General features: G+C 40.2%; 9 protein-coding genes and 1 long non-coding RNA gene across 11 annotated transcripts; 5 read left to right on the top strand and 5 right to left on the bottom strand.

Moving 5' to 3' along the window:
- Positions 1-16,844: 16,844 nt before the first annotated feature.
- On the bottom strand, positions 16,845-173,952 carry adam19a (ADAM metallopeptidase domain 19a). Its single transcript, XM_058624904.1, has 23 exons — positions 173,677-173,952; positions 149,635-149,714; positions 104,105-104,181; positions 74,498-74,579; positions 68,437-68,513; positions 59,606-59,792; positions 56,189-56,254; positions 54,913-54,984; positions 53,317-53,483; positions 51,687-51,771; positions 48,334-48,476; positions 47,732-47,909; positions 43,226-43,315; positions 41,465-41,660; positions 40,306-40,414; positions 38,057-38,261; positions 34,844-34,921; positions 28,206-28,314; positions 27,423-27,564; positions 23,855-23,954; positions 22,389-22,640; positions 20,473-20,681; positions 16,845-17,763 (listed from the first exon to the last, which is right to left on the bottom strand). Exons 1-23 carry the CDS (start codon positions 173,828-173,830, stop codon positions 17,712-17,714), a joined length of 2,910 nt encoding a protein of 969 aa, XP_058480887.1. The 5' UTR covers positions 173,831-173,952; the 3' UTR covers positions 16,845-17,711.
- A 26-nt stretch (positions 173,953-173,978) lies between these two features.
- LOC131456511 (uncharacterized) lies at positions 173,979-183,455 on the top strand. Its single transcript, XR_009239911.1, has 3 exons — positions 173,979-174,128; positions 176,019-176,099; positions 183,148-183,455. It is a non-coding gene; the product is annotated as an uncharacterized LOC131456511 (long non-coding RNA).
- A 4,281-nt stretch (positions 183,456-187,736) lies between these two features.
- Positions 187,737-192,573, top strand: rwdd (RWD domain containing 4). Its single transcript, XM_058625177.1, has 7 exons — positions 187,737-187,953; positions 188,578-188,658; positions 188,759-188,868; positions 189,602-189,752; positions 190,576-190,684; positions 190,842-191,352; positions 191,443-192,573. Exons 1-6 carry the CDS (start codon positions 187,930-187,932, stop codon positions 190,946-190,948), a joined length of 582 nt encoding a protein of 193 aa, XP_058481160.1. The 5' UTR covers positions 187,737-187,929; the 3' UTR covers positions 190,949-191,352; positions 191,443-192,573.
- A 1,626-nt stretch (positions 192,574-194,199) lies between these two features.
- ing2 (inhibitor of growth family, member 2) lies at positions 194,200-197,447 on the bottom strand. Its single transcript, XM_058623563.1, has 2 exons — positions 197,156-197,447; positions 194,200-195,248 (listed from the first exon to the last, which is right to left on the bottom strand). The coding sequence occupies exons 1-2, from the start codon at positions 197,298-197,300 to the stop codon at positions 194,548-194,550; spliced, it is 846 nt and encodes a 281-aa protein (XP_058479546.1). The 5' UTR covers positions 197,301-197,447; the 3' UTR covers positions 194,200-194,547.
- A 3,080-nt stretch (positions 197,448-200,527) lies between these two features.
- LOC131456818 (macrosialin-like) lies at positions 200,528-210,590 on the top strand. Its single transcript, XM_058625469.1, has 6 exons — positions 200,528-200,680; positions 202,959-203,446; positions 203,841-203,960; positions 205,309-205,378; positions 205,778-205,954; positions 207,534-210,590. The coding sequence occupies exons 1-6, from the start codon at positions 200,632-200,634 to the stop codon at positions 207,671-207,673; spliced, it is 1,044 nt and encodes a 347-aa protein (XP_058481452.1). The 5' UTR covers positions 200,528-200,631; the 3' UTR covers positions 207,674-210,590.
- A 1,867-nt stretch (positions 210,591-212,457) lies between these two features.
- LOC131457223 (uncharacterized) lies at positions 212,458-216,843 on the top strand. The gene is made up of 7 exons (XM_058626130.1): positions 212,458-212,612; positions 212,857-212,978; positions 213,399-213,509; positions 214,086-214,139; positions 214,967-215,125; positions 215,266-215,388; positions 215,645-216,843. The coding sequence occupies exons 1-7, from the start codon at positions 212,606-212,608 to the stop codon at positions 215,681-215,683; spliced, it is 615 nt and encodes a 204-aa protein (XP_058482113.1). The 5' UTR covers positions 212,458-212,605; the 3' UTR covers positions 215,684-216,843.
- Positions 216,844-217,005: 162 nt separating this feature from the next.
- Positions 217,006-220,619, bottom strand: slx1b (SLX1 homolog B, structure-specific endonuclease subunit). The gene is made up of 5 exons (XM_058626129.1): positions 220,172-220,619; positions 219,653-219,704; positions 218,518-218,838; positions 217,264-217,482; positions 217,006-217,106 (listed from the first exon to the last, which is right to left on the bottom strand). The coding sequence occupies exons 1-5, from the start codon at positions 220,342-220,344 to the stop codon at positions 217,077-217,079; spliced, it is 795 nt and encodes a 264-aa protein (XP_058482112.1). The 5' UTR covers positions 220,345-220,619; the 3' UTR covers positions 217,006-217,076.
- Positions 220,620-220,917: 298 nt separating this feature from the next.
- On the top strand, positions 220,918-222,147 carry zgc:112271 (uncharacterized protein LOC553698 homolog). The gene is made up of 3 exons (XM_058625540.1): positions 220,918-221,260; positions 221,682-221,779; positions 221,919-222,147. Exons 1-3 carry the CDS (start codon positions 221,198-221,200, stop codon positions 222,016-222,018), a joined length of 261 nt encoding a protein of 86 aa, XP_058481523.1. The 5' UTR covers positions 220,918-221,197; the 3' UTR covers positions 222,019-222,147.
- Positions 222,148-225,533: 3,386 nt separating this feature from the next.
- On the bottom strand, positions 225,534-231,018 carry LOC131457045 (protein C-ets-2-like). 2 transcript variants are annotated; one of them, XM_058625815.1, is made up of 8 exons: positions 230,487-231,018; positions 228,189-228,305; positions 227,201-227,404; positions 227,005-227,076; positions 226,721-226,879; positions 226,170-226,394; positions 225,963-226,081; positions 225,534-225,886 (listed from the first exon to the last, which is right to left on the bottom strand). In XM_058625815.1, exons 1-8 carry the CDS (start codon positions 230,500-230,502, stop codon positions 225,671-225,673), a joined length of 1,128 nt encoding a protein of 375 aa, XP_058481798.1. In that variant the 5' UTR covers positions 230,503-231,018; the 3' UTR covers positions 225,534-225,670. The 2 variants fall into 2 exon arrangements, with proteins under 2 accessions (XP_058481798.1, XP_058481797.1); XM_058625814.1 differs by lacking the exon at positions 230,487-231,018 and having other exon boundaries at positions 228,189-228,376.
- A 2,208-nt stretch (positions 231,019-233,226) lies between these two features.
- Positions 233,227-245,704, bottom strand: pygmb (phosphorylase, glycogen, muscle b). Its single transcript, XM_058625731.1, has 20 exons — positions 245,340-245,704; positions 242,660-242,761; positions 241,795-241,873; positions 241,598-241,701; positions 240,252-240,383; positions 239,656-239,767; positions 239,472-239,554; positions 239,221-239,364; positions 238,603-238,695; positions 238,001-238,147; positions 237,505-237,668; positions 237,291-237,405; positions 236,952-237,053; positions 235,864-236,011; positions 235,721-235,779; positions 235,494-235,635; positions 235,141-235,348; positions 234,843-234,977; positions 234,479-234,545; positions 233,227-233,863 (listed from the first exon to the last, which is right to left on the bottom strand). Exons 1-20 carry the CDS (start codon positions 245,580-245,582, stop codon positions 233,714-233,716), a joined length of 2,529 nt encoding a protein of 842 aa, XP_058481714.1. The 5' UTR covers positions 245,583-245,704; the 3' UTR covers positions 233,227-233,713.
- Positions 245,705-245,725: the final 21 nt, after the last annotated feature.

Raw genomic sequence — 245,725 nt, 5'->3', positions numbered from 1 at the left:
ACGACATACTAACCTATGACTTTTTTGTCACATTTTGGACGACATACTAACCTATGACTTTCTTGTCACATTTTGGACGACATACTAACCTATGACTTTTTTGTCTCATTTTGGACGACATACTAACCTATGACTTTCTTGTCACATTTTGGACGACATACTAACCTATGACTTTCTTGTCACATTTTGGACGACATACTAACCTATAACTTTTTTGTCTCATTTTGGACGACATACTAACCTATGACTTTCTTGTCCCATTTTGGACGACAAACTAACCTATGACTTTTTTGTCACATTTTGTACGACATAGTAACCTATGACTTTCTTGTCACATTTTGAACGACATATTAACCTATGACTTTCTTGTCACATTTTGTACGACATAGTAACCTATGACTTTCTTGTCACATTTTGAACGACATACTAACCTATGACTTTCTTGTCACATTTTGGACAACATTGTAAAGTATGACTTTCTTGTCACATTTTGGACGACATACTAACCTATGACTTTCTTGTCACATTTTGGACGACATACTAACCTATGACTTTCTTATCACATTTTGGACGACATACTAACCTATGACTTTTTTGTCACATTTTGGACGACATACTAACCTATGACTTTTTTGTCACATTTTGGACGACATACTAACCTATGACTTTCTTATCACATTTTGGACGACATACTAACCTATGACTTTCTTGTCACATTTTGAACGAAATACTAACCTATGACTTTTTTGTCACATTTTGGACGACATACTAACCTATGACTTTTTTTTCACATTTTGGACGACATACTAACCTATGACTTTTTTTTCACATTTTGGACGACTATGACTTTTTTTTCACATTTTGGACGACATACTAACCTATGACTTTTTTTTCACATTTTGGACGACATACTAACCTATGATTTTTTTTTCACATTTTGGACGACATACTAACCTATGACTTTTTTGTCACATTTTAGACGACATACTAACCTATGACTTTTTTTTCACATTTTGGACGACATACTAAAGTATGACTTTTTTGTCACATTTTGAACGACATACTAAAGTATGACTTTTTTTTCACATTTTGAACGACATACTAACCTATGACTTTTTTTTCACATTTTGAACGACATACTAACCTATGACTTTTTTGTCACATTTTAGACGACATACTAACCTATGACTTTTTTTTCTCACATTTTGGACGACATACTAACCTATGACTTTTTTCTCACATTTTGGACGACATACTAACCTATGACTTTTTTGTCACATTTTAGACGACATACTAACCTATGACTTTTTTTTCACATTTTGAACGACATACTAACCTATGACTTTTTTATCACATTTTGAACGACATACTAACCAATGACTTTTTTTTCTCATTTTGAACGACATACTAACCTATGACTTTTTTGTCACATTTTAGACGACATACTAACCTATGACTTTTTTTCCCACATTTTGGACGACATACTAACCTATGACTTTTTTGTCACATTTTGGATAACATTGTAAAGTATGACTTTCTTGTCACATTTTGGACGACATACTAACCTATGACTTTTTTGTCACATTTTGGACCACATACTAAAGTACGACTATTTTTATCACATACTAAAGCATAACCTTTTTTTGTCAAAATTTGAATGATATAATAACTCGAGGGGGAGTTGAACTTGTGTCAATGACATCTTCAGCACACGGGGCACTCGTATAAACCACTGAGCTACCTGAGATACTACGTACGAGGCCTTGATTTTTATTCTCAGATTTTTTACGACATACTGAACTACGATATTTTGGTGTGATTTTGACGACATACTAACCTATGACTTTTTTTTCACATTTTGAGCGACATACTAACCTATGACTTTTTTTTCACATTTTGAACGACATACTAAAGTATGACTTTTTTTTCACATTTTGAACGACATACTAACCTATGACTTTTTTTTCACATTTTGAACGACATACTAAAGTATGACTTTTTTTTCACATTTTGAACGACATACTGACCTATGACTTTTTTTTCACATTTTGAACGACATACTAAAGTATGACTTTTTTTTCACATTTTGAACGACATACTAACCTATGACTTTTTTGTCACATTTTGGACGACATACTAACCTATGACTTTTTTTTCTCACATTTTGGACGACATACTAACCTATGACTTTTTTGTCACATTTTAGACGACATACTAACCTATGACTTTTTTTTCTCACATTTTGGACGACATACTAACCTATGACTTTTTTCTCACATTTTGGACGACATACTAACCTATGACTTTTTTGTCACATTTTAGACGACATACTAACCTATGACTTTTTTTTCACATTTTGAACGACATACTAACCTATGACTTTTTTATCACATTTTGAACGACATACTAACCAATGACTTTTTTTTCTCATTTTGAACGACATACTAACCTATGACTTTTTTGTCACATTTTAGACGACATACTAACCTATGACTTTTTTTCCCACATTTTGGACAACATACTAACCTATGACTTTTTTGTCACATTTTGGATAACATTGTAAAGTATGACTTTCTTGTCACATTTTGGACGACATACTAACCTATGACTTTTTTGTCACATTTTGGACCACATACTAAAGTACGACTATTTTTATCACATACTAAAGCATAACCTTTTTTTGTCAAAATTTGAATGATATAATAACTCGAGGGGGAGTTGAACTTGTGTCAATGATATCTTCAGCACACGGGGCACTCGTATAAACCACTGAGCTACCTGAGATACTACGTACGAGGCCTTGATTTTTATTCTCAGATTTTTTACGACATACTAAACTACGATATTTTGGTGTGATTTTGGACGACATACTAACCTATGACTTTTTTTTCACATTTTGAACGACATACTAACCTATGACTTTTTTTTCACATTTTGAACGACATACTAAAGTATGACTTTTTTTTCACATTTTGAACGACATACTGACCTATGACTTTTTTTTCACATTTTGAACGACATACTAAAGTATGACTTTTTTTTCACATTTTGAACGACATACTAACCTATGACTTTTTTGTCACATTTTGGACGACATACTAACCTATGACTTTTTTGTCACATTTTGAACGACATACTAAAGTATGACTTTTTTGTCACATTTTGAACGACATACTAAAATATGACTTGTTTTTCACATTTTGAACGACATACTAACCTATGACTTTTTTGTCACATTTTGGACAACATTGTAAAGTATGACTTTCTAATCACATTTTGGACAACATACTAAAGTATGACTTTCTTGTCACATTTTGGACCACATACTAAAGTACGTCTATTTTTATTACATACTAAGGCATAACCTTTTTGTCAAAATTAGAATGATATAGTAACTCGATGGGGAGTTGAACTTGTGTCAATGACATCTTCAGCACACGGGGCACTGGTCTAAACCACTGAGCTACCTGAGATACTACGTACTAGACCTTGATTTTTATTCTCAGATTTTTTACGACATACTGAACTACGATATTTTGGTGTGATTTTGGACGACATACTAACCTATGACTTTTTTTTCACATTTTGAACGACATACTAAAGTATGACTTTTTTTTCACATTTTGAACGGCATACTAACTAACCTATGACTTTTTTTCACATTTTGAACGACATACTAAAGTATGACTTTTTTCACATTTTGAACGACATACTAACCTATGACTTTTTTTTCACATTTTGAACGACATACTAAAGTATGACTTTTTTTTCACATTTTGAACGACATACTAACCTAAGACTTTTTTTTTACATTTTGGACGACATACTAAAGTATGACTTTTTTTTCACATTTTGAACGACATACAGAACCTATGACTCTTTTTTTACATTTTGAACGACATACTAACCTATGACTTTTTTTTACATTTTGAACGACATACTAAAGTTTGACTTTTTTTTCACATTTTGAACGACATACTAACCTATGACTTTTTTTTCACATTTTGAACGACATACTAAAGTATGACTTTTTTGTCACATTTTGAACAACCTACTAAAATATGACTCTTTTTTTCACATTTTGGACGACATACTAACCCAGACTTTTTTTTTTTCACATTTTGAACGACATACTAAAGTATGACTTTTTTGTCACATTTTGAACGACATACTAACCTATGACTTTTTTTTTCACATTTTGAACGACATACTAAAGTATGACTTTTTTTTCACATTTTGAACGACATACTAAAGTATGACTTTTTTTTCACATTTTGAACGACATACTAACCTATGACTTTTTTTTCACATTTTGAACGACATACTAAAGTATGACTTTTTTTTCACATTTTGAACGACATACTAAAGTATGACTTTTTTTTCACATTTTGAACGACATACTAACCTATGACTTTTTTTTCACATTTTGGACGACATACTAACCTATGACTTTTTTTCACATTTTGAACGACATACTAAAGTATGACTTTTTTTTCACATTTTGAACGACATACTAACCTATGACTTTGTTTTTACATTTTGAACGACATACTAAAGTATGACTTTTTTTTCACATTTTGAACGACATACTAACCTATGACTTTTTTTTCTCATTTTGAACGACATACTAACCTATGACTTTTTTGTCACATTTTAGACGACATACTAACCTATGACTTTTTTTCCCACATTTTGGACGACATACTAACCTATGACTTTTTTGTCACATTTTGGATAACATTGTAAAGTATGACTTTCTTGTCACATTTTGGACGACATACTAACCTATGACTTTTTTGTCACATTTTGGACCACATACTAAAGTACGACTATTTTTATCACATACTAAAGCATAACCTTTTTTTGTCAAAATTTGAATGATATAATAACTCGAGGGGGAGTTGAACTTGTGTCAATGACATCTTCAGCACACGGGGCACTCGTATAAACCACTGAGCTACCTGAGATACTACGTACGAGGCCTTGATTTTTATTCTCAGATTTTTTACGACATACTAAACTACGATATTTTGGTGTGATTTTGGACGACATACTAACCTATGACTTTTTTTTCACATTTTGAACGACATACTAACCTATGACTTTTTTTTCACATTTTGAACGACATACTAAAGTATGACTTTTTTTTCACATTTTGAACGACATACTGACCTATGACTTTTTTTTCACATTTTGAACGACATACTAAAGTATGACTTTTTTTTCACATTTTGAACGACATACTAACCTATGACTTTTTTGTCACATTTTGGACGACATACTAACCTATGACTTTTTTGTCACATTTTGAACGACATACTAAAGTATGACTTTTTTGTCACATTTTGAACGACATACTAAAATATGACTTGTTTTTCACATTTTGAACGACATACTAACCTATGACTTTTTTGTCACATTTTGGACAACATTGTAAAGTATGACTTTCTAATCACATTTTGGACAACATACTAAAGTATGACTTTCTTGTCACATTTTGGACCACATACTAAAGTACGTCTATTTTTATTACATACTAAGGCATAACCTTTTTGTCAAAATTAGAATGATATAGTAACTCGATGGGGAGTTGAACTTGTGTCAATGACATCTTCAGCACACGGGGCACTGGTCTAAACCACTGAGCTACCTGAGATACTACGTACTAGACCTTGATTTTTATTCTCAGATTTTTTACGACATACTGAACTACGATATTTTGGTGTGATTTTGGACGACATACTAACCTATGACTTTTTTTTCACATTTTGAACGACATACTAAAGTATGACTTTTTTTTCACATTTTGAACGGCATACTAACTAACCTATGACTTTTTTTCACATTTTGAACGACATACTAAAGTATGACTTTTTTCACATTTTGAACGACATACTAACCTATGACTTTTTTTTCACATTTTGAACGACATACTAAAGTATGACTTTTTTTTCACATTTTGAACGACATACTAACCTAAGACTTTTTTTTTACATTTTGGACGACATACTAAAGTATGACTTTTTTTTCACATTTTGAACGACATACAGAACCTATGACTCTTTTTTTACATTTTGAACGACATACTAACCTATGACTTTTTTTTACATTTTGAACGACATACTAAAGTTTGACTTTTTTTTCACATTTTGAACGACATACTAACCTATGACTTTTTTTTCACATTTTGAACGACATACTAAAGTATGACTTTTTTGTCACATTTTGAACAACCTACTAAAATATGACTCTTTTTTTCACATTTTGGACGACATACTAACCCAGACTTTTTTTTTTTCACATTTTGAACGACATACTAAAGTATGACTTTTTTGTCACATTTTGAACGACATACTAACCTATGACTTTTTTTTTCACATTTTGAACGACATACTAAAGTATGACTTTTTTTTCACATTTTGAACGACATACTAAAGTATGACTTTTTTTTCACATTTTGAACGACATACTAACCTATGACTTTTTTTTCACATTTTGAACGACATACTAAAGTATGACTTTTTTTTCACATTTTGAACGACATACTAAAGTATGACTTTTTTTTCACATTTTGAACGACATACTAACCTATGACTTTTTTTTCACATTTTGGACGACATACTAACCTATGACTTTTTTTCACATTTTGAACGACATACTAAAGTATGACTTTTTTTTCACATTTTGAACGACATACTAACCTATGACTTTGTTTTTACATTTTGAACGACATACTAAAGTATGACTTTTTTTTCACATTTTGAACGACATACTAACCTATGACTTTTTTTTCTCATTTTGAACGACATACTAACCTATGACTTTTTTGTCACATTTTAGACGACATACTAACCTATGACTTTTTTTCCCACATTTTGGACGACATACTAACCTATGACTTTTTTGTCACATTTTGGATAACATTGTAAAGTATGACTTTCTTGTCACATTTTGGACGACATACTAACCTATGACTTTTTTGTCACATTTTGGACCACATACTAAAGTACGACTATTTTTATCACATACTAAAGCATAACCTTTTTTTGTCAAAATTTGAATGATATAATAACTCGAGGGGGAGTTGAACTTGTGTCAATGACATCTTCAGCACACGGGGCACTCGTATAAACCACTGAGCTACCTGAGATACTACGTACGAGGCCTTGATTTTTATTCTCAGATTTTTTACGACATACTGAACTACGATATTTTGGTGTGATTTTGACGACATACTAACCTATGACTTTTTTTTCACATTTTGAGCGACATACTAACCTATGACTTTTTTTTCACATTTTGAACGACATACTAAAGTATGACTTTTTTTTCACATTTTGAACGACATACTAACCTATGACTTTTTTTTCACATTTTGAACGACATACTAAAGTATGACTTTTTTTTCACATTTTGAACGACATACTGACCTATGACTTTTTTTTCACATTTTGAACGACATACTAAAGTATGACTTTTTTTTCACATTTTGAACGACATACTAACCTATGACTTTTTTGTCACATTTTGGACGACATACTAACCTATGACTTTTTTTTCTCACATTTTGGACGACATACTAACCTATGACTTTTTTGTCACATTTTAGACGACATACTAACCTATGACTTTTTTTTCTCACATTTTGGACGACATACTAACCTATGACTTTTTTCTCACATTTTGGACGACATACTAACCTATGACTTTTTTGTCACATTTTAGACGACATACTAACCTATGACTTTTTTTTCACATTTTGAACGACATACTAACCTATGACTTTTTTATCACATTTTGAACGACATACTAACCAATGACTTTTTTTTCTCATTTTGAACGACATACTAACCTATGACTTTTTTGTCACATTTTAGACGACATACTAACCTATGACTTTTTTTCCCACATTTTGGACAACATACTAACCTATGACTTTTTTGTCACATTTTGGATAACATTGTAAAGTATGACTTTCTTGTCACATTTTGGACGACATACTAACCTATGACTTTTTTGTCACATTTTGGACCACATACTAAAGTACGACTATTTTTATCACATACTAAAGCATAACCTTTTTTTGTCAAAATTTGAATGATATAATAACTCGAGGGGGAGTTGAACTTGTGTCAATGATATCTTCAGCACACGGGGCACTCGTATAAACCACTGAGCTACCTGAGATACTACGTACGAGGCCTTGATTTTTATTCTCAGATTTTTTACGACATACTAAACTACGATATTTTGGTGTGATTTTGGACGACATACTAACCTATGACTTTTTTTTCACATTTTGAACGACATACTAACCTATGACTTTTTTTTCACATTTTGAACGACATACTAAAGTATGACTTTTTTTTCACATTTTGAACGACATACTGACCTATGACTTTTTTTTCACATTTTGAACGACATACTAAAGTATGACTTTTTTTTCACATTTTGAACGACATACTAACCTATGACTTTTTTGTCACATTTTGGACGACATACTAACCTATGACTTTTTTGTCACATTTTGAACGACATACTAAAGTATGACTTTTTTGTCACATTTTGAACGACATACTAAAATATGACTTGTTTTTCACATTTTGAACGACATACTAACCTATGACTTTTTTGTCACATTTTGGACAACATTGTAAAGTATGACTTTCTAATCACATTTTGGACAACATACTAAAGTATGACTTTCTTGTCACATTTTGGACCACATACTAAAGTACGTCTATTTTTATTACATACTAAGGCATAACCTTTTTGTCAAAATTAGAATGATATAGTAACTCGATGGGGAGTTGAACTTGTGTCAATGACATCTTCAGCACACGGGGCACTGGTCTAAACCACTGAGCTACCTGAGATACTACGTACTAGACCTTGATTTTTATTCTCAGATTTTTTACGACATACTGAACTACGATATTTTGGTGTGATTTTGGACGACATACTAACCTATGACTTTTTTTTCACATTTTGAACGACATACTAAAGTATGACTTTTTTTTCACATTTTGAACGGCATACTAACTAACCTATGACTTTTTTTCACATTTTGAACGACATACTAAAGTATGACTTTTTTCACATTTTGAACGACATACTAACCTATGACTTTTTTTTCACATTTTGAACGACATACTAAAGTATGACTTTTTTTTCACATTTTGAACGACATACTAACCTAAGACTTTTTTTTTACATTTTGGACGACATACTAAAGTATGACTTTTTTTTCACATTTTGAACGACATACAGAACCTATGACTCTTTTTTTACATTTTGAACGACATACTAACCTATGACTTTTTTTTACATTTTGAACGACATACTAAAGTTTGACTTTTTTTTCACATTTTGAACGACATACTAACCTATGACTTTTTTTTCACATTTTGAACGACATACTAAAGTATGACTTTTTTGTCACATTTTGAACAACCTACTAAAATATGACTCTTTTTTTCACATTTTGGACGACATACTAACCCAGACTTTTTTTTTTTCACATTTTGAACGACATACTAAAGTATGACTTTTTTGTCACATTTTGAACGACATACTAACCTATGACTTTTTTTTTCACATTTTGAACGACATACTAAAGTATGACTTTTTTTTCACATTTTGAACGACATACTAAAGTATGACTTTTTTTTCACATTTTGAACGACATACTAACCTATGACTTTTTTTTCACATTTTGAACGACATACTAAAGTATGACTTTTTTTTCACATTTTGAACGACATACTAAAGTATGACTTTTTTTTCACATTTTGAACGACATACTAACCTATGACTTTTTTTTCACATTTTGGACGACATACTAACCTATGACTTTTTTTCACATTTTGAACGACATACTAAAGTATGACTTTTTTTTCACATTTTGAACGACATACTAACCTATGACTTTGTTTTTACATTTTGAACGACATACTAAAGTATGACTTTTTTTTCACATTTTGAACGACATACTAACCTATGACTTTTTTTTCACATTTTGAACGACATACTAACCTATGGCTTTTTTTTCACATTTTGAACAACATACTAAAGTATGACTTTTTTGTCACATTTTGAACGACATACTAACCTATGACTTTTTTTTCACATTTTGAACGACATACTAACCTATGACTTTGTTTTTACATTTTGAACGACATACTAAAGTATGACTTTTTTTTCACATTTTGAACGACATACTAACCTATGACTTTTTTTTCACATTTTGAACGACATACTAGCCTATGACTTTTTTTTTTACATTTTGAACGACATACTAAAGTATGACTTTGTTGTCACATTTTGAACGACATACTAACCTATGACTTTTTTTTCACATTTTGAACGACATACTAACCTATGACTTTTTTTTCACATTTTGAACGACATACTAAAGTATGACTTTTTTTTCACATTTTGAACGACATACTAAAGTATGACTTTTTTTTCACATTTTGAACGACATACTAACCTATGACTTTTTTTTCACATTTTGAACGACATACTAGCCTATGACTTTTTTTTCACATTTTGAACGACATACTAAAGTATGACTTTTTTGTCACATTTTGAACGACATACTAACCTATGACTTTTTTTTCACATTTTGAACGACATACTAACCTATGACTTTTTTTTCACATTTTGAACGACATACTAAAGTATGACTTTTTTTTCACATTTTGAACGACATACTAACCTATGACTTTTTTGTCACATTTTAGACGACATACTAACCTATGACTTTTTTTTCACATTTTGAACGACATACTAAAGTATGACTTTTTTTTCACATTTTGAACGGCATACTAACTAACCTATGACTTTTTTTCACATTTTGAACGACATACTAAAGTATGACTTTTTTCACATTTTGAACGACATACTAACCTATGACTTTTTTTTCACATTTTGAACGACATACTAAAGTATGACTTTTTTTTCACATTTTGAACGACATACTAACCTATGACTTTTTTTTTACATTTTGGACGACATACTAAAGTATGACTTTTTTTTAACATTTTGAACGACATACAGAACCTATGACTTTTTTTTTACATTTTGAACGACATACTAACCTATGACTTTTTTTTACATTTTGAACGACATACTAAAGTATGACTTTTTTTTCACATTTTGAACGACATACTAAAGTATGACTTTTTTTCACATTTTGGACGACATACTAACCTATGACTTTTTTTTTCACATTTTGGACAACATACTAAAGTATGACTTTTTTTCACATTTTGGACGACATACTAACCTATGACTTTTTTTTTCACATTTTGAACGACATACTCAAGTATGACTTTTTTTCACATTTTGGACGACATACTAACCTATGACTTTTTTTTTCACATTTTGGACGACATACTAAAGTATGACTTTTTTATGACGCTTCTCAGTGTACTGCCTTGATGAAGGTTTTTTTTTGCATTGTCAGACAATGAGAGGAGCTTACCTGATTTTGCCTGTAGATATTTCATCTTTTCATTTAAATTCAGTTTTATTCTTATAGCACCAATTCAAAACATACATTATGAATACACTTTACATAGTAAGGTCAAGAACTATTGGCAGCACAGTTTGTTGGGGCAGGGAAACAGACTTGTCATTTTTAACTGGTGTCATACACTAACTTACTTTTATTTATACTTATACTTATACTATATTTTTGCTGGTTCAAACCGAAGAGCAAATAAATAATAAAAGATGAACAGATATACAGTATGTGCTGTATTCATTTCAGTACTTTCACATAAAGTAACAGAAGGAAACGGTCTGAGAGGCACATGATTCAGTGGTTTATTGTTAAGTGAAATGAAAGTGTGGTGAACTCCAGAGTTGTTTTCAGTCCACATCCACGTCCTGTTGAAGACAGTGATGTTACGTATTACGTACAGGACGTACATATTGTATCTGCTGGTGTTTTTCTTCTACAGCATTCTGAAACTTTGATTGCAAACATTTTAATTTAATATCTGATGACATACAACATTGAGCAGTGTGGAAAAAACAAGTGCCTTGGTCGTTTGATCATTTTGGCTGTGTTATGGCTAAAATTTGGGCACGACTATGTATTTTTATTTGATTTTGTTATTTCCACCTCCACACAACTTCCACAGTCAGACTAAAATGCACTGTGTACAAACAAGTGTCACACTCATACCTTCAGTAAATGCAGTAAATTAGTATTTATTTTTACTGTGAACCATATATCGGTTCATAGCAACACGGACACTTTCCTTTTAAAATCCATTCCAACCCACCTAACAGTTGCTATTTCTCAAGAAGTTAGATTTCCTTGTACTTGACCTGCCCCCTACTGGCCAGACTAGATGCATCGGTAATTAATGAGAGAGATTTATTTTGACAGTTTTGATGGTATATTGTTTTTGGACAGTTTTTTTCGACATACTATACAAGGACACCTTTGACATGTCCTAGCATAGTATGTCGGCAAACACTGTCCAAATATAAACCGTCTAAAATGTCCTCATGTAGTATGTTGTCAAAGAATGTCTTCATTAATGTCAAAGATGTCCTCGTACAGTACTGCCAACAAAAACTGGACCCTAAACCTTATTTTAGTGAGTGGATTTTTTTTTTTTTTCGTTTCAAGAAAAAGATTCCTAACCCTTTACCATCACTAGGGGCCCCAGCACTGCCACCTAGTGGACTGGAACAACCCTGTTGTGGATCCGAACCTGCAAGACCAGATCAACTTCACGCTTGGGGACTGGGACAACCCCGCGTTTGTGGAACCAAGTAAAGGTACTGAAACGCAATCCTGACCGAGGGCTTTACCGTTCTAAACTGTACCGTACTGAACTGTACCATGATGGAAACACAACTATTCATTTGACACAAAGACAAATGTTTCTGAAAAATGATGTTGGCAAGTGGCACAAAAACTATCACTCGGCTGCAAACTGTCGCTCCAACAAAAGCCCAATCGGTGGGAGGACAAATTAAATATACTTTATGGAAAAACTTTTGACCATATGTTCCTTGTTTACATAAAATAAAATAAAAAAGGAACTTCCATTCCAGCCTTTCCATTAAGAATAGTTCCGAATAGACCTGGTCCCAACTGCTCCATTTATCTGTAGCCTTTCTTCGGGGGGAACCAGAGTAATTGTACGCTAGGGTGCAGGTGGAGCTAGACCCACGACAGTCAGCTGGTTTTACCGTTCCAAACCGTTCCAAACCGCACCGTACCGTAAAACAAACCCAACTGTTCCACGATGGAAACAAGGCATTCAAAACTGCCAACAGATACCCAGATATTTTCAGTCTTTTTAGTCGTGTGTGTGTATTTCTTGGAACTTTTGAAGGTCCCTTTGAATCAAACGTCAGTTGCAGTATGTTCTGTGTGTGTTTGTGTGCGTTTGTGTTAAAGCTGAACACATTCGCTAAAGGGCAGTAAAAGAGGGCGAATCAGGCCGCCAGGCTCTCATGTGTCAGCCTTGGGGAGATTGCTTTCATTCCCCCGGTGTCATTGTGAGCTGGGCGATAAAATCTGCAGCCAATAAAGTTTGCATTTAGTTTGGTCTGCAAACAGCAGCTCTGAAGCAGAGTCACAGCAGTGGTTTAAAAAGGGACTTAATGTTTCCCTCTAACACATCCCGCATCCTTCACCTCAGTGTGTTTACTGAACTCATCTCCATCTGTGGCCGACGTATAAAAGCCATTATTCAGCCGAGTCAATGAGGGATCACATCATTAACCCCCGCTTTGCCTTAGAGAGGTGTAATAACGGAAAACTCAATAATAAAAATAAAACTTCTGTCCTTTTTTTTAGTCAACTGCTTGTTTGGTGTCCAACTGTTTTTCTTTGTTTATATAACGGACTTTTGTAATCGTTCATAAAGGTGCTATACAAATACAAAACTAAACTTTATAATTCAATAACATAGAGACAGTTCAGATGAAGATGGTGAAGTGAGAGCTTGACATTTGGTCCCTCTGCTTATATTTGACATTTAGAGGCCAGATTCTTTCAGTGAGATGTGGATATTCATGCTCCAAAGATGATTAAATGTTTCCATCACCTTTACCCTTTCAATCAGTGTCTTTAACAGACCATAATAACCTTCTCTGCACCTGGAACATTTTCATGACATTCACTCAAACAAATTCACGGCACTAAGACAATAAAAAAAAGAAAAGAGAAGAAGCCCTGAAGTCATTTGGATTCTCCGCCACCGTGAGCTGCAGCTCTTATTAGTTTTAATGTGCGTCACCGAAGATCTGCAAGATTTCACTCATTTAGTTTCGGGCGTAGTTTACAGAAGTAATTACAGTTTGAGAAGAAAAACAGTTGCTGTTTGAACTCTTTGGTTTGAAGAAATGCTGTGAATCTGAATCACAAATGTTAGGGTTAAAAATATCAAGGGATTTCATCATTCAGCTTTAAAACGGGGTGAAAGTTTCGTAATATTGCAAACAGCACATGAGCAGAAAAGATAGCAGCAACATGTAAACAACAGGTATATACGAATAAAAACAAATATGTGAAGAGGGAAAAATAATCACTTACAATGTAAAAAAATCAAATCATAAAATTGGCATTCAGTTTAATATCCTCCCAAACTCAGCGGCCTAATATTAACAAACGTCCCGTCTCGTTATCGGTCAGCAAATCGAAGGAATCTTTCATATGCTCTGACGGGAATTGAGGTGTATGCACCAATTAATTGCCTCATTAAATTATTATTATTAAAGTATCAGCTTTTAAAAATCCACTGGGTGTTAAACGTTAGTAATCAATACGTTGAGTTCTGAAGAGGAAACAGAAAAACATCAGCGCAAACGTATCTTGGGCTAACTGTTGTTAGCAAAACCAGACGATAAACTCCAGACCGTTTTTTCAAGACTCAGAGAAGCAACATGAACACGATAAAAAAAACAACATTACTATGGCGTACGACTCATTAAATGTCAAACAAATAACAATTAACTGTGAAAGTAGGAGAATGTTTTTACTTCAAACATGTGGCAGCCATTTTGGAATGCTAGGTTGTTCCATGCTCCCAGTTTTTCTTCTTCTAATAAAAAATGTACAGCAGGCTGCACATTGAGAGGCACAGTGCTGCCCTCCAGTGTTTAAAGCTCTCAATCGCAGTTCACAATGGTATCAACCAGTATTAACCCTCTTATGATCGCCATGATATTCAGGCCGTGTGGGTTTATTTTGATTTTATGTCCAAGAATGTTCAAAGAGTGAGGGCTTCTGCTTCCTTTTTCCAAGCGAACTCACTTTCTCGATAATCTGGCAGTTATTCAACCGTTTAGGAATTACGGCACCCGAGAAGCTGACGTCTCAAACGTGTGCCGCGCTGGTGAATCTCGTCTGTGATTGGACTACCGTAATGACTAGTATATGGGTGCAAAGCTCCATTTCTCTGCACCGCTTTGTCCTCCACATGAGGGTCATGCGGGCTGCTGTGCCCATCTCAGCTGACATAGGGCGAAAGGCGGGGTCACACCCCAGACAGATTGAATATTCTCGATATCGCAGACGGTCTAGGAGTTACGGGATTGAGAAGTACACATGCCAAGTCCTGTAAGTGGCGACACACAGAACCATTATTCCTTCTTCTTCTTCTTCTAATGATTTCCAGCAGGCTGTAGTTAAAAGTATGAGCTGAGGGGATGTTCCACTTTAAGGACCGCCCCTTTAAGTTGGAAATTCCGACCTCCGACTTCACCTGGAACGCACATCAGTCTGTACAGAGTTCCTCGTAGAAACCTGTGTGTTCCATCTTCTCCGGCTGAACGACTGAAGATTGATTTATAGACGGTCGGTGGTCGGTAGAAAAACTCTTCTCATGTAGATCACGTGGACTGCAGGTTTGTTTGAGCGCCGCGGTAATTGACTACGAAAACGTCCACATCGATATTTGTCTCCCCACGAGGCCGATCCGCCTCGCTGTCTGGTAGCGCGGACTCTCCGAATGCATTAGTCTCCGGGGAGAAGAGAGCAGCCTCTCGCAGATATCTCTTTTCCAACCGAGTGGAATCCATTAAGAGCAGGTGAGAGCGGAGGCCGCTCACCACCGCGCGCGCCTTCACACTCTCTGCTCCGCAGCCGAGAACCAGAAGATCGTCACGGAAACGCAGAGACGGCCTTTGTATTCGCAGATGAACGAATGGGATTTTATTTTTGTAGCCTTGAATCTCTCATTAATTACCGATGTCTAACTTCATCTGCCATTGTGTGTATAGACATTTTCATTATGTATATAAACCTTTCTGAAGTGAAATGTTTCGTTCTATAGGCTGCATATACACTTTAGTCAACTTAAAAAATTAAGATACATAATATTTATTTCACAAAATATATTCTAATATACTAGTTGGCATCAAAAAATGTTTTTGTTTTAAAAAAAATAGAATTGGAACACCCTTTATAAAGGGTTTTATAATCCTTTAAATATGCAGCTGCTTTAATTAACGGACACATGTAAGTGTCATTTCTTGCTGCCTTGTGCTTCGTTCATGTATCTTATTTATTGTTTTTCTGATGTTATTTAACCATTTATCATGTATTTAGTTGTGTAATTGTGTCACAGTACATGCACAGAGCGTCGCTTACGACTTACGCAAATATAGATTGAAAACCTTGTCTTGTAGTCGACAGTCCTGAGGGAACACGACCTAAAAGTAAAATAGTGTTCAAATTTAAGCATCATGAGGGGACAAAAGTGGAGAACGGCGTCCGCTAAATTCTATAACTCGTCTTTTAAACAACATTGTTGAAAAATCACATTTCCTTTAAATATAAATAACATGGGAAAGAAAGTCCTTTAGTAAAAAAAAAATGTTTATGTAACAATTTAAAAGTCATAACACACAGCAGAAGACATTCAAATCAACATGAGCGACTGGGGCGTGTCCTGCAAGTCACTGCAAGCGTCCACTGAGTCCCCTCCATGTAAACAGTGTTGAAAAGAAGCTGCGATGTGATTGGTTCTGCTCCCTCCCTCCCTCCCTTTTCTCAGGCCTTTTGCATCTCCAGGTTTTTGTGTTGTTTTTTTTTTAAAACATTCCTGATACAAAACAATAAATTATTAAACCTAAACTTGCGGTAAACGTAGCGTTGAGGACGTTTTTTCGAGCGCGTACGTACGGACACACCCCAGGTTTCTGCAGAAAACTCTTTGGCACGTAACACAAATCAAAAAACGAGACGTACGACAAACTGTAAACAAAACTGCAGTCGTTACAAAATGCTTTTTTTTATATATATATACACACAGACAAAAAAAACGAACAAAAAAAACCACACACAAACAACCTTTTTAAAAAAATTTGGCAAATGTGACTTTTCCCCAGCGGTAACACTCGTCTTAGTCTGCAAAGGCCTCCGTGCAAAACCGTGTCGTCGGGGTTAATGTTAGCGCGCGGGGAGGTGGGAGGAGGGAGGAGGAGCAGGGGGCAGGTGGGAGGGGTCACAACTAAAAAAGAGGAGATGTTGGTGTATAAGTCTGAACTGGAATGAGTCCTGGTTTGTTTTTTTTCCCTCTTCCTCTCTTTCATGTCTCCGTTTTCTAACTTTGTGTTCGTCCTCCTCGCGGTGAGCGCCGACAGCTCTGTGGTTTCACCAGCCAATGTCTCTTTAGTGCAAATAGATCTGTCAGCTGCTGCGTCCTCACAGGGCCGAGGAGGAGAGGAGAAGGTCATTTACGTGCCAGAGGCGAGGCTGTGTTTGGTTTTGCACCTGGGACCGGTCTGGAAGAGAGAGAGACACAGAGAGGGAGACAGAGAGAGACAGACAGACAGAGAGAGTGTTTTTTTTAACCAAAATACCAGAACTAGTTCTCTTGCATTTCTCATTCAAACCGCATTAAAGTGACAATGAGCATCTAGTCTGATCAAAAAAGTGGGTAAAAACAAGTGTTCAGTGGTGGGTGAGCAATATGAGCTAAAAATGATAAGATGATAATATTCATGATGATATTTCACAGGATTGTAAAGTAAAAGTGCTTTTTTTGATGTTTATATTTATATAATGTTTATATTTACAATCGAGTAATCGTTAGAAAGATATTGATGAGTGTTTGTCAAACCTGGAAGTGATGATGTTCCCAAACGTCTTGTTTTTGTCCACAAACGAAAACGATTCAGTTTCAATGATTTCTTTGTTATTATATGGAGCAAAGAAACGAAGGAAATAATCACATTAAAGAAGCGGAAACGATCAGAAATCTTGTTTTAATGACGAGAAAACCCCCAAACCGATAAATCGTCTATCAAAATAGTTGACGATTCATTTAGTAATCGATTCAAATAAATCTAAAATGAAGTAAATAAAAATGTGGCCAACCGTAATTAAAACACAAATGCACAAAAGAACTGTATCGTAGAAAAGCGCCATTAGACTTGATGCTGGTGTTTTAAGATGTCGTCCACTTATAGTCACAATGTTGGATTTCTAACTTTCAAAGTCAACGCAACCTCGAAAACCGCTCCAAAGATTCCCGTCAGTCGTCGAAAACACACGAAACGAGTGGAGGTTTTTCAAAACGACAAAGAAAAGAATTGTTGACATTTTGTACATCAGTTATTTTTACGTCCACATAATGAGGGAAGTGTCATAATCATCATAATGATTTAAATCCGCCAGGAGAAAAGTGTTCCATGGATTCTCTGTAAACGTGATGCGTGGGACGCAGCAGCGAAAGCACGACGACTGTGAGCTCTATTTAACCGCAGTTACACACGGAGAGCACGCGGCGCCGCGTCTGACGAGAGGACGGCCGACTGCTGATGAAGCGCCGAGTCATTGCACTGCACGCTTTGTAAAACCTCAAGCGTTTATGTGCTCGCACCTGCTCGGGACAGAGAAGAGAGTGGAGAAAAAAAGAAAAAGAAAAGAGAAAGGTAGGGACACGACGAGGCAGTATTTCTCAGTCATTTTATAGGCGGGTCATAAAAGGACATTCAGACTCTGTGTTATTCTCACGAGACGAGTGTGAGACGATGGTAGTGAGGGTGTCACGTTCTCTCTGAGGTCAGTGTAAAGTCAAACAGGAGCGGCTTCTCCTCGGGAGAATGGAGGGCCGCGGCCAACACATCCAGAATATGTTGTTCACTCAAGTACGTTATGTTAGCGCTGACCTCGAGTGGGAGGACCACGCACAGTTATGCTGTCAAGACCGCCCACTTTTATATGTGTGTGTGTGTGTGTGTGTGTGAGGGAGTGCGGAATATCTATAGCTTGTTTATAGCCGTGAAGACATCAATAGAGAATCATTCGTTTCCCCTTTACACTAATAAAAGCTTTAGATTTGTGAAGTTTTGTCACATAATAAGATACATGACAGCTTAAGACTAAAAACATATTAAGAACGTGTTTCTCTGGAAACGGACATGTGTGTCACTTTGTCTCCTGCACCAAATCCCATAGAGAAAATCATCGATTTAACCTGACAGCACAGGGGGTTCATTCACTGTCTGGTTCGTCCATTTCCACGTCTAAATGTGTCGTTCTGTGATTCCTAGAGTTTTAGAATGTCGTTCCGATTCTCCCAAATGAACCGAACGAGACAAACTGAAAACCAGCCGCACTCCGAGTCCCAGGGGCTAAAAATGCTGATTTTCTCTATGGACTTTGGTGTGTAGAGAGTGAGCAGTTTAGAAAAACAAAATAAAGCGGCCAACGTCTTCTTTAAGACATCATGTAGTTATGCTGGCGTACATTAATCACGTGGGTCATTTGTTAAGTAGCTAATACAGCATCCACACTTCTAAAAAACGTGTTTAAGACACCAACAATGACACCGTAGCGTCTCTTGTTTTGTCGTAAATGAACTGCAGCGCCGCCCTTCCATCCCTAAATAATGAAATATACCGTGTATTTCAGTTATTAAGACGAAGATGTCGGCTCTTCCTCTGTACGACCGCGTCGTCCTCAGATCGTAACTTCCTCTCTTTACAGACTGCGAGAGGACGTGACTTTACAAGTCTTCTGTTAGACTCCTTCATGGCGTTGTCTGTTCAATTATTAAAACAACCATCTGTCGAACAATAAAAGGTGTTTCTTCGGATTGTAACAGCCTGTACTGCCGACACGGAGCTGCTGAGGAAACACAGCGGCGCACATCAGTGCACTTTTCATTTGAACAGGAAAATAAAAGAGAAATAAAAGTGTCGACAGATCAGACAGAAGTGTGTGTGTGTGTTTACACAGTCACATTATGGGGACTTGTCTTCCTTATGGGGACAAACATCATGTCCCTACATTTTAAGACATGTTTTAAAATTAGGCTGAGGTCAGGGTTAAGTTAAGATTAGGTCAGTAGTAAATATGGTAATTATGGTTAAGGTTAGAGTAAGTCTCCAGGAAATGAATGTAAGTCAATGTCATGTCCTCTGAAGACATGGAAACCAGTGTGTGTGTGTGTGTGTGTGTGTGTGTGTGTGTGTGTGTGTGTTCACCTGAGTGCTCTGAGGGGGGAGATGGCGGAGACTTTGCCCACAGGTTTGGGTCCGACCGCTGGCGGCATCATGACCAGCAGAGGCGGCGACGGTTTGGAAACCGCAGCCAGGCCCGGACTCCGTGTGGGGGAGGCTCCCCGGGCTGGGCTGAGGGGGAGGGGCCTCTGAGGGGGGAAGGCGGACGACCTGGGCTTCAGCTCAGAAACCAGCTAAAAACAGAAAGAAACACAGATATTGGCATTGAAGAAGTTCCACTTTGAAATGTACATATTCCTCTTCTTTCCTTTTTTCCATATGGTTCAGATGTCAGTTTTTCTTTAAAAGTGTGTATTTTTGGCGTTTTTATTTGAATATATTCAGTGAACAGAGAAGGGAACAGGGCGAGAGAGAGTCATTAATCCATCTGGCTAAGAATCAAACCAGCTGCTCAAGCAAATGTGCCTTTACTTCACCTCGTTATTCTTTTGCTTATTATTTTTGGCTCAGGCTAAAAATCTATTTATTTTATGTAAATGAATTACCGTTTTCTTTCCCGTTGAGTTACAAAAAACCCCGACTTGTCTGTCAGACAGAGACGAGCTTGAATAATCTAAACTATCGAGTGGACGGACAAAGAGCAAGGGGAGGAAAAAAAGAAAAGATGGACATCTTTGTGCATGGGTTCACTGCCAACATGGAAGACAACACTAAATCCCCAGGACGTGGACACAGCAGGGACGAGAGCTGTCAGTGTGGAAGGAGTCCAGTGTGTCTCTTGTATCTGCTCACTGAGCTGATGAGACCATCTTCTGTCTCACCTCACACATGTGGGACAGCAGCGGATTTAAAAAATGACCGACGCAGTGAAGCGGACATTTGATACGAAACCACAAAGAAAACGTCACTTTATCAGAGGGAGAAATCAATTAAACTAAAACTAACTGTTCTTTTTTTTTTTTTTTTTTTATATCTGGCTTCAGAGGAAAAACAATCTGTGATTCATCTAAGAATCTTTGAACAGTGTTTTTCTCTCTTTGGCAAAAACATTTACACATCACACATTTCGCCGAACTCAAAGAGACGCTTTCAACGTCTGCCGCCGAGTAAACAGGAAGCGGCAAATTACCGCGGACTCTCCGCGAATTAACTGTGGACTTTATGTGACCCACACATGTGCTCACTGTGTTCACACACTGTCTGTTTGAACGCGGGCTTTCACAGACGCAGCACATTGAGAGGAACGTTAATGACAGTTGGACGACCGGAGAGAGTTTAAAAACTAAAAGTAAAAACATTAAAATCATAAAATGGTAAAAATCTAGAGAGAAGTTTGCGGGTTATTCTCAACCTGAAGTGATGTTCCCTGGGAACAGAGATTATTAATCTCCATGGGTAAGAGTCAGGTTCATAGTCTGGTTTTTGGCTCCATCTAAAAGAATTATGGAGGTAGGAAGGTGCCAAACCTTAAAGATCTTTAAAAACACAATAAAAACGATACAATAAAATGTTTAAATTAATCCTAGGTTAATCCATGGTTCTGTTTTTTTTGTTAAAGTGTTTATTTTGATATGGAACGATAGAAAGTCCACAATATAAATGTATTTATGATGCAAAATGGATCTATTAGTTTGAAAACATACAGAAATAAGTCATTATAACTTGATACTAAGTGGCGGGCAGCAAGTTTGAGACCTCTGGTTTTACATGACGCTGAGAAATAATCATCAATTTCCCAATAATGACAAAAATATTTTGTTTACGTCACTCTATTGTTATTTTTACAACAGTAATAAAATACTAGTGAATATCAGCGACAGTTTTCCCTCAGGATGTGAAAGTATTAGTTTCTGAGTCGTGTGTGAAACAACCTTTATGTTATTGTTATGATTTAAATTTAAGTTTAAAAAAATAGGTCAAATAAAGTGTTTTTTTTTTACCAGTGGAGATCGTGTCGGGTTGAGGGGCAGAGGTTTCTTGGGTGGGCTGAGTCTCTGTGGAGTGGGCGGTGACTTGGGTGGGCCTGTCGGGGGTTTGCCAGCTGGCAGCGGCGGACGGAGCGACTTGAGTTGTCGAGGGACGCCCTGTGGAGACGGGGCGGGTCTCAGAGGTCGAACAATGTTGACTGGCTGCGTGCCGTTGGACACCAGACCCGGTCTGAGAGGCAGGACCTCTTTGCTGGTGTGAGGAAGCTGGAACCAAAAAGAAAAAAAAATCAATGAAAACATTGAACTTAAAGTGAACTGTGTCCAACTCACAGCTCTGAAGCACAATCCCTCAGATTAAGTCTAATTTATAGAGTGTTCCTACATAATGAACTCATTATCAAGATGTCAGATTAAATATTAAAGTCATTTTTTAACAATTATGTTATTAATGATGTATTATTAAACACATTGATTTGATTTGATATCAATTCTAACAATTTCACTTGGTTATGAAAGAGGTTTTTAAAGCACTTATGCTGTAAAAAGTCTGTCTAAACTGGTGCATCATTAAAAATTACTTTAAAGTAGTTCAATGAATGCACTTTTTATTTAATTTGACCACACAGTGAAACTCTACACGACAGTCGTAGGTAATAATTCAAATTTGAACATTAAAAAAACCTGTTCAAGCTCAAAAAATACAGCCTAAAAATGCTGCAGACAATTCTATTTAATCTGGCTTTCTTCTATTTTTTCTTTTGAGAAAATATTATGGTTTTATGCTTTAGATTTACTCACGCTCACTTCTACAATGTTCACACATTTTATTTTATTGACGATTAAATGCCAACTGTCAAAAAACGCAGACGATTTTATGTATAATTTAACATTAATATTAATATTTCTCATCTTTCCTTCTTTGTTGTTACATTTTCTCTTGAACTTTTGTTCATGCACGACTCCCAGAATGACTTAAAAAAAAATCTTTAATCTCTTTAATGTGCAGAAATATAGATTTTATACCGCGTGTGAAAAGAGCTCATGAATCTCATTTTTATCATAATTCCTCAGACAGATTGTCCCCGTCCTTGTGTCCTCTGTCCTCTTTTCGGGCCGTTCGTCTGTATCTCTTTCATAGCGGTGACAAATGTGCCCTAACCCGAGCGACTAACCCACCCAATTATATTAATGCTATAAAAACAAGCAAAAATACCCACATGATGAAATGATGTCGTACAGTGAACCAGAGCGGATGAGAGCTGTGGGAGGAGACGTGGTGTACGACACAATCTGCTGCAAAACGAGGTCATTTACCACCAAGGTCAAACTCATGGATGGTCCATTACTCACTAAAATACAGTGAGGGAAAAACAAATGACTCCCTCCTCCCTTTCCTCACTCACTCCCCTCCCTTCCTTTCCTTTCCTTTCCTTTCCTTTGCTTCCTTCCTTTCCCCGCGCACGCTCTTCCCCACTCACCCCCTTGTGGCTGCTCGCTTTGTTGACCGGTCCGACCACCTTCAGGTGAAAGGCAGGATTCAGGTGGCCGTTCTTCCCTTTCTCCAGCGACGCCTCCGCCCTGAGGAGAAGTGAGGACGGAGACAAGAGAATAAAGCAGAGGGCGACACGACAGCCAGAAGCTGCTCGGCTTCATCACTCCTCTCAATCTGGCATTGATTTTTTTTCCTTTTTCTTTTTTGGCCTCAGGTGGGAAAACAGAAAAGCAGAAGTCAACAGGAGGGTTTTGATCGATAAGGATCAGGATGAAGCCAAAATGTTTCAATGCACACACACACACACAAACATGTTTGTGGCATGGACCTAATACTCATTATTTTACTTTAGGCGATGTTTGTGCAGCCTTTTCCGACTGGAAACTCACGTCTGTAAAACTCCTCCTGCACCAAAGCCCATAGAGAAAATCAGCGATTTTACACGACAGCACATAGGAGTTGTCGATCCACTTGTGTCTCTGTCAGTAATTTAAAATGTTGTTATTTTGTGAGTTCAGTGTTGGAAATACTTTCTCTGACTTAACCGGAGCGACACTAATTAAGCAAATGATGCAGCAGTAGAGCAGCATCTCACGAGTCCCAGTGCACTTAAAATGCTGATTTTCTCAATGGACTTTGGTGCGAGAGCGTATCAACAGTTATCAAATGATATTTTTCCATGAGAAAAAGCTGTCAAATGGATTTAGATTGACAAGCATATTCTGAAGTTAACATAGACTTAAGAAAAATCACTATGTTTTCAATTAAATCAAGTCTGCCCGTCTCATGCTGGTTCTCTGCACATGCATCATACAACCTCATTTAGAAAAAACAACACTGACTCACTTCACTGACATTTTGCTCTAAATCCAGCAGTCGGTGACACACAAAGCTTAGAACATTCGCTTAAAGCTGTAGGGCGTACATTTTATGAAAAGGAAAACCTGTTCCTTTAGACAGTAACACGGAGGAAAAGGTTCCAGAAGTGAATTCTACTCAGAGACAAATGCTTCTTATGACCATCATCATCATCATCATCAGACCAATTGGATTTATTTAGATTTTATGGCTGCTTTCCGGTATCCATCCATTTGGGTACGCCTGTACGTCATGATACGCATGGAACATGGGGCTGGGCTGTGATTGGCTGCAACAGGAGTGAGTCACGCCTCTCTTGCACTCGTCATGGGCGAGACGGGTCAGAGACGCTAGCGGAACTGAACTGACAAAGTGCGTTTCGATGTCAGATTTGACCTAGAAGATCGTCGGCTCAAGAGCGAATGGACAGAGATTACAGCACCAAACCGGTGTGTTTATGGTGCAATGACTGCATTTCTGTGCTAAAAGTGTGTGGCCCCACAGAACACCAGCTATTTCCCTGTGTGGCCCAGCCACGCCTGAAGTTGAATAGTCCCGGTCTACGAGTTACGGTAATGAGAAGTACGGTTTTCAGATGAAGGACGCCAGATTCACACATTGTCACATGGTTTCTGTTCACAAAGACAAAACGGAGGCGGAATAACAGCATCACCAAAAGTTACGCACTGCAGCTTCATAACCTACAACACAATACAGACCCACTCTGGATCTGAAAGGCTCTTCAGCTCAGTTTCCCCCCTTGTTTTGTCCCCTAACAACGGCTAACTTTCACAGAGTGGAAACAAAGAAGAGGATTTACTACACGGTTGCTGCTTCTGATTCTGCTGCTGCTGCACTGGATTGAATGAGACTTCATAAAGTTGTACAGTATAAAGTTCAGGCTCTTAGTTGATTAGAAGGCTTTCCTTGCACACACTGGATGTACAGTACGAGCCCGGAAAGGCCTTCAATCAGCCCGAGTCGATGCTGAACTGGAAATGAACTCAAACGATTGGCCACGGAACAAAACCAATAAAGCAAAGAGTTTTTTTTTGTTGCTGTAGCTGCTGTTAGGAGTCTTTTTAATCATCATGGCTGCTCAGTTTTCCATATTGCTCACTACTATTCATTCAGCGGCCTCTCTTTAGCAGCGGTGACCATCAAATCCAGCTGAGGCCCCAACACCCGCAGTATTTAGCCTTTCTCTGTCTTCACTTGGAAGGTCGCGGTGTTTAATCCTGGATTTATTCTGTAAGTCATGTAGACCGGAGTGTTTTCAGCGGCACTAACTCGAGACGTGTCATGACAAAGCTGTCGCTGTGGCTGAGATAATCATAAAGGAGGCTTTGGGGGCTTTAGGAGGACACGTGACGCTCTGACGGATCAGAGCTGCAGCACCCGGAAATATTCATTTATGCTGATGAGGAGACGGAAAGTTTATATACATGACCTCTTAATTTAAAAGTCAGCCTTTCTTCCCTCTCCTCCGCCCCTTGTTTCCTTCACTTCTATCCTCCAACACTTCTCAATTCCCTTTCTTCTCAGACTTCTCAGTTTTGTCTGACAAGGATGATGAGTCTCTTTTTTCGTTTGGTAAATAAAGCGACAATTAGTTCCGATATTTGTTCGTCTGCCAAGTATTTTCTCTCTTCATTTGTTGAGTCAGTTGCTTTGTGGAATAGCGTGGGCATTTTCTGTCTGGTCTCAAAGTTATGTCAAGGACAAATAAAACAAATCTTACTGGCTTCCTGAAAGAATTGACATTTATATAAATAACAAAGTTATGTATTTATGCAAAAACCTGGTCCGAGTGAGGCCGAACCTTCCACGTTTAGGGCATAAGATTTGGTTAAGCATTAACATTAATTTGATGTCTAAATATATTTCCAATTACATAAATAAATATAGAATTTTTGCTGTCTGGCAGATGCTAAAGTAAGTGGAGATAGTTCATTTTAATACAGCACATATACAGCTATGATACAAATTAGTGACATCAGGCAGATATGGAACCCCCTCCAGGGAGCTGTCCTCTCCCATGCCCAAGAAAGGTACTCCTCCGCTGGACACAAGTGCCCCATGTACCCCCTCTCTTCCCTGGAACTCCACCATGCTTCAGGGAGCTCTTTCAACTCTCCTACCCCAGCCATGGAGTGTCCCGTGTGGACACACGTGCCATTGAAATCTGCAAATGATTTCCACAATATCCGTCACATGGAGTCTATTCCTATATACAGTATCAGCTGTAGAAGCGACCAATGAAACTGGTACGTATTTTTTTCTTAGTACAATGTACCTTTAAATTTCGGGAGATTAACCCTAACCCGACATTAGTGGATTTTTTTTACGCTCTAGATGGCGGCAAAGTGCTTCCAAATACGATCCTCGGCGTGTGTGTGGAGTGTGTGTCAAGAGGCATTAGTGGGACACGTACATACGCCACCTCGGCTACGTTCGCAACGGCTTGAGGCAGATTCGTGACAATCGTCGAAACAGGGTTAAGGTAAGGCTTTGTTTAGGCTGTCCAAATGAATGGAAGTCAATGCAGAGTCCTTAAAAAGACAGCTGGTGGTTTGTTTTTCTGCACACATATCACAGTATCTTATACCATCAAATTGGGAAAAGTAGCTGGAAAAACACACATTGGAAGCAAGTGCATGCATGTACAGACAGACAGACAGACAGTGGCACAGTACTTGTTGCTCTTGTTCTTCACTCTCTGGGAAAGCCACTTGTGGTAGTAGGAGGTCTTGATCCTGTAGCAGTAGAAGAGCAGCAGCACCGTAGGCAGGAGGACGAGGAAGGCGAACAGCAGACCGACCACCAGCCCGACCTGACCTGAGGACACACACGTGGAACGGCGTTCACGTTACCAGCCACACCGTTCCGTTCCAAGTCAGATTTAACTGCAATTTTATTTATTTGTATTTATTATTTTTCTGGAAAAATGGACATCTCTTTCATGGTTAAAATAAGTAAAAAAAAAACGTCCAAACGTCACAGGTATTTGGAACTAAAAATCCTAGTATTAGAACATGTCAAGATCGACAAATGATATGACTACACATCTATGTAGTATTCCTGAAACTAAAGTGGGAGCTAATAAAGATGCGACCCCCAGGGGACAAATTAGAAATAACTGTATGTATAACTACATAATTGTAGTCCATTATCTTCAATGTAGTTTCAACTTTCCTGCTCTGCTTCTGAACAGTGGTTAAGGAAGAGCAGGGCAGATGTTTACCCCCAGGGCTGGAGCTGTGGCTGCTCCAGGTTAACACCTGTACTTCTACAGATAGACAGGTGACGGACACTAATGCTAACTCCTCACACACACATACACAGTGCTGCTCTCTCTCTCCCTGCATGAACACTTGCGGGCTGGATTGGACATTCTGGAGGGCCGCTTCTGGCCCGTGGGCCGTACGTTTGACACCCCTGTCTTATAGGGTTAATGGTTGTGTGTGTGTGTCACTCACTGTCGTACTGGACAGGTCCACTGTCCACACTTCCCCCGAGTCCTGTCTTCTCACAGAAGGGCGGAGCCGAGCCTCGATTGCAATGGCAGTTCCCGTTGCTGTTACACACCTGCACGCACACACACACAGACACACACACACAAACAAGGCATTTGTGAATGTGATTTGCTGTTAGGTCTCACTCTGATCTTGTACGTGTGCCTCGAGGTGAGCCAGTGAAATTAGAGGCACTAATGTCTTGTTTTCAACAGACGGCTCGTCTTTTAATGGGATTTTGTTTTTTTTCCTGCCTCAATATTCACATCATAAAGAGAAGAGAAGAGCAAACACGGCGAGATGATCAGGTTTTTCCATTATGTTTGATGTGACGCAGTGTTTTTTCTTTTTTTTTTATTGCGATCATGTGAGCGATGGCATTTATCTCTGAGGCGGAGGCTGAACCTGCTTTTATCACAGTCTCTGATGACCTTCATCTGGGTCAAAGTGCTTCGAGACCCAAACCATCAGAGATCACCAGGTTCACCGTGTGGTATTTAAGTTTTTTATTCTGGTAACGTCATGACTTTTGGTGACTGGCAAATAAATCTAACATCCAGAGGCAATAAATAAAGCACATTACAACCTGGAACATTATCACTGGGGCTGAGGTGGCTCGTGTGTTTCTGCCTACAGGCTGTATGTGTTTGATATGTCCTTAAATCTATTGTTTTCGTTCCCGCGGTGGCCATAATGCATACATTAATATAAATATGCATTTACGATCATCTAACAGCGCCGCACCTCCACTTCCTGCAAAAGCTGTGAAATAAAATGAACTATAAACAGAAACAAAAGAAAAATCCGACATAACGCCCTCCGTCACTCTGTCCGACAGTTACCTTTGAAAAGAGTGGTAAATATAATTTAAAAGGAACACAGGTCTTTAATAAACCTAAATTTAGAACTCAACTGAATCAAGGAAGATGAATTGACGAGTATTTTTAGAAGGATGATTAAAATAGTGTCGCTACAGATGTAAAATGTGTGCTCAGGGTTCTTGTTTTGACGTGATTGTTTGAAATAGGGTGCATTTTACAGGTTTTGTTGACTGTTATGTATAAAAAAGGGGCAGTTTATATAAGATTTATCCTCTTTCTGCTCCTTTTCATTCTTTCTTTGCCTTATTTTTTGTTTGTTCACATTGTTTTGTTCTTATTGAAAATAAATAAATACAATAAAAAAAACACATTTAAATCAGAGCTTTATGAACAATATGTTACATAAAGACACCTTTGTGTTTCTTGATTTAAAAAATGTCAAAATGAGAGGAAACTGCAAAGAAAGAAAGAAAGAAAGAAATTCCAGTGAAAACCATCCCCCACCTGGAATTGTAAGTAAATTTAATGCATATATAATTTTCCCGTGGCTATTCTTCCTCTTTATTTTATATTGTTTGTGTTTGAAAACTGCTTTTATTTCACATTCTGTCCAGTATTCTGAAATCCGATGACCGCTCACAGTGTCTGAGGCTGAGGCTCATGGGTAATGTAGTATTTATACTTTCCGCCATGAAGAAGATATGCACATAAAAATTTGGTTTTTTTTCCCGCCCCCATCTCTTTTCCTGTTTAATTTGCATTGTTTGAGTTGTGTTTAAAACAGGGACTGTGGTCTTTTCCACTGTTACAAAAAAAGTATCCCGAAATCCACGACTGCTCTCAGTGTCTGAGGCTGAGGCTCATGGGTAATGTAGTATTTATACTTTCCGCCATGAAGAAGAAAAACCGTCTATTTTCCTGTTTATTTTATATTGTTCGTGTTCTAAATTCGAGTTCTGTCCAAGACTGACTAAGTAAGTATTCCGAAATCCACAACCGCTCTCGGTGTCTGAGGCTGAGGCTCATGGGTAATGTAGTATTTAGACCTTCCGCCATGAAGAAAAAACGTCTATTTTCCTGTTTATTTTATATTGTTCGTGTTCTAAATTCGAGTTCTGTCCAAGACTGACTAAGTAAGTATTCCGAAATCCATGAATGCTCTCCATGTCTGAGGCTGAGGCTCATGGGTAATGTAGTATTTAGACCTTCCGCCATGAAGAAGAAACTCCGGCTATTTTCCTGTTTATTTTATATTGTTTGTGTTATAAAACTGTTTTTTATTTCAAGTTCTGTCCAAGACTGTGAGTGAGTAAGTATTCTGAAATCCACGACTGCTCTCGGTGTCTGGGGCTGAGGCTCATGGGTAATGTAGTATTTAAACCTTGTTTTTCTCAAAAAGAGTAGAAGAAGATGATGGACAGAAATGATGGTGAATCTCCTCCCTTTTTTACAAAAGCAAATTACGACTTAGACTTTTTTTTTTAAATTGACTCGTCTTGAACTCACAAAAGAAAAAAAACCCACAAACTTTTAACTGGAGATTAGCTTTTAACCATGATTAACATCTCCAGAAGTCTTGTGTAATTCACGAGCTCTAAATGGAGGAGAAAAAACGCATCCACGCTCCAATTACGCCGAGATGTAATTACCCGATCGGTGATTAACATGCCTATATTCCCTCATTAGCGCTCGGTCGGCATGAAGTGAAGGGCGCTCGGCTGGTTTCTCCTGGTTCTTCATCGCTCCTTTGTTTCACATTCATAACAAAAATAAACTGCTGTGATTTTTTGACTTTGAACATTCCTGACCTGGATTTGACCACAGCTCGTCCAGATCCTATAAGAGGTTTAAGCCGTCATTAAAATGTGCTTTTTTTTCTCGTAGACAGAAGTGAGGAAAACGCTCGTTAGTCCTGTTTGTTTGCATGAATATCTACAGAGTAAAGGATAAAACTGTCTATTTAGAATAATCCGGACTCACAGCCACTTCCTCGCTGAGAGGACGCAACACAAAGGGGGACGAATTGAATGAAAGAGCAAAGGCGATTAACGGAGGAGAGGATATATCTGGTCGCTCATAATCAAATATCACTGCCTGCCTGCTGAGTGTTCAGTCAATTCCATCATGAAACAGCTAAGGATTTTGTGAGGTGTTGTTTGTACGAGTCCTACAGTCAGCTGACGGCGCTCTCAACCCGAACGTTGTTGTCATAAAATCTACATAATTCCAAGTGTACACTAGCTCCGGGACGTGTTTACTGCCTGATCGTGCCGTTACCGACAGACTTCTCTGACTGGAAAACGCGGCTTCGCTCTTCTGCACCAAAGCCCACAGAGAAAATCAGCAATTCCACACGACAGCACACATTAGTCGTTAATCCGCCGCCGCCTCTATCAGTGACTTCAAATGGGTTCTCTTGCAGCTATGGAGTCTAAAATCTCTCGTTCAAATGCATCTAAGTGACATAAACCGCAGTAGACCAGCGTCTCCTGAGTTCATCTGAGCTTAAAATTATCAACAAACCTCAGTTTTCAGTTGAAATAAGTTATATAACAATGAGATAAAGCAACAAAAGATATTCTTAAGATAAATTAGATGTAGCTTTTATTATGTATGCCTTTGTTAAGTAGCTGAAATTTGGTTTTCCCAGAATTCTCAGCTGTCAGTAACTCATTCAACTACACCTTAAAACCCCCCAAATATCCCTGTAACATACAATACACTGAACTCTTATTATATTTCTATTGAAATAAATAACATAGCAATAAGTATTGTTACTGAATCACCACTCTGGACTCATGGAGTTTGTATTAAACTGGCTTTTTATGTTTTGATGAAGGCACCAGGGTTATTATAGTTCACCAAAACTAAAGAAATAACGGAAACTAAAATTGAATAAATTTTTTTGTTAACTGAAATAAAAATAGATACTAGACTTCAGAGTATAACTGAAACTGAACTGTGTGTTTATAAAACTAACTAAAATTGTAGCAAGAATGTGCTTAGTTTTCGTCTTTGTAAATTAATTTCAAACATAATAGTTTCGGGTTCATATGAAGTGTATTTGACGGCTACTTTGAAATGTTGTATTTAAGACACAATACTCATTATGACCTTTTTGCATCTTGCACCTGGCAAATACTCCATAGTACAAGAAACTAACACAAAAACTAATAAAAACTAAACAAAAACAGCATTTACAAAAACTAAAAACTAATAGAAACTATCAAACCCGCTCTGAAAACTAAAACTAATATATCCAACCATCAGGTACACTCGTCTGTCTCGCCTAACAAATTACTAAATAGTTTTTTTCACCGAGGGGAAATGCCAAACTTAAATCAGCATGCAGACAAACATAGAGATGAACATCGGCTCGTTTAAATGCTGGACGTTGCCGTTCCTTTACTCTTCAACCTCACTGCTAAAATAAACCTTGTCCATCCTCTGCCTTTAAACTGCAATTATCAAAACAAATGTTGTTTACGTCCAACAGGAGCCCGTCTGTCCGTCCGTCTGACACGCTGTGACACTGAAGGAGCACATTTAAAAAAAAAGACTTTTCAGAGTTTTTGCTGCACTAATATATCTCGACTGGAGTTTTATTTCCCCCTCATGACACAGTTGAATATCAATTCAGCCAGACGCCAAACTAATAAAGTGATGTAGTAAAGCCGTAATACAACATAAAAGTGCAATCTAACACTTTCCATTTGAGACTCGGGCAGGAGAAAACTCCCAGCGGACTGAAGGAAACTGTCTATTGTTGAATTCTAACAGGGGGAAGAAAAAAATGCAGGTTTAATTCTTCTTTTTTCCTTTTTTTTTTTTTTTACTGCAGGAAAAAAATATATATCAGCTGTCAGCTTGTCAGCAAGTTGAGTCTGAAAAGCCCTCATGTATTAAAAAGGCACACGTCTGGAACAATAATGGCAACTGCCATATTGCATTACACTGCTGTATTCTTCCCTGAGCCCGGTGCAACCGTGTACACGCCAATGACAAAATAAATCACAGTCCTCGGGAGACTCTCTGGCCCCTTTTTTTTTTTTTTCCTCGACGCGTTTTCCCGAAATTGAAATGACATCATGCAATTTCATATTACTTTCACAGCCACTGTCAGGTGTGTGTATGTGACGAGTGGGACGGAGCTGGTGTTTTACCCTCGTTGCATCATACTCGTCTCTAGTAATTGAACAGTTACAGTTAAGTGAGCATATACTGCAGTACTCATCGTGTCACAGACGTGCACTAAAACTGAACCAGAATAAAGTGCCTTAACAGCTTAAAGGGATAGCTAAGGGTTTTTTTTTTTTTTTTGACACATGGTTGTATGAGCCGGGGTGGGAATCACAGGTTACCTCAGGATACATGGTCCACGATACCAATAATCAGAGAATTACATTTACTGTAATTGAGTAGGTTTTTTTGTACAAATTTGACTTCTACTTAAGTATGTTTTTTTTGGAAGTACTGTACTTACGTCACGCTACGTTTTAAATCACATCCGTTAAAATCTTAAGAATACATTTGCAGCTTAAGCCCCGCCCCACACCACAGGAGAATTTGCCAGATTTACGCTTCCAATCTGGTCACTCCGACTAATGTGGGTACCTTCGGATTTGAGGCTGATTTGAACAGATTATGTGGCCAAATTTCCCTTAACTTGTAAGTATCTCACCAGAAAATGACTTTGGTAGAAGTTAAAGTCACTTTTTTTAATTAATATTTCTTAAGTAAACATCTTTAAGAGTCTTTAAAACAATTTTCTGATATAAAATGTACTTATAAGTGAATTGTGTACTTAAGTCACGGTAAATCACGCAAATTTCTGTGAGATCACATTTCATTAAAAGTGCGTGGTTACAAACGTTGTTGTGTCAGTGGTCTCCCACGTTTAGAAAAAAATAAAATAAAAATCCTCCAGTGTGTGGGGGTGCAGACATAAATCTCACCATTAGACAGCATTTTCTGACAGGAAACTCCGGTGTTTGTGTTGCTTTGTAAACGTTGCTCATTATCCACACCAAACTCCAGGGAGAAAATCTTCGATTTTTTGCTCACGGGGGGAAACAGGTGCTGTGGTCTCCTGCCGACTCATTTGGTAAGTTTGTGTAATTTATGTAAATGTGAACACAGGCTGTCAAACACTGAAGTCACACAATAACACTTTTGATCTTACGGATGGAGGCGACAGTGGGTCAGTGACTCCTGTGAGCTGTGATGGAGAATCGCTGATTTTCTCACTGGACTTTGGTGCAGGGGAGTGAGCGCCTTACAAAGTGGCACAAACTTGTGGTTTTTAATCAGAATAACCATCACATTGGATTTTCATTGGAATAATTACTCTTGTAAGCTCTGTCGAAAGGTCAACACCAGATCAATGAACACTGACTCCACTTTAGAGGTCAGAGTCGACTGATAAAATAAACTCTCCCCTAAATCCCCGTCTCGTCTTTGAGAAACAAACGTTTAAGCCCCAAACACTCCAGAGCCCGGTTACTGTCTCATGAACTATGTATGATTCTCCCTTTATCTGCCTCGGGCTTGCTTGTACTGCTCCAATAAATAGTTCATCACTTGGGTTGCTCTTGTATTCCAGACATCTATTTCCCTGGCTTTTCACCGACAGGCTCAGTGACAAGAGCGGCAAAGCGCTACCTTTGCCCCAGGACACAGTGTGACAATGAGATTAGGGGGCTTTACCCAGCAGCTAAGAGTGTTGAGTCTGTTGTATGATGCTGCATGCTTGTGTGTGTGTGTGTGTGTGTGTGTTTTTACCCCGTTGCCGTGACAGCGTGCAATGCAAGTCTCCAGCTCAGTGAAAGAGGCATTTTGGCACCTGCGGTCTCTGCACACCTGTGGCAACACAAGCAGAATGATCACATACTGTTACAGAGATTACAGTATACACACACACACACACACACACAGATACACAGACTTTGTCCAGCATGCATCCCAGTGTCCTTGTGCTTTGGATCAACATGGCAGCCTGGAGAGAGTCGGTTCAATTCCAAAACCACCGCATTTATAAAAGAAAATGGCTTTAAAAACACTTTACTGAACTGCTTTTTACCAAATATGTCAGACTTTTAATGCTGTAGTGAGTAACTTTTATTTGTGATGTTATTATTGTGCCTCTGCACGACTATCAGACCTGACTGAGGGAGCGTTTGTGCGTATACAGAGGCAGCACACAGGCGGGCGGGGACGAAGAAGCGTCAAACTCCTCAACAACCACAGTTTATTTCTAAAACTTTTTTGGGAATTTGTTTTGAAGTCGTCTCATTTTTCCTAGCATACTGTTACTGTTGCCTCGACATAGACATAAAACGAGTTACTTCCTGTGTGCAGCACGAGACTGTCATCCAAACGCCACTACACTGAGAAACACAGAGAGTTGTGAGGGGGTAAATCAGTTACTGTGTGATATTTGTTTACATCACAACTTTAAATGAGCATTTTTAATAATTTGCTGCCTTTTCTCAATAATTATCTGTAGTTAGTTATAATTCAAGTCTATGTACATTTTTAATGACTCCATCTTAATGTCTAGTTGGAAAAGGCTGTTTGACTTTCATAATCTATTAATCTGTAGATTATTTTCACGATTGTTAGGTCCAAACAATGTCAGATAATGTTGATCGGTGTTGTTCTCAGGTGTCTTGTTTTGTCCACAACCTAACATTTTTCAGTTTTCATGATTTCTTTGTCATATGGAGCAACGAAACATGAAAATATTCACGTTTAAGAAGCTGAAAAATCAGAAATCTTGTTTTAATTATGAAAAAGAACTCTAAAACGGAATAATCGATGATAAAAAATAATAAATAATCAATTTAGTAATTGATTAATAATCGAATAACCGCCTAATTCTCTATTCTTATTATATTGTAAATAATCTGTTATAGTGTCACAGACTATAGCCTTATTCTCAGTGTTAGAGTGCAGTCATAATCTTTGAAGGGTGCAGCAGTAGCAGCAGTGGTTGAAACATGCAACATTTATAGAAAATATTATATGCAAAAATAAACCAGGAAAACTTGGTTTATTCCACATATGTGCAAAGCTCCGCTTCTTCCTATCACAACTATTTACAGCAGTTATTTCTTCTTACTCTTAATAAATACATGTTAGAGGTCAGGGACCAGGATTTTGATTTTAAGGCAGATGGTGACTTCGCCTGTCGTGAAACAGTAGCGGTAACAGGTAGTAGTCACACATATTGTGTCTGAAGGTCACATGTCTTTTCACATTTAAATGCAGAACTCCATCACTGACTTGGAATTGCATCTCCAGCTCTGCCTGAAGTCGCTACAGTTCAAGCAGGGGAATGGAGTTTGGAGGAAGTGAATATGTGAACGGCCTGACAAAAGGCCAGGTCAATATGATAACTGGAAATTCATCTGGCTGAATGAGGGGCAGCATTCCCCGCCACCTATTTATTACAAATCACTCATGTGGCTCTACTCAGTCCTTTCAGTGCAGTCCACACAAGCCGCAGAAATGGAAGTCAAGTGGCTTGAATGTGCTGCAGAGAAATAGAATTTCACTGGTGGAAAGAAAGGGAGTGGGGACATTACTTACTGTGTGTGAATCTTGCATATATATGTATAAATGTATACCTCATGCATAACGCCAACCTTTTTGTATAATTTTTGCATATGTGGATGGATTTATGTCGTTTTATTATTTATTCAGCCAAGAGAGAGCAAGTCTTCTCTTCAGTTTTTTCACCTTGTTTTTGTCGCTGTTGTTGTTGTTGTTGTTTTCCTTTGCTATAATCGGGTATTAGCTGAAGGGGGGGGGGGGGGGGGACTGTGGTGCAGCCTGGTTGAATGTTTACATGCAATATTAACACGATTACCAGTCATAATAGGAAGGGTAAAACATACCCAGATAATATTACTATCTGGGTATGTTTTGCCACTTTTCCACTACACTACATTGCTTTTCCATTAGCGATCGTACCTGGTACTTTTTCTTAGTACATGCTCTGGGGAGGGTACAAGTGAGTCGTCATGGTCTGACTATGAGAAATTAGATTTAGTGGAATTCCATGTGAGACTGAAGCTGGGGACACACTACACAACTGTCATGGTCGTTGGAGTTCACACTTACCGACTGGTTTCAGCAGGTTTGTTTATGACGACTGACAGACTGGAAATCACACATTTAGCGTCTGTGCCTGATGAGGGATCACAGACTACACTACTTCCTGTCGTCTTCTGATGCCATTTCCTATGTCTCACCTATGCCTTTTTCATGTACATGAGGTCCTCAGGTAATACTAATCCCGTACGAATTGGGCTTAAGAGTGTGGTTTTAATCACATAAACATACCGACGCCCTCCACAGTGATGGGATATATAGCAGTAACTAATACAAACAGTTCCACAGTAAAAAAAAACAACAACAAAATGAAACTCCTAGTGAGGATAGAGACACACGTCCAAACAGAAGGGCAGAATCTCTGCTCCGGTGTTTGTTTCCTGGCTTTATAACACAGCTCTAAATCCTTTGTGAGTGAGATGTGTGGTGCATTCAATCTCTCTTGTCTCTCCCCGTCTCTCTCTCTGCACAGCTTAGGATGCCAGGCAGAGGTGCGTGTTCTCGGCAGGTGGCCAGAAACATGTGCTGAGCCAAGTGTTAGTGCTGATCAAAGACCCTGTTAACCTCGCCAACACTCACTGAAGTCAATGAAGGGAAGCTCCGGATCATTCGCTGATTAACTGCACTGTCAAATATTATGCCCCCATTAAGTAATTTGAAATATTTTCTCATTTTAACACCACCGATGAGAACTTTTGGACATTTTTCACAAGATAAGTTTTCAAAACTAGTTCTGACTAATTGTGAAACTTAACCTTCTGTGAAGTTGGGTTTACTCACATCACAAGGCAGCAGGATCACCCCCCTTGAAATTCGTTTTTACTGTATGTTATGTTTATTAGATTAAAATTCACATCCGTGTAAATCGGTCGCACTGACCTTTCCCTCTCCACACTTGGTGCCAGTCATGACGAGGCCGGGGTCAGGAAGGTCGCCCTGACCGTCCTGGGTGCTGTAAACGTAGGTGCCTCTGCACTTCACCTTGACGCCGTCCGTCTCGATGGTGTTGTCGATGGAAACGGCGTTGGTGCCTTTAGGCTTCTTCGCTGCGCTGTGGCACTGGATCTTACCGCACTTGGCATCGCTGGACACAGACACGAGCACACGAAAAAAAGAAATGTTTACCTTTGAGTGCCACTTAACTGAGGAAGAGATCGGGTAGAAATAAGGGACGAAAAGATACAAAACAAATCAACAACTGCACGATTTCTACTCCAATGACTACAATACCTAATTTGTGGTGCATTTATTACCACAAGGTGGCAACAGCAGCGAGCATTTAGTGAGTCGAAGTGATGACATTTAAGAGATTCCTTGAATGCATCTTAAAGCTCTAAGCTTGAAAAATTTACCCAAGTCTTCGAATGCTTCTCCTAAGCTGCTCGTGTTTCCGCAACACGCCGTGAACCCTGCATTACTTTCACTCGCTGTCATGTGCTGGACTTAAGAATATTTCAGTCCAATCCACTTTATTTATAGAGCACATTTGAAAACAGCACAGTTACCCAGAGGGCTGACATTAAAATGACATAAAATACAGGTAAAAATAAATAAATAAATGAATAAAAAAACAACATGAAAAACACATCATCTCACATTCACAAGGCCATAAAAATGAAGAAAACAACAGTTCTGCACAACACCAACAGCTCACACTGCGACAAAGGTCAATTATTTGAATAATATCACTGAATATATGTTATGCTACAAATGCTCCTTCCTAGTAAAAACCAAATATGTACCCGAGCAAAGAAACAAAGATGCCACGCACACTCACGATGGATCAGTTTTCACGTTTTTACTGAAATGATGTGTAGGGAAATTGCTTGTTTTTACAAAATCTAAGTGGAAGTTGTGTTGTATAAAATGTATTTGGGGTCCCATTTTATTACAGCATTAATCTAAATAATCAGAATCTGTTGATGAGAGTCTTGATTTGCTATCAAGTGTTCTAGTTTCTGATCAATCATGTTTGAGCAGGTTTCTTGGAGGTAACTGGTCAATGTGCAGAGCACAAGAGGCAAAACAGATCAACAGAAATTGACAGGTAATCAGCTTTTTGATTGATAGCCCTTCAAAAAAATCAGGTCACAGATTATCGTCTCAAAACTGTCCTGTCGTGTGTCTCACGTTGCTGCCAGTCTATAATCACAGGTGGAAAATTGAAGTCGTGGCCCGGATATCCGCTGTCAGTGCACAGGAAGCCCTGCAATACTGACCCCTGACCTCAGAGGCCGATCCGTCAACAAGAACAACACAACCAAATGAGTTCCAAGTTTGTTAAAGCATTAGAGTGTTTGTCGTTTTTCATAATGAGACTTGGAAAACAAAGTTTCTTAAGTGTCTGAGCTCCCCCCCCCCCCCGCCTCTGTGCTTTTACCACATAATTACTTCGTCTCTCATCGGATCATTCTTCGTTAGCAGGTGTGACGCTTCATCTACTCCCTCGCAGAGGAGTCGCACTTCATTTCTTTGTCAATATCAGCGTTTTTCTGATTAATAAGTAGATAGAACGTGGTAAATAACTACACACACACACACACACACACTCTCGCCCTGGGAGTGTCCTGAGGTAAAGAAGTGCAGAGGATTAGAGGATGATGAGCACATAGCAGCTGCGTGTAGATTATTCACGTCTTAATAAGAGGCAGGCAGTGAATTTACATATCCTCTAATCAGCTCTGTGACTCACTGTGGCCAGAAAACACTCTAATGACTCCTGTGGGACTTCATAATGGATTAGGGCAGCGGTGGCTCATACACGGCAGCCGTCAGCCACCTTAATCCATGAGCTCATTTACATAGCTAAATCGCTAATTTGGCTCCATTAATTAGCTCTGGCGCTGTTCCATGGAAACAGTCTCGGAGAGACCTGAGCTGACGCTGAAAGTCGGGTTTGGCTGTGTGATTAAAGTCTCAGTTCAGCTGAAGTGTGCTTGTTAACAGCAGCAGAGACTTAAAAAGTATTCATATGATTATTGAATGACTACAGAGTTGACCTACAGTGCTTTTTAATCCTGGTAGAAACCCCAAACAACAAGTATCTGCTATTCCCCAAACCATAGTCCTTGTACGTACTTATAGTTACTTATCTGACACGATGAGTTAACATCAGCAGCGTTGCTTACCTTTTTTCACACTTCATGAAGTTGCCATGTTCATCTATCCCACAGTTTCCGAAAGCGTTCCCCGCGGCGTTGACGTCTTCGAAGCAGGCGTCGTGAGCGGGTCGAGCTCCTGAAAACACAACAGGTTCCATTACCCTCTCTTTACTGCTTACGGCTGACACTAACTACGTTTGCAGCGACCTCGTTTTCGGAAACATCTCAGCCTCCTGGAGATCAGTGTTCAGTATGGTGTCGGAGCTCAGAGTCAAATGACAAGATCTAAACTTCATTAACAACAAGTGGAATTGATCATAGTGGGGCACCACATTTTTTAAAGCCCTTACAGTCACTTCTTACTAGTGCCAGGTCTGCGTTTCTATTTGTTGTGTGCATTAATATTTTAGATCCTTCATCACTTTCACTTTAGATCCTTAAGATCTATAGTGAAGTATAGGCACAAATGTCCGCCCCATCAACTTTCAATGGTACTTTCTGTGCCTACCATGGTGACCACGGGTAACCGGGAATCAGGGTTCGATTCCGGAGAGGTAGTCTGAGAAGCTTCTCTTGACTCTAGGAGGTAGTGAAGAAAAATAACAATACAGGACTCTTTCGAGGCCCTGTAATTGTTAATGAGTACACTTTAAATCCTTTAACGAGGACCCATTGGAGGGCAAGTCTGGTGCCAGCAGCCGCGGTAATTCATGCTGCAATAGCCTATCTTAAACTTGCTGCAGTTAAAAAGCTCGCAGTTCGCCTGTCCCAGCCCCTGCCTCCCGGTGCCCCGTTGATGCTCTTAGCTGAGTGTCCCCACGGTGTCCGAAGCGTTTAAAATTAGAGTTCAAAGCAGGCCCGGTGGTCTGAAAAATGGAACAGGACTCCGGTTCTATTTTGTGGGTTTTCTCTCTCTGAACTGGGGCCATGATTAAGAGGGACGGCAGGGGACATTCGTATTGTGCCACTATAGGTGAAATGCTCCGACTGTTTTTCCAGGATCCAACCCTCCCTTTAAGCTGCTGTTCGTCTTCAAAAACCACTCCGTCTTAAATATCATTATTACTTCTCCGTGTGTGACATTTCTCAGGAAATTGCTGCTATTTGACTTTTCTGTCGATCAGCGTGAAAAACTCCACATAAGCGGTCGGCGTTGTGTCGTGTGTGGTCGTTGACTTTTCATTACCGTAGCCCCACAGCTGCAGGCACTGCTGCTCGTGGGTGAGGCACATGCCGTTGTAGCAGTAAGCCACTCCGCGCTGACAGGGGGAGCCGTCCAGCAGGTAGACGTTGGCAGGACAGTAAGGTAAGGCCCCGGTGCAGTATTCTGGCAGGTCACACGCCCCCGCCGGCCCCCGACACATGGTGCCTGCCTGCTTCAGCTGGCACAGTCGGGAAAACAAGCAATGAGGAGACACAGTGAAGCCTTTTTTATTGTAGAAATCAGGTCAGTGTTTGTTCTCGACTAATGTGTGGCTTATTCTGTGTGACAAAGTGTAAACAAAGGCAGTCAGCGACTGACAGAGTCAGTTACTGGTCCAATAACGGCACCACACTTTTGTATGCGGCGTATGGAGCGTTGTTAGTGAAACTAAAATAATCTAGAGACTGAAATGTCAGTTGTTTAATAAGGGAAATTCTGATGCCAAGCAAAAGCTGTGTGTGGGATTCCACTACCTCAACTGCATTTAAGCGTCTGTTATTAGATATAGATTTATTTATGGAGTTATTTTTGCACACACACCAATTAATGATAGTGAATTTGACCGCTGCATTTAACCCGTCGCTTTTACACACCAGGAGTGAACACACACACACACACACACGCTGTGTGCAGGTGCAGTGGGCAGCACTAATCTGCACACGGGGGTCAATGGAGATTTTGGTGCCTTGCTTAGGGGGCAGCCAGCCCTTGACCCGTCCCAGGATTTAAACCCTAAACAATTTGTGTTACCATAAATATGGTGACAGTTTGTGCTTCCTTTGTGTTTTTTTTCTTTTTAAACTGTTAAAACACTATTTTAACATGCAGTACATTGTAAATAACTGTCAGATATTGAAAATTATTTGGAAAAAATGGACAAAAGCACCTACATTTTCTGGCCCTTTTTATGGTTAAAATAAGTAAATAAAAAAACGTCACGCAACGCTTGTTGACGCCTTTAAGGCTACCGTCACTGTCTTGTTTTGCATTCAAAAGAATTGTGTAAAATGCTCCACTCCATTAACTGCTCTCCCTCTCTCTGTGTGTCTGCTGCTGCGTGCAGGTGGTTAAACTGAGCCTCATGTTGTTCAAAGTTTGTGGTCCAAAAAAAAACTTAAAAGTAGATAAAATAGAACTATCCCTGTAGCTGCAGTGAACACTGATAAACTATATCATCCGATGCTTTGTGTATATAATATAATAAAAGCATCTCTAAATGTTTTATCTCAACAACTAACAGACGTAGAAGAAAGGGCTGTGCAAACGCGGGATATGAAGCTATGCCAAAACGTGCACATCTGTGTAAAAGGCAAATGACACAGCCTGTAAAGCAATATCATCAAAAAGGTATTGAAAGATAAACAATATTGTGATGGGAGTTGCAGCTCCTCTTGTGTGGAGAGCGTTACAGTTATTACCATCCTCGGTATTTGCCTGTGCTGTCAGACAGGAACTCAGTAGAATTTACTCTGTGTGTGTGTGTGTGTGTGTGTTACAATGGGCTGTCAGGATTTGCATTTCAACAGCGAGATGAGAGCAGAGATGAAAAGTGTCGGTGCAGTGTGAAGACGGCGTGTCCTGCTGTGATGGGAGCTGACACGCTGTGGGTACAGTATGTCAACACACTGACACGATGACTGACAGTGAACTAATGATACTGAGATACTACTGCGCGCCAGTTCAGCTCCACTCCCACGGCACTCTGCCTGTGTGTGTGTGTGTGTGTGTGTGTGTGTGACTTACTTTGCAGCCCTCACAGCACACACCGTGGGCACACTGAGCCTCCGCCTTCAAGGTGCAATTATTGGCATTGCAGCAGTCATTGGTGCATTCCTATAACACACAAACACATTATTAGTTCTCAAAGTGTTTAAACTTACACACACTCACAGGAACTCTGCATCGACTTCCACTCATTAAGAACCAAAACATTATCATATAGCAGCACCCAGGCTGTGAAATGCTCTCCCATTTTTCTCCGCTGCTCCCTAGACACTGTTGACGTTTTTAAAAACTTTTCTTTTTAACTCTTTAAAACCTAAGCCTTTTTTTTTTTGCTTATTTTAACCATAAAAAGGGCCAGAAAATGTCCTGTGAATAAGTGCTTTTGCCCCTATTTCCAGAATAATGTATAATAACAATATCTGGCAGTTATTTACAATTTACTGCATGTTAAAATAGTGTAATAACAATTTAAAATTAAGAAAAACAAAGACAAATGTATATAGAAAAAACCTTTGCATGTTAAATTTGAAATTTGAACAATATAAAACATTTACAATAACATTTTTGTTTGAGTCTTTGTCTCTCAATGTGCAAAAACAGGCTGAAAAATGGAAACTAGGTACTGTACAGGTGCTCTTCCCACTCTCTCCTCTCTGGCGACAAAGACGTGGATTGAAATGACCGTAATAACCACACATTGGTTTTGACAGGCAACTTCTCAAAATTTTTCCGTTAGCACAAACCGTAGCGTAATTACGGTAATGCAAAGTGCGCTTCTGCGATACACTCAGTGTTAAAGGGACAAAGGGCATAGTTCAGCGTTTATGCCAGAAAAGGTCCTAAAAATGTAACAAATACAAGTATATACACACATATATATTATATATACATACACACACACACACACAAACACTATAGGCCAACATCAAACAGCTCCACTTTCTAAGTAAAGTTTCCCACTTTCTAATGAGCTGTGAAGGAGGCAGACCATTAGTAATAGTTACAAAGAGCAACTCAATTATGAATGTTAATAAACCACTGAGTATAAAAAAGAAACAATAAGTCAGCATTGTGAATGTTAACAGACCATTGATAAAATGATATTAAACTTGTTCATTCCCCCTGTGCTGGGAGACAATATGAGACTATCACTGTCAACAGGGACATTTAGACACTTAACAAAAGTCCCAGCACATAACATTGATCTTTAGGTCAAGATATTTATTGTACAGCCTTTTTTCTGACAGGACACATCTCACTTCCCTGCACCAAAGTCCATTGAGAATATCAGCGTTTTTAGCTGACGGACACACAGGAGTTTGCTGGTCCACTGCTGCCACTCCTGCTACGTTTTTGTCACTTCAGTAAATCTTCATGAAGGATTTCAACCACCGAAGTCACAAAATAAGACAGTTGAACTGACAGATGGAGGCAGCAGCGGATCAACGGCTCCCGTGTGCCATGAGGTAAAAATCGTTGATTTTCTCTACGGAGTTTAGTGAAGGCAGAATGCCTTCACTAAAAAAACTTAGGTTTCCATTTGCAAAAAACATCTCTTTTTTCTGTCTTAAGTTAGCGTACACTTATGCAGACATGTTTTATTACGCTAAATGTTTTGCAAAATAGATACACGTGGTTGAATAGTGGGGTGAAGGCAAAATGGAGGGCAGCAGTTCAAACGGTTCTATCTGTCAATCTATCTGACTTCAGAAGAAAGTACATTCTTTGGATTATAGGGCTTCAGACAAGAAGAGAGATGGGAGGTTTATATGAGTCTGGAATTTTCATTATGATAACTCTACGAGCTGAAAAATGACTCTAAATTAACTCGTAGCTAGCTATTCTCCTCCTGGACTCACAGATCATATATTATTTAATATATGTGTTTTCATTGGTGACTGGCCTAGTCTCCTTGGCTCGATTTCTGTCCCAATCTGGCTTGAACAGATTATATGGATAAATGATCCTGTAGTGTGAGGGATAAGCATCAGTGTTGCATACTTTTGTAACTTATAAAGGCCAAGCTGATTGCATCTTCTCAGCCATGACTCCATCCACAGTAGCACAAAACATCGCGCACACAGATGCTATAACGCCGACAGTCCGCCTCCATGTCTGTTTACATTCTGAAGTCACGTTAAATCACGCGAGTTTCTGTGAGATCCCAAATCCAAGGAATTTCCGCCCTGAAATCGTTTGACTGGATCGTCTTAAGTCTGTGATTTCTCAAGATTACAACCAGTGTTGTAATGTAACACAGTACAAATACTTTGTTACTGTACTTAAGGACAAGATTCACATATCTGTACTTTACTTTGTTATTTATATCTCTAACAACTTGTGTTTACACTCCACTACATTTCCTCAAAACTATCTTTGTTACTCGTTACTACCAAATAAAATCAGAAGAAGAAGAGTTGGTAATGGCCTGTATTTATATAGAGCTTTTCTAGTCATGGGGTTAAGTGTCTTGTTCAAGGACACATATAGACGAGCAGAGCCAGGAATTGAACCCACAACCTTCCAGTTGAAAGACAACTCGCCCTACCACTGAGCTACCATGACTCAATCCCTAAGTAATATTATAAAAAGTGACCAAAGTCATTTTCTGGTTAGAAACTTTTAAGGTACTTCATAAAAGGCTGATTAAAACATTGAAAATAAGTTACAAAGTTTTTAAAATCAATTTAAATCCTCTAGTGCGGGGCAGGTATTACTCCCATCAGCTGTCACGCTTTTGTTTTGGTCTGAAACGCATGCTCAAGAGCGCCAACTAGTGGTGCTCAAACACTGCATATTATAGGACCTTGAAAAATATACGGACACCAATGAAATAGACGTCTCCTGTGAAAGGGGGGAGCCATCCGAGCGTGTCTAACCAACTTTACACCAACTATGGAGAAACACACACACTCTCATCAAACACTTCAAAGTAAAAGTTCCAATCTCTGCTGCGTCATGCAGAGAACATCTCCCCTCATCATAACACCCTCCTACGAACCTTGTTTTAAGGTCAAAAGGAACGTGGCTTTTGAATAAAAGCCAATTATGCAGGCAGGGGAGAAGGGGAGAGAGAGCGAGGGAGGGAGGGAGGGAAAAAGGGATTATGGGTGAACCTCAAAAACAACAACATAAAGCTCTGTGTTTGTAGTGTGATGTTCATTTGGACATCAAGGGAGACTCGCCTGTTTTCTTAAACCCTAAAAGTAAAAATAATAATAACAATAATCTCTGAAAAGTTGCCTCTCTGGAGTTCCTGCCAAATACTCACAGTTGGTCTTAAAAGCATTTACTGTGTAAATTAGGACGCCGCAGCCATGTTTGTTATGTGTATCATTAGTCTTTGTTGGGGAAAATCACGAGGTGAGACCATTAGGCATCATCGTGCAGCGTGTCTCATTTGCAGAGCGAAGGTAAGGTGGCGTGTCAGCAGCTCGTGCTCGACTGTCAGCTCCGCTCCGAGTGGGAGTCATAACAAACAGCCCCGTCAGCGGCACTGCCGCTGTCAGATACCAATTTTCTTCCTCTGTTTTCAATTTGCTCCGCTTGAACCAAAGCAGGTTTGCTTAACCTGTGAGGTTTGCTGAGCACAAAAGAATAGAGGGGGAAACTTTCAGAGAGTCTTTGGGCTGTGTCGCACAAAACGCGACGGAGGGAGCATCGGAGATGAGGCTGCAGTGACGCAGTCCCCCCGGGTGACATAAACACAGAGCAGAGAGGGGAGATTGTTTTCAATGCACTTTGGTTCGGATACGGCAACTTTTTGGCAGTGATGCCAGTTTAGCATCAGTGCATTTCAGCAAGATTGTTAAAGGTACAGTATTGACACAGTTCCAGAATGACTCTACTGGTTTTGCTTTTTTTGCTTTTCCATTAGCGATTGTACCTGGTACTAAAATGTGACGTTGTTATGAGTGTCCCTCATCTCATGTTTCCCTTCCAATCTGGATGGAGAACCTATAGCTGTGTTTCCACTGAGTGTACATTGGTATATGGTACATAGTACCAAAATAACCAGCCCTTACTGTTCTATTTTGTGGCACCCTTCCCTTCCCTGGGGTACCAGAGTAAAATGGTACAGTGTGGTCCGGGTGGAGCTAGACTAGCACTTAGCACTGTTGCCTCACAGCAATGGTGAGGTCACGGTGTGAGACCTTTCTGTGTGGAGTTTTGCATGTTCTCCCCGTGTCTGCGTGGGTTTCCTCCCACCATCAAAAACATGGTGACCAACCTGACCGACACAGTCCACTGTGGCGGCGCGATCGGTCGCAGCGGCTCTGATTAACCCTCCACCAGACCTCGAAATTTGAAATTGTGCTGTCTTTCTCTTCAACGCCCTCAGTCTGTTCTCATACAGACTTCACATCTTGTTGAGACAAATGCCTTTTATTGTTGTCTGTTGTTTTCACACCGGTGCAAGGTACTGTTCTCAGTCGAAACAGAAGACCGACTCAGGGCTTCATCATTCCAAACTGTACCAAACTCAACCATGCATGATGGAAATTTTTTTTTTTATTTACTCACGTCTGGCTCTCCACAGTCACACTCCTCTCCATCCTCCACAAAGCCGTTGCCACACTTTTTGCCCCCAACCAGGTCCTTCATGTTGGGCATGTTGTAGAGACACATGCCCCCTCCTTTCTGGAAATAGCTGTCCAGATCACGTTTACTGCAGCGACTGAAGACTCGAGGGAATGGATGCCTGGACACAGCAGGAGCAGAATATATTACACAGATTATTCCTTTTCTTGTTTGCATTAGAACAAATAGCTCTTGCTTTTTTTTTTTCGGAGAGAAACTGAGCTACTGTAGGACAACACACTCAGGATTCCTCTGTGCTTTTGTGTCATCCTAACGAAGTTAACGTGAAGGACGGCATGTGAATTAGTATATAAATGAAAAAATGCTGATTAAAAGTCTTTAATGATCCGAGTTAAACAGAGCAAATGTCTTTGTTTTTATATCCCAGTAAAATCAACAATCTCCCGTGACAAGTGTTCAGGCAGCAACATTAATATGTAATTTGTTTTGCTTTGTGGCTGATGAAATTGTTATTCATCCGTTAGCAACAACATCTCCGTGTGAGCAGCTTTGTGCTGGAGCCTGACACGACGCCTGAGGCTCACCCGGTGGCGGCAGCCATCACACAGCCTCCCTGCTCTGCCGTGGCCTCCACACAGCAGCCCTCGTGGTCGTGGCTCATTCCAAAGTTGTGGCCGATCTCGTGGGCCATTGTGGCCGCGGCGCCGATGGGCAGGTCAGAGTGGTCCTGTGAGAGACGGTGAGAGAGAAGGCAGGCTGATGATCAATGGGGCTCCAAAACGTCTGATGATCATAGGTATGGTTGTATGAATGCATTAAATCTGGGGTTATTAAAGACCATGGAGAGCAAAAGCAGAGTTTCTCCACTACACACATTATATATGTTAGAAAATAGTGGACGATGCAGTAAAGACTGAAAACAGTTTCTCTTCAGTCTTCTGTTCACGATTTCTTTGGCGCCTGTGTGTGTGTGTTGGGCTCCTCCAACGGACCCAGCGTCTCAGAGCAACATTTGAAACCAATTTCCAAAAAAAAAAGGCAACTTTTTTAACTTTTTGGCAAGGCAGTTTTTTTTTTGTGACATTTTTATCACTTTATTTGGACTTTAAACCTGCGGGTTGGATTAAAATTTAGTCAATGTGTCAGCTACCACTCTGCCCTGGCCCCAGGATAAAACTGAGCTCTCTCTCCCCTGACTTATGCAAACTGCATAAAATGTGAATATGTTACACTGTAGCTAAACCACACAGGTAACGTGAAAAAGTGTGTGTGTGGGTTCTGTGGTCGGACACAGGGCATTTGGATTCCACAGGCCGTCTCTGCCCACAGGAGAGCTGACAGCCTATTAGAGGCAAATCAAGCATGGAAAAGCTATCAATCTCTCCGTCTGCAGCCATTCAGTCCACTGCTGTGATGTATGTGAAGCCGCGCAGTTACACAGGCTGAATAATACAACAGAGTGGGTGTTTTAAAGCTGCGGGAAACCAGCCGAGATATGAATGTTAACACCCGAAACTTTTCTCCGAGTGGTAATGCACCAGATAAAAACAAAGCCATTCAAACCGGAGTGAATTTAAATCAAATACTAACTCTTTTAAGAGGCGTGTATAAATGTACTTGAGGCAAGTTAAGCTTTTGCCATGCTATGCTGACTTTGATATAACCTGTGACTGGTGTTGATGGGTGCGTTCAGGTGCACTGGTGCTGTAGGACCTCTTTCCTGAGTTGTTAATGTGTTGTACTGGCTCTTTTGTGTTCATGTGCTCTGAATTCAGGATTCAGACAGTACAAAATGTGGGATTTACAAAGTGGTTTTGTGTCAGACTACAGACTTCCAGGATATTTTAGCTCAGTTTGGATTGTTTTAACATTGATATACAGTACATGCAAGATGTAGATTGAAAACACTCTCTTTATTCTGCCGTCCTTTGCGAGTGTGATGTCACAATTCTGCAAACCTCTACCAAAAGGATTTAACGTTTTGATTTGAGGTGACCTTCACGGTAATTTTTCCGTCACAGAAACTTGGTCATTCGTGTAAAAGGGGTTGCAGAAAGTTCTTGAAACAAGGTGAATGGAATGTTTTCCATAAGCACAGGCTTTGTATGAGCTTTTAAGCACATTTATTTTTTTAAAGCGTAAGTGAACATTCAGTGGTTTTGTTCAGCTGAATTTCAGCCTTAGACTAAGACTTAGCCATACACTAAAAAAAACAAAACACAGTTTCATCTGATAAAGGTTAAAAGTAATATAAAGTAATTGGCAGTATAATTCTTCATTTTGTATTTAATAAAAGACAGGTACTCATTTGCTCTGTTAATTAGAATTAGCTGGATTATATTAGCTGGAATATTAGCAGCTGTATTTCAACAATAAAGGTGTCATATTCCAATAATGAAGTAATAATGTGAAAAGTCATGATATTAAGAGTTGGAATTGGTTATTTATTACATTATAACACAATTACACTATAATATGTTTAATATAAAATGTATTATGGAATGAATCAGGATCTGCCTCTCTTGAATTAAACAGACTAGATTGATAACTGGAATAATCCATCATTTAACATTCAAAAGACAGACTCGTGTACAGAAACATGCTTCACCGACTCTGATGGACACTCTGTGACTCATTTCATTATAGATCAAATCTCTGTCTCCACTTAAGTTTGGTTTCACCTTCTTTACCGTCTAATGCAGCAGAAAGTTGGCGCAGACCTCAGCGGTGCAGGTGTAAAATCAAATCAGACGGCACCGAATTAGACACAGTTGAGATAAAGGTCACTTTGTCTTGTGCAGTGAGGACGGACATGACTCTGGAAAACTTTATTATAACCTATTATTTAAAATATACATTTCAAAGTTTAATCATTTAAAACAAATCTGAAATAACCATTACTTCAGTGTAATTAGCAGCATGTAGCATAATGTATTGAAATAACTTTACACCCTTTGATTTAGAGTCAAAATCCAAGACTCAATTTAGATGGATGAGGACTGTGGGGTTGTGAGGCGCTGACATTTTCAAAAATCTGTCTTATAGATTTCACATTCGAAGTTTGAAATTCTAAACTACTGGAACTGCAGAGTAGGCATATCTCCAAACATGGACGAATGAAACCAAAACTGTGGCTGAATCCTAAATCCATATTAATCCTTAGCGCTGATGAATATCACGGCCAGAATATTAATGAAATCAAAGCCTTGGAGAAACACTGTTGACGTTGGCCGAGGCCATTGCTGGATTTGTAGCTAATGCACGATACGTCCAACTTCCCTGAGGTATAACTCTAAAACAAATAACACAAGCTGGTACAAGGAAAATAAATATATTTGATGCTAATCTCTATAGGTGTAGATTAACAGGAACTCAGACAGTCAGACAGACAGACAGACAGACAGATTCAATCAACAAGCTACCATGTCAATTGTAAAAGAAGTAAGCTAGCAAGCTAGGTAGCTAGCAATAGCCAGCTAGATAGAGTCAATCAACGAGCTAGCTTGTGTGCTTGTAACAGAAGTAAGCTAGCAAGCTAGGTAGCTAGCTAGCTGAAGACAGATGGATAAAAGTGTAGAAATTGGGAGAATTGTTTTCATTAGTTAACTCCCTTATAAAATGGTGCATTTGTATGTAACTTTTACTGTTAAAAAAAGGTCTAAGGGGACTGAAATCTTCACTTTATCAAATCTGGCCCTCGTTTAATAAAAGTTAGGACAGCCCTGGTGCCACATGTTATTGTCAGTAACGGCTTTGTAATGATGGAAACAGTGAGTCGTTATTCCCGTCACTGGAAACCAGAGAATAAAATGTGCCTTCAAAATGAGAGAAAAGTTTGAGGAGGAAAAGTTCACAAATACTTGAAAAGAAAAAAAAAAACATAGTGGGGAAATGAGATGGAGCAAAGAAAAGGGAAGATAAATGTTTTCCTACGTACCACGTTGATGCCGCCAGAGTTTTCCAGGCTGCACATGCCCTCCAGCGGTGCCATTCCAATAGTTGTCCCCTTGAAAATCACACCACTACAGCACACAAACACACATAGTGAAAAATCATTAACCATAATCTCCTCCCTGTTCACTTACAGCTTCACAGTGGATGCACATTGATTGCAGATGCAGTAGCAGCACAGACACGATAAGCCTTTCGGACGTGGGAGACGTGGGCGCGAGCGTGCGTGGAACCTCAATCCACACCTTGTGTAACTTGTCTGCGGTACTTGTCACTTTGCATCCAAAAACAAAATCAACACAAAACAGGCCCTGTGGTATCAGCACAGCTAATGGAGCAAGAGCAAGAGGGGCCAATTAAATGCTTGTGGGTAACTCGACAAATATGTGTGTGTGTGTTGAGCTGCGATGCTGCTTCTGGCGGGCGCACACTGAGCTGTTTCGGCACAATTACAGCAAGATTTTTGCGTAATGAAATCCCTATTTGACTAATCATGTGTCAATTTGCACATGAAATATGAAACGGTGTGACCCAAAGCTGTGGCTGCTCATGTCGTTAGAGCCTCTGTGTGGCTCTAATGATGCCAGGGCGGGGGTGAACTGTGCATGTGTGTGGGAGGAGATTCAACTAATCAGCTTTGGTATTATTAGCGGGGGACGCGCTAATGATTACAGTACAAACCCACGCATCAACATCAGGAGGGCAGAGATTTTCACATTTTCTCACTTAAAAAGAAAAACTACAGCAGCTTGTTTCCTTGATTGGCTCCTCCCTATGGTGCAGTCAGTGTGACACCTAAGGAAGCTCAGGATTTTCTGTATACCTTCTTAAAACCAAAAAAAAGAATGGATACAAATATAGTTTGGAGATGGAATTGCCACCGCAGTGGAGACTTTTACACTAGAGACATGTTTTTAGCAAATACTTTCCTTTCATTGTTCTATTTCTTGATTTAAAAAAATGTTAAAAAAACAAATCAAAATCAAACATCGTTTTCTATTGGCGCTTTTCCATTGTACACTTTTGGCACTGTAACACACAAACTAGTGACGCGTAAAGCAGTTGTTTTCAGTGGACTGAATCATTCGAATCAGTTCATTAAAAAGATTAGTTCAGTATTTCCTGCATGACCGGAGCACAGACTGTGTCAGACGGAGTCTGTGCTTTTCCCCGAGGGAACCTCCCAAAGGGATTAATAAATAAAGTCGTCTGTCTGTCTGTCTGTCTGTCTGTCAGTCACTAAACTGAAATACCACTGAACGGGTTGTGATTCGGCTCACGTTTGCCGGCTTTCGGCAGTGCTGACACTAAATACACCAGACTGTTAAATGAGATTTTAGATATTAAAATGTAAAAGTGCCACATGTGTAAATACCTCATACAATGACTCTTCAAAAAACCCTAACATGAAGTTCAGTAAAGGTGAAAATGAAGTTGCTTCTTCTTGTTTCTGCAAATTAGGCTTTAAAATCAACTGCAAGAGTCCGTAAATTAAAGCACGGTTGCTCGAAACCATGATGTTGATTTAAACATGACATACACAAAAAAAGTCACGAACAACTGAATTATTAGAATGAGTCAATAAAAAGACTGTAAATGATGTGTGTGTTGCTCACGTGAGCAGCTGCGCGTTGTCGTGCTTCTTGCGGGATTTCAGCTTCTGTCGCCACTGCAGGAAGGACCACAAAGTGGCGTTGGGCTCCTCCTTGACGATACACTGGTCCCGGTCAGTCCAAACCTCCAGACCAATGAGCGGCACTCTGATGTTCAGAGCTCTGTAGAACTGAACACACACACACACACACACACAAAGGTTAGTCCACCGTCTCGTCATAAGCTCCCCTAACACAGTCTGGTCACATACTGCATTTTCACCTCAATCTCCCATAAAGCACCGCTGAAGGACGGTATTGATTGAATTCTTCAGCAGTTAATGTGACAGCAGACATTTGTGTACACATTTCATTCACTTTTGATTTAGTAGGGAACAAAGACGATCACCTTTAAAGCTGCAGTGTGCAACTTGTTAGTTGTTGTTGATGTTATTAATCAGCCTCTGTTTAGTCTTTGTGAATAGAAGCGATGTTCACTTTATTTGTTTGCTGCGTCTTTCATGTGAGAATAGGCACCGACTGAGGGAGCGATTGTGTGTATACACCAGGAGCACAACATTTGAGAACATCATTATTTTTATATTTGGGAAACACCAGTTGGGAAACCATTTTGTGACATTTTATGGACCAAATACTGGATTGAATGTGAAAATAATCCACAGACAGAAAACTGTTTTTGAGCAGTAGAATTCACTTCTGCTACTTTTTGTGTTTTCACTCATTCTCCAATCTGTTTGTCTCACTTTACTAGCGCAACGTTGCTGTTGTCCGCCTGTCTCCACTATGGACTGTATATAAAAGTGGACATAGTAGGACAGTAGCTGGGGGTGATTCAGCCTGTTGCAAAAAAGATTCTCTTCTCTTTCTATGGAAGTCTAATGAGCCTGCTTTTCTTTTAACTTATAATATTTTCCATAAGGAGTCAATATTTCAATTGCCAGTTTCATTTTAGTTCTGTGAATTATGTTCCCATTTAGGGACACATGGTTGGTGTAGTGGTTAGCACTTTGCGACCCGGTTGCAGCAAGGGCCTTTCTTCATGGACTATGCATGTTCTCCCTGTGTGTGTGTGTGAGAGTGAATGCTGAATGCTGTGATGGACTGGCGACCTGTCCAGGGTTTACCCCGCCAGCTGAGATTGACACCAGTGTGCCCCCCCGGGACCCTCATGTGGAGGATAAAGCGGTAGAAAATGGATGGATGGATGGATGGATGTTGCCATTTAAAGGAAATAGTTTCATGCCGCTGGTCAAATCACAAATCCCAAGGCTTTACAATGGTAGTTTCTGGTCTTGACGTAAAACCACTCGCTTCCCACGTGCAGCGTGGGAATGATACAACACAGAGAAACACAGAGGGAGTCATATGGAGTTTTTTTTTGCTTTTATCAACATTGTGTGAACTCATTTGACAGCAATTTTAAGGGTACCAGACATTTGTTATTATTTTAAAGTTACGCACTACAGCTTCAAAGATCGGCGACAGATGGCGTCACGATATGTGAAGACTGTACAACAATAGGTATTAGTCTGTTGAGCGGAGCGGCCCCGTATGCTTGGGAGGATCGCGGTCGGCAGCAGGAGAAGCCATCAGCCTTACCTTATCCACGTAATTGGCAATTTCCATTATCCGTGCCTTGGTCTTTTCATAGTCCTTATTCTGCCGCCTAAACTGCAGGACAGAGGAGATGGGTGAGCATTAGTGGCGTGAATGAGGTCTATGGTCAGACAAACAAATTAACCGTGAGCGTGAATCCCACCAGCGGAGATTAGTGACCGGTGAATACAGCCCCGTAACCCAAGCAACCCAGTTTTAATCCTAATTTCCAGCATTTGCAGAGCAGGGAAAAGACCACCGCTTTAGTCACCGAGTATGTAAGAAACCTTCAAATAATGCATCTCATCACCGCTGCTCAGTGTCTGTTTTAAAAGCCCTTCCACCTTTGTTTCGATCTAAATGCACTCCCTCATTAGGCAGACAAATCCTTCTGGCTCGCCTCCACATGCCTTCGCCTCGCAGGGACAATGATATCAGCTCCCAGCTCTCGCTATGAAAGAGCTCCATTAGCTGCAATGAGATAATTGTGGAAGATGTGGCTCCCGTTTCTACGGTGATGTGTCATACGATGATGGCCAGATGTTAAGTGGATAAATGTAGCCACGTAGATGCGGTTCAGGCACCAGGAAGAGAGGAAGGAACTTCTTTTTTTTTTTTTTTTTTGATAAAATAGAAATAATTGATTTAAGTACCGAGTAGCTTCAAAGGCCTAGAAAACATTAGAGCACTGTTTCAAACTTTAAAAACAAGCCTGGTGATGCATCTTTGCAACATTTGAGAGTTAAAGGATGTTAAATTGAGGTTTAAAGTAGAAGAAAAAGCCATTACCAGGAAATGGCTTAATGTAGACTCTCCAAATTAGGAGTGATGCTTATTTTATGTAGTTGATAGTGTCTGGGAAAATGTCATTTTTGAAAGTTAAAGCCAATGTGTCTGAAAAAAAATGTGGTAAGTATGCAAAAATATTGCCAAGCAACTGTTCATTTTTCTCAATTTGTTTCCACCCCTTTTGTGTCTCGCGTGGATGTTAATGCATTTTTTTATTTTCATTTTTAAAACTGAAGCGATTACAAATACAAGGGTTGTTGAAATAAACTGGTATGAACCTGCACTTCGTTATAAAGTATAATATACAAATACATAGATTTGTGGACCATTGTCTGAATGAGACTTTGTATTTTAATTTACTTCTCAAGTTACGAATCATTTGGCTGAAGCACAATGGAGGTCTGTGGCGCTGGGTCAGTCAGTGCTGATGAATTGCACGACCAGGAATCTTTGGCAGCTGAATGGGTGGATAATGTTACTGCGAGCTTACCAGTGTGTTGTCTGCGACGATGTATAGCTCCATGTACTTGGTTGTACCCCAGGTGTTTCTTTTTACCTGACAGAAGACACGGGGAAAAGACAAAAAAAAACACCAACAACAGGAAGATGGTGAATTCAACATTTCCAAAAACCTGAAGTATCCCTTTTAGGATGTGAAAAGTATAGTGGAGGTAAAAATAGAAGGAAGAACATACATTCTGTCAGCCCCCTGAGGAATTCTGGGTACAAAATCATTGCCGGCATCTCTACATGGCACACTAAGCCAATGTTTCCAAAAAAATGTGTATATGTGGACCCACTTTTTAAAGATGAAAAGATGTAGTGACTAAATTACAGCCATATCTGTAATTTAGTAGTTTACTGCTTTAAGCAGCACCCTGAATCTTTTTTTGAACGAGTAAATGACTCATTTCAAAGAGACGTTTACTAAACTAACTAAAATTGCATCTGATGCATGTTATTTTAAAACATGTATGCATAAATCCTATCTAAAAGATGAGGAAAATACTGCAAATTTGCTTGAGGACCTCAAAAATAACCCAGTCTTTGAGAATCACTGGTGTAGGTGATCCTGCACAAATCCCTCCCTTATCCCAAAACTACGGAGCTAAAATACATTTTTATCCCATTAAACTGTCAAACATCAAAATTTTAAGCGGTAAACTTCAGTTTACAGTCATGAATGTTGCCCGGCAACACAAGAACTACCATTAAACTATAAGACATGGAGACAGTAAGTCAGCTTAACTGTAATGCTCAATACAGCTTTTATCTACACATTAAAAAAGTGGCACATACAGAAAAGCAATGCCAAATACATTCCAAGATGTTCTCGCTGCTTCTGCTGCTGCAGTGTTTGCAAAGCTTTATGACTCCCTCACTTCTTCCATCACTGTGTCTCCTGCCCCCTAATACTTGATTACAGCCATTAGGAAAAGGCTCAGCTGTAATTAAATCTCATTGATCTACATGTGGAGGGACTGCTGCTGTGGCTCGGTGTGGACTTAACACCAATAACAGAGAATGTGTGTGGAGCTCCGATGGCAGCATGTGGAGCTCGACCCACACACACACACACAGGCTCAAGCAGCTGACCTTATAAGGACTCTACGTTGTCTTCCATGCATTTAGACACTCCAACCAAAGACGTTTACCTCACATTAACCCTTCTGGTGACCATCGCTGACAGGATTTGGCATGCGTACTTGTCATTACCATAACTCCTGGACTGTTTGTAATATCTAGAACATCCGTCCAGGCTGTACCCCGCCTTTCGCCCTATGTCAGCTTAGATTGGCACAGCAACCCCCCCGCGACCCTCACGTGAAGGATAAAGTGGTAGAAGCAGAGACATAAAGCTTTGTGCCCATATACTTGTCATTACGGTAGCCCTCAGGACTTCCGCAGAACGACCGTCCAATCACAGACAAGATTCACCAAAATCTTGTACGTTGATAACGCAGTTCGTGTCATGCGCAAGTTGTGCATTGGGTCTGCATGTGCTGTGCACAGAAGTATACCAGGGCCTTAAATGGTTGAATAACTGCCAGATATTGAGCGTGAAAGTTATCTTGGAAAAAGGGGCAGAAGCACTCACTCATTGAACATTTTGTGACAATTCTACAGCCATAAAATCAAAATAAATCCAGACGGCCTGATTATCATGATGGTCATAAGAGGGTTAACCAAACCATAATTCAATGGTTCAGGTCCTCAGAAATTAGGTTTTGCCCCATTTGGTCTCTACGGGGACGACAAGTCCTGACAAGGCGAGGGTTTATGCCAGAAAAGGTCCTAAAGAGGTAACAAATACAAGAGTGCACACACACACACACACACAGTAATACACTCACTCATCACATTATCCATAAGCAAATAGTGGCAAAAGCCCCAGGACAGTCTGAAGTCTGCTGTGGCTGGCATTACTGCATAACAAGGCAGGATTAATGGGCGACTGTGCAAGGAACTGGGGAAGCCAAGGGGCCAAGTGCAGGAGGGAGGAAGATAAAGAGTATACAGGAAAAGAACAATGCTCCAGTGGAGAAGTGGAGGCAGGTTTTAGCATATGCGGAGTGGAGAAAAACAGTTTAATGTGATTGAGAATGCAAATGGGGAAGTGATAAATATGCAGAATAAATACGAGAAGAAAAGCCAAAGACTGACTGTTTGTCCCCGCAGTGGAGACGGATGAAGGCGGACAGACGATAACGGCAGATGAGCTAACTCGACTTAGTTGGTCTCTGTAAAGGTGCAGAATTGACTCGCAGCCTGAATCACCTTGGAAAGCTGAGTCAAAGCTATAATGCCCTTCATTTCCAGGCGCCGCAGAAAAGTCATTTTGTGCCCTGAAATGGCACCAAGACCTTTTCAAAATTGCACTCACACATGACAGACAACTTTCTTTCCCTTGCAGAGCCAAACGTTTGTGCGCAAATGGAGATTTCATTAAGTACCAGAAATAAGTCAATTATGGGGAAGGAAATGGATCATTATATTTGGGTCTTTTTCACTAAGATTGCGTCTCCTTTAAAAAAAAAAAATTAAGCTTGAGTAGTTCAACTGCAAGGTGGTAATGAGTCGTGAAAATCGCAGATATACTCTGAACTCCGGGCTCTGCGTATTGTTCAGCTATATGAAGGTGGATCTGCTGCTGATGAGAAAGAGAACATTTAACGTTCCACTAAAGCTGCAGTAGGAAGGAGCACAAGGAAATATAGCTAAGGGTTCAGTTTAATCCCTAATTCAATTAAATCCTGATGTTTGGGATCATGGTAGAGTCTTTTGGAGTTGCAAGAAAGGAAACTGGCCAAAAACACGATTCTAAAAATCAGCGTTGGGAAAACCCGATCTTCTATCATCAGATGAGAATGGACCGTCCATTTTTTTAGGTGGCTTGCAGCATATGTAGGTGCTAGAGTGGTGACCTTTGTAGAACAGCCAACAGGAGGCGTTCTCTCTTTCTCAGAACTGTTCTGTCATTGGTCAAAATCTCCTGAAATTCCCTCAGGCTTCAAACACAGCTTAAGGAGGTGCAGTTCTCTAGCTGTGTTTGCAGAAGGAAGGAAATTTACAATGTTCCATGAATGCATCTCATATCACAACCTCTAATGCAGAATTTATGGTTAACCTAAATAAATGTTTGGTTTGAAAAATAAAAAATAAAAACACTGCTGTTGTCATGGACAGTCAGGTTTGGGGAGTAAATATCCGTAAAATTGACAGTACGAGTTTGTATCTCACGTGCATTTGTCTTCGTAACTAGCTGGCGATTAAAGCCAACGTCCACATTTTTGTCAGTTTAAGGCAGCAAACGTGAGTTTTTGCTATATTCTACTATACACTAAATTATACACAAACCATCTTATATAGTTTGACCCTATTTTGAATAGTCGTTTGTGAGACTCACCCTCAGATGGAACGGTCTGAGCAGGTCAGAGATGTGGTTGGACTGTGCTGTGTGATGCCCGTGGCCACAGTTTCCGCCTTTAATTGGCAGTTCCTCGGCATTCAGCAGCGAATGGTGAAGAGGATCCACTGAACCGCTGATTGGTTCCAGGTAGTACGTGTGACTTGAATTCAAGGATATCAGGCCCCTGTGGTAAAAAAACAAAACAAAAGAGAAAAGACGTGTAATGTTAGTGAGTAAATAGGTAGATCAAGTCTCAATGCTTAATATTACGTTATGAGAATGAGAAGAATAAATGAAGGTGATATCTGGAATCCACTCATCAGTTTTTCATATACTCTTTCATGTTAAAATTTCTAGACATTGTATGTTCTTAAACACCAGAGATAATGTTACTCTTCCTGCTAAGGAAATTATAATTTACAAGGATTATTTATGTTTGAAACTAGCAAAGTGAGAACAAATATTAAATAGAGATGTGTGTCAGTTATGGGGGTAAAGTTACGGCATGAACTCAATGATTTCTGGGATTCAAACAAAAGTTCTTGCATCTTACAATGTGACTTGACAGTCCAGTGTAGTTCCAGCACAACTTATAAGTTGTGAAAATCCAACAGTTTCTTTAGTTGTAGTCTAAAAAGAAGCAGTTAACCACACGTGACAACATTGAAATGCAGTCCACCACAGAGGTCCAGTGGGAGAGTGTGAAACCAGCGGAAGAGTGATGAGCTGTAATCTTCATCTCCCTAGGTGTTGAGGTCACTGAAAATTGACTGCTGCATCCTGCAGTGGAACTTTCCTCTGCTTTGCAAAGTCTTTTTGCCAGCAGAGCTGCCGTGGTTTACCATACACATACAGCACAGGTAGCTTAAGGTCAGCAGCATACAGCGTGGACGGATGTGAAGCTGTTTTCAGATGTCCGGAAAATTGGGTCCAAGTGGACTTTGCCATCCGCAGATGAAGAAAAACAGCAGGAAGTGTCCTGGGTCAGATGTGGTCATAAAAGCGGTGAGGTTTCCAGAACATGCAGGCTGACTTCTACAGGCGGAGCTTGGAGGAAGCAGGGTTTGCACTCACCTTCTCTCACACTGAGATTTTCCAGCTGTGTTTGCACTCGGGGCACCTTACATTCTAAACATCGCGTCTTTTTGGAGCAACACAACACTTTCAAAGTCCCTCAACTTTTCACAACCTTTTAATAACAGCATCCCATTGTGACTAATAACCACAACAGCTGTGATTCGTCCACTTGGTTTTTTTATTTCCTATTACACTTGCCACTTCTTCTCCACTATTTCCCAGTCAAGTTGAACAAACAGGGAACAAATCTTGTTGAAATGGGGAAGTGGGGTTTGCAAAAATGTTTACCCCAAACATCTCGTCTTATTTTTGCAGCATGTAGATCATCACAGTCTGGCAGGTTGTTTTTTTTTGTTTTTTTCCTCTCCACCAAAATGCTTCCATACATCAGATTTAAAAGCCCCTCGAGCATCCGCAATCTCGAAATCTTCACCTCTCTTCCTTGCCATTGTGGCTGTGCTGAATCTGTGGAGGCTCTGTCGTTCTCACTGTCCTTCACTTTGCTCCACAGTTTTTGCCCCGAGGACCTATCGTTTGATACTGTCACAGGTCCTTCACTGGTTTTGTTCCTGCAATATCGTGGGATTGACAATCCCATTACATCCCTATTTAATACTACAGGTCAGGGAGTTCTGTTTTAATAGAGGAGTCAGGTAATATTGGTCTTCACTCTGGCAGCAGCCATGATCTGATTTCATGCTGTGAGCAGCGGGGAGCAGTGACAGGAGTTACCTCGAGGCTGAGAAGTTTCTGCCTAGCTCTTCATTTAACAGCTCACTGTAGCTGCTCCTGACTCTTCCATTACCGCCCGACTTACTTCAAAGTGATGCGGTGTCAGAAAAAGGATGGAAACGACAGGATTGTACATTTGGTAAAGTGCAGCGATCACTCATAAACACACTGCATTTCCCGTGAGTTCCTTCCTTTTTTTTTTTTTTTTACTTTTTTAGAAGACGACTCGTGTTTCATCGTATCATCGTAGGAAGATCATAAAGAGGAAAAGCTAAGTTTGCAGCATCACAGCATTAGCAGTTCTGCTGACACTGCTAAATATAACACAGCTGAATTTTGCAAGCATCCAAACTCATCAGGTTTTTAATTTTTACTTTTTTGACCCCATTATCATGAATTTTAATTATGTCAGTTTGGAAACCTCACTCAAGTCAAGTCAACTACGGAAAGGTGTAATTTGTACACTGGTTCTTACTTTCTTGTTGCTTTCATAAACTTAGTGTCATAGTTGCCAAGTTCATTTATTATAAGCAACTTTGGACTTGATTTCTGTAAAGTCCCTTACAAATATTGGGAATCATGGGTTGTGTTTTTTGGGGGAATTGTTGCTAAAGTGTAGTTGCTTATTTGGGCTTGTTCCCAGCTCCATGAGTTTGATCGCTTGTCCAGGATAAGAAGCAATAATACATTGTGGATTCAGGGCCATATTTATGTGTGCAAAGTTTAATTATCAATTAATGTCATTGCACTTAGTACAACATTGATTTGTAAAGCTGTTTTATAATGTTAAATAAATGTTAACCGCTGGTTTAAGTCTCTCCAAAACAAGAGAGAAGTCGCTTGCTTGCTGCGGCCAGAGGTGTTCTCACGACCCTGAGCGTGTCGTGTTCAAAACCTACGTTGTAAACGCAAGTTCATATTTAGAGACACTACATCTATTCACAAAATAACCTCCCTCAAAAAATCTTGATTTCAGTTTTAACAGCAGGAACATTCTAAAATAGTCACATAATAGCAAAGGAACTTACTAAAAAAAAAGTGAACACATTGAAAAACAAACTTAAAACTTTAAGACCTAAGGTTACTTTAATTAAATTTTTTTAAATATTTAATTACATTTACAAAACTGCGGAAAGCAATTACAATGCTGTTTTTTTTTTTTTTTTATCAACCTTTCAATTTATACTTTATATTCATAAGTTTTACCCCAGAGGCAAACAGATGAAGAATTCTATCCATCTCTATCCTGACCTTGAAAAGTAATGATTCATTCAATCTCGGCTCGCTGCACCTCCGTGTGCATTTGAAGTTGCGTGAACACTTTTTCACCTTGTGTGAACACTTTGTCAGACGTTCTATTTATTTTACAGCGAACACAATATGCACAGAGAGACTCAAATTGGTTTCTGTCAAAGGAATGCCGCTGGTTATTCTCCTCATCCACGCTGGCGTGACCATACGGCTGCAGCTGAGCTCCGAGCCACCCTTTGTGAGAAAACACAGAGGGTTTTTGCCTTTTTTTACTCAACATCTTAAGTAATTACGTTGTCCGTATGTTCGAGGCTCTTCAACAATATCCCCGAAAACCCAACCCTACGCTCGGAGTCGATACAAAACACTTTGTTATGTCATGAAAGTTGCCTGCAGTTAGAGCAGATCTGGGAGCGGCAGGGTCGCAGTGAAAATGAAAACACTCAGCACTGCTGGAGGACTACAAATAAGAGCGGAGAAGGTCAATGCGGAAACCCAACAAGATGTTCAGATCCCAAACTTTGTTATCGTGGCAGCAGGGGCCTCCGGTGACTTGTAATTTTGGCAATCATGAGGGTTTTCCTTTCGGCACAATCCTCACTTCCCCTGTGAGTCATGAAGGGTGGTGCACTTTGGCCATTTCCAACAATAAGCTTTAAATCCACTTTCACGAGCCAAAGGAGTGCAATAAGTGTAGTTTCTGTACGGTTCTTTCTCCACTGTCATATTCTCATCGTCATGATCAAATCAAAAAAAAGGGTTTCTGCCGCAGTCGTCGTCACAGAATGAAGGGCAGGGATGGAGAAGTCAGCGATCTCTAAATACCCTAATTCATACATCATAGGTTGATTTCACTTAATTTCCTTCATTTGATTCGCTTGAAGTGAACCGAGACCTACGTTTTTAGGCGGACCAGAGTACAGATCAGAGTTCGGTTGTGCGTTCACACCCTCCCAAACGAACCGGACTTTCCAAGAACTAGGGTTGGATTTAGAAGGAGCTGGTGTGAACGCACCCATAAACCGCCTCATACCAAGCTGTGAATTTGACAAACAACAGTTTTAATCGTAGTTTCCAGACAGCTGTGTCCCGATTTCATCATTAACACACACATAATAAAGTGTCAAACGTTGTTATTATTATTAAGTCTGTCCTGACGATTTGAGCAAGGTCAGCTTTGATTGTTTCATTGATTTGTAAGACTTTGAATCACATCATCATCAACAACATGCACTTCTGATAGTTCTGATGTGTTGAAGGTCAAATGCTGAAAAAAGAGCCACAATGTTGCTCAGTGAAATTTCAAAACTGTATTTGTTGAATACGGGTTAAAAGAAATTGCAGAAATAAACATCTATTTTGGCAAGTCAAAGCTTGATCTGAGTATAAAAGCAAAGGTGATTGTTCACAAATTAAAAGTTTACAAATGGCATTGTCATCAGAGCTGAAGTTTCAGAATTTTAGATCGATAATCGAGTGGGATATTTACCCGGAAATGGATTTGTCAGATCACGACAGTCTTACTCCCTGAACTACACTTTCTCTCGCCAAATCTCCGTCATATTTCCGTTGATTTTATGCGTTTCCTTCCACGTCTCTCTGACATTACCATTTTATGCTCACGGTGCCGTTATTCTGCCTCCATAACATTTATAATTTACAGGCGCGGTTGAGGCTTTTGTGAGGGAGTGACTTATAATGAGGATAATGACGAGGAGAGCTTTGATTCTGCGATCATCAAAAGTGACAAGGACAGCAAATGTCAGTTACTCTGCGTTAATGGTGGATGGAGAAACACACTGCCGGAGTCGCTGAGCGTGGGGGAAAGTGGGGACGAGATGCAGATGTATGCGTGTGACTTATTGAAGGGATAGTTCGGGTGTTTAAAGTGTCGTTGTATGAGATACTGACTTGTAGTCGGCGCTGACTGTGCAGTGTGAATAAGAACCAGCTTGAGATGCAAGGATTCTTGGACAAAACGTGGCTGAAAACAATCAGTTACAGTCCAATGAAATAACATAAAACACATATAATACACAACAATCTAATATAAATACAAAGGGAGAGTAAGACACTACATTTAAGAACATGTTTCCCACTTTATCTCATGTTAAACGGCCTTTTTCCGGAATTTTGTCTTGCTTTGAAAACCTCTTACTAACTAACCTCAGTGACACAAACCTACCAAACTATAAACACATCCACAATGTCTTGATATTTTATCAGGTGGGTTAATAACATCGTCTTGGCAACCGTGTCTTCAGAGAGAGTGATCCTCAACAAACCCCAAAATAACACTCCCAGAGACTTGTGACCTCCGTTATCCTTGGAGGAGTTTGTGGACAAAAGGATATTGATTTGAGGCAGTGTGTGTGGAAAAAAAAAAGGGTCACCTTAGAGCTCATGCCTCGGTGTTTCCTGTGGTGCTGAGAATTAAGCTGCTGCAGCTCATGCCGTCACTCTTCTGTCACTGTCACCTCAGGTGTGGGACAAAGAACACGCGAAGACAAATGACGAATGAGAAAAACAGCGATTCAGTATAATTTGATTTGATTTCTAGGGGGAATGTCTTGGAAATGCAGCTTTGCATATATAACTAGATTCTATTCATGTTAACTGTATGTTTTATTCATAAAGCTGTTAAAGGTACACGGTTTAAAATGTGTTAACATTTATTGGTGAAGTTGCATGTTGCAGCTGAAGATCTTTCTTCACCTTTGGAAAACCTATGTAGCCTTCAGCTAACATCAAAACTCAAAGAAATGTTTAGTTGAGGCACTTGTGGCGCTTTATTCAACATGGTTAACTATTTTCCCCCAATAATGGTCCTAATTCTTCTTTTCTGAGGTCTGAAAATGTGCAGTTACCCTGCTCGGACCAATCAGTGCCCAACGGTCTGTTGACGTCACATTTTAGTCGTTTCAGCTCGCTTGGAACCTCACCAGGTACTATCATTATTGGAAAAGAGCTGACCCAATATAAAAAGCTCATTCTAAAGTAATGAAAAACAATTCATCAAATCAGATAATTGTACACTGGTAAAAAAAACAAAAAAAAACTGAACCTTTAAATGAAGGGAAAAATGTCCTGGAATTGAAAAGCTTGCAACTTTTTACCATTTCATCCCATGAGGAAACTTAAAGCAGTGACAGGATCTCAGAGTTGCATCAGGCAGCAAACCCGGGGACGACTCAGTGAATGACTGGGCATTAAAAGAGCATTCACATTCTACTGGCTCACACAACTCAATTCTTTCCCCTCAACGTCTGCTCTGTTCTCATCAAAGCTGCTGTCAACAAGCAGGATCTGGCCACCTGCCTAGAGCGGGACAGAGGGACTGAAGAGTGCTGACGTGCGCGTCATCGCCGAGCCAGACGCCGAATCTGACACAAGAATATAAAGATTCTTTTACAACTTGATGGAAAAACTTCCTCCAACTCCTTATTTGTCAAGCAAACTTTTGGATTTAAACATTCCTGCCAAAGCTCCACCAAGCTCTAATTTAATGTCTCTTTTATTGGATCAAATTCAGGGACATATTGTTCATAAACAATATTTCCATTCACTTGTTTGTCCTGATTGAAATAGAGTTCATGTGTCAGCAGGTCTATAACCAAATAAACTAGATGGACGAGGATGATGCCAGCAGCAAAATCAATTAAAGATTTTCAAATTAAAAACTGGAATAGAGCTGTACCAGCTTTTTTTTTTGTTCTCCTCCTTACTCAACAAAAGATGGGACTTTTAATTTTATAAACCGAGGATAAAACACACCTCTGAGTCGTGAATTTTGTTAAGGATGTGAGTAAGTTTGACCTCAACCGCCCGATACGTTTAAATTACTTTAGTAGAGATTATGGATTTTTATTGGCTGATATTTGAAGCATGAAAAAGCCGATAATGATTTATTTACTGTTAGCCCCTAACAACATTTCCAAGGAGACAAACATCATAATGAAAAACAGACAGAATGATCTACCTAATTCCTGAGTGTTATCAAAAGGAAATACATTTACAAGGTTCCATGAATGCATCTCGATTCATTTTGCAAATGTGCAAAAGAGCAGTAGCCACATGCGTAGAACAAATCGGGTTTTCGTTATGGATCAGGTCGTTGACATGAATCACAAAGAAGTGAAAGTACGGGGGTTCCTTGAATGAATCTCAACGCGGCTCCTCTTAGCTCAACACACTGAAGACTCAATTTTCTTCTGTTTTACGGAAGAGCAGCAATCGACCGCCGCCGGAGGCAGCGTCCGCCGATATCGATAAGTGCTAAAATGCCCTATAGGAGCTGATGATTGCTAAAAAAAACTATTTAACAGTCGACCTCTAAACTAGAGTTTACAGTGGTTATTTCATCAAAGGAAAACTCAGAGAAAAAAATACCACATTCACCTTCTGTGTGAAAGGATTCAGTCAAAACAAAAACAACAGTGACGTGCAAATTAATCACAGGGAAAAACACTCAGACCTTAAGACTGCGGCGGCAAAACACAAGTGTGTTTATGACTTATGAACTCGAGAGTTTCATTAGGCGGAAAGAGACAGATGCATTGTTTTTGCTCTAACAATGACGAAGCAGGGGAAAGTCAGAGCAAATGAGAGTCTCCTGACAGCAGTGATGGATAAGCATCGCGTCAAATATGCAAAAGATGAGTCACTCAAGGTTCAGCGGGCCTTTAAGATATCAGATGTGGAAAACACACACACTGCAGTTATTGACACACGAACTGCGCGTGATACGCCTGCCCATACACGCCGAGAGACAGCGTGACTCTGGGGTCCAGATCTCCACTGTCTTCACTGACTCCTCTCCAATTTGTTTAAAGATAAGCATCGTATTAATTGAAATATTAAAAAGGTATTACATCCAGATTTTGTGATAGCAAACGTCTGTTAAAAGGCTTCATGATGAACCATTTAATTTTGCTTAAGCGGTGCTTATCTGCAATTAATTACACAACCACAAACTGGGCTGTTTGGCCCAAAGACTGCTGGGTAATCCACTTTTGATTAATATTGACTCTGTACTTAGTGAGAACTGTTTCTGTAGACATATATTTTCTGCCCGTGTCTTAAGTCGTCTCAGTTACTCAAATATTCTCCTGCACCTCCACATTTGTGACGTCACCATGCTGTGCAGATCAGTGTTGGGATGAGTTCATTCTACATTGTTAATGCCACTAACATAATTGCAAATAGATGTAAATTGACTATAATTAAATACAAACATATAACGTGTTTATTTCAGCATGTGTTTAATGTGGTTACCAAAAAACTTAAAGAATTCAAATTCACTTGAGAACTATTTCTTTGTTTCCTCTTTGTTTTATTTCTCTTTTTCTTTGTTTAATGACCTTGTTTGTTCAGCCTGGTTTTGTTTTGTTGTAGTTTACGCACATCCTCCTCGTGCTATGTCTCATTTTACCATCTATGTCCCGCGTTTATGTTGTTTGCAGAGAGCTAAGAAAATAATGATGAGTGGATGGATGAGTGACGGCATGATTACGTGACTCTTCGACCTGGTATTACAATCTGATACAATCATGTCCACACAGCGCCAAGTACAGGCCTGAATGTGTGGACACATTCCTGAGGGTTATGAAAAACGCCCTTTAAAGTTGCGAGGATCAGCCAGAAAATGTCCTCACCAGGTCAAATTGTCCCGATAACGATAGGTTTGTACCGAAATTGTTGTAACTCTGGATTATAATACCAGGTTACAACAGGGCTATCGGGTATGTGGAGACATAAAAACAACGTACCTGACTCCTGAGCATGTGCTGAGAGCGACCCAGGACTCTGGATGTCTGTTCACATGGCCGTGGTAGAAGCAGTGATCCTGAAAGAGTCCAAAGAAAATGACATCAATACAGGAAACGTTACAGCCATTAATTAATGTTTCTGAATGAGTTTGAGGAAGCAGAGCCTTAAAGGACATCATAGGAAGACTGAATGTCCCATTGAAGATTAAACATGAAAAACAAACGAGGCAGAACGTTTGACAGACGCGTGGAATTACAGCAGCGATGACTCACTGGCTGAGTCGTGTTGTTCTAGAGTCAATGTTGCAACGCTGACCTGACGGGCATTAATAGTATCTCAGTGGAATTAAACGCCTGTGTACGTGAAAGATTCTAGAATAGAATAGAACTTTATTTTGCTGCCACAACAGGGACATTTTCAACCATGTATTGCATGCTCAGAACTTTTGTTTGATGAGGATAGAGTACAGTATATACCCTGTAGGGACAGAATTGTCCATTGTTTCATAATATGCTCGTATCAAAAGAAGAGCCACTTCTGTCCATTTGCATGGTATAAATATGGTCTGAAATGGTTCAGTATGGCACGTATTTGTCAGGAACGGTACCAAAATAACCAGCCCCAACTGTTCCACGTTTCAGTAAACGCAAGCCTGACCAAGGACTTTACCACTCCGTACCAAACCGAACCAAGATGGAAACACCGCTACAGTCTGACAAACACCAGATAACTGTCCTTTTTAAGCAGTCAATTGTGTTGCACACTAGTCCCCACAACACACTCAAAACTACACAAAAAGTTCTTTAACACTTCTACAAAAAAATACAATCGTTATAAAAGAAGTCCATAGATGAGAATCAGGGATGAAGGGACTTAGCTGCAAAGTCATGATCCCTATGTACACAGCTGAGAAGAGAAGTATTAAGTAATGTTATCATTATATGGATATAAAATGTCCTCTGTCTTGATATAAGAGTTTGGTCAGCTCTAATGGATTGGTATAAAACTGAGGGCAGACTGTGCTCAATTACCTGCCGCTGGAAATGTTTCAGGAAACACTTCCAATCAAACATATTGATTGCGAAACAGTCCGGAACAGCACCATCAAAATGTCTGTCACACGGCCTGAATCCAGTAAACATTTTCCTCCCACAAGCACATTTTGGCATTAACATGCAGGAATTAATCACTACCCTCCAATAACAGGCAAATACTATTACGTAAGTCTAAATTTAGGCTAGTGGATTATTCCTGGGTGGCTGCATCTTGTATCCAAGTCTATAATGTCTTAAGAAGATGATGTTTACTAGTTTATCTCACGGGTTTGAAAAAGCATTCTCCTGCTGGAAACAAAGGTTTGTAAACTGCTAATTCTGTTGCACCGAGGCCCATAGAGCAAATTGGCTTTTTTATTTCACGGCAACACACGAGCTGCTAATCCGCTACTTGCTCGTTAGCTAAGTTTGTGTCACTCGGGTAAATCCGTAAAAAGGAATTCAAACACAGAAGTCACAAAATAACACAAATGAACTTTCTAATAGAGGCAGCAGTGACTAAACAACACCTGTGTGCTGTGATGTAAAATTGCAGATTTTCACTATGGAATTTGGTGCGGGAGGGTGAGCCGATAACAAAGTGACACAAACTTCAGTTTCCAGGTGTCTTACATTGAGATGAAGCAGCAAACACATTCTTAAGATTGTGAGTAAGCATAGATTTTAGTAGGTGAGACTCATGTTAAAATAATATTAGTTATATATAATGAATGCTGTCAAGTTAATGTATGAAGGTTGCGACAAATTAATATAAGGGGAACATTCTGGGAACCTCTAAAGGTTGTATGAAGGTTGTGACATAGTGACGTTCTGGGAACCAAATGTGCAACCAAAAACTAAGGTTAGGAAAGGTTTCCGTGGGAACCACAGGAAAACCTAGGGGGGAACCTTCAGGGAACATTCCTGCAATCAAAAGGTAGCTTTCCGGGAACCAAAAATTGTTAGCTGGGAAGTGGCTAAAATCTGTTTTTCATTGAATTCTACTGATTTTCAGTGGCAGTATCGAAAAAAGGCACACACTGAGGATAGGAGGTTCATACCTGGTCTGCATTAGGCCACAAGAAATTAGCATGTTCACCAAAACCATGTGCACCTCTAATGATTTCTAAAAGCATCACTGCCTGTGGGCCTTTATAATGACTGCTAATGCTAAAAAGGGCTTCATCGCCATGAGGGTTAAATGATGCCTGCATGTCGATTTCTGACAATCCAAAATTTCTCTGTCAGCTCATCAGAGCGTGAAATGAGCTCTTTCATCTGAACAGCAGCTGCAGCGAGTGAGCGTTCCAGCCAACGTGCAAAGCCACTCCTCACCAGCTCCCACTGGTGAGCCAGGTTACATGTAGAGGATGTGATAGCCCGGGCGACAGGCCCTTTATGCCTCGTTTTTTTAGGTATGTGCAGAGTAAACGTGCCATCTGTGGGAGCCTGGTGTGTAGATAAACACTCATCGATACGGGAGTCCATCTGCAGCAGTAATTCACCAAACATGTTTGAAGAAGCTAATTAAACTCTGGAGAGTGTCAGCATTCGGGGCTTTAGTTTAATAATCTAAGCACATGCTTTGAACTCAGTGGAGGAAGAGCAGAGAGGAACAAATCCACTTTTGCGAAATCAAAGGTGGAAAACAAAACATCTGGCAACTCCTGTCTTGTAGACTTTGGTGCACATGGACGGACTGGTGACCTGTCCAGGGTGTCCTTTTGCCCTCTATGTCAGCTGGGATTGGCTCCAGCCCCACGAGGAGGATAAATCAGTAAACAACAAGTGAATAACTTCGCTGCCAACACAGTATTTTAAAAGAATGTTAGCCCATGGTTCTCCTAGGGTTAGTTAAAACCAAACCAAAAACTGATTAGATTTAGATTCACGTATTTTCTTTTTTAAATCCTACCAAGTTTGCCTGTTTGCCAATCATCAAGGACTGCAAATATGAATGTAAATGTGCAGACAGTTTCAAATAATAAAAATATGTCATATGTTAATGTAACCAAATGAATGTTCTACAAATGTTCCCTGTAGGTTGTGACAAAAGTAACGTGAAGTGAACGTTAATGCAAGCAATCGACAGAGAAGGTAAAGGTTGAATGAAGGTTGTGAGTGGTAAGTAATGTTAGAGGAACGTCTTGGGAACCCGTACATTTTGAAAACTTTAGGACTACCTTTCAGGGAATGTTCCCATAACTAAAAGGTAACATTCCGAGAATGTTCTTGGAAGAAATTGTTAGCTGGGATTGGTGCAACACAACAATGTACCCACAACAATGCGATTCAAAATCCGTCACAAGAAGGAATTACATGTTAGGTCAACGCATAGATGTGTCTGGAGGTACGGTGGGTTTTCACATGGGCTTCCCGAAATCATGTCCCTCAAACCCGGATTGCATTAAATGCAAAAATGACTTTAAGCGTTACCCATGCTGCAGGTTGTTGTGTCACATTTGGGGTGAACAAACAGTTACAGCGGGATGAAGAAATTCTACCGTCCCCTGTGGACCTTTGACTCCACTTATACCACCTCTCCTCCATCTCCTTCCTCCCTCTCTCTCTCTCTCTCTCAAACAAACACACACACACACAAAGCTTTGCCTTTGGCTGTGCAAGACGTTCAATTTTTCTTTCTACCATACTTTAGTAGGCTTTGTGCTGTATATTTGTCTCTTACCCTAGCGCTACTCGTCCAAACTCCATCAAAGAAACTTGCAGCGGCATGGCGCAGAATACAAAGTAGTAGTTTGTATTTTAAAAGTTACACACTACAGCTTTAAATAGCTATAAATATGTCCCCCAATTGGCAGCCATGTTGTCACTGAGAACTTGTCCCCATGACTAAGGGGCGAATCTCATTAAATCACACTTCAAGTATCACTTTGATTCCAACAGACTCAAATGAGTTTGTATCTGAAATAACACGGGAACTTAATGGTAAGTGAACAAACTACATGAGCCTGAAATATACTTAATTGACAGCTAATCTTTGGAATGGTGTCAGCAAGATGAAATTAGATTTTGTTATTTCCCCAAAAGGAGCATAAACAGCTCACCGTCTCTACAAAATTCAATCTGCCAAGCCTGAACTCGGGGCTGATCTTGGCATATTCTGCACTAAGAAAAGTCCTTTGTCCACATCAATGGTTTGTTGGGCGTGAGGAGGCAGCATGAAATCCAAACCCTTTCCCAAATGTGAAGCAAACGCGAGCGATTAGCAGCATGAGGAGGCGGCTCCGTCGCTCTCAAAGATGCCATGTGGCCAGAAACACAAGGGTTGTTTGCATTGAAATGTAGCCAAATGCCAAAGGTATTTTAAGAAAATCAAACAGGAATCAGATGGATTAGAGGAGGATTAAGCCCTTATGTCTTTAACCTTTGTGGTATAAAAGCTAACTGAAGTATGTTTGATAAAAGAACTGCAGGGAGCCACCGTGAAATAATGACAGAAATGTTGCTTTTAAAGGACAAAGACGACCAAACGGTATCCAAGAATCCATCCTTCAAAAACCTGGAAATATCACTTTGTATTCGAAGTTTCAGCGACCTTTAAAAAGGACACCAGAGAAGAACAATTCAGAGCTAATAAACATTTATATTCTGATGTAAGTAGCCGAAGTACAGTAAGTTCTGCTGCAACAGAAACATTTCCTCAATTAATCTTCCGTAACCTTGACAAGGTAAATGAGGTGAGACGGTCGGACTCCGTGAATCTCCGCACAAGTCACAAAGTCAGCATGAGAATGTTTGTGTCAGGGAAACTGGTTTTATAATTCAAGCAAATGTTGCAACACGGGCTCATGTTCATGAAATCCTCTCTTTCTTTTTCCTCTTGCCCTTTGTTTCATTTTCATCTGAATCTCCACAGAAACAACAGAACAGACAGCAGACCACCAGAGCAGATCACCAGAGTTAAAGCTGCGGTGTGTAACTTTTTGATGAACTATTTTAGTAATCTTCGGGGTCAATTTTAATAAATTGACTAATTTTAGTAATCTTGGGGGTCCGATTTACACATTTTAGTCATCTTTGGGTCAAATTTACCCATTTTAGTAATCTTTGGGTCAAATTGACTAATTTTAATAATCTTTGGGGTCCAATTTACAAATTTTAGTAATCTTTGGGTCCAATTTACAAATTTTAGTAATCTTTGGGGTCCAATTTACAAATTCTTGTAATCTTTGGGTTAAATTGTCTAATTTTAGTAATCTTTGGGTCCAATTTACAAATTTTAGTAATCTTTGGGTCAAATTGACTAATTTTAGAAATATTAGAATAGATAGAATCTGAATCTGAATGACACGTTCCTAGTATATGCTACGGTATATGATCAGAGTGGAGCTGAGGAGTTTTGACCGGAGAAAAAGAAACAAATAACAAAGATTAGAGTCACCTTATCTCTCGCTCTGTCTTAATCTAATGTCACTATAGCAGTGTGTGAAGTATATGTGAGGAAGAGGAGGATGATGAGTGCCTGCTCATGCCTGCAGTGAAAAGTGATAATGGTTTTACTTTGAGAGCTCCATATTTTCCTCAGGTGGTACTTGGTATAATAAGTTAACACGTATAATTAACAGATTAATAGATATACTAAACGTAACCTCACCAAATTAGTCCTAAAAAACTCTAATTAAAATAAGTACAAAGGAGTTTCCAGCTCAATAATTATTAATAAACCATGTGTGAAAAGCAAAATAAAATTTAATTGAATCTCGGTGATGACAGACCTTTGTTGAACGTGGTTATTATCATGTGGACTTTTCATTCCATTCGCTCTTATTGGACTTTTACTTTAATCAAAATAGATTTGTAATTAGTCGTGGAGTGCTTTGTAAGAAAACAAAAAAAAAAAAAAACACCTGCATCTTCACACATTCATCAGCCAATCACACGGAACTAATGCGGAGCAAAATCACTTCACCAGCTCCCGCTAATATTTCATGTTTAGATTTTGTTGAGTGGTTAAAAACAAAAGAAAGAATTGAAGCGTCACATCAGTCTGTGGCTTTGTACTTACAGTGTAATTCTGATGAGTCACAGTCACTGGCTGCCCGTGTTCTGTGTAGTAGGTCTCTGTGAAGTCTGGACCTAAAAGCTCACTGGGAAAGAAAGAGAGGAGACAAAGGTGGCGGGTGAGAAAAGATTGAACTTTAATGATCCCTGTGGGTGTTAACAACAACAACAACAGCAGCAGCAGCAGCAGCAGCAGCAGCAAGTAAAGAACCACACAAAATGACCATGATCACACACTTTTAAAGCAATTTCAAGATTGTTTTCTATTGACAAATCATTTCATACACTGGTCCCACGCTCGGGGAACCAGTGTTTATCTAATCAGAGAATCTTTCTTTAGCGTCAAGGTGAGTGAAAGTAATATTAACTGTAACCCAGAAGCGAGAGAGAGAGAGAGGGGGAGGGAGGGAGTGGAGACATAATTCCTGACACGTTTCAGGTTTAATCTGGTTTGGTCATCAGATTATATCACGGCAGAACAAGAGAAAGACCTCGACCTCACAAGAGAGATGTGTTGTTTTTTTTTCCTACAACCTTTATGATACGATACCAATCAGAATACAGAGGCTACGATATGATACATGCAGTGATCAATAATGACCATATCCAACACCTGCTTTTTTTGCTTTAACAACAACAGCATTTAAACATTAAACATTTAAAACACAGGCGTGAGAAGATGATTTAACTCAAAAATATTGCTTTTAAAATAATATTTTTGTAATTAACAAACATTAAAACTTTAAGTTGTGAATCAGCTTTGTGTCCAAACTCCGTAGTTTGACCCGTCTGCTGCCACCCACTGGATTTAATTTGCACTGCACCTTGGGTGACATTAATGTCCCAAAAACTACGATCGATCTGCCAACATCTTATATATTCTGCCATATCTGCTTTTGTAGCACAGCCCTACTCATGATTTTGTTTTGTTTTAATCTGGATTAATGTCCAGATCCCGACAAAATCTAATATTTTCTTTACTGGACCATACTCTACATGACCGGAGAGTCTGACCTTTACGTTTTGATTCATGCGACTCATGACTGCTTAAACAATACTGCGTATGCGTACAAATTGCCACAGTGATATATTCTTAGATACTGTATCGTCATCACAACATGAAACAAAGCCATTATCTGCCATGGTAACTGTCCGTCAGTCAGCAGCGTTTCTCATATCATTTATCCAATCTGTGGCAAAATTAATAGATTCATGTTGCATCATTTTATTGTGAAGTATACATCATTCCATATAAGAGCAAGCACTTTTACTTTGGAATTCTGTGAACTATCTCATATATTTTTTTCTAGACCCCGCCCCCTTTTGACCAGACTAGATGCTCATAGGTCATTTGAGTCCGACACCTCTGTTAAAAGGAACAAAAAGTCCGCACGTTTCTCTACAAGCAAAAACTTTTACAAACTTCTCCAAGAAGATTTATTACATCACTTTCAAATTTGGTCAGTGCAGACTCTATAAACCTTTTTCATCAAAGGTTTTCAAAGGTCCGTGGCGTCGTGTTGAATTTTCAAACAGAGAGTTGGCTGTAAATTCCTCCCCCCCCCCCCCCCCGAGTTCTTTGTCCAATCTGAGTCAAACTTCGCATGTTTGATAAGAGTCACGGCCTGAACACAAATAAGACCGTCTGGTTCTGCCGTCTCTCCCTCTACAAACACACACACACACACACAGCTTCAAAAACTCCAAACTATCTCTTTAAATTCAACTGATGGATGACGTGATGGTGAAAAATCAATAACCACATACAATCTCCATAATAATGTCAGGGTGGGGAAACCTTCATCATCACGGCTCAGGCTCAGAGCAGCAGTAGTAAAAAGCCGCCGTGTGTGAGGCCTCACGCTCGTACGGCGCGTTCCCACTGAGTCACTGCTTTGAAGAAGAAGTGCAAAGTCGGACAAATCTTCAAAAATATTCATAGCTTTATTTCATCGGCTCGCTGACGTCCCCTGGATTATTTTCCTGACATCTGATTGCAAAGAATGCATCATCTGTGTCCTTGAAATTAAGCGCTGAGTCGGCAGCACCAGAGCGAGTCTTTGAAGTCGACGGAGTTGGAGCGTCGATCACGAGAAGAACAAAAATATTCCCGATTTATTGAGATTGTATCAAATTTCATGCATCTCCTGGTTTTATTGTGAGCAAATTTTTTTTATCTGCAGCTAAAACATCAGTGTGGGCCGATTTGAGCGACTTGTTTTCCATTCTGCAGAGATACAGGAACTCAGCTTTTGTATGCGTCAAACACGGCGGCCACCAGTGATCGTTGGGTTGTGACCTTGCCGGCTCTATGAGTCGATTCTTTGTAGTGAACGAGAGTCGAATCTTCAATGTCCGTAAAGCACAACAGTGTTTTCATAAAAGCCTTAAAATTGTATGCATCATAAAGTCTTCACATTATGACCTCTCATCTAAAGCCGATTTAAAACGTGAAACAATAGTAACTGTGTATTTTTGTAACAAGGAAAATGCATAAAAATAAGGCTTTTATGAAAACACTAAATAACAAATTATGTATTAGTCCTACTTTCTAAGGGAGTCTCTTTCAAAGAGCTGGACCTCCCGTCACTAGAGGCCGCCAGAGAGCAGGCTGTCGCTTATATTTTAAGCAACTTCCTTGAAGCTCAATTGCAAATTGGCTATTGATCTAAACAACGTCACTAATCTAATGTCACGCTGCCAACTAATAGTAACCGTGGCAACTGCTGGAGACACATCGACAAAATGAAATCACTGCTGTGTGAATATTTTGCGCGAGTTTTTGGCCAGGCTAGTTAAACACATCTTTATTTACACCATTTTTTTTTTTTGAGATTGGGCCGCGCCGCTAAAGATAAAGAAAAGAGATTATTGTTTGTCGTCTGTAAAAAAAGGTCACCGTGCGACAGAAACGCGCACAGGCTCCATTTTAGCCTGCAGGAAGAAAAGGGTGACATTTGTCATGTGTGGGAATGAAGGAGTCGGCTGTCAAATGCCACGGCGTCCCTGGACGAACGCTTCAGCTTAAACAGATATACGGATCAGTGGCACGAGGACACTTATTCTGCCTCTGTGTGTGGCTGAGTTACTGACCAGGCGGCAGAAACACAGCAGCAGATCCCTAAGCAAAAAAATGGAAAAATGGAAGTCGGACTCGAAAAAGATGAGATGAATCTCCATTGGGTCCCGGGGGCCCTTTTGTATTATTCATTGAGTGGAATTGTAATGGAACATAATCCGGCTTTCTCACCCTTTTTACTCGAGACAATTTGCTCTGCCGTGTAAAAAAAAGAAAAGAAAAAAAGACGGCAATACTCTGAAGTCAATTCAATCAAAGCTCGTCCGCAGAATGCGGTGTGCGAAATTCAACTCCGTCTTATTAGGGCCAGTATTTACACGGCGTTTGCTTTCATCAAAAGGGGAGAATGGAGAGGAAGCAGATCGGCTGTTCATGGCAGGCCGCCGTCTTTCATGCTGTCAGGACGGCGCGGAAACAAAGATCGCAGTCAAATGTCTCCTATTTCTTAATTAAAAAGCTGCCAAAGGCTGAGGATGAACTCCTCTGCAAAAAGAAAAGAAAAAAATAAATGTTCAAGCTGAGCAAACGCTGGGGAGAGTGTGATCCCGCAGTGATCACGTCCTTGTATGGAAAATGACATTTGTGAGGAAGGCGATGATCGGTGCGCTTTTGAAACTGAAGCAAACAAGCAGTCGAACAACAACCTCCGTAATCCGCGAGGTATAATTGCTGATTTTTTCTATTAAAGATTAATTTTTTATTAATCCCCTTAGGGAAAGTATTCCTCTGCATTTGACCCATCCTAGAATTAGGAGCAGTAGGAGCCACACTGAGTAGCGCCCGGGGAGGATTGGGGGTTGGGTACCTTGCTCAGGGGTACCCCAGCCCTTTTTTGGCCAGGTGGGGATTTGAACCGGCGACCACCCTCCGGTTACAAGCTAAGTTCCCTATTCACTTGGCCACAGGCTGTCCACCCTAACACTAGTGCGATAACGAGGCAAACATATTCTTAATATAGGAGTAAGAGTGTTCCGAGGTCGCATGGGTAAGCTCGTCATAGAACTACATCATTCTTAATTCAAATACAAGAACGTCTCTACTTGAAAAAGACTTACTGTTACAGTTAATGCCTGGTAACATCTGCACTGCCTCGGTGTAAATGTCAGTACAGTGCCATCAGTTCTTAAAGCACTGTACTTGGCAGAGAAAAACGCTGAGACACGGTGACACGTCCCTAAAACAGATCTACGAGGCAGTCAAATGATCCGACTGGTAGTAAACAAAACAGGCGATTTATCAGGATAAAGCTAGCTCTTTATTCTGAAGGCAGAAGTGAACACGAGCACGCAGGAAAAATGTTGCTTGGTAAAACTGTCAGGCAGCCGAAACCACTGCAAACACTGTGTGGAAGGTCAAACCTCAACAGTGGAGCCGGTCTGTGCATGTTTAAGACGGACAGCTGAGCAGAGGTCAGACGAAATGTCACGCGGCGTGTAAAACATCATTTGTACGGAACAAATGACCTATGGCGGAGAAGAGAATAGAAATATATATACGTATATTATTTGGACAAAGGGTGTTTCAATACCATGGCGCGTTTCCATTGAAATTACCCAGGGGAAAACTTTCCCTAGCCCCCAAACTTTCACCCAAAGAATCACCTACTCGTGACTAGAGACCTTTACAGAGATACGGTATATGGAGCAAAAGAAAAGGCCGTACGACAAGTGGACGGACGGCTCTTTTGAGCGTATTTGCTGTGGAGCGGGTTTAGCGGGACTTCGGTCGGTGATAAGAAAGTCGAGCGTCGTCTTCTGGAACTCTGAGGTGTGGTGCTAAACGCAAACCACGCAGATTAGCGGGAATTCTTCTCCCAAGGTAAATAAGTTCCTGGTCGTAAAGGTTCCTGGAAATGCTGGTGCAAAGGGGGCTAATCAGGCTTTGGCCTAGGCCCTTTATCTCCAATGATGAATCCCAAACATTGTCTCCATCATCACCCTACATACACTATATGGACAAAAGTTAAGCATTGAATTCAGGTGTTTCAATCAGCAAAGGACAATCTTAAGACTTCAGCATACCAAGACATTTTTGGACAACGCTATGCTTCCAGCTTTGTTTTGCAACAGTTTGAAGAAGACCCTTTTCTGTTCCAACATGACTGTGTCCCAGTGCACAAAGCAAGGACTATAAATACGTGGTTTGAGTTTGGTGTGGAAGAACTTGACTGACCTGCACAGAAAACCTGACCCCATCGAGGACCTTTGGGAGGAACTGGAACAGAAATTGTGAGCCAGGTCTTCTCGTTGTACATGAGTGTCTCTGACCTCAGAAATTCCAATAGAAACACTTCAAAATGTTGTGGAAAGTCTTCCAAGTAGAGTGCAAGCAGTACTTTGATTATGTGTAGAGGAATTGACATGGAAGTGTCGCACGAAACGACGTGCTTGTTGATTCTGGTCAACATGACGGAGCATTTCTCAGGTTCACACTTGTATCGTAGCGCTTGGACGAACAGGAGACATAAAATCCTTCACCGTAAGAAAAATGACTTTTATAGTTGGTGTAAAATTAACTAACCATGTCGGAGACATTCCTTAAAAATATGGTGCAGATTCGTACATCCTTGAGGAAACACAGAGGCCGTGACGGGCATAATTCGAAGCTTTTGGGTGCCTGTGGTGTGCATATACTGTCCATAAACTAGATTTATTTATGTACTGGTTTTATTTAGACACATGTATATTTGCACTGTTCCTTCTTTTAATTTGCGTCTATCTTTTTTTCTTTAAAATATAGAAGAAATTCGCAATTTCTTTGGGAAAACAGAAGGTATGACCCTATAATCTGTGCAAATACAGTGCATACATGTGCTTCATTTACATTATTTATCTACAAATGATATTTAGACATATATATTTCCACTATTCCCTCTTTAAATTTGCTTTAATCTTTTCTTCCTATAAAATATGGTAGAACACAATAGGTGTGACTATGTAATCTCTAGCTTTATTTTTTTTTTTTTTTTACCTTTATTCATGTACAGATTTTATTCAGACATGTGTATTTGCATTTGTTCCTCCTTTTAAATAGTTTTTATCTCTTTTTTCCAAATAGGTACCTGTGCATATATTGTCAAGGAATTATATAAATGTATATTATTTAAGTACAAATGTTATTTAGATACATGTATAATTACATTGTTCTTTCTTTTAAATTGATTTTATTTAAAAAAATATATGGTGTAAATTTATACATTTTCCAAATCAGAAGGTTTGAGTGCATAATCTGAGGCGTTTATATACCTGTGATGTGCATATATTGTCGAGGAATTATACTCATTTTCATTATTTATGTAGAAATGTTGTTTAGACACATGTATGCTTACATTTTTCCTTGTTTTAGTTTGCATTTATTGGATTATTTTTGTTTGGTGGGACACGTTTATGCATTGATTCGTGCAAGGCACAACTATCCTGACAAACAAAATCAGATATTACAATTTAAAAAGCCGTGTGGTAATGATGTGATGTGACTCTTGGGGTGAGGTCCTGTGTTTTCTAAATTCAAAGCTCTGTAAGGGAGACGGTGAACACACATCACTCTGCCACGGACTGCATTAAGCACAACTGTTTACCACAAATACTCATTAAAAAGCAGTGCCAGTGGATGTGGAACAACTCATCAGGAGCTCCGATAGTGAATAATTACAGAAACACACCATTTTCTTTTTTTTCCCTTTTTTTTCCTTTTTCTTTTCATCCGAGCATCAGCCGCAAAGTAAAGCCGGGGTCAAAAAGCTGCGCTACTTTCAAGAATAACAGTGTGGTCTCTTTTCAAGGCAGAAAGGCAAACAGACAAGACTGCCTGGCTTTGGACGGTTGAAGTAATTTGCTCTAACGAGGAAGCGGAGAGGATACGCGGATACACACAGCTCCATGTGTGAGTTTCTGTCAAAATGTACCATTGTCTCTTTCGGATTCTGACTGGTTGGCAAATGTCGGATATTTGAGCCAAAAAGGGCCCAATAAGTAATTTGGAAAAACGTTTTTAAAATTATGTTCAATAGCGTTGCCATATTTACAGTACGTCTACGTGTATATTTAAAAAGGTAAGAAACACGAGCAGTAACCATGGCAACATGTAGGGCTTGTGTCGGACCCAGACGTAGTCTTACGGCTTGAGGCTTTTGGGGTTTGGAAAGTTGGCCATTTCTCAATTTCTGCGAAACAAAGCTAAGCACAGAACCCACAATGCAATTCTGCAACTCTTGACAGTGCTTCATTCATTTCAGTCAAAGCCTCCACTGCTTGCATGTGAATATGGCTGCAGTGATTGATCAACCATTTATGAAATACTAAATTAATCACCAACTATTTTGAAAATTCATAAAAAAGGTTTGACTTTTTCGGTGTTTTTTAATAATTAAAACTTCTCTAATGTGAACATTTTCTGGCTCCTTTGCTCCATAAAGAAATAATTAAAATTGGATAATAATGGATTTGAGATCATCATTATTTCAAGATTTGCGAAACATAGATCCAAGCATTTTCTAACATGTTCAGGGTTCTAGCCAGGATTTTATTCTAGCGTAATGGTAATGTCGAGGGAGCGCATTGATGGTGTGGAGCTTTTGAAAATTTGAGGTGAAAATTACCCATTTTAAGGGTACCCTAAAGGGTACATTGTTCTTTTTACACCATATATTGTTGATGGGTAACTTTTATACCTTTGTTGAAATTGATACACCTCAGCGACTGGCAGTCCAAGCGGCCCGGACTTCCAAATATGGTTAACGTATATGCTAATGTCACAAAAGCGCTGCTGGGGATGGTTTCCATGGGCTTGGCAGTTGCGATGCAGTGATTGGATATCTTTTGGGGGAACTTAGGGTGGGAGATGTTACGAGGTGCTGGTGTTGTGAGTTTTGTGGCTGAATGTAAATACAGTTAGAATACCGTTAAAATTAGCATAGCGGGCCGATGCGCTACCATGTGCTAGCTAGAACGCTGATTTTCTGGACCAAACAGCTACTTAATCAATCGAGGAAATAATCGATAGTTTCAGCTTTATGTGAAGCCAGATCAACTCCTCAAGAATATGTTTATTGATGCTATAAATCAAGTGAGAATTAAAGGTTATTTCCTCATATACTTCCTTCTAAATTATAAGAAGCATTGCCCCCTGGTGGCTAACTGCTACTTCCATCCTTCTTCCTGGGCTTCACTTTACACTCTCCAGGCTTGGGTTTCATTCAAACAGAAAGAACAAAAAAATTATGTTTGTGCCACTCTGGAGCCAAATGTGCAAAAATAATATTGAGATTGTGTGTGGAGATTTTTGTGTCACGCTGACTCTGGGGTCATTCGCTCGTGTTTATACTTGCTGTGTTTTCTCTCTGCGGGAAAACAAACGCAGTCAAGAGACAACAACACACAGACCGCACCGTTGTCTCACCTCCAAAAGTGACACAAACAGGCCATGACCACCAGACCTCATGAGCAAACACGGGCTGAATAAAGGCAGCATTGTGTCGCCGTGGAGATGAACACATCACATGGAGATGACTGATAGCGAGTGACTGGGATATTCTGCTGCCGGAGGAGGTTTAATTCAACACGCGGGGCCCACGAGCGGCTGGGAGACTTAATAGGAAAACAGGGAATATCCGAGTCGCTGAACGACTCCATTGAAGCAAAGCTCGTCATTATTGTCCTGAGTGAGCGGAATGGAACCATCACCTGCTGAATGTTAACTACAGCCAGTGCTTGAGGTGTAGTCGCTCTCAAATGAGGCTTCCTAGAAGGATTCTCTCAACCGAGTCACGCTCCAGAGCTATAAAAGTTGCTGCTGCCTAAAAGCTTCTTTGTCCAGGGGATAAAAAATAAGAAAAAAGAGATGATGCTGACTTTTGCCTCCTGCAGCCACAAACCACAGAGACAGAAAATGTGGCGCTATCCTTATCTGTGCTGTAGCACACTGCAGCTCTTGATGGCTCCATACAGAATGGATTTTAAAAGGATGGGAAAACGATGACGTGTCTTTCGATAGTATCCATGGTGATTGTATCCCAGGGATCCGGCTACATTTTCCGGTTCGCTGATAAAGCGCACGTGAAGATGGGTTAAACGTAACGCGGCTGACAACAGAGATCACAGTTGCCAGGGAGCAGCGATTATCACCGCAGGTGGAAAAACCTTGTGTTTCTACGGGAGACACTTTTCAGGAAGTGAGAAAATGTTTCTGGCTTTAATCAGATTCTGTTTAAGTCCTTGAACGCAGAGAGTGTTAGGAATTTAAAACGAGGAAAGAAGGAATTCATTTAACCTGCTACATCTTTACTGAAGGAACTTCATAGGACGCAGGTAAATATCCAGCTTTGCAAAGTAAAGATGAAGAACGTTGGACAAACTACTTCCACCATGTTTTCCTGGTTCTGTTGTTAGGGAAACAGTAAATAAGAGCTCTAGTAAACTGCATTTGACATTTTAGGATTAAAAACTGAGGAGTTATGATTTAGCCATGGTGGCTCAGTGGTAGGGCGAGGTTGTGGGTTCAATTGCTGGCACTGCTCGTCTATATGTGCCCTTGAGCAAGACACTTAACCCCATGTTGAAGCGTGTGAATGGGTGAAAACTGTAGTGTAAAGCAGCTCATCACGGCTATAAAAGCTCTACATAAATACAGACCATAATACCAACTCTTATGCTTCTGATTTTTTTTGGTAGTAACAAAGAAAGTAAGACGAAATGTAGCGGTGTAAAAGTAAAGGTTGCTAGAAATATAAAGTAAAGTAAAGTACAGATATATGAATTGTGTACTTGAGTACAGTAAGAAAGTATTTGTACTTTGTTACATTACAACACTGGTTAAAACCAACATCTCCACCAGCACCTGTAGCAGAGGATTGTAAATTAATCCATCTAAAAATAACTGACTAATTATTAACAACAGCTGTGATTTCTTTGCATCAGGTGCAGCCGTTTCTTGGATTTGTCTCGCAGTCATGGCTGCCAGGTTGGGAACCATCATGGTCGTCTTGACAGCGAAAGCAAAGGCTGTCGAGTATCTGGCAACCCATGGTATAATCAGAGAAGCTGCACACAAGTGCTGGTCTGTGTGGAAGAAGTAGCTTGATCACATGACTGTCCATAAAACCAGAAATCAAGTTTGTGTTCCTTTATATTTAGAAGCATAAAGAATCAAGAGGCAGGTGTGAACAGGACGTGATGTTGCCAGTGAACCATGAAATCATGACTTTGATGCAGAAAGGAAGTGTGAATTGAACTCTGAGGGGCGTCGTCGTTGACTTGCCGTTGTTTTTCATGCGGCAGGAAGCGGCAACGCTCCGGGGCTGCGCGCTGTTGCTCGGCGGGCGACGCCTAGTTTCTGTGAAACAGCCGCAGCTGTGGCAGGCTGGTGAAGGTGTGGAAGGATGAGGTTCACCAGAAACCTCTGACGGGCTGAGACGAATAATCTGTTTTTATAAAGCTCGAAGGGAAAATCACCGTTTACACCTTTGTGCAGTTGTCACTAATCGACTGCAAACACATGCAGTGTTGACTGAAAGACAAAAGCAATTACAGACTTTACTGTGGACACTGAAGATGACATTTGTTCTTGGTCGTGGTGGTTTTTAAAGCTCTAGCATGTAACTTTTCAATGTGAAAAAAATGTGTTTCTCTCAGTACTGTGGTGTTTGGTTTTCATGTCTGTGGAGACACAGAGTGATGGCTGCAAACTTTAGGTTAAGGAATAATCTCCAGGTTCTTCGAAACATGAGTGAGGGGTAAGCATTTTTGCACCATAACTGTAGGTTAAGGAATTAACCCAAGTTCTATGAAACACAAGCAAGGTTAAAGGATTGTGGGAAGAGAACTTTAGGTTAAGGAATTAACCTCAGTTCTCTGAGGTTAAAGGGCCATGGGAAGAGAACCTTAGGTCAAAGAATTAACCTCAGTTCTCTGAAACACGAGGTGAGGTTACAGGACTGTGGAAAGAGAACTTTAGGTTAAGGATTTAACCTCAGTTCTCTGGAATGCGTGTAAGGTTAAAGGAGTGTGAAAAGAAAACTTTAGGTTAAGGAATTAACCCCGGTCGGTTCTCTGAATCACGAGCGAGGCAGCATGGAAGGTAGCGACACTAACAGTGTTACAGCAGTTACATACTGGAGCTTTAAAAGTCTGCCATTTCACCTACTGTGTATTTTGTGGGTGTGGTTTTCATATACATCCCTTATTAAGTCATAGAAGGTTTTAATTTCTTCTTATTTCTGTTAATTTAGTTAATTGATTACAAACCATGGCGTTGGACTAATTCAGTTTCTGACCAGATTATTGCAGTGGAGAACTTAAGGGGTTTTATCGCTCGTCCGAAAAAAGGCATGACTGAATATCTTGATTTAGTTTAAAACTCCAGTAAAGTCTCATGGGGACACATCTGGTTGATACTAACTAAAAAGGAAAGGAAAGGAAAGGAAGAAAGAAACTGAAAACTGAAGTTTCTGACGATGATAATGAAGCACAAACCTTGGACGGAAGCGGCTCACTGTGCAGCTCAAAAATAAACGCCCTCTTTTCTCTGTGTTGTCCGTCATCAGTCATGACAGCTGTTCAATCACTAACGTCTGCAGACTCTCATCAGTTTCAGGACGAGGTCACTAACAGGCCCGACTCCGGGTCCAGATCCAGACCCGGACGCAGCCCGGTCCACATCTGTCACTGATAAATCACTGAGCGTTATTATTGTTATTATTATTATTATTACATATCGACAGAGAGACTTCATGACACTGGGTTTTTTAGCTGCCCGCCTGTCAAACCATGAGGGATGTAGACGTCGTTGAAAACGTACAACTCTTGGGTTTAAAACTTTAAAGAAACACTTAAGGAATGACTTAATTTCCCCCCCATAAGATTGAAGAGTGGCAGTTTAGCTCGTCCATCTTTAAGTACTGCTTGAGCTTCATCGATTGAGCCTATTTTACTATTGTAAAACGTTCTGGAGCAAACGTATTAAACATTTTAGAGCAGCTGAAACTTTATGTCACAATGACACAATGACAGCCAGGACCGGCCCTAAGCTGAATTTGATTCAGGGCCCCCCCTCCCCCCTCCCCCCCACACCACCCCTTATTGATACCGATGTAACCCTTGAAACTTCATCAACTCTTTTTGGTGAAAGGACAGTTTGTCCTTTGTTTGAAACTTGAAAAAAAAGGAGGATTTTGTTGGAGGAGTTTTTGAAAAAGGTTCAGACGTTTCCACACATTTTCAAAATATTCCCTCTTTATAGCTCAAAACTCATTTAGAAGCCCATTAGGTCGAGCCATCAGATAGTGTATTATACTAAGCTCCGCTCACCCAGCAGCATCTTGTTAAGGTTCCTGGAAACACAGTCATAGCTCTGAACTTTTTCTTTTTTTATTTCACAGAATAATTTGGCTCAGTGTTTTATGATCCAGGCTTTTTTTTTCTTTAGGTTTCCAAGACACTGTGGCTGCATAACAACAAAAGTATGGGTGGGAATTAAATGATTACAGGATTAATTATTACTACATTACCAGTGGATAAGACCAATGTCTAATTTATTTACCTATCTCTACTGTATTTAGCAGAAATTACCTGGTTAAAAGGTCTCATAAGTGTGTTTGTATAAAGGAAAGATTTAATTTTTTTTTAAAGTGTAGCTTGTAATTTCAGAAAAAGCGCTGTATATGTATTTGCTTTACATAGGTCGCCATCTTACAAACAAGCCACAACATTGGTGTTGTGTTCTTAATATGTAAAAGAAGAAGGACGACATCCTTTTGTGACGGTCATTCAGTTCACGCATGAGCTGTCCGCGCGCGTTAAGCGTTGATGAAGCTATTACCAGGGCCACTATACATCTGGGGGGAAAGGGAGGATTGAGCGGAGGAATCCTCCATTGGTTGCAATCTACATTCTCACCAGTAGATGTCACTGATTCTTCCACACTAGACCCTTATGAATCAGAAGCCACTAGATCAAGATCAAAATGATCATTTGACACATGTTTGGCTTGAACAAATATTACTCCTACTGCAATTTTGATAACATTTCGATTCATTGCTCAGCCCCTAAATTCAATGTCAATAACACATCCATTGAATCTGTGGGAAACACTCGGTTTACTCATTCAAAATAAAGAGTGGGTGTCAAAAAATAGTCAAACACTTTATAATTTTATATCTTGAATTGGGTCGTGATTTTTTTGTGGTTCCCTGTAAAAAAAAAAAAAAAAAAGAGCGTTGGGGAAACACTGATTTATGAGCGGTTCTTCTCTGGCTGTGGCATTGACATTCTCCTGCATCTATTCATAGTCACACAATTGTACTTTTTTCTTCTCCCCCCCAATCAGGGCAGATTTTGTTGCAGAGGACGCTCTGACAGTGAACCTACAGTTGACGCAGCTGTCGGCTCATTAACATACAGCAAATGTGGAATTATGTAGAGCTCAGACAGAATCCTTGTCCTGGATGACGCTCTTTTGTTGTCGCACTGTCAATATAGTATTACTGGAAGTTGTAAGGTGTTTGTTTTTTTGCTTGAAAAGCTGTTTCAGATGCAGCAGGACGCTGGTGTAACCATCTTAAACCTTAAATATTTTATTATTTGTCATTTATCATGTTGTGATCTGACTTTCAGAGGCAAAAGTCAGGGGCAGAAACCACTTCCTCAGGCTGCACCTGCTCTCACTCTGAGGAAACACGGCCCTCTCCAGCTTCTCCTTTGCATATGACATTTGTTTGGTAACATCTTGACTTTCCCAATCTCTGTTCTCCTTGAGTTTGGAGAAGAGGAAGCTGCACAACATGTTTTGAGTTTTTTTCTTTTCCACAGTGCTATTATGAGCACATGTATAACCTTGTGGGTCATGTTCCTGTCAGCGACTCCGCCACAACTCAGTTTTCTGATGTGGCAGCTCGGTGTTTTCATGAGGTCATGGTTCACCTGGCTTTGTCTCATGTCCTGTGTTACATTCACTCTCCTCTGTGTGGGGTTCTTATTTAATTTCCTGTTCATGCAAATTCCCTCTCTGTGCTGGTGACGGGCATTTCTCTCAAAAATGCTATTTGAATATTTGAATATTCTAAACTCCAGCGCATGAGAGCAGCTTTCAAGATGCATTCAAGGTATTCAATTCATCACCTCTGCAAACACACAAGGTTATGATTATAAGTGTTATTCTTTATTTAGTTTTGGCTTTTTGTTTTTAAAATGTGTTTCTTTTAATTCAGTTTTTATTAGTTTTAATTTGTTGTAAATGCTTAGTTCTGTTTAGTTTGCATTAGTTTCAGTGTTTTTTTGTAATTTTTGGCAGAAGAAAGATCATAAAAACACAGCAAAAGATGCCATTTTAAATATGTATTAGTACAAATGAACAACCAATCTACAACAGGGGTCTCAAACAATAAAAATATATATTAATAACAATATTTATGCTGCTATTTCACATCATTTCAACGTAAGTGTTTGTTTTGATATGGAACGACAAATACTTCACAATATAAATGTATTTATTGTATGACCCAAAATCAATCTAACAGAAATAACTCATTATCACTTGATATTAAGTGGCAGGCCGCATGGGTCCACGGGCCACAAGTTTAAGACCTCTGGTCTATAAGAAAGTAGCCTGAAGGAATGAATAATATTAATAATAATAATTTTAATAAAAAATAAGAAAACAGGAACACTATAGCTGTAAATTTGTGGTGTAAGCTGTGGGATGATCTGTGGACTGGGATTACATCTTTTCAGCAGGTTTAATTCTGGTGTTGATTTTTAATAACGTGCCCTTGGACGGTGGATCAATAGAGGCCGCGGAAGAGTAATGACCTCATCCACAACACTCCAACTTAATGCTGAACTGCAGGCTATTAGAGAAATAGAAAATCACAGGAGGAAGAAAAAAAAGGAAAAAAAGTGGGTCATTTGCAATTTATAAAGTGCCGAAACTCTAAGTGTGTTCAGTGTTTCAGTGCGATTGCACTGCTTAATGTGCTTTAGCTCTGTTGTAAATGCTGCCTTTTTATTGGCTCGCTGAAACAACACAACAAGCCTGAGAGCTCGGACAGCTGTTAGTTATGTCTGCAAATGAACCACTGCCAAGAGCTGGCAGAGAGACAACACAGAGAGGAGAGAGAGAGAGAGAGAGAGAGCAGGGGGGAGGTGACACATTACCCTACTGAAGAAAACACACACACACACACACACACACACTTCCTCAGCAGTATTTGTTTTGCCATATGTCGCCTAAGCACTACCTCCTGACTGCCTGTGATATATACTGTTACTATATCACGGCTAACGGGTGTCGGACGACAACTTCAATGGACTCTGGCGTGAAAGAGTGAGGGCATCAAAAAAAGTGACACAAACCTCAGTTTCCTGTTGGAAAAGCACTGAACTGAACGTACTGTATCTTTAACCCTTAAACACCGCAGCCTCTAAATGTCTGTGGCCTTTTTCTTGACTTATTTTAAGGACAGAAAATGTCCTGTGAGTAAGTCCTGTTGCCATATTTTTTCCAATATCTGGCAGTTATTTACAATTTACTGCATGTTAAAATAGTGTATTAACAACTTTAAACAATTTGAACAGTATGAAACAGTCTCAATGTCCAAAAACAGGCAAAAAAGGGAAACTATTCATAGGCGTTTTTCCAACTCTCTCCTCACAAAGACGCTGATTTGCCGGCTTCCTGCAACAGTGCGAGTGAAATTACCAATACCATCATTTTCCCATAGCACAAACTGCCATGTAATGACGGTAATGCAAAGCACGGTTGTGCAAATGCGTCAAATGTGATACAAAGAGTGAACATACTGTTTAAATTAGTCGTCTATGAACGGACGATACGAAAGCAGACTGCTCTGCGAATCATATACAGCTGTCTTGAAATAGCAACCTATCAGCCAATCAGAAAATACTGTAGTATTTGTTGTTGCTGGGTAAAGTCTAGGGTTTTCGCTGCAAGCACTCGTTTCACAAACTTCGTACGAATGCTGTGACATTTTTTAGAACCCATTTTGATGACTTTTAAGACCTCATAAAAGCTTATCAGAGCTCCACACCCCCGAGCTACTTTTGTGTCCATGTATGTTTTCCATTCCTCAACTTGATTTTCTCTATGGAGTTTGGTGTCAAACCTTCACTTTCCAGACAAAAAAAGGCTCAATAACAGTGAGATACAATGGCAAAAACATTCTTAAGTTACCATAGACTTCAGCTGGTCAAGAGCTTATTATGGGATATATTTGTTAGGCTGTTACAGAAACTGTTACTTGTTACTTCCTGTACCCGTAAATGTTTTACTGCCAGTCACAGCTACTTATACAGAGTGTGATAAGGAAATGAAAATGAAACAAGTGCTTAACAGGCTGGAAATCATGAAGCTCTAACTGTATCAACCAGCCAGTTTGCCGCTTTAAAAGCTATCCATTTTAAAATAATCATTTATTTTCTATTCCCCCCTTTCTGTTCTTGAGAATCCTTACTCATAACTAATTCTGGAGAAAAACCTCCCTGCTTCTTAATAGCCATAAATAAGACTAAAAGCCACTTTTGCATAATCATAACACAATGAATCATAAGGACACGTTCCAAAACCTGCCATGACCTAAGTTCAATTAAGGCCAAGTATAAATTCTGTTTCCTTGTAGGGGACTAAGACCTGCACACATCCTCATGAAAGGAAAACTGGCTGCAGGCCTAATGAGGAAGGAACAATAACAAAAAAAAGGAAGAGAAAAGGTGTAATTGAGGTTTTGTGCTTTCCTGAAATGAGCATATTGTGCAGAGCCTCAAACACAGCAGAGCCCGGGAGAGGACATTCATCACGTCTGTGGACGGACCGAGCGAGAGCGGCGCTGATGAGGCGACGGAGCAACGATCGGAGCGAGGTTTCACAGGTTTGCAGGTGCGGCGTCATCACAGAAGCACCGCGAGCCCTTTCATTGTTCACCGTACGGCCAGTGTAAACACTTTAATTGTAATTACAGCCTCCGCAGCCCGGGTATGACAGAAACCAAATTGATAACGTCTGGGAGAGAAGAAGAAAAAATAAATAAATCAACTTGGCAGAATTTATGCAGCTCTCCCTGGTCTTTAAAGAAACATCTGGAAAGCAGAGCTGACACATGAGGCCCACAGAGGAGGATTACACACTGCAGCAGACAATTTAACTCAATCAATGAAACGCACGGCGGCGGCTGCTCCACGAGCAACGCGCGGCGACGCCGAATGATTAGTCATTTACGGGATTGATTTGATGTTTTACGGCGTGCGACCGATAGTCTATGATTATTTATGCGCAATTAATCAATAAAGTTTCGTGTAAACAATGGATCCAATGACTGTGGAAGCTGATTCACACAGCGATAAAGCCATTATCTGCAGCTGTGCCGTTTCTCTGCGCTCTGCGGTGCCTTGTAGGCTCTTTCAGGTCAAATCTCAATTCCCAACAAACTGCAAAGTGCAGTTCAGCTCACGACAATATGGTTTTGATCAGTAAAACCCTGATCTGGCTTATGTTTTCCAAGCAGAGCGTGCAAACAGCCTCGATAGCATGACATCATATCAGCACAATGACCAATCCATGACCAAAATAAAAGAAACTGTTTTGAAAATCTGTTAAATTGTTTTTTTTAGTAATTAAAATAAGTTTCTCTAGCAAAAAGATTATTTAACTGATTACCTGACAGTTGAGAACTTCATCATTTCAAGGTTTGGGAAACATTTTTTCCTAATTTCTCTGACAGCTTTTGGACCAAACTACTAATTGACTGATTACAAAAATAACCGTTGTTGGCAGCCAAAGACCTGATGTCGCCCACGAGAATCTAAACTTGACGTTTTAAAAATTCAGAGGCGTCACCTGCAACCAGGCTCATGATGGACGATACCAGCCGTCAATCACACTGGTGTCCAACTCATATGTGCCATAGTTTGTCATCTATTTTCCTCTAAACGGGAGCAAAGTTCAGAAAAATGACATCACGATCTATTGAGGAAGACGTTTGAGACCTTTAACTCCTTTAACTCCAATGTTTACTGACGTTAAAAGTCTTATGATGGGACATTTTTATGTAGCCAACCAATATGGCATTTTTGACGTCTTACTCTTGCATTCACTGCTGTTGTCGTCCTCATCTTCTTCTTGTTTTTGGAGCTCACAAGCTTTAACCCTCTTATGACCGTCATGATAATCAGGCCTGGATTTACTTTGATTTTATGGCTGTAGAATCATCTAAAAATGTTTGTGCTTCTGCCCCATTTTCCAAGATAATTTAAGGTCTTAATCGTATAGTAGAGGTAGAATCTTGCTATCAATGAGCAAAATCCAACACCAGTTTTACCTCTTGGCACCAATGAAATTAGGCGAATATGTGGCTCAAGTCTTAAAAACGGAGGTGAAACAGGTTGGAGGGCTGACGCGAGTAAGTACACCTCATGAGCTTTAACCTCAATCTGACACAGCGACAACCAAAAAGCCTCCATGATTGTCACATCGGCTCTAATTGGCCCCAACGTCTGTTCATGGCCCGTCACCAACCTGTGAAGTGGTGTAGCCGTCAAATCCCCCCCTCCCCCCCGACCCGCCACCCCCCTCAACCCCTGTCACAAGATCAAGGTCAATCGTTTCCTCTGAAAACAAAAGGAGCGATAAAAAGACTTTGGGGCAAATCTCATCTACATGATCTCACGCCGGCCTCAAATGTGAGCGCGTCGTGTCGGGTTTCACACTCACCAGACTTTATTTTTGACGTAAAATAAACAGTTTTTCGGCATGTGATCAGTCGGCTGTAAGTGAGTAAGTTGCACTTTTAGCAGCGGGAGCTTATACGTCCTGAAATTCAAGACGGTAAAGTCACATAAGGAAAGGAATCAGTGCAGGAAGCTTTGAGCTTCTCCTCGTGGAGGGGAGAGTTGACATTTCACGCACAGTTGCATCATTCCTATTCCTACGTGTAAGGCTACATCCATATTTATACATTTTAGTTTTAAATTGCATCACTTTTGTGACCTTTCTGTCTAACATTCATCCTACTCCAGGATTTTTTTAAGCACCTAAAACTAAGAAATAGGTTGATATTTTGGTCTGGGTGAGCAGGAACGGCTTGTTTGGAAATGGCGACACAGTCACTGACATTCACTTTCTGATTGATTTATTTATATTAGTCGTGATCTGAGTCCCGGCAAAGCATGATAAGAACTGTCACCACTTACTGGCAATAACAGCTCCACCTCATTATCGTGTCCTTAACGGAACTTCTTCATTTTACATTGCACAACTGCTGCATCCTGTACGTTGTGTTTTCTGCAACTCAGCAACAACTACTGGGTAAACAATCGGCTTCCTGTTCACACACACACACACACACACACACACACACACACACACGTAAACTGTGACTGTGTGTGTGTGTTTGGCTTCTTCATTTTCCTGTGAAGTCATATTCTTTATCTATTTACAAGGACTTAAAGTGGAACTATGCAGGATGTCTTGTTGTGGGGAGATTGGCAGTTGTCTCCACTCCCCTACCATCTTTTAGCAGAAAATCAATGATCTCTTCAGACCTTTTAGTTACATACAAATGCACTGTTTTATAATCATTATCACAATTATCATTTTTAAATGGCAACCCCAGCTAACAATTTTTGGTTCCCAGAACGTTACCTTTTGGTTGTGGGAAGGTTCCCCCCAGATTCTCCTGTGGTTGATATGGAAAGTTTTCCAACATTCCCCTTAGTTAGTTTTTGGTTACACATTCGGGTTGCCAGAACGTTACTTTGTCACAACCTTCATACAACCTTTAGTGAATGCTCTCTTTTGGTACCCAGAACCTCCCCCTAAAGTTACTATTCTACAACCTTTAGAAAACTTTCTCTCAAAGGTTCCCAGAATGTTCCCCTAAAGTTACCTTTCTACAACCTTCATACAACCTTTGGTGAATGCTCTCTTTTGGTACCCAGAACCTTCCCCTAACATTACTTTATTATAACCTTCAATCAACGTTTACAGAACGTTATCTTTTGGTTTCCAGAATGTTTGCCTAATGTTACTTTGTCACAACATTAAAGCATTAACGTGACAGCATTGATTATATATAACTAATATTATAACTGTGCACATACTTGCCGTCTTAGATAAATTAATAGGCAAACCTGATAGAATTAGAAGTTTTATTTTCAAACCTAAGCCATGCAGGAGTGAACAAATGACCCTGGCCATGAACAATACATTATAAAAATGAAGCTGCAGGTCCATACAAAATCGGACAATTGATTATTATTCCACCATGAGAAGTGAAAGACAGTGCAAAGATGGGATGTCGCACAGGCCACGGAACACAATTTGGCCTTGGACTGTGTGGTTAGACCTTTGTTGAGTCAATAAAAAAAGGGTCATCTTCATGGCAGCCATTAGCCTAAAATGTTAAAATGTATTAAACTACTACACACGCCCACAGCGAGTGGAATAAATACAGAAAATGGATCTGGGGAAAACGAATAAAACAGACACTTAAAAAGCTTGAGTAAATACTTCCTTAAGTTGAAAATAGACGTTTGCTTTAAGTGCAATTCAGTCAACGTTTTAATAACTTTAAGAACCTCCTGACAGAGTGAAGCTGTGTGGTGTGTTGTCATTTTGTTGTCCATGTGTGAAGACGTGGAACAGGTGATTCTGGCTCGGTATCAGATTCACGATATCACCACCTATAAAATATTCTTCCCCCATTAAGAACAAATTAACAGTCCACATCATGACTCAGCTTAAATACTGTTGCTGATTTTTATTTACATTAGTGCAGTCTGTGTGCCATGTGACGCTTGCGAGATTTTTACATTTTTCTCATTCCGATATAAGATTCACTTATTTTGACCAGTATCTGACGATACCAATGCCAAGAATCGTAATGGCTCATCCGTACTTTAGTTTTTCCATTCACCACACACACACATTCATACAGTGTATTGCCCCGTATGGTGGCCCTGAAGAAATCCTACAGCATTTCACAAATGTTTCAGTGTTTTCTAAAATGTTGCAGTGTTTTAAAAATGTTAGTGTTTTCTAAAATGTAGTGTTTTCTGAAATATTGTAGTGTTTCCTAAAATGTAGTGTTTTCTGAAATATTGTGGCGTTTTCTAAAATATTGCAGTGTTTTCTAAAACGGGGTGTTTTCTAAAATGTTGTGGTGTTTTCTAAAATGTAGTGGTGTTTTCTAAATGTTTTCTAAAAATGTGTTGTCTTCTAAAATGTAGTGTTTTTTTTTCAAAAATGTAGTGGTGTTTTCTAAAATGTTTTGCGGCGTTTTCTAAAATATTATAGTGTTTTCTGGAATGTGTTGCTTTGACCATCAAACCTCTGACCATCTGGTTGAAGATGAACCACACTTCCCACAGCTGCACAGCCATCACTCTACAAAGTCCTGCTACACAACTGTTCATCAGTGCAGGGTAAAGATATAAAGTTTCAAGGCTGCACAGCTGCTCCAGCAGCAGCACTTCCTAAGAGCGCAGCAAACAGGAAACAGCAGTCTGCAGGGGTTTTCAGGTCCGTCTTGTTCCGACTCCACCACCTGCTCCCCGTCTTGGTCCACTCTGCACCTCGTCCACATCTTCACCCCGTTTGACCTTCACAGCTAACTCTCGCTAAAGGTTTACTCTGTAAGCGAGCCGAGCCAGTGTCTCTGTCTTTCCCACACTACGCTCTCTTCATCCTGCCAGCTGAAGCGACTCCAAATCTGAGCAGTGTTGTTTTTTGGTGGGGGGATTTTCCTTCGCCAAATTAGAAAAAGAAAGGACGCTGGAAGCTGCTGGCTCGGAGCTGCCAGTCATCGCCAGAGTTGACATCCTGAGCTGGATTAAAACAGCTTAACAGAACAAAGCTCGTTATTGATTTTAATCACTATTAAAGTGGAGACACTGTCAAGCTCGAGCCAACTTCAAACAAAATAGTTCCTGAGCAAAAAAAGAAAAAGAAAAGAAAAATCGATGGAGGAACTGGAATGATAAAAGCGGCTGCCAGGAGTGTGTTTAAAAATTGCCTTTTAAACTCTTTCCTTTGTGGAGTGAGACTCTCCGAGGACTCGAGCGCTAATTAACACCTTGTCAGCTCAACTAGAAACACTTGCGAGGGTCCGCCCGGCCCTCATGTGCAGCGGCTGCCATGTAACTGTATATAAGCCATTTACATTCTGCGTCATCCAAGGGTGGCAGAATAATCAGCGCTTTTCTTAACACAAGGGAACTCCACGCTTCATCCACCAACCCTCGACAAAAACATTTGCAATTCAAAATTGAATGTGGTTTTTGTGCGCGACGCCAACACCGTGAGCCGCGTGTGTGTCTGTTCTTGTATTTGTGGCTTTGTGAGGACCACAGAGGGAGGACATTCTCCACAAATGTAATGTTTTCTGAAATAGTGCAGCGTTTTCTGAAATATTGTATTGTTTTCTAAAATGTTGTAGTGTTTTCTAATATGTAATGTTTTCTGAATAGTGCAGCGTTTTCTGAAATATTGTATTGTTTTCTAAAATGTTGTAGTGTTTCCTAAAATGTAGTGTTTTCTGAAATAGTGCAGCGTTTTCTGAAATATTGTATTGTTTTCTAAAATGTTGTAGTGTTTTCTAAAATGTAGTGTTTTCTGAAATAGTGCAGCGTTTTCTGAAATATTGTATTGTTTTCTAAAATGTTGTAGTGTTTTCTAAAATGTAGTGTTTTCTGAAATAGTGCAGCGTTTTCTGAAATAGCGTTGTGTTTACTAAAATATTATGGCGTTTTCTGAAATATTGCAGTGTTTTCTGAAATATTGCAGCATTTTCAAAAAATGTGTTAAGAAGGGTCCTCACTATGAATGAAGCGCAAACGTGTGTGTGTGTGAACTAGATAAAGCTGCTGCCGCCACCACCGCAAACTAATTGAATGATATGCCCAACTGTTTTGATGCTATTAATATTTAACACCTAATGATAAACCTATTGGTTCTCCATTAATAATGTATGCTTGTGTAATTCATTTCACTTGTTTAATCAATACACACACACACACACACACACACTTAATTACATATTCTTCCCAACAAGAGACGCTTAATTTCCACCGTTTAATTATACATTTGCTGAGACAAGATTATGTCAACCACTTAGTGAGACTTATTCAGTTTCGACCTATATTTTAAATTCTTTTATAGTGTATTTTACATCCTTTCAGGAGCTTTTAATATACCCGTTTATGTGAAATTTGTCCGTATTGTGTGATAAAACAAAAGACAATACAACAGCGGCTGTTTTAACATGCAGTATAAATAAAGTAAATACAAATAAAAGACTTGAGTTTGAATGGAGTTTGCTGTGGCTCTTTTTGTTTAACGGCATCATCACTACCAACCCGGGCTGCAACAAGTGATTATTTTTTTATAATCGATTCATCTGTGGTTTATTACTAGTTTGGTCCATAAAATGTCAGAAAATGGAGCAAAGAAACCAGAAAATATTCACATTTAAGAAGCTGAAAAATCAGAAAATCAGAAAAATCGTTGTGGTCCTAAGACCGTCTGACATCCTCATATGTCTATGAGAAGCAGTTAAGATATACGAGTGAGTTAGACAGTAGTTATGTGCTTTCACAATCATAATCATAAACAAAAATACTTTGTTAATCCCCGAGGGGAAATTAAGTTTTGTTACACATACTCCAGCTAAGAATAGGAAACAAAACCAGGGTATGAAGCGAAGAATTATATACAAGAGATGAATGCACATCTGTGTCACAATCTGTTGAGCACAGAATAAATACCAAATGTTCCGAATATAAACAGTAATAAATCAGCCGGTGTGTTGGCCTAGGCAACGCAATGCCGTAACTGTAACACTGATATGTCGTAAATGAAATTACAGCCTGAAACCACGTCGAGTTTACAACACTCTGACAGAAGAGAGGGAGCCTGCCAGTGACAGACAAGACACGCACTAATGTGGAGCTTTATGTGTAACTGTATTTCATGTTTTTTTTCCACTTCAAAAGGCGTCAAGCGATGAGAGGCTTCTTCTCCTTGGATTAATGTTTCTCAGGGAAACGGTTCCCAGTGCGTTTCCTGTCCTCAAAAAAAAAAAAAAAAACATAACAAGAGATGCTGAAAAAAAAAATGAGGTCAACTTAACAAGCTTAAATCAAGGCTCACAGCCTTTGCTTGTCTTTTGAAGCTTCCAATAGCACCTTGTGAGCTTTGTCAGGGAGAGAAAGAAAGCAGTTGTCATGTTCCTACCTACACATTACCTACATTACATATCAACGCTGTCACACAGCAAGACAGATAATAGGCAAACACAAGGTCTAGGCAACGTTGTTTTTGAGCAGTGAACCTCGACATTGGAGACGATTTCTGGGAGTTTACCAAATCAAAAAGGGTAATTGTTTATACATTGAACTGTCTTCATTCAGCACCAAATGTGAAAGTGGACTCATGCACCCCGGCAACCCGGTTGTGACATCACCACGGTTTTGAAGCTTCCAAAATCGCGACTAGCCAGCGGAATGGATGTTTCGCAACCAGAAATAAACCTCAATTTGCCATGTGGGGTCAATTTTCCTCTAATATGGAGCATATTTGTAAGAAATTGACATTGTGTTCCGTTGAAGAAGAAGAAGAAGAAGAAGAAGAAGAGCACAACCAGGAACACAGCAAACAGCAGATAAGCGCCATGACGGACAAACATGACTCATAAGTTAACTTTATAGATATCTGCACTTGGCATGTCCAGTCTGACCACAGCCGGCCTTCTCCAAACAACCACACACACACATTCTCTTGCTCTATCTATTCTCCAATCTGTGACACAGCCGTTCACATCCCATCCCAACAAAAGGCTCGTCTAATTAAAGCTACACCGCCTTGAGTCTAAGTTTGCCACTTAATCTTGCCGTCAGACAGACAATTATGTTTGGAAAACTGTAGTTTATGTTGCTTTGTAAACCGCTCACTCCCCCTCACCAAACTCCATAGAGAAAAGCATTGATTTTACATCAGGGCACCCAGGGAGTAGCTGATCCACTGCTGCCTACATAAGGAGGTTCAAAAGTGTTGTGGTGTTACTTTGGAGTTTGAGATCCTGCATTTGCATTTACTAAAGTGACACAAACTTAACAGACGAGGCAGCAGTAGACCAGCAGATCTTGTGTCAGGTGAGATAAAAACACTCATTTTCACTCAATGGGGTGTGGTGTGGGAGAGTGAGTGCTTTATAAACTTCAGTTTCCGGTCAGAAAAAAAGTGGTCCAACAGTGAGATCAAGTGGCAAACCTATGCTGGTGTTACTCTGGTATCCCAAGGGAAGGGTGGCAAAAAATGGAAGAGTAGAGGCTGCTTATTTTGGTATAATTCCTAATGGAAATGCGATCACACAGTCGTAGTCACGGAATTAAAAAATACAGCTGAACGGGTTGTGTTTCGGCTCACGATCGACGGCTTTCAGCAGCGCTGTCGCTAAATTCAACAGACTCCTCTAAAATATTGAGATTTTAGAAAAGTCCTTGCTAAATGTTGGAGATTAACGCACGTTTTCAGGATTTTTTTTGAAGTATTTTTAACTTCTGAAATATTTCCACCTCCTGCTATTTGAAAATTGCAGTAGGCCACGTTGCGATTTTGATCAAATTTCAATTCATTCTTCAGCCCTACAATAAAGCACCAGGTACCAGGTTATATCTCTCATGGAAAAGCACATATGTGTCATTGCCTCATCGCTCTCATCACTTCCTGAGCACACCAGCACAAAAACACACCGGGCCGACTCGTTGTGTTTTAATCGCCCGCATTTGCTCCCGTGAAATGACTTTGACCTGGAAGTTTCCTCCCTTTAAAGCGAACGGGACTGACAGAGCCTCAGAGAATACGCTGACGGCTCAGGGTTAGACAGAGAGCGACGTCTCCTCCGCCGCGCAATCAATACGGATATATCACAGCGGCGCCCGGCTGCCTCTTTGCTTCGCCGTGAATGATAACAGCGCTTACTGTAGCGTCCGCCGAGGACGAGGCAAACGTTTGAGCAAGAGACGGAATTAGACAAAGTCCTGATGTTGAGAAATCGGAGGCGAACTGAATTTATTTCGACCGTGCAGGCAAACAAACGCCAACACGTATCGACTCTAAATCTTTATGACGGTCTGACAAACATTTATTCGTTCATAATTCAAATGTACACAGCGCAGCAAATGTAAAATTTGCTCCATGTATTATGAATTTTTGGTCCACGATGAAAAAATACAGAGATAAACTTTGCGGCCTGTCCTTGTTTAAGGTTTTTCTGTATTTTCTCAGGATTCTGCATTTTTATTTGGACTTCAGGTGGTTTATGTTAGCGCTGGTTTTATTTTTTGTGTGTTCCCATGCATCTGGTCCAATTCTCGGTCCTGTTTTAGTTTACGTTGTTCCTTCTCTTCTTCCCTTTGTGTGTTTCTGCTCAGATTTGTTGCTCTCTTGTTTTTCCTTAATTGCCCACATCTTTTTATTAATGTTTTCACTTCTGCCTCAGTGTATTCTCACTTTTCCCTTAAAAGTTTGTGTGTTTTTGCTGGAACACTTTGTCTTTTCTGTTTTCCCAGTGTGTGTGTTTGACTTTGTCTCTTTGCTCTGCATTTTTCTTCTTCTTAGTTCTCTTTGCTTTGTCCTATTTAAAGTAAACATTGTCGGAATCATCTCATCACCACTGAAAAACATGATGTTGTCTATTACATATATGATAAACTACAATGAACATACACATGTTATAGTTAATAAAATCTCCTTTTGTGTCTAATATCATTTCGTCAAACAAAAACAGTTAAACATTATGATTATCACCGTTTAAATACTATTAATAGGCTTAAATATAACTGAACACAGCAAGAAAATTAATTATTACTTAGATAATTAGATCATACTTCATTAAAAGTGGATTTTTTGTTTCAAAAACTAGACACTTTTTATACAGTAGGCTTATTCTGGGTCAAATGCAACACGAAAGACATCTTTTGTTGATAATAATGACTTTCACAACTGTGTTTTCTCCCCAATAATGAGCTGATTTATAATAATGAAGTCATATTTTTCTCCTTCTCCTTCCATATGTGTAACAATAACGATCTTGGCCTTTTTCGGACGTCATGGCGGAGTTCCAGCCTCGTACCAGAGGACGAGGCCCGGACATAAAATCAACTCCAGTTTCCAGTAACGTTACCGCTAACCCCTCCTTCAGCCGAGCATGTCCCTCTTTCGCTGACCTACATTTGCTGGTCCAGACCAAACTCTGAGCGCTTCGCTGGGACTCAGCTGCTCTTTTCAAATAAACACACAGTCTGGCAGCACAGTCTATTACACACTGTGACTGTCTGGCCCAGACTCTTTGTACCATCAGCAGCCAACTCTCTGTACATTTCTGCCTCCTCTCCGTCTCATTTATCACTGTCTTTCCGCGTCATGTGTGCCACCATTGTCTCAGGGAGTTCTTTTTTTCCTTCTCCCGGCCCCCTTTTTAACCGTCTTTGTCAGTTCCTTCCATTCGTCTCTTCTTACTCCAACTCATCAATCAGTTTCCAGGCAACTGAAATCCTATACACGCACAACGCACGCCACTCTCGCTCTCCCGCCCGCCCGCCCGCCAGCGTCTGAGTGAAAGAGTGAAATGTGCCGAAGCGCGGCACACACGTTGCTCATCCACTCTGAAGTCAAACACCTGCAGAGCGGCGCCGCTTCACAGCAAACCCACATTCAGTGTGTGACAAAAGCGCACTCCACATTTAAATATAGGCAGGAAACGGGGAGATTTACACACACACGCTGACGTCCCATCATGCATCTCGAAAAAGATGCCCCTGTTGGGGACAGTAACCTGGAGTAAGTGAGGCAGTATAACTTACTGGCTATTAAAGATAAATAATATTAGAATATTACATTTCCTCTGGGCACCACCCTTTAAGAGAAGGGAAAATAAATAAAAAATAATTAACTTAATCATTGAGAAACTACGACGCCACATACTGTACACATTTAGCTTAAAATGAAGAATATGACGTTCTGCTAGGAAGAGGACGGCAATAATCCCTGTCGTGTGACATCAATCAGAGCAGACTGTATATTTCAGAAACAAAAGCCAAAACAGGCCAGAGTTCCAACACCATTTTGGCAGGAAGCCACGCTGTTCAAGGACACACTGTACAGTATAACAGGTGACTTGTATATTATAGCAGGTAAGATGTCAGACAGTTTGTGTCTTCACCGGCTGTTTTCATAAAAAAAAAAGTGAAGAGAGTTGTGAGAGCTGTTTACCCCGGGATGCTAAAACAACCAGGGACAGGCAAACAAATCATCAAAGCTCCAAGGAGACAGTTCTAAAACCAGGTACACAATCCAACACTAATTAAGGTGAATATAAGAATTCTCTGGAGTAGGATGAGGAAATGTTATCAGAAAGTTGACGATTGTTTCCACGGCTGCTGGATATTTATTCATTTCTGAGCTATATTACTTGATCTCTAAAGATGTGAAGTCCACAGTGAATGTGATTGTTGCAGAGGCTTTTCCTGCCAACATGGCGGTGTCAACAAACCAAGATTTACAAACACTCTATACACACGCTATATAGGCTATAATTTATTAACAATATAAATTGCAATATCATTTTTCTTCAATATCAATGAAACAAATCGTAAAAGGGGCGGAAATTCGTATTCACCACCCAAACAAACTCCAGCGCGTGAGAGCTCGTGTTTAAGATGCATTCAGGTAACCTGGTAAATGTCATCATTTAACTTTTCACATTAACGTTTTGTTTTCTTCACTTAAACAAATATCGTGATGTTTCGCTATAGGATTGTCTTGCAATATATTGATCATCACAGAATCTTTGTACCGGGATATTATTGGTATCGTGGACCATGTATCATGAGGTACTCTGGGATTCCTACCCCGACAAAAGAGGAATATGATGCAACTGCACATCATGATCGAGTGACATCAACAAACTCAAATCTAATCTAATCTACATGTGTGCAAATCTAATTTATAAAGATTTAAAGACTTGATTTAAAAGAAGATAGGGACGTGATTGGTCCAGAGTGTTGGGACTCGAAAGGCTTCATCTCCTTTTGTCACATATTGAAATTTCAGAATGAGCAGCAGGGGCCCATTCATTGACATAAGCTGTCAGACAGGTGCACACCAAATTAAAAAAGTTCAGAGACACAATGAGGGGCAAGACCATTGAAAGCTTTTAAAAAGTCAGTCAAATAATTTAAAAATCGATAATAATACTTCTAAGCATTCAGGATAAGGGGACAGCAAGTAACCTTGAGCTCCTGCGGTGAAGCACGGGCTGAGAACAATCACGGCATCCCTGAGACAGAAGAGCTATGATTGGAGCTTCTTCTCCCGGCTCCCTCTATTATCACCTCACTCTAAATTCACTCAACAGTCTCCCGGTTAATTCCGCCGCTCTTGAGGGCGGCGTACAGGGCAGGTTATTAAAGGTGTGGCAGGCGGCACAGACAGCACAGGCGGTACAGGCGGCGGGAGCCGAGGAATACTCACTGATTGCGTTCAACTTGCAGCAGCAGTTGGAGGTCACTGGATGAGAGAGCGATTTCCCCTCTGACCGGGTACTCGACCTGTCGGGGTTGAAGAGATGAGACTCGGTCAGGTTTACGAGTGCATTCAAACGCATCACAGTGTGCTTACATCACCTTTATGACTAAGTGCTGTTCACAGTAGTAGAACTATATACAGTAGTCACTATATATCATGTTTGCTTTTGAGTAACTAACACATGTTGTATTAAACACAGATCAACAGTAAACATTTAATTGATTATCTAAAAGTGTTAGAAGGTAGAAATCATCCTCTGGAAACCAGGAGTGACTGTACAACAATATGACGTCTTTCATGACATTTTCTGACAATTTTATCAAAAAAAAAAAAAAAAGTTGAGTCATTTCAGTCTGAAGCTGACAATGTGGATGAGAAACCTGGTGAAAAATTTTGAGTTCTTGACATAAAAACTGCAGTGTGTGTTGGGGAGAAACCATTCAAAAGAAATATAGTATAACCTCTGGTGGGGGGTACATGAATATGCAGAGGTTTAACATTGGACCTCAGGTTGGGGAAGCTCAGAGGAAAATCATGAGGGTTCTTCCTGTTACGACCCTGAGAAGTTCCATGCTAGTTTGTCGAGTTGCTGTCAGGAAAAAAAACAAAACAAAAAACAGTTATTGTTCCTGTGAACAATAACTGAAAAGACTGAAGAAGAAAGAAAGAAAAAAAAAGTTAAAAATTTGAAAATTATGTTAAAAACTTAATCTTGTTTCCTTAAATTAATTTATTTTGCATCCGAAAAACCGCTGGCACTGAAAGCAAACAGTATGGAGACATATTGAATTTGAACTTGCCCATATGGTTTTCATAATGAGGGAGGCACATGAGCTCATATTGATGTCCATAAATAAACCTCTAACTCATTTCTCTCACTATTGCCAAGCACGTCCGCGGGGGGAAACAATCTGAGGTCCAACACTTTTTCACCCTCCTCCTTTTCAAGCTGCAACAAAGGGGAAAAAAAACAACAACTCCACTAATTTTAATTTCACAGATGCAGAGAGGAGGGGAAAAAATTATTATAACCTTGACCTTCGAATTCAGTTTAGGAGAAGTCACACATGAGATGATTTAAGTGTGCAGAAAATCTCCTTTAAGCAAATAAAAAAAGAACGAATCAGCACATTTGAACTTGATAAACGATAGCAGGCAACGTCACAACACGCTCTATCAGACAGAGTGATGAATGCTTCGTAATATGGCCATAAGCACCACTGACTACACAATGTCATATTAAATTAATGATGAAACTGAGCTGAAGTATGGCTTTGGGAGAGGTTGGAGGCTTTGATCGCCAGACAATCCGCGATGAAATGACACGTCCCCCGGGTGAAAGGAGTTGTAAGCAAACCTGGTGTTTGTCTCGAGAATCCTGCTTTTCCACACGGACTGTGTTTTAACTTTGCTACAAAACAGAACAGACAAAACAACAAGCTCTTCACGGGTTCTGTGAAATCATTACACTTGTCTCCGTTTAAGGAGCCACCGTGGAGGATCTCAAGTGATACTGCACATCTGCCCGAGGATCCCAGACACCGCGTTTTTAAACCACCGAGTGCTGTTATTGCCTTCGAGAGCAGGCGACCTTAAAGATTGTGTAACACAGACATAGGGATCGTCCTCTTCACACATTCTATATGTTAGAAAATAGCATCTGAGAACATGTGGGAAAAAGTCTGGAATAAAAAAGAATAATGGACGATTTCTTGGCCATTTAAAGTCCACTTTTGTCTGTTTTAAGTCATCCATCCCACCTACATGGACAAAAGTATTTGGCCACACCAGTTAAGTATTGAATTCAGGTGTTTAAATCAGGCTTTGGGCTCGAGGCACCTTATCTCCAATGAAGGACAATCTTACTAAGACATTTTAGGACAGTGCTATGCTTCCAACTTTGTTTTGCAACAGTTTGAGGAAGCCCCTGCGCTCTATTCCGACATGATTATGTTCCAGTACACAAAGCAAGGACTATAAAGACATGGTTTGACTTTGAGTTTGCCGTGGAAGAACTTGACTGACCCGTACAGAATCCTGACCTCGATCCCGTCGAGCACCTTTGGGATGGAACTGGAACAGAGATTGTGAGCCTGGCCAAGAAAAAGGGAACTCTTTGCCCAACTCCATATTAAAGTACTGTATATGTACAGTATTTGAATATGTCATTACAGTCCGTGTTGGTGTAATAGTCAGGCGACCAAATACTTTTGTCTGTGGTTCATCTTTTGCGTTGGTATAGACATTATGCAATACTTTCTCTAGAAATAGACAAACGCAAGCCGATTTCCATTAGTCATCCCATTTATTTATTACTCGTGCCAATAAGGGAGATTGATGGCGAGCAGCATTTTCAATACGTCTGTACCTGCGGTGCAACTTTTGAAAACTTGCTTTGCCGTTTTCCAGACTGATTGACTCGATACCGTCCCCACAATTCCGGGTGGTATTGGTCCGTATCGTCCGTCATCATCGTAAGCTCTCAGAGTATAAATGTGCTTTAACACATTCCCAAATCCTATAACGGTATAAAAAAATGTTTTAAGAGAGGACTAAAGCACAGGAAGTGTGTTAGCCTGCCTGATGTGCAAAGTTAAACTCATTCCACAGCGACTGAAAATGTCACCTCTAAGCTTCCTCTTAGTCTTAGGGACGACTAACAATGACTGATCTGTCGACCTGAGAGAGCGCGGGGGACCGTACGGCTGAAGCAGGTCTTACAGATGCTGTGGGACAAGACCCTTATGACATTTAAAAACAAATAAAAGAATTTTAAAATCAATCCGGAAAAGAACCGGGAGCCAATGATCATCAATCCTGGTGGTAACATCCCTCCCGAGAGGTCCAAACAGACGACTTATCACACCCTAGTCTTTAAAATGCTTCCTGGGTGCGACTCCTGCCTCCACATGTGGTTACATCAAAGATCAGAGATCATATATGTTTGCTGTTCATGTCCCTGTGCGATAATCGGAGCCTCTCAGGAGGAAGAGGACTGTGGAGGCCCTCTCATCGTATTCTTAGCATGTAGATTAGACAAGCTTTTGATCCATTTAACAAGCCCTTCTCTGGCACACTGTGTGCGTTAGTTCTGCTTCAAAAAAGCACAGAGATGATCGAGGCTTGAAGCTCCATCTCAAACGTGGACGCTGAATCAGATGTACCTCATCCGGCGCCGCATCCGCACAACTACTGTTTTGTTTTGAAGCGTCATTTCAAAATGAAAACGTTCTGCATCCAGATGAACAAGTTAGCGCTGGGTCAGAGGTGATTTGCTTCCAAGATACCGCAACTGAAAATGTTTCCGACTCTATGAAGGACAAAACAACGCTGTTGAAAAGTGAGAAAAGGAAGCACAAGAAGTTCAGAAAGTACGTTTTTAACAAAGTGTTTTTTCGGTTTGCAGATGGTTGACCAATCTCAGTGTTAGCTCATCCAGACTGAAACAAAGCTCTGAAGTTTTCCTTTGAAAATGGTGGAACTAGCATAGAAAGGGTTGGTACCAACCAGAACAAACACAGCGACAACCACATGTGCACATAACAGAAAAACACGGTAGTTTTAATGGCCCTGACTGAATTATCTACTGTGTTAAGTTAAATCAGTTGGTGCCAAATTGTGGTACCTTAGAGCACGTTTATTAAGGGTCCTGGTACCGAATTCAAGGTAGTTATAGGCTACTTATAGGTAGATATACAGTAGTACATAACTCTTTTAGTGTTAAAGTAACTCTAAAAGAGTTAAATATACTCTGAAAATCTTTTAAAAGTGACATTTTTTTTGTGTATTTGGTCCTAATCAGAGCTATTTTTATTTGAGTGTAACTTTAACGCTACACAATTTACTGTTCAATTCAACTTCATCATTTTCGATGCATCCAAAACAAAAACATTCACAGCTCCAAGTCCCTGAGTGGTACATGACCAAATTCAACAACTGTCCTCCTCCTTTCCTTTTCCGTCTGTTTGGTTTCCTCTTTCCTTTCTCACCTCTGATTTGTCTTTTCCTGTTTCTTTGTTGTCATGGCTCTTTGTCACTGTCTCTCCAACTGTCTCTTTTTTTCACCGAGACTCTCACTGCACAAGCTTTTGAAACATCCCGACAAGTGACAAGCCCCCCCCCCCCCCCCCCCCCCCCCCCGTCTCTTCATCTTCATCTTCATCGCTCTTAATATCCCCTGCCCTTTTTTTTTATTTCTATTATACAATCCCCTCTAGGATTTGCCGTCCTAAAGTAAAAATCCACACTGGCTGACACTGAAACATGATCAAACATGCCACTACACTCTGTTTAATTTTGCGCACACTTGACACGGCTTCACATTATGCATTTATTTGCTCTTTAAGCCAGTGGGGCTGCGGGGTGAAAATTAAAGCTCAGCAGCCGTAACCTCGAGGAAATCGGGGGAAGCAGCCCAAATCGCTCAGAGCACAAACACCAGTGGCTGCTTTGAGAGAGCGATACATGCCACTGAGGGGAATGTGTGCAGATCTGGTGTTTGGTGTTTGATCAGTACATGTGCATTTATCCCGAAATAACAAATTCAATTGGCACAGTTTTCCACGCCAGTCATTTCTGAGGAATTGACCCCGAGATATTAGCCTGCAGATATGAAGAAAAGCAGCCAAGTGGAAAATGAAATGAAGATGCTTTTCTGCAAAGCAAAGTCACCGGTCATTTAATATCTAGAGCTAATAGAATATCATGTAGATGACAAAATCTGATGAGAAATGTTTTAACCCCTTCTGTTCTGCTTAGGAACCATTAGGTTATTAGAACCACTTGTCAGATCACTGGAAAAGTGTTTGATGGAAAACATGCAAAAAAAGCTGAAATGCTCATTAGGTAACAAGGAATGTGACTACATTAAGGCCATATTTACACGGAAACAGAACTTCCCTGATGCGACTTTTGTCTTTTTCGCTTCTGTAAACATTTCAAGAAATGTCGTCATACACACAAAACCCCCCAAAATGACTCCAAATACACCAAAAAAAAAAAAGGAGAAGACATGGAGCAAAGACAAGAAGAAGACAAAGTTATGTATTAGTTGTATGATAATGCAAGGGTGGCATTTTGAGATTCATTCCACTCTGGGACTTGTTTTCTAAGAATATTGTTTCAGCGCTCCCAAATACCAATACAGTACAAATCTCAGTCTCATGGGTCTTGGGCCTACACAATTTCCAGGCCAATTCTTTTGAACAGAAGAGCAGTTTTGCAACGTGCCAACGAAAGCCTTTGCCATTCCTTATGTCTGAACTCTTTCAAGACGTGATTTCAAAAGGCTTGCAGAGTCGGCAACAATTCTAGCCAAAAGACCAGCGCAGGATGAAGGTGGTGGGTGGAAGCCCATAACAGGAACACAACCTTCATCCATCAAAGACACCACGAAGAAGAAGAAGAAGAATAAGACGGAGCAAAACAACAAAAAAAACTTGGCTGAGAGCCTGGACCGTACTGCTGCAAGAAAACTAGGAAGTCAAGAAAATACTGAGTCATTTCCTGTGTCACTTCTAACTTGTTATCTTGACCAAACATGATCTGGAGAATAGAGAGAATCCATGTTTGGTTCAGTACGTATATTTTTGCGTTTTCATTAGGCATAGTACCAAAATAACAAGAAAGAAACAAGGGAAGGGGTACTGAAAATTGGAACGCTCCAGGAGGAGCTAGACTCCCTTGTGACCGGTGTTTATTCACATCCGCAGTCTATTCTCATACAAGGTTTTGGCGTCTCGTTGGGACAAACGGCCAGAAACCGAGCAGATCTGCTGGATGTCCTTCATTGAACCGCTGCGTTCAATGCCGTTTGTTCATTGTTGTCGCACCAGTGCGTCGTCATGCTATGTATCTCGCTGGCGCGGCCATTGGGCACAGTGCGCATGCCGCCTACCAGGTAAAGGTACTGTTCTCAGTCAAAATGCAAGCCTGACGGAGGGCTTTACCATTTCAAACCATACCGTACTGTACCATGATGGCTATACACCCTGTTTAGTCCTGGTTTTAACATCTGTCCTGAGTGATCGGGTCACAAGTGGACCACGCTAAGTGAAGATTTGGATGCTCCAATCCGTCCTGAATGCATCCTCAGACCCAATCACAAAAGCCACACTCATCGGTGGTTTGAGGACGCACTCCTGAGTATTGACAAGTTTTTGATTTGTTCTTGATTTGCTTATTTGGACACAGGTATCAGCCGACTGGTGTGACACTTGATTTAAAAGGCATAATAATTCATCACTTCTTTTTTTGCAAAAGAAATGATTCATCCCCCACTTAGTGAACCAGAAACCATGAATTTAGTAATACATTTGGTTTGCTATTATATTTCTCAAAATGAAGGGAGCAGCAACCGAGTAATTCAGACTTTTGAATACACTCAGGTCTTTGGTTTGGTACTTGTCACGGCTATGTCTGCCCAGAAAGAAAATGTTCAATCATTCTTCTGATCACTCATAAAAATTGGAAAGTCAATAAAGAGATGGAGCTTTCTAGATGCAGGGACGACTGACTGATGGAGTGACTGCGGCCCGTTCACCTCCTCCCTCAAATGTTTTTTTTTTTTTGACAGTTTTCCTTATCTGAGTGAAACTAGGCCATGAAATTATTGAAAAAAAAAAGCTACAGGCGTCTCCGGTGCAATTTCACCCAATCAGTCAAGCAGTGTGTACAAGGGCCAGGAGAGGCGTGATTGGACAGAGCTTTACAGGACGAGGCAATCACATCGGAAAGAGAGAGAGAGCGAAGGAGGACGGAGGAGGAAGTGTGGGCGGGCGGGCGTACTGTAGAGGGAGGGAGCGACGGAGGATGACGTTGACTTGATGTAGAATAACGAACGCTCGGAATAATCGCTTCCTCCAGTGTCATGTGTGCGAGTGTGCGTACGACTTAATGACATGAAGAGCCTCTGTAATTAATCTATGTCAAACCTATATGGAAGGGGCTAAAATTAAACAAGTCCTATTTCAAGAAGCAGAAAGGTAGAGAGTGGAGCTGGAGAGGCAGGGGGTAGATGGGCATGGTCACATGAGGCTAGGTACTTATTACTGTACCCGTCAGGTTCCCACTGAGCCAAAGTGATGGTGTCAACTGCTTTGAATGATGTGTCAGTCTCGTCAGCCTGACGAGCCTGACCCCCCCCCATGAGCCAAAGCAAAAGTGATCTTTCGCCAGTTTCAACGTCTACATCTGTGTCAGAAACGCGTTGCGCCATGTGGCGACTTCAAAAAGTAAAAGCACTCAAGCGTTTCAGTTCCACCGGCTCTCAGACAAGGCTTTACTCCTGCAACCAGGTTTTTATTGATTTACTGTCTTTTAGTGTTTTTAATTTCCAAGGTCCAAGGGGAAACTTCCAGAGAAGCTGAGAAGTTGCACGTCAAAGTCAACATGTGGTTATTACAGTACTAACTTGTAAATAACTGCCAGATATTGACAGTTATTCTGGAAAAATGGGCAAAAGCACTTACTCACAGGACCTTTTATGGTTAAAATAAGCAAAAAAGTAAGTCCAGACAGACATTCTGATAAACATCTCTGTCGGAAGGAAGAGATAGTGCATAATATTATAGTGAATTAACGATTACATTTCTTTGTCCACACAGCCGTGGAAAAAAAATCTGATTTCAGTCACCTCAGCCTGGCAATGTGAACGTAGCTACTAATTTGCGATTCCGACGTGAGTTGATTTATTTATTTTTTTAAACCACTGAACAGTTGATCAGAAAAGACTCTCTGTGACGAGTGAGTCGCTGTGCTTGCACCGTCTCTGTGTTGATGTTTGTAAGGATCTCTTGGCTCTGATGCCGCCTCATGCTGGGAAATACAGGGTACCCAGACTAATCAAATGCATCACAGCAGCACCCAGATCTGCTCTATGAATTCACACTCAAACATTTCTTACACGACTAATGACGACTGAAACTAATGGCCTGTTTAATTGCTACCAAATCCCCCCTAAGAAGGAATTCATGGAGGCATGTTATTGTGACTGCACAGCTTGACACCCGTGTCAAACAAAAAGAGCCCAGAAATGTGGATTTTCTTCTTAAGACATGGCCAAGTGGCTGTGAACGTGTTTGTTTGTTTGTTTTCCAACGCCAACAGGCACCACGCTTGATAGCTCAATTAACCCAAATAAAAACTAAGCAACAAAAGGTAATGAATATTAATTTAGCCTCGTGTGTGAAAACAAGTGGCCGCCCAGGCATTTCCAGTCTCTGCTAACACGGATGACAAGAATCCAGGGGACAGAGAGGGAAATAAAGAAGACAAATTTAGTGAGTGAAGACAGGGGCGCTTCTGGGACATGACTCCGAAAGACAATTCATCACTGATTAAATCCTCACAGGGCTACAACAGACTTCGACTAAGTCCAAAAGAAGAAAATTCACACAAACTTTGCTGTCTTTTTTTATCAGTCCAGCCTGTACCTCGGCAATAACCGTACGTAACCGCTGTCCAGTCCACATAATAACACTGCAGCAGGACATGAGATTACGCCTGAACTGCAGGGACACGGACTTATCTACAGCAGCTTCACTCTCCGACGTAATCTGAAATCATCAGGTCATTCTGGAATGGAGATGTGGAGAAGCATTTTTTTTTTTCAGCCAGAAACTTTGCAAAACTTAAGTGCTATCTCATTTATGTTTCATAAGAAATGTATTGTCTGGACCAAACTTTTGTTCATTAATTATCCATCTGTCGACATGCAACATAACATGATAGTGTTTCGAGGCCTGTGGTGACAAGATGTGATGATACCCGGGAGAATCTGAGCTCCAGTTTTTGAAGCCTTGCTTCCAAAATGACTGTTTTGCAAACAGAACACCTGTTACCTGTCACCTGCAAACCAGGCTCCTATTGGTACTTTATCATACTTTCCTCTAAATGGCAACATCATTTACAAAACGAACATTGTGTGGTTTTAAAGAAGACCCGAAACTAGGGATTTAGAGCGTGGCGCACTATAAATGCTAAGTGTGTACGATGGTTGCCTCTGTACCTGCAGGTTCAAATAAAGGGACTCAAACTCAATTTAGAGTTAGACATTGGCTAATTTTCCCATAGACTCCCATCCAAATTTAGAAATTTTTGTAGCTCGCAGAATCACCCCCTATAGGTGATTGGATATATTGCTCCTTCCTGGCTACCTTCAACCCAGCAAACTAGAAAAGGACTTAGATTTCATATACAGTCAATAACCTTGTTCCTTTAAAAAGCATGAAGAGGGGAAAAATCTGTGGCATGAAATCCAAGTTGTTTGCGACTAATCAAAAATGCTTCTCTTTAAAAAGGTGGAACTGTTGGCAACACATGGTAGAAAAACAACGTTTTCATTTTTCATAAAAGTGGCATCATGCTGTGAATTTGCCTGGTGAAACACAGTATCATGTACTGAGCCACAGATACTATGAGAAGATGTGGGACTCTTTGGCTCTGGTGTATCTGATTTATATGGAAATGAGTTTGTACAAAATGAGACTTTCAACTCACCCAGTTTTTTGGGTTGTCTTATTTTTTTGATGACAGAGACTTGAACTTAAAGACTATACAGACTCAAGTCCTTTGGTGATAAACATTATCAGATGATATGCTAATGACAAACATAGATCTGTCCTTCATCTTTGTCCTTCATGGAGGTCAGGGATGGGAAATGCCTTGACTTCTGTGATTCTTCATTTCCTTCCAATAATTGCTGCTGTAGACTTGAAAAGTCGGATATGAAATGAAGCAGCTCTTCATGTGATGGAATCCGTGCCAGATTCCTGTGTTTGATGTCATTTCAGTGCCTCACGAGTGATCTCGTGGGTTGAATGGCTGATGACAGATTAGTTGGGAGGGCAAACCTGTTGGTGTACAATCTTCAAACCCTAATTTTGTGTATCCTCAAAGGGGCTTTTTTTTTTTTTTTTTTGTTAAACATGCAACGCTGGGTGCAAAAAATTGTAAGGAGAGTGGTGCGGAATAACAATGAGGTGACAATAACTCTTAATGGGAGCTCACACAGGCAGGAGCATATTTCCTCTATTGGCTCCCAGTGCGCTACACAATCCATTTCAAGACCATGTTTGCATATAAGTCTCTTCATAATCTGGTTCTACCTTAGCTCTCTGACTTGCTTCAGCCCTTTGCCACTCCGAAATTCCCAAGATCAGATGTTTAGCTGCTCTTGGTTGTCCAGGAATCAAGACTGAAGCTCAGGGGAGATATGGCATTTGCAGACTACTTGCTTTTTTTGGACTAGATTGTTTGTTTCCGGACCAAAAAATAATAGCAACAGGTGAGGAACTCAAACGGGAGTTCAGATTCTTGTGGGTGACGTCACCAGCAGTTGCGACTTGGATGGTATTAAGGCACCGTTGTAAAGAGGAGTATATAAATATGTCTTTTTATGACATTAAGTTCATCCACTTGCAATATTTTCATAATAATAAGGCAACAAGATAGTGGTTAAGCAGGTCAGAGATCGTGGGTTTGATTCCCACTAGCTCCACTCGTCTACATGCCCGTGTGTACCAAGGGAATGGCTATGAAAGACGTGTGATAGAAAAAGGGCAGCACCTACACAAATATGTGAGTGAACGGCAAACACTCGAGAGTAAAGGAGCTTTGAGTCATCACGACTGCATCTGTGCTACATAAACACAGACCATTACATTACATAACACAAAAAGGAAGATATGAAAACAAGAACCACTTGTGAAACTCAGGTGAAGAAGAGAGAAAGGAAGAAAAACGAGGCCAAAGCTAAAGTCTACCTCACTACCGTCACAGGCAGAATCACAGTCCTCCATATGTTTATTTGCTGTTGTGCCAACACCACATCCACAGCTGTTGTTTACCCAGAGGAAATACAAATGTCATTTTAAACACAGACAGCACATTATTGATTAATTAGTGTTCATTCAGTCCCTTGTAAATGAGTGAAAAAAGCAAAGAAATAAACCTTAAAAGAAAATGAGAGCGATTGTGGGAAAAGTGCATCGTCTCTCCTGTGAAGCCTCCTGGAAGTTGGAGACGGAGAAAGACACTTAGATGCACTCCTTACGGGTAATTTATCAACCGAGAAGTGACTCGCTTCCCCCTCTCGTAGCAAGCGCAGAGCGTCTTGAGTCACTCTTCGGCAGCATGAAATGTTTTTTGGAAATGGATGTGGGTGGCCGGATGAATGGTGGTGATGATGAGAAACGGGGGGGGGGATGGGGGCTCTCGTTTGCATCTTTGGTGCTTAATCTTTGCTAAAAACCTGCTGCGTTCACCTGTTTAATATTCACCTGGGGCCCAGGCACCATAAACACCGCTCCTCCACAGCCATTTAAAAATAAAGAGCCGGGGTAGGAAAAAGGGTAGGTGTAAGCATTTGACAGGGCATTCTGCATTTAGGCTAATACGGAAATATCTCTGCGGTCCTTTGGCTTGTTTACTTTATCTTAACACCTGCCTTGAACACATTTATGCTATCAGTGCTTGCGCCGAGCTGCATAGCCGCGACCTCAACTCCCACATAGACGCGCTTTCCATTTAGTCGATGGAGCAGGACTGAGGGGAGCGAGTGGATGTGACTCAAAACCTAAGTGCTACATCATATTTCGCTTTAATCCTTAACCTGTCTCGTGCGTCCCTTGCACCCTCCGGCCTTTATTACAGCGTTCACCGCCTAATGTGCACGCTGTAATGTAACTGCTCTTCTGTAAACACAAAACCATGCTGACGCTGCGGGCGGGCCGCTGAGGAGGGAGAGACTGGAGAGACACGGGGAGGCAAGTGCGTCGGGGCGGGGAATCAAAAAGAAAAAAGAAAATCATGCTGCACTCGATTGGATGTGATATATGAACCTGAAAATGAGTTTAGGTGAATCTGCTAGTCCGCCTTTCTTTACTCAAAAGCTTTTTATCCACACAGAAGTGGCATTTTGGAGTCTCCGGGTGGGGAAATCTCAAAACTCCACCCTTGTGTTTTCGTGGAGACAACTGATACGAGTCTACTTTGGGGAAAAATGATGATGTCATAGTCCAACCTCTCTCCTTGAGCTTGTTGTCAGTTTTCTTCGTCGCTGTCATCTTCCTCTTCTTGTTTTCTATTCACATACACCCAACCCAATCAATCGCCTAATCCAAGACCAGACCCCCAATTTCCCTTTCCCTGGCCACATTGTCCAGCTCTGACTTGGGGAAGGGATCCCCAGGCACTCCCAGGCCAGTGAGGAGATATAACATATATATTGTTAAGGTCAATAGATCTGACCTCTGACCTCTGGCAACATTATCACACATGGAAGGAAACACCTTTGTAGTAAAATGGGACCAGCTTGGCATTCCGTAGCGTGTTTCCAGTATGTTAATTAGATGTTCCAGCATACAGGAAGCGATATTTATCGCTTTAGTGCAAGTTGAATTTTGAGGAAGTTTCACTCCAAATAAGAACGGAAGAGTTGCCTGCGTTAACAGAGTTGTTTCCGTAGTTACGTCTACGTCCTTATGCCATTGTGGGTTGTTTTTTTTTGTGCCACTGTTAAACCTTCGATTCCACAGGTGGAGATTTTGACGTCGTTTCAATTAATATTCTTATCATCTTGTTATTGCGACACCTCCGACTCTAACTGTGTCTGATACTTGTTGGGCTCTGACGTGTGTCAGGGTTCGGTCAATAGTATCTCAGACAGGAACATTTCTCTAATTTGGAAATGGTATAAAGTGACAGGGGAGAAGCCAGACATGGGCGTCCTCGTGATCCCAAAAGCAATCTTAGAGAGCCCGGCTTTCCTCTCCTCTCCATGCCACACGGTCAGCACCTGGGAATCGAGCCTGTTGCTCTCCGATAAGAGCGCGGCCGACTCTTTAAACACGACACCTCGAGCTAGATCAAAACCCCGACGGGCCTCACCCCTCCCCCCTCCCCCCCCCGAGCCGCTCTTTACAGCCCTGCAGCATCTCATTTAGAAATGAAAGTGGAGAGACTCACCTGTGAACCGCAGGGACAGCGGGCGGAAGGAACGGATGCCTTCTCCACCCAGCCGCCGTCTCATACCTGTCATTTCTTTTTAATACAGCGCGCTTCCTCCACAGTATCCTTTCATCTCATTCCTTTTACAATCTCAGCAGTATTTCTTGTATATTCCGTGTCAGCAGAGAGCACCTCGGAGCAGTTAAAAATTTCATGCGGTGCCTCATGATTTGAAAGCTTGACCCTCAAAGAAATCAAAGACGTGTCCACATCCTGTAGGTCAGCCTCTGTATTATGTAGCACAGGTCGAGAGTTCTGTAAAGGTATCGGGTGCTGTGCTGCAGTGCAGAGGTTTAAAAAATTGCCTATTTCTTTTGGGCAACACGTATTTTGAAAGCATATAACTTTTTTGTTTTTGGTCTCGCACTATGTGGGCAATCGAAAATGAGAATTAACCGGTGATAACTGTTCACATAATGATGCCGTGTCCACTGCACTGTCCACCATAAACCCCCAGTGCTCAACAAAAAAAGTCAATCACCAAAAGAACTTAAAATGACCACATAAATCGACGTTATCGAACCCGTCCCAAGCCCGACAATCATCCCTAGACTCTTTTTTTAGTCCGAATCCGATCCATACGCTGGTCCAGATGGACGGCACGCACACCCACAACCCTCAGCTCACTAATTGGACAACGGAGATTGACAAATATTTATCCACTTTCTAGCAGCATCAGGTACAGACACGTGTGCCCACGAAACACAGGTGGCAGACACTTGGAAGGCGAGGAGGGGATTAAAATGGATTTAGACGAGGAGCAAACACACATGACAGCTCTACTCTGTCTGTCAGCAGCAGTAGGTCTGGATTTTTACAGAAAGAAGGGGAGTTGGATTAATGTTAGAGAGGAATGACCTGTAATGTCAGATTTTGGCAGCTAAACCTAGATTATACGTGTGCGTAGGGTCGACTCAGAGCCAGCACAGTGGTGAGCGTTAAGTGGCAGCAGCATTTCTACACCGCTGTGTGTACACTTTCAAACAATGGGGGAGGAAATAAATGTTCTTAAGACGTAGGCGTGCTGGTTGTGAATGATTCCGGCTCAACGAGTTCACTATTTTACGTCGTCAACCAAGAGCCAAAGTTGCGACGCAGATTATTTCACAGATGAATAATGAGTCAAATTAGAGAAAACAATCAGTGGATTAATGATAATGAAAATAATCATTAGTTGGACGTCTTGATTAGAAACGTTGATTGCTCCAAACTCCTTCAAGTCACTGTTCCTGACCCTGACGGAGCACAAAGACTTAGTCATGTCCACACACACAAAGAGAGAAGGAGAATAAACGCTAACATATGGAGACCGTCCCCAGATGCATCCGCTATGCTACATTACACATGCGTCTCCCGACGACGCCCTGTTTCTGTTTGTCGTTAATACACATGAATATATCATCCTGCAAATAACCGAGACGCCCATCTCTCCATCGGGGCGGGAAATTGGTGCAGACTTGAGGCAAAAATGTCCTTGAAATGCATGAAATTGCCTTGAAATTCAGTTCACTTAAAGTCTGAGACCAAAAACAGGCAAGGGTTTCCAGGAAATCACTCTCAGTGCAGAAGAATTGGTTCGGATTTGGAGGATTCTTGGAGAACGTTTGGTTCTCGTCACCACTTGTTGAAGTTGATCGGGTTGTTCTGTCTTTTACTCATGGGTTGTTTCTTCTTGACTGTGTTGGTGTTTTACACTTGTTTGATTGTCACTTTCTTACAGGAAGTAAGTTCTGCAGGAAGTGATTCCTTGTTTATATATATCAAGAAAATTGGAGGCAATAGCAAAATTGCATTACACTCAAACACTCCCTCAGTAAGGTCTGATAGTTTTGCTTCACAGAGCCCGTTTTCGGTTGATGGACGATGTATATGAATAATGTTACATCATTTATGTACACAAAGAGACTATTATAACACTATTTTTTAAATAAACAATCACCTTGGAAATGATCCAAAATACGCTGAAAAAAAAAAGAAGAGAATACCCCGTCAAAAGAAAGTTAATTCCCTAACCTGCTATCATCAATTTACATTAGAGTAAGTAACAGACGGACAAAAGGAAGCGGTGTTTCTGTGCTGCCGCCCATCCCTCTGTGTGCATCCCTCTCTAATGTCCTCTGCCTGCCAGGACTTTATAAGACTCCAAGCTGAGACTGAAATTGTTATGGCCACTTTTTTTTTTTCCATCTTGTTTTATGCTCCTCACATTATTATTCGGGGCTCAGAGGCAAAGGTGGGAAACAAACGTCGCTGCCACTTTCTGCCATTATTTTACTATATTGTATTGAATTTTTCTTTATTATTTTGCTACGGAGGCTGAAGAAAAGAAAAAAAAATGTAGGTCAGGGAGGCAACTTTAATATTCATGTTAATAGTAAATCTTGCTCCGTGAGCCGGGGAAGGCGGCAGGAGGAATGGTAAAAATGTTACAACCTCAATTTTGAAGAACACACAAAAAGGAGAAAGGAAATGATGTATAGCAATCAGCTGCAACAAAGGAGGAGGTTTATTCTTTCTTTTTTATCTCTGTCTGTGCAGTAACCTTGTTTTTCTCTCTCTGGTCGGCTGTAAAAGCCTTTCTGTTGTAACTCCTATACATGAACAGCAGGGCCTGTAAAGCCAAGGAACAGAGAAAGAAAAACAACCCAGGGAAAACAGGGAAAGTGGAGACATAAAGAAAAGGGAGAAAAGGATGATGAGTGAGACGGGGGGGGAGGAAAGGAGGAAAAGAAGAGAGGAGAGAGGACATGTCTTGGCTCTTTCTCCTGCGCTCATGTGCCGGCCATTTTAATGAGAGCCACATTTAGGTCAATGGTGGTTGGCTTTTTCCTCCCTCCTCTTCTTGTCCTCTTCTTCGTTTTTTTTCGTTTTTTACTCCCCCACCCCCAACCTCCTGAGAGGAGGATGAAAACAGGCACTCTGTGGTTTGGCCATGAAATTACAGTGATCCGAGGAGGAGGAGGAAGGAGAGAAAGAATTTTAGGTACAAGCTGAGAGAGTGTGTTTTGTGGTTGTAAGAGTTTTAGTTGAGGTGACGTGCGTGCGTGTGTGTGTCAAGGAGCAAAATGATGTATGTTATGTCAATATTTTCTAACCCTTTTTAAGAAGCAAGCAACACTTTATGAATTGAGCAAAATAAAATTAACCACACAATCAAAATACACAAACTGCATATATATATATATATATATATATATATATATATATATATATATATATATATATATATATATATATATATATATATATATATATATAAAAATGCACTCCCTCACTTTCTTCTTTGCACCATGCTCCTAAGGCCCGCCCATGATAAGAATCGCAAACAAAAAACCACGGCGCAAAGAATGAGTGAGGGAACGCGAACGCAAAAAATTCCGATCATCGCAAACAAAAAGTGTATTTTCAAACAAATACAATATTTTTGAACAATTAAACCCATATTTTATTTGCAATTTGTGTATTTTTGATTACGTGGTTCATTTTTGTTTCATAAAGTGTCGCTTGCGTCGCAGAAAAGTGCCGTTTGAAAATAGTGACACAAAGCTAATTCCATAGAAAATCTTTTCAGTGCAAGGACACTTGAGGGTCAGACAAGTTTCCACTTGAGAAAAAAAGCTCCCTGGATTAACCTGTGCTTAACAAAGTGAGCTGGAAAAATAAGAATAAACACAAGCATAAAAGAATACTAGTCCTTCTACAGCATTCCACTTCTCTGTTGTCGTACAGAGAACTCGGCGAAATACAAGAGAACAACATATCCCGCAGTGGAACAGTTCTTCAAAAAATATGGATGGAATAGGGGGAAAGAAATGGGTATTTGCCCATGAATTCACCCTAGGAGGTTAGAGCAGGCAGAGTGGGTTCATCCATTCTGCTGCTCAACTGATGCCAAACTAATAATAGATGAGCAGGGATGGGAAGGCAACATGTGGAGAGCTTCTTTGCTGGAGAGGCGTATCGGGAAAAAGGTGTTTTTTACTGCATTACTGAGAGTCAGTGTGTGTATGTATGTGCGTGTGTGTGTGGGTTGGGGGCAGTTAATGAAGATCGGAGAATTCAAAGCACGATTTTCCACTTTTTTTCAGTCCTTTTGTCAGATCTTTTGAAATATGCCGCCATTAAAATAATTTCCCTCGACATCAAGGACCATTACAATGCCTGTATATTCACAATAATGGCCTTTCCCCCACTGTGTGAGTACCAGCATTAGATTAATGAAAAAAAAAAATAGTGTTCTTTATTAAGAAATTCTCCTTCATTTTCCAAAATGTAAGTGCCCAATTTTATTTCATTTCAAAACCTTCCATATGTCTTTGTCAACATTTGATTGCACGTCAATTTTCATTATGTTTTCTCTAAAGACGACGTTTATGTATTCTGCTCACGCACGTTTACACTCACATGAGGGTCCGTGTCGCTCTTTTGTGCTCGATCCCACATTCTGTTCGATTCCAATAACATGAAAGGAAAATAATAGTCACAGAATCTCCGCCTGTATCAGTTTAGACATGTTTACACATGTTAACGCTGCCTGTGTGACACAGAGAAGCCAACTGAACTGGTGCGAATGCTGTTGTCTGGAGTCAAACACTAATGTACTTCTTTAGATGCTGAGCCTTTAGCTGGGAGTGGACAGTTTGGACAGGATTAGAAATGAGCACATTCGAGGGACAGCTCAGTAAGAGGGTGAGAGTGGAGGTTGAGATGGTTTGGTCACGTGCGGAGGAGGGAGAGTGATTAACCCGGACAAAGGATGTTGGAGATTGAGCTGCCGGGCAGGAGGAAAAGAGGAAGACCACAGAGAAGACAGCATGGGAGGCTCAGCTCCCTCTAAAAAGGTCATCAAATATGTACTGTTTTGTATTTATGTTTAAGGACTAAACGTGCGCTAGAACGCGAGAACGTGTCGCTTATTCGTTGAGAATCAGCCGTTTATCACGGATGACGGATGGCCTTAAGTTCTCTGTTACACGAGAATAGTTTTTTTTTTCACTGCGGTGAACTCGACGGTGATTGGACAAAGGCGTTAGTCACTTCCACGGAAGCTCAGCTTCTCTGGGAGTCAATGACGCAGTGGGAGGGGCTTGGAGGCTGGGCTTCAGCTGGACAGTTCCTCCAATCATGTAATAATTGGAGGAACTGTCTGAAAAGGTGGAACCAGTTTTTGATTGACAGCAGAAACATACAGCAGAGCCTTTTTCTGCCCCAGTCCTGTGTGGATTTTGTACATAGACACTATTATAGCATTTCAGTTTTACATAATTATTCCTTGTTCTAGTTGTTTGCTTGCAGAATTTATGTAAGAATGTATGTATAAATAGCTGGGCCTCAAATGAGCTTCCTCCGTTTCAAAGACAAGCAACCGCCACAGGAAGGTTCATACATAGATAGATGTTGTGAAGGAGGACATGAGGACAGACGGTTTAAAAGGAAGGGACAGGATGGACAAGATGAGGAAGATGATCCGCTGTGAAGCCGAAAGAAGTAGAAATAAAAGTAAAAGTTGTTCCTAAAGTGACTTTCTTTGCATTCATTTGATTCTAAATCAAGATACACTTGTCAAAGTTGCTTCACATCATTCATATGGACATGAAAACTGCTTTTAATCACAATTAAGAAAACAGTTTGATCAAAATGGTTCAGTTTTAGTGATTTCTTTGTTTCCATGGAGCAAAAGAAACCAGAAAATCTCCACATTTAAGACGCGGAAAAATTAGAAAGCTTGTTTTAATTGTTGAAAAACTAAAAAACCCATAGTAATAGTATAGTAATCCATCTCATCGTTGCAGTCCTAGTCGTTTGACAGTAATTACACCTCACACTGTGTTCTCTGTGTTCTCTTACACTCTGTATTTGCGGCGGCTGTAGAAACAAACGTCTCGTATTTAAGTCTGTTACTATCCTCGCACAGACTCTGAATGTCAACTGAATCAACACACCAAGAACAGAGCGAACATCTGGACCACCTGCTGAACAAGGAGAATTACTGTTCACAAACGTATGCGCGTCTCTCTCTCTCTCAGTTTATTAAATGGCTCGCTTTTCTTTACTCGACTCGGTGTGGATGCATTATGATAATTCACTGCACATTCTTACTTTGAAAGCAGCTGGGCGAAGGAAAAACAGGTGAAAGCAAAACATGAGCGTGAGAGGAAGAAGAAAAGGGGAGGGCGGTGAAAGGAGTGGAAAGGTCTGATTCAAAGTGGAGTAAACAGAGCAGCACTGGCACAAACACACAGCAATTACACTCTGTAGCTGCACAGGCGACGACAACACGCCGAAAGACACCGAGACGGCCAACCCAAAAGCTCCCCTCTAATGTGTGCGTGGATGTGATGTGGAGTCTAATTGCCTTGTAATGGAGGCAGGTGCTGCGTGCTAATTAAACACACACATGACACACACACACACAGGACTGGTCTTTGTGAGGGGAATGTCTGTGTTTGGCTTCAGAGCTTCAGCTTCTCGACGTGTCAAACAGGCTTGAGTGTGTTCACAGCAGAGATAAAAGCGGTGAGACATGACTGGAGTGAGTGTTTTTGCAGCGCTATACTTGTAAGACATGGAACTTGTGAAAGGTGGATTAGATCTGTGGTTAGTTAGAGTGGGAGTATTTGTGATTAAAAACGTTAACAGTTTTACATAGCAACTGGGATTTTTACATTTTGATGAACAAGTTTCAGAAAATCTTCTGGATCTTATAGCTATTACTTCACTAATGGAATCATGGGAATTATTGTTGCAGCAAACGACAATTTCGTGATCCATTAAGAACAAATACACACAATAAAATTAAAAAACAAAAGGCATGCCGGATAATTCCTTCCTTACTCTGATGCTTCAAAGAGGTTCACCCCCAAAGTCATAGCCGTCATACAGTATACGCATCTCTCACTTAAAGCTCTCTATAAGCCACCATGTGTCATTTAAACACGACCAAAACGAGGTGGTCAGCAACCTCAAATTTACAATAAATGGACATTTCTATGGATTTAAAGAGTCAACATTTTGTTCAACAGTCACAATTTGTACCTTAATCAAATACAAGCAAAGTCTTTTGATTTAGACACTGAACTCGTATAGCCACTTCAGTTATTTTGCGATTAATTGTGCAGTCGTACGCATCAGTGGGGGTTTTAATTCTCTCTGGTGCAGCCAGTACAAATGGCCTCACTGTTTCACACGTCAGGTTACATCTGCTCCTTCTCCACTAATGAGGCCCCTGTTCTGACGAGCGGCGACACTGGACTGGACTTGGATTTACATAAGAGACGAGTACTCCACTCGACTCCGTTATACACACACACTAATAATCAGCACATCCACCAGAGAATGATAATACGATTCAGTCTCAACATGTAAGTGATTTCTGGGAACTGCTTTAGTGAATCATTAAGGAGAGTGGAAAACACATATCTGCAGTGTGTGTGTGTGTGTGTGTGTGTGGGTGGGTGTGTGCCCCAAGACTGTCCTCCTTGTTATATATTACAATAGAAGCTGCTAGACAGAACACTTCAACCATTTAAACAAAAAGAAATGTAAATGTTAGTATTAGTATTATTAATATTATTATTAATATAGTATTATTATTTAAAGCTCCAATGTGGAACCTCTGTCGCCCCCTGTATTTTGGTTAGTTATGTGTGTCTTTAAACTTCACCCAGACTGCATCCAGGAGACTTGGAGCTGCCTGGTGCAGGAACAGCAGCAGCTCTAACACGTGCAGGCACTTGTCAGGCAGTGGTTTAGGTAACGCTAGATTTACTTTCTTACTTTCTATTGGTTGAGCAGACGTTTTCAAAAGGGAGCAAACACTTCCATAATCTTAATCTTGATTGAAACCATCTGCGAAAGATCAGAGTTTTAATTCTTCTAAACTTCAAAAACTTTTCATGGGTGTTTCTTGATTTTTAGTCATAATCCAACTGTATACTATGCAGTTGCCTCCACCAGTGCGACACCGTACCATTGCTCTGGCTCCACAAAGGAAAGGGTACCAAAAACATGGAATGGTTGGGGATGATCATTTTGGTACTATTCCTAATGGAAACAGAAAAAATACACACATACCACTCAGTAGACACACGCCATATTTTTTGCCCAAAGACCCTAGCAGAGCTGGGAATTGAACTCACAACCTTCCAGTTGAAAGACAACTCGTACTACCGTCGCACAAAAAAATAACGCAAAGAGAATCGTGAAAGGATTGGCTTAATCTATCATGTACAATAGCAGACATTTGTTTGTATTAAAAAGTTTAAAGACTTGATTAAACATTAAACATGTCACATTCACCATGGTGAACTGGCCAATAAAGCATCGCGGTGACAAGTCATTGTAATTTTTAATTAAAACTTGACAACTATTGATTTGGAAGTACTTCTACTCCATACTCCGCTCGCTGCCGCCCCCTCAAACACTAATGTGTCTCTGACAGCAGCTCTGTGACTGCGTGGCCCCTTCAGGCACATTCAAAATAATATGTGGGAAAAGTTTCTTTCTCCCACGCCAAGATACAGTTGTGTACTTTTATTAACAACAAACAGGAGCATTTACAAGCCCGGCTGAATCTGTGACACGAAGGAATCGCTGAGCCGCGGCCTAAAGAACGAAGACTCGCTTTCACTGCTGAAAAATCACGGAAAGTGACTTGATTAAGTGCAAGCAGCAGCAAATGAATCTGCGACTGTGTGCAGTGATCTGCAGGTGAAGTTTGAACACAAACTACCTGGAATAAATGTGGCAGCAATTAAGCACTGTAGGTAATTGAAAATAAAAGTAAACAAGGCCCCTGTGTTGCACTGATGTCCTGACATTTCCGCTCGTAAATACAATAACTGCAGCCAGGAGAGCCACATACTTTATTCAGACTTTAACTGGGTCACATTATATACTCTTTAAAAAGCATCTAGATAGGCAGCACTATTTTCTACCACACATTAAACATCACATATGCTTTTTTTAAGTATTAGTTCTTGTGGTGGTTCTTAAATATGGGGAAAATGTCCCAGTGCGCTGCATTTTTATGGCACTTTTTCCAGTTTTGACGAGCACTCAAAGCACTTTACACCACATTCTTGCCATTCACACCTAGCGTTTACTGCACAGGTGCCAATATTTCCTATCACACATCATTCGCACACGCACGGTCCAGTCGGCAGGAGCAATTTAGGAATCGATGTCCTTTCTCGAGGACATTTCATCACGCAGACTAGAGGAGTTAGGAGGCATCCTCCAACTTTTTACACCAAGTGCCACCTGAGAAAATATAGAGCCCTCAAAGTAACACCATTATCGCCAACGTTAAATTATAGTGGCGCAAATAGGCCGAGCAAAGTCAGCTGCAGTCGTTTCACAGGAGGCAGGATTTATTCTCAATAAAGTCTGCTTTTGAAATCTGACTTGGTTTTAAAAACTTGGGAGACTACGAATAAGTTGGGAAGACTCTGATGTGTCGGATGATGGTAAAATCGTGTATGTTAACCCCTCACACTATCGTTAGACACCAATTGTCGGAAGGACCAGATCGGGACCCGAAATCTGTTCTCTAGTGTGGGGCAGACCCCAGATAATTTGCTCTCTCATCATCCTCCTCTTCCTCACATTTACTCCAGACACGGGTATAGTGAAATTAGATCATTTTCAACGATCACATACCCAGTATTTATGATTTTCCTCCAGGTGGCACAATGGGAAACTCACCTACAAGTACCACAGTTTGAGAATCATGGTTCTGGAGGGTTTATTTGTCTCATTGTTTAATCTAGCAATTCACTTTAAGCATTTTCCGTGTCGTTGTATTCCCCGGGACAAAAAAGGTCTCCTGAGAGGCCACGGCGTTCCCCTGAAGTATCCCGCTGACGAGAAGTGATCGACTCAAAGGCACGAGCGGCCTGAGACGCAGCTGCTGCTTCCACACAATCATTAAAAGTGCGTACCAAGCGTTTAAGCACTGGGCCGAGCATTTAAATGGCAAGCTTGATTACATGCAGTACTTTTTTTTTTTTTACTTCTTAAATAGATTGTCATTCAGATGAAATGGATGAAGTGGGGCGATGCTATCGACTAAATGAACTCGGATGAAAATGGAGCCATTTAGCATTTGGTAATCAGTGTAATGTGGGACATTACACAGCTTTACAGTTAGAGATGTTCAAATATCATTTTTTGTTCACCCCCTTTGTTTCAATACCTTAATTTTGCCTATCAGCTAATGCATGTACCAATTCAATAACAGTGTGTTATTTTAAATGGTGATATGGCACATTCAGGGAATGGCGCCAAAACAACTTTGTTTATTGTCTTGTTTATCAATCATAAAGACACCAGTGAACACATGAAGGCATAAACAAGAACTTTCTCGTTGCGAAAATGCAGCAACAATACAAACAAATAAAAGACGAGCAGATTGTCAAACAGCAACTTCGCAATTGCTGCAAAAACACGTGACACAAGGAAAAACAAGGGTTATCTAAGTGCCTTCTTAAGTCTAAACTACCTTAAGAATATGTTTGTCACTTTATTTCCAGCGTTTTCTGACTCGAAACTGAAGTTTGTGTTACTTTGTACACCAGTCACTCACCACACTAAAGCCCAGGCAGGAAATCATGGATTTCTACCTCAAAGCACACAGGGGTGTTTAATCCACTGCTGCCTCGACTCGTGATTTTAAATGTGTGACTCTGTGACTGACATGTTTGAAATATTTCTGTTCAATTTGACCTAAGTGACACAGAAATTTACCAAACCAGGTAAACGAGAGACGACAGCTTCCGTTGTCGACCACAGGCCAAAAAAAGTTGCTTTTCTCTATGGACTTTGGTGCAGGGGAGTGAGCAGGTTAGAAACTTCCACTTCCAGTTGGAAAAGAGTGTGAAACAGCAAAACACAGAGGCAAATATGTTCTTGAGATATGGTAAACAGGTGTCACTGCTGGCAGCCATGTTTTCAAGTGAGAGCAAGTGGCCATACCACCTCATCCAACCACAAAAAAAAAACCAGGACCATCTCTTAAAAGTGTTTCTGACTAAGTACAGTCATATAAAATAAGATCATAGAGGACATCTCTGTAGATAAACTGCTGATAAACCTCAACCTCCACTCCCAATGCGACTCAAAAGAGCCGTCAACTCACGTCCAGCTCTCCGCCGCAGACTCCGACAGTCTTATTGGTTTCTCACAGACTTCCAGCCAAAAACGACGCTGCCTCCATCTCTCGTCTCACCTCATTTCATCGCCGTGACAGATCCTCGGCCGCCTCGCCGTCAAACCACTTACTGAGGCGCGCTCCCCAGCGCACACGCCCATTCCCCACATCACTCCATTCATACACAAAATCATTTTCAGACACACACACACGCAGACAAAGGCTGCCGTAATGAAATTGAAATGAAAGCACTATTACCGTATCAATCTTTATCTAATCCATTCTGTGGAAGGAGAAGCCAGCCGTAATTACCTCCACCTCAGTTTGCTCTAACAAGGGCCAGCATTCACATCATTCTCTTTTTCTTTTTTTTCCCCCTTCCTCCACAATTCTGCATTCTACAGTTGAATACCTGCCACACAATACCAATGGCAATCAATTTCCCCCGTCACAGAGAGGAGCTTTGAGAGCTTAGTCTCAATTTCATTTTCAAACAGTACAATGCAAAAATGTGGCTTGGATTAGGACACAGCGCTGGAGCGTCTGCAGTGATGCGGACGAGGCCAAAAACAAGACATTTGAAAAGAGTTACAGTCCTTTTTACATCTGTTGAGTGCTCATGCTCTCTGATCCCTGCTTCCGGGTTCTCACTGAGCCGCCGTTGCTATTACTCAGCCCAAATGAGACATGACAGGATTATCAGCGAGAGCCAGTGTCGGCCATGTGAAAATTCAAATCCATATGCATGCCAAATGTTTCTGAATTTTAAGTCTGGGGGACTTCATAGCGGGGAAGGACAATGTGTGACAGCTCAGAGAAGTTGGCCAGCTCCGTGGAAAAGGGAAATGCATGTTCTGCCTTCTGTTCCTCTTGGGTCCTGGGAATGTTCGCTGTCTTCACAGACAGCCGTTTGGTTTGGACTCACGCTCTCTGTTAGCACTGGTCTAGCACGCTTGATTCATGATAAACTCAGATACATTTATGTGCACTATAAAACCTAACAGCACATATCAGGTTTGACAGTGTACATATGTACTTACATGTGGAACTATGCAGGATTTTTACCCCCCATTTCACAGCTTTGGAGTCATTGAGATGGTTAAATGGCTTGTTGTGGGGAGACTGGGGGCTGTCTTCACTCAGTTCTAACACTATTCTTTGCTTTTACCATTGGGCAAACACTTTTCTGTTTCTCTGAAGGTTATGTAACGAGGTTGTGAACAGCCCGGCGAGTGGAACTACATTTTTGTTTATTTTTTTCTTCAGAAGTCGGTTTGTCTTTGTTTGCACCAGAGCACTTTTTCCAATCTTGTAAAAGTGGAACGTAAGCATGCAGTTAATCATTCATCGGAGCCCATCAGCCTTGGACGTTGGTGGTACATTTATGTGATATTTAGGTTTTTTTTGGATGGTATTTGTTTTATTATTTTTCTTTCCGCCCTCCCCCATAAGTGAGGCAGTGATTTTGACCAAAACCAAGGTTGAATATCTTAATGGCTTATCCCTAATGGCAATTCTTAAATAACGGTTAGTTAACAATACTTAATTGCTATTGACTTCTTTTCTGTCACACAAACTCCAACTGTAATGCCTTCTGTAACCTCTGTTGCTCGACTTCCCAGGGCCTACACATGGTGTTTAGATGTTACGACATCTGTACACATCATCTACATAAACTCAACAAAAGACATCGTTCAAGGTCCTTAACTTAGCAGAGGAGCCACGTTGTCCCATAGGAATAAAAAAAACGTCCCATCCTCCTCTGTTCTTCACCCATTTATGCATATCAAGCTGCTGTTTTGCCTCTTTGCTTTATTCCGACAGAGTTTCCTTCGCAATTAGCATTTATAAAACCGTTAAGGTCTTTGATATCACCAAGGAATCTCGTCCATATGGCAGAGTGGACAGAAATGGGGAGATGAAGCAGGCGACGGTTTCCGAGAAAATGGCTGTTTTAATGTGAAGCCTACGAGTTCAACTGCACCTTTGTACCGACGGATCGTTTAAGAAGGTGCTTCTTCTGAGAAATAGAGATCAGGTTGTCATGGTGAATGGAACGGGGAAGTGTTTATTGTTTGCGTCTCTTTTGTGTTCTTGTCTTTCTCCATGTCTTTGTGTGTGTGTGTTTATGAGTCACAGTTGAGCATGCGTTGGCATCTGTTTAATGGTGGTGGTGGTGGTGGTGGTGGTGGTGGTGGTGGTGGGGGGGTGAGTGCACTGCTCACTATTCAAAGTAAAGAATGTCCTTTGAAAACAAGTCATATCCCATTTGTGCTCCTTGAAAATATCCCTAAACCCCCGGCAGACTGACATCTCCCTGCTCATTGTTGACGATGTCTCTGTATTCTAAAGCGAGAGCCTGATCAAAAGAGTGTCGTATTGGAACAGCACAGCGGCAGACTCTCCCCTCCGTGGCATTCAGAGAGCCGACCCTGCTGCGATCAAAACAAGACGCCCAACAGATACATCCACGCTCCCTTTCACTGCCAGTCCTCTCTCCCCCTCCACCTTTTCTCCACCCAAAAGGCTTCATTACATTTAAATTGTAAATCTTTTCATCCTCCGAGCCAGCTTCAATTTCTAATCTGAATAACAGAGAGACGTGCACGCGGCAGCTAAACAAATAGCCCCGCATTGCTTTTACAAGATTAATTTAAAAGCTTAAAGGCAATCTTTGTACTTTGGACACGCTAATGTATATTTAAATGTACCAATCATATCACTGTTTTTGATCAGAGGGATACAGTGCTGGATATATTTAGACGTCGTTGACATTATATTTCTGCCTCCGTCTGATTCCTACTTTGTGAAGGGAGGGTTTCTTAGTATACAGCAGCAGAACAAGGGCAGGTTTATGTTGTGAAACTGCTGAAGGACTGGGGTTTTTCTGAATTCATCAAATTGCAATGAAACAAGCCTGTGGCGCTGAGCCGAGTCTGTGGGTTTCAAGCCCTGGAGACATTTTCAGCCTTCTGTACGTAGTCGATCATAAAATTTAATGGCCTTCCACCAAAATTGTTGTTGCTATTAAATGCTATTTTGCCTCTTCGGTATAAGCATGCGATATAACAAATGACCAAATTTAATGCGTATGCAAGTCCTTTTGCTCAGTCCTAACTGTCCAATAAATCCATCTGACATGTTTCTCATCCCAAACCAATCAATCAGACCTTGTTTATCATCTTTCGGCAGCTCAAAATGTGTTTGTTTGTTTGTTGATGTGTTTTATGGCAATTAGCATCCATGATGTTGCATTTTCTTCCTTCTTTGACTCTTCTCCCTCTCTTCCAGTGTGTCACTGACAACTGGCAAATCCATGAGACAGTAAAAAAAAAAAAAAAAATTAATTAAAACATTTTAATAAATACATTAAAGGCTGCATTAGAAAAAAGGGGTGTGTGAAACAATATTATAAGACACATGAGCCATTTGGATGCAGGAGCTTTAGTTGCAACAATCATAGTGAAGAACAAACTGAAGTCTGATAATATGTAGGAAAAAATAAGTCAATTAAGGAAATAGCTCACATAAATAATACCTGTTTGCAGTTTGTGGACACAGGAAACTGTAGAACAATAATGTTTTGACACAACTGGGTCTTCTTTAGAATGACAGTGAAATAACACATGAGGCAATTATAGTATAGCGAACCTAGACCGGGCGTCGCATTGTAAATGGATAATAAGTTGAACAGGATTTCAAATTTAATGGCAAACGAATGTACGGTTTGGAGATTCCACAGTCAGTGTTTGGCCACCACATCGTTAGCACTACATCAGGAACAAAAGGTAAGGTAACGGGATTTTTAATCATTCATTTATGCCAAAAAAAAGTTCCAATGTATTCATAGTGTGAGTCCAACATGGAGAGAGCGAGTTAATGATGTCACCACAGGCGGGAGAGTGGAGATTTTAATGATGAGCCGTGTTCAGCCTGTAGATGGATCCATAGTCGGTGTGTATGTTGCCATCAAGTTCATTACATGTTTCTATGTGGCCCAGTGTTGAGAGTGGGAACCTACAGTATAATTACAACAGTCCATCTTGGATGTGGTTGGAGCAAGGTGAAGCTATTCATCGGCATGATTGATTTTGGCCTCAGGTGAACTGTGGACCTTCTTTGGAGAATAACTGTGCTTTTCCACTATACAGTTTTTGCACGACTCAGCTCAGTTCTACTTGTTTTTGGGGGCGTTTTGCTTCTCCATTAGTGATAGCATTTGGTACTTTTTTTTAGCACCTGCTCTAGTGAGGTTCCAAGCGAGCTGAGCTAAGCTGATACTAAAATGTGACGTGGACAGACTGCCCGGCCACTGATTGGTCAGAGAGTGTCGCCACTGGAAGAGTCATGAGCGCGACCTCCGACACAGGAATCAATGCAAACAATGCCGAACTGTAGATCAGTTAAAAATACTTAAAAAATCCTGAATACTAAATTTCAACATTTAGCAAGGACATTTCCAAAATCTCAATATCTAACAGAGGAGTCGAATCAACAACCCGTTTTAGTTGAGTGACTGTTTCAGACAGAGTACTGAACTAATCTTTTTAATGAACTGATTCTAATGATGACGTACACCAAAAACATCTGCTTTTCACAAGTTTGTGTGTATGTCGTGTATAAACCAATGTCACGGCAGTCACGTGCCTGATACCAAACCAAGTAGAGTGGATCTGAGTCGAGTTGTGCTAGAAGTGTACAGTGGAAAAGTTTCATCTTGTTTTTAAAAAGGATTTTAGACACAGCACAGTTGGACAACAGAGAAATAAAAGCATCTCTTTTGTTCCTGAGCTCATGACGAAATCCACAAGGTGAAGGACTGAATTTAGTGACAAATGAATAGCACTGGATGACAGTAAACACAAATGTAAAAATAAAAGTCATTTTTGAAGTGCATCAGCAGCTGTCAGATTTGCTGATGGGCCCTGTGCTGATGGATGACTCTCAAGTCCGTCGAAGGACCTACGCTTATTTTTGTTTTCCACAAAGGAGTATTGATTCGGCAGAGATCCTGCCTTATCGTGTTCATTATGAGAAAAACCCACAGGAAAATAAATCATACGCACAGTATTTTCAGACAAAGATCTGTGTGGTCTCCAGAGGATGAACCCTCATCTCTCATCCATCTGGGAAAAACCCTCGTACTTAGGAGACTTTGCTCATCAGAAGAAAACGGAGATGTTACTCAAACAAGCAGAACCGTCGTTCTAAACAAACAATCACGACAATAGTACCCGATTTGTTCTATACACGTGCAAAGTGAAGCTACTTAATGTGGGAATTTTAAAATGAATAATGTTATATTTTGATTTAGCAGTTATTCTTATGTAAGTTAGTTAAGGGTAAGGGTTTCTACATTTGTCTTACGGCATCCACAACTGTCATCGCTCTCAGTGTGATATAGATGTTGACCGGCAATCGGATTTGTCGGCAACTAATTTTGTCAATGATTTCCTTTCTGACGTCGACTAATTGCTTTCGAATGGAGATTAAGAGTAACCTATTTTTATGATAACGACATCATTGAATCATCTCGCCACCAGTGTGTCGTTCTCCAAGTCCAGATGGGAGGTTTAGTGGAGACACTTTGCCAATTTCTTTCTCAACAACAGTCACACGGTGGGGGGGGAGGAACCAGATGTCGGTGAGGGATGAGCCGTCGCAGCATAGCTTAACATCTCATTGTCAATCAGGCAGGAAAGCAGACAGAGTTTCTGCACAGCTGTGACCAGCAGTTGGCGAAGGGAAACACTGGGGAGCGCAATTCCATTTAATGCAGTATGTCCACGTCATACATATTCAAAACTCTGAGGGGAAGGAAATGTGAATTTGGGGATGCTGAAGTTCAAGTGACAGACAGAGATTATACCTCCATCGTATTGACAGATTGCGTTTCCCAGCCCAATCCCAAGTCTTACCTAGAATCAGGGCTGGACAGAAAATTAATTCATTAAATAACAAACAGCCTCTCGAAACACAACGCAGACACACTGACACATGCGTTAAGCCCCGTCTTCCTCTTCTAATTTGGGTGAAGTGCTTCGTCTCTAGTCATAACTTCCTGCCTGCCTCAAGAGAGCCAATAATGACCCACTGCATGATGCATGCTTACTGGCTCACTGAATGAGATTAGGGCCTGAAATGTGATACTGAACGGTGACATATTTTCAATATTACGATCCCTTTGGGGGGGCGGTGGTGTAGTGGTTAGCCCTGTTGCCTTGCAGCAAAAAGACTTGGGTTTGTAACCAAGTCCGAACAAGGTCCTTCCTGCATGAGTCTGCATGTTCTCCCTTTGTGTGCGCATGGTTTTCTCCGGGTCTCTCCAGTATCCTCCCACAGTCCACAAACATGCAGAGGTTAATCTAAATTGACCGTAGGTGTGAATAGTTATTTGTCTCTATGTGTTGGCCCTGCAATGGTACGACGACCTGGGGTATACCCCTGCTGGGATTGATACCAGTGCCCCCTTTGTAAGTTCAATACCTAGTCCAGCCCTGAACCTATATCTAAATCCGACCCTAAAACCTTGCGCTTGCAATGTGTCCAGTGCCATGTTGGGTTTTTTGTAAACTTTTTGAGATATGACACAGATATGACTGTCTGTACCTTCTTCCCAATGAGAAAGAAAGATTAATAGGAGGAATAATCTTAATAATGTGCTGCAGTGTGTGACAAGGTATTTCCAATTTGTGGAGTGTTCCACGTGATTGAGATTTGACAGAATAATTGCTGTAAAAACAAATTCTCCTCTAGTGCGTGATGCGGCCCTATTTCAAAATCAATCAGGAGACTTAAGACTCCTGTGGTTTGAAAACATCTCAAATGATGTGGAATAAAACCAGAAACCTTGATGTACAGGTTTGTCCATGTGTTCAAAATGATTCCACCATAGCTGTTTTTGCCGAAGCCACTGAAACTGGAGGATCGCACTAAATTAAAAGCTTGATGACAAAAATGCCGAGTCAGACGAATGTGTTCACCACAGCTCCAGGCATGTAGCTCCTGTGAGTACTATTCCATACCAACTCTCTCACTACTCCCTTCATTCAAAGATGTGTGACTCAACAATCTTCGGAATCCTTTCTAAATGCATTTTAAATTAGAAATTTCAAATGAATTAATATTTAATAGACTGTAATTTACCTTTCAACACAGAGCTGCACGCATATTCATAAACACACAGTAACATTACACTATGAAATGTCCTCGAGCAATACTGGCTCATTTCACGTAGTGTAAATAAACACACAGTGGTCAATTAGCTGCGGTTTTGTTCAATCAAAAGCAGGAATCTGTCAAATCAAAAACTGTTCGGCGAAGAGTCGCAGCCTCACTTTTAAAGAATGCTCCTCTCCTTCGGGTGTGTTGAAAGAGCGGTGGACTCTCCTATCCCACTTTCTCTCCTTTTTGTTGTCAGGAAATGTAATTCCACCCCCCTGAATATTTTCTAGTGCTCTTCAACCCCCACACAGCTGACACTATTGTGCTGCAACGCTTCAGATTTCCAAACTGTTAGCTCGGTTCTACATGCAAAGAAATGACATTTTCTGTTTTAGTTTTTTTTTGTTTTTGTTTTTTTTCGGAACACAAGATGCTGCATGGCACATTGAAGATCACTGCCGTGGTAAATCTGTATCAATCATTACCAAAAACTGAGTCAGGATCCACAGATGACATGCAGGTATTTTTGTTTTTGGGGTGGGGGGATTTAAATGTGTAGGGGGCTACACCTGCAAATGGTTTCTGGTTTGTATTCAGTAGTAGGTGCTACAGTAATTGATGTATTACAATATTGGTTTGTCTTCCTTACGAAGAAGTCCAGGAAAACTGGAGTTCATTCATTGGAAGTATAATGGTCGCTAACCAGGACAGACAAATCCAGAGTGAAAATTAAAGCGGAACTATGGAGGATTTTTACGCTAATTCAACATCTTCAACATCTCCATGGGTTGTGTTCATGGTCTCCGTTAAACCTAGATACACATGGCCGACAGTGAGGACAAAGCGGCAGACAATGGATGGATGTTTACGGTGCTGTACTCCGAAAATGTAGGGGGAGCTTTGTAGAGGATGATGTTCAGATGTTCTAAAGAGAAGGTATTTGGTATGATTGGGTACATGTGTTGGCGCTGTAACGGAATAATTGAAATACTCAGGGTTCCCACACCTTGGTTGACATCAAATCAACTTTTCAAGGACAAAATTTCCTCAAATTCAAGGACTGGATGTGCTGACACAGCTTAAGATGGGACGGCATTGTAAGAGCCACCTCGTCCACCTTTATTGATGTGCAGCACGTTCTGCATCTGGACAAGTGATTGTCCTTGGAAGGGCCCGCGGGAACCCTGATCACTGCAACAGTAATGAAACCGTGGAGGATGGCAAGCAAGTGTCACAACCGCATGTGACAGATCATGATAGAAGGAGACTGTAGGATGTTTAAAATATTTACAGGCCAATTAGTGCAAATAGTGCAGTGTGTACAGTTTGGATGAACTGCCCTGGTGGCTAAACTGAATGTCACATTGCTCATTTGGGAACTTTCCGGGATTTTCGCCCAAATGAACAAAGAGGAAAAAGTAGAGAAAATCTCAGTTATATAAAGGAAACGCTTCAAGTTTGAGGCCCCACCTATCACTCAGCGAGTAGCACATGGTGGTGTCCAACTGACAGTTAGACAACTGTGAAAGTGAACTGCATCCATGCCTCTAAAGCCACTTACACTTTGACAGAAGAGTCTGCTGTGTTTGTACAGTAGCCCAGAATGGACACATCAAACACAGGCTGTCATGGGGGCTTTTAGTGGTTTTATTACCCATGAAGGCCACCGTAGTTTGTCATGCACACTTGAAAGGGGAGCGTGAAGCTTAAGGTTATCAGTGTGTGGTCATATGCACATTAACCCCTAGATGTCACTTGATGCTGCACACTGCTGCTTCTCTTATTTGGCTGCAAAAAATAAAAGCATGTGAATCAATCAATGTGTCAACTCACGTCACACAGTGTGTCGCATCAACTCAACTGAACAAAGGTGAGAAAAACTCTAAATCAAATCTTAGAAAAAGGAGAATTCCCCAAATACAAACGGGATCGCGCTATAGCAAGTTTAGCAAGTCCGACAAAATCTCCAGAGACCTGTGTTTTTTTTCCCACGAGATAAGCTGAAACTAGGAAATGTTTGACATTCTCTTAAAATGTCTCGATTTAAAAGACTTCCGATTTGGCATGTGGAAAAAATATTTGCAGTAAAAGTTGAGTCATAATAATCATGGCAGGTTGTTATTTGTACGTTGTGATCCACTGATGTATCAGGATAAATAAACCAAGATTGGACAATGTTGATGGAAAATAAAGAGCAGCAGAAGATTCTTCTGCAATCTATGAATCAGAAAAGCACTGACAGTTGAATGCATCATCTGGATGATAAACAGCCGTCAAAATCATGAGTAATAACAGCTGGGTGAGAATATTTTATGTTTCCCATGGACGTGCCACTGGGATCAGGCCAGAATGTTGTCCTGGGATTTTCCCCGATATCAACGTTGGGGAAGTTTCCATTCTTGAACAGTTAAAACATTATAATATTATCAGACCTTTTCCAGGATTTTTGCTATGTTTCTCCACTGCAATAAATACGTTTATATCAGACTTATATGTAAAAATGTTAGTCGGACTGAAATACAACCTATTGGAAGTTGAATTACTATTGTGTGTTCTAGTTCAGCATGCTTGTATTAGGGACGCACGATATTGGCTTTAAAATGTATTATCAGATATCTGGGAAACACACCGATATAACGAGTGACTACAATAGAAGGCTAAAAAGGCTGCTAAATAGGCTCTACGGCTATTATTTTTTCTACATCTGCTGCAACATGAGTATGAAAATATATTAATTTCACAACAGAAAAGACTATATCGGTATCGATTATCGGCCAGGCGTCTCCAACCTTTTTCTAGAGCTACTTTGACCAAATGAAAATGGAAAAGAAATTACATTCTCATCGCTTATTTCAACCCAAACAAACTAAAAGAGCATGTTTTGCCTGGACATTTACACAACTATGGTGTTCACAATCTCACATGTTGCAATAGTATCGTATGACGAGCTTTTTTGTACTATTTTACACAAATAGAATTGAATTGTAATACAGTTTATGCATTTCCTTTTAGTATATCTCACATACTTTTTGTATGTTTTTAATTAAAGTATTAATGCTGTCAAAACAAGCAAAAATACTTCGACATTATGGCCTATTCACTTTTTTATTTTGTTACCATCTGCCCACGGGTCACTGTATCACTTCACGACAGTATTCATATGGACAGTATGGTGTGTTTTTGGTCTCTTACTGCTATGAGCAGCTGTCACAGTCATTATTGCTGCCCATCTCTCACACACACACCACTCACTCATCAGGCTGACAGCAGGCAGCGCAACTGTTTGATTGACAAGTAATTGGCAAATAATCATGTAGTGTTTGAAGGGGTGGGACACCTCTGAGTTCGACTGGATAAAAATGTAGGCAGGTTTATGTTCGGTTATTGAATCCTTTGGCGAGCTACTTGGAGCGAGTCGTTGGCCTAAGCACTCCGGATATTTTGGCATATTGGATATCGGCGATAGTGCGAAAGCCCAGTAGCCGAGCGACGCCAACTGTGCATGGAAACCTTCTGAGTGGCATTCTTAGCAAATTGGGGAGGGATTTTTAAAACCCATGTGGACGTTCATTTTGTGAAATAAATTGGATATGCTTTAATATACGGGTCTATGTGTAACTAATAATATCCAAGGAAGTTCAGTTTAATCCCCCAACTTCATTTTGAGAAGGACATTTCCCTCTTTTAATTAAAACATGCAGAAAATTTAATTAAGGTGGGGATGAGGACAAAGGGGAGGCCATGATAGGAGTATATGCTGAAGAAAATCCGACCGTCCCTCCATTTGAAGCGGCTAAATTTGTCCACATGTGCTGTGTGTGAGCTGACACCCAAACTACAGCGTGCGGAAAGGAGCTTATCGCTGACTCGGCTCACAGCAGAAAAAGCAGGAGTGCGTACAAAAAAACATGCCAGAGTTTCACAAAGGACAGCAAACAATGAACTGGCTCCTTCCTGTCAGAGGCAGTCGAGGATAATACGAAGCAAAACGTACCATTTGGTCCCATCTACATACCGACGTCAGCCGCTTTTCTCTCTTCAGCCGAGCCAGTTTACACGTTTTGATGCCTCTCGCTAAAACAAGCAAGTTTTCTCCGAGGCCAACTCGACAAGTGGAGTTTGATGAAAGAGTTTGTTGAATCGGAACAAAGACGTCAGACTCTAAGCCTTTCAAACGGGCTGCATTTAATATTTTAAAAGCTCTTGAATTTGAAACATGGTAGTTATAACCAACAGCAATCCTTTGATTCCAGAAGCATACGAGGTTTCTTTGAGTGTTTTTACTATTTTGACAGAAACTGTCAAGACCACATTCGTCTAAAAGGCCCATGAATCTCCTTCCGAACCAAGACTTTGATGAAGTAGCATCACACTGACAATATAACACTGTGGAGGGAGATACATCAGTGAACGTGTTGGCCTTTGTAGATGCATGGATCGTTAAACTGTGTGATGTTCCTGTTGTACTAGTTAGTTACTCCATACCTGAGGCATCACACCACCAAACAAACTCTACCAGAAATCTCCTCTCTATAAATACTTAAGTACAAAATCATAGCAACTTTTACTCCACTATATTTCCTCTATCTATCTATGTGACTCGTTACTACCAAATAAAATCAGAAGAAGAAGAGTCAGTAAATGGTCTGCATTTATATGCTTTACATCATAATTTTGCCATTCATAAGCTTCAACATAGGACCAGGAATTGAACCCACAATCTTCCAGTTGAAGGAAAACTCGCCCTACCACTGAGCTACCATGGCTCAATTGTAACTCCTCACTTTTGTAATACTTTTTCTAAAACGTGAGTATATTTTATGTCTGAAACATACTTTTGATACATGTACTTTAAGACTTTTACTTTAGTAATATAAAGTCATTGTGACTTCAAACTTCTACCAAAGTCATTTTCTGGTAAGATACTTGTACTTTTACTCAAGTATACCTTTAAGGTACTTTATACAGGACTGCCTTTTCTCAATCTAACAACAATACATTGGCAGCATAGTGGAACTGCTGTATCAGAATGGCAATAAAATGTTTTAATATTTTTGGCAGTATTGCAGTCATTTACGATACTTGAAAAAAAAAGGTAAGTTTCTAATATCTATTATTTGTTAATGAATAATTAGCTATTGCTTATTAACCCGTCCACCTACTGTTTAAGGAAAATAAAATGTGCAAATGCAGTGAACGTACAAGTGTGTCTAAAGTGAGGTACAGTAAGAATAACTAAGATTTTGAAAGTTTATTGTATAAAAATGTATCTAAGCTTATAGGAATAACAAATTCTGACATATATAATCTCTTATTGTGTGCAACAATTAACTGTTGAGCCCAACTTATCAGCATATTGCACTGCATGACAGATAAACTGCATCCAAACAATAAAAACAAATGTGACCAATGCATTTCTGTTTTTCCACTGTACAGGAATGTAAATGTGTGATAAAGATTGTGCGTAGGTCAGATGACCTCCCCAAATAAATATATGTTGATAAATATTTTAAAGACAGTTTAAGGGCATGTAGTGTCAAAATAAAAGTTAGCTCAAACAATACATTGATCATGAATAAATTCCCACCATACACCCACGATGAAAAACTCACTGCCAGCTCAAAAAGCGCTGAATCTTTCTTGACAAAAGCTCCAAGGCCAGAGCAGGGCGACGTGAAAAAGCGACAGTTTTGTAAATCGCCTTAGTTCAGTTTTATTTAATTTAAGAAAAAAAAAGAGAGAGAGAAAGTAAATGATAGCACTCGGTGACTTTCTTTTCACATATTGAGACGGTCAGTGCACGTGGCCAGATGCAGGGCAAGGACATGCTACAAAATTAATGCTAATTGAGGGGTAGCATACATGAACTATGAACTAATCAATACTAACCCGGTTGTCTAATGGAAGCCTTTAACTGCAATTCATTCAAAAGGACATCATTCATTATTCATGGCTTTTTTGCTGGGTTTCAGTGGGGCATCTTTACAAGGGACCATCCACGCAGAAATGAGTTTAGCAACATGCGTTAATCTCCCAACAGAAATGTCTAAAATCTCAATATTTCACAGAGAAGTCTGGCGTATTCAGGAACGCAGGAAGTACTGAACGATTCTGGGAACGTTTTACATGACCTAAATGTGACATCAGCTCATCCTCACAAAAGGCAACTGAAGACGTGCTGAAGACTGAAAGGTGCCTGCACCACCAGGCCTTGCTCCATACATGCACTCCCTAATCTCACCAGTGTAAATGTCATTGCCATGCCCAGCATGCTCATGAGGTGAGGGGGAAATCCAATCACAAGGGAGATGGGGAAGTAAAGTAAAGATATGGGGTGGGAAGGAAGACGGCGCAGAGCTCCGAGAGGACTGCGATTTTTTAAAATGAAAAATGAGACGGCGGAGGACAGAGGCCACAGTGAGCCTTTGAACTCCCATGACAAATCATTGAAGGACATGAGGCAGAATATAAAGATACAACAACAAATGGAGATGGATGAAACCACCAACACCGAGGGGGCTCAGGCCATGTGAGGAAAAAAATGAAAGGGTGTGAAGAGATGAATGTTACACCTCCACAGTGGTTTTCTCTCTGTACACACATTCGCTTGTTTAGTGAGAAACCAGCTGAGGACAGGCAGGCTTTTAATCTCCCGGGTGGCCACATCTGTCCAAGTATCCTTGAGCAAAAAACACTCGGGTCAGAAAACCATCATTTCGGGAAAAAAACTAAAGTAAATCGGCTGGACTCACGTGACCCCGCATATTCCTTTGTCTGTGCTCGGAATACCTTTCAAGATATAACATTTGCAAATTGAGTCCTTGGGCTACATTATGTCATTAAATGTCTTGTACATGTAGTCTTAGATTTACGATTACTTTATTTTTCATTGAAATTAAAATGTGTCCTCGCTTTAATACCTGATCAGGTTTCACAGTCATCAGATTAATGCAAAAGGGTTCAAACATTACAATATAACAACCTTGTTGGGGGCTTTTACATGTTTAAAATGTGGGTTTATTAGGCTATTAAAACTTAACCACCAAAAAAGATGTTATAACATCAATACTTGAAAAAGGGGAATCATGTTTAATTGCCCAAAAGTGTGAAATATCAGCGTTATAACTTGTCTGTATCTGTTTATTAATGATTTATAAAGTGTTAATAACCTAGTGTAAAATATCAATATGTTATAGCTTGTGTATAATTGTTTATTAAATCATTTATAAAGTGTTAGCAACCAATTAATTGACTAATACATACTGTGTTATGAATTATTTTGTGCTTCTGTATTTCTGTGTATTGTTTTTATTTCTATTTTACTGCACCGTGTTTAAGTAAAAAAAACAAATTAATAAACTGAATTGAATAACCTAAATTATAAATGAATGTATGAATTGCTTATCTAACGGCCGTCTCTTCGTGAAGTTGCACCGAAATTAATATTCTTTTTTTACTTAAACCTTTTTTAGTAGCTAAAATTCAATTCTGTAAAATATAAGAATGTTCTTCTTATGGAAAGAGATATTGTTGATCAGTGAGGCAAACATGTAAATAAATATATAAAAGAAGTACTTGGAAAGCCTCATACATTTTAACATTCATTACATTTGCGGGCTGTAATGAAATAAAGTGTTTATTTCATATCTACCCTATTATGACTTCTGAATTCCAACTTTATGGAAGAAAATAGCGAATGAAACCAGGGGCAATTTAGGGGTTCGTCATCTTGCCCAAGGACACTTGAGGTGGATCGAACCACCAACCTTCCACTGAGGGGACGACTCACTCCCCCTCCTGAACCACAGCTGCACCTACTGATACCAATTCATGCTGTTTTTCATTGGGTTGCAGTTACAGCCTGTAATGTATTGCAAAAACTTCAACCCTCCCCAGTGGAAAATAAACAACTAAGTATGTATGATTCAAATGAGAAACTTGCCGCCTGTGTGTGTGTGTGTAAATAAAACTGATTTGATTCAACACCACAAGTTATTCTTGTTCTGTCAAGAGTGCTTGTGTTATAATGGAGAGAAACACATGGCAGTCAGTCACTTAGGTAAACTAGAAGGAAGACAAAAGTCAACTTTAGGATCCCACGCTCAATTCTCTGGAGTTGGAGGTGGATTTTAAGATCTCCACTTAATGTAAAGGATATTTTTTATTGCTTTTGATATAATTTAAAGAGCTCTCTATCAAATGTTGTACTTTACAGACAGGACTGTGCACGTTCAATTATTGATGTTGGCAATACAGTTGTTCAACTCCCCTCGAGAGTGCATCAAAGTGTCAAACAACTCCCTGAGCATAGCTAGATGTTCAGCCATGTTTCCACCAAGTACATCGGTTCAGTTTGGTACAGTATGGTACGTATTGTTTGGCGTTTCCATTAGGAATAGTACCAAAATAACTGGCCCCATAACATTCCACTCTTCAGTGCCCTTCCCTTGGGGTACCAGAGTAAAATGGTAAGATGTGGTCACCCACGAACATGACAAGATAAACTGCGGCCATCAGGCACATCCCACACCCCACCTACCAAGTAAAAGGTATTGCTCTCAGGGCTTCACCATTCCAAACAGTACCGTAATGTACCAAACCGAACCATACCATGATGGAAAAACACCACTCTAGTGCTGCCCAACACATTTTAAAGCTGATACCAATCTCGTGTTGTCACGAATATTTTGCATACGGTACATCTCATATCTTCTATTTCTTACATTCTACGAGTTTGTATCGGTCTATCCATCTTTGTTGCTCTGCGGGACTTCACTTTCCCATTATTGTGAGCATTAAGATGCACGAGAGGCTGCGAGACGGCTCCGTTGATTATCCTCAATTACACGGTGCCCATCAGGGGAGCTGGCCCGAGTCTGGCAGCTAATCATCCACGGAGAAATGAGGATAAACTGACAAAGGCTACACTTGAACACTTTCAGATTTGTGCTTCAGCCCAGAGGAAGCCTCATGTCACCGTCCTTCCTGTGACAGGCCAATAATTATTAAATAGAATTAAACTGACAAAAGCGAACGGAGGCTTTTATTGCCAAACAAATTGCTGTAAAATGAGTATTTATTAAATTAAATTAAACTTCCTAAAAGGTTGGGTTTTTAAAAAAAAAAAAATTTAGACATCATTTTATTAGTTTTGCCGTCTCACGTCTCTCAGTTCACTTTAAGACATTGGGGACACGGCAAACCAAATGTGTCCAAAGAGGAACAGGAGCTGTCACGCAGGCAGAAAAGTTTTAAAACAAAACCTCATTTTCATCTGATAATTCTCTGCACACAATGACGGGAGACACAGGTCGACCCGGCGGCTGAATCTCAATCACATTAGCAAAGGTGATATTGGTTTATCCCCGAAACAATTTAATCACGTTCATTTAACAATTAAATTGATGAGTCAGATCATTTAGTTCCAAATCAGTTTATAACTATGTACTTCATTAATTAAAAACAGACTCTATTAGGTTCGTTATCAGTTTGTTACCTAAAAAAACACCAAAGTTAGAAAGACTCAGTACGTTTAATCAAGCTAAGGCCGTAGTCCGACTAAGGCAGGCAGTCGGACAACTTGCCTTGTCTGAGTATAAGTGCGGAGGAGAAAATCGATTTATTGGCCATGTACGTCTGACCTCTGAAGGTGGCGCTGTATCTCTCTAAAAGCTAGTGCGTATAGAATCAGTTTCCTGCTGACCTTTACGTCACAGGAAAACAAACGGTGAACAGCGAGATGTACACATTAGATCAAGGGGTAATCGGACTATGAATCGCATTATCCAGGTATGTCAGTCAGACTAAGATTAAATCAATTTAAGTAACGTGTTTACACGACATTAAGAAAACAGAATTATTGTCTTGGTTTAAATAAAAATCTGACTTAATGACATGGCCAACCTAAAAAAAAAATTTGTGTGGTCAATAAAATGTTGAATAATATTGATCAGTGTCGTCAAACCTTGTTTTCTCCAAAATGATTCAGTTTTAATGTATTCTTTTTTATATGGAGTAAAGACACCAGACAATATTCACATTTAAGAAGTGGAAAAATCACAGAAACTGGTTTTAAATTATTTAGAAAACACCAAATTATCGATTATCACAATAGCTGACTATTCATTAAGTAATCGATGAATCATTTCAGCCCGAACTCCTTATTTCCTTGTTAATGTGTGACCCTGGATAAAACAGTGGCTGTGGCTGTGTCTCAAGGTGTCAAACACTCACTACAACTTCTCTTTCCCTCTCTCCATCTCCAAACCCACTTGTCCTCTCTTGCCAAGGCAGCCATTAGGGCCATCTGTAAAGAGAGGCACTGAGCCGTGGTTGCATGTTGAGCTGCCAACTTCTTGTCAACAATAACAGATATCACTGACAAAACAGGTAACCAGTCACTAAGACCTGGACTGAAGTTGGTTTTATTTTACCCACAATTTCTCATCTGTACAACAATGTTTCAATGATTTCGGGGGGGGGGAGGGATTAATTTAGAAACAAGACTGAATTGAGGAGAGAATTTTCAGTTATTGTTGGGTATCACACTTCACACTACCCAGTTTGTTTTCCGCTCCACTGAGGATGTAGCAACATCTGTCCCCCCTCCAGTTGACTGAAGAGACAGCACTGATGAACCTCATCAGGAACAAATGTTGAAGCAGCTTTGAAAACAGAAAATAAATCTACTGGCAGCAACAACTTTTACCTAAACAGGAAACATGGTGATGTATGATGAACGTGACTGACAAAAACCAACCAAATCTTTGTCACGACAGTATTTTATGGACCAGCAACAACGGTGGGGAGCTTAAATCAGCACGTTTAAGGGATTTGGCACTATCATTCACCACACCCCCATTTTAAGACCTTAAAGTGCATCTGGGTGATAAAATGACAAAGACAGAGAGAGCATGACTGATGTGAGTTCACACTCCACATCATTGGGTGGCAGTAATGCACCCGAACCCTGAAGAGGAGACAAATGCGACGCACTCACGACCGCGGATCCATTTCTCAACGGTGCGATGCTTGCTGCACTAACTGTTATGCAAAATGCAAAGCTGGCCATGGAGGAACTAGAGATATTTGAGTTTGTGTGGAAACTTGGTACAGAAGCAATAGTGCATGATTTTATTATTAATCATGAGAAAATACACTCTGCAGTAGCCAAAAAGGTACAGCTGAGCACCAGGGGCCTGGACTATATCAATTCAAATACAAATGGTATCCAACCGTACGGGCACTGACAGACCATTTCCCTTTTTGTTTTTGCAGTAGTGAAGTTTATTTTTTTTAACCCATTTTCAAAGAATAAAATCTAACCGAGGTTAGAGTGACAAAAACATGAAGGTAACAGAGGGACCCTGGAAAAGCAAACAAACACTGACAAGGAAATTACTCAGACATTTGCACAGTAGAAGTGACTGTAAAATTTACAGTTTCACTCTTGGAATTATTATATGTGAGCCACACTGAAGCAGTTTTTTTTTCACAAGGGGCAATAAATGTTAACATTTTTAATGTGTAAGAGTCTTTTTTTCTTATTTTTTTTAACGTTCATGCCGGCATTTCCTAAAATGTTTAATATGGGGGACACACTTTATAAAGACGGCAAATTAGAAATTGTGAGAAGAGCAAATGTGTGCATAATGTAACGCTTGTAATTTCCCCCCCAAATAAGTGCCTCAAATGAAAAACAATGATGATGAAAGTCAGAGCAAGAATTTATTTTTTCCAAGAGACATCTGACAAGCTGAAACTGAAACTGTTAACGGAGCTTCAAGTTCTGGACAATAAGAACCAAGCAGGAAGCAGGGATGGGGCGATGCCACTTTTTAGGTGTCTAATATCACAAACTCAAGTATCTAGCGATAATGATATAAGTCCAATACGGTCATTTTAGACCATTCATGAACTATGAAGCAGCTGTTTACAACACATTTGAGCCGAGTCGTGTCAAAGACATAATTCCCCCACTGTGTAACAGATATTGTTCTTCCCAAACATGACTCCGCTAAAATAGTTTTGCTGATTTGCAATATATAGGATTTTTGGATTGTATCAGATTTTACATTTCTATCTGTCCGACATCAGATCTAGTGATTTTGGCCAGTATCGGACCGATACCAAACAATACCGATTCTCATCAGGAAGTGAATGCAGGTAACTGCAACATAATTGCCAAAGACCCAGACTTTCAGACTAAAACAGAGCCAGCAGATTTTTAAACATTCTAGTAGTGGAGGCGACAGGCGTAAAAACTGTAGGATGAAGGTAAAACAGTGTGGATGTAGCCTCATTTTCCAATGGGGTAGATGAAGGCAATGGTTGACGAACTGAAGGAACATCACAAACAAATAAACAAATTTCATTCTAACTAAATTTGGCAACTTATATGAACACAACTTGATGACTAGGGGTGGGAATGATACTATACATGGTCCACGATACCAATAATATCACAATACAAGACAATCATATAGCGTTATATCATGATATCTGTCTAACTGGAGAAAACAAAATGTCAATGTGAAATGTTAAAAGTGCAGAACATAGAGAACAAAGTACATAAAGTCTATCTATTGAACGTGGATGGAGCATCTCTTAGTGTAGCTTTCTCCACCATTATCCCACTGTAAACTCCCTCTTCTTCCACTAATTTTCACTCATTCATTTCAGCAGCATGCCATGAAGTAGCAACACCATTTTGTAATTTTAAAATCAAAATTTGCCCTGGTGTATCGATTATAGTGTTACACAATGAAAGACGACGATATATCACCAAATCGATATTTTGACGCACCCTAAATGATGACTTTGCTTTAAATAAACCTAATTTGAGTGTAGCTAAACTCTACAATATTAGCATGTGGCCAAAAAACAAAGGAGTAAAAAGTTTCCGTATCAATAATCATAGCACCGTGTCAAGTGTCCCCTCAGGACACAAGTACACAACGGCAAGAACAGATGTCCTCCATTTAGCCATAAAACCAGACCAGGGAGAAAATGCAATGAAGGTCGTCGGAAATGATTAAATATTTAAACTATCAAAGTCGTGGAAGACGCGACATAATTAGAAATGTGCTTCATTACACTGCATATTCCCATAATTTGACACACTCAATTCGAGCACTTTTATGTCAGTGACCTTTCAAATATGAAGTCCCACATCTGGTGTCGAGTCTCCGCCAATGGTGAAAAAGGTTTGAGTGCATTTGTATAAATATACAGGAAAATGAATGGTGGTCTGAAAAATAAACCTTCACAATTGGTTACTGTACCATTTTGTAGTCGATTAGTGTAAACATATAGCTGTTTCATTGTACTGTGGTTTTATTTCCCTTAATAAATACTGTATTTTAACTGCAACCTTGCACTGGTAATGCCGTACAGTATTTTACTGTGATTTAGCAGTATTTTGTCTGTAATTATACAGAAACATATATACATAAATAAATGTATAAATACTGTAATTTGCTTCACTTCACAGTGGTAATTATATGAGTTTGATACAGAGCTTTAACTGATTTTTGTCATTTATTCTACTTCTCTCAAAGTCAAGGAAAATCTGTTTGTCTGTCCATCTGACTTCCAAAGGTATAACTGTCCGACGGCTGGCTTGACAGACTTCAAACTCGGTGTGCATCTCACTAAGGGCACCAGTATGTGCAGTGCCGACTTTGCCGGCGTTCGGACAAAGAATGCGAGCGATATATCCTTAAAAGGACTACCTCCGCCCACCACACGAGAATTAACAGAGACAGATGCTGCCCTCACCTTCCCTTGAACTGTACGCCCGTTTCCGCGGCAACTGCGGTACTAACACACTTGAATGTTCTTTGTGAAAAGAATGCAGTGCAATGCAATGCAAAGGGAATAACTGGATAAATCACACTTCTAATAAATCACTTTCTTGTAATAGCCACACATAGTAATTTCACAATAAAACACGAAGTACCGGTATCATGATGACTACAAATCCTGGACATTTTTTACAGTGTGATATAAAACATAAAAAGCCCGTTTCAGACTTTAACTCTCATTGGCAAACAGATATCAGTTCTATAAACAGGAAGTTACAGTGTTAAGATGCGTCTGATGTGTGGTGAGGACAGTGTCAGAGTGGAGAAAAAAAGTTGATGAGGTCTCTGACCTGTGTCGAGGCTTCAGCCTCCCTCTTGCTTCGGCCTTGAGAAACCCACTGCGCCGTCACCGTCCGTCCCCTCCTCGGCCCTGGACGACACAAAGCAGGAGAGAGATTAATGGGACTGTGGGGTGGTTACACACACTGTTGCGTCACATGTGAGGAGCGGTCGACGAAAGGTGGGGAAACGGCCACGCTCGATGGTGAAAATGTTGCTTCTCTTCAGGGTTGCAGGGTTTATAGACTCATCCCAGAGTGGCCCAGAACCAAAACAGGGGCCCTGTGTTGAAATATGACCAATTACATCAAACACAGGGCATATGAAATACATACCACGGGCATAAATGATTCAGGCGAGGTGATGGGCTTCATTGCCAATCCCCAATCTGTTAAAAAAATGCCCAGCTCATCTGCGATCAGTACTTGAGCACACAATCGTACAAAACCAAAATTATTTTCAATATGAAACAACCCAATTTTCAATTTTCATTGCTCTAACTTCTTACTGTTAAGACTGCAAAAACAAATCAATTAATAATATATTCAACCACTGCTAAACTAATTGCCGACTCTTCTGATAAGTGATGAATCAGTTTAAGTGTTTTATTTTATACAATAAAACTGTAATTTCGGCTTCTTAAAATGTGCCTATGTTCTAATTTCTTTGCCGTTTTATGACAGTCAAGTGAAAATCTTTCATTTGTGAACATCACAAAACACTGGAGGACGTATTCATATCGACTTTTTTTGGGGATAAACAACAAACAACATTTTCTGCACAAGAAAACTACCATCAAGGAAACAATCTCCAGTCCAGAAATCATTCATATATTTAAGTTGCATATCCTTACATTAGATTAAATTGGTACGTCACGTCATAATTCTCCATCTCCTCCAAGAGAATATTGAAAGGAAACTTCCCACTGGGAGGAGGCCCCGGGGAAGACGGCCGGCCTGGGAACGCTTCGGGATTCCCCCAGAAGAGCTGGACAAAGTGGCCCGGAAGAGGGAAGTCTGGGCTTCTCTGCTCAAGCTGCTTTCTCTAGACCGGCCCCCTTTCGACCAGACTAGATGCTCATTTGAGTTTTGATGCCCCTGATTTACATCTTCCTCAAAATGTCTAGTTAATTCTGACTTGGGTAACTAAATAAATTAGAATAACTCTCTTATAAGGCATGTACAGATATTAATCATCTTTAACTTGGAGACCTGCACCTGTGCTGATCTATCACGACACCACTACTGTACATTATATAAGCGCAGATTAATATCAGACCTAAATTAAATTCAAACGCGCATTAAGTGATGATCTTCGCCTTTGAAAACTGTGAAGACGACATTAAAATTTCACCACATTTCACTTAGACGGTTGATCTAATCATTTCCACACCCACAAGCTGTGTGCCGACATTATCATTCAGCTGTAGTGGTGTTTGTGTCCATTTGTGCTGCACAGCTGTCTGCTGTGGCTGAAAACACCACTGTGAGAGCAGCAACTAAAGAAAAAAAAAAAAAAATCACACACAGTAAAGTTGTGGTCCAGGGAGATAATGAGGCGGCATGAAGTCGAGGTGGAGCTGTAGATTCAGCTGGCAGATCTCGGGAGGCTCATCACTATGAATGAGCAAACCGTTTCACACTGTTTTTCCATAGTAATTTCTTATTTTACTGCAGAAATATTGATTTTTAGCCACATGTGACTTGCATACTTATAGATATCTGTAATAGAATCATGAATAATTGGTGAAACTGGCAAACAGCCCAAATTGTACTACATTAAACATTAACCTTGTTATCATAGCACAAGCCAGTACAACAGTCTGGAGCAGGACTACAGTGAAACACAGACATCAGATATCACGACTGTGATGTAAAGAAACGTCGCGCACAAAAGGTGTGTGATCAGGGAACACAGTCGAGTCCCTGACTGCCTGCTGGGAAACTAATGAGAGAGGCCGCTGGACTGTGTGTTGGCGGGAGATGAGTTCCAACAGTCGCATAAAAACCTCACAACAATTACACAAAGGTGCGATTTAAGGATACGAATGCATCTGTGATGCAAAAAAACATGAGTGCATGTGTGCTGAGTGGGCACTGACCGTGCATAAATAACGGACATAGGCTCCCACACTCCCAGAAAGTAATGTCAATGCTGTGTGTTGAGACACATTAGAGATGATTTTCTGGCATGACCAACAATTAATCACACCAGGACAGTGTAAGGCAATTCCAACCTTATTTTTTTTTGATGTAAAACCAGGTTTTCATCATGGTACCATTCACTTTCGAATGGTAAAGACCTGGGTCAGGCTTGTGTTTCAACTCAGAACAGTAGCTTCGCTACTGTTTACAGTGTTTACAGTGCGACAACAACAAATAACGACATTGAACGCGACTCGGCAAACAACAATTGAGGACCCACCCTGACCGTACCATTACTCTGAGGGAAGGGTGCCAAAAACGTAACCCAAAAATGGTTGGGGTCGGTTATTTTGGTACCATTCCTAATGGAAACGCTAAAAAATATGTACCAAACTTTCCACTCGGTGGAAAACACGACTTAAGTTGGTCAATTTAGAGTCTCCTATTAATGTCATACAACCTACGTACATATCTTTCATCATAACTGAGCTGTTTGTGTTGATGCATTTACCACCAAGCCATAACCAGCCATTTTGAAAATGTTTTTCTCCAAAAGCATGGCAGACACTCTCATTCCAGTCACGTTACAGTGATGCGGTGAGCGTCTCCTTCTCTCTTTACAGCATGTCGTCTATGATTAGTGTAGCATTTACGTGATATTTCAGATTAACGAATCATGTCCCCAATATCCAGTCCAGTGATTTTGACTGGAATCTGACTGCTGCAGACGCGGAGCATCAGATCAGCTCATCACTAGAACGGAGACACGACAGGAAGTCATGAGGGACTGGGAGAAATCTTCGTAGGAGCTGAACACGGTGTTCACAGCAACACAGAAGAGCTTTCATACAGTAGAATGTCTCACAGCTGCTTAGGGCATAGATTCTGGTGATTGCATTTATGAGGTTATGGAGATGACATCTCAAGTTACACTGAGGTTAAAGTTCATGGCTCAGACACTCAGTTAATTGCTGCTGCCGCTGTGGAGAAGAAAGACCCCCCCACTCATAGGGCTAAGGGCATCTCCTTGATTTCACCACATCATAAAACACCAAACACATCTTTGGAGCAGAAAGGTCAAGCATAAGGACCTGATTTGGTAAGAAGTGCCATTCAAACAGGCTCATGTAGTGATCAAACTGAATTTTTTCAATGTGATTTTTTGAAAATACATCTTGAGACCTGGTTGGTTGAAGCAAAAGTTGATTTTTTCTTTTCTAGCACAGACCAAAGATATTGATGTTATTTTAATAAAAGTTAAACTGTGCATACTGTGTGACTGTTCGCCCGGGCCAAGGGGTTATAAAATGTGTGAAAATTAATACTGCTGTGATCCAAGTCGGAGCAACATTGCACTTGTGTTGAATAATGGCTCCCATTTTCACAGAGCAGGAATCTCAACAGACGACTAGATCAGCTCGGATGACTCATGAGCTCACTTCAAATTGACAAAAACACTTCTTGAGAAGTCGAATTTAAAAAGAGAGTGATTCATACCCATCGGCTCGGGCAGCCATACATTCTATCACAGATAACGCCGAGACGTCACCACTTTATCTTGGCCCGGGAAACAGTGAAACACACAGACAAAAGGGCTTCCAGAACTTTCATTTCAACTCTGGGGAACATTTAGCAGATATCATCTGGAAGACAGAACAAGATGCAATATAAAGGCTGGAGAGAAAAGGGGCCGTGCAAGGACCAGGGTGTGTGACTTATCAAGCAATTCAATCAAACATCCAAACACTGGGACACAAGCAAAGAGGAGAGCAGCACATCAAAGCTTTTGTAAGAATCCTTTACCCCTTTTTTTTAACCAAATGATTAAGAGATGATGAAACTGGGAGCCAAAGGAAAACAACCAAACAAACTGTCTGGCATTTACCTTCTGAAAACCGAACCAATAATCAGCCAAATACTATGAATAGAGTTATATTTAATGATCTGTATTGTATCCATCCAATGCAATATTTACCTAAATGTTAAACAAATGTGACTTCGTCCATGTACTGAAGTTCCCGCCAAAAATATGAAATGACAGATAAACCTAACGACGCCGACGTGAAGCAAAGAGCTCGACAGAAAATCAGTCAGCTGAAGTTTGTCGGTACTTCACAAACACTGACTTCGCTCAAGGTTGCGGTGCGAAGAGTGGAGCTTCTTCACCCCTCCCCCGACAAATGATGACCAGACACACACTTCGACGGATGACCCAAGCGCAGCGAGAGATGTGGTTCACCCTAAAGTGACAATGAATTGTGACCTGCTGAAGATAATTTTGTGGTCAACACCATGAAAGACAACTGAATGAAATCTGCGGGTTAAACTGTTAGCACTGCTACCCCAAGTGGGGCAGTGGACGAGGCACAACAAGAGTTGTAGCAGAAACAATTGTCCAGGTCCACATCCAGGACCTATTGTTTGCCTTAATTCGAAAACAGGAAAGTGACAACAAGAATGCATTATACATCAAATACAGTAGATGCAAAGCCACATGAAAATTCTAGTATTCTCTGAATATATCCGTATTTTGCACAGTTAAGTGGCTTCACAAAATTGAACCGAACTCCCTACTGAGCAAGACTGCTTTCTTAGCCATTTACCCTTTAGCAAGCATCTAACTAAGCTCAGACCCCACTGGGAAAGTCCATCACACTGCTCGATCACGAGCGCACAGTCAGGAATCCACACCACAGGCCTCTGCCTTGTTCTTGTCACCTATTCTCTTAAAAACATTGAAATCCCATATGCCTAGAAGGCACTCTCTCCGCACTGTAATCCATTAATCTGTCTCGTTGTCAAGTGTGTTTTGTGCAGTTGTGTGATCTGCACGGCTGAATAATGTGCACAAAGGCTCGGCATGAGGGAATAAAGGAAGCCTTACAATCTGCCGGAGTCAGGACTCAACATCATAGGCAGCGAATTCAACAAGAAATCAAATGATTACATCCGTGTTTTTTTTTTTTTGCTTAGAGTCTGGGAAGATCATTGCTCTCTCCCCAATGTGAAGGTCACCATTAATCGCTGATGACAGTGAAAGGAATCCATAAAATGTCAGCAGCACTTGGCTTGGACGTGCTACAGACAGGAGGAGACATTTCTGTGACATTTGAGGATTTCAGTAAAGGGGAGAGGCAACAATAATAAGTGAAGCAGCATGCCATGGGAATAAATGGGATGTCTGAGGTCGCCTGAGTTGAAGATGCCGTTTTATCCAGCTCTCTTTACCTCTGGCATGTGGCTCTCACATGCTGTACACAGTATGGTGTGTTTCACTCACTTTCATTTCCATTGCATCCTCACATCGAGGAACAACATGGGGCCAAACCATGGCTCCACCTGTTCTCCACCATGTGGTGTTGCTCTTGGGCTAAAAGTGACTGATTGCCTCTACCTTGGAGGTTATGTTTTCAGTGTTCGGTCACTGCTTTTAACAGGATTGCATGAAAATTACGAAACACATTGTCTTGAAACTTGGAAGGGTGGGGTCTGGACCGAGGAAGAAACCATTAACCTTTGGAGCAGATCCAATTATGCAGGTTAATACAGGAATCTTAGCACTTTCTTTAAAGAATGACTCTGTGATTTGTTCCAGAAACACCTTCTTGTTTTCTATTTCTGTTGAATTCCTCTTCACGTCCACATATCCATAGAAATAATGTTGTCTGGCGAATAAAAGTACACAAGTCTTGGAAAGGTTGCAAAAAGTTGCTCCCCTGTCAAATCTCTGCCTTCAAAATCCAAAAATACAGACTGCCTGACAAAAACTAAAAGCCGGCTGGAGGAGAAGAGCTCCGTGATACCGTCTGCATCAGTGTTTCACAGACATCGCTTTTTTAAAGATGACAACCCCTCACAACCCACTTCACAACATAAATTGTGACAAGAGCAAATGTGTGCATATCAAAACACTTTCACTACCATTTCTGTATCACCTAATATCACTTTTGAATAGCTAACGCAGATACGTCCAAGATATGATTAATTGTGCATATGTTATTTTCTAAATCTTAAGTGAAGGGGGAATGCAAATGTATTCAGGGACCCAAAATACATTTCTCGCAACCCATGTGAGGACACTGACCCAGTCTGTGGGAATGACTGGTCTACTTCATGTCTGAATCTGGGTCAGGTCAGTGAAGTGACCTCAGCCCCAAAATATAGATGCAGCTCACTTTTACACACAGCAAATGACAGATCCACAGAGAGCCAAGAAAAACTACTACAGAGCTGGTAAAACCTTATTTTGATGGGGCTTTCTATGATTTTTGTCGTGGTCTGCGGGGGTAAAAACCACAGAAACAATTCAGGCATTTTAAATCAAAAGCGCTGTGCATCAGTATGCAGAGTCAAGTGTTGTAAGTGGACAATAGATCAAAGCAGGACAGCAAAATGAAATGTCCTAAAATAGATCATACATTTCCCCACACTATATTGTGCATGTGTTCTTCTGCTTCTGCTGTAGCTCTATTAGAAACACAGCTATAGATGGAATGCCTCTCTCTCTCATGATTGATGCTCTTTCACTGTGCAGAGCTGTCTTTTGTGGCACTGCTACAACTACTACAGAGAAATGCAAGCTCAACCTTCCCCACTACTACTACTGCTGCTATATCATTATCTTCTAAAGCAGTGGTTCTGAGTCTTTTTATACCAAGCAGCATCTGAGAAAATATTGAGCTCTCGATGTAACACCATTAGTCCCAACGTTGAAACACAGTGGTGTAAATAGACCGAGCAAAGTCAGCTACGGACATTTCACAGGAGGTAGATTTATACCCAATAAGATCATTTGCTCTCTCGTCGTCCTCCTCTTCCTCACATACACTTCACACACTGGTATAGTGAAATTAGATTAAGATGGAACGAGAGGTAAGGTGACTTTGTTACATTTTCTATGCACTCTGGTCAAAATTCCTCAGCTCCACTCCGATCACATACCGTGGTAAATTCACAGTATTTCTGATGTGTGCCACCAGAGGAAGCTCACGTACCACTGGTGGTAAACGTAACACAGTTTGAGAACCGAGGTTCTAAACTACAAGCAAAGCACTTAAAGGCTTTATCAGGAAGAAGACAGGGACAGTTTAGAATTCAGACACCACCTGCTCCATACAAATGCTCCAGCTAGAGATGATCACACACATAAATCAGTTCAAAGGTCTTCTTCAGTGTTTGGTGAGGTGACGGAGACCTAGACCTTTAGCGGCGAGAATCGAATTCATTGTCGAGTCAAAATGAATGTTTGTGCCAAATTTGAGACATTTCCTCAAACTGCTCTTAAGGTCGAAAGAACATAACTGATGGAGAGATTTGAAAGCACGGCTGTTGCCAGGTGTGGAGGCAGGAAAAAATATTGAACCATCGTTAGTGGAGCGCAGTGAAATCAGTTACCTACAGCATGGATGAATTTTACAACCATGTCATTTCGGTAACCAAGACCTTTTCCCCCCATAAATGTTAGGAAATACTTGACGTTTGCACAGACACTTCCCGCTCTTATCACAATTGCATACAGTGCCACACAGTGCCAGTATAACATGATGAAAATTCAACGTTTGTAAACTTGCTTATCTCCAACACAGCACAGCACTCCTCTCCTCTCCTCTCCTCCCCAATGCCCTCTACTTCTCTGTGGAGCTCACAGAAAGCAGATGCCCACTCAATCCACTCGAATTTGCATGGAAAATTATGTTTGCTTTGTGCGGGTACTTGAATGGCAGAAATGAAGTATTCATGCGAGACTAGAAAAGGCTTGTTCTGAACATAATCTACGACGTTGGTTATTTAAATAAAAACCTGGGACGCAGATCTTCAGAGTTGGCATGTTATATTGCTTTCACTCAAATAAAACGACCTAAATGGTCATTTATAAATGCAATGCACTAGCAGGAGGAGCTGGGAGCAGTATTGCTTCCATGGTCAAATATGGCACAACAGAAGGGATACAAGAGCAGAAAGAGCCAGACTGAAAGTACGTAAATAAGGGAGGCATTCCACCGAAAATAAATCACATTTACACTAATCATTGTTTTTTGGTGCTTTCATTATCTTGTAGTTCTATTTTGCGAGGGAAGTCTGTAGATAAATAGCTGGCTGTTATTTGTTCGGCGATATAGCTCATTTTCATTTGTGCATTATACACTGTGAATAAAAACACTATTATAGCATTTCAGTTTTACATTATGATCGCGTTTTCCTTGTTCTTGACGCCCGTTTGCAGAATTTATGTATAAATAACTGGGGCGGAAAAAAGGTTCCCCTCTTTCAAAGTGAAGTGATGATGTGAAAACAATGAATTGCTCAGCTCTCCTCTGCAGTTTAGCAGAGCTCAAATGGATAAAACATCTTATCGACCGGCTCCATCTCCAACCCCCAGATTCAGAGACAGCGCTCCGTGATGACCTCTTAACTGCCTCTTTTCCTGTACTCACAAGTCATGTTTTCTCACCTTCCTCCCTCCATCTGCTCCGTTATACCTCTTGCAATCCTGCTGCACAGTTGTACAACCGGCTCCACTAAAAGCGGATGCAGGAGAGCACTGAGCGACTTCAAAGTTTCACAGCATCATCCTGCAATCACTTTCAGACCGACGAATGATGAGTTGGACAAAGTTTCAGAGAGGCAGTTGAACATGTCTTTCCAAAACAGCTTCCCCCAGGCCCAAAGAAAATCAATTCTTGTTCAAGATGGTGTTGTACTCCACCCGGCGAATTGTTCAAGTTGGTAGCTTCATGAAAGTGTCATGATGGAAAGAAGTAATAAGGTGAATCTCAGCCTCTCACAGTCTGCTTTCCTGGATTTATAATCCACATTTAAATTGGAGTACGTCTCTGAAAGCAGCTTAAAGTCAGAGAGTTGACAGAACCAGCGCTGAAGCATTGTACTACATGATGTAATCCACATTGGACTTTGGGGAGTCATTAAGGAAATGGTTTGAGGCAGAATTATTCTTTCCCAGTGAACTAAGACAGAAGTTATATTCGAGAGTCTGCGAAATCCTCCGACGTCTCCTTCCCCACCTTATTACAGAAGACTCATTATGGTGGTTAGAGATGGGACTGATCTCATCCAATATCTGCAATCAGGTATATGGACTTGAAGATGTTTTCACTTTGTTGCCAAATTTTTACATCAAGGTACATACATGATGTATTTAAGTAATTTCTCTTTGAGTGTAAAAGATGATGCACACAAACACCTTTCTCCTTCAAAAGAACGTGCCTGGTCATGTGATGACACGGAACTCTAATGATGCCTTTTGGCAAAATGGGTCAATAGAGCAGCAAAGAGCATCATATGGAAAAGAATAGATACGCAATTAGAACATATGAGATCTGCAGCAAGTATATAAAAGGTCACTACAGCAAAGAAATGTGCTACATCTTCAAAACTTTTCTTTCTGGATGCTTCACTGTGGAATCCAGCATTAACAACAAAAGGTGTAACAAAGGTTACAATTATTTCTTCCCCCCCTACAGTCGATTAGACACCGCAGTGACCTGTGAGAAAATTGTGAAAGTTTAAATAGCTCCACGAGAGGGAAGTGCTTGGAGAAAGGAAGCCATTATTTCTAGACTGAAACTTTCATACTATCTTCAGCTGGCATTTCGGCTGCCATTAACTCCTGGAATCATCCAGATGATCATCGGCATTACCGATACGGAGACACTTTAGTGCAATCATCGATGGCATTGAGGCTTTTTATGTTCGTCAGAAGATAAACGGTGGCCAAAGATTTCAGAACACAGACCGAGGTGGAAGCCATTGACATTTAAAAAGGTTTAAGTTGTGTAGCTTTTGTTTTAAAACTGGCTTTTGCGTTAAACTTTTCAATTACAGATACATGAGATTATTGTTGTAAGCAAAGTTTTTACATGCTGCGTTATTTGGAATGTAGGACCATCTTTCACCAGGTGTATTCGCCAACAGCAACCATGCATTGCTGGACTTTGCTCCACTTTCAGTTCTAGATTATTCCAGGTTACAAAACTCCCAATAACATCATAATTGTTGATTTATTTGGCGTTTCCTGTTATTTGTTCACTATAATGAATAGCAATGCATCATCAACGTATTGAACAAGTACAAGCGCTTGTTATTCTCCAATGGTTATTATCACTGCCGCTATTTTTTTATTTCATCTATTTATCTTCTAAGCATGCTATTGCTCTCAGTAAGGCAAGCTTTCATATTTATTTTACAAAGGACATACTGTATGTTCTTTGGTGTGGCTTAAAGGATGGACAATAGTATTATGTTCTTAATGCAGTTAGTATTTTACATTTGGCAGACGCTTATCCACAGCAAAATGTTTTTACACTTATGTTAATTTCATTGCTTTATTATATAAATAAATGTGGGAAAACCCCTCTAAAGTATTCTAAATCTATTAGGTTTTATATGTGTGAATATGTCAAGTATATTGGGGATTGTTTCTATTTATAGCTCTATTTTTAAGGTAGTAATATAGATTATTGTCAAATCTGACGTTTGCATTTGCCTTAGAAATAAGAATTATGTGGTGTAATATTACAATCAGGCACCATTTGAGCATCAGTACAGTTTAATCAGTTCATCCTCGAGTTCAAGTGAACGTTTGTGCCACATTTAAATGAATCCCCTGAAGACATTCTTGAAGTGCCATGTTCATAGGAAGAGGGAATATTGGACAGATGGACGGACAACTCGGAGACGTAATGTTTGCAGCTACAGTTGTCGCTGGCACAGAGGCATAAAAATGACCATAAGTAACATTAATGTCGGTAAATAATTGTGGCGAACAGAGTCTGTGGAAGGGAAACACTGCATTAGGAAAACACTTTGTATTATCGCTTTGTAATGAGTGAGTGGACATGGACGGTGCCGGCTGGTGTGTGTAAAGTCCAGTTTTAAGAAGCATGAAATGGGCTGACGGAGCAGCTGCCACAGTCTGGACTGCTCCGCTTCATCGGCTCCTCTTAAAACTTCTCTCTCACACAAAGGAAGAGGACGAGAGACAAATACGTGAACGGCTGTTTCGCCAAATTACACGGACACATATTCTCACTCACATCTCGTAGGATGTAACCATGCAGACCTACATCTGTGTCTGAGATGTCTGCCTCAACAACAACAACAACATCATAATGTTATTTAATTTAACTTCTTTTATGGTGCCCTAAGCTGTGAAAACATCTCAAACAATTCGGGGGAAACAAATAAGTAAAATACATAGAACAATTATGTCAAACTGTTTTATGAATTTTACAAGCGTTACAAACCCATCAAACAGATGTTCTGCATATTTACATGGTTCTGGTAAAACACAAAGATATAAATAGGGATAGCACAACTCCACTTGTATGTCTTACTATAGCGATGATATCATTCCGCAGTCACTTGGCAGACGGTCACTGATTGGCTCATTTTACCCGACCCTATAGCTGCTGCTGTTCCATATCACGCCTGCCCAGTTCTACTTGAACTGAATCCCTTCTTCGTTGTTTTCCTTCTCTTCCTTTCTTCCCCCCTGGGGTTAAAGCCCAGCTGTGCAGAGCTCAGATGGCACAGCATATGCTTTCCTTGCCAGCCATTTCTAGACTGAATGTGAATTTTTTTTTTTTTTTATCACACAAAAAACTGGATTAAAGTTTGCTGGATGGTGACAAGGAGAGAAAGTTAGACAGAAAGATGGGAGGGATGTCACTTTCCCCGAATAAGTCATTCAAATGTATTCAAAAATGCAGTAGTACAAGCACAAAGCACTGAGAAGTGAAATGCGGGATGTTTAACAGTGGAGTCGATTTTCCTTCACGGGGCGTTTAGGACACTTGGTTGATGTGGCCAACATCCTTGTTAAAAGAAAACAAGTTTTTGTAATAATGTTTGTGTGCGATGGTGTCCCAACTCAACTGTTTTCTCAACTACATATTGCAACAAACATACTTTCTGAAAATTCAATACACTGAGAAATGAGAAAAGTTTGCTCAGCTTTGACTCGTTTCATGTGGATTTTCACACTTTAAGATGAGACGGGGCAAAAAAAAAAATAAAAAATTTGACCTTTTTTCCTTTGTGCCAAAACTTCCAACGCTCGGTATTGAACTTTGATCGAACTGTGATGCATATTTTATGTCAGGCTGGAAGATATGCACATGCACTGTCTAGACTGTCAAAATTACAAAGTATAAGAAATTATGAAACCAAGTACAAGTTTGTGTTTGATTTAAATTACTTCAAATGTAGATTAACAACCTTCTTTTTGGGGACGATATTCGTCTATTTCTTGATCAAAGGCATTTGCCATTTATTACACACAATAATTTTACACACAAACACATTTTTGTTCTCAGAAACATGATAAATGTTACTAAGTCACTAAAACTTTTTATTTTTGTTTTATTGAGGACCTGTTTCATGTCAGACTGTAACGATTAATGCATCGTCAACTACTTTTATAATCGATCAATCAGTTTGAGTGTATTTTCTGGATAATCAAATCAAGCTTTTAGATGTTTTCAGCTTCTTAAAAGTGAATATTTTCTGGTTTCTTTCCTCCACATCAGAAAGAAATCATTAAACCAAAGTAATTTTGGTTTGTGGACAAAACATTTCCAAGTTTGTTGGAAACAAAAAATATTCAGCCGATGAATCGATTATGAAAATAATCGTTATTTGCAGCCCTCGTTCTGTGTATTCAATATTTGGTTAAATCAAAATGTAAATTGGCTTAATATCTGGGCCCCTATCAGTCGACCTCTAAACCAAAGAGATGAAAACAAACATTATTTTGACCGTCACAGATCTGTGTGAACTGGAACAGGACGTACAGTCGAGTGACGACAGATCCACCTCTCACTGCAGCAAGCATCAAATTGTAAAAGTACCATAGAAATCGATAGTTCCCTGAATACATCACTTCTACTGTCGACATATAATGCCTCTAGAATATGCTGCTGCACTGTTATGGCTGTTTTCCCAGAGCGCCATTCTCATTTAAAAGCAAAATAACTGCTTAACTATTCCAAAGGAGCAACTCCCTCACAGTCACTCAGCTGGGCACCTCGGCAAAAATGCACCATGTCTGTGATACAATCATAAAATATTCACAAAAAGGTGTACCGTTCTGCAAGTTGTTCACTGTGTCTGAAGAATCAAACACAATAAATACAGTACACACGTCTTTTTCATGCAAAAGAAAGAAGAAAATACTTTTTTGTGGGAAAGATTGGTCCGCAGAAGGTGCAATGAGGATGATACAGTCACGGAGGGTGACAAGCAATACTGATCGCTGAAGGTTAAAGCTTTTAATATATTGATCAAATCCAGTCGAAATGCCTTAAGCTGGAGTTCAATACGATAAACAATGAACAAAAAGTAGGGCTGTGAAATACAACCTTACTCGTTTGCTTCATGAGAAAACAGTAGATAAAAGAGAGTCCCTTTTCTAGGTTATCCTTCCTTCCAATAGCCCAAGGCTGCTACTTTATTCTACTATTTATAGGAGTGCTGCTGACAAATGCACTTTTTTTTTTTGTTGACGTTAATAATGCATGTTCATGTTGGCGCTATTTCTTTTTCATAGTAGCCTCTACATGTCACAGAGAAATGACATTGTTGGGGCAAGATAAAGCAGCAAACATAACAGCCTGTTCCTCTACGCTATAGCGGTGTGTCCACTGAGTGGAAAGGTTTGGTACACATTTTTTTGGCGTTTCCATTAGGAAGAGTACCAAAAATAACGAGTCCCAACTGTTCCATATTCAGCACCCTTCCCTTGGGGTATTAAAACGGTACGTACCCATGACAGTCTATTACTATACAATTACTGACGTCATGTTGAGGCAAACAGACACAAACCGAGCAGACATCGTTGTCGTCATGCCGGTACAACGTCACGCTGATCTCACTGATGTTGCCATAGAGCACAGCGCACACTGCACCGACCAAGTAAAGGTAGTGTTTCTCAGTCAAAATGCAATCCTGAGTGCTTTACCGTTGCAAACCGTATCATGGGCAGGAAAATAGAAAAAATACTAATATGCTAGACATCTTGTCTTGGTGTCGCAGAGCATCCCAGATGCCAGATCTGTTCTCCAGTTAAGTTACACTACACCTGTGTAATTGTTCCCGATGTTCATAATTGGGCTCGACACTGGAAATGTATCGCTCACAACCAAATCGTTTGAAAATCGGCCTGAATTCATGTCAATATGACTAAAGACAGTAGGCTACATAAGGCTGCTACCTCCTTGACTTCTACGCTATGAGTCTAATCTTTTGAGCGGCTCTTTCAAATAAAGCTTTTACGTTTATTTATTTTGCTCAGTGAAGAAAATGTTAATTTCACAACAGAAGAGGCTAAATGACTCATACGAATCGGTATTTGATATTGGTCCAACCATATTGGATATCAGCAAAAAGTCCAGTAGCCAGCCTAGCCTGTACCTCATACAACCACAGGGCTGGTGCTTTGTCACTGGGATGCAGCAAATAAAGAACTGCACAGCTTTTATTGGCCTAAACCCAAAGGACAGTTGGTTTAAAAAAATATCCCATGGGGCCAAGTGACAGATGCAGACAGCACCAGTGCCCAATCCTCCTCTAAACAGCTTACTCTTACAGTATATTTCCTACATCCTTAATCCCCACAGACTTCATCTGCTAACCTCGCTCTTCATCTCCGTCTCTCAGTTTGAGTTTTCCAAAGCTCACCCATATCGTTCTGTCCCATTCTCTCCCTCCCTCTCTCCCTCTCTCCCTCTCTCCCTCTCTCCCTCTCTCCCTCTCTCCCTCTCTCCCTCTCTCCCTCTCTCCCTCTCTCCCTCTCTCTGTCCTCTTCTGGCTTCTCCTCAGGACTGAAGTGATGACACCGATCAGACTGAGGGTTCTCCAAGGGGAAAGTAGATCCCCATCTCGAACACTGATCATTGTTAAAGGCTCCGTTAACCTTCCTTCACACAAGTCAGAGTCACGGTCACTTTTACGGGGGTGTGAGACGTAATAATAACCAATGACATGTTACAAATTGTTCCTGCAATTCTTGAAAAGATCCATTTGCATATGAAAAAGTGTGTGTCTAGCTCATCTTTTGATCCCCGAGTGATGCAACACAGTAGACATTCTGAGAACTGGCTTTAATCAAGCTGATTCCAGGTGGCGTCAGAACAAAGAGCTCCCCATCAAACGGTGTTTCTTCTGATCATTATATTTATACTTTCATTTGGAAAATAATGACACTAATCTCCTGCTTTGTAGGGCTTTTCATCAAACCTACACATGTATCTCGAGAGTTGCCTTACATTCATCGACTCTGACTGTTCACACCAGGGCCGAACAATTAATCATTTGATATCACAATTGCAATTTGAAACACAGTTAAACGGCAAAAGCTGCAAATTAGGATATACCTTATGCATTCCTGATTTTGTGATTAAACTAGAATGTAAATGAAACTTGTTAAAATTGCATGGTAATGCATATGTTTTTTAATATTTTTGATATTTCGATTGGGATTGGGTGGCAATGCTCCATCTAATTTTAAGGCCATAAGATAGCGACTATTTAAAAAGAAGCCTGTCTAGAGAGTTACATCGCAAATCAAATCACAGTATCTGGCACAAATGAGATATTTTCTCTAAGCCATTCAGCCTCACTTCACACAAAGCACATTGAGCACAGTGAAATTACATAAAAAGTCAATGCAACAAACAAAGTAGTCACACATTCAGGGCAAAGTGGCAGATGTGTTTGCGCGGTCATGAAATGCCAATCAGCATTGATTCTTCTGATGACCTAGTATTGTATCAGGTATGGAAGACAGTTTCTGTGCCAACCCAAATCAAGCAGGACCAGATGGAAATGGTCTGCATTTATGTTGCTTTTCTAGACTTGATAACTCATTGCTGCTTTACACTACAGCAATTTCTCTATCATATATCTTTCATACGCATTCATACGCTGCCAGCACAGCTGTCAGGAGAAGTGCCTTATCCTGTAGACTAGTGGAACCAGGAATCAAACCCTTGACCTTCCATTCCAAAGACAACTCACTCTACCACTCAGTCACCATCGCCCTTCCAAAAAAGGAGAGGGCATAGAAGACAGTGAGCAAGGAATTTGGACTATCTGGTCTGATACTGTCCAAAAATCACTGAATAATTTATAGGAAAAAGAAAGAAGTAACATCCGATATGCATCATAAATGCAGGTAACACGCTGTAGAGGCAAGAGCTGCCAATGTCTTCCATGCAGAAATGGCTGGTTTTAGCAAGATCCGGAAAGTATTCGCACAAATATTTAGGCAAGGTTGTTAAACAAAGCTATATCGCAATAATATTGGAATCTGTAAAAATTTGCGATTATTAGGGACGGGGCGAATGATCGATGAAATATTGTGATTTTGCATGGCAATATTAGATCACTTTTAAAACACCCAGTATCGATTTTCTTGGCATATCATTTTTTAAATGATGTACTAACATTTCAGTCCACTAGATAGTGTCAAGTGACCAATAACGCTAGTGCTGGGTTTTTTTGTAAGTATATCGCAATATATGATTTCGCAAATAGTATTGTGGTGTCACTGGTGATTCTCCCCCCTAGGGATTAGTAATGGACACAAAAAAATTGTATCAAGTCACCCCTACTGGCAAATAGTTAGCGCCAACATCAGCCAAAAGAGAGAATTCATGGGTCGTCTTTGTTGTCGGTACTTGCAAGTTACTCCAGGCCAGACAGGATGCAAAAATATGTGTCTAAATAATCCAAAAAAACAAAAACCTATTTTCCCACAGTGTCAGTACACTCCCCTATCTCAATGGTTTTTTATTTTGGTTTTTTTTTAAGTTCTGAAACTGGATAAAGATCAATATCACCACCAAAACCATTTTTTATGGATCACAGCCTACATCCTCAGTGTTTTTTTTACACTGCACACAGAGAGAGAGAGACAGACAGAAAATCATTGCCAAAAACATAAATTCCTTATAGTAGTGCTGGTACAGAACTGAGGCTGATGTACAGGGGAGGATTATCAATTTTGCAGAGGAACAAACACAACACAAATAAGGTGAATCTACCTTACGTGAGACGATATTGGAGGAAACAGCTACGAGATACATTCAATGAACCCTGTAAATAGGACCCTGTAAATAATATTGTTGTTGCATATTCCTGGACACACACACACGGTTTGCATTTACAAAAGTCTGTCAAGTTCTTGCTGACATTAGACACACAGCACATCTGCCATCTGTCTGTCTCTTATCTACAAAGAGTGGGGACTCGCACATGTAATGACAGAGAAGTGTAAATGGAATTCTTCTGAGCTGAGCTACAGCTCCCTGGTATGTATGTGTATGTGTGTGTGTGTGTGTGTGTGTGCTGTCCTAGGTTCTCTGCCGTCAGTGAGGTGATCTAATCAATCCATTCACGTCTGCGAGAGACAAGGATCACTTCCACAACATCACAGCCGCGGGGGCATGCAGGTGATTCACTGTCTGATGTGCGTATATCAGACAAGACTCCTCTTTATTTAAATTAATCTTTAAATCTCCGCTAATTGAAGTGACGTGAAATATGTGACGCTTGATTTTATTACCACTTTCTAAAATTTGATTTGAAGCAGCGAACAAACATCTGCCTGTCTATTCCATTAAATGTTATTTACACAAAACGTGCACAGAAAACCCAACTTCTGCTGACTCCAATACTGACAGCCTTACTTACAGACGGGACATTTTATATGACACTTTTGCATTTTTAATGAAAAAAACTACAGCTTTTCTTTTCCTGGAGGTTTTTGTGATTTTCAGCACAAAATAAGAAAAACTAAAAAGCACAGAATATCAATGGTACACATGTGTGCTTGTAGTATCCTGAATCTAGCATGTGAAGAGAGACCTGAATAAGTTGTTAGTAGCCAATTAATCATCTACAAATTAGAAATCGTCCTCTAAAGCTGCATTTCCATCGAGTGGAATGGTTGGGTTCAGTACTGTACGAGATGTATATTGTGTTTCCATTAGGAATGCTTCCATTTTTTGGCACCTTTCCCTTGTAAAGGCACTCTTGTACCAATGATGGAAACACAGCATAATAAACATTACAGAGAAATGTTTCCTGGATAGAGCTATGAAAGTGAACTTTGATATTCAGCTTTAAATCATGGAAGAACTTAAACAGGATGTGACACTGAAGAGACGGGTCAGACAACTGTTAGGTAAGAGAGGCTCTTAGCTCATCGTGAAAGGGGTTACAAACATCCCACGTTGTTGTAGAACAACATTACGCCAACGCTGATAACATTAGGCTGGAAGAGGACGCTCTCAGAAACACAGCAGCCCTTCACCTACACACCGTGGACCCATAAAGCGCAAACACTACACTTAGAAAATGAATAATGACTAGAAGGTGCCCACACAGCAGACCAGAGTGGACCGCGCTCACTCTTTCTGTGGGCGTTACAAATAACAACCATGCAGTCTGGTTAGATTTCAAGCAAAATACGCTTCGAGGGGGCAACCTCTCCGTCATCCCTGCCTTGTGTTTGCGGTTGAAAAATGAGGCGGTGTGAAAAGGTGAGTGGAGCACTGTCAGGGAACGTGTTGCTAATCTAAGTTTGCCTGTTAGGAGGTCGAGCCACAACAGTTCTGCAGGCTGCACAGGCAGTCCCTACCCCCGCACGCCTGCTGCCTGCCCGCCCGCCTGCCCGCCCCCTGGAAATAGCAGCCCATACTTTCATGAGCTCTAAAATCGTCTTATACAGAGTCCTCTGGGCTACAAGAACACGCCTCGCATTGCAATAGCATGAGGAGCGAATGCAGGCACAGGGCTGACTCCGCTCTGTGCCTGGTAAATGGGCCATGTTGCAGGCAGATATTGTGGAGAAAAAGTGCTGAGCAGAGAGTTTATTTGAGTCCAGACAGAGGACGTGTGCATTCAGAGCATGAAGGGATTTCTTTCTTTTTTTTTATCTTCAGATTTCATGTTTGAGATTGAGAGAGTGGAAGAAAAGTGAGAAGGACAGTGATAAGGAAGAGTGCAGAGCAAGATGTAAACAGGAAGCAACATTTCATGAGGTTCATGAATAGGATGGTATGTCATTTTTCACAGTAAGCACATGCAACACAGTCGTAAAAGGGCTGCAACTAGTGATTATTGTCATCATAGATTGATCTGTCAATGATGAATGATTAGTTGTTCGGTATGTAAAATGTCGAAAAATTTTGATTGGAAATGCGAGATGATCAGATGTCTCGTTTTGTCTATAAACCAAAATTATTCCGATTTGATGATTTCTTTGTTTGTTTCCGGCAACAGTACTGCAGTTTATACATCTTCTGTGGGTCTACTTCCGGGTCAAAGTCCAACTCAAGTCCGACTAAGCATATAGATGATATGAATCACATCCAGGTATATTAGTCCGAGTAAGACTAGCTTGATTAAAGTCAGACTAACGCGTTTACATGAAGAAAACCTAATTATTGTCTTAGTCTGACTAATATCTGACTTTTAACATGCATGTACACACTGATAGAGTATTTTATCCTGAGCATATACGAATGTATCTTATTTCATATGAGATGCAAAAAATGTGAGTTAAGACAAACAAGAGTTTAAAGCAGATTTTTACAAGCATCTCAACTTTATCCTAATATGCATTTCAATCGTGACATGACATGGTCAGGATTAAGGGGTTTTATAAACTGCTGTGCCGTGTCCTATCATTCAGGTAGACTTTGGAAGCTTTTCTGAAGGCTGCTGTTACTGTAACACGTCTTAACACGCTGCCACAGAGCAAATAAACTCATGGCGAGTGAAAACGAGTGATTTCTGGGCGTCTCACGGTCGCCTTTGCTGCTGAAATGAACCGGGGAGAAAAGCCGTCAAACTGCCAAGAATTACAGCTGTCACAGCTGATGAGCTCAGAGCAGTGTCAGAGAAAATAATAATGCTCTCTACAGTAACTCCGTCAGCTGACTAGTGGCCCCTGAGAAAGGAAGCTGTGTAACCCGACAGGAATCTCTGTACGCAGCCAAAAACTGTTACATTGTCAGGTGGTTCAAATTTGCAGTTAATACCCGTGTTCACTCGCAGTATTTTGTATGGCACGCACAAACGCAATGACTATCGCACTCAATCAGCTGCTTTGAACTTGTAATTGTCCAGAAAGGCTGTATGTTATAGGCGTTAGCAATATTATAAATTAAGAAGAAATTTGTGATATTCATGACGATATTGGGGCGAAAAAAAATGTTTTTTTATTTGTGCAAGCAAAATTAACTGCATTTCCTTCGTTCTCCTATATGCTGATGACTAGCTAATTAGAGTACATCTATTACCACAAGGTGGCAGCAGTAGCATTATGGCGCAATAGTGGTCAGAGTGGGTGGGTCAGGTCAGTGCAGATCAATGAAGCTTTATTGTTTATAAAGTGTATGGTGGCATTTTTATTGTGAGCTGTATTACATGATATGTGAGAAATGTCCATTTTTGATTTTTTGAGATGCAGTAGTTTATTTTGTTTGTTTATGCTGTTATTATGTCATTGCTAACAAACCTATACATTGCTTTTGCTGAGACTTTTTACTTCAGTGGTTCTCAAAGACTGGGTCCCCAAACAAACTTGCAGAATTTTCCCAACCTTTTAACGAAGATAACGTGCATCAAATGAAGTTTAATTTACCAAGCATCTCCTGGAAATTATGCTCTAACCAATTCAAAGTGATATTAGGTGCAAGAGATATGGCTATAAAATAGTCACTATATTCTATTCATCTTTAAAATTGGATCCCTATATAAAAAGTTTGGGAAACTTACCATTATTTCTATATATAATCAGAGTTGGAATAAATGGATATGAGGTGTTGGCGGCAGATGGCTGATGTGATGGTGGATCTGCTGATTCGTCAAATGATTTTGCATTTTTTTGCTTTTACTGGCACAAAAAGCTTCCCTGACATCTATATTGTACTTTTAGAGGGGGGATTTTTTTTCTCTCCAACAAGGCATCTGGAGCAGAGGAGCAGCCAATTATCACTGCTCTATCTGGACCATGGTGATCTGCGGCCAGTTAACCGCCAACAATACCGGTTTGACATCATGCGGCAGGAGAAAACGCTGACACCAAGCAGCAATGACAAAAAAACCTGAAACAATAGGAGCAGGAGAGGGAGGAGAAAGTGGCGCAGTCATCTTCTGTTAAACTTGCAGCCACTTTAAGATAAATAAGAGAATATATGCATTTTAAAAAAACACAGTTTCACTTAAACATAATTTCTTCTACATTCAACAAGTGAGAAATGCTGCATAATTTCACATTGATGGATGGAAACAGAGTGCACATAAGAGGGTTCAACGTAAATATTTCCTGGTTATAAAACTAGACTGGATTTATTTTCTCTAAGTAACACATGATGGGATTTTTATTCTCAACCCCATACTTGTTTATATCTCCGTTAATTAACAAGACAGGCTTTAGAATGAATTAGAATGAATAGAATAGAATTGTAGAAGGTTCCAGCAAAGTATCATCGAAGTGAGGATACAAAACAAAAACCACATGGAAGTGGAACAAACTGTGGAAAAACAAAAATAAAGTGAGTGTTTTGAACGAACATGATGTTGAATTTATGAGAATGAATACAGATAAACATGCAGAAGTAGTGTTGGAACTGCACAGACGGCAAATTAAAGCAGAGGCAGAGAATAAAAACAGGGGAGGCTTCTTAATAAAATATAATAAAATATCATTATACTGCAAAACAGGAAATGAGAAATAAAGGCCCGTCTCTAATATAGGCATTTTTTTCAATATAGCCCCAGCTCTCTCTGCGCTTGTGTGCAACAACGGTGCATCTTTATATTAAAAGAATAACATTGGGTGATATATCGCCGTTAGATTTGTACTCTAAATAACAAAAGTCACGTTGTTTGTGTGGCTTTGAAGGTCAAGTGACTCTTTCTACATCCGTGACTCACGCACGTCATGTCGGTAAGTGGCGTCCGGGGAATCTGCAGATGCTCCATGTAAGACAATATACTGGAATGGAACATGGGATCAAGTATGAATGAGTGAAAGCAGAGACTGTACATAAAAAGTGGACGCAGTCTTCGAAATTAAAAATATACAGAACCATGTGAAAATAAGCTTGAATTATAGTGATGTAGCACAGCTAGAGGAAAGGAATTGGGCTTGTAACTGGAGGGTCACTGGTTCAAATACCGGGATGGGTCAAGGGCTGGGGTGCCAAGAAGCAAGGCAGCCAATCCCCTCCCCCCCAGGCACAGATAAGTACTCCCCACTGCTGCTGCGACTGGGTTGTGTGTGTCCGTCGTCGGTGTGTAAAGCGGATGGGTCAAACGCAGAGGTCAAATTCACGATCACTAATAAAATCTAATTCTAAGAACTTCCTTTCCTCCTGCGATAAAGTGCAGCCTCAAAACACTGAACTCCACAAAAATGAGACTCCGTGCAGAGCTGAGACTCGTTTGTTTCTCAAACTGAACACTTGACCTTGTGATGAGGTTTGTGCATCGACACTCAAACTTAACCCCAACCATAATTCAAATCTTAGCCCTAAACTTAACCAGTTCATCCAATATTACTATCTGCTTCATTAGGACAAGGTTTTGGTCTCCACGAGGACTACTGGGTCTTGACAAGGTCAGTTTTTATGCCAGAAAACTAACCTTAAGAGGCAACAAACACAAGCGCACACACAAGGCGGCAGTTAACTACATTAACTTGAAGCATGCTTGTTTGAATAGGGGTTATTGTCTGAGGCTCAGTCAGCCCACATGACTGCGCACACACACAGACACACATCTTCACAGCAGCCACACTGACACTCTTCCTCCTCCTCCTCCTCCTCCTCCTCCTGCTGCTGCTGCCGCCTCACAGCAGGAACCAGAGAAGTCTCATCTCCTGTCATTTCAAAACACACCATTTCTGCCAGAGGCTAAAGCATAAGAATAGACTATTTCACAGATAACACGTCTGCATCGTAACGGCTTCACCTGTAAAAGACCATAAAAATACACTCCCTCTTTGTCATAACTTTGTGAAATGTGAGCTGCTCTACTTTACTGTACTGTTCCCTCTCAACTCTGCCTTTTATGGACAACACAAAGAGAACTGGCCTCAGTTGGGGGGGTGGGACCAATTTAAAGTATAATATTACTTTAAACTACATGTGTTTTATACGTTTCACCTTAAGCTATGTAAAAATGCAAACACGTATGCATAATTGTTTAAATAAATGAGGTGAATATAAAGCCGCGTCCGAAACCCGATAGAAAAATGTCATATTTCAATTTTCCCTTGCTCGGAATCACACAAAAAAACTTTAAGAAAAACGAAAGTTTTTCTTTGAATGACATAAGTAATATATCATGATAAATTCGGCGTGAAAAAAAAATCACAATTTAACAGTGATTTGTTCGACGGGGGACACACTTAACCTTATTTCCCCACTGAACACAGATTTGTTGACGGGGGACACACTTAACCTTACTCCCCCACTGCACACAACCATTTAGGAATTAAATGAGAAAGTAGGCGCCCGGTAACGACAATACAAGTATTGTCACAGTGATATTCACTTGTTATGTGTATTCAGTGTTAATGTTTTGGTGGAACTATACGACTGAAATATATATACACACACACAAGAAACTGACTCTCTTAACGGTGGTGACTGCTTTGACAGCGACGCTGGGCTTAAATTGGCGTTTTTCTGAATGGACTTTGGTTTACGCGCTTCAAATTAAGGGCTACTTCGTCCCAGAAAAGTTTGAGCAGCGTCGAAACAAAAACATTAAAACACAGTGAATGACAAAGTCTTCTCAGCGAGACCCAGTGTCACAGCACGCAACTGGTAGACAGTGAAGAAGTTGGAGCAGCGTGCTGCTGCTTCTCTTTACCTTCTTCTTCTGCTTCTTCTTCTTCTTCTCTGGTGTTTCTGTGCGCAGAGGCGTTCAGCAGCAGCACCGAAAGCAGCAGCGACAGCAGCAGCAGCAAACGTCCACATGTTGCCGGTGATATTTGGGCATTTTTCTGCCTGTGTTTACTGTACATCCCTGTGACCCGCGGAGCCGCACACTCGTCCTCCCTTTCCTCCTCGCCGTTCTTCTACTCTGCCTCCCTCTCTCCGGCTCCAACGGCCGTCAAATTCCGCGGAGGCTAACAAGCCGCTTCCGGTAGGACCAACAAAATAAAAGCACAAAGAAAATCCATGATCTGTAAAAAAAAAAAAGGAAATGGATCGAGTCTTCCGGTTTGCTCTGTGAGGTCTGTTGATGCTAGTAGTCGGAGCTTGGAATTTCCCAGGTCATGGGTATGGTGGCCTGGAGGTGCAAAGTCTTATTCCAAAACGGTAAACACTAACTAAAGTTTTGTGATTTATGTGATTTAAGCGTTTCATGTTTGGTCATTTCTTTTCAAAAATGTAAAGCTAACCTTCCAAGAAAACCACATTAAAGAGATTAGTCGGTAAAAAACATGGGGGCACAAACGTATCCCGGGTTAGCTATTGTTAGCAATACCAGTCAATAACAACATCCACAGGATATTTGGTGCAAATAAATGGTGTTGCAACAGGTACATGGAATAACAATTAACAGGTACTATGTGTACAACTGATTTACTGTAAAAGAAGCTGCGTTTGTATGGTGTCAGCCGTTTTGGAATCCTAACTCTAAAAAATAAATCCGTCTTCAACACGAAGGCCCCATGTACGGTGGCCTGGAAGTGCAAAAAACATTATTGCAAAATGTGGAGAAAAAAATAAATACAATTTTGAAAACAAATTAACAAAACATGAAACACTTTTACAAGTACCAAATTTTTTGTTAATTTGTTTTGGGATTTTTGGGAAATTTGTTCTACCCTTGTGCAAAGTTTAGCTACTTCCTCTCAAAACATTATAAAGCAGTTTCAAGGATTTTACAGTTCATGGTTTTCTTTTGTAATTATTCGTACAAAATAAATAGAAGTTTGAAGGTAGGGTTAGGGCAAAGGTTTAACATTTTGTTTTATAGCAGCTGAAACAATAATGGTAACGGGAAGTAGCCAAGTGTACAACAAATTGGGTTTCCAGTTCAGATTGGGTAGGTCAACCAGAGAATATAATAAATAGCCATCAGGGGTCGACTCCACTGGCTGCATAAATAACATTGGTTGAGGAGTTAATGGTCTCATCTATGTAATGTGTCAATTTTGTGAATTATATTCCCATTTCTTAGGTTTATAGCTTAATGTTTTGGTGCATTTAAATATTATACGACAAAGATTAGGGGACACTAGTTATTGACAGTTTAGGGAAATTGCAGGTTTGATTAAAAAAAAATACAGGAACACTGAATGAAAAACAAACTTTCAGTTCAGGGAGAACAAACTTGGGCTGTTTTTATTTATGCACATGCAGAGTCAACAATTTTTGTTTTTTCAAAAAGTGAAAGTGGAGCCAAACAGTTGACTTGCTCTTGCTGTTCCTTCTCCAGTGTGTGTTCTCTCTGTAACCTCAGTGCAAAGCTAAATATGGTGAACACCTGTCTCCTGGCCTACTTATCAGGAATCTTATCAGCCTGGTAACCTGCAGCTGTGCTTCCCTGTACTTACTGAGTGGCACAGCTGCTGCAAATGAAACTGTTAAATACAATCCAATGCAACACTGAAATGTTGTACTCTGATGTCACTGAGGATGCATTGTCAGACGTGTGCACAGTGCTTTTATTTTGAAGTCAGACTTAATTGTCATCCGGTCTTTTTGTGCCTTTGTTGAACTTGACACTGTATGGTGTTTGACAAAACCAGGCATGGATTTGACATGTGCTTTTACCGGCTAAAAAATGAAGTTTGGTAACTGCTCACTGTCCCACACCCAAATTCCATTGAGAAAATCAGAGTTTTTATCTTGCTTGTACACAGGAGCTGCCGGTCTACTAATGCATCATTTGGTACATTTGTGTCACATAGGTAAACCCAAACAATGAATTTCAAACATAAAAGGCATAAATACATTTGTTGAGCTTAATTATTGAAGCAGCAGTGGATCAAGCGATAAAGAAAATCAGTGATTTTCTCTATGGACTTTGGTGTGAGAGAGTGACATGTTTACAAATTCACTTTCCAGTCAGAAGACATGGTCTTAACACAGCAAACATGAACTTAAGATATCATAGACGTACACTGGCATTGATTTAAATATGTGAACCTTTTATATAAAGTAGCTAAAGTCTTTTTTTTTCCTTGTGTCTGCTGGCAGCCATGTTCTCAGTGAGAATCTCGGTGTTTCAAGCAAGTTCTCGGTGCAGGGGGGCATCTATGTTTTATGCAGCTGTAACCGGTGGGTTCACACACACACACACACACACATTCACTGTTGTGTTAAATAAAAGAAGCCAAGGCTGAAGCGCAAACTCTTTTGGAGGCAGTGTCTGTTTAATTTCTAAAGGAGAATGTGGATAAAAAATAATCCCACCACACCAGTCTTCTGCGGCACGTCATGTCCAAAAACTTAAACTGACAGTCGTCAGACAAATTTGGAGTCTCTAAACAAAGGAACTAATAAAAATACGTTGGCATATTTCAAGAAAACATAATAAAAATGTATAAATTAGGAAGTTATAGCATAAAACATAAGGGAAGAAAAAGTCACTTATGTATAAGGAATGTTGTCCAATTGTCTACAGTTTAGCTCCATTAAACTGTACATGTTAACGTACCTTAATACATTTAGAATAGAATGCTGCTAATGTTACATGTTATACATGCGTACATATATACATCTATGTATATGTAGCTGGATAATTTGCTTTACACTTCAAGTTTTTATATTCTAATCTACTGCATGGTCTCCCCGTGTGTGCATGGGTTTTCTCCAGTTTCCTCCCGCAGTCCAAATACAAGGAGATTTGGGGATTACGTTACATGTCATTTATCCGACTGTACATTTGCATGTGAGAGTGAGTGAATGGTTGTTTGTCTCTATGACTGGTGACCTGTCCAGGGTGTGACCCCACCTTTGACCCTTTGTCAGCTGGGATCGGCACCACTGTCCCCTGCGACCCTCATGTGGGGGTTAAAGCGGAATAAGATGGACGGCTGGATGATTTGAGCATTTAGTGCAGTGGTCAGCAATTGATGGCCCGTGGGCCAGCCCCGACAGATGATTTAAAAAAAATCTGATTTGCTTATCGTTTAATTTAAAATTTCACATTGAATTTAGAGCTTTTATTCTGAAAAAATATGAACTTATTCAAAGAGACTGTTGCTAGAATTGACAGTTAACCTTAACTGATAAGGTTAAAGATTAAGGTATAATAAGGCATAATATTCTAATTTACCTATCACAAAACAAAAGAGAGCAAAAACCTTAAGTGTCAGATTCTTCTATAAAACACTGACGTTCCATCACTTAAGTTCTAATTATGGTTTTATTTTTAAATCATAACGACTTCCTCTTTCCCTCATTTTGTCTTTTTAACAAATATTAGACGGTTAAATGTTCTTATGAGCTTCAAGAAAGAATGATTAGCATTTTAATTGAAGTCTCCACTGCGTCACTGAGAGAGAAACAGGTTTCTTTTCTTGTAGGAAACCCGGCAGTTTGTCAAACTTATCTTTTTCTCATTCTTAAAAAACATCTTCCGCGCGGGTACGTTATTATCAGGGGAATAAATAAATGCATGTTTCTGACTCAGGGGGATTTATAAATGACTCATTTTTGGACATGAGCAATTCCTTTACACTTGCACAGAGCTGTTGCTGTTTCAATAAACGCCGCTCTCCCTCCAATAATCTAAATATTCAATGGGCTCTTTGTGTGCGAGTGAACGGCGAGTGGAAGTGGAAATGGAAATGCGACGTGGTGCCTCCCGATACATTATTCATCCCGTCTCATTTGCCTAACTTCATGCAAATTGATAAGAAATAATTCAGAGACATTAGAGCAGAGGCAGACAGCGCTGTGTCTCCGACATGGCCCCCCCCCCCCCCACACACACACACACACTTCAACCAGACAACACACCTCCCCAATCACATTTAATGAGAAGAGTCTGCAGCAATTAAAGCAGAGCTCCAGCTGTTTCTGTGTATTAAGCTACAAACGAGGAGCTTCGTGTGGAACTCTTTACCTGAGACTCCTCACACGATTGTGGCATTTCTATATTAAAGGGAGGCAGTTCTGTGTGTGTTTTGTGACATATTGTGTAATCCCATAATAAGCTCAGTTTTGCAGGGCAGTGTTTTACCTGACACACCTGTGAAACTTTTGTCCACGTCTTAGCAGATTGATGAGTTTTGTTTTGATCGGCTGATGTGTACACACAGATAATCGGACTACAGTATGTTAGTCCGACTAAGACTAGCTCGACTTAGTCGGACTAACGCGTGTGCATGACTGAATTGTTGTCTCATGCTGTGTTCACACCAAACACGAGTTTTCGCAGCGCCTCGCGTCCATCGAGTCTAGCGCGCCGCGGGATCACTTTGAACATTTTTGTGACGCGACGAATGCAAGTCGGCATATTTTAAAACTGAAGTAAAAGGAAACAATTTATTTTCACCATCAACCCAGGCATTGTTGCACACTCACACGCACATGCACACGCAGAGAAGAAACCGTCGTCTTGTTTCTCGTCTCATAACAATTATCCGTGGTTGGACACAACTTTCACCGTTTACTTGGGGACACTCGCCAAGTTGTGTCCGGCACACAATGGCGGTTTCTTCTCTGCAGATGTTGCCACAAATGATAGAATGCATATAGCAAACATTATACGCACAAACATTATACATACATTTCCCCCTCCCTTATGGGCGGAGTCTGGCCGCTGGCAAATACATGTCATCATCCGGAGAATCAGGCCATTGTGTCAGCGTGTATTGCATTGACTTTATATGTAAACTTTGTGTTGCGGTCATAGGTCACAATGAAGCCCAGTGTCACCTGTTGATCCTTCCCCCTGCTACAGCGGTACAGCGAGGATTTAGTCTCGGCTGGACGGAGAAGGAGAAGCTGGACGACACAGATTTATTTCACCTGATGTGTAAAATGTCTCCTCTGCCGCTCGACCACTTCAGTGACTCTTTATTCTGCTGGCGTGAGAGTCGGCGGACAGTCACTGAGCCGCGACACAGAAAAAGCCCGGTTTCCCTTTTATTGGTGCTCAGCTCAGTTTAGAGCCAGGGTTATCAAACTGTGGCGTGTGTAACCACTGGTGGTACACAAGATTCCTCTGGTGGTACGTGGAGGGGAAAAAAAAAAAAATCAGGAATCTGTTCTGCTGTATAAACCAGGATATGTGATCGGATTGCAAAGAAATCAAACAAATAATCTCCTTATCTCTCGCTTCACCTTAATCTAATTTCACCTTATCAGTGAGAAAATAGAGGGAGATTGATATTTGCCATTTTAAATGACCAGTATTGACCAATTAGTACAAATTGCTTTCACTAAAACTTTATTTTTTTCATCAAAAAATTTAATTTTCTTTAATACTTTTTTTGATGACCTGACTCATGTACTACATTTTCAGTTTTACTGCATATAATTCCACTGCAGTGCAGACATAAAATGTAGATTTGGAAGGACAGACCATTAGTGTTGTTCAATAAAGCAGTTATATTTAATCAGATGGAGGGGAAAAAAATGAAATTGGCTTAATATACAAGCTAAAAATAGGCTTCAATTATCAGCCATCCACTGCCCTGACTTCTAGAGAGAGAGAAAGAAAAAAAGAAAAATCAGCATTCGATAAATCTGAGACACATCTCAATCCATCATCCCATTCAAATAGCTCAGGAGGGAGAAAAGCACTGTGTCAACCAAAGGCAGTGCAGGAGATTTACTCAGCCTTTAAGGGCCGTAAGGCTTTTCATCGTCAATATATCTGAAGATGAGTTGTGATTGTTTTATATATCCATCCCCTGACATTGGCCTGCCAACAAAGCTGCTGTTTACTACACCAACCACAATAAAACAGACCATTTCATGATTTTCTGCTTTCCTGTGCTGGAAGTCTGTTTCCTGGATCTTACTGTTCCCAAACAAAATTAGGTAACAAACTCACACACACACACAGTTGTGCGAGGACCTATTGGAATTCCTGGAATTAATGATTTTTTCTGAAAAGATCACATTTTTGGGGCACCAAATGTCGACGAAAATCGGCACACAAATCAGAAGTGGCAAAAAATTGGATAAAATAAGGGCAACACTTATTAAAATGGCTCAGTGGCGCCCCAAAGGTGAAACCCGGTAGGACAAAGCCCAAACTAAGTTGCACCAAATTTCACAAAACTTGTCGGAAACACGTCACAGCCCGAGGTGAAAAAGTCTATTGGGACCATTGGCTCAACTCAAAAGGAAGTAAATGATGCAAGTAAATGAGCAAACTTGTCCGAGCACAATAATTGTACCAACCATTTTTTATTTTTTTTTAAAGCGTCGGTTTGTACTAGACAAAGATGAAAAGTTAACAAAAAGGTGTTGCTGATTCAAAAGGGTGTGGCCACAGCAACTGTCGGGACTTTGCCAAATTACAACCATTCACCACAAAGCAGGAAATGCCCTGTAACTTTCCCATATGTTGACCACTCAAAACTTTACATGCGACACAAGAGACCCAGGCCAGATATCATCAGCACATGAAAACTAAGTCAAGGGCATAGCGCCACCTGCTGGCAGGACGGCAGCTGCGAGGTTAATTAATTTAAATATATATAATATAATATAATATAACATATGGCGGATACGATGCGATCCGCCATAATACATTATTTTCCTGACGTTATAAAAAGTGAACTTCAAACTGTTACAGTATTAAATGTGAAGTGTTTTCAGAAAACATTGCTGCAGAGGAAAAACACTTCAGTTACAAAAGCCTTTTTAAAAACGCCACGGTGCGTTCAAGGACAGGCAAAACTGGAGGATTTTGCATTTACCCTCACCTCCTACTCCTCCTAGTGGTGCGTATGTGGAGTTGCCGCATGTAGGAGCTGGGGTTCGAACCCCCGATCATCTGATTGGAAGTCGACCCACTCTGCTACTAATCCTCAGTAAGGACAGAACGCTGGTGTAACCATGGGCATGACACATGAGACCAAATTGCTCCTGTGGGTGAATGGGTGAATGGGAACGCTGTTGTGAAAAGTGCATTGAATGACTAGATGGTGTCCATGTGAATGACTCATACGGCACAGAACGGGAGTGATTATCTGTGTACACGTGAAAAGAGCATTAACCATGAACAGACCTTAGTGTGTTGAGTAAATGAGAACATCATGACCGGGCCAGAACAGAAAGAGGCGCAATTACATCGTCTGTACTTGAGTAAGACTGAGAGCTGAGCTGTAAGGTCATCTTGATTATTTTGTTTGTAAATCAGCCCGTGATGACTCAAACTGTGACTCACAGTCTCTCAACTGCACAGTACATAAAATGGAAGGCTGCCATCATCTTCTTTTTTATTATTATTGTTATTTTATAACAAGAGCGCTTTGGTAATTTCATTAAAACTTCATTTTAAATCTTAACTGAAAAGTTGGGAAAATGTGTGTGGGGACCTACAAAAAAAAATCTCCTGTGACCCATCTGTGGGTCCTAACCCACTCTTTGGGAATCGCTGGTCTATTTGACTCTACCTGAAAACAGTGACTGAGACATTACCTCTTTAGAAAAGGTGTTAAAACCCAACTCATTTCCTCGTAGATTTAAAAACAAATCACTGTATTCTCTTCATCGCCCCCTGATGAAGAGTATACAGGTTTCATACTGCTTTCCTTTTCACATTCTTCACTTTCTCCTTCTTTCACCTTTCCACTGAAGGCAAATTGCCAAAGAAAAAATAAATGCGTTCCCTCTGCGTAGATTCTAATTCGTCCCTTTCACTGCATTTATGACTGTGTTAATAAAAGTCCTCATATATGGAGAGTAACGTCTTCTGCCAACAACAGCCGAAGCGAGAGGGAATGAGGATAAGTGGCGCCTCCGCAAAGCCAAGATCAGAGTCATAACCGTAACTTAAAAAAGTGCACTTAATATTTTATCAATATTATCAGTGAATAAAACCATTATCAATGCTCTGTAGTTACCCTCTGTGGGTTTTTCTTGTTTTTTTCCTACCTCACGGACACGTTTTTATGGCTTTAATAAGTGATCCGTTTAAGTGACGGCATGAATCTTGCTTGCAGCTGAATTAACTCACAAGAACACTTGATATTTAATACGCCATATGAAAGCAAAACCATCAGTGAATGAGCAAGTCTAGCTTTTGGAATAATTTGTTTTAATAAATCAGATAATGAGTTAAAGTTAAAGAAACCAGATAGATTTCATTTTAAAGAAAATTTAAAAAAAATTAAAGCTACAGTGCATAACTTTTGTTTATTTTTTAAGGGCCTCAGTCAAGCAACACTCTCAGACCAGACTGGTGGGAGCGTTTGTGTCTATACAGCAGCAGAGCAGGGGTGGGCGGGGACCAGAAGCATTTATACCGTCAAACTGATGAACAATCTTCATTTTCGTAGCAGTAGTTTTTAGTCTTTTTCTGTCTTAAAGAGAAACAAATCACTTTCTGTGTGTTTGTCTTTCATTATGTGAGAATTGTGTGCTGCAGACTCACGTGTGTGTGTACGTGTGTGTATATATATATATATATATATATATATATATATATAAAATCTTCTGCTTACATTTGTGTGCACATTATATACCAGTGTTCATTCACATGCTCTGTCCCTTTTAAATACACATGAAATAAATAAATAACAATAGGTTGCCAGTTCCACACAAAGCTGAGCGCTAAGTGTAGCCTGGATAAAACGCTCCCTCTCCACTAAATAACTTATTTAAACCTGCCATATGGTTTCTCAGTGTTCCGTGTATTTGCTTCGTTTGCCTCTGAGGACAAATCAAATGAGCGGAGTGACGTCCCCTTGTGTGTTCAACGGAGCCAAACATTTCCTTCCTCTCTGCTAATGTTATTAGCAGAACCTGTCATGGGAGTGTGACACACTTCTCAGAACACAGGCCCAGTTTTATCAATCAGCGTTTCGCCGCCGTGACAGAAACTCTGCCTCGACTTAACCACTCCTCTGCTAAAACAACAACAACAACAACAACAACAACAACAACAAAAGCTTGCGTCTCCAGCGCCGAGTGCAGGAACGCCGAGTTATTCTGGGGTACCCCAGTGAGAGAGATGTGTACTCGGATTATCACATCTCAAGAGGAAGCACGCTTCCCTCAGCCAATTTAAAAGTTGCCCTATAGGCCACAAATCTTTTTGCAGAGTGGATAAGTTAATTACGAACAGGGAAGGGGCGATAACCGCCTTGTTTTCTGCTCCCGCTCTATAATAATTGCATTCCATGCTCTGTATTTGCAGCGGGGGGTCATTGTGCATCACACAACCACACTCGGAGAGAACAGACGAAAACAAATCATTATGGTACTGAGCCAAAGTGGAACCAAGCCAAATTGAGCGACACATCTCCAAAATGTCTCTGAAGTACATGGACGCAACGTAATTATTAACTCGGACTGTATTGTCTTTGAGAAGAAATGAAACCGAGTGGACAATCAAGACCGTCTGTGTTGAGGTGTGACAGAATCAGGCTTGTGTTGGCTTGCATGTGTGTTGAGTTTACGAAATACAAAAAAAGTTCAAATAAATGGAGGATTTCATGCTCTGGATCTGGTTTTGTGTGTTTCAGTCAAGTTTTCGTTACCTAATGGTAAATTTAAAAGTGTTTGAAGTGGGGTTGTATGAGGTACTTTCAAACATGAAAGTCAAAAAATGTGTGAATCCTGTGAATCCAGTGTTCCACCACTAACTCACTGACCTGGAGGACTTTGGCTGGAAGAGCTTCATTTGGTACTGTATTCAACCAAAACAGAAGCTGGCAGAGACACAGTGCCCCTGCTGGAGGGAATGTGGAGCAAATGCAGGGGGACAGCGCCAACATATTTTGGACATGTTCGTGAAATCAACTCTTTTGGACTCTTAGCAACTGGAATCCTGGGCTTCAACATTAATGTATATTTATTATTTTGTACCAAATGCCCGTGAAAACATCCGCACAACAGATATCTACCTCCTAGAACATTTCTTAGTGGCATGTAAATAATAAAACTTGGCTTCAGAGACATTCCCCAACCTTGGACCTTTTTATAGGGACTGTCAACCATATAGATTCCATGGAAAAAGTGACTTGCACCCTCCATTTAAAAGGCGAAAATAGCAGGTGGTCCATTGTTTTAATTTGGTATTTTAATGCCCGAAATGTCTAAGCAGCTACCCGTCAACCTTACGTTTCATGATTGTCCCTAATTAGTTATATAAATAAAAAAATCCTGCAACTCCCGTATAATATAAAAAATGTTGTTTGGGGTTTTTTTGTCTGTTATGTTTTTGGCTAACTGACATATCCACAAAAATGTTGATTAATAAGCAGTCTTAATGCCAAATATATGCCAATAAACAAACATAAATAGACGTTTGTGAAAGGAAGCGAGTTGTGAAGTCCGAAATGCTAACGTTCTCGGGCTAGCCACTGTTAGCACGCGATACCGGTCGAAAACAACTCTCTGCATGGCATTTGACACACAAACGTTAAAAAAAAAACAGAACTATGTGTACTACTGGTTTACTGTGAAACTAATTTGACAAAAATACTATTAATGGTAAAAGAAGCAGTGTTTGTACAGTACTGTTAGCTATTGCTAGCGATACCAGTCGATAACACACTACATGGTATTTTATGCCCACAAATGGGGTAGAAACACAAAAATAAACAGAACTAACTGGTTTATTAATGGTAAAAGAAGCAGTGTTTGTACAGTACTGTTAGCTTTTGCTAGCGATACCAGTCGATAACACACTACATGGTATTTTATGCCCACAAATGGGGTAGAAACACAAAAATAAACAGAACTAACTGGTTTATTAATGGTAAAAGAAGCAGTGTTTGTACAGTGGCTGGTAGGAGGAGTTCCGACTACATCAAACAACCACACTTTAAATACATGACCATATTTTTGGTAAATTCCAACTGTAAAAGCAGAAGTGGTGCAATATTAGCTTTCACTCTGCTTGTGTTGGTGTAAGAGTGGACGTGGAATTGACCTCCGACGTAAACAACACAAAGGTCGTCTGCTGCTTCATTATAAAGACTATTTTCTGATCCGGGGCTTATCTGCTAGAAAATCATCATTTATTTATCAGACTACCTTTCAAAAGGTGATGATGTGCTTTTAAAAGGACAGGCTCAAAATAAATTAGTTTCTGTGAAAGGTTTACAAATAAAAGGTGAAGGATAGACCTCATATTAAACTAACTAGTCAGGAAAAAGATCATGTGTATCTTCCAGTGCAATGTCAAATAAATATGTTATGTTATATGTTTTAGGTACTAAAGGGATCGTTTGGGATTTTTAAAGCATGAGGTTGACTGGATACATTAACTGCTGTTTAACATCAGGTTTACCTTTGTAGATTATCAGTAAATATACGTCACTAAATGCCAGGACTCTACCGTATAACACTGAGAATCAGTCTGTTCTGCTAATATTTAAAAAATGAAACACTTGACACAGACCTTGTGGTCGAGATAATAACAATATGGTTATTATCAGTGAACATTCTCAAGAGGTGACAAATAAGCAGAAGCAGTTTCCCAACACCTTACCTAAACCTTAAACATCAAAACAAAAAGATTAACTTAATTCTAACTCTTAAAGCGTTGACCCTTAAAAAAATAACACCTTTTCTCTTCTCAGTGAACCCAATCTGACTGAAGTTGACAGAGAAATCTCGCTCCACATCTCCTCTCATGTAAATGTTAATGTTGAGGCGTAACACAGAGCCCTCGGAGATCGTTGAGCTGGACCAAAGCAATTGATCTGAGCCCAGGGAGGAGGAGGAGGAGAGGAGAGGAGAGGAGAGGAGGATAATGATCTTCTGTCCAGACTCATGCAGTCACATTAATGGTGAGTGCAGTGGAAACATCAGAAAAGATCACTCGTTAACCAGTAAATGCTAAGCTACTAACGTGTATGTATGTATGTATGTATGTATGTATATATATATATATATATATATATATATATATATATATATACACACAAGTTAGTAGCTCAGTATTTACTGGTCAACATATACACACTAAAAAAAAAATCACTTTTCAGCTGATTAGTGCTACATTTATCAGCAGACAAGGCCATTTCTTTAAAGATTTGGTTGAGATCAAAAGATAATTATGAATGTCAGTTAAAGATAGGACTCCTTTGACTGGGACAAAATGATCTGAAAATAAAAGGATTTATCATCACTTACTCTTATATAAGAGGTTAAACCCCAGCTCACCCATTATTCAGACTGACTTTACAGCCGTTTCATCTACTATGAGTATGTATTTCATTTATTATTGTTCTTAACATACTGTGACACAGGTGCATATATTTGTATGTGTCTTCTCTTTTTTACTCTAGTTTGTCATTGTTATGTGAATATCTAATATTTTTATTCTTTTATTCAGTTTCCCCCCCGGCGTTAATAAAGTAAAGGCTTTTTTTTCCTTTTAAATGGCACTCTGTATATCTAACATTTTATTCTGTATGTTTGCACTGTTTTAACCTTGTACACTCTAGATATTGCAATCTCACTGAGTTTAATTCATGAATTCAATAAAGGTGAAATAAATAAATAAAACGTTGAGCTGAGCTGCACATTGTGGATATTTGCTCATAAAGAAAATGAATGAGGTGATCAGACTTTTATGTCAGTGTTTACAGGTTGTTCTGCAGCAGCTGCAGGAGGCAGAGTGACCTTTACTGTGATCCTCTCCACCATCACGCCACCTCAACATTTCATTATTTCCTGCGATGACCCACTTGTAAATCTCTCGTGTGATTTTTTTTTTTTTTTGGTTAAATTATTACGGGTAGCTAACAGACAGGAATTATTGTGAGAAACACACAGACAGGAAACTGTCAGCATGTCTTCAATATTAAGCTCTCAGCGCCCTCTTGTGTCCCTGTCATGTTAACACTCCTACATGCAAAGACAACTTCACAATGTGAAATTAACCCCAGGGGGAAATCGAATAAAAATAACAGATATTCACATAAGACATATGACAAACTAAAACATATAGAGAACAATAAAAAAAAATCATGTTTCGACATTTTTTTAAACTCATCACACATACTATTCCATAGTTTTACACCACAGAATGAAATGCAGCATCTTTAAACATATGTCTTTGTGTTAAAAGAGAAAAATACAAAAAGAATATCATCTAACGTGTTTTGGTTTTTTTAAATGCATGAATGATGATGATGAATTTGGTAATTGTGCTCCGAGTGTTAATACAGTATTTATTATTATTATTTAAAATACCAAATATAAAATAGTGTCTCTTTGTAATCCATGGGAATTTATGTAATATACTAAAGCAGGTATTACTCATGAAACAAGTGTACTTATTACATTATATTTAGCTACAATCTACAATGGATTCAATAAACATGATGGCTAAAAGCATCTCTTCTGAGAAAAAGTAAAATTTTCTATTTCACACTTCCCTGTGCAACCTAGTTCTACAACCGGTAAATATTCACTCTGGCTATTAATCGATTACTAAATTAAACTTCAACTATTTTGATAATCGATTCATCAGTTTGAGTCAGTTTTAATATTCAAAACAATCTTTCAAATGTTTCAGCTACTTAAATGTGAATATTTTCTGGTTTCTTTGCTCCATTTCACAAAATAAATCATTAAATTCATTTTGAGAAAATCATCATTTCCAGGTTTGAGAAACACTAATAATACAACACAATAACTCAATGAGTCGATTATGAGAATAATCGTTAGTTGCAGTTGTGTGTACATAAATAACACCACAAGATGGCTGCAACGCAAAATGTAAGAAGGAAGCTGCCGCTAAACCAACCATGGCGAAACCCAAAGAAGAAGCAGGAGGAGGGGAACTGCGCATGCGTTTACTAGCATGGTTCCTGTGGCTACAGTACCGGCTGGAGAAGTTGTGGAATTATTCGCATAGTAAAGTTTAAACACTAAAAAATGATGGTTAACTGCGGCGATTCAAACAAAGTGTGAAGCTCTAAGTAAAGAGTTTATTCCACAGGAAGCAGGCGGAGGAAACATGACGGCTAACGAGGATCAAGAGGTAACGTATGTGTGTGTGCAGTGATGCTAGCAGCCGCTAACAGCTAACAGCCTGTCAACTAGCATGGCCGTTAGCCACAGAGTCTCGTCTTTGACAGCAAATGTTCACATTAGACAACAAATGAGGTGAAATTTCAGCCTTTATCCAATTCAGAAGAGCTTCATTACACTTTAAATGTGTTCAGGTCGGAATGTCAAGCGTGTTTTTAGCTATTCCATGCTCAACAGAAAGCAACATCCCAAACTCGATTGACTTTACATTGTCATATTTTCTGCGCGTTTTAATAAAATGAAGAAGTCAGACAAATTTAACACGCGTATTGTCATCCATCAAACATCCACCTTACAACCAATAAAAACGATTGTCAGCTGAAATATCAGCGGTTTACCCTTAGTCACCTCCATCCATAGGTACAGCAGCATTAGCTGTAGCAAGTTAATAATCGGTTTAACATTTAATATCTGAAAGGAAGACATGCACGCCGAATTAAAATAGAAGTCACCATGTACATGTATTTGTTGTCATTACTGACCTGTATAGTCCTTAGCGTTTGTTCGGTTTAATTGCTGTCCTAACAACTGCAGTATATTACATGTTCCAAGCTGCCTCTTTATCTGATTCCAGATGGAGCTGGAGGCTCTTCTCTCCATCTACGAGGGTGATGAATGTTTTAAGGAAATCAGTCCTGTGTCTTTCCAGTTTAGGGTGAGAACTATCAGATCTACTGTCATTTGAACTCTTCTGCACATTTAACTTGCCGTTAGAATTAAATCTAACTTCTCCTTCCTTATATTTCCTATGAAAGATAGGAGACCTAGAGGACAAAAAAGCGTTCATCCTGGACGTCGCATGGCCAGAAACGTACCCCGAGACAGCCCCACAAATTTCCCTTGATGCCTTTTTCAACAACAGAATGTAAGTTACTAGCTCAGTATATTATGAGATATCTCTCTGCTCTCATGCATTGGTTTTATGAGTTTCATTTACAGGACAATGTGTTTGTAATACAGTTGGAAATTAAAGTGGTGACTTTATTACTGTTATTTACAGTTTACTATTAGAGCCTCAGAGTTTCTGAATTGACGGGCTAGATTCAATGCAATTTGGCTTCAGTAATAAGAGAGATTATTAGATGTCTTGAAGTTTTTGTTGAACTAAATCTGTCTAGTTTTCAAATCTGAAATCTAACCAGATATTTGTCTTTATATCTTTGGCTTAGTGGTGCCTTCACTAGGAGTTACTGGTTCACAATTCTCTCACATGGCCAGATCTGTAATGAATGTTTACACAAGTCAAACGGTGCATATTCAAAACTATTTTCTGAATTATTGTTGATCCTTAAAAAAGGAAAAAATATTTCTAGTAGTAATTTGAATGTCAAATTTTTACAAATACCGGTTTAGTATCATTAATCTGCATCATTTGATGCACTAATTGATTTAACAGTAGCCAATGTTAGATAAAGTAATGAGTTTCACCCATTTTCAAAAATGTTAACGTTCTTTAAAAATGTATTGTTTTATTTTTGTTATTTATTAGATTTTTTTCTCACACATTAAAAACAAAATAATACACACTAAGAAATGATACACCCAGTGCCTTTAAATAAATGCTGTTTCTTTGTTTTTGGGGTTCTTTTCTATCTCAGCTCTGCAGATACGAAGCAGCTGATCCTGTCAAAGCTGGAGGAGCAGGTGGAGGCCAACCTGGGCACCGCCATGATGTACACACTCTTTGAATGGGCCAAAGAAAACCAGGAGGCCCTCATGGAGAACCATAAGCCTGTAGTGACTGCTGTGGTGAGGACATTTCGCCACTTTTCACCATACATAGACGTTCATATTGTTTCTCTATCAGTTTAGCTTGGGCTGTATTATTCTCTTGCCTTTGTGGACACAGTTTTCACAGATAAATTAGGGCTTGATTTTACGTCACAAAGAAACTGCCAATGAAGATAGAAAGGTTTTTGTTCAGCTCATACCTTTTTATGACGTCACTGGTTTCCTGCTGCTCATTCTTCATTTTCAGAAAGTTAATAATGTGAACTCTCCAGACCTGGTTCTGCATCCAAACACTCTGACACCCCACACCTGTGTCTGTTTAACACTTGATTATAGGCCCATCACCAATATGATATTGCCCCCTTGTGGTGTGGCATGGCAATAGCCCATAAAAAAAAGAACTCTCATTTCCTTAGGAGCCAATGTTTTGCCATTATAAGCAACCCTACACTAAGAATTCAAATGTACAGCTCGCAATAGAGGTGCTTGTTTATGCAAGGGGTGTCTTTTTTGTAATACAACTATAATACAAATGCAGGGGCTAAACATTAATGCACGTACAATGTCCGGTCTGAGCTCTTTCCGTCCCCCAAAATGTACAGTTTTTAAAACAGAGCTGCTGGAAGGATGGTTTCGCAGCATCAATAAATAAATAAATAAATATGATATTTCCTACTAAAACATACAGGTTATTATAAAGGTATGTCAAGATTTCCACTTTGATTTCATCCCCAAACATGAAGATTTAAATCCGAGGTTTATTTGAGTATGAAACTCAAACAGTTTGTGCAGAGTTATGAAAGGTTGAGAAAACAACTATTTTTGTTTCTTGTTGTTGCAGACGTTGACCTCCAGCAGCGAGGTCATGACCGGCGGCTCCAATGCTAAGAAGAAGGAGAGGAAGGAACAGTTGACAAAATCTCAGAAAAGAAGGATCATTAACAGAACAGGTACATCAGTCAGATCACCAGGAAACTCAATCTTAACTCTAAATGTTCCAAACTTTCTGCATATTATTTTCTGCACTGTTCCTCCAACTTTATGATGTTTATACTGAAGAATGATAAAAAGCAAATTCAACATGTGTGTGGTTGTTTGTGCTTTCAGATCATAAAGGAGAGCTGCCCAGAGGTTGGAACTGGGTGGACGTAATCAAAGTAGGTGCATTTTACGTTTTTTCTCCACTAGGTGATACATGTTATGTTGTTGAATGATTGTTATTATTCTGCCCCTGTTTAATCTTTGTGAACAGAAACGACTGGAATTTTTCATGTACTCCTTTTTGTGTTTTCACTCAAACCTTGATCCATTTGCAGCCACCTCGCTTTACTAGCGCAATGTTTCTGTTGCCTCAGTCTGCCTTGAAGTGAAATGAATCACTTCCTGCGTGCAGCAGGGGACTGTCGCCGGGTGACACGAGATCTTAACACACAGCTACACCTACAAACGGCGTTGTGTGAACTCATTTGACAATAAATGGAATCTGACATTCATTTGTTTAAATTTAAAAGTTACGCACTACACTTTTAACACCTTGTAGTAGCATAAATGACTAATCTGTTCATGTTGTCTCTTGTTTTTCTCCCCTGTGGTCACATTACAACCTTTCCTGAAGCATGTAAGTAAAACCCACTTCAGATTTAAAAAAAAAACACTGAGTCATTGAGGCCAACCAGTGTTAAACTGTTTTCTCATGTTTTTGTCACAGTTGAGTAAAACAGGAGGAAAAGACGATGACTAAGTGCGAGCGCAGTGATCCATCCGGTGGTGCTGCTTTGCACAAAGAACTGCAGTGACGTGGGAAACCACTGCAGCCTGTTGCTGCTGCTGCAGCTGCTGCTGTTGTGGTCCAGAAGCCTTCACCTCCAACTTCACCAACATGTTACACTCTGACAACCACAGCAGGCTCGGAACACTGGACTTGAGGACACACACACACACTTGTTTAGCTTAAGTGAGCTGGGACTGATCAGAAAGTCCTCGCCGTGTTTTCTGTGTTTGTGGAAAAGCAGCCCCGTGAAGAGGAGCCCACTGCGTTGCGTTTCTTTATTTAGCCCTCAGATGCTCCGTCATCCTTCAGGGTGGAGCCTTTTCTCATACTTGCTCTCACTGCCATGTTTTAGCCCAAACATGGGTCAAACTGAGCCATAAATGGTGGGCTGTGATCATAGACCGTATGTAAAAGTGGACAATGTCTTCCAGTTGCGAAACAAACTCATTTTAAAGCCTCAGGATTTGAATTCACGCCTGCAACCAGGCTCCTATTGGACAACATCAGCTGTCAATCACGCTGGGAAATGGGAACATTATTTACTAAATTGACATCATGTTCTGTTGAAGAATAGCTCGAACAAGTGACTAAGACCATTAACGCCTTCAGGAAGATGTTGACCGACATTATAAGCGACTCTCATTCAAAGTCATTTAGTGGATAACTGCTACTTTCACCCTACTTTATGGGCTTTACTCAAACCAGAAGACCACGTCCATTTTTATATATAGTCTGCTTGTGGTTGTGAATGGATGTGTCAGTGTTCTGAAATATCGCGTGACTCTAAGAAAAAACAGATTCACACATTATGTTACTTCTGTCACATTCTCTTCTTTTGATAAATGTTTCCCCCCCCCTATTCATTGAAAACTTAATTTTTTTATATATATATATATAAATATTTAAATAAAACCACAGTTGGTCTGCTGCTTGTCTAATGATGTGTGTTAATGCCGCCATCACTGCCAAAGATCCTCCACCGGCTAACAAACAAAATCATCACTTTGAGGTCACAGCAAAGTCAGTGAGACATTTGAAAATACTTGATTAAAAACACTTGTATTTTAAGTTTTATGTCTTTCATCTTCACGTTTTCTTTTTTGTTTGAAGGTCTGAAGGAGTTATATGGAAAGTAAATTGGTTAATTTTTTTCAAACACTCATTTTTGGGTTATATTTATATATTAATTTAATTATACATTTAATTACCTTTTTTTCTTCATTGTTTTATTTATTTCGAAATTTGGCAAAATTAGTCCATACTTGCGGATTAAATTCAGGATTTTTTTTTTTTTTATGTCGTTATCATTGTCCTTAAAGGAGAAAATACTACATACAAGAGGATCTCTGATTATGGAGACCTGCATTTAGAAGAGAACTCATGACAGTGGGCAGGAGTCAGTCAGGTGGGGAAACAGCAGAGTGAGCTGCAGTCACATGATTGAGGTGTTTGTGTTTGTCTTCACACTGTGATTCTAAACACAACAGTTTGCGCAAGGCTTCTTCACATGAAGGTGGTGTTGTGTTTTCACACAATGAAGTAAAATACAAGCACAGTTCAAATGACTAAACTGATGTTTCATATTAGCAGAGGTCTGTGTCCGTTCAATTTAATTCACTAAAAGATAAAATAATGACATTTAATACTTTACTGCCAGAGTAACCAAAGTCCATTGAGAAAAAAAGCAATTTTACACCACACCATGGTTAAATTCAAATGTGTTTCTTTGTGACTTTAGAATTTAAATCCCTTTTTTTTCCAGATTCACACAAGTGACACAACTTTACCAAACGCACCACCCTAACATCAGCTCCCATCTTCCCATGAACTAAAAACATGTCCCCACTGCCATGTCACCTGAAGCTAAGATGCTAACTATATGTCAGTAAAACCACTCTTCAAAACCCCTGAAATATGCCTTTAAATACACACATGATTTAAATACTAAACAATTGACAAAACCGTTGAATGTTTTTGTCTCATTGTACCAAGTGGTTGTGGAGATATTTAACTCGTAGCTAACGCTGGTAGCTGCTAACACGACTAATCAAGAATTCTCAGCATTCCGTTTGCTAAATCCGATAAAAACTGTATGCGCGCTACATTTTCAAGAAAACAGGGCAGCTAACTGACTAATAGTACTTTGTTTAAATGAATATAAAAAGAAATGTACACAATAGTGATGGTGAACCGGTGAAAATGTTGTCCACAAACACAACTTCCCATTGGCTATATGCACGGAGCGTCTCGAACAACTTCAGCTAAAATATAAAACAAGTATACTTCCATTATTGTCCCCTTCGTTAAGTGGAAAGTTAGGCTTTTAAAAGTGGATTAAAAGAGATTATAATTTCTGGTATGTATCAGAAACGTTTAAATAGTCTTTTTGTTAGCTAGACCTGAGGGATTCAAATGGGCTAAAATTAAATAAATAAAATAGACACCGACTATAGAACATCGCTACATCATTGGCTAACAGTTTACAGGAAAAAGTCGAGATGGGTTTATTGAAAGCCCAGGAAAGAATGTGTAAAAAAGTAAATTCCAGTGTCCCATCAAGTACCAAATCTCTTACATTTTACCCATATACTTTATTCTCTAGAAGCCATTATTGTATAAAGATGAAGGTAAAGTTCAACTTTAAAGGAAAACTATTATGTTTGACCAAAACTGAATGAAATTATCATCATCCGCTGGAATATCTTATTTTTTTTATTAGGATTTTGACCAGAAAGGAAATGACAGCAAAACAAATAAAGAGTGGAAAAAAAATAAAAATAAATCAAAGTCCCACGAAAAGCAAAACACTTGAGGATGGCGGCGGCATCAAGTGGACGACTCTTGCAGCAGCTGGACATCCTTCAGTCTACAGCACAGTTACCACCAGTGGAAACAATCAGTGATGCAACAGCACAAGATCAATCACAACTGGTCCTTGATTAATACTAAGCGCTGCTACTGACAGTGTTCGATTGTGCTCTTACAACATCACGAGTATTCTGATCATCTACGGCAGTCCTAGCCCCTTCACAATGAGGGTCACTACCTGGACCGACGGTCTTTTCTGTTCTTGTCTAGGCTTTTGTCCATCGTCTTTTCATTGTCGCCTCTGCATTTGGGGCAGTACCACTTGCCCTTGGGCTTGTAGGTGAGGCCCACGCAGGAGAAGTGGAACCACTCGATGGGGCACTGGTCATTGTCACAGCCGATCATCTCACCATAAGACACCTGCTCACAGAGACAGTAGGTGGGCTCGTTAGGGTCAATGGCGAATTCGACAGGTGAAGCGTCCCGTTCCTGTTTGGACTTGCGCTTCTTCTTTTTCGCAGACTTGGACTTCTTCTCCCGTGGTGGAGGTACAGACAGCTCCTCAGGGGTGTCGTCCACCAGAGAGCCATTGGCCGACGGGTGGCTGGAGTCGCGGCTCTCGCTGTTGCGTTGGCGCCGCGGGCGTCTGTTGGAGGTGCGCTCAGGCGCCGGGGGTTCTTGGACACTGGAGCGCCGCTCTGGGGGGAGTCGCTCGGCCTCGGGGGGCTCCTGGAGGCACAGGGAGTGGGAATCCATCTGGCGGGAGCGGTTCTCCACTAGCTCCGTCATCTGGGTCACCACGTGGATTTTCTCGTCACCCAGCTCCTGGCTGGTAATGAGTGCCCTCTGCAGCTGGATCTGCAGACGCTTTCTCTGGGCTGCATCCTGCTCACCTTTGTACTTCTCAAACACTTCATCCACCTCCTTCAGCACCTCTGAAAACAAAAGACAAATCAACTTAACTGACCATGAAGTGTCATCATTTCATGTATCAGTATGGGGCTGTAACAGTTTGAGACCATTTAGAAATAAAAACCCAAGATGTGGGATTTCAGCTACTTTTCTCAGGTCTTTTGTATTCTTGTCTAGGCTTTTGTCCATCGTATTTTCATTGTCGCCTCTGCATTTGGGGCCGTACTGTTTGCCCTTGGGCTCGTAGGTGAGGCTTACGCAGGAGACATGGAACCACTGAGACAAAAAGTGGTTTCTTGAGGTTGATGGCGAATTTGACTGGTGAAGCGTCCCGTTTCTGTTTGGACTCGCACAAACTTGGACTTCTCCTATGGTGGAGGCACAGACAACTTTTTCATTGTCGCCTCTGTACCACTTGTCTGTGGGCTTGTAGGTGAGGCCCACGCAGGAGCCGTGGAACCACTCAATGTGGCTCTAGTCATCGTCAGTGTCCTTTTCCTGTTTCAAACTTTACACAGAATAATTTCCCCCATCATTCTGATGTTTGACATGACCATGAACGGAAGCTCCTTATCTGTATCTGCGGGATTTAACTCACATGATGGGCTGACTTAGCAATGTTGCATCAATAAAGTGCTTACTGAGCAGATCTGGCTACAATTCCCTCCGCAGACATTTTAAAAAACTTTAGTTGAAGGGAAAACAGAAGTTGGACATGTTAGAGAGGCAGGGCTTTGGAGGAGGGGCTGAGCCGCATTGGACTCCTGGATACAGGAAATGACGTCAGTCCCAGTGTTGTGTAGGGGTTGCCTAGAGGAGAGGAGCTATCCGGCTCTGCAGTTCACACTCGACGGAGCAGAGCTGACATGGAGGCAGCTCAGCCCCGCGAAGAGCAGCAATGTCGCTGAAAGCCATTTAAAGCGAACGCGAGTCCACTCCGTCGACATTTGTCGTTACGAGTCCGCGTTTCGGTGCAACTTGTCGGGAGAGGCAAGAGGCTGCTTCACGCCCGCTGCGTCAACACTAAGCAACAATGACTGACAATTGTTTTCCTGCTCTGTGGTGCTTTTGTTAACAAGCGTCCGCGATTCTAAACAACGTTAACTCCAGCTCCAGGGCCAATCATGATTCAATTTGACCCTAAATACTTAGAATGTGTCAACACAACATGACGAAAATGAACTGTTAATGTGGGATTCCTCGTACGGAGAATGCAACACCAGATTCCATTAGAAAAACGGCAGTGTTTGTCAACCATGGTGGTTGGGTCGTCGGTTTGCATGTTGACTGACACAATAAACAGTATTCGCTACATCTTTACCGTACGTTGTTGCATTCGGCATACGTCATATACTTAAACGTGTGCTTATTTTTTAACAAATAGCTTAAGTTTATCCATTGTTTTGTTAGTATTAACACAATAATCCTCCGCGGAAACGCCGTTGTGGGCGGTAGTGTACTGTGTGTACGTACTGAAAAAGTTCAGATTTTACTATCACACGGTACTTGTTTCGTGGTCATCTTCACGCCGAATTTATCGTCACATACCAGTAATGCACAGCACGTCTGTGTGATGTAATAAAAATTAAATGTGTGTTTGCCGGGAGACGGGAGAATTAAATGTGGGGATTCTCTCAATGGGTTTGGTGTTACAAACACACAACACAGGATGGCAGGAGTGTATCCGGGCTATGCTAACTGTCGGTCGCCTGTCTTGTTTATTTAACACATGGCTCGTCAACATAAATACAAACAGTTTGTCGCGGTAACGTAGCAGTTTTATCCGTGTACACGTTTTAAAAAAAAAGCAGGCTCGGGTGGCTTGCAAAATGGGAAACAAGGCTCGCGCCTGTTCCACCATTTCAGCTCTGGCCACTTTTACACACGTCCCTCTCATTTACAACGAACAAGAATGGTTTGAACACAGTACCTTGATACTTTGCATCGATTTCTCGAAGCAGGGAAACATTTCTTTGTATGTCCAGAGGCAGGGACTCCACACATTCCAGATAATCCTCCACATAGTTGACCAGTTGTTGCGACTTGTCGGCATTGGGGTAGTGTTGACCTAACATGGTCTCTGCGATGCATAGAGACAATATGGAGGAAAATGTGGAGAAAATACAGTGAGGAGCAAAAAATGCTTGGCGACTTTGCAGCTTTGTAGGGCAGTTCCAGGCAGCAGCAGTTCACTTCAAACAAAACTCACGCCACTGCGCATGCGGGAGTATTTTCCTTATATGGCGGTGTACAGTTTCCTCTTATCTGTCGTCACGGGAGGCGGGGCCAGGAGGGTTTGCGGAACCGGGATTGGTGGAGAGGGACCTCATTATCATAACGTTTTCCCGGGAAAATTGAACCAATGGAGGAAAATGATCATGAAAAACTTTAATTTTAAAAACCCATAATTGTCTTAAACCACGGGTTTAGGACAATTTGACTCATATAATGATGAATATATCATGTATACAGTTTTATATGTAGATATATTACATAACAAAAGAACTTTATGACATTTACGTAGTAGGAAAAGAGGATTGTTGACATTTCATTGCTGTTTTCACCTGTTAACAAAGGAAAACTAGCGCTTGTTTACCTACTTTGAAACAAAACACAAAACTATAGAGGGAAGAATAAGAATATGGATCCATAGATGGACAGAATTCCAAATGTGTACTTCCTCATGTACACATTACTTAATTCTACTGTTGGGAATGGCTTTCCATATTTCAAACACAAGTTTGTTGGTTTTGTCAACATCGCATCTGACATAAGACACAACATGTGACGCATATTGTAGTCATTCAATTCTATTAAAACACTTTTGTTTATCTGCCTCATTCGGACCATTAGGACAAGGTCAGTGACCGTCACAAGAAAGGATGTCATTCGTTGTTGTATGTGTATGTGAAGCTTTACATTAAAAATGTAATAATGCACTCTATTATGCTACGTTTCAATCATTTCTGAGGTTCCTTCACTAGTAACGACCTGTGACCTCGGATTTCTGTTGTGTTCTATTGTTGTGTTTGTTTCACAGTTAATCAGTCAGCCTATACAAAGACGTATTAAATATTTATTTTAAGGCTACAAAGCCTAAACTATTTTTATTTTAAAGTGGTTGTACACATATACAAATATAATTATGGGTAATATATTCCATTTCTTCCCATAAACCGTCCTAAATTACACACTGGCCCTTTAAAGCTCATCTGAAGCATCAGGCTGACACTCAGATGTGGGATTCTGACATGAGAGCTTCCTCTTTTTGACTGCGTATGTCCCACAAGTTCACCATTAAACAGCATCACAGCGGTGTGAACCTTGTGTTTCGCTGTGTGCGTGTGACTTGTTTCCTCTTGCTGTGTCATGTGACTGCAGGAAATCTCCTCTTTGCTCTGTCCACTGACACTAACGCAGCAGTATTTAAACTGGTCAGTCACACTGTCAGAAATATTGCAATTTTCTTGTGGCTTACATCAGTTTGCCTCTTATAACTGATGTTTTTTTTAAATCTGATTTTAGCTCTTATCTTTTTAAATCTGCTTTTATTTATGATGCTTAATCAAATTGTTGTGTTACTGTAATGAATGTAAATTGAATTGACTTTTATTGACAAACCAAATGAACAAAGAGTTAGACCGAAAGCTTTGCTTGTTTACCGTTAAAGGTCCAGTGTGAAAAATGTTGGTGAAATTTTTTTTTTGGCAGAAATTGAAGATAAAATACATAAAATAAGTGTAAAATCACCTGATTGTATCAAATGTTGTTTTTGTGGCAACCACAACTTTTTTGTAGCATCAGGAATTACAGAAGCGTATTCACTTCACTTAACATTTTTAAAAATGACTCAAAAACAGAGCCTTTTGTTAAGTGAATGCAGTTCGTAGGAAGTAGACGCACTTTCACTCATCATTTCAACAAATTGGGATTGTAGTAAGGATAGAGTATAAGCAACAGGACGATATTTCGGACCACCATGTGTGTACGATTGCCAACGTTGGACAAACTAAACATCTTTTTTGAATTTTGATGCTAACTGAAGGCTACGTAGTTTCTCCTACACACCACATTCAAACAATGTCGTCTGTACAACAACACAACAGATAATATTGTACAGCTTAATAAAAGTGTGTAATGGAGTGACATTTATGAACAGGTTTGTGAACGTTCGTGTTATTACACAGTTGTCTGAGAAAGTCCACTCTTATACAAACAAATGTGCTGTTGTGGGTTTAAAGTGTAATCAGGGAAGTCAGACTGGTCTGAGCACATTTCGTTTTCGTTTTAATGGAAAACAACATGTGACCAGCTTTCCTCAACACCTTCTTCCCCCCCGCGCTGCTACTGTCACATCGGTTTCGTTTCCTGAGCAAACGTCGATGGACAAGTTGGACATAATCACATGCACTTAGGCGTCAACACTAGTACTTCCGGTTTTGTCCTTTCAAAATACGACCTCTAAAAGCAGACTGAATATAATAAATCCGTGGTTCTCACTCTCTTTATACCAAGTACAAAAGAAGAAAGAAAATATCGGGCTCTTGAAGTAACACTATTGTTATTTATTGTTTGTTACTTATTACTATTTCAGTAATCCATCATATTGAGGCACATGTGTTGGGATCGTTTTAGCACTTGAAACCTCTTCATCCATGCACAAAGTTTGATATTGTGACCAGGATTAAGCTGTAATAGTGTGAAATCTACATTTACCATGTGATTAAAGAAGTATGAAGAAGGGGGAAATATACAATGTTACAGCTTTGTCTGTCAAAGTAGGGCTCTTATTATTATTAGTAGTAGTCGTACTATAATTACTTTGCACAAAACAGCACATTCGCTTGTAGCTACATATTCATTGTGGCTGATTTTTGTTTGTTTAGCTGGTTGCATTTAAATGTTTCAAATTCCTTGTTCAGCTGCAGTGTTTGACCTGTGCTATAATATATTTTTATTTTATTATAATCTTTTTTCCTCTTGTGTAGCTGTCTTTTTTATACCATTAACACATCATACCTTATCCTGAGGCACCAATTTTTTTTATTGTCCTTTAGCTGTATATATATATATATATATATATATGCCATTAACACATTTTATTTAACAATTTATTTATTTTAAAATACTTTTAATTAAACATTTCTACTTAAAATCATTCTTAAGTAGTACTGGTGTACTTTTCTTTTTTTCCCCCATCGCGTATCTCTGTGTGCTTTTATTTTGATGAGTTTCCGGTCGTGTTCTCAGTGCTGCCTGTGTGACCTTGACCATAGCTGGTCGGTAAAAGAGCGAGGACGTTCAGCTGTTGCTTCACAGTGACACAAGTTCAACAGGAGACAGTGACAGTCATTCAGTGTAAAGCAGTCTGTTAGTCAGTCAGTCAGTCAGCACCTGTGTGTCACCATGAAGACTGCTCTGGTCCTCGTCTTTGTTGTCTTCTGCACTTTCTCAGGTAAGACAACAAAAAACAACAACTTTAATGATAAAAAGAAAAAAAAAGTAACTTTTTAATGTTGCAATGCAGCTTTGATGGTTTGAAAAATACTCTCGATTGAATGATCACATGATAACACTGTGTTATAAATGAGATGTGATATACATGATGAATGTGTGAGAGCTGACTGATGAATGTGTGACTTCCTGGATTGTTTGGTGGGGGGAGACAGAAGAGAAGTTTCCGCAGTTTTTGGTTACAGTTGCAGGTCTGAGTCACATGTCTGACTGTTGGCAGAGACGCACAATCTGCTGCTGTTGTTTTTAAACAGAAGGACCGAGTCAATGTGCAAGTTCAAAACACAGTGGCATGTGTGTGACACCTTTTTTAATGGAGATTAAGTCACATATATACAATAATACTTAAGTAAAAGTGTGAAAATATCTCCTTTTTACAGTTTTTTCCAGTACAAAAAAGTCATGTATTGACTAAATGTGTTGCAATATGGTTTTTTTTTCACCCATGTTCCCCCATTCCTTGATATGTTTATCAACTTGTACTATTTTTCACCTCCATTTGATGAAATATCAGTGGTTATCTTGCTGTGACTTAACATTTATTGAACAACACTTATGGTTTGCCTCTGCTGTCTGCATTAAACCGAATGTTAAACGCACAATGTAGGTCAAATTAAAAGAAAACTAAAGTTTTAATGCACCTTTCTCAGCATTTCTAAAGTTTCTGAGAGCAAAGAAATGTTTGAACGTACACAAATATGTTATAATCACCCGTTGCCAATGATTAAAACAAGGACAAACTAAGACAGGGATAAAAGTGAAAAGTTGAACACAAATGCTCCCAAAATTACTTAAAATACAGCAAGTCAAATTGAGTCAAATGAATGAGTCTAAAATTATATTTTCTGTATTATAATTGTCCTGAATGTGAAATTGGTGTTTTTTTACTCACTAGTGACCCTGGGACATGATATTATATTATATTTAAAAGCAAGAAAACATTGAATATAAGGGATGACCTGATAGGATACTCAGTATCGCCATATTGCATATCAGAAAAATATCTATGTATCACCTGCTTTAACTATACACAGACTGTATAAACAGCATTTTAGCTGAGTCATGCTGTGGGCTGTTTGTTTGGTCTTCATAGAAGACAAATATTTGATCTATTATATGTCTCAGAAGAAGGTTAAAACCATCATTAAGTGTTTGTTTTCAACTTTCATTTTGAATAATAAATTGATATTTATAGCTGTAACTATAGATTTTTAGGGATCTGAAAGTGTTTTGGTTTTGTGTTGCGGTGATTATAGTTTCAGGCCCGAACAGAAATATGTGTCATATAAATGTGCTGCAGACTAAACAATGCCCGACTGTGAGAATCAACTGCTAACTTTACAATATTTGTTTAAAGGACGGAGGTTTGTGCGCAAACATTAGCTTTGAAAAATGAAACACCTTTTTTTTTTCTTCAAAAATTAGCTCTAATGGCAACTGTAAAAGCAAGTGTTTTTGTACTCATTAGTTGGTGGAGACCAAAACAAGGCTAAAAGTTGAAAACGTATTGACTAAAACTAATTTGTGGACATCCGCAACACATAATATAGTGAGTGCATGTGCCACACGACCCTCATTTTAGCATGAAGGGAACTGTGGGTATAGTTTGCATGAATAGAACACAGGGAAAAGGTAGGCACATTCATCAGGTAAAGATAACAAGCGCTCTAAGTCTGCTAGATAAGCAAAGAGGAAATAGGCGACTTTAGTGCCTGACAAGTTTTGCAACTCTCAGGCAACAATCCCATCCAGTGTGTGGACACTTAAAAAATGATGGACTGATGCCAATCTCAGATACATGAATTTTTACTAACATGGATGAATACAGCCTTTAACCTCACCAACACAGTATTTAGTATTTTTCTTGACATTGTGTGAACTCACAACTTCAACACGGCAATCACAAGATTGGACGTTATGGAAAGTGAACTGCGTTACAGTTCTAGCTCGACTCGACTCTACTCGGTTTTTTCCCCATTACTGAGTACTTGGTGCTTCTTTTTTGGTGCCTGCTCTAGTGAGGTTCCAAGTCGACAGACTGCCGGTCACCGATTGGTCAGAGAGTGTCCTCAATGGAAGAGTCATGAGCGTGACGTCCGGCGCAAGAAAACATGCGTTAATCCAACATTTAGCAAGAGAGGTCTATATGTACAGACATTGAAAATGGCTTGCTTTCAGATTCAGTTTTATTGTCGTTCTCCCTTTCTTCTTGATTTAAGCACTGTCATTGGCTGAAGACAAGAACAAATCCAAACCCCCTGGAACCATGTCCCCTGCCATGGAATTTAGCTCCACAGATGGCCCCTCTAAAACAACAAAACCCCCCCCGAAGACAACCACCACCACCCCAAAGACGACCACCACCACCCCGAAGACGACCACCACCACCCCGAAGACGACAACCACCACCCCGAAGACAACCACCACCACCCCGAAGACAACCACCACCACCCCGAAGACAACCACCACCACCCCGAAGACAACCACCACCACCCCGAAGACAACCATCAAACCGAACACAACCACCTCCACCCCAAACACAACCACCACCACCCCGAAGCCAACCACCCCTCCCAAGCCTCCAACCCCACCTCCACAACCAACTCCGTCCACCACCTTGACTGCAGGAAACTACAATGTGACAGTCAACAATGAGGTTTGCCTGAGGGCTCAGATGGCTTTGCAGATCCGAGTGGCACGCCCACAGGTACATTTTATCAGTCACCATAAACACCACACAAAGCCCCGACAACCATAGTCCACGATGCCAACCTCCTGGTACATTCTAGTCTTGAAGTAATCTTCAGGGTTTCATTAAACCATTTTGAAATGTGTTAACTTTAATCGAACTTTCTCTTCTTTTCTCTTTTAGTAATGTCATTGTCAGCACCCTGTTTTTAGGAAATGAGAAAAAGTTATACTATATATTCCTCATTGTGGTAGGGGTAGCTTCTGCAGAGGATTAAACATGTGTCATCTGTGGTGTCACGAGACTTTTCCAAAGTGTTCATGACTACAGTGGGGGGTTTTTTCACTGTAGCAATAATGTTATTTTCTGGATCATTCTGATTGAAGTGACCATCAAACTGTTTATCTTTCAGCTCAATGGAACCTTTATCATTCAGCCAAATATCACAAAAGCAAGTGGACATTGTGGGGAATCCAAGGCCAACCTTACCCTATCCTTTAAGGAGGGTTTCATCACCTTCTTGTTCGCCAAGGTAGGTTTAATCTGTCATCATCCTAGTTATGTGAGAGAAATCTCAAGAGGTTCAACAAGGCAACGTTAACAGAAGTAACCCATTTAGTAGAAAATCAAGTTGCTTGACTGGAAACTTCATGAAGGAAGTAGAATCAACGAGAACTGCCAAAAAAGGGAAGTATAGTTGACAGGATTGGTCTGAAAGCACATGACATGTGACAAGGAACAACACTTGTGTGATTCATTTGTTGGTTTCCTACATGACACTCTAGATTAACTGGTTTTGAATGCTGAGGCTACTTAGTGAAGGTACAGTTTCATTAAGGGTGTTATCTCATAGCAGTTAGTTCAGAAATGTCCACTAGCTTCTTAAAAGTCCAGCATCACCACAAACATCCGGCTATACCTACGTAGAATTTGGGGTAGAAGTGAAGGGAGTGCACAAGGACCGGCAGGACACTGTGCGGTCCAATTGTGGTCTTTCCATCATGGTACAGTAAAGTTAAATTTGGAACGGTACAGGCCTCGGTCAGACAGGATGTGAGCTGTGCCCGATGGCCGTGGCAGCGAGATACGTAGCCGTGACGTCGTACCAGTGCGACGGCGGGTGGGTCTGGCTCCACCCTTACCGTACTGTACCACTACTCTGGTACGCCAAGGGCAGGGTACCAAAAATGGAACAGTTGGGGATGGGTATTTTGGTACAGTTCCTAATGGAAACGCAAACAAAATAAGTACCAAACCAAACGGTTCCACAGAAAGTCTGAAACTAGTCATTGAGACCATACATTTAAGAAGTTGCCACCTGATGGCAATTGAAGAGAATACAGTTTGCAGCCACTTAACCATTTGGAACTAGAAAATGTGTCCAGTTTATGATTAGACCGCAAAGAGCTATGAGACAGATTCTAGCTGTGACCTGATACAGGGTCATGCTATGGACGACTTCCTTTTTTGAGGCACCGGCTCATTAGCCAGTTGCTATGTCAGCCCTTGTTTATTAGCAACTGGGTTAAAGACTGGTACCAACATTAAAAATTACACTTCACATCCATCCTTTATATTTTTTGCCATTTTTCCAGATACATTTTCGACATGCGAGCTAGGACAAGTTGGCCCAAGTAGATAGAGTTGATGAAGGATCCACTCATTGCACGATTGTTTGTTTGGGAATGAAGGACAGACTTGTTTAAAATGGAAATGGTACTTGTGTCTTTGTTGTTCCGGGAGGGAAGTCCACAGTTCTTTCACCTGGTGTATCAGACATCATTAAGAACAATGTAGTCAACCAGTAATCTCAATCCCAGTCTTGTTTATTTATTGAAAGTAAAACCATTACCTCTCGTTTGTCCTGCCTGTTTCCACAGAGCGCTGATAACACCACTAGCTACGTTGACGCCGTGTCTTTCAACCTCACCTACGCCTTCGTCAAAGGAAGTAAGTCATGAACACTCATGCAATAAGTCTACTCATATCATTTACTGTCTTTGTTACAGGTTAAACTTTAGATTCTTCTTACGGGGTCAATGCAGGTGTACTGATATTTTGGCTACAGATTATTGTTACACAACGCAGGCAAACATTAGCACAGACGAGAAGCATTTAAACAGGCAACAACTTCCTTATTTGTGTCTCTGTTCAGCTGCATTATCTGGAAAATTACTGGTAAGCATGTGATGCCAGTAACAAGCCACCTATTTCCAGTGCCATGCAGTCAAACAAGTTTGATCCCATATCTGCTCATCAGAATCTGTCATCATGACCTCGAAGCACCTGAGCCTTATAATGTGCCTTTCAAACAACGTGACTTGCCTTTGTTTTGTTTGACTGTCACAGAGGAGGAAAATTTCCTCGCCAAGAACAACACGCTGCATCTCTTCTCTGCGAAGGTTGGACACTGCTACTCCTGCCGGCAAACTGAACAGGTTTTAGTGGAGAAGGGACTCTACCTGGACGTCAGTCAGGACCAAGTCCAGGGTTTCAATCTGACTAAGAGCAAAGAATTTGGCCTCCGTAAGTATCCACGTGTCCAAGAATCGAATGCTGTCCATTACGTGAGTTGTTAGACCCATTAATGAACTATTTATAAATGAATGACAGATACATTAAAGAACTATTTATACAATAAAGGCACAACGTACATTTCAGTAAAAGCACGTATAGTCAGCAAAATGTATTGAATTTACATTTTTGGAAGCTAAAGTGCTTGTTATGCATCGTGTAATATAAAGTATGTAAATTGTGATTGCAAAAAAAAGAGTCAAAGTTGTAAGTGCATAAACACATGAACACATCATTCATTACAAAATAAGTCGAATAAATAGTAAATAGTAAAATGGTTCTCAAACTGGGGCACGTGTACCATCAGTGGTACACGAGTTTCCTCTGTTGGTAAATCAGAAATACTGCTTTACTGTATTTACCAGGGAGCTGAGTAACTTTGCGTGGAAAATTAAACAGACAACAAAATTAAATCTGCTTGAGTTTCAGTCTATTTTGGATCTAAATATATATAAATAGGCCTTAAAGCAACATCACATTTAGGAACACTGCACATAACAGAAGTGATTGGTGTGGACTATTTTACATGGGTTTTTTTATCTTCCTGCCATAGCAATAGCAATCCGCCAAAGTTTTGCTGGGGAGCAGGAGATGACAGCTGGATGAAATGTTCAGGTGTTATTAAAAAAGAATGAATAGTACATTATTCTAAAGATGCCAGGGTGTGGTCAGTAGTCACCGTCACATGGTTCTGTTATTCCCAGCAGATGTGATCATGAGACACATCTGCAGGCCAAGTCAGGTGCAGGTGCTTGATCCGCATCTACACGTTCCATGTTCAGCTTCAGCTTTATTGTGTAGTAGTTAGTATCATGTAATGCGATTTGAATTACAGTTAGAATTTATGATTTTCTTTTCCGTTTTAATCTTTATTTTCATCGTTTTTACAAAGTGCAGTCTTTTAAAATATATCTTATATATTATATAATATTGACAAATGTCTTTAGACTCACATCTAATAAAAGTATATGGCAGTTGAGAAAGTTTTAAGCGTGTGCGCCTAATCATTATTAGGAAAAATGTATTTGTTTTCATGACAAAGTCAAATGAAAAGTTAGAAGAAATTACATTTAAAAAGTTAGTTAATAGTGTTAATTAAAGAAAGGAAAAAAAAAGGAAGGAATTACAAATGATCCTTTGTGTTTGAATTTTATTTTAGCAAACTATCTATGAAAGTGCAGTGAAAGCTGTCTTTTATTTGACCGTGTAGTAAATGTCCTAAATGTGGCTGTAATTGTCTTTGCAAACTGCAATTTAGATTTGAATTTGTGTGAAATATACAGTATACTTTATTCTACCTGACAGCGCTGCAATAACAGACTTCTATACAAACTGAATATCTGTACATTTCTGCTGCTTCTTTGAATAATTGTGCTCTTTTAAATCCAGTTACATATAGGGCCGTATTTCTTACCCCCGGGGATTAGGTATCCAGATTCAGATTATTCAGATTAATTGCCAGGTTTAACATCATATTTGTAACTTTGAAACTGCCCAAACAAACACGTGTGTGTCGTCTTGTGTTTCCCAGCTGACCGCTGCCCTGCCGACCAGCCCGACTACAAGGTTGCGATCGGCGTGGGAGTGACACTGCTGGTGCTCATCGTCATCGTGGTGATCGCCTACCTGGTGACCCGCAAAAGGAGAACCGACGGTTACCAGGCTCTGTGAGGTGGGGGACACTCGGTCGCCCAGAGAAGACACCTTTTTTTTTTATAAAGCGAGGCTGTGATGCTCTGTCTTTTACGAGAGCCAGAGCAACAAAAACCTTCACCGCCAGCGATCCACTGCCTCCCAACCCCCCGACCTTTTATGTCTCTGTTAAGTGTTATCTAAATATTCCTTACTAGTGAGCCACTAATCATAATAATCATAAACGTTTAAAATGTATTGAAGCAGAAGGAAAAAACCCACCTATTAATCCTACATTCACTCATTTTTAAATTCAATCTCGTTTATTTTCTGCTTCTTCTTTTTTTTCATTTCTTTCTGATTGTTTGTTGAATTGAAGACATGTATGTTGTCGAATCCAAAGTCCGTCCCATGGAGCAGCAGACTGAGCTCTGACTGGCCAAACCCCTGCCAGATACACATAAACCAAGGCTGTGGACTTTGAGCGGGACACACCGGCCCAACAGCTTTTACACCTGATCTTAACTGATACGGCAAACAGATATGCAAGTAAACTGAGTGAATAAACCACAAGGATTCACAAGGGACAAGAAAATAGGGTTAGAAATTGCAAATGCGAAAGAGATATCTGTTACTTGAATAATCTGTCAGGGAGTGGTGTTCGGGGCACACTGCAGACTCCTAACATTTGAGTGTTCAAAGGGATCCAAAATCAATATTATTATTTTTTTTAATTCATAACCTTCATTTGACAAATAGATGAATATTATTTTCATCATGTTGGACACTAAAACTTACTGGCACATTAATGTAAAAACTGACTCATCATAACCAGTTCAGGTTGTGTATGCTAAGATGGACGACACAGCAGCTCCCAGAGCATCTCTAGCGCCCCCCGGTGGGTGGAAGTGGAGCCATGTCGTCCATCTTAATGCAGAGTTGGTCAGAGCTGTGATGTTATTTTTATATAACCCCCATGTTATACCTTCACAAAGCAGTGGAATCATGAAGAAAAAGGAAGAGGACGGTAGATTTTTACCTTCTCTTCTATATGAATCATACTCAGCTTGAGAATTTTTGTTAGGTTGAATGTTTAGTTCTTCCTCAAACTAACTTTGTGTGTATATTGTCATCCAGGGATTTGTTTTATTATTATTATTTTTTTTGTCACAATAAGGGAAAATTATGCAAGCAATACCGCGTTAGCCTTATTAATCAGTACAACCCGGGAAATTTGAAGGATGTTATTAAGGGATTTATTTTGACATTATCTACATTAATTGCACTGATAACTGTTCCAACTTTGTCTTTTAATACTATGTACGCAGCTGTTGCAGTGTTTTTTTTATTATAGAATTGCAAGGTTGTGCCATTAAAGCATGGGGTAGGTGTGGAGTCTCAACTACAGGCGAGTTTCTTAGCTCCTCCCACTTGATTTGCACCGACGGACACACTCAGTTCATATTTCACAGACGACCCGCGGCTACCTGTACGTTTACATGACGTCAGCAAAAAAAAGAAATAAATGTCAACATCACTGAAATTGGACTAAAGTACCCAGATAATTGTGATCCAGAGCGGATTTACTACTGTGTGTATACGTTCTGTCAGGCTCAAGATGCTCTAGACGTTCTGCGCATGTTCCGTGTTTCTTCCTGGTCCAGAGAAATAAAAGAAAACATTGTGAAATCTACCTGAGTGTATATTTGGACTGGCAAGGAGAACGGTTTATGTTCGGTCAACTCAAAGAATTGAATATTTTAGAATCATGGATGGTAGAACGACTCGACGGGCTTCCCTCCTCCTGTCCGTCTGTTCTGTCTCACTCTAAATTCTGTAGTGTCTTGGACCGCTTGATTTACGTTATGCTGAAAGGATAATATGGAATTATCGATAAATGTGACATCAAATATCCCGCCTAATGTCGTCCTGTCTCTCCTTCTACCAACTCTGATACACAGAACCCAGTTCCGCCAAACTGCACCTTTAAACACGCAAAAACCAACAACACTCGAGTGTTTATTGAGCAGCTGTTGGTCATATTGGACATAACAAACAACGGCTCATAAATGAACACTGTGTTTTCTCAGCTGCTGTTTCCAAGCCCTAGAATGAACTTTGGACTTCAGATATCACGTGGCGCTCGGGTACCTGCGGTGGGAAGGTAGAGTTCTAATTACAGCACACCGGTAAAGTAAACAAAATAATTACGGAGTCGTATTTACTCAGATTGCACAGGGCGTATCGCCCTAAACGTCAGAGGGTTTACGGTCTAAAAGACGTTGTAAAAAAAGGTCACGCGAGAACATTCACATTTTTAATATCCTGTTCCCTTTACCAAGACATAATCATCATCTCAATTTTGGTAACAACTAAGACGCACTGTTGAAGCACAAAGAATGTATGTTTACATTTATTTGGTGAAAAACATATATAATGTATATTTAGTCTCGACTGGGGGCCACCTGCAATATCTCCAAGGTCCACCAGTGGGCCATGCCCCACACTTTGGGAAGCTTAAATTAAATGTGCTTTCTTCGCCTTGAACATAATGGGGGGGGGTTTTGGCATTTACCAGAGTAAATAACAGCTTGTTTTACTGAGTGGAAAGTGAATGTGTCTCTGGGTTATTTCAGTACAAGGGCATTGATTCTGATTCATTTACAAAAGTGTTTTTAGTGTCCGGGGGAAATGAAAATGGTTGTTGTTGTATTTGTGCGCTCTGAAAAGTAGGCTAAACTCACTTTGAATGAAGACCCCGTGCGTGTGCGTGCATGTGCGTGCTTGTTTAATTTTACTGTTAAAAATAGCCGTGCGGTGTAATCTCTAACTACGTCCGTTTGCAGCTCAGTGCAGCGAGACTCCGTCCAATCATGTGTAAAGTTCTCCACAGAGTGTCTGCACCTTGACCTGTTTGTAACTGCCTGTGTCAATAAAGATTGATATATTCTGTATATACCAAGGTGTGTGTGTGATTATGTGTGAGGAAAGAAAGGAAGAAGCCCTTTGGGGAATGAATAAGAATTGAAATAAGGTATAACATAATAATAAAAAATAAAATAGTAGGATATAATCATGACAAGAAACACATGCCTGAGTTTAAGATATATAAATACACAGTAAACCAGTGTGACCCACCTTTAAAGATGATAAACAATCAGGACTCACGTTTCAACATTAGAAAAAGCAAATAAAGCAACTGATATCATTTTGAAATTGCGTCATTCCCAAGAGATGTTTGTAAAACTCATTCACACAAAAAAAAATTTCGTAAAATTAGTTTGGGGACCCTAAAAAATAAATTTGGCGACCCATCTGTTGGTCTGGACCCAGCCCTTGGGAACCACTGTTGTAAACTATTAATGATAAACTGAGATGTGTTGAGGTGTGTTCATATATCCAGTGTTATATCCAGAAATATATAGATAGCTAATTTGGTGAGTTTTAAATAATGTATAGTTTTAAACTTAATAAATGACATTATTTATTTGCCTCCATAAAAGGGACTTAAGGGACTTAAGCAGTAATAAACAAGGTGAATACTTATTATTTTGCCAGGTAAAGGTCCAGTGTGTAACATTTAGGAAAACACATTAAACATTATTAAATTCAAAAATGAATTATATATCAGCTTGTCCAGAGTATTGATTACAATTGTCTACATGTTATTTTTGATTTAATCTTTTGATTCTATTTTATTTGTCTGTCTTTGTTATTTACAGATTAATTTAGCATCATAAATGTGTTTGGCCTTTTTGGAGTGAACTTTATGTACATATAAAAAACACTTTTACTTATTTATTTACAATTATTTTTAATTGCAATATCATGACCGATTATCAAGATATGATTTTTTATAACTTTCTGACCTGACTAGAAGTTCACTGTGTACACTGTATGTTTAAGTGTGTAACTGCTTTAAAAATCTAACAATCATTTGGTCTTCATAGCCTTAGAACAGGGGTGTCAAACATACGGCCCGGGGGCCAGAACCGGCCCGCCAGAGGGTCCAATCCGGCCCACAGGATGAATTTGTTAAAATTTCACCCTACGATTACAATCTAAACGTAATGTCAAATACCATATTTTTCTCTTCCAGATACCTGTGACTAAATGTTTGTGCCTTTTTAGATCCAGTGTAATGTGTAAATAGCACATTTAGGCACGATATTGTTGAAATTGCACTTATATTTCTCAAGAAATGTCATGCTTTGTAAAAAATAGCCTTCATTAAATGTAAAACAAAGGAGAAAAAAAGCAAGTTGTTCTTGTTGTTCATAGGTTATTATGCTATTATTTTACTATTTTTACTGGTCTGGCCCACTTGAGATCAAATTGTGCTGTATGTGGCCCCTGAACAAAAATGAGTTGGACACCCCTGCCTTAGAAGAAGCCTTTTCTATTTACTTTAGACAAGGGCCTTGCTTTACAGCGGCAGCCATTTTGTGCTGCCATGTTACTACGGGAGCCCGGAACGGACAAAACCAGCCAGAGGCTCACAAAGCAAACGAAGAAGAGCAACAACGTACTTCCATGACGCGCGCTTGACGGGAAAGAGAAGGATCGGTAGAGGAGTCCTCTGTTTGTAACACTCTGCGCTCTCACCACTAGATGTCACTAACTCTGACACACTGGACCTTTAATTTCACAATCGCACAGTGCCATTCAAGGACGCACTTGTTTGCAAAAGACAAAGAAAGACTTTTTGAGGGAACGTGAAGTCTCAGCAGATTGAGGAAGTTTCTGAGCTCAGCCAATCACGGGCCCCCCATCTTTCTCTGAGCTCTGGGACCGGAGAGGAAGTGAGAAGCTGGAGTCATGTTTCAGAGACAGATGTGAGGCGGGACTCCCTCACTCCCTCTCACACACACACAGGCACCAAGTTGTTGCAAAACTTGAGGCTGAAGCTCGACGGCACTTGGTAAAGACGCGTGAAAAGGGAAGAAGGGATCTGCTCCTGAGATTGTGACCATGGCAGGTAAAGAGAAAGACTCTTTATTAACAGAGTGAGTGGTCGTTTTTTAATTAGCAGCAGAGGAGAGGACACAAGAAGTCCAGTGTTGTTTGTCCGGAGTGATGAAATCCAGATGTTGCCTTGTGCTCGGTGCAGGCTTCCGCTGCAGAGGCGTCTGCACTGTGTGTTCCTCTCTTTTCCCTCTGCACGCTCGCTGTCAGATTACAAAGAAAGAGTCTCACAGGAGCTCCTTGTGTTTCCATCTCAGATGAAGCAGCAGTGGTGGAGGAAGGCGCCGCGCCGGCCGAGAACCCGCTGGTCGCTGTCACCTTCCAGAAGAACCACCAGAGAGCACATAAGTACCTGGAGAGTGAACCCAGGGCTCTGGGGGTACAGAGAGAGATCCTTCTTTTCCTTCTTTCAAAAAGTTGTCTGTGAACACGGCTTCATTTCAAGGAACGTCTTCATGCACATGAAACCGCCAAAGTTGACTCTAAATTCTGTAGTGCATATGCCAGGCCTGTGTGTGGCACTGTGGGGGTTGTTTATTGGTTGTATACACAATTTTTGTTTTGAAATGACAGGAGGCTATTACGTCTGGTTTTTAATATTTTTAATATATGGGTCAGGACTGATGTCTGTTTTCTGATGCAGCAGAACAATAATGTGACGTCGTTTAAGTTACACACTGCAGCTTTAACACAAGCCTGACTATATTTAATGCTTACAGTGAGAGTCGAGGTTTAAGTGTATTTTTCTGACCTGTTCTCTCTCTCTCTCTCTCTCTCTCTCTGTGTTTTCTGCTTCCAGATCACTCAGATTTGCTTCAGCCTGTTTCAGATCATCCTGGTCATTATGCTCATAGCCCAGGAGCTGGTTACTCTAGAAAGTGGCATCCTCTTCTTAATTGCGTCACCACTGGTGAGTTTATGTGTCACACTTCAGAGTAAATCAGCGGTGGAGATGTATTTATATCGAGCTTCTCTGGTCTTAATGAACTGCTTTACACTATAGTTTTGTCATTCACCCATTCACACACTTCAACGTGGGGTTAAGTGTTATTATTATTATTATTTTTATTATTGTTATTATTTAAGGTTACCAAAGTCATTTTCTGGTAAGATACTTTTTCACCCATTCACATACTTTAAAAAAAAGTCCCTATCCCTTTAAGGTACTTTGTAGCAAGACTGTTTGTATTATTGAATAGACATACCAGTGTAGCAGGTCTCTGCTGCCCTCTGCTGGACAACACTGAAGCTCCATTCACCTTCTAACCTTGTTTTCTATTTTATTGTGGAAATTCATGTCACAATATCAACTAATATTATATGGAAAATGATTATTTCTGTGTGTTATCGTCTGACATTTTAAATGTTCTATATTTTTTGACTGCATGTGTTGCTGTAAAACGTTGTATAGGTGCGTTTTATTCTTTGGTGGGTTGTTTTTTTTTTCGATAATTTCACCCGTGTGTGGTTGTTGTTGTCGTCTCAGGTGATGATCGCTGGATGTGTGGCCATAGTAGCACAGAACCTCAATCTGACGATGGTGAGTGAACAAACTACAACACGCTGACTGAGCAGGAAGCGACCACTTCTGCTTCCTGGAGTAGAACAATCTGAAAAAATGTCTGCTCAGAGAAGTGAAGACATCGATTCTGATCGGGGGGGTAAAAACAAAAACAACAGAACAACTCTCAGTCTCTGTCATGTCTTCGCTCAGATGAGTCACTGAAAGAGGCTGAATGGAGCTGGTTGTCCATATTGATGTGGCCACATTCCATTCTTTTAACTGGTGGCAGGCAGGGGTTAGAGGACATGTGTCCCCGTCCAGGAGACGGGAAGACAAGACTCTCTCTTCCCAACTCCCAGGAAAACCACCAGCAACCACAATGACACCATTTTAACGGTCTATTTAAAAACAAGAAGTGGTTCATGGATTTAGTCTCTTTTGTGTCCTCTGCAGGACAACTTAAAAATTGTCTGATGCACTTCTAGTCTGTGTATATTTGTTTAAAGTTTGAATTATCACTTTTAACTGCACTGTAGTTGCACCGTGTGGTCATATTAAGCATTGATGTAACAACTTTAGGTTTAAATTTGAATGTAAACATGGATATTTTAAGGATGCACGAGGGTCGAGATCCAAGGTTTATACAATCTGCATTATAAACTCTCTCATAAGAAGTAAAATTGGTATGGAAAAATGAAATATCTCTAAATGTATTTATATTTAATCAAATCAAATAGAATTGGGACTTTGAGAATACTTTACATGCAAAACAAGTGTCATTTTACAGTGACGCTATGTTTGTGTTTTATAAAAGCTGTAATATTTTTTGTATATAACTGATATTTTGTGTGTGTGTGTTTCAGCTGAGAGCCTGCTTGGGGATGCAGATAGTGTCGTGTGGGGCCTCCGTCTTAAACCTGTTCGGTAATCTGGCTCAAATGAGTGACACAAACTCAATATGCTGGCACTATCACTATGAAAACAGCACAATGCTTTATGCAGAGGCCTGCTTAAGTATGGAGGTGATTTATCGACGAAACACACTTTAATACCAGTATCAGTCCAATGTAGCATTTTAAACGTCTCAGCTGGTAATAAGACATTTGTTAAACTGATCACCAATCGAGGTAAAATGTCTTTCCTCCTGTCCTTGTCCCTTCAGCACACACACAGCCACATTACTGCTGAGATTGGGATTGTCCATGCTGCTCTGTTTGCCATCTCTGCCACTCTGGCCGCCTACTGCTGCAAGGTGGTCAACTGCTGCTCGCCGGCGCCCAGAATGGTGAGTCAACAACACGACTCGCGACTCTTTTACATTGTTTTAAAGGTGCGATACGCAACACTCTGCCTCACGAGACGGGAGGGGCGTTAGGTGGCGCTAACTTTTTTGAATACTTGTATGACTTTGGAGACTTTGAAGTACAGTAAATGTCATAGACTTTAAGACTTTTTTTCAAGTATCCCTTTAAGGTACTTCACACAAGACTGTTGGGTTTCTTGGAAGCCATTTTAACATGTGTCCTCTGTGTCCCTGTCAGACTGTGATCACGGTACAAGCTCCAGCTGTCCAGCAGTGAGGAGACCGACAAATGCCACAAACCACAAACAGCTGCACTATCCATCAGTATTTTTATACTAACAACAACCCATCGTGTGTAATGTGAAACACTTACTCTGCTTTCACTACCGTATCGTTTTGTTGTTGATTTAAAAAAGAAGGTCCAGTGTGGAAGATTTAGGAAGTGAATATTCTACCCACATGTATGTTTCTGAATCAGAATACTTTATTAAATCCCTGTGTGGGGAAATTGGGTCAAATTGGTAGCGCAGAACAAAACTCGACCAGTTTTGGAAAATCAACGTTTTATGTCAGGTAATGACTTGAAATAAAGTTGAGTGGAAAGTTGAAACAGATGCAGTCAAGGTCGTTTTTTGACCCCAGAGGACGGCAGGTGTGAAAAAAATTTAAATGATACAAATACAACATCCTCACCAAAGTTTTAACTCAAAAACAGGGTATACTTTTATCTAAACAAGGTTTATTGGCCCTAAAATTCTAAACTGAATGGAAAATTGTGTGATAATAGGACTAAAGATGCTTTAAATAACAGTCAAACGAGATGAGGGCCATCTTTGACCCCAGAGGACAAAAGGTGTATGACAATCGGGAGGGACGTTTCGAGGGCTAAAGTGTATAATCACTTTAAAATAAACATCATTTGGTTTTTGTGACCGTAAATTAAGAAAAATAAGAAGCGTATTATGATGCAAACAGAAGAAAAATATCCTTTTCGGTATGTGATGGCCGCTGTAGCTTCTTGCAATCTGCAATCTTGCCATTAGATGTCACTGTTTCTTACACACTGGGCCTCCAAATGTATAAACGTATGAATTTTTTTTACAATTTTGTTGTCTCTGCCGAACATAAAAATAATTGTCAGTGTTTACAGCTTCAACAATGTCCCGACTCTTTGTACGTGATCTGTTTAATACGGTATGTTCTCTGTAACGTGAAATGATTTGTCTTATAAAGCTTCACTCTCTCACTTAAACATGTACACAACTGTACAGAGATGACATATACACTTAATTGAGACTTGGATGTTATTATTATTATTATGCACATTCATATTCTTATAAACATCACTTTGAGATTGTTACTTTATGATTATCGCTACTATTGTTTCCTTTGTCACTGCCATTAACATCTGATACATAATAAACCAACATAAAAGGAGTGAGCGTTCTTTTCTTTGTCCGACGTCAAACACTGGACAATCATTCAAAATATAAAAAAATATCATTTTATTCGTCATCATTCATTATTTTTTTCCTCTTCCACAAACATTTAATACGTTAACAACGGACAAAGTTAAAAAATACTTCATGATCAGGTGGATAAAAACAAAACGACATATTTAATAACATGTAATCTATATAATTTGCATTTTTTTTGCTGACTCGGCTCCTTCATAGCTGTAGTTCATCGGCCCAGTGTTTCTGTGGAGGAGCAGACGACATGTTAGAGATGAAAACCTGAATTCACTTCTGATTTGTATGAAATAACTAATATAATATATATTTTGTGTGTTTATATATATATATATATATATATACATACATATATATATATATATCTGTACATATATATACTGACTTGGGAGGCAGATGAAGTCTGGATCTCCTCCAAGTCTCCGAAGCAGCCGTGTTTGTGGCGGACGAGGCTTCCCCACAGCAGCGGGCGACGACAGCGCGGACATTCTCCCTCCACGGGCAGGAGGTGCGACGGCTCGGACTTCAGGAAGCGCTTGGCGAGGCAGGTCAAGTGACTGCTCATTCCACAGGACGGGTGGAAACAGCTCAGCGTTTCTGACGACTGACGGGGAGGAAAAAAAACCAGGCAAAGAGGCAAAGTCAGGATGTGATTTAAACTGGAATAAAGGTGAAAACATGTTTAGTTATGTGTGGGGCGGGAAGTTGACTCTCCGCACATCCTTTCCTCGCTTTCACCTCTGCACGTTTCGCTTTGCCTCACTCACAATATCACAAATAAAGTTTGAAACCAAGCGTTCGGAGCAGACAAAATTAATTGACATATGCAATTTATATTTATTTAAAACATGGGTCACATTTAATCTGACACTGGGTATAGTCGGGTCACTTTAGGTCGCAACTGCCACAAGAGAAGGTGGAGACACCGCCCTCCACTGTTTTTAACTTGGATGGCAGTTAGAGGTCACTATTCGCACAGCGGTGCAATTAAAAAACAATGAATAAACTAAATATTAAATACAAGAAACAGGTCATCAAGAACAAAAAAAAGAAGACGAAGCTTAAAATATAAGCTTCAGCAACTATTAAGACCTTTATATAGGACATTCAATGAATATACAGAGCAAACGATACAGATGTTTGAAAGACCTGATAACTGGCCAGTGGTAATGTTTGTAATTTTATTATGTACATATGTTTGTATGTATGTATATTACATGTATATGGGACAGGACGATACCACTATTTTGTGTCTGATACCGATACCGATATCACAAACTCGTATCCACCCATACCGATATTAGTCCGACACGGTCATTTTAGATCATTTATGAACGTATGAAGCTGTTATCGGCGTCGTCGTTGAAATGATATTGGTCCGATATCTTGACCAGTATCGGACCAATACCGATTCCCATCGCTATAATACTCGGCGACGGTGACTTTTCATCAGCCTGGCACAAAGTGCCCAAACACCAGATTTGTGTTCATCAGTTCTGTCTAACAACATCCAGAGACACAGCAGTGGCATGTTTGTATCAAGGCTTGAACTACTTCTTTATCCACACAGCACAGAAACATCATATTCTGGGACACAATCTACAAATGATAATGAAATGAGAAATTATGACAAATCTACCTTGACTGAGCCTTTACAGACAAAACACCTGGACATCTCCTCCTCCTCCTCTTCCTCTCCTGCCTGCCGCTGAGTCTTCTTGGCTCTCACGCTGCCGAAAGCGACGGGGACGTGCAGCGGCGGCTGCAGACTGGGCTCAAAGTCCATCCTGTACTCCTGCTTGAGCCAGCGCGCTGTTAGCGGCAGTCTGTTCCACGGTGCCGCCCGCAGCATGTTGGAGACGACGCGCCAGTGGAACTGCAGGCTCGACTCCTTTCTGGAGCGCCGGGAGACGTGGGAGAGACGCCTGGAAGAGTGAGGGTGCTGCCACGCCCACTCAAACTGCCCCAGAGTTATCACAGTGTTTAGTTAGAATTTAGAAATGAACACACCCTGAGTCAGGTGTTTCAAATTTTTAAATAAATGATTTAGCAGCCTGATATCCTCAGGTGAGCAGCTCACTTCCTGTTTGATGCATGGAATCTGAGAATAACAAATGTAGCTGTCTTCTTAATAAAAGACGGGAATTGGGTTTAGCTGCTTATTCTAGACTTAAAACCAGAAAATCTGTATTTATTGAATGCAACAGTCATTTTCAATAGCAATTAATCTAATGAGGAAACGTGTTTTCTTATCTGAAGAAGATTTCTTAAGGCCGAGGAATCTCTTCAGCACTGACACATTATTTTATATTAAAGTTTTGGCACACATTTTATTTTTGATTAAACAACAATAATAATAATAGCAGTGTCCCTTGATTTGGATGTGTCATTTTGAATTATTTCCATGACCCCAATGTCTACTGATGTCTCCTGTGTCTGAATGGAACAACACTAGACTCATAATTATAAACAACCTGCAGAATTACTAATGTAGTGTCACTCTCTACTCCAATTTACAGCAAGGATAAGGTGGAAAAATGCATCCACTGATGTTAAAGTTTAAAATCTAGTAATGATGCATTTGTTGTTATTAGAATAAAAACATTTCCTCATATGATTTTCTGAAAGAATATATATTTTTAAGTGTAATAACACTTAAAAATTGCCCAGTATTAACAATGTTGAATAATCCTCCCTATTAACGTCTCTGTGGTGTCAGTTTAACATTGATAACTAGGACTTACAGTAAGTAACCACATGTCAAAGACACTCACCCTCAGAGCAGCAATATCAGAGGGAAATCCATGTATAATGAGGACCATCTCCCTGAGGGAAAACAAAGGGGATAAAACACATCAAATGTGTAACTAACAATTATTTTTATAATCAATGTATTGCGACAGATTCATTGTTTTGGACAATAAAAAATTTAAGAAAATATTGAAGTATTTGATCAGTGTTTCCCAAACATTGAAATGATTATGCTCTCAAATATTTAGACTTTGCACAAGCAGACTCTATGTTGTGAACAAATAGAGAAATCCTGCACTTTTAACTTTTCACAGACATTTTGTTTTCTTCAGTTAGACAGATATCGTGATATATATATGTTGATTATCACAGAATCGTTGTATCGTGATATTATTGGTATCATGGTTCATGTATCACAAATTTGTGAGGTTCCGTGTGATTTATTTCAAACAAACATTTAATCAATTATCAAACTATTTTATAATTAATTTAATAATAAACGATTAATAGTTGGAACCCTGTGGAGCAGCAGGTCATCATACCATGGTCCTCTGCCGCTGGTCCTCTTAGCGCCCCCTCTGTGTCGCCCGGCGTTGTGCTGCCCGATCCTCCGCTCAGGATTCACAGTGAAGCCGATGTAGATGCGACCTTTGAATTTAGGATTGGTGCAGTAAAGCATGTAAACACCGAAGAAGCTTTCTACCTCGACCACCATTGTGGAAATAGACAAACACACTAACAGTTAGGTGGCTAAATTAGCTTAGCTAATAATATAGACATGAACAATAAGACGGCCGATAAAATAAATGTAAAACCATCCAATTTAATCGAAGAAAAACTGCCATTATTTTCCGCTGTGATATTTAAATCTTAAAAGCAAACACTAAATGTGCAATGTTAATAATTGCACTAATGAAACATCATATTTTAGCTTTCTCCAGAGCAGCGTACGCCCATGTATGCATGTAAACAGTGTCAAGAATAGTAGCCCAAAAACCTGCCTGATCAAATATCCTTAAAAACAGAGAAAATGTGCCTCGCTGTTGAGGCTAAGAAAAAGCTCACGTGACATATAAAGACTATTGAATGTTTTTAGATATTGAATAAATTGACTTAATTAAAATATTTGTTGCTTTTACGAATATTTTATAAACATTTAGTTCGGTTTTCTGAAAGACCTCCTAAGATAACGATTCGCTACGTTCAAAAATGACATGTCCCTCCTGATTGGCTACAGTTGTCACAGCCGCAATGTGATTGGACGGTTTCTCTGTCAATCAAACGTAAGCGATGACGCTCATCTCTCACACAGGGGTACGGAAATCAGGCGAACACTTTCGTACCGGGTTAAGTTTTATGATATTAATAGACATATGAATCAAAACAAGCGTTCGCATCTGTGTTGTAGCAATTTATGAAAAAATATAGGCATTTAAAAACATTAAAAACACAGGGTTTCTTTCGTTTTTAGCATATTTTCTTTTTTACCTGTACGGTCACTACACATTTATAAGTTAGCTGTTTCTCCTTGTTAACGCGATTGTTTTAGCGTTAATTTGTGGGGAAACATGGAAATAACATGCGATCAGATCAGGGAGAAACTTACGCAGAAGCTCGGGGCTGTGCACGTGGTGAGTTTCTTACTGTTGTTTCTGTTGCATCATGTGCATGTACAGCCAATGCAAACACATACCAACTGCTTAAGTACGTTTTTGTACAAATATTCCACACAATAATAATTATGCACTTCATTTGCTTCCTGCAGTCGTGCATGTGTTTCTTTATTTTTTTATGATACAAGAGAATCCAAAACCACAAGCAAGTGATACACAAACAAACAACATGCACACAGTAGGTATAGCACATGTCCATGAATAGTGTGAACAGGATGTAAATATAATGGATTACAACAAAAAAAAGCTGATTTACACCCATAACAGCAAATCTTACAGAAACAATACACAAGCAAAATGACGCTTTAAAACGTCCAGTTACAGTTGAAGCGTTGCATACTGTTGACTTCATCAACATGTGTCGTCTTTTCTCATCCAGGATGTGGAGGACACGTCGTCTAACAGATGTGCCGCCAGCTTCAAAGTCCTGGTGGTGTCGACGGAGTTCGAGGGAAAGCCACTGTTACAGAGACACAGGTACAGAAATCTGCAGGATCCGCAAATGTTCACTTAACGGCAGGGGATGGAGATGCTTATATTAAGAAAACTGGGTTAAATTTTGCGACATATTGCAATGGAAACCAGGTTAATGAGCTGTGTGTGTGTGTGTTGTCAGGTTGGTGAACATGTGTCTCGCTGAGGAGCTGAAAGAAATCCACGCTTTTGAACAGAAGACCCTCACACCAGAACAGTGGGAGAAACAGAAGTCCCAGTGACACGCACACATGCACGACATTTAAAATGTCCACTGTAAACAGGCCTTATAATTCTACTTCCATTGTCCTGTAATATGGATTTAGTTCCACTGGAATGTTCTGCAGATAATAAAACACTCTCCTGCCATATGTTTGTCTCTTGGTTGTTTTGTTGTCTGAGTCATTAATAAAGTCTGAATTTAATTGGATTCATTACATTTATATGTTCACCGTCATGGTTATCCAGACCAAAATGATCACAATTCACAATATTATTGTGGTAAAAAATACACTTTAATATTAGGTTCCAGCAGAGAGATAATCAGGATCAGTAACACGACTGACTGTGGACTGTGAATAATGAGAAACTACATCACTAAAAGGTTTTTCACTTGCACTGTGCATTTAAATTTGGTATTAATGGATTGGTCCCAGAAATGAATACACACACACACACACTTCAAACACAGTAAAAACACCCTCATGCTCAGCTGCACAGCTAATGATGTGAGACATGTAGATGATGAAAACATGAGGATTTATTGACTCACTCATACACACGTGTATAATTAATTACACACACAGGTGTGTTTTACTTGCAGTGTGACCGAGCAGCTGAAAGACAAAAGAAAACACTCCAAATGTTATTTGTCCAGATAATGTATAAATTACAAATGAATAAAAAATGGGCCAAACCTTGAAATGATAATGTTGTCAAATATCTTGTTTTGTCTACAAACCAAAGCAGTTTTTTTGTTATACTCCATGGATGATCTCACTGTTTACCAGTGAATAGAAATGGCTCAGTTTTTAAGGATATTTATTAATAAAACACCTAAATACCTTGTTTCAATCAATGAATGTTGTAGAAGATAATAAAAGTGTTTTCATGTTGTGTAGGTTCCATCATATCATTATTGACTTCACCAGTGTGAGACAACAAAGCTGCTTTCTGTATGAAACGGCTCAACACTGGTGGTTTTCTTTCATCCACCAGTGAGCAGGTGATGAATAAGAGCAAGAACTGAGTCAACTGTGAGGATTATTTCCACCACTTATACTCCCGAGGCCTGCTAATGGAAGAGTCCACATGATGGAGAGAGTGTGTCTTTCAAAAACATAAAAAAAAATGCCTTGTTCTATAAAACAAGCTATAAATCCATTTAAACCTACACGTTCAGCTCAGTTTAAACCAATTAATTAGGGGAAAACAATTAAACACAATAAAAACATAAGACAATCATGTCCTGTACAACAAAACCATCAAAGTCCTTTCAACATTCTAATAATTCAGTCCAGTCTCTGAAGATATGCTGCTTTGTGATGAACTGAAGACATGGGACAAGTTTGTTGTGAATGATGTTGACAGACAGGTGAATGTTGAGGACAGGTGAATCATGAGGACAGACAGGTGAATGATGGGGACAGGTGAATCATGAGGACAGGTAAATGATGGGGACAGGTGAATGATGAGGACAGACAGGTGAATGATGGGGACAGGTGAATCATGAGGACAGACAGGTGAATGATGGGGACAGGTGAATCATGAGGACGGGTAAATGATGAGGACAGGTGAATGATGAGGACAGACAGGTGAATGATGGGGACAGGTGAATCATGAGGACAGACAGGTGAATGGTGGGGACAGGTGAATGATCGGGACAGATGAATGATGAGGACAGGTGAATCATGAGGACAGACAGGTGAATGATGGGGACAGGTGAATGATGAGGACAGGTAAATGATGGGGACAGGTGAATGGTGAGGACAGGTGAATGATGAGGACAGGTAAATAATGGGGACAGGTGAATGATGAGGACAGGTGAATGATGAGGACAGACAGGTGAATGCTGAGGACAGGTTACTAAGTAACTTTTACTTTCTGAGTACATTTTAAGTAAAATTGTATCAAAATACTAGTACTTTTACTTGAGTAGAATATTTCAGTACTTTTTCCACCTCTAGTCTGTACCATCTGTGTAAGGAGAAACTCTGTTTTTCTGCCTGTAGACAAAAACAAATACACTATTTAGTTCCTGTATGACCTCAATTTAGCTTTTTTTTGGGGGGGGGGGCATGTGCCAGTTTACACTTGAATAATCAAACACGGGTTCGGACTTCAACAGAAGCTATTCTTAAACCCACAGGAGCAGAAATGAATCTCCTGCTGGACGACAGCAAGTCTTGTGTGATAAATGTGAGTCCCTGCAGGAGCCGCCTTATTCCAGTCACCCACACGGACCCACTCCACAGATGGAGAAGACAGTGGAGTGGAAGGTGCAGGGGAGTTGGCCGTGAAGTGAGCGTGAATATATCAATTAGGTTCCATTAGTCCAAACACCAGCTGATCTCTGTTAAAACACTTCACAGCAGGACCTGCGTGTGTCTCAGGCTGCAGCTTTGTGACCACACATCGATCTCCGTGACATGAGTCTATGCTGTGCTTGTGTAAGTGACAGGAGTCACTGTGAGTGGGAGTTTCCCAGAACAAACAGTGTTAAATATGGATGAGCTGGCAAAATATTGGTCAGAATCGTGGAATCTGAAAAAAAAGGATTTGCGTAAAATCCGATACAATCCATAAATATTACATAAATAGATCTCAAACCTGAGGCCTGTGGGCCACACACGGCCCGCCACTTAATATCAAGTCATAATGACGTTTTCCTGTATGTTTTATTTTTTTTTAATAAGGTTAATCATCATAAATACATTTTTATTTTAAACCATATACCGTTCTGTATCAACAAAAATGCTTTTATTTTGAAATTCTGTTAAATAAAATCAGCAAAAACATTGTTATTGCTAAATCATGATGGATCAGACTGATATTAGTATTGGAAAATTTGACACAAAAAAATGGCATCAAGTTTAAAGTTAAAGTGCGTGTAAGGCAATAATAAATTCTTCTGTCAACCTATGGGAAAATGTGTCTCTAACCATGCCGCCGACTTTTAATGATTAAATAAGTTGCTTTCCTGTTTAAAAAAGAGGTTTAAAACGAGTCAAACTCAGCTGCATTCTCTGCTCTGAGATGCTGGGGGCGTGTCCAAGGGAGGAGCCAAACACACAGAGGTTTACAAAGCTAATTTTATAAACTCTGCATTCATTTCCATTCATTTGGACAGCCGTAACAAAGCCTTAACCATAACTAGTTAATGCTTAACCTTAATCTGACCACAATTCTTCGGTTCTTCGTAAATGAGGTCCAGGTTTTGGTCTCCATGAGGACTACTGGTCCTGACAAGGACCGTGTGCAGCACTTTGTCTATTTTGATATTGACACCATTATCTATCGTGGAAGACTTGAAACCAGTGATTGAGACTTTAAATCCTCAGGAAAATGTTTACTGATGTTATAAATCAAGTTAAAAAGTGAATTTATATTTAATCATTTATATTTTAATAAGCAAAAAGTTATTTTTGCACTCAGCAAAATCGCCCTCTAGTGGCAATTTAATATATTCCAATTTCTTGATTGCCCAGACCCAGTGTGTCGTATTTGTGTAGAAATACAAAACTGACTTTAGTGACTTTGTTTAGAGTTTTATTGATTGACAGCGACAACAAGCGAAAAGTGCTACATGTCATCTGTTAGCATACAACGTTAGCATCCTCGCACATATGGAAAAAAGTGTCTCTTTGCTTTGTCCTCCCAATACTTGTATTTGTGTCATGAGCGACTCTTAGGACTGACGTCCAACATAGCGTGCAGCTCGCCGGGCTCGTATCCCAGCAGGCCTTGCAGGTTGCAGACAAAGCGGTAGACGTAGCGCTTGCCGGCCGTCTTGCGTATGATGTTTTTGTCGTAGTAGTAGCGCAGGCCGCGGCTCAGCTTCTCGTAGTTCATCTTGGGTTTGTTCTTCCTCCGGCCCCACAGCAGCGCCACCTGCAGACAGAGCGACAACTTCAGTTCATTCATTCATTCATTCCAAATGAACGAGGAGCATTCAGCCACAACGCACCTCATCAGGGTCTGTGAGCTTGAACTCCCAACCGTCTCCTGTCCAGCTGATACACGACTGACAGCTGCGGTCCGTCAGCATCTCCAGGAGGAACTGCCACAGCTGAATGGGACCACTTCCTGTCGGAACCACAAAGCAAAAGCAAAACATCACCACCTGCAGCAGGTGATGAACTTTCATCATCACGTCGTTTGCTTCAGAACTGACCGGTGTAGCCAGCGAGGACGGCTGCTGGGATCACAGCTCTGCCCACATCGGTCTTGTTGCCCACATAGTCTTTGAAGGTCTGGTGTGACTGCGGTAAGGTAAAGACACCTTCGGACATGGTCTCATCCACGGCTTGGTCTATGTCCTGGAGGGGTGCCGTCCACGACAGAGCGTCCACAATGTCGGAGTCATCACTGTGAGCAATGTCCACCTCTGAGTCTGTCTCTGCACACACAGCAGAAGAAGGTTTCTGATACCTTCAACCACACTGGACAACACGTCATGGAGGTTTGGAGGTTAATCCTGAGAAAGCACAGACTAGACGATCCAGTCAAGACGTAGGACCACACAGTTCTGGTGACCTGTCCACCGTGTGTGTGTGTGTGTTCATTTTTTTCCATTGATAAATTGTCAGTTTTATCACTCTAGTTGCTTTACACTGGTTATTCACATTAAAAAGCCACTTTATTAGGTACACCTGTTTGTACAACTGCTTGTGAATGCAAAAAACAATCTTGTGTTTGGTGGACATTAATGGTCCGCTGTCTTACCTCCGTTTACTCCTGTGTTGTGACACAGAGCTGGCGAGGCTCTGTTCAGATAGTAATGCTGCTGCTCAAGAGACACAGTGTCCAGAGTGTGAATCTCTGTCGTCTCTGTGACGTCATACTGAACGTGGTGGTGGTAACCGTTTTTGTCCGAGTGAATGTCTGAAGGAACAAAGACAACGTGGTCGTTGACCTCCTCGCAATAAGGTCACAGCAAATTAACAGTAAATATATGAATAGTAATGACCTGTAACAGAGGTCATTAAAAGACACCTTTGTTTACATACCTTTGTTGACTTGAAGTTGACAGTAAGACGGTTCAGTGCACATTTGTAATGAAGGGCAATCAAAGTCGTTCTCTGCAGAAATAAAGTCAAACATGTCAAACATTGCTGTTATTTTTTTTTTTTTTGACTTCATATTCTCAATGTATAGTAACTGTTGAAGTTGAGGCTTTTATTTTGAAAAGTCTGTGTTTCTCACCTCTCCTCATGGTGTCCAGATGTTCCCACAGGATCTCTCCTGCGGTGCAGTCGGACATCAGGCTGAGGAAAGCATCTCGGTCCAGACCACACAGTTCACTGCCCTGCAGACCACGCAGGTCCGAGTCCAGGACCTGGAGTCCAAACTCGGCCCGGCACCAGTCTAACCAGTGGTTCACCTCCCAGTGAGACCACAGCGTTGGGTCTACACACACATCAAGATTAAGGATTAAATTAACGTGTTGAAAATTAGACACCATTTTCTGTCATTGAAGTGTTAAAAATGACTCAAATTAGTTTCTCACAGAATTATTATGACTTTAATCTCAGAATTGTGATTTTTTACACAATTATGAAATTATTAATCTGAGAATTCTGTCTTTTTTCTCTCAGAATTATGAATTTAATCTCAGAATGACTTTAATCTCAGAATTATGACTTTAATCTCAAAATGAATGATGACTTTAATCTCTGAATGAATGATGACTTTAATCTCTGAATGATGACTTTAATCTCTGAATTGTGATTTTTTACACAATTATGAAATTATTAATCTGAGAATTCTGTCTTTTTTTCTCTCAGAATTATGAATTTAGTCTCAGAATTATAACTTTAATCTCAGAATTATGACTTTAATCTCAGAATGATGATTTACTTTCTCATGACTTTTTTCTCAAATTATGACTTTAATCTCACAATTATGACTTAAATATCTGAATTATGACTTTTTTTCCTCAGAATTATGACTTTAATCTAAGAATTATTTTTATTCAGTTATTTTATTTGTTTCCAAACAGATTTTCACACGTGGCCCTAATCCTCTTCTGTAATTTTAAAATCTTGTGATTGCTGTTGTACATATCTTACAGTATCATCTTCACCTGCACTAACGACAGCTCCTACAGGTGTAATGAGTTAATGATGAGTTAGTGAGGAGTTAATGAGGAATTAATGATGAGTTAATCTGGTGCAGGTGGTACAGATTTTACCTGGTGGAAATTGGCGAGTGATTCTCTCCAGGGTGAATCCAGAGAAACTGGCCTTCACAGCCTGACTAAGAACCTCCTTACTGATGGGAGTGAGAGGAGGGACCAGGGTGTCTAGCTCTGGGATACAAATCACATATTTAGACTTTAATGTGAACATTTTACACCTGAAAGTGACTTACCATGAACGATCAGTCAGTATAAATGAGATTGTTTTGGGCTAAAAACACTTTTGTGCATTCTAAAACATTATTTGAAAAGCTGCTCTACGTGACTTGATTTGTTTTAGAGGAGAATAACGTCCGACACGACACAACCTTTGATGTTGTTAGATAAAAGGGCATTGGAACTTGATACCTTTGATGTCTTTGATAGCTATGATGGATAGTTAAATGGATCTGTGGAAAAAAAATTAGTTAACGTGATGAATCTCGTTTTCGCAGTGTTGTAAAGTAACAAAGTACAAATACTTGGGGCTACATGAAATTGATTTTATAGAAATTCTATAAAACACCATCACTGTTACGGCCTCCAAACAATTAAATAAACCAATCTAGTGGCTCAAATTGGAGACCTCAACATAAAAGAAGGACACCAGAAAGTGGGACATTTAACAGGTTTTATTAACCAACTTTTCCCACAAGGAAAGGAACATTCTTTAAGAAAACCATAACTGAAGTATAATATTTACCAAATAAATACCAAAAAAGACCTGGAGATGCCGGCCAAACTCAGCAAAATGGAGGGGGGACCAGGTCATCCCCTATAGGGATGTTGAAGCTGGCCCCCCTCCCTGCCTGATTAAACCAAATTATGAATTAAAACTAAGCGAAAAAGTGGGACTGCCAGCCATCACCATGCCAAAATAAAATAACAACTAAATTAAAGATTACTGAAAGGAAACGGTATTTAACAAATCATAATGTGGGACTAAGGTGTTGCTGGGTGTCAGTCTCGTGAGCAACTGAACTTGCTGGCGTGAGTGAGTGAGTGATGTTATGGCCACACGCAAAGAAAAAAACACACAAACACACCTGATTCAAATAAATGGGTCGTTAACAGACTTCTGCAGTGTTTGCTAACGAGCTGAGGATTTGAATCAGGTGTGTTGGAGCAAGGGAAACATCTATAATATTAATAATATACGGAGGACAGTCCGTCTCCAGGACCAGGACTTAGAAACACTGATCTGGAACGGAAAGCAACTGTTCTGTAGAGATTAAAATGATATCAATATAGGAACGATATTTGACGATAATTCACAGAATTTCAAAATAATATAGAATGTGTATAATATATAGGGCACAGTGAAACTACGTTTTAATCTGTAACTAATAACATAATACAGAAAAAAAAATCTCTTTATAACTTGATTTTTTTTTTTCTTTTTACTAATTTCCAGAAATAAATGTGTTATTTAATCATGAGACAGTGGATCTGAGACACACATGTATTATTCCCACAACTACAGAGGAAGTTCACTGTAAAACAAGAAAATATAACCACTATTAGGGGAAAATGACTTGTTTCAAGCAAAATGATCTGCCAGTGCAGCAAGAAAATAGCACTGGTTAAGTTCTCTTGAAACGAGAAAAAATACCTCAAATTATCTTAATATTTTAAATTAAATTATCTTATAATTCAGCCTTAATAAGTAAATAAGTCCAAAAAAACGGCGTGATTAGATTAATACACTGAATTCAAGTCAATTACACAATTTAAATAATTTTTTGCAGTGTTGGGATTTAATATCGTGAATAAAATTGACAAAAAGTCGTCGTCAAAGTCACTTCCTTCAAAGAAAATAAAAGCCCTGCACTGCTCTTCACTGTGTTTCTGTCAAGTTTTATGAGTAAAATTACTTTTTTTATCATAAATAATAAAAGAAACTGGTCAAATTTGTTCGAATTTATCCTTTATCCTTCATTTGACCAAGTGGGTGAAACGGCCCTTTAAGTGAAAGCCCATGTGAGGCCCACGGGCCACGAGTTTGACACCTCTGCAACAAGACATTTCATTCAATTAAAATCATTCATTGTCATTTTTGAGGAACAATAGAGTAAAGACGTAAGAGTTCGGCGCAGTAAATTGTGCGTGATTTGAATTTATGTTCTTTATCAAACCACAGGAGCTTCACTTATGGACAAACACACTCATATCTAATCTTAACCCACTTATTATGTGTTTACAGTCGTGCTTTAAAGCTTTTAGTAAAGTACATTTACAACATTCATTTATATACTAAGAAAAACATGTACATTGACATATTTATACAATGGTAATGTTGATGAAAGAGCTTACCGTACATGTCGTCCATCCCAGCGTGCGAGGAAGCTGAGGAAACAAGGACAACAGCGGACGAGGAAACAGGACTTTAATATGACGTGAAGGAGGGGACACAGTGTGACGGACAGGTGTCAATCATGTGGATGTGGGCGGGGCAGGAGGGTCCCCAATGATACAATCACAACACATGTGGTCATTTAAGATCAGTGAGGAGAGGTTTTAGAGGGTTTTTGTGGTGGTTCAGTGACTCACAGCAGGAAGGTTCAGGGTTTGAATCCTGGTTCTTTCACATGTGAGTGGGTTTTCACAGCTTCATCCGCGTCAGTCCAACAACAGTTAATGGTAGATATGAATGTGTGAATGTGAGGGCGAGTAAGTGGCTCCATACGTTGGTCATGGGTGAATGGGTGACGGACGGACTAACTGACAACCGTGATTCTGGATCCATGTTCATAGCCCAGTCTCCAGAGAGATGTCCCAGATTGGTCAGAGTCCAAGTCCAAGTCACCAAAGAAAAGTCTGAGTCCAAGTCCAGGTCATCAAGGTTGCTTCTGAATCAGGGATCCAAGATGGCCTCCACTCTGACACAGTTTAACAGCTGACTAACAAATATACATTAAAACTACTTTGAAGTTAGATGGTCCAGAGCAGTGCTTTGGCGCCCTCTGGTGGTGACCAGCTCTGGTGACCTGCAGACCAAAGTATTGTGATCTAGTGAGACACAGAAAGATGATTTCCACTCATCCAATTTGTTATAACTTAGCTTTAATTGTTAGAAAAACATCACATTTTGTTGCATTTTGAAGTCAAAATATTGGACGTTATATACCTCACTGTTGATTGACAGGGTGAGTCTCAGCCAATCAAATTACTGCAACACCGGAAACACTGTGATGTGTTTAATGACCTATAAAAAATAATGGGAATGCAGAGACTCAGACGCAATTGTTTTGGGAACAGGGGCTGAAAAATGTGGGAAAGCCACATGTGTTTCAGGACAGTGATTTTCAGTGTGAGCGGTAGCCCTCTTGTGGACTATGGCAGTACTGCAGGAGGGCCTTAAAAAGTGACAAATGTGCATTATACATTTATTTTAAGTGCGTCAGTGTTGAAATCAAGCTACGAACAACGGTAAAATGATATAAAATTGATTATTATGGACAATATATTGATAATTTGTAGTTTTTTTTATGCAGAGGCGAGGTTCAAAAGTGAAATAAATAATCCTATAGAGCTGCATGTTGACTTGATGTGCCTCAACATTCACACTTTATTTAAATAACACCTTTCATAAGAATAAAATTAACTCAAAGTAAAATGGATTAAAATATAATAAAAGCAAAGGAAAAGGAAAAGATTTTAAAAGTACAAACTAAAATGTGACAGTCGATACATTTATACAAACTGCTGCTTTATAGATCATATTCAGACTGAAAGGTGAAAGAAATAACATGCTTCAACTATTAAATAAAGTAAAAGATATGAGTAAATAGACAATAAAATGTGTTAAAATTTAGTTTACTTTTTAAAAAACACTCATTTATTAGTCGTTTTATGTCCTTAAAAAAAACACATTGTATCCGTTCTGGAGACAAAGTAAGACATGTACGCGATGCCGATATAACTTTATAATTTTATTGACCTAAAAAAAACAAAAACACAGAGTGACAGTGAAAGTGTTAGTGACAGTGAGGTCAACCGCTCGTTGTTTTTTTTTTCACAGCACCACAGTCGCACAGAGCAGCTGAAGCGGGACATTTATGCCGATACAGTACATCAATAAAGCCAATCATCACAGTGTCATAGACTCAATAATATGGTAAACACACAGCTACGCCACTCAACGCACACACACACGCGCGCACACGGACAGTATATATCTTTAAATAAAAATAAAGTCTGTTATTACAGTTTCTAGGCATTTCTAGGTTTGGTTATCGTCTAACTTGTAGGAAGGAGGATACAGCAGAGTGAGACAGACACGGTCATGCCGACAGGTAAAACACACGCATGGATACATTCAGCGAACATCGTAAAACACTAAACGGAACAGCCGGAGTCTTTAACTATGAAATACTCATGTAATGTCAACGAGGGTAACGGTTTATATCTTAAAATAAACAACAAAATGCTGCTTTGAGGTTGTTGTTCACTTCTCACTTCCATGGAAGACATACGAGTTTGGTTTGGAGACAGAACAGTTTGGATTGCTTTCAAATTAAAGCTGCTGTCAGTGGAAAGTCAGTTCAATCCGAAAACTGGAGTGTTGGCTCTGACAGCATGGCCGCTGGAGAAAGTTCAAACCTCCGATAAAGGCCGCTACGTTTTCCAAAATCACCACCATAATCTAATCATTTCTTTCTTAATCTACACTCTGAACCCCTAAAAATAAGCGTCAAAATCTGTTTTGCATAGTTTATATCTATTTTTGGATAAATACTAATGTACAAACTAGACTTTTAATATATTAGATATTTCTTTATATATATATATATATATATATATATATATATATATATATATATATACATACATACATACATACACATATATATATATATACATATATGTCATTATATATATATATATGTATATATGTCATTATATATACGTATATAACGACATTTAAGTTAGTAGCAGTAGAAGCCTGGAGTTAAAAAGGAAAGGTGGAACAGTCGCTAGATTTGATTGCAAATAAATGCCCCGCCCCCCCAAAACCAAAAGAGTTCTGGAAGAAAAACAAAATGGCTGACAGCAGCTTTAACCTTTTTTTTACTGGACCTTTAGGAGTCAAAAAGGAGAAGGGGAATGTAACAGATGCATCGCTGTTGTGTGAAAACCATAGCATGGTAATCTGGTTTAAAAAGGTACAATCACTGACACAGAATAAGAGTAAAAAAAACCAAGACTTATTGAATTCCAAGTGTTGGAAAACAGGGAAGTGCGTCGTTAATGGTTTCACTCGTGCTGAAGAACCCCCCATGATTTCAAGGTGGAAATCCAGGCTGTTCCTTAGCGGCTGAAAGGCTCACACGGGGTTTTCACACAACAGTGAGAATATGCATGTCTGGTGCACCGAAAGACGGAGAGAGAGAAGTTATAATATGGACTGCTATAAGATGAAGAATCAGTAATGTGAAAGACATAACGCCACAGAACACCGTGAAGAAGCTACAGGACTCCTCTCTCATGGTTGGACCACAGAGGGCGCTATACGGAGAAGAGGAGGATGAAGTTGTGGTTTAGCGAGGATCGTCGGGAGCCGCGATCTTCTCCAGATTGGGCTCCATGTCCCAGATCTCTCTGGCGTACTGGGAGATGGTGCGGTCGCTGGAGAATTTGCCACAGCCGGCGATGTTGTGGATCACCATCTTGGTCCACTCTTTCGGGTTCTGTGAGGAACAAAAACCAGAGCAGAACTCAATCACAATATTATTGCAAAAAAAAATCTGCTTTAAAATCTTAAAATGTCTCTAAAAAAAACTAAAATCAAATCAGATAAACATATTCTACAATATCTTCTCTTGCTATAACGTAGCCTTTTCTGCCCGGAAACTCTTGCACCAAAGTCCATAGAGAAAATGAGTGTTTTTAGTTTATGGGGACACAGGAGCTGCTGGTCTACTGCTGCCTTGTTAAGTCAGTTTATGCCACTTTGAAATGCTTTATTTGGATTCACCAATCACTGAAGTCCACAAGAATAACAACTGAACCAAGTGGTGGAGGCAGCAGTGCATCATCGACTCCTGTGTGCCATCGGGGTAAAATCACTGCTTTTCTCAATGGGGTTTGGTGCAGGAGATTGCAGGGTTTACAAACTTCAGTTTCTAGCTGGAAAAAGGCCGTCAGAAAAGGCAGAGAACAAATTGGCAAAGGTGAAAATGTCAGGTGTGGTGGCCACAGGGGCTTGTATACGTGCAGCAGCGTGCTTGGTGAAAAAAAACCCTCAACAAGCCATTTAAAGGCAAATTCTTTATGTTTTTTCAGGCTCTCGTGGAAATACTGACCTTGTAGAGTGCACTGACTTTGTCCTGGCACTTAATGTAGTCTTCATAATCTGCAAACACCTTGAACCTGAAGCACAGAGGCAGTAGATTAGTAGATTATTATTATTATTATTATCCTGCCACATGTTTCTGATGAATAGTGTCACAGAATTACTTTCAGAACCTTTTGCAAAAACTGGGTCAACTGTTGAAAGTTGCAAACCCCCATCAGTTACAACAACTATGTCAAAAGTGGTTCTTTTATTTGAGAAGACAATTTGAGCATTTACTCATAGTCATAACATGATTTCACTTGGATTTTTGGTTCTTAAATCCATAGATGGAGAAATGAACCTGGACTAGTTTTTGGACAGTTTGCTCTCACCTGTCATGATTCATCAGCATATTGACGAGGTCTTTGAAGAGGTCAGACTGGCTGGGGCTGAAGAAACCTCCCGAAATCTGGTCCATCGCCTGCTTCAGCTCTGGAATACGGTTGTAGTACGACTTGGCATCGTAGCTGAGGACAGAAGATGATGGTTGGCATGATGAACTCGGAACAGTGGGTACACCGCACATATTAGTAACCAAAAAGCTAAACCAGTGAGTGTGTAAACGTGTGAAACCAATGCCACTTCTCTTGACAATTCAATTCTGGATCATTCCATTATCTTCACACTCACCCCTTCTTGTCCATAGCCTCAACATCTTTCACCCTCATGCCGAAGATGAAGAGGTTCTCCTCCCCGGCCTCCTCTGCCATCTCCACGTTGGCGCCGTCCATGGTGCCGATGGTGAGGGCGCCGTTCAGCATGAACTTCATGTTCCCGGTGCCGGAGGCCTCGGTGCCCGCTGTGGAAATCTGCTCCGACAGGTCGGACGCGGGGATGACTGCACAGAGACGACAGAGTATCACACACACACCTTACATCCACTAATCTGCTGCTACAAGCTTCCAAAATGCAGGCGGATCATTCCGGGAGAAGCAGGAGCTCAAAGCCTCAAATGTGTGAAATAACACAACGGTTTTGATTACTTTTCTCAGCGAGAGTGACCCGGTAGTTCTCCAGGAAGATGACCTTGAGGCGATCTCCCACCACTGGATCATTGTTGACAATGTCTCCAATTGATGTGATCAGCTTGATGATCATCTTGGCAGTGTGGTAACCTGGAGCCGCCTGGAAAAACACACAGGATCAGCATTTGAATAGTTTCTAGTCTCTTTTAGTGCGCGCTGAACCTGGGATGGACCAAATAACTTGCCTTTCCTCCGATCATGACTGTCCTGGGGGTCCATGACTTTTTAGGCTCCTTCTTGATGCCTTTTGAATGAAGAAAAACAATAATTAACCTTATCTCTGACTTCTGTGTTTGATTTCTGAAGTAAATCAGTAAAAAAAACTCACGGTTGTACAGTGTGATGATGTGCAGGCAGTTGAGCAGCTGTCTCTTGTACTCGTGAATCCTCTTCACGTGGACATCGAACATGGAGTTGGGGTTGATCTTCACCTTGTAGTGTTCTTCCAGGTGAACGGAAAACTTCATCTTGTTCTCCTTAAAAGTTTGAAGTCGAACAGAGCACAGTGATTAGAGGCAAACTCGAATCACTATGTCATGTCGGTGCACCTGTAACATCAAGTCAAATACAGGGGTTTTGCATAGGCAGGTCATAGGCAGAAAGTCATGAAAAAGTCTGGAATTTTGTGTGAAAGTCTTGAAAGTCTGGAATTTTGTGTGGAAGTCGTGAAAAAAGTCAAATTTAGTGAGAAAGTCGTGAAAAAGTCTGATATTTAGTGAGAAAGTCATGAAAAAGTTTGAAATTTTGTGTGAAAGTCATGAAAAAGTCTGTAATTTAGTGTGAAAGTCAAGAAAAAGTCTGGAATTTAGTGTGAAAGTCATGAAAAAGTCTGGAATTTAGTGTGAAAGTCATGAAAAAGTCTGGAATTTTGTGTGAAAGTCTTGAAAATTCATTCATTCATGCTTTTATAGTTCTGATCGTGCTCTTGGTGAAACATGTTTTGTGATTTTAATGTTTTTAAAATGTTTTTTTCAGTAAAAACCTAATTTATTCATTCATGCTTTATTAAAATTTACTTTTCTTTTTTAAATATTTTGTCAAAATGTTATGGCCAATAATGGGTTTTGTAAGGCTGGACATAATTGTGTCTTCTAAAATGTATATACGGTTTGTAAAGGTCAAGTTTGTGCATAATATAGCCACTAATTTACAGCCCTATTTCTAACGCCTGACATCATTTTGAGGGCATCTAAACTAAAAGGTTGAGAAAATTCCACAAATTAGTTTGGGGACCCCAAAAATAAGTCTTCCACAACCCATCTGTGGGTCCCGACCCAGTCTTTGGGAATCATCCAATTCATCCTTGAGTTCATTTGTTCCAGATGTAAAGGCATTCCTGAGATGCCAACCTGAGAACTCTGCCGTCACAATAAAGGCACAGTAAATAGTCCTGTCTTTCGTGTTCTAAGCTCTTACTTGTTTGACTTTAGCGACATCCCGAATTAAGGCGTCGTCGTCCACGAAGTCCAGAAGTTTCTTCAGCTGGTCCAGGTCACGGATGTAGTCTTCACCAATCCTCTGAGAGAGAGGAAAAAAACAACAACAAACAAGTCAACAAAGCAGCATCTACCAACTCCACGTCATGATTAGGAACATGTAAAAAAACATCTTTCACCCTCATTTTTTTTTTTGCTCTTTTAACACCCATGAATCATCCAAATTTACTGTCAATAACATCACACAGTCATTTCGTTCAATGTTGATTTAAAAAAATAAACCAACTTACTTTCAGTGTCTACGAACAAACTGACTCACCTCAGCGATGACCTCAGCCAGGCCGGGGTTGCACATGACCAGCCAGCGTCTGGGTGTGATGCCGTTGGTCTTGTTCTGGAACTTCTCTGGGTCGACTTCGTAGAAATCCTTGAACCTGGAAGAGAGAAACAGTCACACACACACTCTACAACCTTTTTGCCTCATCAACACTGAGCTGAATCTCTGAAAACTCCCAACACTCTGTCTCTCCTACACTGTCTCTTTGATGATCTCAGAGTGGATACGAGCCACTCCGTTGACGGCGTGCGAGCCTACGATGCACAGGTGAGCCATGTTGATCTTCTTCACGTCGCCTTCCTCGATCAGGGACATCCGACGCATGCGGTCAAAGTCGCCGGGGTAAATACTAGCGATGCGCTGGAGGAGAGAAGAGAGAGAGAGACAGTAAACTACAATCACAGGGGCAACAGTTACAGGGTAATGCTTAGGTGAAAAGAAGGAGGAGAAACCAATAATTCCGGCCCCCCAGATCTCTTCATTATTAAGAAACCATATTTAACCATAAAATGTATGATTTTACATGTAAATGTGTGTTCGTAATGTTCAAAATATGCAAAAATCAGCAAATAAATCTAATAGATGGAATTATTTTGGTCAATAATAAAACCAACATGCTTCTAAAATGGCTGGAGAGAAAAGGCTATGAGCTAAAATCTTCATTTAAAAAAAGAAAAAGAAGCAATACGAACCTCCATGTGCCTCCTGTTGATCTCGTAGATGATCTCCAGGTGTCGAGGCAGGAGGTTGTGGAAGAGGTCGACAGGCCAACGCTCCAGAGCTTCAGGCAGGACGGTGTGGTTGGTGTAGGCACAGGTACGAACCACGATGTCCCAGGCCTGAGGACGAACGACGTCAGACAGGTGGGTCAACACTGACTTTCCATAAACCCAACTATGATAACCTTAACTGACAACTTAAAGTGATAGTTCAGCTATGAATGTCACTATTATCGCCCAAACTGAAGTTTGTCGACCACAAACTCTCCCGCACCCAACTCCATAGAGAAAATGAGCAATTCTACGTCACGGTACACAGGATTTGTCAGTCCACTGCTGCCTTTTATCAGCAAGTTCAGATGTGTTATTTTGTAACTTTGGTGTGTGAAATCCTCTGTTTTTATTTACATAAGTGACCAAAACTTATCAGAACGAGGCAGTTAATCAGCACCTACTGTGTCCCTGTGAGGTAAAAAAAAAAACGCTGATTTTCTCTATGGACTTTGGCGTGGGAGAGTGAGCAATTCACAAACGTCAAGTTTCCAGCTGGGAAAAGGCGGACGTCTGTGTCATACCTCCTTCCAGGTGAGTTTCTCCACGTCCACCAGGATCCTCATCAGCTCGGGGATGGCTAAAGCAGGGTGAGTGTCGTTCAGCTGGATGGCCACCTGAAGGTCAGACGCACCGAGTGAAAGGTCAGTGGACTGCAGAGAGCTATTCTAGTTCTAATGACCACTGAACTATACTTACTATACTTCACACGTCAGGGTCACAACAGTTTTCTGATGATAAACATTGTAAATGTCAAATAAAGAGTTTAATATTGTGTATGTAATGGAAGATTCTGTGTTAAATAGATTTGAAAATATCTCCAACAAGTTTTCCTCAGTAGTAAAGTATTAGAAAAGTGTAAAGTGAGCAGGTAGTGGCATGGAGAAAGGAACATTTCAAGGCAGAGATTTTTGCATCAGACAATAAAGCTTTTGAATCCTTTAAATTAAAAGTTATTTCCTTTAAATAAGTCCATGTTAAGGTTTCTTCCTTTGTTTTATGGCATCCACAACTGTTGCATAACAAATGGCGGTAAAAGGAAGTAGCAGCACTTTTGCCCATGTTTTGAACAAACCTGTACGAATCAGGTAGCGAAAATAACCCGTCAAACCATTAACGATGAGAAGGGTTGGTCGTCTAACCTTGTCTGGCAGAGCCGAAAGATCCATGCGCACAAACTCCGTGGAGCCAAACTTGGAGGCTTTGAATCGGCGGATGATGTCTTGAAGAGTCGCGGCGACGACAAAGTACTCCTGTTTGAGACGCAGCTCCTTCCCTTCAAAGAACTGGAGAGCAAAGACAGAAATATTGGTCAAAAACGATAAAAAGTAAAACATAGACGGAGATACGACAGACTTTATAAGAAGTGATTTTTTTGGTTCGATCCACTCACGTTGTCGTTGGGGTAAAGAACCCTGGAGATGTTCTCAGCCAGGTTTCGATCCAGCACAGCTTGGATGTAGCCGCCGACATTAACTGCGGGACGACGACAGTTTAAACAAATCGTTTCAGGGTTTCTAAGACTTTAACTACAGAGGCTGATGATTCAAACATAAATAAATAAAAAAATCACTCACAGTCTTTGAGGTTGAAGTCACAGGGAGCCTTCGCCGACCACAGTCTCATGGTGTTGACGATGTTGTTCCTGTAGCCGGGGACTGGGGTGTCATAGGGCAGAGCCAGCACCACCTGATTAATCACAATTAATCAACCATTACATTTCAGGTACTTTCGCCACAAGATTAAGTCATTTAAATATTTATTATGTCTGTATATACCAGGTTCTCTGATGTGGAACATTCACTGTGTATAAAAATCACCACGTCTCCTCTTCCAGAGATAGAAGCCAATGTGGAAGTGTCTGAAATCTGTATTCTCTTGAATGTCCACCAGAGGGGGTGACTCCCAATTACTTGTATAAAAGTGTATGGGGAAATTTGCCTTTTAACAATTTTTCACATACCCCACTCCCACTTGTCAAAAAAAAAAAAACATTTAAGTTGTGTTTAAATAGATTTTTGTGCCAAAAACTTTGACACTCATTTATCGTCTAGCAATTAGCGCACCCGTTAGTCAAGGATTTTTGAAGGAAGACTTTCATTTGACAACTTGGGACAGCACTTCCACCACACGAGCAGAGACAGCCACGGTAACGGTGTCGTCTCCCACCCACCTGTGTGTCCACCCACTGCACTCCCTCGTCCGTGTGTTCCACTCGTCCATAGAAGTGGACGGGGCGCATGTACTCGGGGCGAGCTTTCTCCCAGGGGTTACCGTAGCGCAGCCAGTCGTCGGCTTCCTCCACCTGCGGGAACACGACACGGGGCTTTAACGTCAAACACACACCAGCTGTATTTACCTGGATTATATTAGATTATATACTGTATGTGCAATATGGATGGGAAGTGTGAGGAGTTGGAAAGATGACAAATAAAATCAACCGCATTAACACGAGTCAACTCACTCATGTTTGCTTACAAACCAGCACAGTGATTGGCTAAAGAAGGGTTTTCAATTTGTGATGTATTTTGAAAAAGGACATAAAGGGAACTCTGCTTTATTGACTCTCAAGGAAAAACATTTGGAGCGTAAACCTCGTCGAGCGAATGAAAAATCTATTCTACCGTAAAAGGAAATGTTCAGGTTGGATGAAAAGCCGCTCATCTGAATCACATGCGCTCCTGAGATGTAAACAACACATAGGAGCAGTCAAACAGAAACAAACAGTGAGGAGACGCACAAGTGGCTTCTTTTTTGGGTCATTTTTAAGGCTCCGGCTCTCACACAGCTGTCCAGTTATAGTTAGTTTCTCCTTCTGCCCCAATTAAAACCTTTTGAGGGGCTTGAACATGCTTTTTTTTTTACCTACTGAAAATGACTCCTCATTGACTCGACTCATCCTCAACATGTTGATTTTCTATATTTTCATGTGGAAACTGTGCTGAGCTTACAGTCAGTGGGTGAAAACCTGTTTTTTTGGCCTTTTTGAATAGAAAATGTGGAATTTTTTATTTGCATATAGAGCAAGGAAGCGAGATCTGATTAAAACAAAGAGTTAAACTGATGAACATTTGACTGTGATTGAGATCCTTAAACTTGCCCTGTGGAGGGCAGCATTCGGCCTCTCAGTGTACACTCAATCCTCCAGGACAAATATTATGACCAGGTGTGAACAGAGCTGTGACACCCGGCCTTCTGTCCCTCAGAAGAGTCTTGTATAAGTTGATTGAGAGTAAATTAAATAAAAGAACAGTTCCTTCTATTGTCTATTTTGAGCAGCCTTGTGATTTAGAGGCTGATTTTGTTGCTGCAAGGTTTAGTTCTGATGTGTTTACACTCACCGAATCCTATAATCTTTGGTGTTTATGGTTACTTTACCTCATTAATAACTACTCTGGACGTGTTGCGTCAGATTACAGGGAGCCAAAGTCCTCACTGTGATCTTGGAGACAATGTTTGCTGAGAAAACGAAAAGGTGTGCGTTCTAAAGTGGTGACTCAGCAGCAGGTGAACACGCACCTGCCAGCCGCTGACTATTTTCTGATTGAAGATGCCGAACTCGTAGCGGATGCCGTATCCGTAAGCGGCCAGTCCCAGAGAGGCCATGGAGTCCAGGAAGCAAGCTGAGTAAACAAAACAGAGACAGGAGGACAGTTAGAGAGAGAGAGAGGATTTTGAGACAAGACTGTCCACTGTCCAATCAGCAGAGAGCTCACCAGCCAGACGACCCAGTCCGCCATTTCCTAGACCGGCGTCTTCCTCGATGTCCTGCAGCTCCTCCATGTCCAGACCCAGCTGAGGAACATGAGAGCAAGAGTCATCACACCTGCAGCTATAAACATAAATATCATTCCTGTCTTCAAAACACAGAGCGGGCACAGCTTTGACATTTGACCTTTAAGTTTGAATTCTCTAACGCAAGAGGAGTCTGGCTTTGGACTAACAAGTCTTATATAGACATGGATTTTGAGTCCAGTTTATTTTTCATTATTCTGTATTACTCTATATTTTATTAGTATAATTATCATTTATTTCTTAGTTCTGATCCAGGCTTCAGTTCCATTTCTGTTATGATCTGCTGTTCTCCACTAACTGGTTTAAGAGGTCGGGAGTCGGGAGTTAAAGCAGTTGACAAACTTCTGTTTCCAGTTGGAAGAAGTTGCCTTGTGACAAGATGGTGCAGCAAATGTATTCTTAAGATATTATATACTTAAGCAGGCATAGATTTTATTGACTTAGATACGTGGATGGTGTATGTTTTTCCTGGTGTCCCTGCTGACAAGAGTCCGCCTCACGCTGCTTCTACAAGTAAGGGGACACCGACACTGAACTATCCCTTTTACCTCCTCTTTCTCTAACCTCTCTGTGATAAAGGACATGTTGAGTGTGGTTGCTGTGGGGAGACGCTGTACTTTGCCCTTTTTTTGGTCTGTTTTCATTTCTCGCTTCTGCACCTTTAGTCCCAGTGAAGGGAAATATTAACACAAAGATATTCATGGGCAACAGTGTCTCCTGATAGGGAGGCCTATTATTGCTCTGCCCTTCCCCCCTCCCCCCCTTCCCCATGATCCTTTGCCTCACCTGGTATGTGGCTTCATCACAGGCGTTCTCCAAAGCCAGATTAACCATTGTGTTCTGCAGAGTTCGGCCCATGTAAAACTCCAGGGAGAGGTAGTAGACGCGCTGCAGGAACACAGAGGACAACAGAACTTCATCATTTCTTTCGTCTTGTGCAGGTCATCAAAAGACGGGACACAAAAGTCTCCTCACACACTCTCAGGGCTAATAATAACAAGGCACTCCAATGGTCCTGTGACATTCTCTCTCGCTCTCTAGCCGAGAACAGCAGCTGCTCTCAGAGACATCACAGCCACAGAAGAACACCCACGCTATGAATATACAGCGTGTGGTAAAGGTGATGGTGAGACTGAGCTGACATTTCTGCTGCCTCTCTGACCTTCTCTCTCTGAGAAGAACAGAATTCAGATACTGAAACGTTATTTTTTCAATCAATTAACATCAATTAAAAAGTTTAGTTTTTTGCATTATTTCTATTTTGAAATTATAAGAAGTGCACTGCAGACAAAAACGCAGGTTAGAAAGACAGACTGTGTTGTTGTTCAGTTTTCTTTTACATTCAAAACACCTGTACAATCCTTTAAAAGTAACATCTTTCTTTTTTATGCAAAATCCACTTTGGTTTGAGCTCTTTAACTCAGGCTCTGGATACTGTAATTGTTTTTGCTGTGATTTTTATTAAGTATACTTCATGACGTCTTGTACAATTTGCTTTTTATAGCTGCGCCACTCCATAAAACCTCAACCCACAACTAGAGCATTGTGCATATGCTTATTTAATTTAAATCCAAGCTCCGCTGCAGAACCCGGTGATCCACGATCACTGAAATTGCAAGTTCTATGTTGACTAAATGGTGAAGTATAATCCAGTCACTGAAACCTTCGTCAGCCTCACACCGGCTGTGCAGCAGACAGTGCAGTGCTGTCTTACAAACTGGCGATGATTTATTAATTACACATTATCAGCCTCCTGTTCCTAAAACACAGAGAGGCTGAGAGCAGAGAACTGCAGAGAACGGAGTGCGGTACATACTGGAATAATGTCAGCAATTTAGAAATAAAAAGGAAAACAGCACAACAACATTAATAATGACTGCAGATGCACTCAGGTGCAGCGGATGGTGAAATTAAACATTCAGCATCCCATCGGGCTCTGTGGTAGGTTTTAAAGGGTTCATTGTGGCCTGTTAAAAAAGTCAGCAAAACCATTTTAGCTGAGTCGTGTTTGGGCTGTTTATTTATTCATTTTGGGAGAACAATATTTGTTACACAGTTGGGGGAATTAGGTCTTTGAAATGACTCAGCACAAATGTGTTGTTAAGAGCTTCATAGTTGGTCGAAAGTGACTTTGTGATAACCGTCTCGTCCCATCCCGATCAAAGACACTCGTAAATTCCATCCAGGGCTCCCACCCCCTTGGTTGACATCAAATCCAAGGACTTCTCAATAACAATTTCCCTCAAATTCAAGGGCCAAATGTGCCAACACAGCTTAAGATGGGAGGGCAACTTGTAAGAGCCACTTCACCCATGGCGTCCATTTAATTAACTTGCAGCACACTCTGCATCTGGACAAGTGGTTGTCCTTTGGATCTTGGGACTTGTAAAGCCGTAGTTTTCAGTGTACTGAATCCTTAGACTCAGCGCCATAAATCTTCATTACGTTTTTATTGATTTTCTTTGGGAAAGCTTCCCTCGCCGTCTTAAAGCAATCGCCACCGTTAGGAGTCTCTTTGAGTCCAATCTGATCATTTATCCAGATTATCAGGTCTGGTGTTTGTTGACACTTTGATTGCTAGTTATGGTGACGTGCACAGGGAGTGGCTTAGTCTTTAAGGGCAGCTGCAGTGGGTTCTCTGAGCACATATGGGTGACGGGGAGATTGCACCGCGTTTTTAAGTTTGCCTGGACATCCATACATTGAAGCATGTTAAACAGGTCTTGGCCCGCACCCAGCATGGTGGCTAAAATCAGTAGTAACTAAGAACCCTGAAGATTTTTCATAGCCCCCTGACGCAAAGCTAGAAACGGCCCTGCACCCAATGCGCCACACACATTTGATTGATAAATGCACTCACAAAGTCACATTAAGTGATAGATTTGTCTATCATGGAAGAGTCATGCTCAACCCTAACTGATCAAGGTTGTGATTGGACATAAAAAAAAAAAAATCCCAATCATCCCAAAGCAAAACAATTATGTGCAGCCTTTGATGTCACCGTCTTCATCTACTGCCATTTTGTGATACGCAGTGTGTGGTGGTGGGCGGAGGGCACCACTCTCTCTAGACTTATGTAACTAACACACACACATTCACCAACCAGTTGATCCCACTGGATACCCACACACTGGTATCGACAAGGCACAGACAATAGCGACTGTGGCGCACGGTAAAGTCGGGTAAGAGCTTAATGAGGCTGCGGCAGCTTGTTGCGTAACGCCGGTGATACAGGGGGGCGGGAGAGAAGATGAGGGACGGGACTCCCTGCTGAGCAGCACTCATTCACACGGGCTTACAGAGCAGAGACAAATATCTCTATTTATGGCGAAGAAGTGTGAAGCAGCAGAGCACGCGCGTGTGCACGCGCACACACTGCACCACAGAGTGCCGCCCCCCTCCTCCTCCCATCTGCTCTGCTCAGCCGTGTGTACGTGAGAGACTGCGGCATCAGCCCGCTGCTTACTTTCGGGTCTTTCTCGTAGTAGTGCTGCTGGGTCCGGATCCAGCGGCCCACCAGGTGGTCCCGCACCGTGTTGGCCAGGGCGAAGTAGTAGTCTCGCTTGGTGGCGACATTCCTGTCCTTCACCAGCGTGAAATGGAGGTGCCTGTTGAAATTAGTTTTCAGGTCTGCGACGTTTTCCACCCCGGCCAGTCCGCGCACAGATATCTGCTTCCTCTTCTCTTGGTCTGTCAGTGGTTTTGCCATCTTTTCCCCGACACTCGCTTCCGTTTTATTACAGGAGTTTACTTTCAATGTCACCCTAGCAGACTGACCGCTCAACTCTCTCAATCCTCTGAGCAGTGGCAGCCGGGTAGATGCGCTGGAACTGCCCACTTTATATGTCACGT

Source organism: Solea solea, chromosome 3 (assembly GCF_958295425.1).
Source record: "Solea solea chromosome 3, fSolSol10.1, whole genome shotgun sequence".
Classification (NCBI taxonomy): domain Eukaryota; kingdom Metazoa; phylum Chordata; class Actinopteri; order Pleuronectiformes; family Soleidae; genus Solea; species Solea solea.
This window is presented reverse-complemented; position numbering and strand designations above follow the sequence as displayed.

Excerpts from the sequence above, each read along its gene's own strand:
- zgc:112271 (XM_058625540.1), top strand. The coding sequence starts at position 221,198 with ATGGAAATAACATGCGATCAGATCAGGGAGAAACTTACGCAGAAGCTC. Across the intron at positions 221,261-221,681 it reads AGCTCGGGGCTGTGCACGTG|GATGTGGAGGACACGTCGTC; the intron begins GTGAGTTTCTTA and ends TTTCTCATCCAG. Across the intron at positions 221,780-221,918 it reads CCACTGTTACAGAGACACAG|GTTGGTGAACATGTGTCTCG; the intron begins GTACAGAAATCT and ends GTGTGTTGTCAG.
- LOC131456818 (XM_058625469.1), top strand. The coding sequence starts at position 200,632 with ATGAAGACTGCTCTGGTCCTCGTCTTTGTTGTCTTCTGCACTTTCTCA. Across the intron at positions 200,681-202,958 it reads TGTCTTCTGCACTTTCTCAG|CACTGTCATTGGCTGAAGAC; the intron begins GTAAGACAACAA and ends TCTTGATTTAAG. Across the intron at positions 203,961-205,308 it reads TCACCTTCTTGTTCGCCAAG|AGCGCTGATAACACCACTAG; the intron begins GTAGGTTTAATC and ends CTGTTTCCACAG.
- slx1b (XM_058626129.1), bottom strand. The coding sequence starts at position 220,344 with ATGGTGGTCGAGGTAGAAAGCTTCTTCGGTGTTTACATGCTTTACTGC. Across the intron at positions 217,483-218,517 it reads TCTGTAAAGGCTCAGTCAAG|TCGTCAGAAACGCTGAGCTG; the intron begins GTAGATTTGTCA and ends CCTCCCCGTCAG. Across the intron at positions 217,107-217,263 it reads AGACTTCATCTGCCTCCCAA|AAACACTGGGCCGATGAACT; the intron begins GTCAGTATATAT and ends GCTCCTCCACAG.
- pygmb (XM_058625731.1), bottom strand. The coding sequence starts at position 245,582 with ATGGCAAAACCACTGACAGACCAAGAGAAGAGGAAGCAGATATCTGTG. Across the intron at positions 239,365-239,471 it reads TTCTTTACCCCAACGACAAC|TTCTTTGAAGGGAAGGAGCT; the intron begins GTGAGTGGATCG and ends TTTGCTCTCCAG. Across the intron at positions 235,636-235,720 it reads CAGTCATGATCGGAGGAAAG|GCGGCTCCAGGTTACCACAC; the intron begins GCAAGTTATTTG and ends GTGTTTTTCCAG.
- rwdd (XM_058625177.1), top strand. The coding sequence starts at position 187,930 with ATGACGGCTAACGAGGATCAAGAG. Across the intron at positions 189,753-190,575 it reads AGCCTGTAGTGACTGCTGTG|ACGTTGACCTCCAGCAGCGA; the intron begins GTGAGGACATTT and ends TTGTTGTTGCAG. Across the intron at positions 190,685-190,841 it reads AAGGATCATTAACAGAACAG|ATCATAAAGGAGAGCTGCCC; the intron begins GTACATCAGTCA and ends TTGTGCTTTCAG.
- ing2 (XM_058623563.1), bottom strand. The coding sequence starts at position 197,300 with ATGTTAGGTCAACACTACCCCAATGCCGACAAGTCGCAACAACTGGTC. Across the intron at positions 195,249-197,155 it reads AATCGATGCAAAGTATCAAG|AGGTGCTGAAGGAGGTGGAT; the intron begins GTACTGTGTTCA and ends TTTTGTTTTCAG.
- LOC131457223 (XM_058626130.1), top strand. Across the intron at positions 214,140-214,966 it reads AGAACCTCAATCTGACGATG|CTGAGAGCCTGCTTGGGGAT; the intron begins GTGAGTGAACAA and ends TGTGTGTTTCAG. Across the intron at positions 215,389-215,644 it reads GCTCGCCGGCGCCCAGAATG|ACTGTGATCACGGTACAAGC; the intron begins GTGAGTCAACAA and ends TGTCCCTGTCAG.
- adam19a (XM_058624904.1), bottom strand. The coding sequence starts at position 173,830 with ATGTACAGTAAACACAGGCAGAAAAATGCCCAAATATCACCGGCAACA. Across the intron at positions 48,477-51,686 it reads ACTCTGGCGGCATCAACGTG|GACCACTCTGACCTGCCCAT; the intron begins GTACGTAGGAAA and ends CGTCTCTCACAG. Across the intron at positions 34,922-38,056 it reads CCAAGTGTGGAGAGGGAAAG|GTGTGCAGAGACCGCAGGTG; the intron begins GTCAGTGCGACC and ends GTGTTGCCACAG.
- LOC131457045 (XM_058625814.1), bottom strand. The coding sequence starts at position 228,345 with ATGTTCACATTAAAGTCTAAATATGTGATTTGTATCCCAGAGCTAGAC. Across the intron at positions 227,077-227,200 it reads TCTGGACACCATGAGGAGAG|AGAACGACTTTGATTGCCCT; the intron begins GTGAGAAACACA and ends TTATTTCTGCAG. Across the intron at positions 226,395-226,720 it reads CAACACAGGAGTAAACGGAG|AGACAGACTCAGAGGTGGAC; the intron begins GTAAGACAGCGG and ends CTGTGTGTGCAG.